We start from the raw sequence: 288,358 nt of genomic DNA on the forward strand, positions 1-288,358 counted from the left end.
CTGAAGTGATTCCACTCGACATTGTAATGAGCCCCTTGGTGTATGCATTTGCAACCAATCTGCACCTCCTGTAACATACAACTTTAGAAAATGCTTGGAACTAAATCTTAGCTACGCCCTACCTTTGAACATCACTGATTTGTCAAGTGCGCTTTTTTCATAATTGGTGCTGTGAAGGGTTTGGCGCCCACAACATTATTGTATGCTCGCACTATTGACAATTCAGTTCAAGAAATATGTTTATTTGAGACACAGTCTCTTAAACAATAAAACAAAAATTCATAAATGCCATAAAAGAACACTAGTCCTAACAATAGGTATTCAATAAAACAATCAACTTAGAAACAGAATCAAGGTATAAAATCTTGTAAAACCATTAGAAAACTAGCCAGCGCACGTTACATCCAAATATTGCATTTTGAATAATAATATAACTCTTACCAATCTTGAACTTATATTATATTTAAAAAAAATAGGTTTTAACATTTTTCATCGCTGAGTTGAAAAGTAATGACAATGTAAAACAATACGAGCTTTTTGCCATGCCACTGCAACCCACAAGTGCACAACCTTTCTGTATTCTCGAAGAATAAGATCCCTCGCAGGTGTGCATTCAGTGGATGTAACTCTATTCTAAATTTAAAAATAGTACTTTGCGTTTGCGGTTTTGAGAGACCATGAAGATCTGGAAAGGAAGCATTAGTTCCTAATCATCACAAAGTTCGACAGTTGAAGACTTGAGTCTCAAATACCGCTCGCACTATTGATGACATCAACACCCTCAAACAATCTAAAAGGTGGCGGAAGATTACAGAAATCACATGGTTTTTTGCTGTACAGGGTTAGTGCCATGTGAAACCTGGAAGTAAAAATCTCCCAGGCAGAAATTTAACAGCCACAAAACACTGTTAAAATGCAACTGGATAAAAACCTAAAACTGTATTCTCTGCAATGCAGGAACCAACTATAAATCTGTGCTTACCTCTGCGGCAAATGAGAGCATATTAAAACCAGAAACTGCTGCATAATGACTTCTAATAAAATTAACAATTAGTATGTAACGTTCAGCTGCGTTATTTTTACTGATATAGTAAAAATATCCCTTCTGCAACTTAGCTTCATTATTGTTTTATTCAGCAGGGAAAACAACACCAAGAGGGGTTAAACATAACACGTTTTCAGTGTTAATAAGTCAGAATTCAAAGGTATGAAGAGTACATTCTTTCACAGGTGAGCACATTTTAAAAGGACTCGTTGATAATGAATTCCAACTAAAGTTTTAATTTCCCAAACGTACTTATCAGTGAATCTGGGCTGTAGCAAAGCATAATAAATGCAGCGGCAGATGTGGCATCAGTATGCAGCAGCACTCAGCCCTCGTGGCAATGATGGATTTTTTGGCTACGGTGGCAGCCAAGAGAAGGCCAGCTGGGTTTTGGAACTTATTTGCATTAGTCTTTTGTCTTTTTGTTTTATGGACACCCTTTTCCGGAGGCTGCAGTAGAATGCGCCTCGCTAATTGCTGCTCAAGACATAGAAGTACAAAGTTCCTCCGTGTTATCGGTGTTATTAGGAGTGGCCCCATAATTCCGAAGGGCCTGTAACAGTAATTATTAGCCCGTTTGGAATTACAATTTTTTTTACCTTCTGGAAGAAATGTTGACTGCCGAAAACTGCTAAACCCTCTGTGTTTCCTCATTTCTCAACAACACCTCTGGATCGTCACATAGTGGGCCGCATTCTCCTCTCCCAAATATACTGGTACCCCCCATATTGGTAACTCCAGGTGGGGGAAGTCTAGTGCATTTTCTGGCTCACTTCTACTGAGGCTGATATTGTGGTTTTCGTACTGACTTGCAAAGATATCGCATCTACGACATTGACTAACAACATGTCACCAAGGATAGTGGATATGGAGTTTAGAATAACAAATCTAGACAGAGCTATTTATACTTACCTTCACGATATGTTAGTAGTTGATAGAAAGGATAAACAACCTTAGCAAATACATATTGAAACCATGATATAGTGACATGGACTCCTCTCATTCCTACACCGTTAGATATTTGTCAGAGTCAATAGCATGCAGCACACTCCAAAGGGTATGCTTCTGCAGCCACTTATGAGACATGTAGACACCCCTCAAAAGAATGATGTACAAGGAGAAGGCATTGCGTAGCAGGGACTTGCCAACTAATGGGCTTTGGGTGTCTGGAGGCGAAGGATATGCATAGTAGGGCCTCCCCAACCTTATAGGCCTTTGCTGTCTGGAGCGAGTGGGCTCTCCTTGAAGACTTTTGTACAAGGCAAAGACTGTATGTAGTATGGATTACACACATTAAGGGGCTTAGATGTCTGGAGCGAAGGGTGTGCATGGTAGGGACTTAGTCGCCTCATGGGGCTTGGCTGTCTAGAGGGAGGGGGCTCTTCATGAAGACTTCTGTACAAGGCTTAGGTTGTGTATTGTCGGGGCTTGACCACCTGTATCTCCTTGATTGCATGCGCGAAGGTGCTTCCCACACATGATTTGGTACATGGAAACATGTATTTGCAGTAGGACTTTGGCCACCTAAAGGGGCTTGGGTGTCTGGAGGGGACTGAGTTTAGGACCCACTCATAACTTTAGTAGGGTTAGGGTACCTCACCCTGCCTCTTTATAATCAATCAGGTTGCTAGTTCCCATGGGCCGAGAAACATCAAGTGGAAGGAACATGGCAGAAGGGAGAGAATGGCCTCTTACTCAATCACATTGCTCTTTTTTACATTACCATCGACACACACTTCTGAGGTTCTCTCAATGGACAAACCATCCAGATATCTCTATTTTTTTTTAAACTTAATTTCTTGAAAACAGTCCACTGGAATTATGCCACATCACAAAAAGCATGCTTTTTGAGTTGAGATCTAGCTTTCTGCCAAATGTGGCGCACTTTTCTTCAGTGGCTTTTCCTGTAGTCCCATCAGAATTTTCCTAAGGCAAATGCATGGGGAAAATTTGTTTTGGTCTCCGGCTTTTTCTCAGCTTCCATTTGACAGATCAACAGATGAACATGATAGTTCCCAGTATGGAGTCAAGGTTGATAAATCTTTCATAGGAAATCCACAACATTCTATTTGGAATAACTTTGGTGCTGGTGGATGAATCTTTGCAAATTTCTCCAAGACACTGGCCTGCTCTGTTTCGCTCCTTCCTTGAAAGTTTGGGGGTGATTTGTTAAGTGGGGGCCGTGAAATAAGGGGGGTCCCAAAACATGTTTTCCCTATGCAATTTTCCACGGGGACCTTTAGCAAGGGCTACATCCCGAACGGCTGAACGGAATTACACCAAATTGGGCAGAGTGGTAGAGTTCGGTTCGCAGATTGTGCTTTTTGTTAAATGGTGTAAATCCGTTCAGTAGTTCCTGAGAAAATCATAGTGATATCTGGAGATGAAATACTTCACGTGTACGGAAATCTGTACAATTACGAGCACGAGCTGCATGCTGATTGATATCAACTATCTGTCAACACTCCAAACCAGGAAGTGTTGACAGCCATCTTGTGCCTCGGTAGCACCGAGTCACAAGAAAACTGTAAAAGAAAGTTGAAAAATAAGGAAAGGGGGCAGGGTAGAAACATGTTGACCCTCTAGGCCTGCTCAGGGGGTCTCACATGGATCTTTAGGCCCCAATTTATTATTTTTTTTAAATAAAAAAATGCGGCATAAGCATATGGTACTCCTACGCGGTGGAAAAGGAAAAAAAACATAGAAGTCCGTTTTATTCTTAATTAGCTCCCGGGGGGGGGCCAAATCCCGGGGCAATTTTTTTCTAAAATGGGGGGCTTGCTTGCTGAAAATGCTGCTGCAGGAGTTGATGTGCTTGGTGCAGTAGGAGGTGGGTTGTCTCACAACCTCCATGTTGCAGCTCGAGCAAAGTTGTTGGGGTGCAAGTTCTTCACGTGCCGCTCCATATTTGCTGTGCCAAAGGAGTATTTTTAAGATGGATCACCCCTTGAAAGAGTTATTTGGAAAATTTTACAGGTTACTTTTGGAGCATTAATCTCTTTTTTGCCCTTCTGGAAAAGTAAAAAACTGCCAAATTAGAGCTTCTTTCCTCTGCTTTGGAGGTTCTTCAGGAATGAAATATTCCTCTGAAGAATGGCTGGAAGATGAGTCCATTGCTGTTATTATGGTAATCTTCCTTCTATTAAACAAGATTCTCAGATGAGATGCTTCTTCTTAGAAAGTCAAAGTAGAATGAATAAAATGGGTCGGAACTTTCAACAGTTGGAATAGGAAGTGTTATGAACCAATCAAATCTCTTCTTCTAAAGTCACATGGCTTTGCGTACGGTTACGCTGTGCTTACGGTGCTCTTACGATGCGAGTACGCATGACGTTCCTCCGTGATTTGTGTAATTGCTTTTAAAAGTAATATACGATTGTTCAAAGTTTAAAAAAACTATTTTAATAACTACCCTATATAATGTATTCTGTTACTATGTTCATTAAATACATAAATATATGTTTTTAAATAATTAAAAACATTTGCGTCTTTCGCATACGGGGTGCTGTACATGACATCACACGGAATCTTTGATGCGACGCGTAACGTGAAAGCGCATTCGTAGCCTATGCTGAGAATGATTAGCAGTACAAACTATGGTGCGATCACTCTCTCACTGTCAAATCAGAGCACGGGGCGCGCTATGAGAATGGTTACAAGTGGTCGCTCATTGGAGATCCAATTCAGCTCTGTGTCTTATCCACGGTATCATAATGTTACCTTTTAGCCTGTTTAAGTTTGAGTTTTGCATGAAATACTATGCTATAGGCAGATATGCATCTTTTGGCAGGGCTTATCTCCATGAAGCTTGGTTATTACCATTTACATATAGGTGCCTGAGGGAGGGAAAAGAAGTTTATCTGAATGGGAAGGATTGCACAATAGCACCAGATCACTCCTTAATTTGTAGACACATACAATTGCATGTCTCTTGTAATCAAGATACGCCTAATTTGACAACGTTGAGTTTACTGGCAAACGGGAGTTATTTACTTTGAAATAATGCAGATTGTTGTGCAATGTTAGCAGGCATCGCTTACATGATTACGGTAACTGAGCGTGTGGTTTGTTATAAAAAAGGTGTGTTTATTCCTCTGCATGGGAGCTGGATGTTTCTATCTGTCCGTCGATTCCGACCTTGAAAGCAGAATCAACCAAATGAGCCATATAAGAGCGCTATTGTCTCAAAAAGGGGTTGCTCTTACATCTGCTAGAGAAACATTTGTCCTTCATGTAGCAAACACCCGCACAGAAGTGCATGCTTTATTAAATACAGACATGCCCCTGCATTTTGGGGAGTTAATTCAGACTATCTTTAATGTGTCCTTGAATACGGAGTTACCTTACTTTTTTAAAGTTATAAGCAGTGGCCTTGTGACTTCTTTTCAAACTATATTTGGTGTCTTCTCTGCATTTTTCCATCCAATTTTTCCAGCATCTTTGGTGGATTCCCCTTAATACTCGCATTAGTTGCCGGTGTGCTTTTGATAATTTGTTTACTTAAATATGGATGCACATCCTGCCGCACATGACAATATTTCTTGGCTGTTGCTGGTCCTCAACCAAATGCTTAGTTATGACGGAGCGCTGCCTCTGGCTACATTTAGTGCAGCTTATGGATTTTCGTTTCGATTTTCCTTATTCACATGCTCTCAACCTGTCTTCCATTGCCTGAGCTGCGATTTCGACTGGGCCCTGGATTTGTGTCTCTGCAGTACGGTGTCTCCCAACGCCGATTATGACCAGCTGATGAGCCCCTTAGTGGTTCATAACTTGCTCTGTTCTGGCGGAGGGATTATGGCCTTAGCAGCGATACATGAAATAATGGGACGTTGGAATGTTTATGCAGCGGCGCATGACTTCTTGGCACGCAGTTACATTGAAGATGATTCGAGTTTTCCTCCGATGGTGATAGAGGCTCCGGTCATTGAGGAACACGTATGTTCATTCCCACTATTGAATTGGATGGCTGAAATGTTTTCAGATGAGAACAATGACTTCCTCATGGAGGCTGTTGCTACATACTATGCTTATACGCTGTTGGAATAAGAGTCTTTGATTTTTCTACCTATTCTTTATTATTTAGTTACTGCTTTCTATGAAACAGCAAATAATTTTTTTTGCAAATTTGAACTTGACTCTGCTTTTCAGGCTTGGACTCTGCGTTCTTAATTCGCCCACGTTTATATCATGTGCTTCAATCAAGGAAGGGTGCCGTGGGGCTGAGCTTTACACTCACACCGTGTTAAGTTAGCATGGGTTTATTAGAAGCTTAAACACCATTTCTGCTTTCCTGCTCTGCTTTGGACACGACACGCACTTGTGGTATTGTTTAAAGAAGGCTGAGTATTTTGCTTCACATGAGAATAATTTGTTATGTTACATTGGTAGACTGCCTCGCTAGTTTAGTGTGTATAGTGAGAGCATGGAACATCAAGGTTATCTTGGACTCTGTGTCTATTATTCGGAATGATCCACGCACGTTCGAGCCATAACACATATGCAGCTGTGGCCACCTCTGATACTGGCGTGTTTAATAATGCACTGTGCAGGCATGATTACACATAGTTGGAGAACATTCATATCCTGACAGTTTGTGCAGAACTCAATGTGATCCACTACTGCTGAGTACCAGAGGTATGGGTCCGTCCATGTTATCCTATGAGACCTTCTGTAGTTATAAACTAACGTGCTAGGTAGGGAGTGTGAAATCTAGGAATATTTTAAATTTGTTTCCCTTTGGCATTATATGATGCTTTCTCCCTTTGTATTTTATGGAATAGTAACAATGCTGACGACCTTGTTTCTGATAATATGTTTTCTTGTATTATCTAAGGTACTGCGCATGAGATTACGGCATTAGAATAAAACATTTCAAACTTGCACGTGTCTTTATTTACTCCTTGTTTTGGACTGGTGTAAGACTATAACGAAAGAGTGCTCTTGTTATCCACCTTACTTGAGGTAATCTAAGTCGCATGTTCTGGGTTGACTAGTCATTGGTGTTTTTGCTATAGGACGGAGAACCAATGAGTCACTGATTGTTAGTCTGTTAGGGGGTTTGGGTACTAAGGTGGGTTTTGGAACACCGTAATTCACTGAGGTCCTAAGTCTTTATGCACAGCTCTGTGTAGGAGCAGAATCCCTGCAACAGTAGTTAGAACAAAAAGGCTCGATCAAGGGCTTTGAGTTTGAATCAGAATATGAAATTGAAGAATAATTTATAACCCCAGCCGATAAAGGGAGCAAGTGTGCAAATTTCACTGTGCCTTCGGCCGGGGTAGTTGTTACAATCAAAAGGCTTGTTAAAGGCCTGCACATTCAATAGGAATATGAAAAAAAAGAATAGTTGATAATCACAGCAAAGGAATGCAACAAGTAGTTGTGTGAATGTGTGGATGATGTGTTGATTGAGTGGAAGATGAAAAAGGTGAAAAATATGAAAGGCTGGAGACACGCAAACTACGCACTGCCTTGTCAGTGAAGTGGATCTTTGGATTTCCAGCTCATTATACAGATAGGGTGTTGGATTCCGCAGTTGGAGCAAGAGAAACGAGTACCACATCTAAGGAAGCAAGCTAGTGCACAAAGTACACACAGTGTGTGGTAGAAAGGAAGCAAGAAAGGACGACTCAAGTGTGCAAATTACCCACTGCCATTAACGGGTAGTAGTTACCAAGAAGGCTGAATAAAGGGCCTGCACTTTGAATTTGAATTAAAGAAGAATAATTGATAACCCCAGCCAAGAAAGGCAGCAAGTAGGTGTGTGTATGATGTGTTGATTGAGCGGAAGTTGAATAAGGTGAAAAATAAGGAAGGCTGCAGACATGCAAACTATCCACTTCTTTGTAAGGGAAGTGGGTGTTTAGTTTTCCAGTGCATGTATATATATATATATATATATATATATATATATCTATATATATATATATATATATATATATATATATATATATATTTGAATACAAAGGCCCGAAAGCTTGAAGAAGCACTCACAGCAGTTGTGGCCAAAACCGGCTTTAATTTCAGAAAAGACCAGCATCTACTTTTGAGGTGCAAATGTTCTTGTGCCGACGCGTTTCGAGGCCGTAGCCTCTTCCTCATGGGCAGCTCAAAGTCAAACACGGATGTCTCCAATCAGCATCTTAAATACTTGTCAAAACCCCCAGTGGGTAACGTTCAATGCATACGTGCAGTACGGTGCATGTTGGGACTTCGAGTCCAGATTGGAGAAAATTAACAACTTGTAGTAAGTTCTGTGTTTGCTTTCAATTAAAAGCAATGTGGACTCGAAGTCCCAACATGCACCGTACTGCACGTATGCATTGAACGTTACCCACTGGGGGTTTTGACAAGTATTTAAGATGCTGATTGGAGACATCCGTGTTTGACTTTGAGCTGCCCATGAGGAAGAGGCTACGGCCTCGAAACGCGTCGGCACAAGAACATTTGCACCTCAAATGCAGATGCTGGTCTTTTCTGAAATTAAAGCTGGTTTTGGCCACAACTGCTGTGAGTGCTTCTTCAAGCTTTCGGGCCTTTGTATTCAAATATATATATATATATATATATATATATATATTCACTGAAAAAACCATAGGTTATAGACCATATATAGTTAGGAATTAGCATTTAAAAAACCTTATTTTACTCACACAAAACCATTGAAATTCCATATATAGTTAGTTGCACTAACTATATATCGCGCACCCGCAATCCACTGCTGATGATGTCACATATTACATCATTCATGACATGGTCAGTGACATCACTGATGACATCACTGATGACATCTCAAATGACATCACTGATGACATCACTGATGACATCTCAAATGACATCACTGATGACATCACTGATGACAACATCCAGTGACTGTATGTTTCTGTAAAGTTAAAATATGTCTTACATATTGAAGAATGAGTGGATGTAGAAGTGTCTGAACAAAGGATTTAGTAGGTGCGTGACTGACTGTATGAGTGAGTGATTAAATGTGTCTCACTGAGTGCATGGGTTAGTGACTAAACTGTCTTAATTTGTGCATCATTATGTCTGTTGTTCTGTAAACTGCTGCATGTGTTGATCAGTAGCTATATGATTAACTATATGGGTTATTGATTGGTTGCCCAAGTATTTGTATGGGAGACTGAGAGTGTGTATGGGTGGCTGGGAGGTGTATGACTCTCTGCATAGATGTATGGGTTCAAAAGTGCATGTGGAAACAGCTGTATGGGCGGTTGACTGTGTGCATGACTGTATTGGTGAGTGAATAGATATCTCAGTGCTACATGTCAAAGTAAGTACATATGTAAAATACAGTACATGTGAGAGTTGACATATATAAATAACTGTGCATAAGAGCCAGTGAATGTGTGAGTGGCTGTATGGATCATTGTGAACTTGTATCCAGGATTGTATAAGTGAGTAAATATGTTTTAGTATATGTTTGAATAAGTAAGGTGTGTTTAACTGTATAGTTAAGGAAATGGAGGTGTGATTGATTGTTTGCATGACTGACTAGGTGTGTGTGTAACTTCATGGATGAGTGACAGTCTATGAGTGTCTGTTTACACTGAGTGTATCTAAGGTTATATTAGAGTCTGAAGAGGTTCATCGTATTATCACATGAATGATGTCATCAGTGATGTGATCAGTAATGTCAAATGAGATGTCATCAGTGATGTAATCAGTGATGTCATTTGAGATGTCATCAGTGATGTCATCAGTGATGTCATTTGAGATGTCATCAGTGATGTCATCAGTGATGTCACTGACCATGTCATGAATGATGTAATATGTGACATCATCAGCAGTGGATTGCGGGTGCGCGATATATAGTTAGTGCAACTAACTATATATGGAATTTCAATGGTTTTGTGTGAGTAAAATAAGGTTTTTTAAATGCTAATTCCTAACTATATATGGTCTATAACCTATGGTTTTTTCAGTGAATTTTCAAGGTTTTGTAAATGCTAATTCCTAACTATATATGGTCTATAACCTATGGTTTTTTCAGTGAATTTCATTGGTTTTTTAAAAGCTAATATCTACAGCTGTAAAATGTATTCTTCTTTAAATCCAAAAATATATTTTATATGTTTATTAATAATTTTTTTTAAATATTTTTTTTGTTTCGCTCCCGGTCCGCGAACCAGGAAGCTTCCCGTTAGCTCAATTCGATTCCGCGATCCGGTCCGCGAACCGGTAACAAATCAACATAGTTACGGTATCGCGTTGCCGCGTAATGCGTCTTATGACGTACTGCGTTAGCGCACCCGGAAGTGCCCCGGGGCGCGGACCGAGGCGCGAAACGCAACTCCCCGGAAGCGATCCGCGGCGCGAAAGCGCGACGTATCGCGTTGCCGCGAAATGCGTCTTGTGACGTACTGCGTTAGCGCACCCGGAAGTGTCCCCGGGCGCGGACCGAGGCGCGAAGCGCAGTGAACCGGAAGCTAACCGGGGAGCGTTCCGCAGCGCGTAACATGAAAGTTAGAGTCATGTGACTTGTTAATAAAGCTTTTCATTGGTTCATTTCACTTTTAGTTTCATAATTATGGAAGGCTAGGTCAGGTGACCTAAAAATAACACTTTTCATTGGTTGAGAACTATTGTTTTTCCCAAATGATGAAAACCCCTCCTTCTTTCCTCACTCTGACTTTCATCATTGTGAGAGGAAGACCTTTATTCATAGTAGAGCAATGGCTTCAGTACTTGCTTCAGCTGGTGCACCCCCACCACCACCTCCACCTCCTCATGGGAAGAGAGGACCACCTCCCCAGGTCATCACCAACACTGAGGAGGAAGAGGAAGAAATGGAGGAAGAGGAGGGAGAAGAACCACAGTTCTTGGAAGAGGTGCCCCGGGTTTCCCATAGGAAAGCCAGTTTCATCTGGCAGTTTTATTCAATCCCTCCAGGGCAAAAGAAAGTGAATGCGAGGTATGTGACCTGCCTCATCTGCAAAGAGAAATTATCAAGAGGGACTGATAAAAAGTATAGCTATGGGAACTATACCATGCATCGGCACATGACCAGGAAGCATCCACTTAATTACAGCCGGGCGGAAATACGGGATATGGAACAAAACCCAACAGCAACTCCTGTGGCCAGGTCAACATCGTCAATATCATTGACACCAGCAGAGGCACGGGAAACTGTGCCAAACATCCAAGAGAATTTTGGGCACATGAAACATACTTGTATGCACTGTGGTGCGTTGATATCATGTGGTAACATGAGTATTAATGCCATCAACCTGGCTTATGACAATCATAATTGCCCTAACCGCCCCCAGTAATTTTTTTTTGCTCCTGTTGAGCCCTTTTCAACGCCTGTTTTTTGTTGTTCCCCCCCCCAAAAAAAACCCCAAAAAAATATAAAATCGTTCAAAAAATACAAAAAAAACAAAAAATGTTCAAAAAATACAAAAAAAATATAAAACAACAAAAATATTAAAAAAAAAGTTCTTTTCAGAACTACCTTCCCTTTCCAAAAAAATTGCTAGAATGTTTAGCACTCTGGCAAGCTCTATTTCTTTTGGTTCGCTTCCGGTTTAGCTTCCCGGTACGCGTACCGGGAGCTAACCAAAAAAAAAACTTTTTAAAAAAAAAGAGTAAGTATAAGGAAAGTAAACAGAGAGTGATGTTTCAAGAAAGACAGCTATAGGTAGTAAAGAAGAGATACTATTTAATAGATCTATTTACCAAAAAACAGACAGAAGATGGTATAATTGTGAAAAACAAAATAGATAACGAAGTGAAAGAAAAACAAGCATTGGCATAGCCAATAGGTATCGACTTTTGGACCTTCTAAGTCTTTAGTTATGCAGCATAATATCCTTGGTGCAGCAACATCAACTGTTGCATGGCTAAACACGTATAAGGTCCCAAAGGCGAGACCTATTGTCTATGCCAATGCTTGTTTCTTAAGTAGAATTGCAATACGTATGGCTCTTCCATGTAAAAAAATCTTATCTTGTGCTCTAAAGATTGCTAAAGTCTCGACAGAGAACAGGCTAGATTGTAAGTAGGGTAAATTGCGCTTGGTGATCTGTTTGAGGGAGCGTCTGCTTTGCCTGGTGTCTTTGGAGAGCAATTTTGATTGTTATACTGGACAATATAGCCCTAATGTAAATAACATAGGGGCATATTATCAACATAGGCAATAAAAGTTTTGCAGCTTTTATAGGCAGAAATGTGTCGCTAAAGCTGCTTATGCGGCAGAAAACTGCCGCTAAAGCCGCTTTTGCACCAGTTTTCTGCCAATAAAAAGAGCAATAATTTTATTGGCTGCATTCATAATATGCCCCTTAGTGTGCTTCAACTACACAGAGAAAGCATTATGAACAAATAGTGATACAGTGATCAGTCAAAGACACTAAGAGTAATAGAGACGGAGTGAGTGAACAAGAGTGAGGAACTATGAAAAGAGAGGGACTGAGAAAAAAAGTGGAAGGAGTTGAGTAAGTAGGTAATAGAGAAAGGAATGAGGGAAGTAGCAAAGGCAGGAAACTGAGGATTAAAGAAATGAAGCAGTGGAACTAATAGTAGTTCAATGTGATAGAAATGTAACGAAAAGAGTACAAAATACTTACCTTATAATTGTCGTTAAATTCCTCACTTTTTATTTTTATACTTTCAATCTGTGAAAGAGAGAACAAACATTTGAAAAATATAAAAACATGTATTGAAAAATTACGAAAGACAAGGGCAAAGATTGAAGGACAAACAGTTTTTCAATAACTTTGACACTTACAGAAGCTACACAGTCCTAAAGATATACATTTTAAAGTAACACTATCTTGATGCAGATGAAGTGAGGCCTATCTTAAAACATGGTGCATCTTTTGCATTGCTGTTCTCTCAGAAAAGTGTCGCAAGACACTAAAATTTAAAATAATTGCTTCAGGATGCCAATAAGATGTCTACTATCCAGAGTTTTGTTTCAGGTGAGGCCTACTCAGGGTTGCAGATGAAATTTCAAGTTGTTGAAGAGAATAGAAGACATAATACATGTGAAGGTCTACCAATGAAGTGAGTCATGTCCACTGCAATCTTCAACAAAGTCCAAACCTCCTATGTTTCCCTGGACAGACCTAAACTTGATCTGCACAATGTGATTCGTAATGATAGGAAACACAGGTGATGTAATTGAAATACATGCAATTTATTTTGCTCATTTCACAATCACATCACTTCTGTTTCCTTTGCTTAGGTATCTCATTGTGCAGATGTAGTCTAGCATATCAAAGAATACGCAGAAGTGCAGCACTGCATGCAACAACTTTGACACTTACAGAAGCCTCACCTTCTCCATGCCTTCTACACAGTTCTACATATACATCATAAATGGAAACATTACAGAATTAATTATACATGTTAAATGGTTTATTTTTGCTGTTCTCAGAATGTATCAAAATTCACTAAAAACAGTGACTTGAAGGTATTCATCATGTAACAGCGGGGAAAAAAAAACACAATCAAAATGATTGTGTTTAAAAAACCCATACAAGATCAGAAATCAAAAATCAGAACTCCTTAAAGTTAACTTACTTTCCATGACGTCCAAGGATGTCCTATGAATAGCTTATACTCTTTTGTGCTGTTATTACTTTCAGCCCACCAGTTTCTGAAAGAAAATCTCCATCGTTTTTAAAAACATGTTACATACAATAAATGACTTCTTGCTCTCTACCACAAGATTCCACAAGGCCAAATTTTGTCAGAGCCATGTATAACTCTTGGATTTCTTGTTAACCAATCCCATCATTTGGCATTCCCGCAACTTTCAGAATTAAAATGTTGAAGATCATTTTCACAATCCTGGAATAGTAATATCTTCCCCTTCTTGCTCAGTCATGTTCTACATTTCGTATGACACTGATACTGCTTAATATGAAGCAGACTTACACTACCTCTATGAGTACTACAATTATTTAATTCTCTACATCACTTTTAATCACAAAGTAATGTAAAACAGTAGACAGCATTGCAGACTTACATTCCCTCTACTCCATGTTTTGATTGGCTGCTTTAATTAGCTTATGAAAAGAAACAGTTTTTCTGAACTCATTTAAACTGCACATACATGTCCATGATGTCCAATCCTATGATTAGAAGTTATGTCTCTGAACTACACTTATCCTCAAGGCCAAATTGTGTAGGAGCCATTAGAACTTCTTGAAATTCCACAGATCATATCCCGAGATTATTTTCCTAAAATTTTGGTTTTAAAAACACCAGGTAAGAGTTTTTAAGGTCATACGGCAATTTTTTTTTGAAAATTACAACAGAATCATTACAGAATGACCAGCCATTTCTAGACTTTAAATAAGCTGTGTAATGTCCTGATGATATTGAAGGGCCGTCATGATATATAATTGCTGTAGTTACAAAAGTCCTTCCTGATATTGACAACTGCGAAGCTACAAAATTTTTTATTAAAGTTGTCAATTTTGTTCCATCAGGCCTACATCGTTGGAACATTAAAATGATGTACTGGCCATATGTTCGTATAAATAATGTGGACATCATTTCAGATTTACATTGGCTACACTCCATGTTGTGATTAGCAGCTTTTACTAGCTTATTAAAGGAGACTGATTTACTGTCTGGCAAAGTTAAATATACAAATCTTTCTGAGTCTACACTAGTAGTACTTGATACCATACAGTTCTCGCAGTCATGCTGCCATTGATAAGAAAGCCCAAACAGCTGATCTACATCTACACCTTCAGCATGTAATACATGAAGCATATACATTAAAAACTCCTGACAATCTTGCTGAATATTTTGAGAGAATTGTGTTTGGCCTGAACATCTATCTAACAGATTTCTAATTTCAGACACACTTTCTATGTTTCTTCTATCAGTGGTACATTTCTCTAACACAGAATTTAACAAACTGCAAAATCTTTGATCAGAATTGACCACAATCTCTTCTTTTACATTTTTTAGAGAAAACAAAACATTCATTACTACATTAGCATAGCAGTTGACACCAGAACTGTTTTCAAACTGAAAACCAACAACATCTTCAACAGAATCCTCTTTGTTTCTGCTTGTAATTTTAGGTTCATTCACTTTTTTTCTTTTTGCTACAACCTGCCCAGTATTGTTCTCATTTCTTCGTTTCCGGCCTACCAGACGTTTCTCAAACAAAGGAAACTGAGGCAAATGTGGCGCATACTCTCTTCTTAACCTATTGTATTCCTTAACACAATCTAGATCTGCACAAATGTTTCTGACATCACAGTCAATCAAGTACAATCCCGATAAAGTTCTAACTCGTGACAATGCCACATATGCCATACCCTCCTTGAACACAGAACTGCCAATATTCACCAATGCAGTGTCTACACTTAAACCTTGCGATTTATGAATTGTCACCGCATATGCCAAGCAAACAGGGAACTGCTTACGGCGAACATATAAGTCTTTTACAAGCAAAAATCTAGCAGAACAACGAGCAATTAGCTGTACTTCCTCAATGCCATCAAATTTAATTTTTAAAAATTCAATTCCATCTCTATTTCTGTATTTCACAAAATCAACAACATTACCCATTGATCCATTTACCAGACCTCTTTCAACATGTAAATTCCTTCTTAAAATTATACGGCAGTTCAAGCACACATTCAGAGTCTTTTCAAAACCTGCAGTTTTAGATATACTCTTCTCTAATGAATCCAATTTTGTTTTCAGATTCTCAGACAAAATAATTGTTGATCCCATATGCTCTACTCTATCAATAGCTTCCACTTTCACAATCTCTTGCTTTTCTAAATGCAACATTTTGTTGTTAAATTTTGCACATTCTGCAAGAGTTGGCATCAAACATATTCCAGATTTCTTATCAGTAATTTTCTGAAAAATATTCTCAGGCACAACATCTTGTTCTGGATATAAATTTGACAGTAATCGTGCATGTAAAGCTTCTTTCCCATGCTCGGTCACTTTTCCAATTCTAACATCTTGTAGAATAGTCTTGTAAACTTCATCCTTTGCCTGACGCATATTTTCATGCAGTTCAGCATAATTGAAGTTTAACCATATATTGACGTTGCCAATGCTGCCTAGGCACTTCCTGGTATCTTCATGCGTGAGCATTTTGAACACAGGTTGCCCTTTCACTGGTGTCAGCTGCAGAAGATCTCCAAAAACAATGATGTGTTTGCCACCGAATAACACATCATACTCTGTTTTGAGAACTTCTTGCATCCTCAAATGCACAAAGGCAAGCATGACATTGGAAACCATGCTTACTTCGTCAATGATAAGAAGTTTCATTTTCCTCAAGATTCTTGAAACTTCAAAACAAGCATCTCCAGATAGCTTGTGATATTCTAATTTGTTGTCATGCTCCACTGGCAGCATCAGTAAACGATGTAAAGTAATCCCTTTAATATTATGTGCTGCCAGTCCAGTTGGAGCAGTGACAACACAAGACAGTGATGACTCTGTCCTTTCCTGCAAATAGCATGAAATTGCTTTAATGAGGAAACTTTTTCCAGTTCCCGCTTCTCCACTCACGTACAGTCGGACAGGCTTCAACGACGTACATGAGCATTCTTTCTTATCATGACTTAATCCATGATCAATTTGCATGGTAACTTCGTCATATATTTTCCTCTGCTCAACGTTGAGTTGCCTTTCCAACTCTTCTAAGTTAACCGCATCCTCTTGAGCATGTGCCATGGCTCTTTCCACCTCATTCATAGCAGTGGCAGCTTCATTTTCAATAAGAGGTCCTCCTAGTGGATCCTGACTCAATGAAGCAGAACTCTGACTGTCCTGAGAACTGTCTCTGGCAATCTCGGCTGCAATCGTTGCTTCCTGCTCAATTTCCGCATTCAACATTTCTACATATTTGGGAAAAGCAGGACATTCTATGGTCTCCTTGGCGGCATTGAAAGAGTCTTCGTAACAGAGGAAATCTCCAAGCAGTTCCTCTTCTGCACGCCAAGGCTTGAAAAGTTGCAAAAGTGCTAAATAGAAAAACTCCTTTTTTTCAGGAGATTCGCCACTCAATTTTCGATGGTTTATCAAGTGGCATTTTCTTTGCTTGACCAGACATCCCTCACTTCCTATTACAGCATACACTCCTTTCTCAGTATCTTCTTTGATGTTCCTCTTGAACATGTAATTTTGCAGAACCTCATACAGACAAACATTCTCTAGGTGACTGCTTCGATTTGGATAATATGTATCCAACATGTTTGTCTTCAAAATGTCGGTACTGTTTGGCTCCTTTTCCGCCAAATACTCAATTTCCCGCACAGGTTTGAGAACTCGATTACGCGTTGCAGCAAGACCAAGACTCGCCCAAACGATACTCCTGGACTTGGCATAGAGACTTGCTGAAGACAACCGGTCAGAACATTCGTACGCTCCGATTTCTCGATGCGACAACATCTTCAGACTGAAACTGTACAACTTCTTGCTGAGGCTCTTTTCATGGGAAATGTCCTCCCACATATCCTTCAATTCTGTCTTCTCTTTTTTGGTGATATACGACGTCACATACCGAGCCACAGCCATACAGTTATCAGCCACAAACTGTATATCCATGTTAGCATTCCACATGGACAAAATCACCGGGTTGTAGTCGTTGATATACTTGGACTCTTCGTTCCTCTTCAAATTGTAAGTGTTTTTAGGTGATTTCTTCATCACATTATGTCGCAGCGAAGACATCAAACTGTTTACTCTTCCTTTAGAAATCACCGGTCGTGGGAAGCCGAAACGACATTTGGTGTAGAACTTGTCTTTGTTTCGGAATTTACGACGGCAGTACTTTCCACATCGATGGCTTTGGAAACGCAGAACTTTTTCTCTTAGGCTTTTCTTCTCCTTTGCGTTTGGAACAGCACACGTAGAATACTGTTGGATGAAACTCATCACTGAGTCTTCTGGATCCGTTCCAAATTTAGGTGCATCCTTGATCCACAGCAACATATGTATATGAGGAGCTCCTCTTGCTTGGTACTCCTTTCTCCAGAAGAAATCCAACACCTCTCCAAGAGGTGGATTCTTCTTATTCATGATGAAAGACATCATAGCTTCAAATCTATGATTGAAGTACCTACATACATTGACTGGATCCAAAGAGCACAGTTCTCCGGGTGTCTTGAATTCGATGTTTTCTACGTTAGCATTTGCCTCTCGTAGAAATTGAAGTAAGTCTTCCCAGCCATACTCGGCACAACTCAGAGTGAGGAACCATGTGGGAGTACCTAAGTTCCTCAGCATACATTTTAAATCACCATGACGACGGTACCAGTACTCATTAGTACCACGCTGACACGCCATGAGATTAATCAGGTGAGATTCCAAAATACTATCTTGGACATTCACTTTATCCATAAAATCACTTGCCGAGATGTTTTGCATGTGTATACCACTTTTCAAGATGTGGTTCACTGCATATGACAGTCCAGACAGATCGCTTTCAAACAGGAGATGAAACAAATAAGGAATGCATTGTCGAAACCTAGCATCTCCTGCATACAATCGCAAAGTCCGGTATTCAGAAGCAGGAATTTGATGAGGTCGCTCATCATATCTTCCTCGCTGACCTGTTGGAAAAAGCTGTGGGAAACACCGAGCTTCCAAACTTTCCTCCCAAACACTAATGGGACTCCCTTTGGCTTGTTTCATTTGAAACAACTCAATAGCATTCCCCATGACTTCCTTTGAATGCAAAGGATGAACACTATAATGTTCATATATTTCCTCACTAGTAGAGGGTTCTACTTTCTCAATTTGACCAGCACACAAATCGCTATCCTCTTCCTCACTTACTTCCTCTTCTGCAACATATACATTCTTATAGTATTTATTATTTTTTTTCAAATACAATGTTGCCTTTTTAACTTTCCTAACATCTACTAAATCTTGCCATATTTTCTTATTCTTTGTCGGAACCCCATTAACTAAGATAACCAGAGGTTCCTCTTCCACTTTTTCTACTCCAATTGTGTTAATGTTTTTCTTCAAATCTAGAGGCAAATAAACAACTCTTCCCTTTAATCCTCTCTGTAAATCTGATGGAGGCAATTTCCCTGTCTTTGGCTCCATTCTTACAATAGCCTGAAAGGGATGGATACTTTGAATCAAAATAGATTCATAAGTATTTAAATCCTTCAATTCAGAAGGAATCTCAACCAATTCCAGATTATTATGAACTGCTCTAGCAGGCATCTGGTTTTGTTTTAATTTGTTACAACAATAAGTACACACACGTTGATCCAATCCCAAATCAAAACAATTTTCTACCATCAAGTATGTTGCAAAATCCTTCCATTCACTATTATTTTCCCTTTCACTTTTTGCATATAAATCCACTAACTTAGTCTGATTCTTATAATAAGTGCGTCTACAACACACACAAGTGAAATTAGGCCTCTCACTTGATTTCATGTCAAACGTCGCAATTTCCCTCTGGAAATTATCTGTACTGGAAACCTGTACACTATCTTCCAAATGACCCTCTACTTCTTGCTCAATTTCAACATTCTCCTCTTTACTTCCAAAGTAACAAAACTCAATTTCTTCAGATATATTCTTCACATCTATTTCAGAACCATGCAAAAGAGCAGCGCATAATTGTTTCAGCATAATTGCTGGACTCTTAGCATAATACAACAGTCTAACTAACTTCCTCACTTTGTTATGATGCACTGCTAGCATCCTGAAATGATGAAAAACACTCTGGCATACTCTCCTGGAAAGACAAGCCAGTGAATGACCATGCAAACCTGTCACTTCTCTCACTCTGCAAGGATCTAATTCTTGCAACAACCTTATTTTCTGCTTCAAACTTTTCTTGTTAAATGACCGTACAAAATCACAAAGCAAATTGATGGAATCCTGTCGCACACTGCAAATACTACTACACTTCCAGGTGTACACAGGACCCTTACCACGTCTTCCTAAAACCTCATTACCTAACAACTCTTCTGCCTCTGTTGTCACAAGTTTTTCTTTTTCAACTGGACAACCATCTTTCACTTCATAAGCACGACCACTGATGTCAACTGCATGCACCAAATCATTATCCTGGAAATAACTCTCTTCATTAAAAAATGCCTCACAGCTTGAACTATGTATCCATTCTCCAGAAAAAACTTCACAAAAATTACTACGATTAACTATTCTCTTCCATCTACTATTTCTTTTGAAATCAAAAATTGCCTTGTTTAGCTTCCTAATTCTATTGATTATCAAAATAAATAACTTACGTTTAATTTCAAAAGCCTGATCAATAACTTTCTCAACTTTTTTTTTTCTCCTATAAAAAACTAATTTCTGTTGACCTTTCTTAATATTTTTTAACAAATTGCCAATTATCCTGTTATGGAACATTCGTTTACGAATCTCCGTAAACTGTTGTTTCCTTCTACTATCATGCACAGATTTATCTCTTGCTCTAGCAGTAACATTTTCATTTGTCCTTTTCTTTCCATTTGATTTACTTGTGTTGTTATGGATTGAAACATTTTCTGTACTAATATTTTTTTTATTATAAATATTTCTTATGAAATATTTAGAGCTCTTACCCGGTGCTTTCTTCATCGCTTGAGAAATCTTTTTGTTAGAGGACTGCTGCATTTTTTTTTTCTCCTGCTGTCTTTGACGTTTTGCAGCCTTCATCTCTCTTATTTTTGTAGGCATAGTTGAATCTGAGGAAAAATATAATAAAAATGTTATTAAACATTATTATCAAACAGTAAATCAGTAATAGTGATCAAAAACATAACACACTACTTGACATTTTAAATAGAAGATTTTTTAGTCCTTGCAAATTTACAATACAGAAATAGCAGAAAAGAAATGAGATTTATATTTATGTTACCTATGCTATTTTATATGTGAATCTGATCTAATTTTATGAGCATATTTTAATATTTTATTGAAGACACTACACATAACCTGTTTTTGAAGGTGTCTTTATTTTTAAATTAAACGGTTTACCTTTTTACTTTTTATTGATTATAAATTTTAAAAATAAATGTTTATAATTCCAAAGGCTCAAGCAGGTCAGCTTCCCATCCTATATCATATAATTCGGACAAATCTGCATCCTCATCACGCTCTTCTTCATCCTCAGGATTTAAATCATCCAATGGATCAACATCCACTGATGTTTCAATTACAAGTTCAATGATGAGGTCAAAATCAACTGATTGCAGATTGTCGCTCATGTTGAGGTTGTCTTTATCTTTAAAGAAAGACAACAACAATGAGATGTTGCAGAGTAAGAGACAAATCTCACAGATTATAATAGTAAAATTATTTAACAAGAGTAACATTTTGCAGCTATTATTTAGCCATGTCCAGCGATGCTGAGCAGGTGAAGCCTATGTCTAATTTTTCACTGAACAGGACTCATCTGTTCTTAACCTTGGATAAGCCTCAACGACTCTGTGTCCCCTGCACATACTCAAATGTTAAAGTGCAGATTTATATTAAATGGCACATCCCCAGGCATGCACCAGTTAATGTGCACCACTGCTTTACCACCCATGGTGTGCCGCATTTACAATCAGATAGGAGAAAGCTGCTTCAAAACCCTGCGCCTGCTTGAAGCTGGCATAGGTCTTGACGCAGCATTGTATAGATGGGGCACCCCTGATCCTTGCTGGAGCTGCATCGCACTTACGATACAACTCCAGCAATGTGCCACCTTTACAGCACAGATGCGTCACGCATCTGTGCCTTTTTTGCCCCATGCTGCGCCGCATTGTAAATGCAGCACACCATGGGTGGCGGAACAGTGGCGCAGGATGACTGTCACATCCCTGGGGATGCGCCACTCATCATAAATCTATCCCTAAGCTTCTTATCTTGTTACAGATGAACTGCCATATGTATCATCAAAATATTTTACATATTATAAATAGCAAATTTTAAGGAATAAATAGCGATTCTTTACTATTCCTAATTTGCAATGAGCAAATTGCTAATTGCAAATTACCCATTCATTTCCATAGGCTAGGAGGCTCATAGGAATTAATGTTGCAAGTTGTGATTAGCAATTAGCTCATCACAAAATAGGATTTTTTTCAAGCGTGCAGGGGTATCTCAAGAACACCCTGCTGCACCCCTGAAAAAGAAATTTGGGAGCACATGTTACATCTACATGCCCTAATGGCATGTATGGGCGTCATATGGGACCTTTTTTTTTTTAAAAAAAAAAAATGCTTTTTGAAAAGAATTCGCAAATTACCACAAACTAGAAGTTGGTGGTAGTTTCCAAATCCTTAATATCATTTTTTACATATTTTTTTTTGATACATTGCATTTAAGGAATCACAAATTTTGAATTATTGACATTTTAAGTAATTTCCACATGTGCACTGTTTTCTAAATATAATTTGAAAATCGTTTTTGGGGAAAAGTAATGGTTTGCAAATTTATGACAAGGACATAATGGTGTATGCTTCTCTATAAGGCATTTCAGTATCTCTAATGTCATTTTTCCCATATTACATTATAAGACCTTTCCCCATGAAGCACATTCCTTGTAAATATGCTCCCACCAGTGCATTGCAAATTTAGATTTTGACTGTTTCAGACACATAGCCATGTTGAAAGTGACCCAAAAAAATTGCAAACGTTTTAAAAAAAAACATTCATGTGTCTTAATGACATTTTAAGTCATTTCCCCATGGACAATGTTTTCTAAGTGGCACAAAAGAGGTATACACATATCATAAATCTGTCCCTAGCATTATAAATGATTAAATCAGGATGACAATAAGATGTGGCCTATCCAGAGGTTTGTTTAAGGTGAGGCCTACTCAGGATTGCAGATTAAAGTTATGCTTGATGAAGAATACAGAGGAGATAATTTATTGTAAAGGCCTACCAATGAAGTAAGTGATTTCTACTTCATTGCACCAGTCATCATAAATGTATCCATAAGCTTCTTATCTTGTTAGACATCAACCGCCATATGTATCATATAACTATTTTGCATTTCCAAAAAAGCGAATTTTAAGGAATAAATAGCGATTCTTTACCATTCCAAATTTGTTTGAGAAAATTGCTAATTGCAAATTACCCATTCATTTCCATGGGCTAGGAGGCTCATATAAATGAAGGTGCAATTTGCGATTAACAATTTGCTCATCACAAATTAGGAATTTATTCCAAAAGTGCAGGGGTGTCTCAAGAACACCCTGCTGCAACCCTGAAAAAGAAATTTGGGGGCATATGGCGAACATAAATTTTAACAACATTCCTTTACCTCAAAAACGATTTTCAAATCATAACTTCAAAACACTACACATGGGAAAATTACTTAAATTGTCCTTAAGACACATAAAAGCGTTTTTTGATTGGCTTTCCTGCATGGTAGGGTCACTTTTAACATGGCTATGTAACATAAACATTCAAAATCAAAATTTTCAATGTACAGGTGGGAGCATATTTACAAGCAATTTGCGCCACAAAGAAAGGTCTGACATTAAAATGGGAAAAATAACATCAGGGACAGTCAATTGCCTTATAAAGAACCATACACCATTATGTCCTTCTCATGAATTTAAAAACAATTCCTTTTTCCCAAAAACGATTTTCAGATCATAATTTCAAAAAACTGCACATGAGAAAATGACTTAAAATGTCATTGAAACACATGAAAGCGTTTTTTTTTTGGCTTTCCTGCATGGTTGGTTCACTTTTATCATGGCTATGTAACACAAACATTGATAATTAAAATTTTCATGCACATGTAAGAGCATATTTACAAGCAATTTGCGCCACAGAGAAAGGTCTTACACTAAAATGAGAAAAATAACATCAAGGACAGTCAATTGCCTTATAAATAACCATACACCATTATATCCTTGTCATGAATTTAAAAACAATTCCTTTTCCACAAAAACGATTTTCAAATCATAATTTCTAAACACTGCACATCAGAAAATGACTTAAAATGTCATTAAAACACATGAAATCATTTTTTGATTGGCTTTCCAGCATGGTTGCGCCACTTTTAACATGGCTATATAACAAAAACATTCAAAATCTAAATTTTCCATGCACATGTGAGAGCATATTTACAAGCAATTTGCGCCACATAAATCATAATTTTCTCCTTAAAGCACACTATTCTCTATCTAAAGTAAAGAAATATTTTCTCACCTTAGCAAATACTTTGAGTTTGAAAACAGTCTCAGAAACACACCAATTTGTCTTCAGCAGAGCAAAAGGTATGCACTCCAGAGTCTGCAGCTATCAAAAGCACAGAAATGGTGTAATTCTTCACACATATTTCTCATGTCACCCAATCAAAACTCTTCCCTCACTTTTTTTCAAATGAAAACCCTTCCCCCTCTGCCCTTTCTGCCTATTTTCCATAGCAACCACCTCTTGGAGAAACTCTGGTGTTTGCAAATTCACACAACAATGTTGCAATTGAACTCTGAACTCTCAGTGCACCTGCATATCCAGTGCTTTCTTTCATTTAATGATTTTTTATTGACCACTCAAAATACATCTTTCAAAGAACACATCTCTACACCCTAACTTTCTGTTTTCATCAATCAAAATCCACCAATCACTGTTACTACTTCATGAACACAGAAACTCCACAGTTTTTTTCATTTCAAACTCACATTTTTTCAACTGCCATTTCATTGCCACACTTCATCTGACTGCAGGAGAACCTTCTCTCACCATGTTTTCTGTCTGGATTGTTGGTCATAGTTATATTCACTGGGCTCAAAGGTACGTTGAAAGCAGGAATTTACCTAACCTCAATTTACAAGATGTGGAAATTAAGTGGTTTGGCCACAGAGGATTAAAATGTCACCAATTGATACCATTGGTGAAAACCTTTATGCATTTGCCCAAACCTGACCTGTTAATTGTGCACTGTGGAGGTAATGACTTGGGCACTTTGACTGGTGTAGGTCTAGAAATGCTTTTAAAGGACACCTTTGAGCAATTGATGGCACTTTTTCCTCAGACTGCCTTGGTATATTCAAATATATGCCAAAGACAGAAATGGAGGTGGTCAAACCAATTTTGTCCACAAATTGAGAAGTCGAGGAAGCATGTAAACAAATCTGTTTCAGCTTACATGAGAGACCATGGAATGGGCTCCCTGTACAACAATAACTTGCGTTACTACATGCAAGATATCTACAGAGGAGATGGAGTTCACTTCTCAGATGAGGGCAACAGAGTTTTCACTCTGAATTTAAAAATTTGCATTGGTACCTACTTATAAGTACCAAAATGTACCATAAACCCAAAAGCTCTTCTCAGAGCTACCCTACATCTAATCACTCACAATTATTATTTTACTCTAACTTTTTTTACTAATTTGCAACAAAGTACGCTCCCTGGGGCGCTACCCGGTACGCGTACCGGGAGCTAACCTCGCGAAATTTTAAAAAAAAAATTTTTTTTCGCACATATGGGCCTCCTCAGCCACCCTCACAAAACCTAGGGGGTCAAGATAAGTCTACCATGCCCCCTTCTACCTATTCTGAACATTATTTGCCCTCCATCTTGTATCATAATTCGACCGAAACACAAAATGGTGGACTCCCGTTACGCTTAAGGTTCGCGTACCAGGGCGCTCACCGGTTCGCGTACCGGGTCGCTTCCTGGGAAGCGCACCATCAAAAAAGGTGGGAAAGTAGTTCACAGAAAAGCCACTGGAGACAATTTCACCAAATATAGATTAGCTCATACTACATACCAATCCCTACCATTTTCACAAATTTGATTGGAATTCCATTTAGCCGTTTAGCCTATAGAACTCACTAAATACCGTGAGGTAAATTACTTCACAAAACACATCTGAAGTGTTGGAATTGACAACCAATTAAAATGTTACTTTCATTTTCTACTTTTTTTACCTGACATTTGATTGGTTATGTACCCGAATATATATAAAGGAAGAGAAGGAAACACAGCCATTTTGACTACTACTTCCTGGTGTACATTTCTATTAGAATTTTCATTAATAACTTCAACTTCTTTTTAAAGGTAAGTTGTTATTTTTAAAACTGAAGTATATTGAGCACTTTAAGTTAATATGGCAAACTTTTTCTGTTAGTTATATACTATCCCTCTGTAGTACTTATAAATTTAGATACACTTTTTTATATTCCTACTTCCACTCTGATACTATACACTGCCCAAAGATAAATTCTCTGTTAAAAACTGCCTATCTAAAATTAATCCCAACAGTGCCCTACCTCTACTAATATATATTTTTTTTATGCAAATTTCAGGAAAAATGGAAAGTGAACAAAACATTTCATTTGAAATTGTCCTTCCAGAGTCCAACACAGAAATCATTGATCCAAATGAGATTGAATTTATGGATGAATCTTGGGACCAAGAACTACTGCAATGTGTACAAGCAGTAGATAACCTCCTTGCAAATGAGGACATTTTACAACCTCAGAGACTACAATCTATATTCCATGATTATGAAATTTCTGACAATGAAATGTTAGAAAGTTTATTAAATTATGAAACACAATAAAAAAAACTTAAAAAAAAAAAAAATAATCAACAAAACCAACAATCAATTAACATACAGCATTTGAAAAGTCTATCATTCATTTTTCATTGTGTTACGCTCCCCAGAACGCTTCCCGGTTCGCGTACCGGGCGCTAACCACGAAAAAAAACAAAAAAAAATTATTTTTTTTTGCTTCGCGGGGCCCCTTTAAAGCCTCCACATCAAACCTAGGGGGTCAGGGAGGATCTACTATGCCCCCTTATAGTTATTTCCCCCTTTGTTTTGGCCTCCTCTTGTCTCTCAATCCTACCGAGAGACAAGATGGCGGCCGCTCCGGACTGTTTAGAATGTTGACAGACACCGGAGAGCCAATCAGCTTAGCTACGCGAAGTTCCGGTACGCTTAAGGTCCGCGGACCGGAGCGCTGCCCAGAGCGCGCTTACAGATATATATCTTTTTTTAAACGTTAATTTCTCAAAATCCACTGGAGCACATATATTGAGACCTACAAAAGGCACATCGGGCTATCAGTCCCTAATATTTTGCCAAGTTTCGTGCAAATCCATTCAGCCGTTCGGGCTAAAAGTGAGGCTAACCGCCCTATGGAAAACTCAATGTTAAAAACACGTTTTGGGACCCCCCTTTTTTCTCGGCCCCCCCTGGACCAACTCCCCCCAAATTTCCAGTGGCTGCTCAGAAACAAAATGTTCCATTTTCCAGAAAATTTCAGCCAATTCCGTCCACAAACGCCAAAGTTATTAGACATAGAATTTTCAAAAATCCCATAGGGAAAAAATCCTAACTATATATACCTACTGGCGACCGCCAGTAGGTAATATATATATATATTCACTGAAAAAACCATAGGTTTCACACACGATATAGTTAGGAATTAGCATTTAAAAAACCTTGCAAATTCACTGAAAAAACCATAGGTTTCAGCCAAGTTATAGTTAGGAATTAGCATTTAAAAAAGCATTTGAAATTCACTGAAAAAACCATAGGTTTCACACACGTTATAGTTAGGAATTAGCATTTAAAAAACCTTAGAAAATCACTGAAAAAACCATAGGTTTCACACATTTTATAGTTAGGTGGACATTTCACTCATACAAAACCTTTGAAATTCCCCCTTGTAGGGGAGGAGAAAGATGGCGGGCTGATGCCGTCTCTGAGCACCAGCAAGCGAGGAGCTCCTGATGTGTTTTCTGCAGTGAAAAAGTTTGGAGCTGACATAAGGCAGACGCGAGGGCGAAATACTTGCTGAATGCCTGCCGAATATCTGCTGAAATGGAACATCTTTTGAATACCATCTGAGTTATTTATCTCTGTCTTTTCTTGTATGCTACCCTTCAGCTTCTTGTCCCCTGGAGGAAACGCTGGTCTGGACGCTGGGGCGCTGGAAAGAAGAAATCCATAGAATGCTTCTTGTCTTTTTAACACTTCTGAACCATTTAAACTGCTTGGCATCTCGGTTCAGACTTTTGGAAAGAAGAGATTCGACCGTGCAGCAGCGAGGAGCAAATACTGTAAGGTGAACACACACTTCTATCGGATGCTGGTAGCAGCGCGATTTGGGTTACAGCGATTGCCGTATGAGCGAGTAGCTGTGTGTTTGGCGGCTCAGCAAACTTTGCTGGGATTTTGCTGCCAGCTCACGTTTGGTTGTGGACTGCGACTGTGGGAGGTTTCTCGAAGTTTGGCAGCCATTGCACCTCCCAAAAACATGCAGAGGAGCACCCGAGCGGCAAACCGGACATTGGTAAGTGCTGCTGGTCCTGTAGAAGGTGATGTAAGTGACGGGACCAATAAAATGGAATCTCCAAGCCAATTAAGGGGGACTGGAAGGCTTTGGAAGCCGATTTTGCGCTTTTGCAAACAAAGCAGTCTGCGGAGCTGTTTCTGACGGAAGGGGCAATTGAAGCTAACGCTGGCAATAGACTGGCAGAGGTGGTTGAGTATGCCATGAATGAGCAACAGAGTTCCATAGTATCCCCAGGCCTTGAGGCAGCAAATAGCGAGAGTGGAGCCAATTATATGCTTGGAGAGAGTGGAAGAAAACTAACTGTTTTACTGATATTTGCAAGGAAAGACTGGATCTGGTGCTTGCTGAAGTAGACATTTCTTTAGCGGCTGAGATGGTAACTGAGCTAACTGCTGAACATGCTGCTAATATTGAATGTAAAGAAGCTAATGAAGTAAGGGAAGAGGGGTTATCAGCATTAACACCCGAGGTGCTAGACTTGAGAGGTGATTTGATTGAGGGTCTGAATTTAGCGACAAGCAGCAGGCGTGACTTAGAGGGTAGCCCTTTACCTAATCGGGAGAAGAAAAATACTGGTACTCCTACTGGTATACTCCTACTCCGGCTATGGATCTTCTGGATGAGTCTCTAGCAATTAATAATGACAGCAACATAAAACGGTACAGTGCTGATAAGGTACAAAATCCTCAAAATTCTTTGCAGAATGCAAAAGCAATAGCAACTAGGGTGAAACAAAACCAAAACTTAAACCCTTTGGATAGTAAGAAGAAGCACCCAAGAACGAAGTCTAAGTCTAAAACACCAAGGGCTGCGAAGTCACTTGCTCGGGCTAGCCAGCAATCCAGCAGTCAGAAAAAAACTGGAAACTAAAAATTCAGGGGCTGGGAGCCCTATGCGACGGTGGGTGCAAGCAAAAGGAGGGGTTAAGACCATGATTTCTAGGATATCGGATGCAGGCTTAGTTGATGATGTGTGTGAGGCTCTTAGACTTTCAGTTGAAGGGACCCCTGTGGAAATATCAGAGAAGGCATGTTTTCAGCATGGTGAAAGCACACCGGCCAGGGAGGAGGATGGTGAGATATCTGAGGGGGATGAAGACCCCCAAGTAAGGGAAACGTCGATGCTGGCATTATTTCTGGGATCTCTTAAAGACCAAAGAGAAGAAACACGGGAACTCTTTGCCCAAGTCAGGGCTGACAATCACGGTATTCAGCAAACAATGAAGGAGATAACCTCAAAGGTTTTGACTCTCGCAAATGAAGTAACAGACTTACAGACTAGGGTTGCCGACAACACTCAAAACTTCCAGTAGGGTTCAGCGACATGATGAGATGCTGAAGAAAATGCAACTACAAGTGGAGGATTTGGAAAATCGTCGAAGGAGGCCGAACTTGAAATTATTTGGGATTCCAGAAGGACTCAAGGGGTCCGACTCGTACGTAGTGCAGATAATGCAGAGGGCTTTTCCCGACCTTCGGGACTGGGACTGGGATTGTCAAATACAAAGAACCCATAGACTCCCACTTGTGCAACAAAGACAAGATGACCATTTTCCACGTCCTTTTCTAATTTATTTTGGGAACTTTTTGCTTCGGCAGGCTGTTTTTGTGAAAGCAGGTCATAAATCACCTGTCACTGTTGATTCATTTACAATTTGTTTTAGGTCAGATTTTTGTAGAACAACAATGGACAGGTGCTGGCACCTTAGGCTATTGATTGATCCATTGAAAAATACTGGGGCACAAGTGTATCTGCAGAAACCTGCACGCTTGAAAGTAATACGAGGAGGGCATTCACAGTCCTTCATGTCTGAAAGGGAAGCGAAGGCAGCACTTTTTGAATGACAGAAATCGGGAGGGGATGGTACTAAGAGCTAGGGGCGAATATAGTATTCGTTAAAGATAAACTAGGGGTTAAACTTTTGCTAGCAGGCATAAAAAACTCTGCCAGCATTGGTGTGTGCCTCCGGAGCTATTGCGGGGGGCTGGATCTCAGGAAGCTGCCAATTCAACGGCAGCTCTTGAAAGAGGATGATTCCTCCTTCTAGATGCGGAGGTGGTGGGTCAACCTGTAATGGAGGTACTGGGGGTGGGTGGTGAAGAGGGTTTGGAAAAAATTAGAAAAGTCAACTGGAAGCTGATAAGAAATGAAAAAGATAATAAAGAAGTTATAAAGAGTATCGAATTGCTAGAGCTTGAAATAGTAGGCATTAGTGTGTTATTATCTTTATTATTGTTATGGCATGGTTTAATTGTTTAGCATGGAATGTGGCAGGTCTGAATAATAAAACTAAGCGGCAATTAGTGGCAGAAGAACTTAGAATGTACAAAGCACAAATGGTAATGTTGACAGAAACACACTTGGCGTATAAGGATCGTGGTTTGCTAAAACATTTAGGTTTTGAGGTAGTAGTAAGTACAACTCAAAGTGTTTCTATACGGGGTGTGGCTATATTAAAACATAAAAGGTTTATGGGGGAAACAATTAGGACAGCGGCCGACAAAAATGGCAGGTGGGCTATAGCTCAGATGATGATCAAGGGGGAAAAATACATATTTTGTGTTGTATATGGCCCTAACACAGATGACCCTACTATATTTGATAGGATAAATGTCGAATTGCTGAATTGGGAAGGGGAGCGGGTGGTGATGGGTGATTTTAACTGTATTATGGATTACGGAATTGATACAACTAAGCGGGGGGATTTCACAGAAGGCAAAAGACCAGAGCTGCAATCAAAGAATTGGGGCGATTACAGTGCATTAGGGATGTGTGGCGGACACTATATCCAGAGAAGCTGGACCCTAATTTTAACTGTCCCCCTGAACAATTAACTTCTTCTCCCCTAGCCCAATGATTTTTTGGTGACAAAAAACAGATAATTTTAACTTTTATATCCTCTTTTAAACGAAATTTACTTCCGCTTTTTAAAATATTTTTGTGTGTACTCTGTATATGTGCTTTTATGGTGTCTTTTTAAGAACCGAATAAAGTTTACAAATTGAAATTGAATAGTGGCAGAAGAACTTAAAATGTACAAAGCACAAATGGTAATGTTGACAGAAACACACTTGGCGTATAAGGATCGTGGTTTGCTAAAACATTTAGGTTTTGAGGTAGTAGTAAGTACAACTCAAAGTGTTTCTATACGGGGTGTGGCTATATTAAAACATAAAAGGTTTATGGGGGAAACAATTAGGACAGCGGCCGACAAAAATGGCAGGTGGGCTATAGCTCAGATGATGATCAAGGGGGGAAAATACATATTTTGTGTTGTATATGGCCCTAACACAGATGACCCTACTATATTTGATAGGATAAATGTCGAATTGCTGAATTGGGAAGGGGAGCGGGTGGTGATGGGTGATTTTAACTGTATTATGGATTACGGAATTGATACAACTAAGCGGGGGGATTTCACAGAAGGCAAAAGACCAGAGCTGCAATCAAAGAATTGGGGCGATTACAGTGCATTAGGGATGTGTGGCGGACACTATATCCAAAGGTCCCAGGCTACACCTACTACTCTGCTCCACACAAACTCTATACACGGATAGATATGGCTTGGGTCACAACCTCTATTCTGTGGACAATGGACATGGAAATATGCCCAAAAGGGACTTTAGACCACAACCCTATTCTTTTAATATAAAAAATCCATGACGAGAACAAAGCACCTAGAAACTTCTCGTTTCCAAGGTATCTCCTTTAGATAAAGAATACGTAGATAAGACTAGAGGACAGCTTGTAGCTTTCTTTAAGGAAAATTTAGGATCTGCCTCTCCCACAGTGATATGGGATACTTGTAAGGCTATTATCAGAGGCCATACCCAACAATATGTCTTACAGCAAAATAAGGATCTGAGAAGAGAAAATAAGGAGACTATGCTGGCAATAAGGGCGGCAGAAGACCAGCATGCAGAGGCTACTTTGGGTGGGGCTATGGATTTGGGAAAATTGGAACAACTGGGATTTAGTTTAATCGACCTCCGATCGAAATTAAAGAGTAAACTTAGGGGAAAAGCAATAGCAAGCTATAACAAACACCGTAGAACACAATATGAATTTGGGGAGAATATTGGAAAGATATTGGCTTACAAGGTAGCAGACGACAGGGCCAAGTCTCACATAAAGGCTATTAGGGGGCCGAACGGTATTCTGTATGAACAACCACAACAGATACTAGAACAGTTTGTTTTGTACTATCAAAGACTGTACACTCCATTATCTTATCCTAAACAAGAGGATATTCTTAGCTATATTCAGAACAGTTCTTTGAAAGATATGGAGGAGGAGGTATCTGACTTACTTGATGAAAGCATTTCAGGTGAAAAACTGGATAGGGCAATTAGTGAACTACCAGCGGGTAAGGCAGTAGGAGAAGATGCGATACCCCTAGAATTCTATAAAATATTTAAAGATGTTCTGCTGGCACCGCTTAATGAGGTAATAGATTTCATTGGTAATAATGGCACAATTCCTGATTCATGGAATAAGACTCAAATAATTTTTTTCCTGAAAAAACATAAGCCATCGGAGGAATGTGGCTCATATCGGCCAATTTCACTTCTAAATGCTGATGTAAAAATATATGCGAAAATATTGGCTAATTGGCTATCCCCTATAATGCCTAATTTGGTTTCCCGTCATCAGCATGGGTTTATTCAAGGGAGGGACACAACAGCCCATGTCAGTATAGCAATAACTGCTTTTGATGTGGCAGATGTTAGATCCACCCCACTCGGTATGATTTTATTAGATGCAGAGAAGGCGTTTGACCGAGTGGGGCGGAACTTCTTATGGGCTACGCTGTCTGCTTTTGGGGTCAAGGGCCAATTTAAAAAACTGATACAAGCCCTATATGATATTCTCTGTGCTAAATTAACATATTTAGGGCTGCACTCCTCAGTTTTCCCAATGCTTTGTGGCACTCGTCAGGGGTGCCCTCTCTCACCTTACTATTTGCTCTTTACATTGAGCCTCTTATTCAAGCCCTACAAAATAATCAGCAAATACGGGGTTTTAGCGCTGGAAATAATTCGCTTAGAACTATAGCATACGCAGATGACATAGCTGTTTTTTCAATAGAGCCAGCAGAAGCTCTTCAAGCAATAACAGAGGCAGCTAATAAGTTCTGATTAATTTCAGGCTATAAGCTAAATGGAAATAAGACCCAGGTTCTTCCTAACTATAAAAGCATGATTCCTTTACAGGGGGTCTGTTCGGTGGTCACATATCTGGGGGTTAAAATAGCAGCACAAATTGGTAAAAAATGTCTTTAAATTATGAAGAGCCACTGAATGAAACGGCCAAGCCTTTAAAAAAATTGCATAAACTGCCTATTGGTATTATAGGTAGAAATATTATTATAAAAATGAAGGTTTTACCTAAGTTCCTTTATCTTTTCCGCTCCATTCCATTGCGGGTTCCGTACTTATTTTTTAAACGATTGGAGAGAATTTTTTGTAGTTTCATATGGGGATACAAGAAAGCGTGACGAGTGTTAGATTGGCTAAAACTACCCTATAGGCAAGGGGGATTCGAATTTTCGGACTATAAAATGTATTTTGGTCTGCCTGTTTTATTTGCTTTCGGAGTTTTTTTAACTCAGCCAGTACTCTCTTTTGTCATGAATTAACATTATCTACGGAGATTAGGATGTTTCTATATAGAATCAATTACCCACATTATTTTAAAAGGGTTAAGTTTAAGATTTATGTATCAATGTCCCTTGAGATAGATCATCCCTGGTACCAAATAGCATAACAGGGACCAAAATCACTATAATCACTCTAGTTATCTCTGATAGAAACCTCTCAATATGTTGTATATGCAAAGCCAAATTAGAGCATCAGTAAAAAACATGTACAATATCAGCATTATCTGTGCCACAGCGGAAACATTTCCCATCATACAGCCCCGCATTTCTTCATCTTTGCAGGAGTGTGGTATAAATTAAATATCGTTTTATAATGCTGTATTTTTAAGTTCGCGGGCATAAAGATTTTCCCTGCCAAATAGATTGAGTCCTCTAAAAACACAGCTTGCACTTCTAAGGATTTCCCCCACTTAAGATTGTGTTTCTCAAGATCGTCAGTTTTAGAAGCTTGTAATACTTTATAGAAAACCCCAATTCTTTACTGAGATCCCATAGCTTCAACTATCTCATGTGGTTTTAGCCTTGTGACATGCTTATTTAAGAAATCCCCTATCTGGAGATATTTAAAAAATGTACTTTTGGAAAGTTGATAGTTATCGGCCAAAACAGAGAAAGAAATTTACAGCTCCCCTGACTCCGTGAAATGTCCCAATTGTGTGATACCGGATAGTCTCCATTTCCCAGCCACATAATCATGAAATATCGATGGGAGTATCCCTCCAGTCGACAAAGGTGTATAGAATGACAGCCCCTCAATCTGCAAATACTTTTGAACCATCTTCCAGACTTATATACTAACCCCAAGATCTTAAAACGTGTTCTCTTGTAATAACTGCTGTCAATTATTTGAAACAAACAATTTATAGCCTCAGCTCCAAACCCCATCTGATATATTGATGGGGCCTCAGCGCAATTATCCACTTCCTCTCCAGTGAACAAAATCGGATATGAGCTAGGATACACGCATAATGATATAGTGCAAAACAGGAACTGACCATCCCCCTCTATCTTGGGGTAAAGTCATAAATTATGCCACTCTATGTTGTTTCCCCGGAGCCCACAGGAATCTAGAACAAAGAGATTGTAGTTGTTGTAGTTGCAGGTGCGAAATTTCCAACAGTACTGATCTAAAGAAATATAGAACTGTTGGCAACATGTTTATTTTAAGAACATTAGCTCTACCAACCAAAGACAAGTGAAGACAATGCCACCTATCACCCTGTTTGATTTTTCCATTGATGAGCCCCCAATTAGCATCAACCAGTTCTTTCAAACAAACCTGTATCTTGATACCCAGATATATAACCTCCTTAACAACTCTGGGATCGTTATTAATGATTTGATTAGTACAAAGTATCTGGGTTTTCGATGTATTGAGCTTATAGCCAGCCACACAACCAAATTTATTTGCAAGATGTTCAATTTTGGGTAGCGCCATCACTGGATCAGATGTTACTATGGTTATGTCATCCGCATATGCTCAAGCATATCCAGAAAAGGATTGATATGAAGCGTAAACAAGAGCAGAGAGCATGGACAGCCCTGACGTGTACCTCTAGCAATCTGAATTACCTTAGATGTTAAGCCCATAGAACAGATCCAGGCCACGGGAGAATGATATAAAACCTGGAGAGCCTGGATATAACCCTGAGGAAAGCCCTTCATACATAAAATGCCCCAGAGAAAATTCCACGAGACGCGGTCGAATGCCTTCTCCACATTGAGCAGCACTATTCCTACATCTCTGGTCTCCACTTGAGCAATATCGAATATAGTAATGACTCTAGCTATGTGGTTTACCGTCCCCCTGCCAGGGATAAACCTGTGCTGTCTAAGTGAAACTGAAGGGGAAATGACCTTAGCCAATCTATTCACAAGAATTTTAGCATAATTCTTCCCATCACAATTAGTCAGTGAAACTGGGCGATAAGACCCCGGGAGATCAGCTGGCTTACCCTTCTTTTTAAAAATAATGATATTGGCATCATCCCATGACCGTGGTGCCACGCCAATTTGAGCGGCCTGACAAACAGCCAAAAAAAACAGTTTTAAGATCTTGAAAAAAAATCCGATAAAGTTCAGATGGGAGCTTGTCTGGACCCCTGGCTTTACCCTGAGTCATACCGTTAATAGCCTGTTTCAACTCATCCATTGAGATAGGGCTATGTAATATCACTACTTCTTCATGAACTAACCTCTAAAACTGCACTTCCAAAAGCCCAAAATCCACAACATCAAGTTCTCCATCCCATTCTGAATAGAGCTCTTGATAGAAATTGTGAAAAATCTCTAAAATCTCTTCGGGATCGTGTACCAAACTACCAGAAACGTTCTTCATACTTTCTATTCTTTGTGCAGCTTCTTTAGAATGTAACCTTTGAGATAAACAGCGCCCTGTCCCCTCCCCATATTCACAATACTCTTTCTTAAAAAGCTGATATTTTATGGCAATTTCTATACTCTGTGTCAAATTGATGTTAGCTTTACACCTCACCACTTTGGTTTGCATCTCAGTGATATTGCTCCCAGACAGAATCCCACGTGCTAGGTTTTCTTCTGCAGATTTCAGTTTATCATACAGCTCCTGAACGATGTGTTTGACCTGTTTCTGTTTATATAATCCAAAGCTCAATACTTCCCCTCTAAGGGAAGTTTTAAAAGTATCCCAAATATTCCCATGATTTGTAGAGCGACAATTGTTTTGAAAAAAATCCCTAATCCAATTCCTCATATAATCAACAAAAACATTGTCAAAAAGAAGTTTTCTGTGAAACGTAAATCCTCTTGGTGCTAAATTGATACCCAAAACTGGAAAGTCCAAGACAACTGGGGCATGATCAGAGGTAATTCGGGGGAAGACCTGTATTTGGGCTTCTGTCAGTAATAGAGGTGAAATAAAAACATAATCAAGACGCACTAATTTACTGTGCGGATGGGAATAATAGGTATAGCCAGACACCCCAGACATCAACTAACCCATTGTAGTGTAGTTCCTATATTCCCAATAGGCTCTGTGCATTGGAATAATATATCCTATAGTTTAGACGTAAGACTGAGGTCAACTAGGTCTCTATCGAATATATTAAACTTAATTGTGAGTGCCAGCTAGCTCGGAGGTCACTAGAATCTTTCTCGAATTCACAAGAAGGGATTAGTTTCTGACAACCGCATAAACATGACAACTTTGTTTGCCCAAGATAAAACTGATGTTCAGAGTTGAGGAAACAATAGATATATATTTCACTCAGTCAATCGTGCATGCTTCGTTTCACTAAAGTTGCAGAGAAATAGATAGACGGGTGTTTTCAATAAAAGGATTTATTGAACAGTCTACTTTCTCAAGCATAAGTAATGAATTGCTACAATTGTAAAACTGGTTGTAAAATATAACGCATACAGTATAAAAAGTAGAATAAAATAATACTGTAAGAGCATTGTATGGTTCCTAAACCATAGAAAAATACATACATAAATAACTGAGGCTAAAAGTACTCAACTGGTGCTTCTAAAATACGCCTACTCCGGTGTACCTAACCTAAGCTTAGTACGAGGGAAGAAGTCAGTGAGGTGTAGCATAAATGTAGTCTTCTTTTGCCAAGAACCTGTCCAAGATTCCTCTTAGGGTCTAATCAGCTCCGTACCTTAGCTTGGAAACACTGGAGCTGGATTTCTCGGCAGGAGAAAAGACAGCGTCTCTCTCAGTGCGTCTGCTGGATGGTCGGCTTTCTTCGGCACTTGCTGTAGCAGGATGCGTCGGGCAAGTGGATAGTCGAACTGCTCCAAACCACTGTGTGTTTGCTAAGGCAAGTGTGGGCATATTTATACCTTGAAGTTGCCAAGTTTGATGAAGAGGTGGACATAATAACGTCATCAAAGAGTCTCAGTTCTTTGAAAACTCCATGAGTTCTTGGACAAGTCAGTTCTCGAGCAAGGGAAAGTCCCTAGCTGCTGAAGCCGAGTTTTCCAAGAAATCGTTGTAGATTTTCGGAACTAGTGGAAGTAGCACTGCCGTATTTGGACTGCATGAGCTATGGCTAAATATGATTATGATTTCTATGCCTATATACGGATATGGTGATTTATACCTATATAAGGGCATGAATTGGGAAACTTACAATAGGGTCCTAAAATGATACAAAACACCCACTCAACGTTATCATGTTCATCCAAGTTCAAGCACTATAATATTTAATCTAGAGCATGTGTTTACAACCACCAAAAAATCATATAAAATGCATTTGAAATTGTTGCACACGGAAAAAATGAGCATTTTGTACAGTACACATTTAAAGGCAATGATTTAATTGTAAGCATATGATATGATATAATGCTAACCGAATGAATCACGAAATTCACATTTATGAAATGGCTCTAGATACAGAAAAAAGGTCGAGACCATCCCATAACAGAATATATAAGCTAGTCTGATTTGTGTATTGGGTCAATATTGTTTCTAGGAAGTAGTGAAAGAATTCTTGTTCTCTAAGAATAGTTCTATTTTAAGCAGAATACTTTGTGCCACAGTTCAGTCTGTTTTGGAAAAAAAGTCAAATAAATCTGTAGTGGAAATAGATTTTCAATCTTTGGAAGCTTTTGTCTTGAAAAAGTGAAGGTCGAATTCCAGAGTTCCAAAAGAACGCTGTGTGATAATTTCAAACGTTATTCTAGGTGTCAGGAGAAAACATTAAGTCATCAAGGCTGGCAAAGAAATCGTTTACCACGGTAGGTGAAAGTTCAACCACTTCATTAAGAAGGTCAATTGTGCACAGATGTGAAGCATCGCTGTCAGCCGGGTTAGCAATGTTCATAGCAGATGGTACCTGTGTGCCTGTTGGTCTGCGTATCTCACCTCCAGTTGGATTTGCCGGTGAGATCTCAATGAATGCCGTCATCAGGATTGGTAGCCATTGGGGGCAACACAACACATGAGCCTTTATCGGATCCAGTAATGCCTCAGTATCCGTTGTCATAACCGGTAGTAGTGTTAGACAGATATCCAACACGCATTCCTCTCGACAAAGCAGGCATCGTGGAACAGGTAAGATGCAATCTTGCCAGATTGGTCTGAACGACAGGAACCATGTGGTATTCAGATCTCTCAAACGAGCCAAGCCAAGGATCTGTGTTATGCATTCACGATACCTCATGGCCTGGAGCGCATCTTCCATGCTGACTTGGGTATCGCTGGTGGCCGGATTTGCCATAACGGAGCAGGAGGAATAAAAATAAGATCCCTGCTACGAGTCCCAAAATGAGAGGCAGGCCGCCGAACACAGAGTGTATGAAATTAGGAAAAATACCTAGGACTGCTTCAAAGCGTGCTCACAGTCCCAAAAATATCGTTTTAAATACATGTCCAATACCGCTGGTCTCAGACAAGTTAAAGATACGACATAACATTTCTGCAAAATGTATATGGCAGTTTGTTGATAATAATGCATGTATCTCTGCAGAAGTCCTTGCAACTTGCAGATCATACGTCTCTTTGGGCGAGGTCAGTGGCACAGTTTTTTGCAAAAGAATGGCTTTCATTCTGCTTAAAGTATCAATTCGTAAAGAAGAGATTTTCAGTGAAGGCCATAGTAGCCACTCCCTGTCTGTCTTCATTTTAGGAAACAATACTTGCATACAACAAGTGACCCTGGCTGACAAACTAACGAGATAGCCTATTCCTGGCATCATTCCACAACAGCCGTGATCATTTAACATAATGTAGCTACCATTGGAAAGCTGCCTGAAAATTGGATCTATCACCGCTGTGGGCGAACCTTGAAGGTGGCAAGAAAGATTATTGAAAGAACGTTTGCAGGCTCCGTCCGTGTAAATTAATATCTTGACACAATAGTGTACTGCTTAGTGAGTTTTCACAATTGTTACCACTAAGAAATACCTCCTTTCCCCCACTCCAGCATTTGTGTGTATATGGTAAATTCCAGGTCGACTTAATGTATTCTTTACCCAACCTTTCCTACAGGCCTGCTGGTATGTGTTTTAAGCAATATTGAAACTGGAAAGTCGTCAGTGGTATTGTAATGGTGCCATGTATTATCCATACAACTGATGGTTTCTCAGAAACGGTCAAAGGTAATCTCTCCAGTTTTTCTATGCTCAGCACCATATAGTCTGCTCCCTTCTGTGCCAACAAGATTTGTTTTTCTGTAAGGTTAAACACAGTAACCAATGACGTATTGTTGATTAAACGCCAGGGCACATAGCCAGAACGAAGGTTTTGTAACGTCCAGCCTAACAGTACTATAGAACGTAATTGAGTCCGGACATGTTGTAACATCAGCAAGTCCTGTTCTATTATATCTATGGCAGAGGATACAATGCTGTCCAAAGAATATATTCTGGATGACAGAGTTGTTAACCCATTGTCAACTACAGAGAGTGATTTCTCTAGGTTAATACGATCAATTTCTCATATTCTTTCAGCTGTTTCAATTTGCGTGACTTTCCATGCTTCATTGTATGCAGCGTATATACCGGTGAATATGAAACGTTTATGACGCAGATTACGAGGTACTAGTAAGAATTCTTGTAAATCAACGCCATCTTTAAGCAAAGATAACTGTTGTTTTATTTCTGGAAGTGTAGATTTCTGCAGCAACTCAAGACATAGTTTTCCTACACTATAAGTTGTTATTATCCCTGGATGTTGTCTTTGGATATATCTTGGATCTGGCCGAGTTACTGTGAACCCTTGAGTCTTGTTCAGGAATCTATCTTGACAGTTATTCGTGTCTGTGGGCCAGATTAACCATTTCTTTATTCACTATTTGTTCTGTTTTGTTGTAGAATATAATTTACGTCTACCTCCTCATCCGAAGTTAAATTACTATAAGGTGTGGGCTTAGGTATGGACATTTTCTTAAAATCTTTTATCTTAGCCAGGCCAAGACAAGATGTCTGTTGAATAGTGTCATTTAAGAACAGAATTTGTTCTGGGATGATGTAGGCTCTAAACAATGCTTCTGAACCTTGTACCTGCCAGTCTTTTGTGCCCCAAACAGTTTTTGTCTCAATGTTGTCTTTCCAAAAGAGCATAAAAGGCAGCAGAATAAATTTGTTTAGTATTTGTCAACATACTTTTCATGCCTGTCTTATTCACATTTTTAAAGTAAAAACTTTCTGGGTTTGTGACATTAAAACCTGTGAAATATGGACATTTTCCAATAAATGTTTTAGAACTACCTTTTGGAGGTGTTGGGTAATGTTCCCATTGATTATAAGTTAAAACATTTCTAGGGTTTGCAGATTTATGCAAGTAATGATGGCCAAAATGTTTAAAACAATACATTTCTTCATAATTTGATGAACCTTCTAAGTATTCATGTTTTACAAATTTTGCTGACATTTCCAAGTCTGCCATCACCTCAAAGTCCCAATCATCAGAAAATGTGCTGGGTGAAACGAAATCACTCAAGGAAACCTTAAATTGGTGTGGAATTTTCAGCAGCTCGACAGGGCCATAAATGTTATAATCACTTGTATCCCACGCTATTCCACCGGGTAGAGGAACCGCTGTGATGTTCACTGATGACAGGTCTCGTTGTTCACAATGAGATGATTTATGTGGCTTCAGGAGCAAGTTGATGTTCTTACTTGCTGTGTCCATTTTAATCTGTTTTACATCTATCTGCTTTCCCAGACTTAAAACAAGAATGAGCCATAGCAGGAGAAAAAATACACCTAACCCAATCCAAAATTCAACCCATGGTGAAACCAGATATGTTTTAGCAAGCTCTTGACCAAGTTCCGTTAATTTTTCCTTGAAGGTTTTATTTGCTGATGTAGTTTCAGGTTCACTGGGATTCTCAGAAAAGTTATCAAAGTTGATAAAATAGCCAGAGGCAGTTCTGTCAATAGTTGGTATTGCATCCAGATTCTTTGAAATCGCTGGAGTTGCTTGTTCCTTTGACATGTTTGTATAGTCAGATGCTACATCATTGTAGACGGGAGTTTCTTGACGAACTGTTATTTGGGTTTCAAGAGGCACAAGTTCCATGGCTTTGTTGCATAGTCCTTCTTTTCTCACTTTAGAATATTCAAAGGTGATGAGTCTTTCAGTTTGAACCTCTTGGATGGTAGCAAGATTTGGTCATCTGCTACATCTTGGGAGCCCACTGGGCCTACTACTTATTTTTGGCCACATGATGTGGTTTTACCAGGTCAATTGATACAGACCGGTTCTCCTTTCTTCCAGCAAGGGGCGGCAGTAGCATTGTTCTTGATCCGTGGATTGCTAGTACAGGTACTGGTTTTCTGTAAGAAGACCCAAATTCCTTCTTGTCCGCTATTTTCTCTCTGACTAGATCCCCAACCTTTGGAATCCAGACAGGTCTTGCTGGGACAGGTGGTTTTTCTTCAGTGGTCGTTGGGTTTTCGCTGGTGTTGCTTAGACTTTTTCTTGTTTCATTTAAGTCCTGTAAAACAGCCAAACGATCTTTGATATCAAAGGGTTTTTGTTCCACCACTGAAGTGTGACGATCGAGATCTTCAACCAACATTCTAGTGCCAAAAAGGATTTCATATGGAGTGATTCCACCCAGAGAATTTCTTGTCAGGTTATTAAGACTACTTTGGACATTTATTCGATGTTTGACCCACCCATCACCCGAAACTAATACCCTATGTCTTATAGATTGCTTTATGTCATGGTTTTTCTCTCCACAACCGAATTTCCCTCAGGATGGAATGGACTTGAAAACCGCAATCCAACGCCCAAACTGGCCATAGCCGCCTTGTAAGCCCTAGAGGTAAATGCAGGACCCTGGTCAGAATGTAGCGTGTCGATAAAGACTTGCAAATCTTTAATAACAGTTCGGGCGTCAGCCGAGCGCTGAGGCCACATCCAAATGATTCTTGTGCATGAATCCACTGCAACCATGATGTATTTATAGTTGCCATCCCTTTGTAAGGGACCACAGTGGTCCAGGTAAACACATGCTAATGGTTTATCTGAAATTAGAAGGGGCTTCTGCGCCGGGCGTTTCAATGTTGTAACTTTCATTTTCTGGCAGATTTCACATTCCAAAACATAGTTTCTGGTTTGTTTCCTCATGTGCGGCCACAAGTATTGTTGTTTTAATAATGAAACTGTGGAAGAAACACCTGCGTGTGCAGAGGCAAGACCTTCGTGTGCTGCTATGATTAGTCCGAATCTGTGTTCCATGTTTGGGATTGCTCTATCCCTCACTCCAGGGACTCGAGCAAAAGGAACAGAGGTTGCATCAATTATGTAGGAGTACTTGAGTGGATAGCATTTTGGTAGTGTTTTACCACTGTCTTTTAGTGAAGCAGTGACTGCTGCTTTATTTTGCTGTCTATTTTCGTTTTTCAACGAGTAATTGCAGCTACGGAAGCTGTTTGTACAGCTGCCTTTGCGACTTCATCAGCCAAGGAATTCCCTGCAACGTGAACGCCATCACGCTGATGACTGAGTGTATGAATCACGTGAGTATTTTGTAGGTCTTTCTGCAAAAGAACTACTTGTTCCCAATTCTTTTTATGCTTGAATGTGCCCCTTTTGTGTTTTTAAAACCATTTTTAACTCATGTCTGCAGATATTCATTGTAATTCTGGACGCAGTTATACGAATTGCACGCTATGAGAGTGGGGAATTCGCAATCGGTATATTCAAGCGCCATCTTGAAAGCTTGGAATTCAGCTCGCTGAGCTGTACAGTCTAATAGAGATTGAGTTTTTGTGACTATAGGTCGGAATTTACCATCGTGCCAGCGACCTTTAACAATCACGCACGCTGGACTATAAGCTTGTTTAACCCCAATCGCGGGCTGTGCTGATCCGTCTGTATATATTATACAGCCGTAATGTTCTAGAGGTAGAATTTCAGGAGAGAGAGAACATTCTTGTTCGTATTGGAGAAATTCTTGTGTGTTCAAGTAAGGGTCAAACACGTATTCAATGTCTGTTGCAGCAAGAGAATTAACCCATTGTATCTATCTTGGATGTAGAGCTTTTGTATTTGGAATGCTTGCCTTTGTCACTGCCTCTAAGGCAGGTACAGGTGTAATGACTTTTATGCGTTTACCCTGTGCAAGGGCTCTGTCCTTTGCTGCAGCAGTCTGAACGTCTGTCAGAATTCTTTCTGTTGAAGTGGATTTCATTTCAGCTTGTGTGTACAAGTGTGATTTGTAAGCTATTGGTACCTTTTCACCTTCATTAAAGGTTAGGTATGTGAATCCGCATCTCCCTGGGATGATTCGGATTATAAGGTTGAGTACAATATCGCATGTTTGTAAATGTTTTGTTGCCAACATGTCGGTTTGTACTGAACACATAATTTCTGTGTGTTTTTTAGTCCAATTAGTTGGTTTGACATCAGGTTTGATTATTTCGTAGAGAGGTGTTACCCTTTCTGTGTAATTCAAAATGTAAGTTCTTCTGAAGTTTAGGAATCCTAGAAAGGACTGTAAGTTTTTCAGCGTTTTTGGAGGTTGGAGCAGCGCACATTTGTCCAAAAAATGTACTGCTAGGCTCTTGCCTTCACTTGAAAGTTCGTATCCCAACAATAGGATGTTTAGGTGGGCAATTCTTGATTTTTTAAAGTTGAATTCATACCCTTCAGAGGCGAATCCAAGTAATATGGTGTTCACCCTGTTCAAGTGCCTGTCCAAATCATCATCTGTAAGATAGATGTTATCAACATAAGATATTGCCTCATCATCATACGTTTGAGGTAACTCTGTTACTCTGGCTAAAAATAATCCAGGATGGTTCTTGCATCCCTGGGGGAGACGACAAAAGTGTCAATGTTTCCCCATTATTGAGAAAGCGGTCAAATACCTGCTTTCTGGTGCAATGTTTTGACAGAAGAACCCGTTTGAAATATCTAATGTATTTTATATTTTTTGTGAACAATGTTATTCATCAGTGCTGCACTGTGTGCATTTTGTACTACAAAAGTTTTGCAACAAGAGTTTAAATGTCTGTAGTCCAAAACTAGACGATATGTATTGTCTGGTTTGGAGACAGGGAACAAAGGAGTGTTCATTGACGAGGTGCATGTTTCAATCACTCCTTGGTATTCAAGTTAATCTAAGATCTTCCTGAATTGTTTTTTAGCTTCCTGCATTACTGGATACTGCCTCTGAGCAGTAGGTTGATTTTTCAACTGGATTTTATGGTGAGGAAAGTCCTCATCTCATCCCACATGATTTTTATAAAATGCTGGAGCTTGGGCCACAGCCCATTTCCTGGCATAGGTATATTTTTTATGATTAGGAATATTATTAGAGAAGGCTGGCATAATTATTTCTTACCCATGTGCGGACTCCCTAACAAATTAAGGTGTCCAATCTTTTTCAGCCAGAAGGATGTCATAACCCTTAGATAGTTTTTCCCAAAAGAGAGCTTTTATTTTTCTAGTTATGTCCCCCTCTATCCGGAGTGTTACTTCATATAACTTATGGGGTACACTAACCCTGGTGTCGGCAGTTTCAACCTGAATGTATTCATTCAGATCCACTGTCTCCAGATGATCTTTCAGTATCCTGCGAGCTATGGTGACCTCTGCTGCACTGTCCAGCATTGTCTGGGCCCACTCCCCGTTCTTGAGTTGTGTCCTCAAGATCCTCAGCATGTCTGATTTTAATACTTGCTACTTTCTTTTTGGAGAATTCTTATTTTTTGGAACGTGTTGATCGTCTTTGGCCTTCACGCGTTCTTCTTTGTGTTCTGATCATCCTCTTTTTGTCTGAAAGGTACGAGAGGATCGTGTATCAGTATCTTGATATCTATCAGGTTTTCTTAAATTATCCCTATTTCTAAGTTTATACCTCTTTTAAGAGTGCTCCTTTTGAGGAGATCTACCTCTGGACTGAGAGTGCTTCTCTTCAGGAAGTGGCTGTCTACTATTTTCCCATTTCTTTTTTGGAGTAGTTAACTTACTTTAATACAAACTTTTTCAGGATTTTCTGTTAGTTCAGGCTTTAAAGGTTGCCCTCCCAAACTATCTCTTCCTAGTTCTTCATAGGATTTTTCAATAATTCCGGCAAGTTCATGCGGTTGCTCAGTAATATCGAGTTCTTTACATTTTTGGCGGATTGCCACGGATGCTGCTTCACCTTTAATGTTAGCTAATAAGATAGCTGGGACCTGTTTGAAATCTTTCAGTAATTTCATACCAAGATTCAAGGCTGGTTCTGGACCGTATTCATTTTGAATCTGTCTCAGAACATCTGGTATTACCGCCATTGATGGGACACCATGTGGTTTTGTGTAGATTGAAGCAAAGACTGTACCCCGAGTGTCACAGTCCTCCACGTGTGGTGTAATCCCCATTGGTAAACAGATTGTTAGAATCCTGTGTTTTTCATGAGGTGTACTATCAGGAAATACTGCCTCTATTTGAGTAATTTTCTGGGCTAACCAGAATGGAATTTGTTCCCTTTTTGCGGGCAATTTACCAATGACTGATTGTATAGTCTGTGGTGTGATTTTGTTTGTGTTCCACTGATGAGGGGTATGTTGTGGAATTCTAATAGCAGGTTGGACCGATAATGTCCGCATGACATATTGTACCAATTGTCTATGTATTTTAATGAATTGTTTTAGCTGAGCTAACAGTTCTACATCTGACATTCTTTCAATGTTAGGATGTGGTGTATAGCTGGCTAGTACCGGCGATGTTGCTCCTGGTCTACCTAGTGGTAATGTGATTTTGATGTTGTAGGGTGCCTTTAAACCAGAGCTGATGCTCTTGGTAAGTTAGTGGAATTTCAACGTCCTCGAAAGGAACGTATTCCGCTGGATATTCCTCCATCTTGTAGAAGTGGAACGCATGTGTTGTTGGATTTGCTTGTCGAAAGACAATCCATGAATAGAATACCTCTGTCTGCCGATATTCATGTGCCTCTATGACGAATCTAACTGTACCACTTCTCTGTGATAGGCCATTTTCTATAAGCTTTATAGCTATGGCTTTTCTTACGTTTTCTGGGATGAATATAGCATCCCCGTTGTCTTCATTAAACCCTGTGGTGTCTAAACCTGGTTGATGAGTTCCAGATCCACCGGCTTCGGTGTTGTCGTTATTCGAAATTGTTTAATGAAAGCTTGCAGAGCAAGTTTCAAGGAAATAAAGATAAGGTCCACAATATTTTGGAACACTGTATCCTTCAACGTTGAACAAAACCAAAAACTAATACGCAGGATTTTTCGTCCTGCTCAGTTTGAGGTGGATATTTTATCCTTTAACCCACTCCAGACTTCTGTTGGAGTTTTTACGGGAAAAAGGGGTCTCTGTGAAAAGCATGACTCAGTTACTCTAGTATCTAGTGTTAAATTAGTGCCTTACCAAATGTTGGGCGCCATGTACTGTAGTTCCTATATTCCCAATAGGCTCTGCACATTAGAATAATATATCCTATAGTTTAGACATAGGACTGAGGTGGACTAGGTCTCTATCGAATATATTAGACTTAATTGTGAGTGCCAGCTAGCTCAGAGGTCACTAAAACTTTCTCGAATTCACAAAAAGGGATTAGTTTCTGACAACCGCATAAACATGACAACTTTGTTTCCCCAAGATAGAACTGATTTGCAGAGTCGTAGAAACAATAGATATATATTTCACTCAGTCAATCATGCATGCTTTGTTTCACCAGAGTTGCAGAGAAATAAATAGATGGGCGTTTTCAATAAAAGGATTTATTGAACAGTCTTCTTTCTCAAGCAAAAGAAATGAACTGCTACAATCGTAAAACTGTTTGTAAAATATAACGCATACAGTATAAAAAGTAGAATAAAATAATACTGTAAGAGCATTGTATGGTTCCTAAACCATAGAAAAATGCATACATAAATAACAGAGGCTAAAAGTACTCACTGGTGCTTCTAAAATACGCCTACCCCGGTGTACCTAACCTAAGCTTAGTAAGAGGGAAGAAGTAAGTGAGGTATAGCATAAATGTAGTATTCTTTTGCCAACAATCTGTCCAAGATTTCTCTTAGGGACTAATCAGCTCCGTACCTTAGTTTAGAATGGAGAAGGTCAGTCTCGGGACTCGATTTCCTAACAACCTGCATGGGTAGCTTGGAAACACTGGAGCTGGATTTCTCGGCAGGAGAAAAGACAGCGTCTCTCTCAGTGATTCTGCTGGAGGGTCGGCTTCCTTTGGCACTTGCTGTAGCAAGATGCGTCGGCAAGTAGATAGTCGAACTGCTCCAAACCACTGTGTGTTTGCTAAGGCATGTGTGGGCATATTTATACCTTGAAGTTGCCGAGTTTGGCGTAAAGGTGGACATAATAACGTCATCAAAGAGTCTCAGTTCTTTGAAACTCCATGAGTTCTTGGACAAGTCAGTTCTTGAGCAAGGGAAAGTCCCTAGCTGCTGAAGCTGAGTTTTCCAAGAAATAGTTGTAGATTTTCTGAACTAGTGGAAGTAGCCCTGCCGAATTTAAACTGCATGAGCTATGCCTAAATATGGTTATGATTTCTATGCCTATATAAAGATATGGTGATTTATACCTACATAAGGGCATGAATTGGGAAAATTACAATAGGGTCCTAAAATGATACATAACACCATGATCCAACATTAAGAAGTATAAAGCCTTAAACACCTTAGGTTCCCTGCCACTATTGCTCTGGATGCCAGCTTGTAATTCACCAAGTACCACATTGATATTAAAATCCCCACATAACACAAGAGGGGTGGACCATGATGCAAGTTCAAGATTTAATTGTTCAAGAACAGGGACTTCTTCCAAGTTGGAACCATACACTGTACATAACGTAAATCTAGAACCTTCCAAAATACATTCCAAGATTGCCCCCTCCCATGGTTATCTACAGATATGCGTCCAGAAGTTTGAATAGTCGATTTGGCCAACACCGCAACCCCACGATTTACTGTTGTCTGCAATGAGGTGGCCGAAACTACGTACCTCAGCTCTGATAGAACCTTGCGCTTTCCCCAAGGTATATGTGTCTCCTGTATACATACAAGATCTGGGTGAATCACCCTAAACTCTGGAGCAACTCTTTGCCTTTTATTATAGTTCTTAAGCCCACAGAAATTGAGTGCACATACTCAAAGCCCTAATTTAGCCAAAAGGAATACATGGGTACCGTTCCTTGTTTATTTCTCTTAAGTAGCAGTTAATGTCTCTAAGTTTCACAATCTTAACAGTAATGTGGACTAGTTTTCTTTTTTTACCCCCCGGTTACCTCCCCCACCGGTCCCCTAACCCTGAACCAACCCAACTCCACAAACCCCCCTCCCTTTACCCCCTCACCCACCCTTAAATAAGGCAATAGGAACCATAGTCCTAGTGATGATAAGCTTCTGCCACCCAGGTGACCCCACCTGCACTAACATACATCCTTATGTGCTAAAAGCCTGTAAAAAATATAAAACAAGGAAAACAACAACTCTTCATAGCACATACTTCTTAATAATTAAAGCCTTAACTATGTTCTTATACATAAATACATAAACCCAGAGTACTGGAGAAAAAGGGGGGAAAGGAGATGCACAAAGAGTCAGAGTATACCATCCCCATATAGATCCAAGACTAAATATTAGGTATTACAAAGATTGTAAGTACTCTTTAGCTTGGAACTCAGATATAAAAAATCTAGCGTGATCTTTATATAACACCTTTAGCTTTGCAGGGTTAAGTAAAAAAACTTGAGCCCCTTTAGCCTGGAATAAAGAAATGAGCTGACGGAGCTGCCAGCTCTTTTCTTTAGTATAGTGGCAGTAGTCGGGGCACACAAAAAACTCCAGCCCTTTCCCGGCCCTCTTTCTATCAGGACGAACCAACTCATACACCGCTTCCCGTGCCAGAAAATTATTAAGAGATATTAAAATGAGTGATCTAATATGTGACATCATCAGCAGTGCATTGCGGGCACGCAAGTTATAGTTAGCTCAACTAACTATAACAAGTGAATGTCTCTGGTTTTATATGAGTCAAATGTCAAACTAACTATAACGTCCCTGAAACCTATGTTTTTTTTGTGAATTTCAAAGGTTTTTTAAATGCTAATTCCTAACTATAATGTCTGTAAAACCTATGGTTTTTACAATGAATTTCAAAGGTTTTTTAAATATCGAACTACTATTGTGTATTTGTCATTAGTACTATTTTTTGTAACTTTTCAATTACTTAAAATAAACTGCAAAAATTGGTATGTATGTAATACATTTCACAAATTACAATGACTTTTTAAATAATACAAAATAGTTTAACATTCAGATAACAATGTTTCTCCTTTTTTTGCTGTCATCAGCTACTACTTAACTTCACTATTCACAGTGATGTCAGAGTAGTTTCATCATAAACAGCAGGGAAAAAAACAATCAACTAGATTGTTAAAAAAAAAACAAATCCCTAATTCTCATAAATATAACACACAATTAACACAAATAGCACATCCAATACTATTTCCAATCTACAAATCTTACCTTTACTTCGTAGTTTCTGTGCACATTTTCCCAATACACCAAATAATGTATAAAAAATTTCCCTTTGAAAGCATCCAGTATGAATTCCTTAAAGTTTCTTTACACTTTCCCACAAAGCCGAATGGTGTATCTAAAATCTTTCTTTCAGAAATATCAAGTATAAGTTGGGTAATTCATAAGGCAATCTCAGTTTCATTTCCAAGTGTGTATTGTTGTAGTGACACCAACAATTATTACACTTCAAATAAACTGTATTATGCCCACTTGTAGTAGTACTTCCAGCATGAAAAACAATAGCAACTGTTGCAGAAGTTCTTCCAGAAATAGATAATTGACTAGCAACAACATTTTTAATTTTGGTTTCCACTTTTCTTCCATTCGGTCTACAGCGTTGCAGCTATATAATCAAATATTTTCCATATCTTTGTAGGCATAATACAGATTGCATTGTTGATTTACCACGAGAACACAGCATCTCATGATCAGCTTCTTTTACTAATTTGGAAAATGGTACAGATTTGCAGTCAAGTATTGTTAAATATAGAAATCGTTCTCTGTCATCTATAGTGCTTGAAGTTATTGAACTTGTTGTATGTTAGCACTGAACTTTAAAGATCCAGTACATGTATCCAACAGTTTAGCGAATACCAGAAGCACAATGGATCTTACTTCTATCAGTTCTCAATTCTTGAAATAAAGTATAAAGTGCAGAACATAATCTTTTTTCCTGACTTTCCATAATTTCACCATAAACATCTTCAAGATAAAATATAATTTTTAGCATAACATTACCACAGCAGTTGACACCAGAAGCATTTTCTAATTGGTATCCCACAACATCATCACTTGTCTGTATTTTCTGCTTCTCTACATTTTTTCTTTTCTCTTGGTTTTCTTTCTGATTTTTACCCATAGTTGATTCTTCAACACGTTTGCATTTTGAACACACAACACGTTTCTCATGAATAGGATATTCACCTAAACTTGGAGCATAAAGCATTTGCAAACGATTATATTCTCTTATACAATTAACATCAGCACTAACCTTGTTCTCATCAAAATAAATTAAATACAAAGCAGACAATGTTCTAACATGAGATAATGCAACATATACCATTCCCTCTTTAAACACAGATCTTCCTATATTTACCAAAGCATTATCTACACTTAAACCTTGAGATTTATGAATAGGTATTGCATATACTAATCAGAAGGGAAACTGTTTTCTACGAACATACAAGTCTTTTACAAGCAAAAAACGTGGAGCAGAACGCGCAATCTGTTTTACCTCTGTAATGTGATCAAATTTAACTTTCAAGAATTCAATTCCATTTCTATTTTGATATTTCACAAAATCAACAACCTTCCCCATTGCTCCATTCACTAAACCTTCTTCTATATTCAAGTTACGCTTCAAAATTACCCGACAGTTTAAACATACATCTACATTTTTTTCTAAGCCAGCAGTTTTTGATACAGACTTTTCCAAAGAATCCAATTTAGGAGTCCATTAGGATGGCGGACGGATCGCCACCGCCATGCAGGCGGTGGCAATCCGTCCGCCATATCTGCCCGTCTGCCACCTTTCTTCCCCCCATGATATTACGATGGCGGGGGGACCGTGGTGAGGGGAAGACCGTCTGCCGCTTTTCCGCCGCGGTCGGCTTGCAACCGCGGCAGGAAAGGCCTGATCTGGTGGCGGTGTCTATCAGACACCGCCAGCCATATTAGGATGGCCGGTGAGGAATGCTATTCCGTGGCGGCGATGCCACCACGGAAAGGCATACGGTCTTTGCTTTGGGGGTTTGTTGTGGGCCCCCAGGGTGAAGGGGGGTGCACATGGGGGGTACCTATGGTACCCCCAACATTTCAATGTACACCATGACAGACACCGCACGGTGCCTGTCATGTTGTGCATTGAAATGTACAACGTGCATTTTTTTGCATTGCGGCGGCCGGTGCTTCAAGCACCGTCCGCCGCAATGTAAAAAATGCGGGATGCACCCGCCACTGTAGCCGATGCATCTTAATTGGGGGCACGGTTCCTCCGCCCTTGTGGCCCCCGACAGGATGGCGGACGTACTTTGTCCGTCCGCCATCCTAATGGAACTCTAGGTCTGTAGTTTTTCTGAAAGAACAATTGTTATTCATTGATGTTCGATTTTATCAATAGCTTCAATGTGAACTATTTATTGATTTTTCAATTTCATAAGCTCTCTATTAAAAGTATAACACTCCTCCACTGTAGGCATTTAGCAAACAATAGACTTTTTTTCTTTCATTTTATTGTACATTACTTCTGCTGGTGTGTTTTCATTTGTCAACAACTTCTTTAGTAGATTACTTTGAAAAGCTTGTTTACTGTTTTCTGTTTGCTTAGAACACCAATTCTTACATCTTTTAAGAATATTTGCATAATCTTCATCTCTAGCTTGTCACATATTCTGAGTGAGTTCTTTATATTCAAAATGTAACCACAGATTCATATTTCCAATACTCCCCAAAGATTTCTTAGTGTCTTCATGTAGAAGAGTTTTAAACACTGGTTCTCCTTTTACAGGGGTTAGTTGTAGCAGATCTCCAAATCAAATTAAATGTTTTCCTCCAAAGAGAACGTTGTAAGTGTACAAAAGCAAGCATTAAGTTTGAGACCATGCTCACCTCATCAATAATAAGAAGTTTTATTTTCTTCAGCACTCTTGACACTTCTTAAGAAGCTTCTCCAGACAACTTCTGATATTCTAATTTGTTATCACGCTAAACTGGTAACATCAATAATCTATCAATAATGCTCTCCCCCTGAAACTTCGCGCTATTCAGGACATAGGTCTTTTCAAAAAAGCTTTAAAAACACATCTTTTTAATAAAATATCCTGATTTCCCCTCTCTGTCACTCTGCCAACTTGCATGAGCTTGCGCCAGGATACTCCAGAGCAATTGCGTGCGATATAAAACTCTCTATAACATAACATAAAATAACATGCAAAGTGATTCCTTTAACATTGTGTGCAGCTAATCCAGTTGGAGCTGTTACCACACAACATAAATGTGAACCAGTAGTTTTTTGAAGAGAACTGGTCAAAACATTAATTAAAAAACTTTTACCTGTCCCAGCTTGACCACTGATGTGCATCAGAAGAGGTTTAAAAGATGAACACACACATTCTTTTTTCATGCAACAAACATGTTCTATCCGTTCTCTCATTTGTACATATATTTCGTTCTGCTCAACATTTACTTGTTCTTCTAAGTTTTCCAATGTAATATTCTCCTTGTGAACTTGTTGCATTGCAATTTCGACTTCATGCATAGCAATCGCTGCTTCATTTTTCAACATTGGTTGTCCAAGAGGATCTTGACTACATGGACAACTACTTCGACTATCTTGAGAACTTTCATTAGCTATTTCAGCTGTGATAGTCTTTTCCTGTTCAACTTCATCATTCAACATTTTTAAATATGTTGGAAAAATTGTACATACAACACTATTTTTACATGCATTAAAAGAATCTTCATAGCAGTCAAAAGTCTCCAATTAATTCACCTTCGCTACGCCATGGTTCAAACAGTTGCAGAAGTGCTAAATAGTAAAATTCTCATTCATCTGAAGTTTCACAACTAAGTTACTTGTGGTTTATGAGATTACCCTTTGCATGTTTTACCAAACAACCATGATGTCCAACTACTGTATATTTTCCTTCTTTTAAAGACTGTTTAACATTTCTTTCGAAGCTGTAATGTTGAAGAACTTAATACAGACATAGCTGTTCCAGATGTCGACTCCTTTTCGGATAGGATGTGTTCAACATATTAGTTTTAAGAATGTCTGTACTGTCTGGTTCATTTGCTACTAATTCTTCAATTTCTTCAAATTATTTCAAAACTCTATTTCGTTTGCAGGCAAGACCTCAACCTACCCAAATTATTCCTCGTGACTTTGAATATAAACTTGAAGAGCACAAGCAGTCTGAACATTCATAGGATCCAATTTCTCAGTGGGAAAGCATTTTAATAGTAAAGCTGTACAATTTTTTGCTAAGGCTTTTCTCTTGTGCAATTTTTTCCCAAATTTGTTTCATTTCTTTTTTTTCTGATTTTGTTATGTACGATGTAACATAAAGTGCAACAGCAATTGAGTTATCTACAACATACTGAATGTCCATGTTTGCATTCCACATTTTTTAAATGACTGGATTGTAATCATTGATATACTTTGACACTTCTGTTCTTTTTAAGTTGTAGGTATTCTTTGGAGATTTTCGAGTTATTGTGTGCCTTACAGAAGAAAAAAAAGAATTTACTCTTCCGTTACAAATGACTGGATGGGGAAAACCAAACCGACATTTAGTGTAAAATTTTCCTATAGACTTGTATTTTCTTCTGTAAAACTTTCCAAAACGGTGACTTTGGAAACGTAAAACTTGCTGTCTCAAGCTTGCTGTCTTCTCTTGGAATCTCACATGTCACATACTGTTTGATGAAAGACAATACTGTTTCATCAGAATCATTTCCAAATTTAGGTGCATCCTTGATCCATTGTAGCATATGTATATGAGGTGCACCTCTTGTTTGATAGTCCTTTCTCTAAAAGAAATCGGTAACTTCTTCAAGAGGTGGATTCTTTTTATTGCAGATAAAGGCATCATATCTTGAAACCTATGATTAAAATATCCACATACATTTACAGGACCTAATGAGAACAATTCACCAGGAGTCTTTATTTCAACATTTTTTATATTGGAATTCACTTCTTTTAGAAACTCAAGCAAATCTTCCCATGCATACTCTGCACAGCTAAGTGTGACAAACCATGTTGGTGTACCTATGTTCTGTAACATACACTTGAGTTCTCCATGATGACGATACCAATACTCATTTGTTCCCCGTTGACATGCCATCCAATTGATTAACTGTGCTTCTAAATTTTCATCTGTTTCTTGAACTTTCTCCACAAAAGAATTGATTGATGAACTCCAGTTTTAAGTATGTGGTTCATTGCATACAACAGAGAAGACAGATCACTTTCAAACAAAAGGGAAAATATGTATGGAATGCACTGTCGAAATATAGAATCTTCAGAATATCATCTTGTTGACCGATATTCTGAAGCTGGAACCCGTACAGGTCGATCAACATACCGTCCACCTTCTCCAGTAGGAAACAGCTGTGGAAAACAACAAGCTTCCAAGCTTTTCTCCCAAACACTCATTGGAGTACCCTGTGCTTTTTTTATTTGAAATAACTCAATGCTGCTTCCTATTACTTCTTTTGAATGCAAAGGACATATTGTGTAAGGTTCATAAATCTCTTTACTCCCTGACTTGTCCACTTTCTCTATTTGCCATATTTTCCGACTCTTTGTTTGTACACCATTTACTAGAATGACTACTGCCTCATTTTCCTCAATCCTAACCAAAAAATGTCCTGAAAGACAAAAAATAGATTCAATTATTTTTTACATCTGTTCAATATGTTAAAATAATACCATACAATTACATCATTTCTACTGATGGCTTCCAGAGGCACTGCTGTAATGGAGCACGGCAGATGATGAGTAGTGCCATAGAACATACAGCAAGTATTTATGTAATTATTTACATACACCTTTCCAATTCATATGTAACTGCACTACCTTGTACTTTTCACCTCTCCGCCGCACCCCACCAACCCACCACCCCAAAGCACTCCCTCTGCAACCCACCTTTACACAACTGTATACTGATGGAAAATTGTAATCTATGTACTTAGGATGATATTATCAACCAAACGGCACACACAAAAATTACCATTCTTAGCCTAACAGTTTTATCAACAACTTCACAAACATAACACTGAACCCAGAGATTTAAGTGGGGGGGTCTGTTGGGGTCTGACCACCGGCAGTTTATTTTTGGGGACCTCGAAACGGGTCTCTATGAGGCTCTATGTTTGAGCATTGCAAAAGTAGTCCGTTTTTTTTATTGCACTGCACTGAGACTGTGAGAGCATGCACATTGCTCACTGCTGAGAAGTGGAGACATCATGCCAGGTGAGTAGCATTGTAGGAGTAGGGAAATCCTTTAAAGAGAACCATTTTCTTCAGGATTTTTCTTCATTTGTTGCAGCGCAGGAGCCACATCATTGTGGGGCGATTAGCAGAGAGACTACCATGCGCGCAACATCCATTGATTCGGACTCTCTGAGACAGATTCCCGGGTGCACACACAGAGCCGCACCAGAGTACTTCACAGGTCTTCAAAAGACCATTTGCTTGTAAATAAGACTCTGTTATTTTTCACCTTTTTTCAGCGCCCCTACATTCCCACTCTGCCTATTGAGGAAAGAATTAGCCTTCCCCGAAATTTCGCTCTTGTTGCGCCTCTGGAGACAACCACATGCAGCCACATCCAACACGACCCTGCTAAGACCTTTCACAGTGTCTTGTTTTAGTGCTACCAAAACACACGCTTTGCCTGGCTCACTTAGTTCTCACACCCCTTATTTAACTTGAAGATAGGAGCTTTGGAATTAATGGTATATCCCTATACTGTGCTTCACATGTATAAATATAGAAGTGCATGTTCCTACCACCCCAAATTAGCTGTCTGGTATACCCTCTCAAATGTAAGAACTACAGGTATTCAGTATCTGTCAGTCACGGCCAGTTTAAAGCAGTGTTCCTATATAGAAATTGACAAAACGTTGTGTTTCTAAGTGAACATCTTACACTGAAAAGCTGTTTTACATTTCTTTCGCTGGAGCAACCTTTGTTTAAAACACCACCAAAGAAGGGGCGTGAACTATGGTCCACAAAGAGCAACTGAAAGCTTTCTTGTTTTTTATCAGAAACATCTCCCTTTCAATGCTTATCTCCAGTCTTTTTGGCCCCTTAAGAAACTGAGTGGATGAGTATAATACGCTGTATTTAGAATCAGGGGCGGAGGGTGCACGGAAATAAGGACGGATAGTTGAATAAAGGGCGAGTGGATGGATGGCCAGATGGGTGAATAGATAGCTAGATGGATAGATGTATGGATGTATGGATGGATAAAAAGATGAATGGATGCATGGACCAGTACTTAGGAAAGACGGGTGGGCTGATAGATGCTTAGGATTAGTTCTGAGACAAATATATATATGGATATATGGGAGTATGACTGGATGGATGGCACAGTGCTTACCACAGGCGAGTGGGCTGATAGATGCTTAGGATAACTGCAGGGACAGATGTATGTATGTATGTAGGAATGTATGGATGAATTGAAAGATGGTTGGATGGCGCAGTGCTTAGGATGGATGGATACAGGGCTTTAAGTGGGCCAGGTCTCAGCACCGGCAGTTATTTTCAGGGGTCTTTGAAACGGGTCTCTATCGGGCTCTATTTTCAGCTCTCGCAAAGGTAGTCAGTTTTCTTTTTTTTTATTGGACTGCAGTGAGAGCATGCGCATTCATGTGCGCATGTTCATTTTGGTCACTACTGAGAAGTGGAGAAATCATGCTAGGTGAGCCGCATTGTAGGAGGAAGGGAAATCCTTTAAAGAGTGTGTCTTCCGTAGGTAGCATAATTGGAGGGGATTTTCTTAAGCACACAATGCTAGTTATCTTAATTTAGACCACTCCCCTAGTTAGATAGGTCACACCCCTTTCAGAATTCCCCCTTTTAGAGCACCCTCAGTTTCTTTCCCACTTAAAACACTGACTTGACCATAGTAACAAAGAAATAGTCTAAGCTTCCGTTGAAATCTACAATGGCACCAAGTTTCATAATTTAGCAGCCTTCTACCACAGTGCAAGAGTGTCTATCAGCATGAAGATTTGTTATCCACAGAAATGTTCTGTGATTTGCGTAGCTTTCTGCTGGAACACTCATCACCAAAAGGTATTAAAACATGCAAATTTGCGAGTAAAACATATACCATACCATAAAGCGGTTCATAAATGGGCCCACTGCCACTACATCACCCTCTTCCCCATCCTTGCTTAACGGTATGAAATCAAATAAAGAGCCCCAGCAAACCTGGTAGAGACACTATAGCAATACAGGAACTTAATTTCAACAAGTGTCTGCTGGGATGCTCAGCAACAAAAGTTATGAAAACATGCAAATTTCTGGATAAAGCATAAACCATGCAATAGAGCAGTTTATAAATGGACCCACTGGCACTACTTCATCTTTACTAGCTACACAAAATGGCTTCAGCTCATGCTAATGGGGGCCACTGCCAATTTTCCACATCTTAGCAGTACATCACTCAGAAATGCGGAGGTTACTAAGAAGATCGTACAATGTAAAAAGTCCTGCATTTTCTTTAAGTGAAATAAACACTGCTCTTTTGCATGGTTCAGTATCAGATGAAAAAAAAGTTTGTGATGATATACAGTTTTGTTTCTTTAGTACCGAAGAAGAGGGTAGCAAAAGTGAGAGTTTGATAAGTGTAGGTGTTGAAGAAGAGGTGGAAGATAGTACTACTGAGAAGTTTGTTGAAGAAATTACAAAGTTTAAGGTAATTTGTTGTGAAAAACCAAACTTCGTTTGTATTTGTTTTCAACATACTCACTATAGAAGTCAAACTAGGAATGTTGATGTGTATTTAATGGCCGATTTCGGACGTTACTCACCGGTATTTTGAGTGTCAGATGTAGGTGGCCAAAATATTACCGAATCTGTAAATTTACCGATTGGGTAAATTTACCGATTCTGTAAATTAACGAATCGGTAAAGTTACAGATTCGGTAATATGGGATGTAGGTGACACTGAAAACAGTGCCACAGGCCCTTAATAGTTCGTTATTTACCATCAAATTCTATTTGATGGTAAATAACGAATTCCTGTGTACATGCACGTCTGTGCATGTACACCTGTGCCATGTGACATGTGGCATGTATGTGTGTCACATGGCACACAAGCCTGACTCCGGGGTGGAACAGGGTGTCAAAGTGACACCCTGTCCCACTTGTGAAATCGGTAATTTTACCAAATCGGTATTACCGATTCGGTAAGTATTTTGGTAAAAATACCTACATGGCATTTACCGATTTGTAAATACCGAATCGGTAAAATTCGGTATTCACAAATCGGTAAATGCCATTTACCTACATATGGCCCTAAATTTGATCAGACTGAAGAGGTAAAACAGATTGGACGTTGTGCTGTTCATTTTTTTTTGTAAAAGAATTATATGTTTGTAGAAAACAGTTTCCTCTTTCTTTAGCATTTGCAGTGACCATTCAGAAATGTCAAGGTTTACATTTAGGCAGTGCTTTGGTAAATATTGGAAGTACAGTGTTTAAAGAGGGTATGGCATCTGTTGCATTGTCTTGAGTAAGAACATTATCTTGTTTGTATTTTACAGATTTTGATGAGAAAAAGGTTTATGCTGATGCAAAGTGTGTAAGAGAGTATAATCGGTTAAGAAGACTGTATGCTCCTAATTTAGAAGAACATCCTGTATATGAAAAACGTGCCTGCCCTTTTCCCCCGTCTGGGTCTGCGGTTTTGTCTGGGCCTGCCCCTAAAAAAGGCTCAATGGTGGTTAAATCGATGTTAGATGTCGATGGCGTTTCGTTAAAAGGACCAGTAGAGGTTGAGGCTCCTGCTTGAGTTCTTTTTGGTGGACGGTTGGAATTGTCACTCCCAGAGGAAGAAGTGTCGGTGTTTGGATTAAAGGGTTTGTTTCTACGACGTTGGGCGTATACATCCGCCCACGTGTAGACTTCTCCTAATTTGTAGTCCAGGGTATCCCTGCGAAATTTCCGAATTTTACGTTCGTTTATTTCCCTTGTGTGTTTTTCTAGTTGCACCTTAATGTCCTCTAGGGTTGTTGCTAGTTCCTCAGCGGTGATTGATTCTTTAAATTCATCCTCTATAATATCTATTTCACTTTAACGTTTACCTTCGCTTTTCAACCCACTCAATCCGTTTTCATGGAACGCCACCTATTGTTTTTCACCTCGGGACTCTTTCCCCCTTATACTTAACCGCACGAGGGCTGCATGAGGCTGATTCACTTACTTGTTTTATAACAGGTTGAACTTGTACTGTTTAGGACTTTCATTGATTTAGTTTTTGTCGTATCCTTTTGTTGCAGAGCTCCTTGACAAAGGACTCCATGTCCGAAATGCATTGGAGCTTCATCCAGCATCACGATGTTATTGAAAATTTCCTAACTCATATGATGAAAATATGAACACAATGGAATACATTTTGAAACTTCATATACCATTTTTGAACTTTATTTGGAATTCATGGCACGGTTTTTCCGGTGCCCCGAACCTAACAAGTGTGCCCACCACAGGGATGTGCCTACGCCCCAGTAGCACACTCAACTGAGCTTTATTTCAAGTCGCAGTTGAACAGTTGCGACACCTGTAGGAGCACCTTAAAACTCCAGCAACTTTTCAAATACGCGCTCACATACAATACAACTGGCTGTGCGCCAAGCCCCAATTTGCATCGTCTCACTTCACTATGTATACCATTCAGAGTATTTGAGGGCAAAATTATGGTGATGTCATCAGTGATGTCATTGACCAAGTCATGAGTGATGTAATATGTGAAGTCATAAGCAATGCATTGGCAGGGGCGTAAGTTATAGTGAGCTCAGTTAACTCTAACTGCTGAATTTCAAAGGTTTTGTACGTGTAACATCTGAGCCTGACCATAATGTCCCTGTAAACTTTGTTTTTTTCAGTGAATATATACGAACAAATTTACAAAATCAAATTGACAAAAATAATGAGGAATTGAATCTAATTGGGCAGAGTGACGAAATAAACAAAATGCACGACAAAATGACAAAAAGACTATGAAAAGATAAAGAAAAATAGGAGAAAGGAAAGCCTTTAAGTTCCAAAGGGATAAGATAGATTACAAAAATGATTGAATATTCACAGTCTCAAGAAAGTATGATTCCCTCAAAATTTCCCAAATCAGCGGATCTAATGCAGGAACATTGAGCACAACGACAAATGGGGAATGATATACCAATACCTCTAATTCAGATCCAAGTTCAGCAGTAGAAAGTGGATAGGATTTGGACCCACGTAATCCCAAAGGTGGAGCTGGTACCATCAAAGATCTCACTGGCAGAGGAGTTAGATTTTTTATGTCAAGATCGAAGGCAAACCCTCTGCTCAAGAAACCAGGGAAACAGATCCGAAAAAGCGGAACCATCAGGAGGCGGCAGAGTAGAAAAGTGCACAGAAAATGAGTTCAGTTCCAAAAAACAAGTAATCTGCAGATGGAAATGAAAATATCAAGATGTCCACCAGGCAACCACACAATTATCAATCTGGCCAAAATAGATCTTAATAAAGTGGAAGAATAACTCTTGTCCCTGGGACTATCATACTGTCCTCAGAGCACATTTAACTATGCTACTACTAGAATGGATCTTTTCAAATGTGTGCAAAAACTCAAATTAAAAAAATACCTTCTACTCCGAAACAAAGTCCACATTGAAAGCAATGAGCACGGTGAATCAGCCAGTCACCAATGTTTAACTTGACCATATCAGATCTATCGCTTCTGAGAGATCTACAAGAACTAGAGGAAGAAAATGGTACACCACAGTCTCAACCACAACCGTGACAATATAAGGTCAATGGATAATGGCATTGATTTAGCCACTCTTACAACAAACAAGGGCAGAACCACCAGACCCTTTAAACCCAAGCTGGCTTTCAACCCCATCACACCAAGGGATTCTATTTATATATTTCATGAACAACTAGTGTATGGTATAAAAAACTAAACTGTATAGTACACGGTACCAGACAGAATATAGCGAACAAAACCATCAATACCATAAATTAATGTCCAAGCTAAGCAACAACAACCAAATCATAATTTGCAACTTACACAAGGGAGGTAACCTTGTAATTTAGGCCAAGTAGGACTACATGGAAGAAGCCATGACACAACTCAGTGATAGAACTTGCTACAAGAAGAGCAATGGAATGTCTCTCAAGGCCATCTAAAATTAATTCTATCCAAACTATTAGCGTGGAAAAGTGCAGGACTGATTTCCATGCAAGAATATAAATTCCTGAAAAACGAGAACCCTACTCTGCCGGTATCATATTTTATACCCAAAGCCCACCAAAATCCGTCAATACCACCGGGAAGACCAATTATATCCGCATGTAACAGCTTACTGGAGAAGACATTACAGTATGTCGATTATTTTCTACAGGAGCATGTGCAGAATCTACCTTCCTTTATAAAAGACACTGGTGACTTCCTGGTGAAAATAAATTGCTTTAATTGGCCAGAGGATTACTTATTGATAACTCTTGATGTAAAATTATTATATACCAGCATAAACCATCAGGATGGACTAAAGGCATTACAACTCTGCTTGAATAACAGACCGGTACAGATGGTACAACACAATAAAATGCTCACTAGTATGGTGGAATTTTGCCTGAACAATAACATTTTTATGTTTAATAACATGCTGTACCAACAAATGCGCGGGTGGCAATGGGTGCCAGCTTCTCCCCCGCTATGCTTCTCTACACATGGGCTGGTGGGAGGAGTTGCTTCTAAAAAAACACCCATGGCATATACACTGCAAACAATGTAAAACTATGGTTGCAATATATAGACAACCTTTTTGTAATTTGACACGGGACTTTGACAAGTGCACAGGAATTTTTTAATGAGATTAATGTCAATGAAATTAATTTGAATTTCATTACAACTTTCAGCACTGTAATTGTGAATTTTTTAGATGTCCAAATATACTTCCAAAATGGAAAGATCGAAACCAAATTACATCGAAAGGAGACTGCAGGCAACTCGGTATTGCATGCAACCAACTAGTTCCCACCCAAGGCATATAGTGCACAGCATTGCCTATGGGGAGATGCTAAGACTTAAAAGAACTTGCAGCAATACTGAAGATTTAAAGATAGCGCAACAAGCCAGTAAGAGTACTAGAGAGAGGCTACTCAAAGAAAACTATCAATGCTGCAACTGAAAAAACTAATGCCCTGGCCATGTCAGACCTACTTAAAAACAAAAAGGAATATGATCAAATATCACTCACAGAGTTGAAGAAGAATGCCAAATCCACAGGTGATGACGATGCCTTTAGAATGATTCTAACATTTAGCAAACAGGAACGGGCAATTAAAAATATCATCAAAAGAAACTAGCCCATAGTTCTCAGTGACCCAGTAATTGGTCAGTCTCTGCCCAAAAATTTAGCTATCACATACAGTAGGGCAACATTGATGAGAAACTGTTTGGTAAAAAGCAGCCCTGAGTCACATATGGGAACCACATAGCTGACACAGCGAAAAGGGCTTTACACATGTAAAACATGTAAAGATTGCCCATATGGCACTAAACAAACTTCTTACATGGTCCCCTTTGGCAATAAAGAATGCAAAATGTCAAATTCCCTTACCTGTAAAACTGATCTTGCAATATTGCAAGATATTTGCTGGAGTGTTCTTGTGGTCTACGCTACATGGAGAGTACCAAACTTCAAGCACACAAAAGAATACTCTAGCACATTCATGATGTAATTAATCAGGACCAGTCATACTCAGTGGCACGTCACTTTAAAGACAGTCACAATTCCCATCCAAAGGATTTACAGTACTTTGTGATTGATGCAGTGCCACCTAACAGGAGAGGAGGCAATAGAGAAAGAGTTCTACGTCAACTGGAAACCCAATATATCTTAGATCTTAATTCCATACAACAGGGGGTCTAAACATTACGGAGGACCTATACACCAGCCTCTAAAGAAAATCAGATCTTTAGCAAGACCTTCTAATTGAATAGAATATAAACGTGCTGAGATGCTCATGGTCTACTTGGATGTAATCTTCAGTACCTTCATACAACGGGGGTAACACATTAGTGTAATATTAATGTCAACATCAATTGCTACCAAATGCTGCCGTCCCAAAAGTTGAAACAAGTTATTAATTAACATTTCACCGCTTTACATTTCTACCCTGAGGTGTTATAGCGCATGCACTTTTCATTTACTTTGCACTTGCACTTTATCAGTCGAGATGTTTACTTTATGAATTATTGATTATGATGAAGTTGTATGGCAGTTCTTAATCATAAGGATAACATATTAATCATGTCAAGCCAATAATATTGAATGAGAATTTTAGTTGTTTCAAATGGTTACATGATTCATAATTGTATAAGTTTTACATTAGACAAGAAAATGTCACCAATGGTTTTATGTCTTTGTTGATGTAACAACAAAATCTCAACTGAAAATAATTATGTAGTTAGACAACGATTTAATTACAGTTTTTTGCATATCATTTAACAATTCAACAATACTGGTGAAATCTTGAACACAATCAACAAGAAGTATTTTGTCGACATCTATTACTGTAATTTACATGCACTTGTCACTTTAAGAAATGCTTTAAAAGGTATGATAAAGCTGCTGCGCTTTTCATGTGATCAAGGCCCTTGAGGGGTGAAACACGTAATTGCTGACATTAAATAAAACTCTCAGCACTCGTTTCGTGGTCCGTGCTCCGTGTTCTGTGAGTAATATTGCAAGCCGTGGTAGAGTGCTTACAGCGGGGCAGTTTACATAACTGCCAGCGCTGCATCTTCGTCTCCCTAGCAAGAAATACCTTGCCTAGAAGACCGGCGCCACCTGGTGACTGGGCACTGCGGATGGCCTATGCCGAGGCGGTGGGGTATGTTTGGCAAATTCGATTTTTGATCATATTTCTCCCTCAATTGCAAACCTGTGCATGATTTGAACTGGATTATTCATGCTGCCTATAAATTTGGACATTGAAACTTTGTTTTTCCTTCCAATTATCAGTCACAGTGTATTGTTAATAAACCTCGATATCCGGTCAAGTTCCTAGTTTAAATGACACTGATTTTAATCTTGGTTTTTCAACATTGCAACTCCATATCTTTTCACGCCAATTATGCTGCATCATGGGATGGGTAGTCCTGCCGGGGCCATGGCACGCGTTAGAAAGCTGACTCACCGAGTAATTTGCACCCTGTGTGTTTATTTGCAATGCCTTCCCGAGGAAGCGGCAGCTTTATTTCCCATCCTGATGCTTTCTGCACATATTGTCAAGATAGGAGATGCCAGAGACTGGGCTGATGCGAACTCTGTGTCCGTAGAACAGGTCAGAGGTCAAATGCTGGTGGATCGTTTCCCAGTGTTCTTGTATTATCGCATCCGAAGTTTTAACCTAGTGACTTTGAGAGGGGCCATTTAACAGCATTATTAATTTTAATATTGGCAACGTGTTTTACTTTTTATGTCTTTAGGCAACATTTATTTCTATCTTTGGGGGTTTAGGCATCGCACCGCATTCATAGCCAAATTCCCAACCAGTGCAGAGGGCATGTTTAATATATGTTTTCACTGTGACTTTGTGCTTTTCAAAGTATGCTTTTCAAAGTATGCTCTCTATGTCTATTGAAGCCTTAGGTGGGATAGGCTATTTAGACTACTGTTGCAATGGCGCCAAAACATATTGACAAAGGCTTAGATTGAGGCTGATCTGATCTATTAAAACAGAGGCAGTACCTTTACTGTCCCGAGTCTGTGTCTCCTCCCATAGATTTGGATATTGTGCGGTTTTGCTTGGCCGCGGGAACGGCCTGCTGCTGTGGCGGATCTGGGGCGCTCAGACTGCTGCGTGCCCATTCAGAATTGAAGGCTCGAGCTGGAGGACAAAGCATTGGCAGCTCCTTTGGTGGTTTACAGATTGATCTACCCACTGTGGATTTATTGTGACATTATCTGAACAATCAGCAAGCATCCACTTGGCTTTTATTGATTGAACACTACATGTACCAGAATCCTTAGTGCCTATTAGGCGCATGAACACGCCCACTGGGGCGGAACTTTGAATAAAATTGTATCAGATGTTCAACTCAGCTGCTGTTTTGTTTTTATCGTCTGGCTCGTGAACAAGAACGGAAGGTTCGAAACGCGTCGAGCCACAAGCATATGATTGACTGTGGATACCGCTGGTGCTGCAGGTCCCCAGAATCTGAGGATAACCTTCTATGTGGACGTTCCTACAGGGGCAACCTTTCAATTTGGATATTGTGCGGCTTTGCTCGGCTGCGGGAACGGCCCGCTGCTGTGGCGGATCTGGGGCGCTCAGACTGCTGCGTGCACATTCAGAATTGAAGGCTCGAGCTGGAGGACAAAGCATTGGCAGCTCCTTTGGTGGTTTACAGATTGATCTACCCACTGTGGATTTATTGTGACATTATCTGAACAATCAGCAAGCATCCACTTGGCTTTTATTGGTTGAACACTACATGTACCAGAATCCTTAGCGTCTATTAGGGGCATGAACAAGCCCACTGGGGCGGAACTTTGAATAAAATTGTATCAGATGTTCAAATCAGCTGCTGTTTTGTTTTTTTTGTCAGGCTCGTGAACAAGAACGGAAGGTTCGAAACGCGTCAAGCCACAAGCATATGATTGACTGTGGATACCGCTGGTGCTGCAGGTCCCCAGAATCTGAGGATAACCTTCTCTGTGGACGTTCCTACAGGGGCAACCTTTCGATTTGGATATTGTGCGGCTTTGCTCGGCCGCGGGAACGGCCCGCTGCTGTGGCGCATCTGGGGCGCTCAGACTGCTGCGTGCCCATTCAGAATTGAAGGCTCGAGCTGGAGGACAAAGCATTGGCAGCTCCTTTGGTGGTTTACAGATTGATCTACCCACTGTGGATTTATTGTGACATTATCTGAACAATCAGCAAGCATCCACTTGGCTTTTATTGGTTGAACACTACAGGTACCAGAATCCTTAGCACCTATTAGGCGCATGAACATGCCCACTGGGGCGGAACTTTGAATAAAATTGTATCAGATGTTCAACTCAGCTGCTGTTTTGTTTTTATCGACAGGCTCGTGAACAAGATTGGAAGGTTCGAAACGCGTCGAGCCACAAGCATATGATTGACTGTGGATACCGCTGGTGCTGCAGGTCCCCAGAATCTGAGGATAACCTTCTCTGTGGACGTTCCTACAGGGGCAACCTTTGGATTTGGATATATATATATATATATATATATATATATATATATATCCAAAACATCTCCTCCGAAAGAAAGAGGGATGGCCACACGGGGGACGGGTTGGAAACGCTTTAATGAAGTTGAGGCGGCATAATGCATTTCTTCAGATGCCTTAGTGTTCAGGAGGCATTTAGGACACTCAAATATGTAAGTCCAGCCACTTCCTCATTGGTAGGGACCTGCTCCGCCCCCTTTCCTTAATGCTTGCTCACCAACCCGCAGTTCGAAGGAACTACAGGTCCCAGGATGCACCTGTGATCCAGGTAGGTGCTGCAAGGGTAATATGCAGTCACAGTGGAATGGCAGGGTGCAGGACTCACGATGATGTAAAAAATGCCAAATTCCTGCATAAATAGATCTTCCAGCATCTCCTTCGAGTCCCCATCCACCGATTCAGCCTTCGCTCCAGGTAACTGTGTAGGCAGAGGCATGAGTGTAAATACAACCCGCCCTACGTATCTCCGCCATTTAGTATCCTGGATTGAAGAGGCGGGGCACAGAACATCTGATCCCTCGGTGCAAAAACAACCCGGAGAAGGGTAAGTGTAGTGTATATAATACACTACACTTACCTACGAAATAGGATGATATTAGACCGCCCGACAGGTATCAGGATACTGATACAAGTACATCTTGTTTCTTTCAGTCATCATCCAATAAACATAAGAGAGAGGTGGACGGTCAGAGTGCAGATCAGAGGAGCACTTGAATACATCATCAAACAGGAAGATAAATCCAAACCTTCCAAGCCTCAATTCAAAAAGAAAACGTTAGCTGGACTAAAGGTTAGGCATGCCCCGGATATTGAGGCCTCTGCTTCTGAGCGGGGAATGGACAGTGACAATACTGGATTCAATTGTCTGAAACTACTATGCTTACAGATTCCAGTTCACGAGACCATTATCACCGCTCCTTAAACACAATGTACAAGGTCTTAACACACACTATGAAAATGTAATTGTATTTTTCATCCACGAGGTGACACAGCTGTCTATAGACTATAACAATGCTTGCCCAGGACTCGCAATGATAGTTTTCATTAGAAATAATAAGCATATCTGGGTTTATTTAGAGGAGCGCTTTTCAGTAACTAGCAAGATCTCTACAAGCTGAAGCTTCGGCCCAACAGCTTGCTGATATTTCTACAAGGGTGTTCAGCTTGTGACAAAGTTGGGGATTAACATCCTTTCTCTTTAGGTATCCAGGATTGGAACATTCAGTACAGGGATTCTTAACAGAACACACATACACACCCAGTTAGGTTAGAGACTGCATAGTAGAAGTACACCAGATTTCTAAATTGTTTTATATGCCTGCATATATGCATTTTATTAGCACAATAGTGGAACTTTTTACTATGTTCACTGTCTTGTTACTTCCAATAACTTTCATCTGCATCTGTCTATTGATCATGGCAGCACATATAATTTATACAAGAATCATGTTGGTTCTATTAACTTTGAAACAATCCCTCAGTGCATTCCTTCTATACTTCTCTGAGCGAAAGAGAGCACAAGAGTTTGGGCAAAAGGGTTAGAGATCTGCTTCCACAATCTCTGGAGGATCAGGGTTGTCAAGTTCAGTGGTTGCTAGAACCATTTGCTACCTGCCTAGGATAAGGGGTGCTCATGGTGGTACAGTGAACTAGCTAGCTCTTAGGACAACATATCCTGAGGGGGTGCATAGAATTAGTCTGGTACCATCACAATGGTTATGCTTGCCACAAACGCCTAGTTCCTGCCATAAGGTGAAACTACACAACATGGTGCCGCCAATGTTGGTTAAATTCTTAGTTTAATGGATCACCTGAGTAGTTCCATCGTGCCTTCTCAGAGACCAATATTTTCCTCCGAACCGCAGACCTCCATGGTAGTAGGGAAAATCCTCCTCAGCTGAGTGGGTAACCCCTATGTATTGGCTGTAGGCTGTTTGAGCTTGAAATTTTAAAGCATTTACTTCCCAGTGTCTATATCCACTCTGTAATTCATCTTCTATCAGGTCTAGAAACGCAGGTCCCCATCCTTCAAACATTTCAGACAATAACACACATGCTGTTACTTTAAAACTATTACACCATGGTCTACCTTTGTGGCTTTTCAGTTTTTTAATCAAGAAACAATGAGGCTAAAAAGAATTCTGTGTTTTTTCCGCAGCTTTGGGTCCTGATGAGAACTCCATAGCAATGAGCAGTTCGAAACGCGTAGACCGTTATGTAGATAACCATAAGGATGTGAAATACAACAAACATTGTTTGAAATTAGCCAAACTGAGAGCTCAATTGTTTAACGTTGTCTTCAATGGTTTTGTAAAGATTCAAAAAAGTCAACCATTTAAAAATCTGTGTAAATAAACATAGGTGTGCTGCTTGTGGGAGTGTGAATGTCTGACTAGAGTGAATGATGGAATGTATGAATTGATTAGGCTAATCTTTTTAGTAAATGTATGATTTTTTGTATACTTTTGGATTGTGATGTAGATAATGTAAAGTTTGATGAAAAGCAAAATTGATAAAATGTGTTGAAAATCAAAAATAAAATTAAAAGATGTATTCAGACTGATTGATAAGTCTTAGACCCATGTTGTGTTCAAATCCGACATGTTGATGTTGATTTAAAAGATAGTAACATAACAGTATTGGCAGTATTTTTGTTTCTTGTTGGTCAGTGGCTTGGCCTAACTGTTGGGAGCCGAAACGCAGTGGTGTTTTTTCACCTTTGTGGTTAAGGCACACAATGCATTTAGGACAGAGGTGTTTTCTGCTTAGGTTACATTTCTGGCTGCAGACAACACTACACAGTTATTTCACACCTACACTGAGGATGCAATACCGGATGTCTACACTCCTTATGAGGCAATAGTAGTGTCTTTTACTTAACAGGAACACATATATTGGTTTAAAGGCACCATCAATCACGCAACAGAAATGTTAAACTGAAGCCACTCAGCAATGACGGAGCGACATGGCCAGTCTTAGCTAGATACACACCGCATTCTAATGTTGATAATTTACAAGCAGCAGAGGAGTAAACACTATACAAAGATTTTGTAACAACATATAGAAGTCTTACACAATTCATTATGCAAACATTGACACTTAGCCCTGCGCAAGCTGCACAACCAAAATTGGCTACTCCAGGCATCAGCCTACACATGCTAAATGCTGTCCTGGGAAACTTTCCAGTCAGACAGGAGGAGATTTCATTCTGGATTGCAGAAAAACAAGCCATTTGAAGCGGTGTTTCCCATACGGGCCTGCAGGAAAAACAAAGAATATTAACAATCTGCCTGCCGATTGGAATGGCTCCCCCTGTGGAAGACTGCACCACCTGGGGCACAGGTTTTGCTGCAGTATAACACAGAATGCATGGTACCTCTTCTTTGGCTGTTTTGCAAGAAGGGCTAAAACAGCTTCAGAATGAGTATTGGCAGCACCTGCCCTGGACTTGGGGATGAAACTGAAGGGCAATTTTGCCGCAGTAGAAACCATTATGTTAATCAACACAAAAGGGTAAGCAGCAGTATTGAGTATACCCCAAAGGAATTTGACTCTTGTGCAGCAGAAACGCAAATTACCTATAAGTATCGAAGAAACATATGCTACGCTAGGCAGAGATAATTTGGGAGACAATCCTGGTAAATCACAATTGAAGAATGAATTCTTAAAATTTTAACTGAAAGCAAGCACCCGGCTCTTCAACAGAGAAGAAGTGGGGCAATTTCCAAGGATATTATAAAGGGGTGTGTCTACTCAACAGTGTTATGTTTCCTATATGTACCGCAATATAGGCTCAGGTAGCAATAAACCATTCACCTATATTTCCCCTGCCATTACACTTCATAACATTTTTTGGGACTGATATTTTACCTAGTTAAGGTACTGCTTACAGGACATGGGGTTTTCCCTGAAAACTAGCCTCAATCATTATGCATGAGGATTCTTGAAAACTATCAGGACAACCATCTTCTGCATAATAAATATGTTTATGGGTCAGGGGGCGCTAGCGAGCCCGAAGCAAGATGGCTGCACATTAGTGCAGCCCTGCTGGTCGGGGCCACAATCCGTAAATAATCCTGCATCTCTCCCAGTCATACTGGGACCCACTACAGCATATTCGGACCCCCTAATTATAAGCAACAGACTGGTGTAGCTGCGAAAGTCCTTGGTGCAGGATTTTGGGAGGAAAAGCTGGTTTTCATTTTCTCACTGACAAAATGGCGGCGCTGGCGCTGTGATCGCTGTTACTGCTGGAAATGGTACTATAGTAAAATATCGGAGCCGGCTGGTGTCGGAGAGATAAGCCGGCCGGAATGCGGTGAGCCAACAGCGGAGTGATAATTTGCAGCGAGACAGGTGGCGTAGTGAGATCGGGGGCGAGGTGAGACAGCATCTGTGGCAGAAGCCCCGGAGTGGAAAGTAATTAGCTGACAGGAGAATTGTGTCCACCTACGTCCCTAAAAGGATCCGAAATCGGCCCTGAGGCCCAGGCTGCTGCACAGGCTCCGGTAGGAAGATCGCACTGTGGGAGAGCGAGGTTGGGAAGTGCCGCTAGCGAATGGTACTGACTGTAGCGCTAGCGATATCTCTACGGAGGCCTCAAAATATAGCGCTGAGAGACGATGTGTACCGCTGTGGACTCCAGGCACTGCGGTTTCCTTTCCCATCTGTCAGGAACGCGGAAGTCGGGAATGGAGCTGAACCACTGTGATCCGCCATCTTGGAGACTCGTGTTCTTGTGAAAGCGTGGATTGCTGCTGTGAACGCGCTGCGAGTGAGTACATGTAACATATTCCCATAAAGCTCACATTGGAACATAAAACTAACTTTCAAAGCTGCCACTGAACAGAATAGGTGGTGGAAGGCTGCTCTGCTGTGCTTAGGGGGATTAACACAATCTGGAGATAAACTGTCAGCCATTTTGTCTGCGGTGACACGTGGCTTTGGATGCTGGCGCCCAGTGGGGAGGGCGGAGGAGCTGGCTGAGGTCCCGCAAGGCATGTTTTATCTGTGCCAAGAAAGACTGTGACTTGACCATTATTGGGGTTGCAACGATAAAGGTGCTTACAATTTGTATAGCTGTCAGAACCAGCCCAGGCCTCTTTGTGCAGTGCGCGTGAAATTTGCATGAGTACATACAATTGGTATACGGGCGCCGGAGGTGACACGACTGAGGCCTGGGCCCCCTCCCCCGCACCTTTATGCTGGAGCTATAAGACTACACTTGTAGGTGCAACCTCAGTACTAAGATGGGCAAATCAGACAAGCAGGTGCAGCCTAAACTCTCCTTTGACTCCAAACACCTTAAAATGTCAACTATGCAGGCAACTACAGACACTGAGACTGACATGGAGGCAGGCGGCACCAGCAAACTGGAGCGCATGATGCTGGCTATGCAGCAGAGTTTATAAACCATTGACAGAAAAATTGATACCCTCAACCTTTGCATGGATAATATGGAGACAAAACTGGACAAACTTAGTGTGCGTATAACTGAGGCGGAGCAGGAAATGTCAGACCTCTGAGGCGGAAGCCGGAGGTGTTTTCGTTCGTTTTTTAAAACTGTGTGAAATTGTGTTTAACTGTGTTTTTAAATTACTGCACCTACCCAGAGCTATTTGCAGATAGTCCCGCCAAGCTGGCACCCTAGAAACAGCGGATCCTATCGCTGTTGAAAGGGAAAACATCCCACGGACGCCATCGCTGATAACGCGAGGCCACGCCCACCCGCTAGGCCACGCCCATCTCCAAGCCTATGTAAGCGCTGATTGATAGCGCGACGCATGGAAATGTCAGACCTCTGAGGCGGAAGCCGGAGGTGTTTTCGTTCGTTTTTTAAAACTGTGTGAAATTGTGTTTAACTGTGTTTTTAAATTACTGCACCTACCCAGAGCTATTTGCAGATAGTCCCGCCAAGCTGGCACCCTAGAAACAGCGGATCCTAGCGCTGTTGAAAGGGAAAACATCCCATGGACGCCATCGCTGATAACGCGAGGCCACGCCCACCCGCTAGGCCACGCCTATTTCCTTTCTCCATAAATGTGCTTCCCACGCAAGCGCAGCGGACGAGCGCAGCGGGAGCACCGTTTGCGCGCCGAATTCGAGCCAAAGTCTAGCCCGTCTGCGCCCGTCCGCGGCCGGACGGGGCGCGGGGTCAGAGCCTCTGTCACCTCTAAGTCCCTCGATATACGGTTTGACAGACAAGAATTGTTAGATCTATGCCCTACCATTGCCCTTCGCTGTAAACACTCTATGGAGGCTACATCGATACATAGCTGCACTTTATGCACCTTCACTCCTGATAAATGCCTCACCACATTTAACACGAAAGGGCTGCTAAAAGCGGCGTTTCTGAATTGCAGATCCCTTAAGAAACATCGTACTCAAATTTATCATCTCCTTGAGGATGAGGAACTCAAGATCTTGTTTCTCACCGAGACCTGGTTAGATGAGCATTCTGACCCTGATATAATAGAGGCCATGCCACCTGGATATTCCCTCTCCAGACTCGATAGGAAGGATGGCAGAGGTGGGGGTATTGCTATAGCAACTAAGGCACCCTTAGAATGCTCCCTATCTCCCCTCTCAATAGATCATAGTGAAGCAGGTTCCTTCACTATCTTAATAGGGCCGAAACACTCCCTTTCAGGTATCCTTGTATATCGACCCCCAGGAAGGCTTCACGACTTTACATCTAGCCTTATTGAAGCTGCAACTCACCTAGCACTGAGAAAAACCAGATTTCTAGTGCTGGGAGACGTGAATGTCCACTTTGACAATCCCCTTGATAGTGAGGCCTCGGACCTAAAGGATGATTTGCTCTCCTTACAGTTAGAGCTCAAAAACCAGGACCCAACTCACCAACTAGGACATTTGTTGGATCCCATTTTTGGGAACTGGAACGGAGTACTCCCTCTGCCCCCACTACCGATACCCTGGTCTGACCATTTCGTGATTCCGATGCAAATACAGATTGCTGCTACCGAACTCAGTCCTGATACTGCTCAACGCTATCAATGTAGAAAATGGAAAAATTTCTCCCTTGACACCTTCATTAAGCTACTTGATAATGCTGGTCCTCCTGGAGGGTTTGACTGTGAGACAGCCTATAATCAGCTACAAAAACGCATCTTAACAGCTTTAGATAGCACTGCCCCTACTCGCACGCTGACCAAAACCAAGAGGGCCAGTAAAGCTAATCCGTGGTTCACCCAGGAACTACGTTTAGTCAAATCCGCATGTAAAAAACTTGAGCAGACATGGCGCATCAATTTCTGCCCAAAAATTAAAACCTTGTATAAAAAAGCTCAAAAAGACTATAACAAAATGATTCGAGCCTCCAAAGCATCCCACTATAACACTCGTATCACGGAAGCAGAGAGTTCCTCGAAAGAGCTTTTTAAGATCTTTAAAGAAATCTCTATAATGACTTCGAACAATACTTTCCATAATGATTCGGTGGATACTTGCAACAAGATCGCCAAGTATTTTGCTGGCAAGATCACTGACATTTATGCCAACTTCTCGGGTGATATAAAACCAGGACACGACTTTGTTGAGAGGGAAGATGCCGCTTCCACAGACTTCTGCCTGTGTAACTTCACGGTCCCTCCCCCGGAAACCTTTATAAAAATCTGGCTCCCCTCGGGACCCTGCTCCTCCCAAAATAGTAGCTGCTAGTCTAGCTGTCCTGGAGCCGCACCTTAGATATGTGTTACAAATCTCCTTCTCTACAGCCTGTCTGCCTGAAGACTGGAAAAAAGCAATTGTACTTCCTATAAAAAAAAAGCCCAATGTGAGTCAGGAAACCCTAGAGAATGTAAGACCTATATCTCTGCTACCTTACCTAGCAAATGTCGCAGAGAAAATAGCCAATACTCAACTTATGGCTCACCTTGAATCTCAAAATGCTTTACATAGCTCTCAGTCTGGTTTTAGATCGGGCTACTCAACAGAGACAGCGCTCCTGAGAGCGACTGAAACCTTACGGGAGGGAGCAGATGAGGGTAAGACCATGGCACTCATTATGTTGGACCTCAGTGACGCGTTTGACACTGTAGCACACTCCATCTTGCTACAGTGTCTAAACAAAGCTGGGGTCACCGGGAAGGCATTGGGCTGGCTGAAAGCTTTCTTAACCAACCGGAGCTTTCAGGTTCAGAGAGGCAACTTTCTCTCGGACAGCATAGCTTTAGACCAGGGGGTACCTCAGGGCTCGGCCCTGAGTCCCACCATGTTCAACCTCTACATGGCCCCGCTGGCAGGGGTGGTCCAATCGTACGGCGTAGAGCTAGTCTCGTACGCCGACGATACCCAACTGCTGATCTCCCTGTCCCAAGCCCCCTTCTTGGCTGCCGAAAACTTTAAAACCTGTATGAGCGATCTTGCAGATTGGATGACCCAACACTGCCTCAAACTTAACGGCTCTAAAACTGAGGTGTTAATAATTGGAGGTAAGGATACAAGCTGGACCAAAGAGTGGTGGCCATCCTGTCTGGGGTCTTTACCCACTCCTAGCAGAGAAGCTAAAAATCTAGGTGTATGGGTGGATACCAAACTCTCCTTTGACAGCCATGTAAACAAAATTGTAGGGAAGTGCTTTGGGGTCATAAACTCTCAACCGTACCCTGGACCTCCTCCCTTTGGAGGCCAGGCATACCATGACTCAGGCCCTAGTAACTTCTCGTATGGATTATGGCAACGTGCTTCTTCTTGGTACTTCGGAAAAGAACGTTAGGAGACTGCAGGTACTACAAAATTCAGCAGCACGGTTAGTATTGAGACTTCCTAGAAGAGCTGCTTCTAAACCCACCCTGCCAACCCTTCATTGGCTGCCTATTAGGAAGAGAATTCTGTTTAAAGCACTCCTCTTGTGCTATAGAATTATCTCTCATAAAGCACCATCCTACTTGTCTGACCTAGCTGTTCCGTACGAGCCAAACAGAGCACTTCGCTCGATGGGAAAGGGCCTCCTCATGATCCCCCGTATAAAAAAATCCAGAATGGGAGGTCGGTCTTTCCGTTCCCTGGCAGCAATCAAATGGAACTCCCTTCCCACCAATATTAGGCTAGCAAATAATGAAGCCACCTTCAGAAAACTACTAAAAACGTACCTATTTGCCCTTTAGGCTCCCTACCTCCACTGTTCTCTGACACTTTCCTTTAGCGCGGGGATACGCCGGGAGGCGTCACCAGGCACTTTATAAACCCCTTTATTATTAATATTATTTAGCGCAGCACATCTCCAACACAGAAGACAATGTTGAGAACGTTGCTGAGTCCTGCACACAAATGGAGAGGTTACTGGCAGTGATACAAGCGAAAAATGAGGACAGTAGACAGAGTGGCACTCATAAAAATGTTGGCAGTACCACCATTTTGATATCTGTTAGTAAATATTCCTATTCACCTCACACAGCATTTTTTCATCACACTACAGTCCTTGCTGATCAGACTAACGTGAGGAGGCAAAAAACTAAGGGTCAAATGGGAGACATTAACACGCCCATATGAGATGGGAGGCTTCACCATACCTGAAATGCAATTGTAATTATTTGTGTGATCACGCACAATATGCCTTTTACTGGCAAAACGCACCACCTTTTACACCACATGTTGCGCTGGAGGCGGTTCACCCAATCCCAGTCAAAGCGATGATTGTCAATAACACCACTCGTTTTTTATTGGGATGAAATAGACACAGTGAAATGTACATTTCGAACCTGGCAGTACTTTGGACAGTGTTCTACGAAACTTCGGCTGTATGCGGCAGCAATGCCATTGGTTCATCATATGGATATATCTGTAACGGGTGAGGCAGGATCTCTTAAGGCACTGCACGATGTTGAGGCGCAAACAATGGGCGACATATATCATGGTGTGAAGTTTATAAGTCTGCAGGAGTTTGTGGGGGACAGGGAGAATATTGCTATGTTGACCTTCATCTACAGCAGGTTGAGGGCTGTGTTGCGGAAGTTATACCCCAGCTTCCCGGATGATCCGCCAGCTCTGGGGGCCTTACAACCTATATACACCACACAAACTAGAAGCAAATTGGTTTCACATCTATACACAGCCGCACAACAGGACAAAGGGACCATTGAGGTGGGCTCTATGGCCAAGTGAAATGCTATACTGCCGCATTATTTGACGGAATATGGCTTAAAGGATCACTTGAATATGTTGTCTGATTTAGACAAATCCGCTGCATTTTCACACATTGAAATTTTAGAGGACACAACTGATTATGACACAATATATTGTTACCAACATTATGGTCATCACTTTTTACATCAATCCAGTATCCCACATGATGTTTTTACATACCACCAATGGGAACATTGCCCAACACCACTGAAAGGTAGTTCATGAATGTTTGCACAGAAGTTTTCTTATTTTTCAAGGTTCAACACTTCTGACCCAACCTCATCTTACTATAAGGTTGCACCTACAACTGCAGAGAAAAATATGCTAACAAGCACAAAACAGATTTACTCTGCATCCTTTTTTCCCCAACTGTCTTAGCAAGGTTTCAACTTAAGAAAAGAGACTATAGGCATAAAATTAGGGCTGGGCGTAGTTCGTGAAGTAGTGCTACGCATAGCTACGTGAAGTGCACTTCGCACTACGCGAACTAAGCGTAGCACTACGCGAACTGCATAGTACCCTGTTCGCACTGTGCAAGTTGCTGTTTTCAATGATAGCACAGTGCGGACAAGCCTCCGGCACGGTGCAATCATTGAAAACGGCATCTTGCACAGTACGAGCTGTAGTTTGCTGCCGCTCGAGGAGATTTTTACTCGAGCTGCAACTTTCTCAACGCGGACTGATAGTTTCTCATCGCGAGCAGTTGCAAGCATACGCGACCACTTGCAATGAGAAACCAGACCTCCCCACGTTGAGAATCTCGCCAGGAGGTTTATTTTCCATGCTCGCGATCGGCAACTTGATGTTGCTGATCGCGAACGAGGAAAAAGTCTGGCCAGGATGTCATTTTGCTTGCTTGTGCTACGTGCAGTTCGCGTAGTGCAAAGTTGCGCAAACTACGTGAGCGTAGCGTAGGGCTTTGCCCAGGGTTACATAAAATCATTGTGGGGTTCAAAGGAATTGCAAGTTTGGGGAACAGAAGCACTATTTCGAGTGTGCCTCATTCCACAGCAGATCATATTCCTAAACTACTCTGTTCAACAGACTTCCTGTCTTGGACTGGCCAAGAACACACCTGGGATTCCCTCACCATCACAGTTTTGAGGGGTGGCAAAACTTTACAACACACAGAAGCTCTCCCCGGTGAGGGGAACTGGGGCTGCGAGCAGCGTGCACCTCATAACGTGGTGTTTTATTCATTATTGTGTTTTATCTATTCAGCATTTGGAGCGCTTTTAAAATTTGATCACCTTTTACTACATTGATCTGCTTTTGTCTGGGGGGCTTGAAAAAGTTAAGGGGAATTATTTTATTGAGGCACTCTGACACCTTAACACTTGCAGCAGGCTTTGACTGCCCTCATTCGGCACAACCGCTTTTGCCGACACTCGGCGGCGGTGGGCGCCATCTTGAGTCAGGCGGGGACAGCGCTCTAGTCGCGCCGTCCCCCCGCCCATCTGACTACTTAAGTGATCTCTTCCTCGCGCTCGGTGCCCTACAGAAGCTCTCCCCGGTGAGGGGAACTGGGGCTGCGAGCAGCGTGTGTCGGGCGATCAACAGGCTCCAGGCAGAAACCAGCTCCTCAGAAGAGTAGACAGTGCCCCCCTCTGTTCCTACGACACAACACCCCCTGCGGTTCGCAAGCACACACAGGACGGGCGGTGACGCCAGAAAAAGAGAGAGACCTAAAACCCTTAGGTCTCCTTGTGTGAAGACAGGGTAGTCAGACAAGGTACACAAATAGGAAGCCGCAGCCTGCAGGGGAGAGAAGAAAACAGACATACAACAGACTGCTTAGTACACTACCATAAGAGAACAAGGACAACTAATCTACGTTTTTTTTTTCTGTAATGAGTGTGCTGCAAGGCTCTTACCTGCCCAACGTGTATAACGCACCCAAAAGGTATCCACAAAAAAATAATAACATACGAACCAAAAAAGGAGGGTGGATACTTAGGTCTCTCTTTTCCAAAGGAATGATTCCACGGAAGAAATGAAGGGTTCAAACACAGTCACTATCACTTCCAAAATAGAAGAGTCCAAAAGAAAATGTATTTCAGGGTCGTGATACTTCTCACTGAGTCAGCAAGGGAAACAAAACAAAGTTCACTCCAGTGGAGCCGCTCCCGGGCGTTTCCCACCGAGAAACAGCTGACGGACGCTAACACTCGGCGTCCTTCAATCCAAAGAAAGGAAAAGCAAAATCCATCGGCAAAAGTCCTGTCAGATAACTGACACGCCGAGAAACCACTGCGGATACCCCAGTATCGGGTAAGAGTGAGCAGGGATACAGCGGAGTCTTACAGGTCTGGGTGACGGCCAGGAACGCCAAACCGGTGATCCGCAATCAGCGGGAAAGGAAGAGAGGTAAACAAATCCGGTGTGCACTGCGGTGAGGGGTGCTTGCACAGTGCCGCGAGGAGAGTAGTTGAAGGGTAGGTCGCAAGAGCCAGCGCGGCCGCGCGAGGCTTCTGCAGCAGGGACGAGGAAAAGAAACACGAACCAGTTCAATGGAGCAAGAACTGCAACAATGATCCAAGGGTCGGGATTCAGGCAGGATTCCAAATGAAAACCAAGCACCGCCGATAGGGGAATGGAGACATAAGAACCTCCCAGTCGGCATCTGATTGGTGCATGAGGATCATAGTCTTCTGCAGAGCGCCTCAAGGCATTCTGGGACTTGTAGTCCCTGTTAGGCAAAAATCACCTAACAACACACTCAGAACATGCCCTAAGAGCTCCGGGTCCTAACAGTACCCCCCCCCCAAAGGTCTTCTCACGGGTCTAGGCTTGGAGGGATTGAGCGCATGGAATCTACGCACCAGTCTAGGGGCATGAATGTTTTCAGCAGGTTCCCAAGTTCTATCCTCTGGCGGATAACCCACCCAATCAATGAGATACTGGAGTCTGCCTCTGTGTCTACGTGAGTCTAACACCCGTCTTACTTCATATTCGCTTTCACCTTCGACCATAACAGGGGGAGGAGGGGGTTCAGGGAGTATTGGGGTCACATAGGGTTTCAGAAGGGAAGTATGAAAAACAGGATGTATTTGCATCTCGGGGGGCAGCACCAGTTTGAGGGCAACAGGAGAGATGTCTTTCAGTACTTCAAAAGGCCCAAGATAGCGGGGTTGTAACTTGCGTGGCCCTTCTATTCTTAAGTTCTTTGACGATAACCAAACTCTGTCGCCCACTGCATAAACGGGAGCAGGTCTTCGATGTTTGTCCGCTTGGGCCTTCATTATCTCTTTAGCTTGCGTTAGTTCCCTTGTCGCCAGCTCCCATATCTGTGACAGTGTTTGGTGATGGTCAAGAACCGCAGGATTCAGTGTGTCAGAAGGGAGTACTTCAAGAGGTATTATTTTGGGATGATAACCAGTGGTAAAAAAGAACGGAGAGATCTTGGAGGCTGTATGGGTGGAATTATTGTATGCGAATTCGGCAAGGGGCAGGGCTTGCACCCAATCCTGGCATGTAGTAGTTATCAGACACCTGAGGTACTGCTCTAAGGTTTGGTTTGTCCTTTCGGTTTGGCCATCGGTCTGGGGGTGATATGAGGAAGACAACCTGTGATCAATGTAGAGGGTTTTACACAACCCTTGCCAAAATCTGGAGATAAACTGGGGACCTCGATCTGATACTAAAACAGAAGGTAAGCCATGTAACCGGACAATTTCTTTGATGAATATGCCTGCTAAATCCACAGCTGAGGGGATCTTTTTCAGGGGGACGAAATGGGCCATCTTGGATAACAGATCTACAACAACCAAGATTGTGGTGTACCCATGAACGTTAGGCAAGTCGGTGATGAAGTCCATACTAAGGGTAGTCCAGGGGCTGTTGGGCACGGGAAGAGGTTGCAATAACCCTGCAGGTACAGCATGGGAGGCCTTCTGACGGGCACAGGTAGAACAGGCCTAGACGTGTTGCTTAACATCATGAGATAGTTGCGGCCACCAAAACCATTGTTGGCAAAGACGTTTAGTCTTGTTTTCCCCGGGATGACCAGCTAAGGGCATGTTATGACACCATTGTAGAACAAGGCGGTGTAATTCGTTATTAGGCAAAAAGATTTTATTATCATGATACCACAGATGGTCCACGATGGTGTTGTTTGGATCTTGTAACCAAGTGACCTGATCTAGAGGTGCATATGCCTGTTCTAATAGGTCCATGAAGGTATGGGAATCAGGGATCTGGACTCCTAAAGCCACTATTCTACTCTCGGGAATAAGAGGCAAGGGTTTCTCCTGAACCCACTTGTTCTCCTCTCCTAGCCTGGATAGAGCATCTGCCTTACCCTGTCGTATTCCAGGTCTAAAGTGTATCAAGAAATCATATTCCCCAAAAAAGGCGACCCACCGTAGTTGTCTGGGTGTAAGGGCTTTAGCAGTGCGAAAATATTGCAGGTTTTGATGATCAGAATAGACAGTGATCACATGGGAGGATCCTAACAGGTAGTGACGCCACTCCTGGAAGGCCCGTTTGATTGCAAGGAGTTCTCTTTCTCCGATGGTATAATTTTGCTCTGATTGGGTCAGGGTTTTGGAGAAGTACGCCACAGGATGGAGAGTGCCTTTTAGACGATCTCTTTGTGATAACACGCCTCCCACCGCATATTGAGAAGCGTCCACTTCTAGGAAGTAGGGTTGTGTTTCGTCTGCGTGTTTCATGATGGGTGCAGAAGTGAAACGTGCCTTAAGGGCCTGAAAGGCCTTTTCCGCTTCCTTGTCCCAGTGGAACTCAACCCCCTTCCTGAGCAAGCGAGTGATGGGTGCTACTAGGTCCGAAAAGTGGTCCACAAACCTCCTATAGAAGTTTGCAAATCCCAAGAAGGATTGAATGTCCTTCACCGATTTTGGACTTGCCCATTCTAGGATAGCAGATATTTTGGCCGGATCCATATGTATTCCTTTAGGAGAGATGATGAACCCTAAAAAGGCTACACTGTGAGTATGGAAGATGCACTTATCGAGTTTAGCAAATAGGTGATGTTCGTGTAGTTTACTCAATATGGCTTGTACATGAGACACATGGTCAGACTCATTAGAGGAGTATATCAGTATATCATCGATATACACGATGACAAAGATATCCAAATATTCCCGCAGTATCTCATTTATAATGAATTGAAATGCTGCGGGAGCATTACACAGCCCAAAGGGCATAACATTATACTCATAAAGCCCAAATTTTGTCCTAAAGGCTGTTTTCCATTCGTCCCCTCTTTTGACTCTGATAAGGTGGTAGGCTCCTCTTAAATCAAGTTTGGTAAAAATGGTGGCCTTCCTAACCTGATCGAGCAGTGTGGAAATGAGGGGGAGCGGGTATTTGTTCTTGATAGTGGCTTTGTTTAACACCCTATAGTCCAGGCAAGCCCGTAATCCCCCTTCCCGTTTGGGTATAAAAAAAATGGGGGAGGACACTGGAGAGGTGGAATGACTGATAAATCCCTTTGCCAACATGTCTTGCAAATACTCTTGTAGGTATTTGGTCTCTGTCTCCGTAAGCGCATAAATGCGGCTAACAGGTAAATCCGCGCCAGGTATAAGATCTATCCTACAATCGTAGGAACGATGAAGCGGTAAAGCTACAGCTTTCACATCGTCAAAAACATCAGAATATTGCAGATATTCAGAAGGTAACGTAGCCCCATCTATCGTGGTTGCAGAACAATACACCGGAGTGTGCCAGTGGTTGATGTCTCTGTAACAATGGGTAAGACAGTGAGCGGAGCGTAGGGTAACAGTTCTAGCGACCCAATCGATATGGGGGTTATGGGTCTGTAACCAGGGTACTCCTAGTATTGCACCGAAGTTGGGTGTATCAATCAGGTCGAATGATATACATTCGCTATGTCCATTATCACACAACACAATGATCTCAGGGGTGTGGTATTTTAACATTCCCGAAGACAGGGCAGACCCATCCACAGCTCTGACATTTTCAGGGATATCTTTCTTAATGAACTGGATGCCCAAAGACTTAGCTAGGGTAATATCCAAGAAATGTCCTGTGGCTCCTGAATCCAAAAGAATAGCCATGGTATGTCTACCTTGTGAAGGGAACACTAACACCACCGAGATGGTAAAGGGTTTGGGAATGGCGGAATAGACGTTTGCCACATGTTTGGAGGTCAGGGATAGCGAAGGACTTGGAAGAGCGACCTCAATACTCCCCAAGTCAACTAGTTTCCCGACGGCATAGGTTTAGTGAATTTAGGCATCCCTTCTCTCAAGGATCCTTTTGGTTTCACCGGACATTCTCGGGCGAAATGGCCAGCCTTTCCACAGTATAAACAGAGATTCAACTTACGTCTTTTCTCTTTTTCTTCGGGTGTTAGGGGGCCACGTATTCCTCCTATCTGCATTGGTTCACTTGTATGTTTGGGTTCTCGTTTTTCAGGTTTAGTTAGCAAAAATTTGGGGAGATCACCGCGAGTTTTTTCACCCTTTCTCTCAGCCAGTCGGTGGTCTAATTTGACCACTAGATCAATGAATTCAGAACAATTTTCAGGGGGATCCACTATTTGAGATAAGATATCTTTGAGTTCGTCTTTCAGCCCTCTGTAAAACAACGAAGTTCTTTTATCGTCAGGCCAGTGTGTCTCTGTCACCAAGCGGTTGAAGGCGGTGATATAGGACAGCAAATCTTTTGAGCCCTGTCGCAGATTAAGGAGCTCATTATCACTTGCCTGCATATACGTATGCCTAGCAAAAAGGCTTTTCATACGCTCCTTAAACAGGGTGAGATTGTATAAGACAGGATCGTCGTTCTCGACCAGTGCTACCGCCCATGAGGCGGCGTTCCCACTTAAATAGGAAATAATAAAAGCGATCTTCGCCGCGTCATCAGGGAATGAGGAGGCTTTACACAAAAACATCAGGTGACATTGGTTCATGAATACCTTAAATTTCTGACTATCTCCGCTAAATCTTTCTGGCATTGCTAACGGTGTTTGAGGTGGGGTGACTACTGTAACCTGAACAGGAGAGGCGGATGAGGCAGGTGTAGGAGAGACCTCAGGGGTACTACCACTAGGCACCTGAAAATGGGAAGGGTGTATATAGCTTCTCCTATGTCTAGCTTGTACCTCATGTGTTTTACTTGCTTCTATCAGTCTAGTGTTTTCGGCCGTTAACCTCTGGTTTTCGTTCCTCATCAATTTCAGTTCGGTTTGTAGATTCACCACTGTGGTAGCTAGGTCTCTGAGGGTTATCTCGTCTGTCTCTCCCTGCATGACCGCGTCGTCCATGACTGTCTACACTCGGGAGGAGTGATAAACGTGGGCTTGGTTTTTCTGTCGGGCGATCAACAGGCTCCAGGCAGAAACCAGCTCCTCAGAAGAGTAGACAGTGCCCCCCTCTGTTCCTACGACACAACACCCCCTGCGGTTCGCAAGCACACACAGGACGGGCGGTGACGCCAGAAAAAGAGAGAGACCTAAAACCCTTAGGTCTCCTTGTGTGAAGACAGGGTACTCAGACAAGGTATACAAATAGGAAGCCGCAGCCTGCAGGGGAGAGAAGAAAACAGACATACAACAGACTGCTTAGTACACTACCATAAGAGAACAAGGACAACTAATCTACGTTTTTTTTTTCTGTAATGAGTGTGCTGCAAGGCTCTTACCTGCCCAACGTGTATAACGCACCCAAAAGGTATCCACAAAAAAATAATAACATACGAACCAAAAAAGGAGGGTGGATACTTAGGTCTCTCTTTTCCAAAGGAATGATTCCACGGAAGAAATGAAGGGTTCAAACACAGTCACTATCACTTCCAAAATAGAAGAGTCCAAAAGAAAATGTATTTCAGGGTCGTGATACTTCTCACTGAGTCAGCAAGGGAAACAAAACAAAGTTCACTCCAGTGGAGCCGCTCCCGGGCGTTTCCCACCGAGAAACAGCTGACGGACGCTAACACTCGGCGTCCTTCAATCCAAAGAAAGGAAAAGCAAAATCCATCGGCAAAAGTCCTGTCAGATAACTGACATGCCGAGAAACCACTGCGGATACCCCAGTATCGGGTAAGAGTGAGCAGGGATACAGCGGAGTCTTACAGGTCTGGGTGACGGCCAGGAACGCCAAACCGGTGATCCGCAATCAGCGGGAAAGGAAGAGAGGTAAACAAATCCGGTGTGCACTGCGGTGAGGGGTGCTTGCACAGTGCCGCGAGGAGAGTAGTTGAAGGGTAGGTCGCAAGAGCCAGCGCGGCCGCGCGAGGCTTCTGCAGCAGGGACGAGGAAAAGAAACACGAACCAGTTCAATGGAGCAAGAACTGCAACAATGATCCAAGGGTCGGGATTCAGGCAGGATTCCAAATGAAAACCAAGCACCGCCGATAGGGGAATGGAGACATAAGAACCTCCCAGTCGGCATCTGATTGGTGCATGAGGATCATAGTCTTCTGCAGAGCGCCTCAAGGCATTCTGGGACTTGTAGTCCCTGTTAGGCAAAAATCACCGAACAACACACTCAGAACATGCCCTAAGAGCTCCGGGTCCTAACAGCGTGCACCTCATAACGTGGTGTTTTATTCATTATTGTGTTTTATCTATTCAGCATTTGGAGCGCTTTTAAAATTTGATCACCTTTTACTACATTGATCTGCTTTTGTCTGGGGGGCTTGAAAAAGTTAAGGGGAATTATTTTATTGAGGCACTCTGACACCTTAACACTTGCAGCAGGCTTTGACTGCCCTCATCCGGCACAACCGCTTTTGCCGACACTCGGCGGCGGTGGGCGCCATCTTGAGTCAGGCGGGGACAGCGCTCTAGTCGCGCCGTCCTCCCGCCCTTTCTTTCTATAACATGTGCAAGCCGGCCAGACGGCGCAGCGGGCTGGCGCAGCGGGCGCGCCGGACGCGCGCCGAAGCCGCGCCTAAGCCAAGCCCGTCTGCGCCCGTCCGCGACCGATTCGCGCCGGGCGCGGGGCATGCTGCCCATTTATCCCCTTCAATCAGGTATGACAGTAGATATTTACTTGCCCTACGTTATAAAACAGTCAACCACTACGCTGATTGCCCCCCTATCGATCCCCTCTCCAGCCCCCTTTTATGTTCACACTGCAAATGGGCTCCCCCCGTTTTAATCTCTGAAGTACCTGATTCACCTCCCCTTTTAAAGACTAATCCCACTTATTTTAAGGGAGGTCTTATTAATGCTAGATCCCTAGCCTGTCATAGCCAAGACATACTTGATTTAATATCAGGCCACGACTTAGACGTCCTTTTTATTACCGAAACCTGGCTCAACGACTCGTCTAATCCCGATCTGACTACTGCCCTTCCTTCTGATTTCACTATCTTTAGGCGCGACAGACCACTCGGGCGTGGCGGTGGGGTCGCCTTCGCCATTAAAAAAACCCTCCCCTGCCATATATTTGATTTAGGCCACCTCAAAGAAAGTGAGGGCATAGGCTTTTCAATCAAAATTAATGCCACTACCTCCTTTTCGGGGGGTCTCATATACCGTCCTCCTGGGAATGCCACCCCTTTTCTTGAGTCACTAGATGAGGTCTTGGGAGCACTTACACTGCACTATCCCAATTTTACCTTATTAGGAGACATGAATTTGCATTTGGAGTCTTCTGCAGACCCCCATGCCATTTCTTTCCAACATTCATTAAATATCTTTGGACTGTCCCAACTTGTTACTGCGGCCACTCACATCGCGGGTCACACCCTCGACGGTATTTGCTCTAATCTTACAACTCTGACCACATCCCCCCCGATACCTCAAATTTGGACTGACCATTTTTTTTATTCCTTTTAACATCAAGACACAAGCTCTCACCTTGCTCAACAAGAAACGCCCCCCCCCCTCCTTTACAGTCAATTGGAGGAAAGTGACGGAACACATTAAACTGGCCTCTCAACCTCTACCTAAACCCCCGAAACCAACTGGAGACGTAACTACCGACTCCCATAATTTCCATGCTTGGATGGACCAAATCGTTTCGGAGAACTCCGTACCTAAAAATCAACATGTGAATCAACATAAAAGAAAACCCAATGCACCTTGGTTCACCCAGGCCCTATCCGATAGCCATCTTCTCTGTCGTAGACTGGAAAGAAAATGGAGAAAAACGTATGATGAGGCTGCAAGGGCACTTTATGTCCAACAAAGGAAATCATACCTCTCCAACATAAAAAAGGCAAAAAAGGAATATTTCACTAAAGCCATAAATGATGCCCACCAAAAACAAAAAACTATCTTCACTATAGTTAAGTCCTTCACCCATCCTAAAACTCTCGCGCCTGAAATCCCACCATCTGCAATTTTGTGCAATCAAATCGCCGACTTCTTCGTAGATAAAATTGCTAATATTCAGAAAGACTTCCCTCCTTCATTGATCACCGCTTACAAGGCTACAGATAACCATCTCCCGCTCTCTAGTTTCAAACCTGTCTCCATTCAACAAACACGTAAGGCAATTTTGGCATGTAAATCAGGAGCTCCCACCGACTCCTGTCCACCTAGCATCCTGCACCACTTGATCGATACAGTTAATCCCTATATTAACACCATCATCAATGAATCTCTCGAGTCCGGGATAGTGCCTAATGACTGGAAGAAGGCTATTGTGAAACCTCTGATGAAGAAGCCAAATAAATCCCCCACTGATCTTACCAATATGCACCCCATTTCATTACTACCTGTCCTTGGTAAGATCACGGAACAGCTTGTACATGAAGAGTTAAAAACTTTTGTTGAGACTGGTAACATCCTGCATCCGCAGCAGTCGGGATTTCGTTCCGGTCATTCCACAGAAACAGCTTTGATCGAACTAGCTGATTCTATTAAGTTCCTGCAGGATGAGGGCAGGCAGGCCGTCCTCATCCTGCTTGACCTAACAGCAGCATTCGACACTATCTCGCATGTCATCTTGATCAATAGACTGCGAGAGATTGGCGTGACAGACACAGTTTTGGCGTGGGTTAAATCTTTCCTATCTAATAGGTCCCAAACTGTGTCCTTGGGTCCCTATCTATCCAGCGAGAAACCTATAACATCAGGAGTGCCCCAGGGGTCCATATTAAGTCCTCTCTTTTTTAACATCTATATGGCCCCCCTTCTCGCTGTGATAGAATCTCATGGGATCCTCGTCACGTCATACGCTGACGACACACAACTTGTCGTTACGATCGACAAAAAGTGTACGAACGCAGATCTGCGTTTCCAAAACCATCTCTCTGATGTTTTTCAGTGGCTCAACTACAATCATTTAAGATGCAATAGTGCCAAGACCGAAATCATACCGCTGAGCAAAGATCTATCCTTCTGCCCGAAGGACTGGTGGCCTACAGGATCTGAGGCCCCACCTAGCACTGTAAATTCAGCACGGAACCTGGGCGTGCAATTCGATTCATCCCTTTCTTTCGATGACCACGTCAGGATCACTGCCGGACAGTGTTTTGGACTCATTAAGTCTTTAAAACATTTTTTTGATCTCCTCCCCATTGCAGCTCGAAAATCAGTCACGGTAGCTTTGATACTCTCCCGACTTGATTACTGTAATGGTTTAATGGCGGGAGTGAAAAAGTCCACCCTTAAAAAGCTGCAAAGCATACAACATGCAGCTGCTAGATTGGTGCTGGGACTTCCCAGAAGGTCATCAGCTTCAATGGCGCTGAACACTCTCCATTGGCTACCATTACACAAAAGGATTCTTTTCAAACTTCTCCTTACTGTTTTTAAAACTATGAAAAACTCAGGACCCCATTACTTCGCAAAGCGCTTCATACATTACAACCCCTCACGATGTCTGAGATCCTCTGGTACTAATCTTATTACCATCCCAAGATTTAAGTATAAAACCAGGGGCGGGAAAACCTTTACCGTCCTGGCAGCTAGGGCATGGAATAATCTACCTGTCAAGCTTAGATTAACTAACAAAGAGAGCACCTTGAGAAAACTCCTAAAGACATGGATCTACCAACAATCAGACACCTCTGTACTGGCAGCTATCTAGTTTTAGCTTTCTCACCATGTACCATCTCTCCCGTACTTGCTGCATGCTAACTCAGCGCCAAGATGCTCCTTCCGGAGCGAATGTCTGCGCTCTACAAATACCCATAAATATCAAAATATCAAATGGTAGGAATACGGTAGATGACATCATGCATACAGTTTCATACAACTCATCAGACCCCAACTGGAAGGGATGGTTATTTGGGCCTACAGACACAAATAGATGTCATGCAAATCAATAAGACAGAGAGAAAGGGTTAAGAGGAGCAAGTTCAATTCCCCCATATGAATAAATGTAATTTAAAAAGTACTGGCTCGTAGTTTGTGTTTGTGAGAAAGCAATAGTTTCTTAAGAAAACCCTGACTCACCAGCCTAGTTGGTGGCATGCTTCATCATCAGGTCCCACCTAAGGTGCAGAGTGCACCCTGGCTGTGCTGCAATGCCTGAACTACAGCGGAGCAGGTTTATTATGGGTTGTGTGGTGCTGGGAATATGATGTTAAAACTATCTATAGAGTCCCTTTTTTAAATTAATTTTAACTGTGGGCCCTATGACAGGGTTAAAAATAAGGAAATGAAGATATGTGTAGAGCTTTAGGTTTGGACTCAAATATCCTAAGGGTAGGTCTACATGTTTCAGCTAGTCTATTTAATATGCTGGCTTTCCTCTGGACCAGTGTGAAAAAGTGTATAAACCAGTCAAGGTTGATTCTTCCAAACCGGATTGCATAAAAAGTGTCGCACGTGCTATGGTGCGATTGAAGTAGTGGAGAGAAACCAGTTGTTTCCTCCTAATAATCCTGAGATTGTGCTATAGCGATTATGGTAGATTAGCCATAGACGACATAAATCCAGCAAAGGGGCAGTTTCTGTAGTCACATGTTCATCAAGGTCTACTGCCCTCTGCTAATATCTGTTGCAACCTTGGTCCGGGATTACAGACCAACTAGTTTCCCTCCACTTTTTTTACTACACCTTAGCGAGTGCAACACTTTTTACGCAATCAGTAAAAATCCGTAAAAATGGTTTTCTTAAGAAACCTATTGGTTTCTCACAAACTTGAGGTTTCAAACTACGAGCCAATTATTTTTGATTATATTTATACAAATAGATGTCAAACAAGATTCAGGGGTACCACTGAAGAATTTATTATCCATAGGCCGGACCAACATTATGTACAACAAGAGCATCTGGGGTGTGGTGACATCATACAGTGTTGAGAAGTTATGCCTCGATTGGCTAAAAACCTCTACACTGTCCCAGGTGAAACAACACTTATCCTTACTATGAGAAGACATGGATGTGAGGGACTTTTTATTGGGTCACAGAAAGCCATGTCAGAAATGTTTCTTATACGCTGTTTACAATGAAATTTGGAAAATCTCTCAACAAGAAGCTGTGGAGAGACTTCATGAAATTGATGTAATTAACCTAGAAAAGGCCCTAGAATTAGTTGACAATGGTATGACCGCATTAACATCCAGGATTTATGTTCTGGGCAGCATTGTATCTTCTGCTATAGATATACTAGAACAAGATTTTTCAATACCACAGCATGGACAGTCTCAGCTACGTTCTATTATGTTGTTAAGCTGGAAACTACAATCATTGCGTTCTGGTTATGTGCCATTGCGATTTGTCGACAGTACGTCCCTGTTCTATACATACAATCTAACAAAGAAGCAGATAACAATGGCACAGAGAGGAGCAAAATATACAATGCTGCATATTGCAAAACTGGATCAATTACCTTTCACTGAGTCACCATCCACAGAATGGTTAATTCATGGCCATACATTGTTACCGGTCACAACTTTCCAGTTTTAGTATTGCCTAGAACAACAACAGGTAGGTAGATATGAATATTTGGGTAAGAAATTCATCAAGGAATCTTGGGAACTGCTGTATAGATTTTGATGCAAGAGTGGAGACACAGAAATATTTCTCAGCTGTACTGACTGCGAGAACTCTTTAAGTGGATCTCTCATATGCCAGGATATCATGCTTCACAGGCGTGAAATGGTTCAGTTGCAAATTTATCCTGTCATTTGAAAGGGTCCCCGGTTGCCTTGATTAATCCGGTGTTCAAATTGCTCTCAAATGGGAATACTTGATGCTGAATGTTCAAGGTTGCTGTGGGATGCTTCCGGACATCTCATGAATTTGCACTGTAGGCTCCAGGGTTACTTGTTGTATGCAAGTATTGTTTTCATTGACCCACACAGTCAGGGAGGCACCATTATGTTCTTCTTTGAATGTTTCCTTTATATGGTTTGATATTCTGAGCCAAATGAAAGCTATGCTTTTAGAGAAAACTGTACCTTTAACCTCCCCCCAAGAGACTTTTGATCTTCAGGTATAAAGATCCTCAGCTGAGATTCAGTAACTTGGGTGAACAAATTGCCCTTTCCATTTCACAAAAATGGTACAATGTATCTTTAATATGTCTGATACTACGGGTATAGTACACCAATTTGAGACCATAGGTTCTGGACGGTTAAGCACCTTTCAGACAGTCTTCGGTGTAATTCCAGCATTCATACACTCCGTATTCAGAAGCATTTTTGGAGGACTTCCGCTGATCATGTTACTAATAGCATGAATCGAAATTTGCCTAGCTTACGTAACTGTAAGTTTCATTTCTATTAAAGACACGGAGGCGAGGATTATGCTTTTCTTCCTTCGCTTTATTACATATACAAAAAAACACAGCAGCCTTAGAAAAGCTCCAATCCATGTTTAAACTGCAGAGAACTTAGAAACAAACGACTTCTTAAACTTTGTAAGTCCAGGACGAACTACAGCTCCCATGAGCCTTCCGACATTAGTCCTTCTATTATGTCCACTCCAGGTATGATAGCCAGCTCTTCCTCAACCTTCTTCCTCTTTCTTCGCGCTGATTACGCACATTCTTCATTGGTCTTGCTTGGAACCGTCATTTCCTAGCTGAAAAAACGACAGCGTAAGTGAAGCATCAAAACGCCACTGACAGCATGCAAACTGAGGACATCATCAAGACTGGCATCAGAACATGTACAATGCAGAGATGGAAAAAAGTTTACTTACTGACATACGGGCGGGTTCGCAACGTCGAACTCCAGGGTGGGATAATCCTCGCCTCTGTGTCCTTAATAGAATTGAAACTTACCGTTACGTAAGCTAGGCAAATTTCGATTCTATGTCACCACCAATTGAGCTAGATCCACCACCGGTTTAAAATAAAACCTCTTAAACGTGGAATCCGAGGACCAATCTGCTGCTCGCATTAAATCCTCCAAACAAGCTCCCACCGAAAACGCCTTAGAGGCCATGGCTCCCCTGGCAGAGTGAGCTCCAAAACGTTTAGTATCAATGCCTGCCTCCTGCATGACCCAACGCACCCACCTTGCAATGGTGGGGGAAGACACTGCTCTGTGTGGTTTTCGCAGGGCAATAAGCAATTGTTGTTCGCCTGGAGGGCGGATATCCAACGTCATGTCCTCATAAGCCTTCAAGTATTGCACGACGCACAACTTAGGGGTGTCCACAAAGGCCGGGTACGAGATAGTACGTGACGCGGACTTTGTGCGACGCCCCACCGTAAAAGTTACCCCATCAGGGGAAAAAACTCGCGCCGAAACGTCCAAGGCGCGCACATCCGACACACGCTGGCAAGAAACCAAACACAGAAGCATAGCCAACTTAGCTGAAAGCTCCTTTAGGGACAAATATGCGTTAGATTGCCAGGACAGAAACAGATTCAAGACTACATTGATGTCCCAAAGGACAGAATAACGGGGCTCCGGAGGTAAAGAGAGACAAACACCTCGCAAAAGCCTGCAAACAAAAGGATGTTCTCCCACTGGGAAACCCTCCACAGGTTGGTGACCCGCTGAGATTGCGGAACGCATAGCATTAATTGTCCTATATGCCAGGCCCTTAGTAGTCAATTCAGCAAAAAAAATTAAGATTGGAACGAGTCCTGCGACCACGGGATCCAGTTCCCTTCGAAGACACCAATGCATCCATTTAAGCCAAGCGGATTTGTAGCGCTTCGCCGTGCTATCAGCCCAGGCTTTGGAGAGCAGGCCCTCAGCGGATCCCGAAAGACCCGGGAGCGACCAACATCTCCGGAAAGCCTCCATGCATGAGGCGGAGAGAGCCCTGAATGATGAGGGGATGTGGCTCCCGATCCGGATTGAGCAAGAGATGAGGAAACTGGGGGAGTAGGATTGGAAAATCCCAAGAAAGTTCCAGAAGAACCGGAAACTAGACTTGAGACCTCCAGAGCGGTGTAACCAACACCATCTCCACCTCCTGACGGCGAACCTGGGCCGCCGTCCGCACCACCATGGAGAATGGGGGAAATGCAAAGGGCTTCTCCCGACTCCAATCCTGGAGGAAAGCGTCCGTGGCCTCCGCGAGCGGGTTCGGCCTCCAACTGAAAAATCTTGGGAGATGGTGGTCCAGGCGGGACGCAAAAAGATCCAACTGAAAACAGACCCCAGCGGGCATTCAGCCATTGGAAGACCGGGATGTCCAGCATCCACTGACTGGCATCCCTCAGGTGCCTGAAGTGCCAGTCCGCCACCTGATTGGCCTGCCCCGGCAAATATTCCGCCGTCACCAATATGTGATGTGAGAGGCAATAGTCCCAGAACTCCTTCGCCAAATCCGCCAGAGCTCGGGAACGAGGGCCTCCCAGGTGATTGACGTATCAGACCGCCGAGACATTGTCCATCTTTAAGAGAACGCAGGACTTCACGGAATCCTTGGTCCAGCAGCGGACCGCGAAAGACCCTGCTAGAAGCTCTAAACAGTTTATATGCAACTGTTGTTCGTCGGATGACCAAGCGCCGCCGGTGGAGAACTCCCCGCAACGGGCACCCCAACCCGACCTGCTGGCATCGGACTCTATCAAAGGTCCGGAACCGACCCGAAGATCGCCCGACCATTCCATGCCTCCATGTGTGAGAGCCACCAGGACATCTCCTCCTTCACGTCCTCCGAGAGGGGCACCATCTGGTCGTAGGACATGCCCCTTCTGAGTGTTGTGCCTTGAGACTCTGGAGCACTCCGTAGTGCAACCGCCCTGGGAAAATCGCCTGAATGGAGGATGACAGAAGTCCCACCACTCTGGCCACCTGTCGCAAAGAGGTCCGGTCTTTTGAAATCGTCTGTTGTAACGTATGCTTGATCTTGGCTATCTTCCTCAAGGGTAGACTGAGAGAGGCATCGACGGAGTCTATGACAAACCCTAGAAACGTAATATTCTGACATGGAACCAGGATTGACTTGGATTCGTTGATGATGAAACCCAGCCTCTGGAGCAGCAGAACCGCCTGCTGAAGTTGACCATTCAAGGTGACTGGGCACTGGGCCATCAAAAGGATGTCGTCCAGGTAAACAATCATCTGAATACCCTGTCCCCGCAGGAACTCCACCTCCGGGTGCAGCACTATCGTGAAGCACCAAGGGGCCGAGGAAAGACCGAAGGGAAGGGCGGTGAACTCGAACACTCTGTCCTGTCAGCAAAACTGAAGGAAACGCCGATGTGGAGGATGGATGGGCACTACCAAATAGGCGTCTTTTAGATCCAGCCTCACCATCCAATCCCGTGGGAGGAGCACATCCCGAAGGGAGTGAATCCCCTCCATTTTGAAATGTCGGTAGACCAACCAACCGTTGAACTCTTTGAGGTTGATCACCCGGCGTTTGCCTCCATCCGTCTTGTCTACTAGGAAGACATTGCTGAGGAAACCAGCGGGATGCAGCGTTGATAGGCGGATGGCTTCTTTTTGGAGTAACTCCAAAACCTCTCCGTCTATCAAGCGCGCGTCGGACTCGGAAAAAATTATTGGCCGTGGAGAAGACGCCTGAATGGGCCGGTCGTAGAACTCTATGTGGACCCCCCGCACGGTTTGCAAAACCCAAGCGTCTGCAGTGAGCGACACCCACTCCTCGTAAAAGGCTGCTAACCTGCCCCCCATGAGAACCTGGTCCGAAGACAGGACACTTACCGTTGGAATTACTGGGTCAAGGGTTCTTGCGGTAGCCTCGACCGGCGAAGCGCTGCCCTCTTGTGGGGTAAAAGTTATTGAAGTTCGCTGAGGTCTGGTACAGGCCTCTGCCGGAGTCTTGCCCTCTACCATTGGCATGCTGCCCTGCCCGGCCGGTCGGGCGGCCCCTGCCCCGACCGGCCCCTTGGGAAAAACGCTGCTGGAACACATGCTTAATGCTGGACTGCGCCTTATCCAGCGAAGCGAAGGTGGATACAAATTTGCCGAGCTCTTCAGTGAAAGGCTCCCCAAAGACGCCGCCCTGGTCAACCGCCCCCGCTTCCGAAGAAGCCAAATCTCCTAACTTCGGATCCAGCTTGATAAGCAGGGATCTCCGTCGTTCAGTGGACAGGGCGCAGTTGGCGTTCCCCAAAAAAATGATTACGCGCTGAGCCCAGTTGGACAAAACCTCAGGGGAGATAACCGTGCCATTGGCTTTCGCCTCCTCCGCCATGTCGAGGATCTTCGTGGCGGGCCCAACCGCGCCCAACAATTTATCTTGGCACGACTGCCAGGAACGGTCAATGCCCTTACGCGGGTCCTTCATACATTTTGCGAGGAAGGTGGCCATTTCCGCATCTAATTCGGGCGTCAGGGCCACCTTACCCTCCAATGTGGGCCTCGGACACTCCCCTCACAGGCAACCCCTGGCTTCCTTCTCCAAAGGCTTACGCAGGCGACCTGCCACGAACTTTGCCACCGTATCTCCCGGCGTCCAGGCGGCGGACCGCGGATGCATAATCTCATCCGGGTCCAACATGCCGGAACTGTCCCGGGGCAACTCAGCGGCCGAGCTTGAGGGGTGCCAAGAGCGCACCGACACCCCATCGTCATCCGTGTCGGGGGAATCCACCCCCGGAGACGAAGGTGCGGTCTCCGAAACCACTCAAGGCTCAGGACCCGAAAGTGGCGCAGAGGGGACAGCAGTCGCCTTGGCTAAAAAAGCATCTCTGAGATGCTCAAAGGCGCCCCTGTCCACCCCGTGCCCCCCTTCTGCTGCCCCCTCCCTGCAGGGTTTCTGCGGGGCAGGAGGACCCTCACCTGAGGGACCCGGGAGACCAGTAGGGGCTCCCAAATGGGTCTGCGCAAGTTTGGCGCATTCCTCGACAATGCGTGCTGACAGGCGGTCCTCCATGGGACCCACCACCTCAGTCACACAGCGATAGATAGAGCTGTTGACTGCCTGGTAAAACTCCTCATCCTGTAAGTAGGAGTGGGCCTCCTCCTCGAAATAATCGCCTTGTTCCATGGCTGCCAAGCTAAGAAACTGAAACTGCCGCAAAACTGCGCTTTTAGCCTTACCCCCCTTACAGAGAGTGTCAGGTAATAAGATATGGGCAGGCGAATCAGGCTGCAATCACTTTTTGGGCCAAATGAACTAGCAAGGTAGGGCTGCTCGAAACCCCCCCAACACGCTGACCCTCCACACAGGGACCTGGTCTGTCTATCCAAAATGCGCGTCCAACCACACATTCAAAAAACGTGCACTCGCCTATCGGCGTTCATCGCGGTCTTAACCTACGCCCTTCGGGGTCTGTATTTGGCGGCTATGTCAAATTAGGGCCAAATACGGACCCGGAGCACCGGGCGTAGAAGGGGTGGAGAGGGCAAAGCTCCGTTTCAGACCGTCTCCTCAGCGCAGCTCCCCAGAGTGAAGGGAAGCGCACCGAGGAGCGGGCGAGACCTTCGAGCGCCCTCTGGCGGGCGCTTCAATCACCGCACCGCCGCCGGGACAAGCGCCGCGAAAGGAGCAAGAACGCTCCCGCAACTAGGGGCTCTGTAGGGGAAAAACACAATAAATCACCACCAGAGCCCAAAATACCCCTGTCAACCCTGTAGACGGGAAATACAGTGTCACAGACCCATAAAACGAGAAGTAGAAAAATCACTTAACTGACTGCTGCGTGAGCAGCGAAGAAAGAGGAAGAAGGTTGAGGAAGGGCTGGCTATCATACCTGGAGTGGACATAATAGAAGGACTAATGTCGGAAGGCTCATGGGAGCTGCAGTACGTCCTGGACTTACAAAGTTTAAGAAGTCGTTTGTTTCTAAGTTTTCTGGAGCTTTTCTAAGGCTGCTGTGTTTTTTGTATATGTAATAAAGCGAAGGAAGAAAAGCATAATCTGAAGCCTCCGGTCCTGACATAGAATTCTGATTGTCATTTTTCTGCTACGCAATAGATTTCCCAGTCACCAAGGAGATGGAAAAAACGGTCCTGGACCACCGATAAAGTGATTGCATGGCACTCCATCTGGGCACACCTCGCCTTCGAGAACTAAGGGAGTCTTGGTTCCTATTGTTTTAACCAGTCTGGATTGATTGTGTTCTGCCTGTCCTCGGATGCCTGTTCTGTGGACAAGAATGCATGTTGGATCTCTGTCTAACACTTCTATCTGTTGCGCCACTGGACGTAGATGCTTTACTGGACCCGATAACGGCTCATGTACTGCTGTGTCCTGAACGTATTTCCATGTTGATGTCTGTATTCTTAGAGCCACCTCAGGATGCTTCAGCCCCTGTTGGAACAGATACTGGCTCCTCTACAAATACTAAGACCTTGGATATCATACAGGCTTCCCCAGCATCAGCTTTGGGCAACACAGAAGATCATATTGGCTTGTTTGACCTGATCTGTGACATGTTGCAGGGACCTTTGCCTGCGATGGCAAGCAACAGTGTTTTTGCGTCTCCCAGCCAGGACACATAAATATTTGGCTCAATGTGGAGGGCGCTAGAGGGCGCACGGGCTGAATGACCGCACTTCAGTGAGGCTCCAGCAGCCTGGCATTCTTATCCTGCATTGCTCCTTCATTTCTGCTCCCACCCACCTGAAAATTCGCACGGAGGAGCGACAGGCGACACTGCACACTCGGTGCGAGTTTGGGACCTCTACCGCCTGTGGTCACGGAGATAGCACCGGTTGACTGGAGAGCCGGGGTACGTGCTAACAGAGTGAAGCCAGGCGGCGGCTGCAGAAACCACGCAAGCCCGGGGATCACCACGAGGCGTGCAGGCCTGCAGGGCACAAGCGGGCAGCGCTACTCCTCTCGGTGACGGAGACGGACACTGGCTGGCATAGGAGGGAGTACTGGTAAGGGGCGTTCGGCGAGTGGGAATGGCGACGGATGAGGAGGGCTCCTGAACCCCTTTGAAGCTGCTCTACCCCGGTGGCCTCCGCTCTTCATTTTCGACAGGCGCGAGCGCATAGCGCTGCAATCGGCCTGCTGCTGCTCCCCCCCTGAGGGCATCCCGAACCCCGGCCTGCCTATGATCCTTATCTGTGCGGTCAAACCTGAGATCCCTACTCCTGCCTTCCCTCCGGGTTTTGCGCTGCGGAGGCAGGCGCACCCCGAGGTGCCAATCATCCTGTGAAAGGCCTCGGGGCGCTACTTGTTGCCGGTTCCTGGGACCTAGCGGCGACACGTTTGGCTCGAGTGCCTGGAGCCCTATAAACGATATTTGCCCTGCTCCTTGCTTCACTGCCCTTGGACCCCCACAGTGTCTGTCTGCCGGATCTGCGCTGTTATTCTTGAGGCCCGAGGGGAGCATTGCACCTAAGAGAGAGCGCCACATCCACAGTACACGAGACTCTTCACTTCACATTCCGTCAGCCACGGGGTGCGTAGCGCTGGGAAGCGCACCTTCTACTTGCCACCATGGGGAAACCGGATAACAGGCAACGCAAGCTGCAGTTTGAACCTGCGACGCAAAAGAAAACGACTAGACAAACGGGCGACGGCAGGCAGCCTCAGAGCCCGGCGGCGGAGGCTTCCACCTCGGCCCACACAGCCCCCGACATCGCCACGATGCTGCAGGAGATGCGCCAGGGCTTTGCCACAGTGGTAGACAAAGTGGATAGGTTGTCCGCTAGAATGGATGGCATAGCCCAGAAAATAGACGTCCACGAGGAGCGTATTACGGAGGTGGAGCGCCGAATATCAGAAAATGATGACACCATGGCGGCGCATGCTACGCGACTTTCAAGAATGGATAATGTGCTGCGGGTGATTGCCGCCAAAAATGAGGAGTTGGAAGCGAGGAGCAGACGGAACAACATACGCGTCACAGGCATTCCAGAATCGACCAACACTGGGAAGATGGAGTTATACATTGAACAGCTACTTACAGCAGCAGTCGGAGAGGAAGCTCTCTCGAACCAATTTATTGTGGAACGCGCCCACCGCTCGCTTGGTCCCCAGCCCAAGCCTGGTACCCCATCGCGGCCCATTATTGCGCGTTTGCTCAATTATCGGGATCGAGATGCGGCGTTGCGAGCGGCCAGGGCAAACCAGAACCTTTCATATGATGGAGTGCCCTTCTCTATATATCCTGATTTCACCCCGGTAGTTCAGGAGCAGCGGAAGACGTTCCTTGCTGTTAAGAGAAAACTTTGTGACATGAACATTGATTATGCACTGTTGTACCCGGCCAAACTGCGAGTAACCCATCAAGGCACGCAACATTTCTTTCTCAATCCCCAACAGGTTGAAGAGTATATTAAAACTTTGCATAAAAGAGATAAGCGACCTGCGGAAGCTGAAGGGCTACAGGATTCTGGTTCTGAATGACTGATCACCGGTCCTGTATTGTTTTGAATTTCTGATCTGCTGAAACATCAAAGCTGTCTTACTACATGGCGGAGGATATCATGGTGTGCGGTGGTTACAACTGGCTCCTGGGGTCCCGAAGGCGGGTGCTGGACTGCAGGTGGTAATGTATGCCAGGCCCCCACCCTCCCTACTCCTTCTCCCTTCCGAACAAAGACGCTAAGTGAGGACTTCCAGGGAGCGGGAGGAATGGGGGTGGTAGGAAGTGCACCTCTGATGGCCCCTATTGGGTATACCCCAAAGACCTTGACTTTTGTTCTTTTACTGTTTCACTTTTTTGGTTACTGCGTGGGTGGGGGGCGGGCGTGGGATGCTGGCGAGTTGGGGACGCCTCAGTGGGAGGGGGGTGGCGGGCGAGAGACTTTGCGTGAGGGGAATGTAACTGGCGTGCTGTGGCTCACCTTTGTGACGCCGGATGGATGGAGGGTCGATGGCGAGATGTTTGATGCCACTGGTAATTCTACACGCCGTGTACATTCGTTGGGGTTTCTTGGGGGGGAGGGGGGAGGGGGGAGATCGAATTGGTGAACTTGTTTGTTTTTGGTTCACAATTTTTGAGAAAGGTATCAAACTTGTTGAGTTTCAGTTCATGACTTGTGCACTAGTTCTCGTAAGATTGCTTCGATGTCACACTGAGAGGCGGCTGGCTGGCGGCCAAGAGAGAGGTGGGACTGTTTTGAGATATATGAAATGTGAGTTACTAACACGCAGTGCTGGTATTGGGGGAGGTGCTCCCGGGAGGCGGCTCCCATTCCCCTTGGTAGCTTGTCTCCTTTCTGGTGAAGAATTGGCTTGGTAGTTTGGTCTGCCCTGTTCCCATGATGCACTGGGCCAGGGACAGACTAATTTGCATATAGCCAGGTTCTGAGCTGGGATGGGGCAGTGAGCTAAATAACGGTGATGGATCAAGCCCTGATCTTTGGACTGGGTAAGAGTGGTCTGCTTAATTCAGACACTCTGTTCATCACCACCCCCTTTTCTGAATCCCATTCCCCCTGGGTATTGGAAAGTGGGCGAGATTTAAGTTGGTTATGCACTCTATTGATAGGGATTACGCCTTGTTGGATGTCTTGATTCCTAATATATGTCTCCAACTGCACCCATGGGGGACACATACCTGAATGTGCTCACGTGGAACGTGAGAGGGCTCGGGGACCACAGAAAGAGGAGACAGATACTGGGATACCTGGATCGCCATAAAATCCATATTGCTTTCCTACAGGAAACGCATTTTGCACCTACTAGACCACACTCCTTTGGTAGCAGGTGGGCCTCGTATACTGCCTTCTCCTCATATTCCTCCTATGCACGTGGTACAGCTATTCTGATCAAAAAGAAAACGCCCTTTTACCTAGCAGGCTCACGTACTGACCCTCAGGGGAGATATTGCTTAATGTGGGGTAGGCTGGGACGTGTGACGGTGACGCTCGCCTGTTGTTACGGACCCAAAGTAGATGATCCGCAATACTTCACCGCCTTTTGGGCAGCGATAGTTGACACAGGGTCGCAACACATAATATGGGGGGGTGATTTTAACTTGACCTTGAAACCCGCCTTGGACAGATCACACCCCGCCCCACATCATTACACGAAAGGGAGGGAAGTCCTCAGTGCGACTGTTGACGACAACCATCTTATAGATGGATGGCGTTCTCACTGTGGGACGAAGGGGGAAGGCACTCACTTTACCGCGCAGGCAAAATCATGGGCCAGACTTGACTACATTCTCCTGACGCCCCTCCTCTACACGTCACTGATACATGCGGCGCACCTCCCCAGAACATATTCTGATCATTCTCCGGTTCTTATTACATTGAAAGGTGCTGAATTAGGCCCCCCTGTTACAGCATGGCGCATGCAACCCTCGATGCTCCTAGATGTGGCATTTCAGGAAGAACTTAGAGAGGAATGTCTAGACTTCTTTAAACGCAATAAGGACTCCGGTTGTGATGTTGAAACTATATGGGAGGCATTCAAAGTCACGCTTAGAGGCTTCTGCATTTCGAAGGGCTCGGGGGTACTTAAGAGCATACTGAACAGATTGAGGGCCCTGGAAACAGACCTTAGGCGAGCGGAAGAGACCCTTAGAGCGAACCCGGGTGGGGACGTTTTGGCTGAGATACGGGAAAAGATATCGGAGTATACAGATGAGGCTGCCCGTGAGGTGAAATTCAGACACAAACACTGGGTGGCACGATGGTATGGCGAGGGCGAGAGACCTGGGAAGGCTCTGGCCACTACAGTTAAACTTATGCGCTCGCCCACTGTCATACTTGAGTTGGAGACTGCTGAAGGGTTGTTACTTAGAGATTCCACGCAAATACTTAATGAGTTTGTAAGACACTATAGTGCACTTTACACGTCGAACAGTACGGGGGAGCTGACACTGGAAGATTACCTGGCAGATGTATCGTTGGGATGGCTGAGCGACTCCCAACGGGCGTTCTTAAGTGCCCCATTTGAACTGGAGGAAGTCAGGGAAGCCATCATGAATATGCGATCGGGCAAAGCCACTGGGCTAGATGGCATCCCCATAGAATTTTATAAGACGTATATAGATTTCATGGCGCCGGTTCTGCGTGAAGTAAATGAGGATGCGCTGGAGGTTGGTCACCTCCCCGCTTCCATGAGAACTGCTCTCATCACGTCCCTGCTTAAGCCTGGGAAGCCTGCTTCCCACTGCGATTCCTATAGACCCTTGTCGCTATTAACTTGCGACGTGAAGATCCTCGCTAAATTGATTGCGACGCGCATAAGTCTCCTACTACCGAACCTCATACTTCCGGATCAAGCTGGGTTTGTCCCAGGCAGAGCGACGTCACACAACCTCCGCACCTTCTTCTCGGTCTATGACTCTGTCCATGAGGACTTGCCAATGGCGGCCATCTTCTTGGATGCCACTAAGGCGTTCGACTCCCTCGAGTGGGATTATGTATTCCGTGTGCTTGAGCGTATGGGCTTTCCTAATATTTTCATGTCCTGGATCAGGTTGCTGTATACACGTCCGGTAGCCAGAGTGCTTATTAACGGGCAGTTATCCCCAGAATTCCCTGTCTCCAGGGGGACTAGGCAGGGTTGCCCCCTATCCCCGCTCCTGTTTGCCATAGCCACGGAACCCCTCGCTGCTAAACTTCGCCAACATCATCGGGATCGCGCCCTACGGTGTTTTCAAAGGCAGATTCTCATCTCAATGTATGCGGATGATATTACACTCTATGTTCGCCGCCCGGATGAGAATCTGCACCCCATGCTCAGAGAGCTTATCCGATTCGGGGCCCTCTCTGGAGTGCAGATTAACTGGAATAAATCGTGTATCTTCCCACTCACTGCCTCTACACATAAATTTCCATTGGAATACCCACTTACCTGGTGCGAGGGGGACTTCAAATACCTGGGTGTACAAGTAGAAAAGGATAGGGAGGCACTCATTCGTGCCAATTATGGCAAGGTGATGGATAAAATCGGTGACAATATTTCCCGGTGGATAACCCTTCCCCTGTCCATGGCTGGGAGGGCCTCCCTAGTCAAGATGGTAATACTCCCTCAACTTCTGTATTTATTTCTGAATATACCATTTCATCCTGGTGCGTTCTTTTTTAAGTTGCTGCGTTCGGAGTTGCTCAGGCTGGTTTGGGGTGGGAAGACGCCCAGGCTTAAATGGGAGGTCCTCACCAGGCCGTACTCGCAGGGTGGTTTCGGGGTTCCTGATTTCGAGCTTTACTATCGAACTGCCCAGGCCCATTTCGCTTATTTCTGGGTGCGACAACCTAAATACATGCCACAATTGGCGGCTGAACACTGGCTAGCGCACCCGACGCCGATCGAGGGAGCACTTTTCCCCCCAGTAGAGGGTAGAGACAAGACCCCAAACACAGTCCTCAGTACAGTAACGGCGTGGAATACTATTAGTTCAAAACTTGATTTACAGCTGATATACGCCCCCCTACTGCCCCTATCTTCCCACCCACAACTGCCACTACTACAGGAAGCTGGCTTTCGAAAGCTATTGACAAAACTCCATGTTCACACATCGGGCGACCTGTACAGAGATGGTACTTTCCGAACCAAGGACCAACTCTATGAAGGGATACAACCGACGCCACTAGAAGTCTTTTATTATATACAACTCAGACATGGTTTGCAGGCTATTACACCTGATTTCCCACACAAACCTCCTGTATTACTCCCTTTACAACATATACTTCAACTTGATAACCCCAACAGGCTTGTCTCCACGCTTTATAGATCGGTCCGCGCCAATGTGGACTACGCTGCGTTGCCTGCTAGGGAGCGGTGGGACCAGGAGTTATCCGTACCCCTTACTGATACACAATGGACATTTTGTCTGCAGCAAACAGAACGCATTTCCTCCAGCAGTAGGTACAGGATTATACACTATAAATTCGTTCACAGATTATATTATACGCCTGCGCGTCTGCATAGATTTCAGCTGCGCTCTACTGACACATTTGAACGGTGCGGGGCTCAAGGGGCAGATTTCCTGCATCTTGCGTGGGACTGTGCTCATGTACACCACTACTGGGATCAGGTCTTTCGGGCACTCTCCAAGATGATAGATGTGACAGTGGAGCCGTCCCCGGTGTTGGCTCTGCTGGGCTATGTCGAACCACTCCAGGCGGCCCACCGCAAATACGTGGCGATGGCCCTGCTATTGGCCAAACGTAGAGTAGCCTGCAGGTGGGGAAGAGGAAGGGCGCCCAAATTTAAGGAGTGGATGCGGGACATGGTGTACTGCCAGGAACAATTACACATTTACGCTGAACTGCTACCCCCCACTTCCAGACCCACTGACATATGGGCCCCATTACATTGCTATTTGATAACCGAATCCCCGCTGGCTGGTGAGGATTAAGGTTTGGATTCTGGGAAGTTGCTTTGATGATCACTTAACTTGAGAGGATGTAGGGATATATCAAGTAGCTGTGAGTTCCGTTGCTGCTGTCGTAGCCCCCTTCCCCCCCCTCCCCCCTCGCCCCGTGCCCCCAATCATTGTGCCCCTTTGCTGCCCCACTTGTTGACTTACTTCGGTGGGTGGTGTTATGGTGTTAACTACTCTTTGCTTTAGCCGTAGGGGATCCGCTAGTCAGCTCACACGGCATGATGACTAAGTACGGCCTACGTGTGTACCTCATTCCATGTACTGCATGATATGACTTTGCTACCCCCTTTCTCAATCACATCTCATGCTGGCGTTGGATGTAGTCACGCCATTCGGCTGCACACATGCCCCTCTCTTTATCGGACTGGGTGATTGCACAAGTTTACGTTACTACCAAATGTTTACAAAATGCAAGACGAATTGATATGCTTATAACACATTTGTACTTGTCCATCAGCCGATGTTTTATCTCTATAGAACTGCTTATGCTGATTTATGATTGTCTTTATTATTACTGCTGATTGCACCGATGGCGGCCAGCCTCCGGGTTGTAGGCATTACGCTGTGTACCCTTGACAGTACTCAATAAACGTCTTGAACTAAAAAAAAAAAAAAAATATTTGGCTCAATGTGGGCTGGGAAAAATGTGGCCTTCTTCAAAACAACAAAATTTGGACTTTTAAAGAACTAACACTATTCTTTTTTTACTGAAAAGCTTGGCTTTCAGTCACTCACAGTTGTTCGAACTATATATACAAACATATTTTAGTAAGACTTCTATTGCTTAAAATACAATTTTAACATTTCTATGCACTATTTTACAGACTAATTAGTTGTTTGCGTGCAAGGCCTAGATGTACATTACAATTTTACTATGTCATCCAGTCCGATGAGGAGTGGGTGTTATGTTTCATATAGGTACTCCAATATAGGCTCAGGTAGCAACCAAACCTTTCACCTTTATTTCCCCTACCATTACACTACATTACGGTCCTTGGCACTGACATTTTACCTAGTCACTGTACTGCTTACAGGACGTGGGTTTTTTCCTAGCCTCATTCATTATGCATGTGGATTCTTGGGAACGCAGCAGAACTAACATCCCATGCATAATAACTTTGTCTAAGGGTCATTCCTTCTGTCATCCTAAGTCCGACATGAAACAGCAAGGTAGATCCCCTGAGGGTACCACTGTGGGCATATAAACACCATATCTTTGCTGAGGCAGGGAGAGAAGAAAAAGGACTTCCATGCGGACACACTGACACAAGACACTGAGGTTCCTGCATGCAGACACTCCAACTTGAAGTGGTCTGACATCCCTCGCGGTGTGTCAATCTCGAGACTAAGACGGGCCCACAATCTCTCACGATACACAAAGGGGATGACTTGATCCTAGAGGGATTCTTGAATTTACACCTACATTCATGCTAGGTTCACTTAGGTACATCTAGTTAGGGTTGCATCATAGGAGTACACATTAATACTGTCATGTATTTTTATACCTGCCTCTATTCATTGTTTTAGAACTATGGTAGAAATCTACCATCCTTTTACTCTGTTGGTGCTTCTAATCATTTATATCTGTTTCTGTCCTATGGTTGTTTCAGCACACCTATTTTACATTAAAATGACTCTGGTTCGATAAATGCTTATTGAAAACATCCCCACCATTTATTCTGTGTATCTCTCTGGGACAAAGTGAGCACGAGTGACTGAGCAAAAAGTACTGCACTGTTTCCACGATCCCTGATGGGACCGAGTTGTCATGTTTGATAGTTACCAAGAACTATTTTCTCCTTGGTAAGAGGGGTTTCTAGTGGCACTGTGATCTAGCTGGTGGGGGTGTTCGGAATCAGTCTGGACAACAATCCCACAGTCTATGCTAAATAAACGCCCAGATCCTATACAGGTTTATAGGAACTACATGACAACAGGAAGCCACTGAAAAACATTATAATCTCTGAAACCGTGATAATATTAGACTACCAGGCAGGTGTTTCTTTCAAGAATCATCCGATAAACATTCAGAGAAAGTCAGACAGTCAGAGTGCAGATCAGAGGAACGGTTGAAACTGAAGACTGACTCACAAAGCTCATCTGAATACATCATCAAACAGGCAGATAAATGCAAATCTTGTAAGACTCAATTAAAAAAGTAGAAAGCAGCTGGACTAAAAGTCAGGCATGCCCTGGATATTGAGGACTCTGCTTCTGAACAGGGAATGGGCCAGGAAAATGCTGGATTTGTTTATCTGACACTGCTTTACTTACAGATTCCCCTTCGCAAGACTATTATCATGAATCCTTGGACACAATGTACAAGGCCTTAATACGCATTGTGCAAATCTCATTACATTTTTCATTCACGAGGCGACACGGTTGTCTATAGACCAAAACAATGCTGGCTTGCCCAGGACTCGCAAGGACACTCTTCATTATAAATAAACAAGCATTTCTGGATTTAATTAGAGGAGCGCTTTGCTGTCATTAGCGAGGTTTCTGCATGCGGAAGCTTCAGCCCATCAGCTTTCTGATATCTCTGCAAGGGTGTCCAGCTCGTGACCAGGATGGGGCCTAACATTCTTTTTCCTCAGGTATCTGGGGTTGGATCATCCAGTTAGGTGATTATTGGCAGAACACACACGCCCCAGACAGTTAGGTTAGGGACTGCTTAGTAGGAGTACAGCAGATTTCTAGATTGTTTTATAGGTTAGGGAATGCATAGTAGGAGTACAGCAGATTTCTAGAATGTTTTATATTACTGCATTTATGCACTGTATTAGCACGATGGTGGAACTTTATATTCTTTTCACTGTCTTGGTACTTCTGATAACTTCCATCTGCTTCTGTCTATTGATCATCACAGCACATGTATTTTGTACTAGAATCATGTTGGTTCAAAATACATTGAAACTATCCCTCTGTGTAATCCTTGTATATTTCTGAGATTAAGTGAGTATGAGTGACTGTGCAGAAGGGTTCTAGATCTGTTTCCACAATCCCTGGGGGATCAAGGTTGTCATGTTCAGTGGTTGCCAGAATCATTTGCTACCTCCCTAAGTTTAGGGGTGCTCATTGTGGCACTGTGAGCTGGCCGGCCTGTTGGATAGCATATCCTGAAAGGGTGCATGGAATCAGCCTGGTACCATCCCAATGGCTATGCTGTTCACAAATGTACAGTTCCTACTATAAAGTGGAAACTGCACAACACAACAGCTTCTCTACATACTCTTCCATGCGGTCTGGGTTAGCAGATTTTGATACACCTAGAATGCAGATGTGGTTATGCCTTGATCAAGTTTCTAAATCCTCATTTCTGGCTGCAATGAGTTGCAGAGCTTTCTCCATATTATGCAGCATCTCTCCCTCTGTGTCCATGCCATCTTCCGCTGACAATATTCTGCTTTCTGCTTCTGGGAGGCGATCTTCAAGTTTGTTAAGTTTGCTTACTAATGGTGTCCATACAGGTGATTAGTGTGTCCATTTTAGAATCTATCTTCGGGGAGGGCACGGACAGATCAAAGCCCCCGAGGCACTCTTCTCCTTTCTTCCTTTGTATTGCTGCAGCACAGGAGGGGCCTCACCTCCATGGTGCCAGAGTCCCCCACTATCAAGGTATTCTAGTGTCCAATGGGCAGTCCAGGTTGAAATATGCCCTCTCCCTGGGGGAGTGCACTCACCTGTGCACAGATGATGGTGGTGCTCCAACCTCATGATGTAAGGGCAATGGTCTGCCTTGTCGAGCAGGCCACTGCACCCATCAGCTGCACAGGATTAATCCATCTCCTCCCGGCCCCCAAATGTCCTGCTGCTGCACACCACAAGCTTTTTTCAGTATTACCTATGAGTCAAGGAGATAGGTCCATAACTGGCAAGGCAGCACAGGACCACTGCCACTCAAAGCGCTGCCCCTGCACAGCGTCCCTCTTCTTCCACAAGCTATTCACTGAAGCCTGGATCACACCTTTGTGGCCTACTCAATCCAAACAAGATGCACGCAGGCCTCCTCTCTCCAAATTATAGCCCCTGCAGGTGCAGCGGGTATGCACTAATATTGCTCCTTTCATCAGCAAAACTTTTATGGGTGGATGGTGACTTGAGAAAATCTGACGGATATTTCCTCAGGGTGGCAGTGATGGAGCAAGGTTTCGCACGTAAAGCGCCTTGCTTGGACTCAGCCTTCTCGAAATAAACTGTAATATACTAATAAACATGTTTTCGTCTTATTAACAATGCAAAACACAACATTTCTAGTATCAAGGGGAACCTTTCTTATGTGCTTTTACTAACAGTAACTCGGGTGATCTAATATGGCCGCCGCAACGCGGGAACTTTTCTGCGCATGCGTCTGTCACACTCAAGTGACATAATGTACTTACTGCTTGGTGGGAAATTCTTGCTTCTGCGCATTTGAAACTAAAGATGGCTGCTCTGTTTTGCCTAGTGACTGTACTGCCGTCGTTCTCCCCACGTACATATGTTGAGGGGGGGTGGGGTTGGAGGGGGGTTGAGGGGAGGGTTGAAGAACTGGTGAAGGGGGGAGGAGGGAGGGTAGGAGGGGGAGGGTGAAAAGGGAGTTGACATGTAAGTTATTTGTTTTTTTTTGGTTATGTTTCATTTTCTTGCAAAGATGCAGTATCCTACACCGATGTTAGATTACATGGCTCACACACTACCATGAGCCCCAGCTTGAAAATATCCTCTAGTCCTTCATGGTGGACACCAGTACATCCTACACCCTATAATACCGCACTGATGTCACACTCAACGATCCAATCGTACTCCGATGGCCAACACTAAGTCCCTTTCAGAAAATCTTAACATAATCTCCCTGAATGTTAAGGGTCTTAATCACCCGGTAAAGAGACGGAAAGTCTTTGAGTACCTTGCTAAGTCAAAAGGGGATATCCTCCTACTACAGGAAACCAAACTATCGGAAGAAGACACACGATTCATTAACCTCCATTGGATCTCACACACACTCTGCTCCCCGCTGACCACAAGAAAGGTGGTGTAATCACACTGATCGCAAAAGAATCGAATCTAGCTGTTGTCTCACACACACACGATACGGAGGGCAGGTTGCTAATCACACATCTTTTAAGGGATGATGACCCCATACATTTTGTGAATATCTACGGCCCTAACTCGGACGACCTGTACTTCTGGGATTCGATTGCCCGGGCCATGGAAAATATCCCACAGTACGACCTACTAGTGGTAGGGGGTGATTTTAACCTTCCTCTGGACCCAATTCTTGATCGACAGTCTAAATGTACATTCCACCATTCACGATCACATGAGGCACTCCTTCGCCTCTTTAACCGATACCACCTCAAAGATTCTTGGTGCCTTCAGAACCCTAATGGGAGGGATTACACCTTTTATTCTGCCCCACACAACTCATATTCTAGAATTGATTTTATTCTTGTCTCGAGCTCCTTTGCCCATCTCATTGAGGAAACAGACATTGCCCCGAAACTAGTCTCCGACCACGCATGTATTAGCACCAAACTTGCTGGTTCCCGTTCGATCCTGCCACCTAGGAGATGGCGCTTCAACGAAGAAATCTTAACCGACCCTGATAACAAACAACAGATAGCAAAAGCCATAGAAGAATATATTTTACTGAATGATCTACCTGATACAGCTCCCTCCACTATGTGGGATGCGCTTAAAGCCACGATTCGTGGTGTTATCATTAACATTAGAGCCAAAACCAACAAGAAACTAAATAAAGAGTTATTAAACCTCGAAGAAGATATTAAAAACCTAAAAGCCACTCACAAGTCCAACCCTGACAACATAGCAGCCCTTGACCTTTTAGTCAAGAAAAAAATATGAATACAACGCTATCACTAGCAAACAAGCTGGGGTTTGGATCAATAGATTCAAAGCCCTAAAGTTATGAGAAGGAAACAGGGCTGGGAAACTCCTTGCTTCTTATCTTAAACACAAACAGAAACCAACCACTATCACCTCAATCAAAGACCCGGCAAATATTGTTCACACTAAGCAAGCCAAAATTTTAGAGACCTTCAAAGTATTTTGTGAGGACCTGTACAAAAATTATCTGACCTATAACAAGGAAGCCTGCGATAATTACCTGGATTCCCTGAATCTCCCTAAACTTTCAAAGGAGGACAATGCACAAATAGACTCCCCCATCACAAACACAGAGATCTTGTCTTCCATAAAAATGCTTAAAAGTAATAAGGCCCCCGGCCCGGATAGTTTTTCCGCTGCCTTTTACAAGGCCTTTGACAAACAACTTACCCCCACCCTCCGGACGCTCTTTAACTCAGTAGCAGCCAATGGCAGCGTCTCCCCTTCCATGAGTGAGGCTACCATAATCGTGATCCCCAAAGATGGCAAAGACCCTCTTTTAACCAAGAATTATCGCCCCATCTCATTGATAAATCTAGATTGCAAAATCTATGCTATGAACCTAGCAACAAGATTCAATGCCCTGCTTCCCAAATTGATTAGCACCTCACAAGTAGGGTTCTTAAAACATCGGATGTCAAACGATAATACCAGGCTCTTATGTCACATCTTAGAAAAAGCCAAGACCTCACCCGCTCCAATGGTTGCCATAACCTTGGATGCCGAAAAAGCCTTCAATAATGTTTCTTGGACATTCCTACAGCATTGCATGCAATCCTTTAACCTAGGCCACTCGTTCATCAATATGGTAATGGCCCTATACTCTTCTCCGTCTGCCAGAATCGCCATCAATGGCATCCTTTCTAACTCATTCTGCCTTTAACAAGGTACTAGACAAGGCTGCCCTCTTTCCCCTGCATTGTTCCTCCTGGCTCTTGAACCCCTTCTAACTGACATCAAACACACTAAAGAAATAGCGGGTGTGACCTTCAATGAAACTCAGGTGAAACTAGCGGCTTTCGCCGACGACATTTTAATAGCAACTGAAGACCCTGAGAACTCCATAAAAGCCCTTATGTCATCAATCAACAGGTATTCGGCCCTCTCCGGTTACAAACTAAATCGGGAAAATCAGAGGTCAAACCTCTTAATGTACACACCACCAGAAACGTCCTCGGTGACTCTGGCTTGGCTTGGCAAAGTGGTGTTATCAAATATTTAGGAATTGAGTTTGAGGACTCCTTGACTGGTATGCTTCGCCACAATGAGTCCTCCACTCTTGAAAAAATTAAGCGACTCCTAGATGGTTGGTCCTCTCGGTTCATCACTTGGTGGGGCCGGATTGAAACCATCAAGATGATGATTTCCCCCTTGGTCAATTACCTCATTACCATGTTACCTCTCACACTTTCCCGGGACTTTCACCATAGGCTTGACACATTGATATCCACCTTCTTATTGCAAGGGAAAAGAGCCAGAATCAGTCTGAAAAAATTGCGCCTTGACAAATCCCAAGGAGGGGTTAACCTAGCAAACTTTAAACTTTACCAAATGGCTTTCCTTGCCAGACAGGGCTCACACTGGCTGACGCCTCAGCCAGGATACACCCCTGTGTGGCTTACGGTAGAAAGGGCCCTCCTTCAGTCCCTTGACTCCTTCCTGACCATTACATTCCGTCCCTCCTTCTGCTCAGGATCCATTTTTAAAACCACGAAAGCAGCCCGTGGTTTGCAAGTAAGCAGACACCTCCCGCATCCAGTTCAAAAGATCAAATGGGAATCCTTATGGCACAACTCTACTTTGACATATAAAGGGAAACCTCTATACCACGATACTTGGGTTGCGAGAGGCTTGTTCTTCCCACAACAGCTGTTTAATGACGCAGGTCCCCTCCCTTTTACTGAAATGCGAGACAGATATGATCTTCCAGATATAGAATTTTATAATTTCCTGAATGTCAAGGTGGCTATCTCCAAAGCCAAGCTCAACAACAGCACTCCTTCCCTCCCTGACTATCTAGCGACCCTCAACAAACTTGGCCATCAGGTCTCTAAGCTATACAAGCTGATGTGTCCGCAGCAGCCCACCCTGATGGAATCCATATGCCTCTTTTGGGAGTCCTACTCATCTACACCAACCTCGGAGGTGGAGTGGGCCAGAACTTGGGAATCCACAACACGTCACAAAATTAGCCCTACTCTCTCCCAGATTAAATTCTGGCTCCTCCATAAAGCCTTCTGGACCCCCAAACGTCTCTTTTTACATAAAATTAGGGACAACGATACATGTTGGAACTGCACAGAGGAAGGAGGTGATCTCGAACACTTATTATTTAAGTGTACCTGCATTGCAGGCTATTGGGATAGAATTTTTGAATTAATCGCCAAGGTGCTCCCCACCCCCCCCAACCATGAGAATTTTCCACCCTAGTATTGGGCTCTGCCAAGGCTGATAAACTTAATGATAATGATAAGGCATTTCTTGATATACTACTCACCGCTGCTGTTAAACTAATCCTAAACAATTAGAAGGACACCCGCAAAGAATCTTTCCCGCATTGGCTTAACTGGGTCTCCAATTTAAGAGGTGCCGACAACATTTCACTCATAAACACCCCTTGGTGCCCCCACACAAGAAACTCTGGTCCTCGCTAGACGAATACTTAAACCTCCATAAACCACCAAGATCACCTGAACTAGCTCAGGGCTCTCCTGCGCCCCTCCTCCCACATCTCACTTGGTAGTGTGCATAGTTCTCGTACTTGTAATGTTGCATCCAAACACCTATGTTCTTTCTGCATCAATAAGTCTGATATATAGCATTGTTAATATTATTATTTCTATTTGTGTTAATTGTGATTTCAGATGTATGTATTGTCAAATTTCATATTTTCCATGATTTGTATTTTTCATGATTTATGTATGTAATGTTTCTTCTGTTGAAAACTCCCAATAAAAAACTTTTGTGAAATAAAAAAAAAAAAGATGGCTGCTCTATGTTTTCACGTGCTAATGCTTGCATTGCTGCTTTTATTAAATTGTTTGTTCTGCATAATCCTTAATGCTTTAGTTAAAATAAAGTAATGAGAATAGAGTAGAGATAAGTGATATACAGTTCATTCATTTATTTCTTGTTCTAAAACTGTTTCTTTTCTTTTGCATGTATCGTATTTGGGGCCTGACCTGTACTTCTGAACTCCATCTTTGGAGAAACTGCGCTTGCGCACAGAAGCTCAAATTCCTGAAGCACTGACATTGAAAGCCGGCCAAATCCGGACTTGCTAGAAAATGTTCCTGGGAACCTTACCTGTTGACCCTTGCAGAGGAAGCTGAATTGAAATGTTATATTACATTGTAGTTCTTACTGATACATTCACTGCCGGGTAGAATAAGAGTGCATGGGAAAATAAAATATTGGGCGGGAACATAAATCTGAATATTGAAGAGCATGACCTCATAACTGGTATGGTGTGATGACCTCTCCTCGTCTTTTGACCAATCAAATTGAGGGAATTCGCACATTTGCAACATTGGGGTGGTACACTGCCCTGGAAAATGGTATGACTAAGGTAGGCTTAGCTAGTTAGATTGTCCGACTTGTCCGAATAGCTGACCTGTCACTGACCCAACGCACTCAATATGCGATCGAGAACAGAGGTGCTGGCGGAGCACTCTGTCAGAAGATTTGGGAGCAGAGGTGCTGGCGGAGCACTCGGTCAGAAGATTCGATAACCCAATCGGGGTTCTGGGAAGGAGTTCGATAACCCAATCGGGGTTCCTGGGGAGAAGATTCATTAACCCAATTGGGATCTGACTGTTAGCTGCAGAGAGGGATGTGACGCAGGCGTTGCACTTTAGCTGTGGGTGCTGGTCCTGACCTGCGGTGGTCCTGTCCTGATCCAATTTGGTCCCTTCTTATCCTGCTTTTGCTTTCCACCTGTTCTATCCTGCTGTCACCTGCATTATCGGGGAACCTGTCCTTTATCCCAGCCGGTGGCCAGGGTTGGTTTTCACACCATTCTAGGTAAATATGAAAGTCATAAGGGTATGTCATTGTGCTGTTTCCCTTTTCATACCCTTCCTATATTTCAATGTTTAAAGAACGTTTCATGATACTCTCACATCATCTTGCTTTGATATTATTATTGATTGTTCAAGCCTTGACTAATTTAGTATGGACATTGACATTTAAAACATTATTAAGATAAAGCGTTTACATTTTTCCCGAGTCTGTGGTTATTTATGAGTGAAAATAATTACATACTGCCTAATATTCTAACTCCCTTGATCCCTTAGGACTCTTGGTACCGGTGACAAGGATTGGTAAGACAAGGTATAGGTCCTAAAAGTAATTTTTACTGGTTTGAAGCGTAGGTTTACCTGTTCAAAGTGTGCATGTGTTTATAGGCCCAGGTGAGCATGGTAACATTCTGGGCAGGTGAACCCGCGCTCTATCAGTATTTTGATTCACCAGTGTGCGGGCATCTTGCCATCCCTCTGGTGTACCTGGTAGCCATGGTTCATGGCATAGTTGTATTTCCATCTACCTTTTTCCAACATGTATCAGTAAATAAAAATTCATACACTTTTGCTTCTACTTGACAATGCAAAATGTCCTTTGTGTTGTTTTCTTGTTCCATGTTTAGTCCTGAATATTCTCTTAATTTCCTCAATCAGGAGCCTTTTACTTATTGGATAGTACTACCTCTGGTTAAAGCCACCAGAGTGGCAGAATGTTTTTCAAAAGGGAAGTGTAGATTTAGATTGGCATGTCTTGAATAGCCCTTATAGTGGAATATAGAGTATTATTTTTTCAAGCTTCTTTATTCAGATGCCTTTCGGTCCACTCAGTTACCTGATAGAACTGATGGAATGGGAATCTAAGCTATCAACTTTCCTTCAAGCAAAATGAAGTCTTTGCATAGATCACTGATTTCAAACCTTCAATAAACTAAAAACCTACTGACAATGATCCTTGGGAACTTGAAGAAGGGGTAATAGAGAGAATGGTTTTCACAGTGATTCACCTACACGTAGGTCACCTTTGTTCTGTGATGCCAAGAAGCCAGGCCTTAAGCAACAGAGAAAATCCAGAAAGTTTACTGGACTCTAATAAAAAAAGACAAACTTCACTTTATCAATTTGTCCATTTGCTAGAAAAGTAAATCCCTTAAAACAGACAGTGATGTATTGTGCTTCATGGTGGATTAATTGTTTTTGAAAATCAATCTTTCCTTTAATACACAGTTCAGTACAGTTTAGTCCTTATAAAAGCATGACTGTTCTGATTGATTTTTCTGCGGTGCACAACATTTACACGTTTGACAAAATAGGGCAGATGAACAGACCACTTGAAGAACAACAAATGATCCTAAAACATCTATGTGTGATATAGGGTTTCAGAATCAGAATGCACTTTTTTGTTTAGTTAATTAAAACCATAACAATATACCAGTAAAACTGAGGAAGTTACACTATAAAAATACACAATTAAAAATGTTGATTCACAGCAATGCAACAACTGCACAATTATGGTATACATGTTAAAAATTGTGATTTACAATAACACGATAAAATGAAGGGTAGAGGTAGATAATCGGTTTTGTGAGACATATTCACAAAGGTGCTATAGTGCTATTCCCCTCAGTCTGTATTTTAGTAATTTCTCATACTGAATTAAGAACTTCACTAAGTTGCAATTAAGCTGTGGGTCCTTCAGGTTGAGACATTTTAATATTGTAGTTCTACATGTACAAATGTCCCTTGTGTTGAATAGGTGTTTCAATAGTAAGCAACGGTATGGGTTTAAAACTGGGAAGATGCAAATTAGATGCATGAAGTCCTGTTTTGGCACTCCACAGAGGCTACATGAGTTTTTTCCCTTGTATTGCCAGCTTGGTTGGTCTGCGATAGACATTAATGTTCCAAAACGTATTGCAATGAACTTTGTTTTTAGCTAAGGGGAGTAAGTCAGACCCAAGTATGTTGCTGGTTACAGTTTTGTACACAATTTCAGGACCATCCATGAGTGGGCTCGCTTATTTAATCTGGTTTTATCTTCCATTAGCAAGTGCTTTATTGCCACTTTACTCAATGTTTGTTGAAAGGAAGAGAATGGTCAATTCTGTTGCCAGAGACCTGTTGTGTTTGTGAACTTTAAAGATGATTGTAAATATTTGGTATAGGCAGACTGGGGGTCATTGTGAAGTGCCTTCTGGAGGGCATTGTTCATTGGGTTTAGTCGATTGGTCCACATTGTGAGCTAGATTGATATTGTTATGTATGTTCTGTGTAGGTACTGCTGCTGCAGCCCAAATTCCGGCTGGATCTGAGCTTGTGAAGAGTTGCGGGGTAGGGAAAATAATATTTTGGAGGCTGTCCAGGATTGCCGTGACTTTCCCATGCTGGATTTCACTTGCGTAGGCCACAGTTGGAAAAACTTTCACTTTAATAACTGCTAGTAGTGGAGCAAACGAAGGCCCTTTTTAAGCTCTTTGCAATTGAACAGAAGGCAAATTTTAATCCATTTCCTTTTTTCAATAGGTTCTCGTCATGTTTTTGAAAGGTTAATCGGTTATCCATGTATACACCTAGGTATTTGTAACTGCTGACCACTTCCATTTTTGTATTACTTATTTTGAATGGTAGTTGTTTGTGGACACGACGACTTATAAACATAGATTTTTTATTGTATTTATTTCTAGCATGTTTGCCTCAGCAATATGCCCAAATTCGTTGATGGCCCTTTGCAGGTCTATTCTTGTGTGGCTTAGAAGCACTATATCATCAGCATAAGATAGGTGTGTGATGGGGAGTGTGCTGAGGCATGGCGGGTGTGAGTTAACTTAAGTTGACCAAAGTGTTGCAGTACTCTAATTAGTTCTGGCACGGGCACCTTGTTGGTGTATTCATGAAGCCCTCACCCACCAACCTAGTTGGTGGCATGCTTCATCATCGGGCCCACCCAGTGACACCTAGTATGTCCCGGGTGTGCTACGACGCCTGATTACAGCGGAGATGGTATATTGCTGAGAGTGCAGTGAGTGAGGTTGAGTGAGTTGTGATTTAAAACGGCTTGGTGGTGGTCCCAGTACCCGAGGGTAAATTACATTTTAATAACTGGGCCGTCACCAGCGGTTAAAAGTAAGGCTACAGGACGCGTAAGGGTGGCGAGTTACTGCCCCCTGCGTCCTTCAGATGGTCGACATGTTTCAGCCAGTGCCTTAGAGTATTCTGGCTTTCCTCAGGACCGTTTTTTAAAAGGTGTGGTGAAATAAAACAGGAGGACGACGGCGGGACAACAGGTACAAGGCAGGCACTGACCAGAAAGACTGGTCATCCCCTTACCGCTTCCCTCCAGGAAGCCTTGGCTAATAACCCAAAGCGTATGCATGAGAAGGGAATCCCCCTCTCACATATAGAAAAACGCCTTAGTGAGTGTATCACATAGTCTGTACCACAACACTAAGTCTGTTTTATTTCACCACACCTTTTAAAAAACGGTCCTGAGGAAAGCCAGAATACTCTAAGGCACTGGCTGAAACATGTTGACCCTTACGCGTCCTGTAGCCTTACTTTTAACTGCTGGTGACGGCCCAGTTATTAAAATTTAATTTACCCTCGGGTACTGGGACCACCACCAAGCCGTTTTAAATCATAACTCACTCAACCTCACTCACTGCACTCTCAGCAATATACCAGCTCCGCTGTAATCAGGCGTTGTAGCACACCCGGGACATAATAGGTGTCACTGGGTGGGCCCGATGATGAAGCATGCCACCAACTAGGTTGGTGGGTGAGGGCTTCATGAATACACCAACAAGGTGCCCGTGACAGAACTAATTAGAGTACTGCAACACTTTGGTCAACTTAAGCTAGTCCTCTTTGATTAATCACATATAAACCCTCGGTGACTCGGACTAGCTATCTAGTCCTCTCTCTCCCTCTTGTTACACGCACGGGTGTGAGTTAACCTCATTGATCATTGGCGAGAGGTCAGCCATGAAAAGGTTGAACAGGTGTGGTGCTAAGATGCAGCCTTGTTTTAATCCCACGTTTGTGCACATTTTCCTGGTGGGCCTCTTTCTGTCAGCTATTAATTGCATCCACGTGTTTATGTATCCACATGTTTATGTATAGTTGCATTATAGCTATGAGTATTAGTACCGGGAGACCCCACTGTCTCAGTTTGTGCCATAAAAAGCCTCTGTTGACTCAGTCAAATGCGGCTTTGAAGTCTATGAAACATAGATACAAGTTTTTCCGCTGCTGTAAACTCTTGTCTGCCATTAGGCCTAGGGCGAGTATGCTTGTAGTAGTGCCAGTGCCCCTGCAGAAATCAGACTGGTTGACAGGTATTATCTTGTTGTTCTCAGACTAGTCTACCAGTCGGCGAGAATATATGAAGCGTGGTATTTTAGGGCGATCCTTCGATAATTAGTTGGATCTGTTTGATCCCTTCCTTTGTGCACTGTGTTTATCATAGAACCTTTCCAACTCGCTGGAATTCTGTTTGTACTGCCTACCTCACAGAAAGGGTGGGACAATGGGAGCGCCCCAAAGTAGAGATACAGTTTGTAGATTGCTTGGGGTATGCCGTTTGGGCCTGGATCCCCATCTAGTCTGCCCGTACTTATGACCTTAGATATTTGTTCTTCTTGGTGATTGCTCTACTGCCATTGTGATCTTCAAAATGCTTCCTAATTCTTTGGGCGGCATTAATGTTGAGTGTACTAGTTTGGTCTGACTTATTAGACCAGCTGGTACTGTGGATAATAAGTGTGCACTTGGGTTTATTGGCATATACTGTGTTATTCTATTATGGTCCTTGACAAGGAAGTAGTAAGGATTTTCCTGAGCTTCAACACTTCGATCAATAGCTATAGAAAAAGTGGAGATTAAATGATGTGCCCAGGCTGACTCCATGACCCAGGCTACATTTATTTCCTTTGGGGATCGTGCAAGGTCATTTCCTAGCTCCCAAAAGGCTCTTGTGTTTGATCAATTGGCGTTGTGTAGAATTTGGACCAGTAGTTGTCTAATTGTGTTCTTTTATCATCCCTGATTTGTTTTTTGTACTGCTTCTTGAGTTTTTTTTATTTATTCCCATGTGGTTTTGGGTACAGTGGAGCTCCTTGTTAATTTGATCACTCCTCTTAGATCTTTTCTAAAGCTCCTGGCTATTCTACCCAGGTGTTTGTGTTGGCTGCCCTTCATGCATCTTCTGCATTTGTATTTAGTTCCTTATCTCCCTGTTTACCTCTTGCACTTTGTGATACTGAGTGTGGTGGGGAAGCACAGAGAGTGTGGAGCCTAGTATATTGTGCAGGTGTAGAAGGGGTAAAGTATAGCATTGCTTTATGGGTTTTGACAGTGTTATACCCCAGGCCTCCAGGTTGAGAGAGGTTTTTTTTTTTGGTTGTTATCCCCCTGTTTGATGAACCCAATTGCTAACAGGTCGGACGGGGATAGATGGTTTATCGTTGGAATGACTGCCATTAGGTTCCTGTAGACGCTGTTTGTATCCGGTTGCGAGTTGGCCTCGCTGTTTGTTTTCCCGCGGCCGGGCTTGGCTCCGCCCCCCTGCACCATCGACCGGCCGGGCTTGGCTCCGCCGGTCCACCTCCCTGCTGCCTACAAGTCCCAGGATCCCCTGGGGCAGGACGACGGAACTGGACGCGTCAGGAGGCGCATAAAGACACGCCTGGTCCCTCGCCCCGCAAGGTCGCACGTGGGTCGCGCCGGGAGAAGCAAGAAGCGGGAGCAAGACAAGAGCGGGATCGTCTCCGGCCATCTCAGGCCAGAAGAGGCCGGGCTGGGCCACCCCCTTTGCATCTGCTGGACTGAGCCCTCGGACTCTACAGGTGAACGGGTGAACGGGACTATGCATACAGTTTGATCCTTTCTGCTTGCCCCAGGGTTAGATTCAATCACTTATTATGTCTCAACCATCAGGGAAAGGGAGGAAGATCACGCAAAGTACAGTAGGGGGTAGTGTGACAGGGACTCTAGATAACTTTACTACCAGGGCAGCAGCAGTGTTGGAGCGTGAAATAGCACTCACAGAAATACGGTTATCCCTTGAACTTTTGGGCACAAAACGGTCCTCTTTGGGCAATATTAAAAATGCTACAACACCTGAAAGATCTAACCCAGCAAGAATAAGCGGGATTAGCCTGGGGAACATAAGCTCAGGCTCAAATGGTTGTAACCTTGTTAGCTCTGTGAACACATCTGTAGATAGTATTTCATCTCCAGAAGAACATCGGCCCATAGTATTAACTACCAAGTCAGTGCTGTTGCTGTGGACACCGTGAGACATATAGCCCCAAGCCCTACTCATACTGGGAAGAGGAAAAGGGGTGAAGGCCGTCCAAAGGGAAGAAGATCGAAGGTCCCTAAAACATCAAAAATACCAGTAAAACCACTTCCCCCCCAAAGAAAAATTCTTCACAAATAGACAAACTACACCAGTGACAGCATTGCCAATCACAACATCAAATGCCATCTCACACCTTTCTGTTGAGGCTAGATCTGGAGACAGTGGTGTAGCAGGATTAATACCTCAAATAGAACAACTGCTTAAATCCTTTATGCTCCCACTTATAGATAAATTAAAGATAATTAACCAAAATCTAGGGGTGCTGCAACAGGCAACCATGGAAAATACACAGAAACTGGAGAGTCTCTCAGCTAGCTCACAAAAGGGGGGCACACAATCTCCGAATTTACTTCTCCTGCCATGTCAGGCCCCTAATCCTCTTGAGGCTGAACAAAGGACTACACTTGTCAAGGAACATGGGTTAAAAGAGGGTAGAGTGAACACAACAGGGGCTTCTGGTAACACATATACGGTAGGAGCAGCCACCGAGCATCAGTTAGATAACATCCCAGCAGCCATCCAAACCAGAGCTATGGGTAACTCCAACGAAGCATCCACAAACATGGTTAAACCTCCAGTTATAGACTTACCCCGGAATCCACACCGCTGGTCCTGGTCTTGGGAAATGTTCCATCCCTTCCCGAAGGCACTAAAGAGGATTTTTACCAACTCAAAAATAAGGTTACTTATTGGTTGCATTGTAATACCGGGGAGGGGTATCCCGACACGCATGATATCATTATGGTTCGCCATGTGTCTTGGATAGGCAGTGCACGTAAAACTAGAAACGGCGATTGCATCGTGGTAAATTTTAACAATCCTACCACAGCGGAAAGGATACTTAGAGATGTGGTGAGAGGGGGGCAACCAGGGGGCAGGGGTTAGAGATACTGCCCCTAGGCTTCGTCTATAGGGCAATAACACACCTTCAACCTGATACCAGGACAGAGGGCTATCATGTGAGGACACCATACTTCAGGGGGCAACGGAGAATGGGGCTACCAATGTCAATACCAACAAGGGTGCCCTCTTGGGGTGGTCATGGGCTCCCTTTGCCATTCGAGGGTCCAAATCGCTTTGCAGCCCTCTCAGGCCTTAACAAATGCGATTGACTGCGTGGAGACCATATAACCCACAAATCTTATATTAAAAATAGCGCATCTAGTTGCCCATTAACCAACATAGCGTCTGAATTTGCACCTTTAGTGGCTACACCAGAAGAGCCTGTTCATATTTCACCTGATGGAGTTCAGGAAGAAAATTGTTCAGTCACACTATTGCCCGAGCTACTAGGAGAAGTCGCGCAGGGCATCACTGAGACACCCCACAACCATAATGTTATTAGTTGGAACATAGCGGGGTTAGCAGGGAAAGTTACAGATCCCCTATGGGTCCAGTTTGTTAGCAAATTCGTGTTAATTTGCTTACAAGAAACGTGGCTGGTGAATTGTGATGTCTCCTTGGTAGGGTACAGAGCTTTTTTCATCCCAGCGATTAGAGCTACTAGTGGCAGAGCAAAGGGTGGCCTAGCAATCTTTGCATCATTGGCTGTATGCTGTAGCATCAAGACCATTTCCATGGCCAATAGAAACATCCAGGCCATCTTCCTGGGCCAAAGGGACAGATCCCTCTTGGTGATACATTTTTACAATGCCACCAACAAGGAGGAAGGCTGTGAGCTGGCAAAACTGAATAGCTACGTTAAACAAGAATGTGGCTCACTTAGAAAGAATTTGCTCATCGCAGGAGATTTTAACATTCATCCCTGTTGCGACCCAAAATAAATGCCAGGGTGAAACTGGGTTGTCCACTGATATCAGGCCTCCATTTCGAGCACACCATACAGGGTAGCGCTCTAAATGCAATGCTCGACGAGCATGATTTATTCTCTGCAATGAGCTTTGTTGCCCCACATAGCATCTTCAGGGAGCCCACGTTTAAGGGTCGAGGCAGTGGGACTTTCATAGATCATATATTAGTATCTAGATCCATTCTACCCCTCCTTCAGGGATTCTCCATCATTCCAAGCACATACAGTGACCACAATCCTGTGTGTGCGACTACAGGAGGGTGTCTAATGAAGATCAAATATAGAGTGCGCAGCTGCAACAACTTAAAACCAGAGGGAGGGCGTCGCATTAAGTGGTGCCAGATAATCCCGTCTACGTTCCATGACTCCCTGATGGTCGCTTGTGAGGCAGAATTTAGCTGTTGCCATAACAACCACGAATCTTCACCAACATGCATTTTAAAATCATTTGAAGGCATCGCGTCCAAAGTAAGTGGCATGTTACATGAGCACGGCAAGCCTAGCACATCCCGGGGACCAAAATGGTTCTGTCACCTTTGTTCCAAAGCAGCGAGTGAGCTTAAGGCTGGCTAAAAAAAACTTCCAGAGATAGAGTTCTGATCTGCACCCTCAGGAAAAATTATAAACTTGCCCTAGCTAATCGCAAAGCGGTAGTCAAACAGGAATTATGGAGGGAGCTTTTAGACCCCGTGACCCTATCTAGTAGTTCCAGACTTTGGAGCGCCATTAACCGATCACCTTTTCTTGCGGAAGGGGTCGGAGAAGTGGGCTCCAATATAACTGAGAATGAATGGGTGTCTCATTTTGTAGGTATATTTAAAAACACATCGAGCCAGTTAGACCCCATGATAGGCTCACGGATAAGGAAACATTGATGTTCTCCGTGAATGAAATTGAGGGGGGCATTGCTAACCTGACCAATAGAAAAGCACCAGGCCCGGACGGTGTTCCCCGGACCTTTTTAAATGAAAACCCTCGTTTTGGGACGAGATCCTGACTGCCGTGGGTAACGCTGCAGCCAAAGGAGGATGCCCTGCCTCCTGGGGGGTCTCGACGATCGTCCCTGTGCACAAAAAAGGGGACCGAAACAGCACGCTGAATTACAGGCCAATCTCTCTGATTGACTCTGTTGTTAAGTTCATTGGGGGGGCAATTTTAAAAAGATTGTGTACCTGGGCGGAGGACAACAACATTATCTCGTACATTCAGTACGGGTTCCGCCCAGGGCATTCTACCATGGCCCAATGTCTAAACCTCTATTCCATCATAGGGAAGTACACCATGGCTCGCTCTGGATCCGTCTACATGGCCTTCATGGACCTCTCATCCGCCTTTGATAGCGTTAATCGGGGAAGGCTGTGGTGGTCCATGGAGGCCATGGGGGTGGAGCCTTGGTTGACTTCTTGAGGGACCTTGACAGAGACACCAAGGCCAACATTAGATATTCCGATGACCTGAAGGTATCGAGGAACTTTGATATCGAAAGGGGGGTCAGGCAGGGGTGCATACTGGCCCCCTTTCTTTTTAATTTATATATTAACGATCTGGAAGGTTCCTTGCTAGAAACTGGGGCCGATTTTCCGTATGTGGGAAAGCGAGGACTGCCAGTCCTGCTTTATGCGGACGACGCAGTCCTCTTGGCACGAACCCCCAAAGGGCTCCAAACACTACTTGATGCATTTCACGGTTTTATGGACAGGCGTGACCTGTCCATAAACAATTCAAAATCTTACGTGATGCACATAGGGCCTCGTTCTAAAAGAGAGTACTCCTTTGTGGTGAACGGAGTGAGGTTTCCGAATTGTACAACATTCTCCTATTTGGGCGTCCTGCTGGATCATCGGCTTAACTGGGCTGCACTCCTAAACAAAAAAAGGGCCAGGTAACCAGGGCAAATGCAGCACTTTTTGACATTGCTGCAAAAATGGGCAACCGGCCAGTGGCAGCGATGCTAAAAATTTATCGGGCTAAGTGCATATCTATAGCAAGCTATGGTAGCGATCTATGGGGATATTGCGGCCTCGAGGGTCTTCAGGTGCCAGAAAAATTTTTTTAAAACAACTATTGAGCGTCCCAAAGGAGACTGCGAATTTGTCTGTCCATGAGGAAACCGGCATGCCCTATTTAAGTGACACTTTGGCTTTACGTCCGCTTACATTTTGGTTGCAATGCTGGCTCAACAAACACATAAATCTCACTCACACTATACTTAGAGAGGCCCAGAGTCTTGATCATATGATAAATATTTCCTGGTTCAAATACCTAAAATCCCGTTTTTATGAGTTGGGACGCTTGGACTTGTTTTTAAATCCTGAAGGTATCAATAGTCTGGACGTCGCACTTGTAAAGCATTCCTTCACACAAATTAGGAAAATGGAAAGAGAAGAGAAAGAACTGTTGAAACCTAGTGTGAGGACACATTTGATACTTAAAACCACTCTAGACATTGAGCCGTATCTATTGGTGTCGTTGCCCGCTTATGAGCGATTTCTATTAACTAGGCTCAGATTTAACCTTCTTCATTTTTTATTGGCAGTTCCAAGGGGCAGTCATAAAGGGAGTGTGTTGGCTTCCTGTGGCTGCGACTCTAAGTCTCCACAGGACCTACTTCACTTCATGTTTTTTCGTAAATACTATGAAATGCCCAGGACTATTTATTTGAAATCTCTTTTAAAAAAGCTAAATTTTGCACAAGTACGTCCCGCTCTGTTTTATCTGCAATTGCTTAAACCTGACTGTATCCCATTTGTGGCCAGCTTCTTGAAATGTGCAATGAACTACAGAAAATGTCTGGACTTCTAAAATTACAGTGTCTCAAAGGTCTTTTCTAATGGTCATTTTAGCCCCCCCCTTCTTGCATTAATGCCGCTTTAAATTGTTTTTATCATTGTGAAACACTGTTACCAATTTTTTGCTTTTAAGACATCGAACGTGTTGTATTTTAAAATGTTACTTTTATGGTTTCTATGAAAGAATGCCGAATAAAGTATTTTAAAAATTGCCATTAGGCTCAAAACATTTCCTTTGTTTAGATAGTCTTGTGGCTCCTATGATATATACTGTGGAGTTAGTAATATTTGGTTGTTTAGATTTTTTACTGGCTCATTGGTTCTTGACTGTTAAGCTGGAGGTGGGTTTTGAGTTTGTTGATTTGGCTCTTGACACTTCATGTTACTGTAATGTAAGCTTACATTTATCAGTATCCTCTCGTTCTGTTCTCTATTTGGTTGGAAGCATCTCTGTGTGTAACTTTCCGTTCTCCTCTGTGTGGGTTGGTACTTTTATCGGGAGTTAGTAGGCCTATCACTGATCTTTTGTGGGTAAATAGTTCGTCACTTGTGTACTTTGTCATTTGTTGGCACGGTTTTACCATGCCTAGGTAGTTTTTATCCTTATTTTCTCCGGTATGTTTACAGTGCTCATGGTGGGCTGTGTTGTACCATCTGTGAGCATTGTTGTTTTCATTTGAGTTGTGTTTGTCCAGGGTCCCCTGCTCAATCACTTCTCATTTGTTTTGCTTGGGCCATTTATTCCCATAGGTTTAACTGGTGGGTGTCTTATAAGTCTGATATCGTAGAATAAATGTTAGAATTATTTGGGGTTTTTTCCATGTGATCTTGATTTTTTGGTAGAGATGATATGATATTTTTTTTACATTAAGGTCGAAAATTCTGTTCACCTGTTGTTCTGAGCTTTTATTGCACTGTTGGAGCTTTCTGGCCTTCCTGGCACGTTTCCTCTGTCTTTTTGTTTGAAAAAGGACTAATGTATTAGTTTGGTCGTTATGAAATTTTGTTGATTGCTCCGTTGAGATTCAGTTTGTGTCTACTGGGATGTTCGGTAAAGGTGATAGAGGTTCTGTATTGGGTATTTATCATTTTTTCTAGAACTTGCGTTAGTTTACCAGTTGATGAGGCGTTATTTTTTGGAGTTTAAGATAAATCTAGAGGTTTTATTGTTTTTTCCAGTTTAATGATTCAATCATCACTGTGCTAGGTGGCACTCCTGTCAGGTTATTGTCTTTGTCCTCTTTCGTTATGCTCATTAAATTAGTTGGAACGCCATTATTGGAACACATACATGGAGAGTAGCTGGCATAGAAGTCTGTGTGTATCTTTCAAAGTTATTAGTCCCTTCAGTGTATCAAGTTTTGAGTTTATGCCAGAAATATATGCTACTATGATGTTAATCAAATTGATCTGAATGTTAAGTTTGTCTGACTTCATATTAAGAACACTGATTGAGGTTTGCAAGGTATTTATTAGAGTAGTGTCCAAGTTTAAAAGGTCTTCCAGATTTCTGTCTGGGTTGTCATCCTTTCCCTTAGGTTGTTTATCTCCTTTGTGAGCCCAGCTCTGTTGAGCATACAATTGTTGCAGTGTGTTTGGACCAATTTGTTTTGCTGTACATCGTTTATTTTATTTTTGTACATTGGATTCATGTTGTCACTGTTTGTCCTTTCAAGGAAACTCGATATGCCTGATTCACAAATGTAAACTTAGACCAAAAGTATAAGTTCAGACCTAAAGTCTAACTTTACTACTACTAAAGTTAGGCTTTTGGTCTAAGTTAGACTTTTGGTCTAAACTTAAAGCAAAAGTCTAACTTTAGTAGTAGTAAAGTTAGACTTTAGGTCTAAACTTAGACTTTTGGTCTAAGTTTACATTTCTGAATCAGGCCTGATATGTCTATTATTGTTTGTTGTCAAGTTTCCGGTTGGTTTGTTGGTGTGCACTTGGGCATAGGTGACAATTCTTTTTATTGCCAATGTGGTTTATTTTAGCTTCCTCCTGCTGCATATCAGTTGCCGTGAGGTTAGGATCTGTGGTGTGGTTTGGGTCACTTTTGGTTGCTATTGAACTCTGCTCTGCACTGAAGATTGCATCCTTGTCAGGTGAGGTATCGAACTTTTGCAGCATCAGAAGTTTGGGGAGGACTGATGTTGAATAGATGGCCAAGGTTGGGTCCTTTAGAAAGGTGAATTTTCAACTAGGATTCATTGACCGAAAGATTGAATGTATTGGTGATGTTCGTGTTGCACCAGAGGTTTGAGGTGGTTTTGACATGCTTGCCAGAAGGGATTGGCACTTTTTGCCATTGCTTTTGTTTTTAAACTGTATGTGCCAGTTGTTTTCTGATCTTTTCCGATCTCATTTTCCTGTTGTTGTGTTAAATACTCAATCTGATTGAATCATGATCCACGGGTTGTTCTTCTTGCTATACCTCTATTATTTATTTGTTAAGCTCTTTCTTGTGCCAAATTGACTGGTGTCAGGATGACGTTCATTGCAATTCCTTGTTCTTCTTGGTGTTGCCTGTGCGCCTGTGCACATACTTCTGTTTTGCAGATTCACCAGGGCAGAGGGGAGCTCACCAGGCCATTTTCAAGTTGCACGCAGTCCTGGCAGGACCGCTTCTGTGAAGGACCGGGCTCTCTCTTGGCAGATGGTAGCTTCTACTGCCGCGCACATGCCTGGGACTTAGTGACGCCAGTAAACGGCCACCAATTGGCCTAAGGGATTGAACGTGGCAAAATGCTGACACTTGCTCCGATGTTCCCTGTGCCGCTGGGTTTCAAAACAATTTTTAGGGGGTGCTGCTCAGGACTGGCCCTTTACCCTGGTAGACTGAGGGATGAAGGGTAGTAGGAGTGAGGCTGGAAAGGAGGTAAAAGGTGGTGAAACCAGGCCAACAAAACTTGAAGCAGTGAGGGACAGCAGGCTCAGCAACTACACCACTTACAGTCTTCATCCGCACCCAGGTCAAAGGGGCGGGACTGGTCAGGGTTGGCTGACAGACAACAGTTGACCAGAACACCAAGGTTTTTTTTTCTCTGGGTGTGAGAATCAATATGTGTTTATCTTTCTGTTATGGCCAGGTTTATCCTGGCACTGAGGGATAGAAAAAAGGACATCATATGGGTATTTTAACCTGACACCACATGGAACCCAAGATAGTTTCAACATTAGGTAGAGGCAATATACTAGAGCCAGACTATCCCTTCTAGATAATATGCAACAGCATGAACTGATAGTTGTTTGATGAGCAAGAGAGGGGGGCAAACATGAATACACCTTTTTATTTCTCTAATTTTCACCTTTATTTCGGTTCAAAGAACCATAAAAGTGCATGATAACAACATCTTAATCAAATAAAACAACATCTCAATCAAATACATATCAGACAAAAAGGTGCCAATTCATTAAATAATACATCTCTATGATAAATTAATGACATAAAAGGTCTGAATACATAAGTAGGGCAGAAAAATACATCTGCTTAATAAAGTGACTTCAGCTGATGCACAATTCATTACTAGAAATAATTTAGAAGATTATTAGAAATGGGGCTCTCTAGTTGGCAGAGGCAGGTACCTTTGTCCAAGTAGGGACCCTTCTTCATAGTCAGGATAAGGGAGTTACACTCCTAAAATAACCCCTGCTCACCCCCATGTTAGCTTGGCATGAGCAGTCAGGCCTATCTTAGAGGTAGTGTGTAAAGTGTTTGCACATAACCAACAGTAATACAGTGAAAACAGTACAAACGGACACCACACAAGTTTTAGAAAAAGAAATCCAATATTTTATATACTTAAAACAAGGCCAAAACATAAAAATAAACAATACAGTTCTCAGAAATCTTCTGTAAGCAAAATAGACTTGAAATACAGTTCCTTGAAGTCGATAGCTCCGTTGGGGCTATCAAGGCATCGTGAACAACAAATCCAAACAGTTCTGGCTGGCCACGGCATCGCAGGCTAGATACGGTGTCGGGAAGACATGCAAAACAGTACCTTCAGAAATGAAGTGCGTTGGAGAGTTGTTGATGAGCCTCGAAGGGCCGGCGTCTGCAGGCATTGTTTCTGGAGGTCGGTGCAGGAGTTTTCAGGCCTTTGATGTCAAACAGGTTGCAGATTGAACTCCTCAAGGTTGAAGTCGGGAGCGCCGAATTTGGCAGGAATCGGGGCTGTGGTGCGAAGTGCAGCGGTGCGGCATGCAGGGCCTACAGGTTGCGGTGCAGGCAGCGGCTCAGTGATGGTCATCCAGTGGCGTCAATGAGACCAGGGATGTGCTGATGAACTGGAGTTGATGGCGCCAGCGGGCCATGGCTTCGGTGCGGGATGAGGGCAGCGCATTGTGTAACTGAGCATGTTTGGAGTAGTTTCCCCTTACCTTTTTCCTCTACCTTCTGTATATTTGATGCTGTGCTGGACTTCGACTTTGCTGGCTAAGGCACTTTGGGCACTTTGCCACTGCTGATCAGTGTCAAAGTGCAAGTGCTCCCTGTGTAAAATGATATTACAATTGGTTCTCGCTAATTGGCATATTTGATTTACTGGTAAGTCCCTAGTAAAGTGCTCAGAATGTTCCAAGGCCTGTAACTCAAATGCTACTAGTGGGCATGCAGCACTGATTGTGCCACCCACATGAGTAGCCCTGTAAAGGTACCTCAGACCTGCCACTGCAGTGTCTGTGCGCAGTTGTGAACTGCCATGTCGACCTGGCAAGTGCAACCACTTGCAAGGCCCTAATGTCCCCTTTTCTTACATGTAAGGCACCCCACTGGTAGGCCAAGGTACCCCCATGGGCAGGGTACAGTGTATGAGAAAGGTAGGACATGTACCTGTGTGTGAGAAATGTCCTGAAAGTGAATAACTGCCAATTTCATGATCCACTATTGGAAAGCAATTTGTCCCATGGGATACCATGGTAGATACTTTGTAACATCTTACAAGTAAAACTTCCTATTGTTACAAGATAGAGGTATAACCTTTAGGCTCTATGACCTCAGAATTTAATAACACATCTTTTAGTAAAGATGGCTTTTAAATTTTGTGTTTGAAAATGCCACTTTTAGAAAGTAAAGTCCAAAGGGGCACGCACGTGCGCGCCCTTCTGTCGCACTGCGAAATTAGGAATCTATCCTCATCGTCAACAACTTCTTTTTCCTTTTGACTTGTAATCCTCTTATTCAAAGTAAACCCATCTATAATCTTGAAACCATTATCCAATATTCATCCATGCTCCCAATCATCACGATAAAAGCAGCGTGATTCCAGCATAATTCTTTTTATATCTTCATATGCCTCCTGCATGCCCTCCAGGCTTTTGATTAGGGAATCAATAAAGGCAAGTGTTGTCTCAAAAGGTATTTATTACTTTTACCCAATGCATTTCAGGCCACAGGGGCCCTTCGTCAGGGGTCACTGAAATGGATAATAAAAGAAGGTTTCAAACGTTGTACAAAACACTTACTCTGCCAAAAAGTGAATACATAAATAAAATAATGCTGTGAATGTGAACGCTACTTACAATTTCAACCCAAATATTCCTAGTGTTAATCTCTCCCTGTGACGATTTATCCCCTACATAAACAAAGTTGAACCAGCATGTTATGAAAAATATTCATTAACACCTTAACTCACTACCCATGCTCCATTCCCTCTAGCCACATAACAATCCTCGATGACACCCCTCAGTTAAATCCACCCATTATCATCGGTCCAGTGCACTATGAAATGTAAACCCATACATCACCTCAAAAACCGCAAGCAGCAAATTCATTTTAACATGCAACTCCATTTATGCACTGCCAGCATTCAGTTTGACTCAAGCCCTACCAACCGTAGTTTTAACCTCGTACGCTATGGGGAACAGGTGTGGTTCTACTTTTAGAAAGTATGCATTTTTTTTGTTTAACCATTCAGTGTGCCTCTGCTTGCTTGTGGATTGACTGACAACAGCCACTGGGGGCGTTGAGGTCTGCCTGACCCTTCCTGGATGACTCAGAACTGAGCTGAATAGACCTTTTTCTGCATTTAGAGTACTGGAAGGAGTTTTCCTTGCACCTGAATAGGACTTGTCTCCCTTGTATAATGCTGTCTCTACCCCCTGTGGTCATACTGTACCAGTGAGGACAGAACTGGTCTGGACTGGGCTCAGAGACTCCTGCACAAAAAAGAACAAAGTCAAAATGGGGTATAAGTAGTGGACCTTAAACCCCATAGCTTTAGATCACTTCTGGACTCAAGAAAAGCCAAGGAGAAGAGCTGGAGAGCTAGAGAGCTGTGAGGAGGAGTAATGCCCCTTTGCTGTGTGCTGTGTGGGGTTGGCCTGTAGTTACTGCTTCTGCCAAGGAAGGGACAAAGACTGAAATCTCCAAGGGCTTGTGTGTGCGGACCTCCTGTTCGGAAGCCTCAGGGACACAAAGACTACACCCCCATCTCCCCCGGACTCTGTTGCTGAGAGTTCCGACGTGCCAGAAGGTGCCTGTTCCAGTTTTGGGCCTCTAGAGGTTTTTCCTGCTGTTGGGAGCGGGAAGAAACCTAGTAGAAGCAAGAAAAGCAATTTCCAACACTCTCAGCGATTCCGCCATGATGCCGTGACCAGCACTGAGGCAAGGGGTATTGCTTGTGAAGTGCACTACGTACCGCTTAGCCTGCACCGCGGATCCGATGCCCGCCAACGCCTGCATTCCTGATGCCAGTGCCTGCACTGACTCCCTCACCGCCCGCGCTTGCATCCTGTTATCACAGCACCGATAGCCGTTGAGGGTGACTCCAGCCGCTGCCCGTGGAGGGAGTTTGGTGGGGCAGGGAGGCGGTGCGGGGGAGGGGCAGGGAATTTCGTAGCGCGTGTTGCATTGCTTTTTGCGATGCAGGGTGCACTACGAAATTCGTTTTATTTATTAAATTGTTTACTTACCTGCAATTATCCATATTCCGTTGTTTACCACCACCCATCCTGCCCCTCCCCCGCACCACCTCCCTGCCCCACCGAACTCCCTCCACAGGCCGCGGCTGGGTGACTCCATGACTCGCCAACTATCACTGCCTCACTGGAACCAACGCCTCACAGCAGATACAAATGACTTCCCCTGTCCTAGATTTGACTTGTTGCCTCCCAGCGGACACTGCGCCTCGCCTCCCCAGTGGCAGCCAGGGAGCCGGCTTTGACCTCGGCATCGATGCCTCACCTCCTTGACACCGTGCATCCTCATAGATTTTGTTATCCAAAGATGCTGTTTGATTGAGGGATCCATGTTACTCCGTGCCCAACACAAAGCACCTTACGGTCGATGCCCTACTTTGGATTTATTGCTGTCACGACGTCGCAAGAGCCCCTGGTAGAGATATTTTTTCATACAACTTAATTTTGGAATTAACTGTTTTCGAGTGCTATTTGACAACCTGTATTTTGGATTTGGATTCTTGTCAATTTGGTCTTGTCTTGTTGAGTTTAAATAAAGATACTTTATTTTTCTAAACTGGTGTGGTGTCCATTTTTGGTGTTATCAATATATTATTGTGTGGTTTGAGTACAAATACTTTACACATTGCCTTTGGGATAAACCTGTCTGCTCATGTCAAGCTACCAAGGGGGTGAGCAGGGGTTATCTAAAGTGTGTATCCCCCTTACCCTGACTGGAAACAAGGGTCCCTACTTGGACAAAGGTGCATACCTCTGCCAACTAGAGACCCCCAGTTCTAACAGTACAACACTGGGAGGAGACATTTCTTAGTGTGCCAATGTCTGAAGATGAACTGAAGGTAAGTGGCATGTCATGGATTGCATCTCTGCAGTGCGTACTTCAACTGAGGTAGCTGTGGATACAGGTCTCGGGGGAGCCTTACACATATGGAGGCTGGGGTTGTTGGTGGTAGTGATACCAGTGCCACTTCCCTCAGAGCAGGTTCAATAAAAGGGTAATGTTGGTGTCCTCTGAGACAGCTACAATGACTATCTCATCATATCAAAAATACTACTAAGAATAATTAATTTTCTAAAACGCATAGCTACCTCAAATGAGGTGACCAAGCACTAGGTACAGTTATCTCCAGCCCTAAATATAGCAATTAAACTCCCCTAGTTCCCACACTAAAGAACTGTTAATACTATTAAAAATTGATGTCAATGTTTATAATGATACGCTTGCATATAAGAGCGGAATCACATCACTATTAACAAAACTCGCCCATCATCAACTCTCCGTCAACCCCGACTCAGAAATATGTTGTCAGGCAGGCTCTGCAACATAGGCCTGAGGTTTCTGATTGGCAGGTCACAGGTGGGGTGGCACATAGCCAGCAGAAAAGTCCAAGAATAGGAAACTCAAGTCCACCCCCCAGATAAACACAGAGACACCACACATAATGGTCCAGAGAAATTGCCCTAATAAAGCACACATGGCCAGAGGGGTGTGGCATTCCCAATACATCATAAAGTCAGATGCCACATGAAATTAGGAACACATAGCCAATCAGGACACAACACACACAGTGATCATGTGTCCCACAAGCTGGACATCTGAACACGTTACCCACTAGCCTCCATTGTGTCCACACAAGGTTGAGGCCCACCTGCATTTGTTATCAGGGGCCTTATGTATTACTCCACAGACAAGGCCCGAATTCTTTACCAAACAAGGATAGCCAGAAGTATTTTTATAATACCCAAAAACTGTATAAAGACTTGCTCAGATGAATTGTACTTTGAGACTGTCCTCGGACCTTTTTTTGTAAATGTGCGCCCGGCCGGAGTTTTTAATTAAACCATCTGTTCCTGTTTTGCCAAACACCTCTTTTCTTCAGTTCTTTCAGAGTAAATATATATTCGAGCAACAGAACCAAGTTTTAAGTTTTTTCATACAAGCACACTGCGACTGAATCATTCCACAACTTCATTGCCAAGTAACTACAGGAACTTCCACCTAAATGTGCCTTCTTTACTTCGGGAACAAACACCAACATCTGTCTAAGGATTACACAAGAGCTTCACATCTTTTCGTATAGAACATATACACAAAGACCCCAGAGGGGGAAACAGAGAACTTGCACCCAGGAGAAAAGGGGCATTATGGATAATGTGTCTAAAGGCTGTCAAATTAGGTGTAAACACAGACTATGCATTGCAATACTTCTTGGGAGACTAAGGGGCATAGGTAACAATCCGATTGTGGGTCTTACTATATTACTATTTTATGATTTGCCTTCTCTCACAAAACTACTAATCCTAATGACACAGCACAGAATTGTGGTTATAGTTTATGTTATGAACTGGTCTTTCATATGTTTTTGCATATAATATATATTTGATGTGACTATCCATGTCATACAATTGACTGATTATTTCTATCATATGTACATCATAATATTACATGTGGTGAGGGTGTTATTGGCACCTATTTTCCAGTTGCCCCTCATTGATAGTATTGCTCCGTTATCCCACACAAAGGGGAGATTTAGATTCCTATTTCGAGTTATATGCAACATGTTGGGTTCATTAGGAAGCTTGGCACCTTTTCACTTCTAAATCATTAAAGTAGATATTAATTATTGATGAAACTAATGAGTGGGGTGATTTTTATGCAATGTAGTGCACCATTATGTGTTCTGGCTAATCATAAGCTCATTGGATAGAGAGTCATGTGTTGTGATTGTACTCTTCCAAGATGGCGACTACTCTTGATTGCCTTTCCATTGGACAATACTTCACGGTTGTCCTTCTTCTATTATTATCTGGAAGTACTTTGTGACTTGATTATAACAGAGATCCGGTTAGCACTCTTTATATTTTCAACTGATGAACTGGAAGTGGGCATATTTATAGCCAGGGCCTTCAAATTCATGAGAGCCCCATTACAGAGTAAAAGCGTGGATACATGCAGCTTACTCGTACACTATATTTTTTCACATAAGGCAAGCGAGACAAATCTAACAGTGTTCCAACCCATGTAATGATTATGGTGGTACAGATTCTCATTAGTTCACATTTTAATTAACAGGTTACAAGGGACTTGCAATATTGACGGTTGTCAAAGAGATGTTTTGAAACCGATTGATTTACAGATTTATCTCCAGGCATGTGGCGAGTCCTGACTTTGTGACTAGCGAAACTGTTACAGTGCCTATATTTGGTTTATGACACATATCATTGGACAACCGACATAGGCTGGTATTTCTCTATACCATTGTAGATTTTTTATATTTCACACCACTATTTGAGACGGCCAGGTTGATATTTGACTGGTGCACTGGTAGGATCACCAATTTTTTAACATAAGTGGTTGCAGACGGGGCAGAAATAGAATACACATTTTATGTAATTATGTTGGTTGATATACAGGTTGCTTCAGGTTTATTGACCATCGAATAAGCAGGTATTTGAACTTATTGAGTTTTCTTTGTGATTTTCCTTGTCTGTTCTTATCTTGGCTTATTAGACATTGGTCACTGGTGATGCACTAAATAGGTTATACTGTTTTATGGGTGCCACGCTCCTCATGTTCTCATCGGGATGGCATGCACTATGCACTTTTGCATCAGATGACAGCATAAATACTGTTATAATTGAGATGTGTTTGCACAGGTTTCCACTTAACTGTCACAGTTGATAATATATGATTTATTTTTTAAATTTGACACTATGACTCACAGGAGCAATGCAAGTTGTATAACAAAATCAAAATACTAAGAAATTGTTAATTTCACTGTTTGATTAGGGAAAACTGTTGTTGTTTTGTAGCCCTGAAGAAGTCCTGAGGTACTCCCAAACTTACAAAACATGTGTTGGCTGACAATAAAGACAAGAGAAGAGGTCAATGGCCAGAAATAAAAAAAAGCAATATAAGAAAAGAAAAAGAAAAAGATTATTTCCATTTTCTGTTACTGCACTGACCATCGAGTACTTGCATTCATTAAAAATGTGTGTGCTAGAGTTGTACAAGCCAACATCTACCCTGCTGATCTTAGGTTTCTTGCTAGTACACATGGTCTAACCAATGATTGGAGGTAGTGTAGTCCTTTATTAACAAATGCCTTGTGGCAGGAAAACAAGGCTTCAAAAGAAAACCTCTGCTTCCCCAAAAGTCATTGCAGCTTCTTTAGTGCAGCACCCATCTATGCATACTTTGGAAGGTTCAATAAAATATGCACAGCAGTGTTATGCACTCTTTGGCATCTCTTGATCCAGCCCTGTGTGACTCTGAGATACTACACATTGCAGTAATCGAGCCTTGATACAATGAGACCCTGAACCACTGTTTTTCTTGCTGGCTCTGGCAGAAGGCATAACATTTTTCTCAACACCTTGGGCCATATTATCAATAACAGCGATAACATTATCGCCAAATTTAGCAGCAGGAAACTGCAGCTAAAGTGGCAATAAGGGGCTTGATAATATGCCCTTGAGAATTCCAATAGATGGCCGGGTTTGATGTCCTTCACACCAGAACCTGGGCTTCTATTGGAATTATCAAGGGCATATTATCAAGCCCTTATCGCCGCTTTATCAGCAGTTTCCTGCCACTAAATTGGCGATAATGTTATTGTAGTTCTTGATAATATAACCCCTTGAGTGTTCCAGAGTATCTTCTTGTCCCTGCAGTAAAAGACAGTTTTCTGTCAAACCAAATACACTGGCTCCTAAACTTGGGTTTTGAAACAGGTGACAGACCCAACTCCATTGGCCACCGTGCAGTAGACCAGATGTTTGAATGATTGCATCCTCAGAACCTCGGACTTTCCAGCATTGAGCTTAAGACAGTTCCAGTCCATCCAACTGGCAACCTCTGCAAGACAGTGGAACATGGATGAAGCCATGTGGTAAGAGTTCTGTGACAGCGTGATGATAATATACATGTCTTGCGCATAGGAGATGAAGGTAAATCCATAGTGTTACATGACCTGCGCAAGAGGTTGCATGTACACATTGAACAATGTCGGACTCAAAGACGAGCCCTGCTTAACCCTTTGTTTCAACGAGAACACCTTTGATATTTGGTTTTTGTGATACCTGAAAGGTAGACCTCTGCAAAAAAGAGGTAACCCGATTTAATGATTTTTGTGCACCCACATAGTCTCTCTTGCATGTGGGATCATACGCTCTGCGCCATTGGTGATCTAGGAGCTTACACATCTTTTTTTAAACCAGCAGATTCTCATTAAACCAGACAGTCAATGGATTTACTCTGTGGAAGCTCTGATTCTCTAGCAGAGCTATTTTATCTAATGCTCCATTGATCCAAAATCGACTTGTGCATGAGCTCTGCCTATACAGCTATCCAAAATAGGCTTGCTAGTGATCATCCTCAACCCTTTCCATAATCATAAAGATTTCAGGAACTTTCCGTTTACTTTTGTCTCTCCTGGCAAGTCTTGGACTCAGCCGAAGTCAAACCCATGCCCAGATCATCAGAAGAGGGTCTTGTAGATGATGATGGAGTACCCTTTCTTTTTCTTGCTGGAGATCTGGCAGCCAATATTTCAACAACAGGTACATCTTGCTCAGCAGGAAGCTCAACCTCCTGTTCAGCTCCTACTTCAGGACGATCTACGGTTGCTGGTTGCAGCTCTTATTGTCCACTTTGCTCAGTTTCCTGTGTACTAGTTAGTGGCTGCGGCAAATCCAATTCAGACTCACTACTCGTCGCCATGGTTGCAGTTGCTGCCTCACTGAGAGTCATGGCCTTGGGCTTAGATTGGGGTGGTGCCATTGATGCAGGATTGCGGATCCCAGCTTGCTAGCCAGGGCATGGTGCCACAGGCACACATCTCATGAAAAAGTTATGGGGTGGCACGCCAGTGGTGGCAATATGTTTCATCTTCTTCTCCTCACTCTTGACAGCACCTTTATTTGAGGCCATCTTGAAGCTACCAGTTGGCAGTGGCACTTAGTTGCACAAGCGGCAGAGCCTGGAGGACTCACGTCACATGTTGTGGTCATGTCAATTTGTACAGGCTTTCTATCTGGTAGTACTCTTGGTGTTAGCTCTTGTGCACCTAAAAGCAAACAAGCAAGAAAAGCATTTAGTGAAACGTGGCAATTTTGCAGTTTGAATTATTTCTAGTACAGACAATATGATTTAGTGTGGTTACTTATCATAAATAATTAACAACAATGGTGTATCCATTCCAAAAACAAACCACACCACCATAACAAAAGGATATCAACATACAGATGTCTCTGTTTCCTTTATGTCCATCTAAAGGAGACACCTGTGACAGTCATTTAGGTGCAGGGCGAATGGAATAATTATTAAAAAAGGAATGCTGACGTGCACCTATGGCAGCTAAGGTGGGCAAAGGGTAAATGGAATAATCCTTACAAAATGAATGTTGGTGTGAAGTGCACCTATGGCAGGCAAGGAGGTCCAGGAGGGAGTGGAATACAAATGGATTCTGGTATGAGTTCACATATGGCAGGCATGGGGTCCAGGGGAAAATGGAATAATCCTTAAATAATGAACGCTGCGGTGTGTGCACATATGGCAGGAAGAGGGTCCCCCGGCCCAGGGCAAAAGGGAAAATTAGAAATAACAGTCCTTAAAAATTGAATGTTGGTGTCTGGCAGGTGCCTATGGCAGGCATGTGGTGGATGGTGGTAAAATGCCTTTAAATGTAAAACAATGAATAAAAATAAATACATAAATATTAGCTGGCGTACTAGGGGACAATGAGAATCCAATTGGTAAGCAAGGAGGTGCAGGGAGAAAATGTAAAACAAATCCATATAATATTAAACACAGTTCATATATACATATACTACAATAACCCGCAAGCATACTAAATTGATATCAAGGAAAAGTAAAAAACAAATGAACAAGTACATAAAGGTATAGCCCTCTCTTATCAATCTCCCTAGAAAACTGATTTGAAAACTGGAAAAAAGGATTTGCACTGCAGCACGCTACACAAAATGATTGCTAGCTACATGGTCAACCAACAACAAGCAAGGAAACATGGCCACAAAAAAGAACACATGCAGACCTACGTCAAAAGCACACTGGCTGGCTACTCAAAATGGTTGCTGGCCACATGGTAAAAAAACAACAGCAAGCAAGGAGGCATGGCTCCAACAAAGAACACATGCAGGTCTATGGCAAAAGCAGTGTCTGGCTACACAAAAATGGTGGCCGGCCACATGGTCAAACAACAAGCAAGGAAGCATGGACAACAAAGAACACATACAGTCCTATGAGCACTGACTACACAAAATGTCTTTCGGGCACATGGCACGGAGAACAAAGAAAAATGGTGGCCTATGACAAACACACAGCACATTGGCCAGACAAAGGAGACATGGTAACACTGAAGAAAACACTACAATTAATTCAGCTATGCCAAAAAGAAGCATTAAGAGAGCAAAAAACAGCACAAATACTTCCAAGGCATCAGATATTAGCACACTAATGGACTTTTTGCAGACAAAAATGTAAAATACAAAGAAAACTTATTTTTGATTCATTTCAATGCCATAATTGTTTTTTTAAAACAACATATTTTTAAGCACTACTCACCTGGCTTCACGGGACTCGGTCCTGGAAAGCACACCGCACAGCTGCCTCGCGCTGTCAGCGGGCTCACGAAAATCGTCCACGGCGCCATTGCCGGCGTGCTGATAGGCCACGCCCCCTTGGAGGCCACGCCCCCTTCCGAGCAGGTATAAAACGCTGACCTATAGCGCACACCTGCCAGAACCTTGGAACCTCCTGAGGCGAAAAGCCGGGAGCTAGACGCTAATTGATTTTAAAAATTTTGTGTCACTGAATAACTTGTTGTTTTTAAGCACTACTCACCTGGCTTCACGGGACTCGGTCCTGGAAAGCACACCGCACAGCTGCCTCACGCTGTCAGCGGGCTCACGAAAATCGTCCACGGCGCCATTGCCGGCGTGCTGATAGGCCACGCCCCCTTGGAGGCCACGCCCCCCTTCCTCCCCCTTCTCCCTCCTATAAGGGATGTGTCAATACCGTACGCGCAGCGGACGGGCGCAGCGGGCGCGCCGTTTGCGCGCCGAAGGCGCGCCAAAGGCAAGCCCGTCTGGGCCCGTCCGGGCCCAGAAGGCCCTAGGCCCGGTTACTATGTCCGGTACCCCTCAGGATCGAATAATGTATACAGCTGATACCTTATACAACTTACGACCTAAGAATACCTTGGCCTGCCACCACTCACTGACTGCAGGTAAGACATTCTTGACCTGCTCACAATGCAATCTGACTTCTATCCTGAAACCACCCACCATCGTCCTGAGACTAGGACTTCTTAATTGCCGTTCCCTCCCCAAACATGCCACCGAAATGAACCTCCTAATTCAGAACCAGGAGCTTGACCTTTTGTTCATAACAGAAACATGGCTTTCTGACAATACCGATTCGGATGTTGTCACGGCCCTTCCCACCGGGTATATCTGTCAAACACTTAATAGACCCAGAGGGAGAGGAGGCGGGATAGCCATAATCCACAGGGAACAATTTACCTGCCGTATGACCAATGCTGGTATTGAGGACTGTGAGAGCGGCCAATTTTCCATCCAAGTCGCCCCAGCCCTTACCCTGGCAGGGCTTCTTATTTACCGCCCGCCAGGGGCCCCGGGTAATTTCATCAATGCTGTTGTTGAATCCGGTTCACAACTAGCTTCCTCTGCCCCCAATTTCCTTATATTAGGTGACCTGAATTTTCATTTCTTGGACCCCACGGATCGAGCAGCATCGGACATTAGGAGCGACTTAACATCTCTAGACATCCGTCTAGTGAATAAAGAGCCCACCCATGAGAAAGGCCATCTATTGGACCCGATCCTCACCAACATAGCAACTATGACTACTAACCCACCGGTGACCTTACCCTGGACTGACCACTTTTTGGTACCCTTTTCTTGGGAAATCCCCACTTCCACTGACTCGATCCCTAAAATCCAAGTCACCGACCGACAATGGCGCAAACTATCCCCGGAGACTTGGGCCACCTCTCTTGCAGAGTCCACCCCTGCGCTCTCATCTGATCCCAATATAGCTGACAGTCAATTCAGCAACTGGATCACTTCTTCTCTGGATACATTGCTCCCGATAACTACCACTCGGAAACAACCTAAAAGAATATCACCAGCTCTATGGTACACTACTGAGCTTAAAACTCTACGTCAAGAGTGTAAAAAAACCGAACGCTCCTGGAGGCGCGACAAAACATCGACCAACAAGAACCTCTACTCTATTTCTCTCCTGAACTATAAAACTGCCATTTATAAAACCAAAAGCATGTTTTTTCAGGAGAGAATAGAGAAAGCAGGCTGCTCCAGTAAGGAAGCATACGCAATCCTTAAAGAGCTGTCTAAACCCCAAGGACAAGGAACGGGACCCACGGCCGATCCTAAAGCCGATCTGGAGAAATGCCAGAAACTAGCCAATTTCTTCCACGACAAAATTAGACTAATTCTGGAATCTATTCCCCCCTCCAGCCCTGAGGAAAATATCACTTGTCCACACACCACCACCTGCCTGTCCACGTGGGGCCAGGTCACGGTAGACGAGGTGAGTAATGTGTTCAACTCTATGAAGAGCGGCTCCCCTAGCGACCCTGCTCCCCTCCGTATCCTTAAAGAGGTAGCCCCCACCATCATCCCCTCCCTTACCCACCTGATTAACACCTCACTCCAACAAGGAACCGTACCCTTAAGTTGGAAGAAGGCGGTGGTGAAAGCCCTGCTGAAGAAACCTACACTGGACCCCGAGAACCTAACTAATTACCGACCTATCTCCCTACTGCCGGGGGTGAGCAAGGTCGCAGAAAAATTGGTCAATAGGAGACTTTCTCAGTTCCTAGAGGCCAATAATAAATTAAAAAGCTCCCAGACAGGTTTCCGACCTGGACAGGGCACGGATATCGCCCTTTTGGCTGCTGTAGAGGAGGCAAGAGCACTATTGGATGGGGGAGGATCAGTGGCAGTGATCCTCCTCGACCTTAGTGCAGCGTTCGATACAGTTGACCACCAACTTCTTATCAAAAGATTGGCTGGGGTGGGAGTGAAAGGTACAGCCCTATCCTGGCTTTCATCCTTCCTGGCCCAACGGTCCTACCAGATCTGGGAAAAGAACGCCCGCTCCTCCGAAATGCCCCTCCAATGTGGTGTGCCTCAGGGCTCCTCCCTGAGTCCCACTTTATTTAATATCTATATGTCCACATTGGAGGAGGTTATCATCCCTTTCGGAGTGAGCGTCGTCAGCTACGCCGACGACACTCAACTTGTGGTGTCTCTATCCCATCCCAAGCAACAGAAAGCTGATCTGTTCAACTGCCTTATGCAGGTCCATCATTGGATGAACAGATCAGCCTTAAAACTCAACGGGACAAAAACCGAGGTCCTTATACTAGGCCCGGAAGGAGCCTCACTTCCCCTGGACAGCTGGCCAGCCTGTTTGGGTCCACCCCCTGATCCAAAAAAAGAGGTGAAAAGTTTGGGTGTGTGGATCGATTCCGATCTCTCCTTTACCTCACAATCAAAGAAGGTGGCAGGGACCTGCTTCGGCCTCTTAAAATCTCTGAGGAAAGTTCTGCCCCTTCTTCCCCCTAAATCCCAAAAACTTTTAGTCCAAGGTCTCATCATATCGAGATTGGACTATAGCAATGTGATTTACATGGGTGCCCCCGAAGCGACCCTCACCAGACTGCAGATAATTCAGAACACGGCTGCCCGGATCATCACTAACACCCCGGCTAGATCATCTGCCAAGCCCGCTCTTAAACTCCTCCATTGGCTCCCCATAAGGGAGAGAGTCAAATTCAAAGCCCTATGTCTTGTTCATAAAACGCTGCAGAATCAAGGCCCTCCTGTTCTCAGTAACATCATCACTCCCTATAGGAACTCTAGGTCCCTCCGCTCCAATGCAGAAAATTTTTCCAACATCCCTAGATTCAGGAAAACCCGAGCAGGAGGTAGACGTTTCTCAGTACAAGCCTCCCGCCTTTGGAACTCACTTCCCCGTAATTTACGTCTTGAACCTCAATACCTGCGCTTCAGGAAACTGTTAAAAACCCATCTTTTTCCCTAAATCTGTACTCCCCCTCCCTTTTTTTCTCTGCTTAGTTCTCCCCCTTCGACCTGGTGAATTCATGGTTCTTTAGCGCTGGGATACCTCCGGGTGACTATCGCGCTTTATAAAAATAAATAATAATAATAATAATAATATACAACAGAAAAAGTTGCTTCATGTACCCATGGCTAGTAATGGGCCTACTGGCTGGATGGCCGGTGGGCAGACTAGGCTACATAGTAAAATACATTATTAGTGCAAATTTAAGAAACATGAAGAAAATGTACCAAACTATGCAACCCTTTTCTCTTTCAAAAGATAGAAAATTAAATGCAGAACACATAACAAGGCCCCTACTGAAACTTAAGGCAACCCACCACAATAAAATTCAAAGATCAAATAAATATACAAATAAATACTGGTACATGTCCTCTATCAAACAAACAACACCCTTATACAAACGTTTTTTTAACGTACTTGTTATATCACAAAAGCAAAGTCCTTACATCCGATTGGTATACAAGGAGAAGATAAAGAGATTTATCCTTCCACCTTGAAAACCGAATGAAAAGTGACCAGGAGATGGACAAAGCACTGTAAGGAGCCTGCTGGACATGAACAGGATGTTGGAGTATGTGGGGCATTGCCTTTTTGTTGAAAAAAAAAGTAAAATAAAAAATGCTTCTTGCACTAAAAAACAACCTGACTGGTCCATTGGAGTTGAATATTAACTCAAAATCATCTTATCAAGTATATTTAGCTGCTTCTCGAGTAGATAATCTGCTTGAGATGTAGCCTTTGCCACTAGCGCTCACCAGCATCATGTACATGGCAACAGAAGGCGCTATGGTGGCCAGAAGCCATGCTAGCAGCCTACAAATCTCACGTGTGTTTGTTAGCAGCTGTCCAATTTCTTCCGCTCTCCAGTGTGGACCAAAAAATGCTCACAGGTCCAGATGAAAATATAATTCTGGCACGCGCCTAATGGTGAGATTTAGCAGGAACTCCGTGTTACATGCGTATTGCAGAGTTCCCGAAATCAGTCAACTCTCCAAGCAAAATTATATTTTTGCTCATGCCTAGTCACAAACTGGCTACTCAATAGGGATTAGTCATTTGGGAGCGGGAGGAACAGTTAGCAGAACAAAGGTCCCTTTTCACACTACCTCTTTTGACTTGGAGATGTCAGAACTCAAGACTGGTCATGGTTTCTCAGAAGCAGATAAAATCATCCTCTTTCCCTAAGACAGTGCACTCTCAGCATGATAAGCAACAGACTTTGGGAAAACAGGTTTTATTTGAGAAAGGCGAGGTATTTATAGTAAGGTGGCTCAGCACATCTCGGAAATGCATAAAGAATCATTAGACCTTCAGGTTTCTTTATTAGAATCACACAACACATTAGAGAAAGATCTATATGAATCTCTCCAAAGCCCAGACTCAATATGATGGTTACTGGGACCAAGTAGGGGAGCTTCGTCTCTAGCCCCCCAGCTACTAGGATACAGCCAGAGAGCCAGAAGGGAGGGGAGCATCAATCCAGTGGAACTTTGGTCTTGGAACCTTCAGTAAGTAGGCAAAAGTAATGAAGGAATGCTAATTAGTGAATAACACAGGACTTTAAGGAAACAGAAGGGAGGCGGGAGAAATGATAGAGCCCTGACTAAGAAAGAGCTACCTACCAAGGGAAGCTGAGAGCACCCTTTAAACGCTGTTGCAAAACACAGTACTTTATGTTTGATGTCCTTTGAAACAACAGTGCCTCTTATTGCCCAGAATTGAAAACCAAAACTGACCTCCACTTGCATGAGCTTCACAGTACCAGCTGTAAAGGAACTTCTCAGTTTTCACCTAACCATTTTCTAGAGCTTCCAGACCTGTATATGTTTATGCCACGGCTGTAACTGGTTAAGACCCATGGAAAATGGTGCCCTAACTAGCTAGCTGACACAGCCACATAGTACAAAGTAAAATGCATTGACAGGAACTGCCGTAACAATGGTTCCTACCAATGCTTCTATAAATGACCACTGCTTGATGGTCATTTATAAATTAGGGTCGGCACCACCGTCGATATGTGGCCGGAGTAATTTACTCCATCCAGGTGGTGGAGCGGCAGGCCATCCAGCTTGATATAAATCAGGGCCCTGTTGCTTAAAAGGCTGCCTTGAGGAAATGGAAGCTGCAATTTTTACCAGAAAAACATTTTGCAGCATTTGGCGAAATGTGTGCATTAGTCATTTTTTCCACCACCAGCGAACTGGGACAAGGTTATGAGGCGTAATCCAAGGTGTGGAGGAAAACCAGATTTGTTGACCTATGAGTATTTATACAGCACTCCAAATGTGTTCTGCGGGGCGTTGATTGAACAGTATCTGGAGCCCTACCCAGTTACAGCTTGTGTTAGAACTGGGATTCCTGCTTAGCTGAGGTATGCACCCAGGCCAGGCAGGAACCACCACTCTGGTCAGGGTAATCTAAGTACATACTAACAGTTAGCCTGTGCTCACCCTCTCGTAGCTTGGCACAGATCAGACAGGCTTATCTAAAGAGGCAATGTGAACAGTATATGTGTAACACACACATAGTAACACAATGAATACACCACAAAAAGACTCCAGAGAGGTTTGGAAAATAGATTATTATCTTCTGAACAAAATAAGATTAAAACAACAAACATCTAATGTATAGAAGTTGATATATGAATTTTTAAAGAATACGTGAAAAATAGCACCTAGAAGCACACAGCCCTTTAGGGGTTACTTTCATTTGCGCTGGACCAGGGCAAAGTCAAAGCTTGCAACTACCATGATGTAGTGCCAGCGGGTACAGGACCCACGTAGGCCTTGGTGAACAAAGTACCTTTCCTGGTCACAACTGTGAGATGCATTTGAAGATGTGTCGATGTCGATCCCACAGGTTGAGGATGAGTTGATTCCTCCCCACATAGTGATGACGATGCATCAGTTCTGAAGGCAAGACGCCAGGCTGAGATGTGTTGGTTCAAGATGGAGATGCACCGAGTTTCTCCGTGGAGGCGAGGAATGCGTTGATCTCTTCGAGCTGCTGCAGCAGTGAAGCACGGTTCCAATCAGTCAAACTCTCAAGGCACTGCATTTGTTCAGAAAGTGAAGAACCAAATTTTCTCCTGCAACTGAGTCAATGCGCCAGTTCTGCTAGAGAGGAGATGCGTTGACATCTGTGTTGCAAGTATCTGGGTCCACTTCCAGTGAACCAGGTACAGGGGTGGAGACTTGGATATCCCTGAGTCTCAAGCAACAGGGAGCAAGCCAGCAAGCCCTTGGAGCACTCTTGGAGAAAAGTCAGAGTCCAGATCTCCTTCAGCAAAAGTTGATCACAAATGCTTTAGTCACAGCAGCTCGTACAGAAGAGTGTTATTTCCTTTGTCACTCACACCATCCTTGAGACTCACTCATGTCAAATCCTGTTATCCCTATCAACTCCAGTTTCCTATGTCCCAGCATGATTATATTCTTGCTTTATATAAAGGTGTGTCCCCTCTACTGTAAACGTGGTGGTTGGAATATCTGACCCCAGCAGATGACCATGATTGTTTGCCCAGGATTGGTGGAGACTCAACATGACAAAAAAAAGAGATCAATGTCTCGAAAAAGAGACAAATGTTTGAGGAAGCATGTCATTGGTTCAGGTGTATTATGAATACCTTACATCTGGCAAAATATGTTGAATATAAAAAGAAACCATCTATTCTCGAGGGAACATGATATGATATACATAATGCTGATTTGAATGTCAAACACATGCATGTAGCTGCACATGTGGGTAAGCGGACTAACGACAACATAGAGGGACACTGTCCATAGTGCGGGGGGAAATGGGTTAGGAGTCGGCAGTGTGCAGCAATAGTACATGTAATTTACAGGGATAAGATCCTCTTAAGACTTAATACTCCTAATCATTGCTCAAGCGTTTAGTCACCACACATAATTAAAACTGTATGCTGCTAAAGCTGGTTCTGAGTTTTATTCGTTTTAAGATCAGCTCCCAGCTGATCTTATTTCATCAGTTTTGGGCAGTACTATTTCTTTAATAGCAACTACTAGAAATAATAAAACTACTGCAGGGGCAGCAGATGTTCCCAGTGTATACTTTTCTACTACAATGGCCAATAATTATCAATTACCATGGCCTGCATTCTTACTGCCCTTTCTGTAATTTGGCTCTACAACTTTTTCATTGTTTGACCCGACTCATAAAACAGTTAGATTTTGTCATACACATACTAAATATTATACCAAATGTCCCCCACTTAAACAGATATGTTTTAAAAGTGTTGTTGTGCTAATTTACAGAGCAAATTTTGCGCCATTCATAAGATGGTGAAAAGGGGAAAAATGGCACTGGTGAGACATTTAGTGGTGCAAAGATAATTGGAGAATCTATTGGCTAGCTAATGAACAGATGCACCACCATCATTAAGAAAAAAGGCAATACATTCAGCCTTTTAATGTTTGCAACTACAAAAAAAAATATTTGTGGGATTTTTACAAGAATACTATTAACCAGTGTTAGATACAGAATTGTTACAGCTGAAGAGATAGTAGTTCTTTGCAATGCAAACTCGATGTAACCATGACGCAAGATATAGTGTACAACCAAGATGCAGGAAGCCAAACTCAACTTCTTTTTTTTTTTAACCTGATAAATGTTATGTGCACAAAGTTCGTGTTGAGGTTGACACCCATAAGAAGTCTATGTTTAAAATGTGTTACTTTAAGATCATCAAGGTGGCTTAATTACACTGCGACTGGGCTTTTTTTTTTAACTGTCAGGAAATCTTTACCTGAGCAAACTAAAAATGCTTTTTGGTTCAACTTCGATTCCCCAAATCTGCCTGAAACAAACATCTCGGGCCCGTGACATCCTAACTAGTATTCCTCATAAATGTGTTGCGTTATAGAACTGAAAGGTGTTTTCACATTCCGAATTGTTTTTGGGATCATCCAAAGATGACCTGCTCTGAACATTTCAACTCAAAACAGTGAGTTGGGCGCTCATTTCACCTCAACATGGAGCATTGTCCAGCTGCAAAAATAACCATTTCCAGTGGCATAAAACTAGAAGAATGGGAATAATTGCACATTGTAAAAAATATTTTGTAATCCAGGTTCCGTTTTGGCTCAAATGGAATAAAACGATCACATTAACTGTGCAAATTCGTCTGACGCACGCGAATCCAATGACGTCTGCGAAAATGTAGACCTAAAACCGGAGCAGGCAGAGCACTTGATCAAGACATGAGTGAACACCGCTCACTCATATTTAAAACATTCTTTCATATATTTTTAATAAACGAGCTGATACGAATTCTAAACCAACTTCATAAATCAAGCATTATTCAATGTGCAGGACTGAAGGTTTCCCGGCTCCTGCTCTAAGCGGGGCTGTCTCGCAGGCACGGGGATCTCAGCTGAATGCTTGAGGTTTTATGAAAGGTTTATTGGATTCCGCAACCCCTTAAGGGGAAACCCTTTAAATGTCCTGGCAATTATGAGTCTAATAACACTTTCTGCTCTTGGAAGGAGCGTTGACTTGACAAAGATAAGGAACTGGAAGTTGCTCAGTCAATACAAAGCTATTAATCTCTGTCACCTCGCTGTCACTGCGGCTCAGGGAAACAATGTCGTCTCGTGACCTACCTGAAGTCATGTAGAGATTTTATTCGGCTTGTCAGCCTTCATCAGTGCAGGATTTGTCACCCCCCGTGACTTCCTTGAAGAAGTCCCAGTTCTTTATCTTGGCGGCTTTGACACCCTTCAGACAGCGTTAGCGTGCTTCGGTTTCAGTTTACTATTATTAATGCTATTATGTTGTAATTAAAGCTTAACGCTTCTTTAAGTGCGTGCACGTTTCCACTTAATGATATCCTGCAAGCAAGAGGCTGCCATACAAGCCACCATTCTGTTATCAGCCGCGACTTGCACGCCCAGGGTTCAAACACTAAAACTAATCAAATAAAAGCGTGTCACCAAGTTAATTAGAACATGCATATTTTTGCCTCAGTGAAACTGTTTCATTCTGTCCATCTGTATATTTTCAGCCTTTTTGTTTTTTATGAAATGAGGATACAGTGCAGATGGTAGTAACCCGTTAGTTATAGCTCAATTCATTGGTGTGATGTCAAAGCATATTATATTTTATTTTATTAATAACTTTAAATCCGTCTGTCAAAATAATATCACCAAAAAGGTTAGCATAGAAATCTGCATCAAGATTTTACAAAGAGAGAGCGAGGGCGCTTTACTGTGAGCAGTCCAAAACTATGATTTAACCATTCAAAATAAAATAGGGGTATTTTGCTTACTGACACAGAAAAACACTAGAAGGATTGACACCGAACCTTAGAAGAAGAGCTAGCGTACAGTGTTCTGTATACTATTCGATCTGTGTTGACACCACAGTCGTCTGCAAGATTTTTTGCTTACACTATATATAGAGATCTGGTTTTGGGTTAGCCGCTTCACCCGTTCACCTATTTAAACCAACCATTTTAAGTCATGTGCTTGAGAAATTGTCAATCAGATCTAAGATAAGCACTCTCTCACTGCCTGGCTATAGACTGGTGTATTCGTCCACTTTCTGTGGCTTTCTTGCTTTGAACGAGAGCACTATTTTACATCTAAGAAGTACACTCAATCATCACACTTTTTCATTATATATAGAAGGAAATATTCTTTAATTGCATTTTTTGAATGCTCATAATTAGTTTTGTTCATCACATTGGACTGTGTTCTTGAAGTCAGACTGTTCTGAAGTGATACACAAAATGCAAATTGGAGATACAAGTGATGTACCACCACCAATATCAGCACCACAAATACCAGCGCCAATACCCTTTACACAATAAAAAAGACCACTCTACCAATATCACCACTAATACTGCCACTACCACCAACACCATCACCATCATAGATGCCACCAACGATAACACCACTGCCACATCTACTGATACCACCACTTCCAGCAGTACCACCACCATCAACACAACATTAATGCCATCTTCTTTTAATCTATTCCCTCGATTTTCCTTGATCCTGCTCCCCTCTTCCTTTCTCTCCTAGTTGGTATGTTTCAATGAGAGCTCAATTGGAATGTTGAAAATCTTGTTTCAGAGATCTGTTAGGCTGCATTGAGGCTAGCTGGAGATGCATGGAAATACACTTCCAACTGTGTGGAAGGTCTCTGGATTAGGATGGAGTACATTGCTCTATTCCAAGCGATGTCTGTGGAGGGGGTTGAGGCACCTGAACCACCTTATCTGCCTGTGGAGCACGCTAGAAGCTTCCTAGGTGTACTGCCCTAGATGCAGAAAGCTATTGCGCTAGTGTCTAATAACCTCAGAATGGACCATGATTAGAGAGCAGAAGCTGACTGCGCAATATTTAGTTTTCCATGTATTGGCTTTAGACACAGGAAATACTAGCTGTATATCTCGTGCAATTCATCAAACAAAGCAAACCCAATATTTTCTCACATTCAGAAATGGGGAGATGGTGTTCTTACCTTGTAATGTTCTGCAGAAGTTGTGAGGAGACTTCCTTCATACTTCAGTTGCTTCTGACTGTTGTCAAATCCTCTTGCCTTTTCAAAAATCTCCTCAGCTCATACACATGCCCATTTCCACCACATGACTAGGGAAATATACATAGATATAGAATTAATCTTCCTGTATGTATCGGACCTTTCTGAAGATGGGCGCTCAGTGTGCCACCTCCGCATGTGGGAATCCAGAGTAGCCCAGGTTTTAACAGTCTTGGTCTGCCAGAGGTAAGGAAAACCCCTTCCGGTAGCCATGATGCCGCCAATACATTAATGCACTTAAACAGATAGCACCTTCCAGATGGTGTCCCAAAGGAGGCATAAGTAATTGGGCACAAAAACTCCTAATAGCAAGAAATGCCACAGGCAGACGGAAACCAGAAGAAGGACCCCAAAGGAGGGAGGATGACAGGAGATGCAGAAGGAAGAACTTCAAGAACCATTTCACAGGAAGAAGCTGGAGATAACAGGAGCAAGGAAACACACCCACCGGCATGAAGAAGTGCAGTAACGCAAGGAGCAGAAAATTAAATGGTCTTTCATACTGTTAGAACAGGAAGTATTTCCAGGAAGGTACTAGCCACAGTGATAGTTTGGGAAAGTATATATAAAGGTATGAGAAGCCGCCATCTTGGATTGGGCTATACAATAACCCAGAAATCCACCCTAAAGGTGTCATGTGGTTAGGATAGGTCAGTTTGGAAACATCATCATTTTACATGCTCATGTTTCTTGAGTTGCCTTCTTTCTTACACAGTGACTTTTGACTGATATTTGCTTACATGTTTGTGCAGGATAATATTCTTTAAAACTGCATTGCTTGCATTTTGATTTCTTAGGCACATTATCACGACATCTTGAACATTCTGTATAAGGGATACAGTTAATTGGGTTTCGACATGGCAGCATGGGGATGTTTATTATAAAAACGGTTTCAGCTTACAACCAAGATAGACACACTGATGACACTTACCCACAGGTAATGGGAAGTTAAACCACCTGAAAGGGATTTGGCTAGGGCAACCATCCCAGACAAACTAGGTTAGGCAGCGCTAGGTAGGAGTGCACTATAACACTATAACACAGTACTTATATGTCCTCATATATTCACTGAGAAAGCACAATGGTGGAGCTGTTTATTTTCACTATACTCGTAATGCTAATCATGCTAATCTGTTACAGTCTATAGATTGTCACAACACACTTGTTTTATACAAGAATCCCAATGCTTCAATGAATATTGAAATGCCTTGCTGAGTATTTCTTGTGTATTTCTTTTGTTATGCATGAGTAACCAAATGAAAGGTTCCTAAATCTGTTACCACAATTACCTTGGATCGTTGCACATTTGTTACCCTGTAAGATTAAAGGTACAGATGGGGCACTGTGAGCTGGCAAGGATACAGGCCAATATATCCTGAGGGTGTGCACTGAATCAGTCTGGTAAAATCCTGACGTTTATGTTGTCCAACAAACACACAGTTTTACTTGAGAGATACAAGCCATACAACGTGGCACTGCCAGTCTTCTAGGATGGACACTTATTGAATGGATCACCTGAGAAGTTCTCCTTTGTGAACCCAAAGACATATACTCACCTATGAAGAGGAGACATTCTTGGTGTTAGGGAACATGTGCTCCTCAGCTGAGGAGGTAAACCCTATGTATTGTCTGTAGACTGTTCAAGCTTGAACCATTCAAAGGATCTCCCCCTAGTGATATCCTCTCTGAAATTGAACATATTCTTATGGCTGAACCAGCAGCATTAAACATACCAGGGAACTACAGATGCACATTTACCCAGAAGGTGCTACAGCATGATCTCACATTTGCAGGTAGAGATGTTGCCTTCGTGGTTGAGGTACACAAAGCATTTAGGACAGAGCTATTCTATTCATGGGTTACTTTCCCAGCAGCAAATGAACACGTTTGTTGCACACCTACCCTGCAAATAACTATACAGCTTACGAAGCTTTAGAAAAACCATAAACATACCAAGAACATCAAAATTGGTTTGAAGGCTCTCTACTACACTCTATTGAAAAGTTAGACTAGGTCCCCTTAGTATTCAGGGAGCAACATGGCCAGTCTTAGCTGGTTACACACCACATCCACACATAGCTAATATAACAACACCCAAATTATGCAAATCCTGTGAGGGCTGCTCAATCTGCACAACAACAATTGTCTTCACCTGGTATAAGCACAGAAACGATCAATGCAGTCATGGGTAAAGTTCCGATCAGAGGGGAGGAAATCCCGTTCTGGGTTGCACAAAAAACAAGTCAACTTGAAGAATGGTTTCCCCATACCGGAACCCAGAAAATACATATTATTCTTACAATATGCTTGCTGATGGAGATGGCTCCCCCTGTAGAGGATAGTACCACATGGGGTACAGTCTTTGCTGCAGTATATACCAGAGCTCACGGTACACCTTCATTAGCTGTTTTGCCAGAGGTGCTTAAACCGATCCAAAATGTGTATCGGACAACCCCTGCCCTGGATTTGGGAATGAAACTGATGGGCAATTTTGCCTCAGTAGCTGCCAATATGTTAATTAACATTAAACCGGAAGCAACAGCACTGGCTATATGCCAGTGCCTTAGGGATTTGGCTCTTGAAGAAGAACAGGATTGCAAATTACCTACAATTATTGAAGAAACCTATGCAACAGTGGGTAGAGATAATTTTGGAGCCACACCTAGTAAACTACAGATTAAGAGTAATTCTAAAAAGGATGACTCTAAGCCAGCACCCAAATCTTCAAAGAAGAAATGGGATAATAAAAAAATAAAGAAAGGACTAAACCCCCTGGCAGATCTCCTCAACAGGAGGCCACTGAAAAGCGCTAAAATCTGCACAACTGTGATAATATTAAAACGCCTGACAGGTATCATGATACTGATAAACATTAATCTTTTTCCTTTCAGGATTCATCCCAAAAATTTTCGGGTAGAGGTGGACGGTCAAAGCACAGATAAGAAAAGTACGTGAAACTGAAGAAGGATGCACAATGCTCATTTGCCTACATAATAAAAAAGTAAGACAGACCTAAACAGTCAAGATCTCAATTCAAAAAGAAGAAGATAGCAGCACTAAAAGTCAAGAATGTCATGGATATTGAGGACACTGCTTCTGAGCACGGCGTGGGCTCGACCACAGTAGAAGTAACAGTAGTTTACGACAACCTGATAGATGGTCTGGTGGCAGTGGTGTTTAGTGACTATTTCCAAGTGGAAACACCGGATAAGAGGATGAGAGTCCTGCATCATTTATATAAGATGCAACTCCGTTTCGGAGGTGGACATACCAAGATATATTAATGATCTCTTTTAGGCGATCCTCACACAACTTGAATTACAAAGTGTAATAGAAAGTTGCACCCCTCCTATGAATAATCCTTCATTTCCAGTAATGAAAAACCTGACCATTCGCATCATCTAGTATTAGATTACACACATCTGAACACAGCTACACAAAAATTCGATGTACCAAAAGTGCATCACACTGCACTAATGAACAACAAAGTGTGAAAGACAAACAAAACAACACTAGATCTTTCTGCCAAAATATAGCACCTGAAAGCAGGTGTTTGACAGCATTTAGCACATTCAGTTCTCTCAGTTCTCAAAACCAATTCTGTTGATTACCCTAAGGGTATAAGAATAGTCCCGGGCTGTTCTCAGCACGGGACATAGAACTCCTGCAAGAATTTGCCAAACATGCATTGTCCAATGTCGATAATATATATTGCACCGATGATGACCTTTCTAAGCACTTGGCAAGAGTAGATCACATAGTTGTGGGAATTGATCACATGGGCTAGAAATTGTGTTTTAAGAAATCAAGAATTGTCCACCTCAATGTCCTAGGCCTGAAGCATAAATAAATACAACATGCCGTCTTGAACAACAGCACACAACTCGCCGAGTGGGCCATTGACGTGCAGATGGTGCCGCATCCAAAATATCCACATGTCTTAGCACCAGTTATTAGGGGCAAGTCACCTTGGTCGATCCTGCATGGGTCAAACAGTGTAGGATCCCGGGGCGGTAATCAGTCGGGCCCTAGGAACCCAATGGGCATTAGGATCTTTTGCCAAAATAACCATTGTGACATTTGTGTAGCCCCCCCTTCTCGTGGTCACACTGGAATTCTAAGAAGGATGCCGCAGTACTCCTAACGGTGGAGAACACCAGCCCGGCAGGGGAGAGGCCGGGCGAGGAGCATCTTGTAAGCAGCTTTTAACCATAATTTCCTGGAATATAGCAGGGATGAGCAAAATCAGTGGAAATGAAAATTTGAAGCAGTTCCTGGAACCTGGGGACATACTCTGCCTCCTAGAGAAATGGGCATTGTTTAGCACTCCACTGGCTGGATTTCATGAACACTTTGTCCCAGCCATATAAAGGAATCATTTGGGCCATCCAGCTGGCGGACTATCACTTTTTATAAAACACAAATGTGCCTTTGATGCCACAGACATTAACCTGAATTCACCAGGGTTGCAAGCTCTACAGATTAGAGGCCTGAACCAGAATTAACATCCGCCTTCTCATGATAAACTGGTATACCAATCCCGTACAGAACACCATGAAAAATCAGTTGGAGGCACTGTCATGGAAAATAGAAGACCTCCTAAACAAGCACCAATCACATCAGGTTATTCTAGCTGGGGATTTTAACCTGAAGGACCTTCATAAAGCTGACTCTCCTCTTTGGGGACAAGGCAGGGCAGCACCCCTCCACGCCCTTCTCAACAATCATAAGCTAACCTCAACCCATGCATTGAAAAAACCATGTTCGATCTCTTGGGAGCCCCAGCCCACCTTTCGGGATTCCTCAAGGATCAATTACATCATCGCCAGCGAAGGGATGGCGGCCAGATTGGAAGATTTTGAAGTTGAAGATTGGACGGACAGCGATCATAGGCCACTAAGAGCGGTGTTCCACCTGGACGTACCGTCAGCCAACATCATCCAAACCATTGGTGAGTCAAGAGAGGATGAAAGACACAGTGTCCTGAGGAGGATTAAATGGCCAGATAAGATAAGAGAATATACTCCAAACATGGCTGGAACAAAAACAGGAAGTGTGTTTGTCTCCTTCATTCCCACCCATAAACCCGCAGGAGAACATCGTTGAGGAACTACAAGCAAAGTTTGGGAATCCTCAGTCTCAATGCCCCAGGCCCAACAGGAAAATAAGATCTGGAAGCACTTGGCCAAACAAAGGCATACAAGAATGCAAACGGCTCCTGCGTAAGGCCCTCGCAATAAAGAAAAGAGGGAGCAGACAAACAGAGGGTCCATCCGTTGCATTGTTGAGGGCAGCACTAAGGAAGAAGTTATGGGAACGTAAAAAAGCCAATACGGAAAGGGAATGGCTGCTCCCTGCTCAAGCAAAACAATCTAGCTGGATTATGGAGACACATAAATCAGCAGAGCAGCCAAGGGTCCCGAGAGAAAATGGCATCGCAGAAAAAGATTCAATGCTATACGTGAATCAGCTATATGCAACCGCGCTTATCAACACAGACTGCATAGAAGGGACCAGCCATTGGGCGGGTCGAGCCCGGCAAGCCAGCCCAAAGCCAGGAGACACGACCCTTAGCCCATGCAACTCGCCTATGGATAACAGATCCCTGACTGATGCACACTGCATTCCGCCAGCCTGGATAAACCCCCAAATGGTCATTAAGACTATTAACAACAAAAAGAATGATAGGGCTCCAGGCCCCAATGGGAATCCGGCACCAGTCTTTAAAATGGCCCCCGATATCTGGGCAGCAACCCTCACTCCGCTCTATAATCACACCTTCTTGACAGCTATAACCCCTGATTCTTGGAGGGACTCAATATTGGTCCCCATTTTCAAAAAAGGGGATCGCCTAAACCCATCAAATTACAGGTTTATCGCCCTGCTTGACCTTGAAGCCAAGGCTTACGCCCGCCTATTATTGAAGTATCTGGAGAAGTGGGCCGAAGAGAAGAATATAATACCCTTCTACCAGACTGGCTTTAGGTCACAGTCATCGACCTTGGACAACATATTGGCGCTAGCGTACTTATCATCATAGGTAACTTTGAAGAATCACTCTCCACTCTTCTTTGGTTTTGTGGAATACAGTACAGCCTCCGATAAAGTTGTCCACAAAAGATTTTGGTGGAATCTAGAAAACTGGGGCATTCCACCAAATCGTCTTGACCGGGCTGGAGGCTGTAAGCTGCCCTGCTGCACGGCATGGTTCCGAGGCTGTCCAGCTTTCAACCGACCCTGTCCAGCTTTCAACCGACCCTGTGCTGGAGTAGTGCTGGGGCCCCCCTGATGTTGGTGGGTGGACCGGCAGGTTACGGGATGTCAGAGGAGGTGGTGGCAGGTGTGGATCTGGCATTGATTGCGGTGCGCTGGAGTGGAGATGAGTGTTGGGGTCTATAATTGAGTCCCCACCTCCCTCCTCACAGTGCCTGTTTTTTTGCTGTGGTGGCCCCACCTTGGCAGGGTACAGATTTCACGGAGCTCTATTCCGCCATCACCTTCCCTCTGCCTCTGAAGTGCTGATGGTCCCAGGCAGCATGAAAATACGCTTGTGGCTGCCTCTATTTGCCCCCCCACCCCCCAGGAGACCAACTGGGCCGGTGGTACAATTGGCCTGTGGACTTTTGGGCATATGACCCCCCTCATGATCTTAGCAGCCACCATTTTGTGCACAAACAGCGCTGTTTTTGACGCTTGTGTTCTGGCAAACACCAGGTTGAGATGGGCTCCTAGACGGCATGGGCTCCCCTCCTGGTGAAAGTCCCCAATGGTCTGACTGGGCATGGAGCCATTGATCCTAGGTGTGCGGGCCACACCGGCTCGCTGTTTAATAAGGAGATTGGTGCCCTGACACTTCCCTTAGCCATCAAGACCTGATATACCTTCGACCCGGCACCACAGTGATCTGCCCCAGGTGACCTTCATTGCCTGGGCCACACAATCACCTGCAGCAGGGTAGCATCTCTCAACAGCCTCCCCGGATAAGATGGCCGCTGTGAAAGGTTCAAAACAGTCAAATGTTGCGAAATTGGCTACATTTGCGCATACCAGGTCAGAGGGGGCGGAGGAACATTGAGACCCTTTGGAGACTAAACAACAATCTGAAGAAGGGACCCTGACTTTGGCGGACGTGATGGAGGTGATCCAGTGGGTCTTCACTGATTTGAAAAATAAGATTGACAGGGTGTCCACCGAAATTACATTGATACAGGCAGATCTGCGGAACGTGGGTGACGGGGTCAAGACAACCGAGGAGTCAGTCACTACCCTATTTAAGGATCGGGGCTGCGCTCATCGGAGCTTGTGGTCTGCCACCCTTGAGACCTCATGCCCTGCGGGGCCCCACCGGCTCCCCTAGGAATGCAAAAGAACCAGTGACTGCACACAGTACGTCTCATCTGGTGAGTGCAGTAGCGCTTGCTCCTGTACTCCCCCTTTTCCAACTGGAGGCCTTGCTGATCCCTACCATGCCACCCCCAGTGGGACTTTACATCAATCCTCATAGCCTATGTAGCTATTAAAATATGTTTTCACTGAACTTTGAGACCTGAGCAACAAGTCTGATGCCCGGTGGTGTTGCTAGACAACTAATGAGGAGATTGGTCCTGGTTTTCCCCCTCGACCATAACTTACCCAGCCGGACATTAGACACAGTTCTGCCTCGTCTCCCTGTTATGACTCCTTCTCCCCCTCCTTTCCCACAAATTCTCTCAACCTCGTTGTTTATTTACTGTACCTTACTACGCTATTGTAACTGTTGTAATTGGTAATGCAATGTTCCTCTGTTATAGTGCTATGATACCTCCGGGTCTAGTCAGCTCTACATAATCCTTTTTGATGTACCCTTTAATGCAACAATCCTCTGGTTAAGCGCTCTGATACCTCCGGGTCTAGACAGCGCTATATAACCTCCGCAAATCAAATAAACTAAAAATAGTTTTTCCTGAACTCTGAGACCTGAGCAACATGGCTGATGACCGGTGGAGCTGCTAGACAGCTAATGAGGAGATTGGCCTTGGGTTTCCCCCTTGACTGTCACCTACCCAGCCAGACTTTGGGCACAGTTCCTCCACGTCTCCCCACTATTACTCCTTCCTCCCCTCCCTCCTAAGAAATCTTGAAACATTGTTTATGTGTACTGTATCTTACTATGCTCTTGTATCTGATGTAAATTTTAACGCAACAACCCTAAATGTAAAGCGCTCTGTTACCCTCTTGGGTCAAGTTTGCGCTATATAAACCTTTATAAATAAATTAAAAACATCTTTATGAAGACACCTGGGTGCGGGTCAAAACTAGTGGCTGCACAGTGTCCCCTAAAATAAACACAGAGAACGGGCTGAAGCAAGGATGTGTGCTGGCCCCCATCCTTTTTAACTTATATACTGCGGACCTGGGGGTCACCCTAAAAGGAGCCAGTCTAGTAGCCCCTAGACTAGGAAGCGTGAGGTTGCCGGAGCTACAATACGCCAATGATACAGCTATATTGGATCACACAAAGGTGGGCTTACAAAGAGCCCTAAATGCATTAAACCGTTTAAAAAATACCAACAACTTGGCAGTTAACCAGGGAAAGACCAAGGTTGTCTTTTTTTGGAATCTATCACCTGAAGAAGAATGCACATTGGCTAATGGGAAATTTTCAAATTAACATGGCTTCATACAACAATCTAGGGGTTTGGCTGATGGAATGAGTCAAGGAGAAAGCCCACCTTAAACAGCAGAGCTCCAAGGCCAGTAAGGTCACACACCTACTACAACAACTAAGCCACCACCTTATTAGCCCATCTGCTAGTCCAATATTAGCTGTCCTGAAAGTGAAACTTTTACCAGCTATTAGCCACGGTCACCTGGCCTTCCCTGGGTTACAGGATGCTTTCCTCAATTCAGCCCAAGTTAAGGCTTACAAATCAGTGCTACACCTTCCGAGGTCAGCTAGGAAAGCAAGGCTAAGACTGGAGTTAGGCTTAGCGAGGCCAGACCTGATATGCCAAGAGGAGATCTTAAAGCTATATTTAAGGATACTAAGGGCCCCGGGCAATTCTCTAAAATATAATCTGAGATCTATCTTTAAGGGGTCAAGTACGGCCTGGCACACCAGCCTAGGAAAAGTGTTTAAAAGATTGAAGATCAAGGAAGAAAGCAAATTGCGGCTGCATATACCCCATAATGCTTGGAAAAGATCCATAAACAAACAAGTACGAGAAATCTCCTTTGATTTTGATCTCAAATCTCTCCGTTCAAGTGCCCACTTAGATCCGCTGAATAATTCCTACACAGTAGGCAAAGCACAACCTTACCTAAGCGAGGTTCTCATTCCACAGGCCCGCAGCAAACTCCTTTATATGAGACTAACCATATTAGGAATTGCTGATCTTAATCCTGCATGGGTCCATTCGGGGGAATCCATAAACCGCAAACTGTGCCTCTACACGAGGGAATCCTGGTTGCATCTTCTATGCTGTTGCCCTAACATTAATAACCAACGCTGGTGACTCCTATATCACCAATGGAATAAAGTCCTGTAGCGAAGCGTTAGCCTTATGCCTATCTACCACCAACACAATGACTCTAGCAAGATTGGCAAAATTCACCCATCAAATCAGGATCACCCTAAAAGTTGTTACTGAAAGCAATAAAACTTTGGTGAAGGGTACTGCAAAATTTGGCAGAAGAAAGCTGACTGGCTTTCCAAAAAGCTCTGCTGCTCTAAACACCTCCGGCACGCCCCTTTAAGACAGTGCTACTCCAAGATTGTCAATTGGAGCACCAGGGCGTTTTGTTCATCACCCTGCAACGTAGTTTATTTTCACAGGTTCAAAGGGGACCCCATGAAGGTGCGCAAGGCCATGTGGCGCAGACCACAAATTCTGGTGAAAGCCGATCGTGTGGGCATTGGGGTGGGACGCAAAAGTTTATCTAACATAAATTGAAGCTTTTAGTATCACTGTTCTAGTTTTTATACGCTGATTGTTTTCACTGTAATGATTTTATTTAATTGTACAGTTAATAAATAAATACATTGGCATTGTCACCCATCTCAATGTCCTATTCCTGGGATATGAACTGTCAAGTAAAGGCACAAGTTTGCGGCACACGTTTTAGAGAAATTTGGACTCTTGTAAACACCAAACACATTGCATAAACTTCAACCAATATTGGTATTCCTATATTTTGGCAGAATTTATATTCCAGATTATGCAGAACAGGTTAAACCATTCTACAACTTGATTCATCCAGAATTTTCAAGCACACACTGAACAACTGAACACACATATCTTACGTTCATTACATGCTGAGATGCTAGCTTCAAAGTACTTACATAAAAGTATAAACAACAATCCTGGTAATCTGCATAATTGCAGGATCAACAGGATATACATATGTTACATTCACTGAAGATGACACTGTACACAATGCATATAATTTGCATTAATACATCAATGCAGTACTGTGTATTGCACAAACAGAATAGATACCGATGGTAGTACAGACTGCTGTGGTGAACGAGAGACAGCATTGGCTCAGGGGAAACAAATACTTGTCATGATTCCGGTGCGAACCTCAGAGGCTGTCATGAAAGCCAGTATTCCCAACACAAAAGCATTACATCCAAGATGGACACAGTGAACCAACTTTCTCACTGCAATAGATATAGACTACAGAATTGACTCTACATTACAAAGACAAGCAAGCATACTTTCAATACAAGAATGAATACCCTCTGCCTAGTGATGCCTCTTGGTCAGTATGATTTCATCATCTATACTGATAGTTCTGCATAGCCTCCCGTAGGGACTAAGCACCAATACTTAGCAGCATGTACCACTGTTAAGGGTAGAATGCAGGATGGTGAAATTCCACTGTAAAAAAACCTGCAAGCAGTCCCTAGTTGATTGCAGAGTACAGCTGGTTGAACTCAGAGCACTAATTCTGGCACTTGAGAATACGGATCCCGTATTCCCCACACTCATATAGTGTGATTCATATCATTGTGTCCAGTCTTACAATGAGTATCTACACTACAGGACACAAAATGGATTCAGAGATTCCAAAGGCTACACCATGAAGCAGAAAATGCTTTGGGGACTGGTGGCTAAGCTGAAATAATGCTTGCCAAGGAGTCATGTGATTCACACCTTGATTCATCAACATGTAGGAATACACTTTGTAGGGAATTCCATGGCTGATGAAGCCACAAAAGCAACAGTGCAAACTGCTGCTATTGCTGCAATTACTTGTTCCAGTACAAGTATAGATAGAGACATTTTGATGTATGTCAACACTATACATGATGCCACCCACTTGCTGAAGGGCTTTCCAGCAAAGTACTCCTACAAGTTAAGTGCGCAAAACATACCATTTGCTCATAGTCCCAGTATGGGGGATAGAGTAATACCAAATTCAGCTTGCTGGTTAGGTTTAATCTTAGCAGCACATGAGGGACTAGCATTTGCACACGCAGGGGTAGCCACTACAATTTCACTATTGCAGCAACACTGTTGGTAGCCAGGTTATTATAAACAGATTGTTGCCTCTGGGAATATCGGCTGCGTTTTCTGAGAACAGCAATGTTAGCGTCTACCTCTCGGAACACATAAACACTCACAGTTACCCTTTTAAACAATTGCTCAATGTGAATATTTAAAGGATTTTTTGCTTTTGCTATGCTCTTGATTTAGTTTTGATAGTGTTTATCATCTCACGTCTAAGGAGTGAGTGTCATGTGGTTAGGATTGGATCAGTTAGAAACACCATTATGTTACATGCTAAGGTTTCTTAAGTTGTCTTCTTTCTCACACAGTAACTTAAAAAAAAATCTTTATTATTTTGAAGACAGAAACAACAAATATAACTACACACCGCGTGGGGAATTACATTTGTACATTGACAATATTATCAATAGAGGAAAGACCAGTCAGGTAAGAACATAATCATTTTAACATAATCTGCACTTCAGTGAGTGTTCCATGCCACAAGAAAAAAACAACAGGTAAGCACAAAACCCATATATAAGGCAGGTGTACATAAACTTTCACAGGGCAGGTGTGAATCTGGTACATATGCTAGGGCAGTAAACACCTTCAGTGAGGTAACTGGGTCAGATAGCCCCCTGCTTTCATTGTGCTGCATGTTAGTGTGAAATGGTTGCCAAATATCCTCTGGGCGAGAGGAGGGGGTTGCAAGGAGGTGTAGATTTTGTTACTAACATCACAGAAAGTGAGACTGCTAAGCATTCAATTCACTGTCAGACAACGCCTACTTAACAATACAGAGCTAGCTAGAGTTTTACCAGTAGTAGAGCCATCACAGTGAACCTACAGATATCTTTAGGAACATCATATACATGACCCAACGACCCAAGGATCGGGTCAGGTGTAATAGTGAAACACACCATCTGTGAGAGCTGACCGAAAACAGTAGTCCAGAAGTCCCCCAAGTGGGCACATGTCCAAGTCATGTTTGCAAAATCAGCGCCTACATTGTGGCACTTAGGACAATTTGAGGCCCATGAGGGATCCAATTTAGACAGAAAACTAGGGGCAGTGTAGACATGCCTGAGGAATTTAAAGTGTACCAATTTGTGTCTATGATTGAGTGAGATCAGTTTGGCTAGTTGACAATAAAAATACCAAATTTTATCCAGCAAAGACTGTTGTAACTCATGTTTCCACAGCTCCCTGAGAGGGCCATCTCTAAGAGGCAACAAGTGTAGGCCATCTGTGTGGTCTATTAATGTAGTTAGATGGGGGAATTTGGAAGGGGCAAGGAGATATCTGGACATCCGAGCACAGTGTGCGCTATGCAGGCGCTGCAGGATGAAGTAATCCAAAGGCATGATGGTGTCAAAGTGAATATTATCATTGTGTAAAAGAACATGACTGCCCGGGAACAAATCCCCTAATGTGTGTAGTGCATGCAGTAACAGTGTTTTCTGAGAAGGGTTTCTAAGATAGGAGGCACCAATTGATTATCAGCAAGTGGAAAGGGAAAGGAATATAAGAGGTAGGAGCCGAATACTTCTTCTCCAGGCACAGGAGGTGGTAGATAGGTTCTGGATATCAGTTAGGCCAAGCAGGAATCTTCATGGTAGGAATGCATGCAGAGGTATCTCCCCAGCCTAGTCACATTCTTTTCGGTCATAAGGGATGCATGCATCCCTATGGTACCAGTGGTATGCATAGTGACACTGGGCCACTATGTAATAGAGTTGAAAGTGGGGTACGCCAAACCCACCACGTTCATAGGGTAGTACTAGTGTGTTCCACCCCACCCCAACCAAGGGTGGCGGCCAGCCCAGATCATCCATAATAGGAGGCTCTTTAGCTTTGCAAAAAAGGCATTAGTAAGAGGAATATGGCTATTGAGGAATAGATTAAAAATAGGGAAGGACAACCATTTTACTAATGGCGATATGGCCTGCCACGGATAGGGGCAAGAAAATCCAACCCTCAATCTGCATCGTCAAACGATCAAATACTGGTCTGTAGTTGAGCCGCACAACCTTTTCTTTATCTCGATGGATATGGATGCCTAGGTATTTTATGGTATCCTCAAACCATTGCATTGGACACTCACACGGCTGAGGTGTTGTAGATGAGATAAGCGGGAATATTTCAGATTTCCCCCAGTTTATTTGGAGTTCTGAGAATTTTCCCAAATCTTAATATCTTGTGGACAGGCGGGTGGGGTGCGGGGGGGGGGTATCTGCAGGTTATCTGCGGGAAGGCACACAAACCAGAAAATTTAATTAGCATATATTGAAAGGAGCTAGGGCCAGTCATAATTTGTAGGGTTCAATGAAGATGTCTCTCCTGAAGGTGCTGAATCAAGGGATTCACGGCCATGAAGAATAGCAGTGGAAATAATGGACAGCCCTGCCTTGCCCCTGTCCGAGTGCGTGAAGCATTATCTTAAATGCGAGCTGTGGCTTAGAATAGAGTAGCATAATTTTGGAGGTGAACGCATGTGGTAATACCAGCTTTTGAAGTGTAGCAAGAAAAAAGGCCACTCAAGGGAGTAAAAGGCCTTTTCTGTGTCAAGAAGCACAATCACTGCTGAAACGCCCGGGATGACTTTGTGCAATACCGAAAGCAGGGTGCGCAGGTTTAGTGATGTTGAGCAATGTGGGACAAAACCTTACTGTAAAGCAAGATAATGGTTTCTAGTGGGAGAGAGAATCGAATTGTGAGGACCTTAGCTAAGATCCTATTTTCAAAATTTAGCTGTGAAAGAGGTTGATAAGACTGAGTATAGAGCAGGTCCTTGTCAGGCTTAATAAGAAGGGTGATTACAGCTTTGCATAAGAAAGAGGCAGGCTCTCAACTGCAAGTGACTCAGCAAATATGGCCATGAGGTGCAGTGCGAGGAGATGTTTCTACGTTATCTAAAACACCCCCATAAGGCCATTCAGGCCAGGGAACCTTCTAGGGAATCGAATCTATTAATCACCTCTTCCTCAGTGATTGGCTCGCTAAGAAACTGTTGCTGTGAGGAAGTACCCTTCACCATTGCGACCTCTGCTAAGTAGTCAACCACATCTCCACCTTCCCCGGCACACTAAGAGGAGTACAGGCAGGTGTTCTAGCAGAAGAGCTCTGTGAGGTCCGCAGTGTTGTCTGTGGTGCATGTCTCATCATTGAGTAGCAGCTCAGGAATGTAGCCAATACCCCACGATGGGCAGAGCAGCTGTGCCAGTGTACGACCACATCTCTCACCATAGGGTCGGACCTTGGCATACTTCCTCATATGTGCCACCTCTCGGTCAGCTGGTTTACCGAATTCATCAATGAGAGTTATATGTCGCAAGAGCTGTGGAGTATCTCGCCATTGTGAGTCATCGAGATCACGCATCGCAGCCTCGACCCATGATAGGTTATTACGTATATTGTTCAATATGCCAGCTTGTTTGGAATAGACCTGGGATGTAAGTTCCGTTCCGCTTGCGGAATTTGGATAATTTCGCATTCCGCGGAGAACGCAGAATTGCCAAAAATTCCGCGATCTGTGGTTGTACTGAATTTTTTGCTTGTTCGCGCTTTGAAAATGCGAGTTCGCAAGATATTTCTCCACGAGCACGCAAACTGTGTTGGCGAACAAGAAAAAAGCATCGCAAACAGGCGGAACAATCAATTCTCGTGTTTGTGGAACTTTAGCATGCTCACGGAGATTTTTTACCATTTCGCTGAGCTTTGCATAGAGCGACTACGCAAATTCTGCGCACCCCTAGTTTGGAGATAAAATTCACTGGATGTAAGCCTTTAAGGCTTCCCAGAAGGGGGCCTGTGTTTTAACTAATCTGACATTGAGTTTGAATATTCAACAATGGCGGATCTAAGTTCTTCGCGGAAGACGTCATCATGAAGAGCATTGCAGGGAAGGGCCAACCGTGCTCCACACTGCCACCAGAGGACATTGTTAGCATGATGTGCACTGGGGCATGGTCCTAAAGTGGGCATGGGAGGCAAGCCATCTTGTCGATCCAGGGCAGCATGGTTGCTAAAAATAGCCAATAATCTATGCGGGACCAGATGTTGTGGGGGCTGAGTAGCACGCATATCCTGAGGATCAGTCTGCCAATCACGCCAAATGTTGCAGAGAATGTGAACATCACAGATGTCATAGAGGATGCTGAGGGATCACAGTTTACAAGTTGGGAACGCTGCTGGGGAGTCATGGAGGGGATCCATGAAAAGGTAAAGATTGTCCCCATAATTAGATGATTGGCGTCTACCCACCCTAGTAAGACTGGAACTCCTGAAAGAATTTCGGTAAGTACACATTTCGTGTGTACACATTGGGGCATATTCTCAAGGGGCTAGCGCCGAGTTAATGGCACTTTATCGCAGCCAAAGTTGCAATAACTTTTTCACCCCATTCAAAAGCTGGTGTAAACAGCCCACAACACCAATTTACCCACAAGAGCAGCTGCAAAAAACATCGGCACAAATGACCCAGGCAACTATCACTAATGAGATGCAGAGTAGGCGTTCCCGTGGCAAAAGCCGCGGCAACAGCACTCCTCAACATTCTCAATGACCAGCCAGATCGATGATAAGAACCCAAACCGGCGATAAGGCTTGTTAGCTGCAGGAAATTAACACCTGCTCTGACCTGGTGCAAAGTCGGACGACAGCCTGCACCACAATAGGGAGCCCGGCCCAGACCCTCACCTGAAGAACAACAGATGCCATGGAGACACTGAACATGTGGGCCGGACACCCAAAAGGGTCACAACACCCACCACCGGACATGCACCGCCCCCCGGACCAACACTGAGGCAGCGCAGACAAAGACAGCGACCCTCCAAAAATGCTCCAACCTCACAGATCCAACACCAGAGAATGTCATTGCCCACTACATGCTCAATAAGACAACCCTCCTCTGCATCCTGACCACCATTGCCCACAGGCTGATGGTACCAACACAGTGGAACATCCCACCTCAGACAAGCCTGCTGACTGTGATGCACCTGTTGGCCCCTGGTACCATCCAACCAACATCCACCTGAGATGGAAGAGTCCCACAGCCAGGCCAATCCAAGTCCCTCACAATGGTCATGGATGACATCATCAGCTTGGTACCCCAACTATCTATACTTCCCACACACTGTGCAGGAACAGCCGGAGAACAAGCAAGGCATGTACGCCACAATTGGCTCCCCAGACATGTCAGGGGGCAATTGACTGCACACATGTCCTACTAGTGGTCCCTGGCAACACTGTACACAATAAGCGCAGCAAAAAGTACAAGAATCCCACCAATGTCCAGCTATAGTGGACCACGGGGGAATCTCCACTAACGCTGCTGCAAACCACCCAGGCAGTGTGCATAATTCCTACACCTTCTAACAGTCCATCATCAACCTGCGCCACCAGGATGGCACCCACGGAAATGCACTGCTTGTTGGACAATACCAACTGCACACACCACACACCTCAACTCCACAATCATGCAACACACACCGTAAATGCACACGTCACAAGCACACATATAACATGCACACCCACCAGACACAATAGCACAACTCACTGTGGGAACCTGGGCCTGACATGTACATTAGCCATCAACGGCATGGCACCTCGGCCACACAATAGCAGAATGTCGGAAGAGGTGAGAACCAGGCATGTGCAAAGGAGGCAATTGACTGATCAATGAGACTGTACACAATGCCACGTGTGGCATGGATGTGATGGCCAGACTGTAGTATGCAGACCACACACATATCCATGTCGACACATACTGCTGTTGTTTGGAGTGTCGTGGACAGCGGACAGTGGACGCAACCATGTCACCCCAGCCAGTGGGGAAGATGGCGGAAATGTAGCTTGTGATATCTCCCCCGTAAGTGTGAGCAGAGTGGGCTGGCCCGGCATAGGCCAGCATAGGGGTGCCAATAAAAGGCAAGTAACTCTAGGCGTGGTCCTCTTATGGAATGCCCAACATCTCTGCGCCTCCCACCCTGCCACGATGCCGACACCATGAGTGGAGTTGCCTGCGATCATGTGCGCCTGCTGCACCCTGGGCTGCTGGGCCCCAAACCAGTTTTGCCCGCCCCTGCGCACCCAGGCCTCACTGCTCACCTGCCCACACCGGCGTGTGTCGAAGAGGGCCCACCAAGTGCCGGTGCAATCTCCAAGGCTGAGGCCGGCGAACTTGGCAACCACCTCAGACCATCACGACCTCCGCGAGCAATGCCCGAATTACTCTGTACTCTTTGACTTACTCCGCTGGCATGCACAGTAGACAAGTAGGTCACACATTTGGAACTGGGTCTTGATTACACCATGGCAGAGCACATTAATAATGGATGAGTTCATGTCACCATACTCCCTTTGATGTGGTGACATCAAGTCTGTGCACAACATCACAACCTCGCGTGCATGTGGGCTCACACGGACTACTGCCCTACGCTGCCCACGAGTAGGTCATACATTTGGAACTGAGTCTTGATATCCTGATGTGCGAGTTCATATGTTCATGGGATGTTAGATGTGACTATACTCCCTTCGATGTGGTGCCACCAGGTCTTTGTAGTACATCACAACCCCAAGATTCTGTGGGCCCTCGCGGACTACTGATCTCAGACTACGCTGCACTTGAGTAGGTCACAGAATTGGAACTGAACATCGATCATTCAAAGGCAGAGTACACATCATTGCACGATGAACCGTAAGAGAATGACGCATTGCATTTGGGCCGATCATCATTACGGATCATCGTTACGGAGGTGTTCAAACACTACCAACAACTGCCCTGGTGTCACTAACTCTGTGCATCCCAAGCCAACGACACGTGGCTGTGGGCAACTGCTGATCGCTGCCTCCAGTAGGTCACAGAGTCTTGATTTAGCATTGGGAAATTTCATATCAGTGTACCGCCATCATCGCAGACTGTATCCCCTCTCACCCCCAGTGCCACTAAGTCTGTTCCTTGGCATTCATGGACACTCTCTGGTAGTACATTGGTGGCGTCTGAGTCTATGGACAAGGGGGGAGTTTTAATCCTCATGTAGCTGATACCGAATTAGTGGTGGCAATGGATAACATCAGGCATCTACATCATGCCCTGGAGAACACCTTCCATTGTCCCCCACAACCCTCTGTCACATTCACCTTTGACATCGTCCTGTGGCAGGGTGACTATGCCAGCCGCTGTGCATCCAGGGCCACTAACTCTGTGCTGGTCAGGTCTGGGACCCCTTTTTCTGAGATATTGGATGGCCTCTGAGGCGATGGCCTTGGGGTCATCAACGCCATGTGTCTGTGGCCCTGCCCTATCCGCTGCCTCCAGCCTCAACTGCGGCCCACCAGGGCTCACACATCAAATTGAGTCCTGATCGGCCCTGACGTCGCATCACCGCAGGAGGCACACGCCACCACTGCCAGGACCATCTGCAACTGCCAGTGTCAAAACGTTCGTACTGGCAGAATGACAAGTTGCTCGCACCTGTTGTGGATGCCATCTTCTGCCTGATCCCCTGCTCAGCAATCCAGGTGCCACTAACTCAGTGCCCCTTAAACCATGGACTGTTACTGATTGAGTTTTGTGCTGCGGATAGGTTGCACAGCAATGTCACCTCAGGCAGTGTGGGAGACCTGGGACATTGATGTGGAAGATGATGCAGGTCTAACACACCCCACTGCGTCTGCATCTGGAATATCCTGAATGGACACAATCCCAGTCATTTGTATCACATGAGCACGCTCAGCTCTAGTACCCCAACTTCAGTGCACTGCAACTCACTGACACTTCTGTTTGTATGTGGGGTGACCTCTGTACTTGCTCCGGCTCACTCCATGTTGCTCAGCAGTTGAGTCTGTTATGCATTTTTCTCTGTTTCCATCCACTGTTCAGGTTGTCGCGAGCACCAAGCACTCTGTGCGGGCCGGCTTACACTCACCCCACAAACATCCAGCCCAGGCATCACTGTACATGTGGCCCTGCCAATAAAGGGGCCGGGCGCACGTGCCCATAGCCAGTTCAACATAACATCTGCATGTGTTCCTGTGGTCTTGTTGTATGCATGAGGGCCCTGGGGCCTGCCACATTACATTGTGCTGTGTACAGCGAATGCGGACATATCACAGCAGGCAGCAAGTTAGAGCTTGAACATGCACATTTGTCGTCACCCACTCAATTCGTAAGGGGAGTGGACTGTGCCGTCATATGCAGAGCCAATGTGGGTGTATGACTGATGTTTACGTGCCCCTGGGCATGGTTCTGTGCTGGGAATGTGCTTCTGCAGGTATCTATGGCAGTGTGGGTCTCCTTTGTGGAGTGTAGGTGGTCCCTGAGGGATAATGGACACCCACGTATGTGATCTGGTTCGACTTCCATGGGTTCGGACCACACCCACACCTGTTCAGCCACCTCCTTTTGGCGTTCTGACTCCTGGATTTGGAATGCCATGTGTGGGTCGGTGATGTGTTGGGAGCCAGCCGTGCTAGCGGGTGCTTCCTGCTGTGTGGTCTGTTGCAGGGTCTGTGTTTTACTCTGAGTACCTGCTCCTGGTGGTGGGTTGTGTGGGATGGCCATGGGCTGTTGTAGGGCATCGGTGTCGAAGGTGTGTTGGTCCTCTCCGGCATCGCTGATGTGCGGTCTTCTGGGCTTTGCTGGAGGTGCTGTGTGTCCCTCCGCAATATGAAGGGGAGATGCATGTTGACATTGTGTTGACATGTATGTTGGCGCATTGTTCTTGTTGACATGCCGACTGTATGACAATGTACATTATGACTGTTTGGGAGGTGCAGGATTCAGATGCAGGACCGTGTAGATTTTGACTACATGACGGTTTTGAGGTTGATGCATACATTTCCATGTTACAATTTCCAGCTCTGTCAGATGTAGTAGGCCCATTTCTGCACGTGTATGGACCCAGTTGTATCCTCTGTTATGCAGAGTTGTGTTTATGCATTGTACAACATTGTCGTCAATGTGGGTGTGCTGTTATTGCTGTGTGTGTGCTGGAGTATGCCATGGGAATCAGGGACATGATCCAGGGTCATTGTGAGTGTGCAGTGTGCTATACATCGTTGTGAATGTGAGCCATTGTGCCCATCTCCCTCCGTCGCCCCAGTCCCTGGTTGTTACTCACCCTGTTGATGTTGTGTCAGGTCCTCCCGAGCTGTGTCCGCACTCCCGACTCCTTGCACCGTTTCCACACTGTTGACTGTGTCCTCCATTTTCTCCAGCTCCTCCTGTGGCGCAGGTCTCCCACCTCCTGTTGCAGTTCCTGCCTTCATTTGGCAGCTGCTTTGTGCCTGGTTTGTTTTCACATCATGGCAGCGACCTCTTGGCCTCCTCCATTGGCCTCCTTGACACTCCGACTGCATTCCCGGTAGTCTAATTGTGGGTCAGTTGATGGTAATGTTCTGTCACCTCCATGAAGCTGATCTGGTTTTGTTGCCGACTGCACCCCATCTTCCTCTCCATCTCCTCCCTGGTCTTCCCCGACCATGTTGTTCCTTGCTGGTGGTCAGTGGGGGTTGTGGGGTTTCGCGTTAGCCTCTGCGCTCGGGTAAGGTGCATCTATATTGCTACGCACTTTGGATTGTTTCTGGTGTGTTGTTTTTGTAGCTTTTGTAGTGCATTTTCCTACCAGACACGTGGGATTCGCAGTCCTGCTACTGGTTTTTGCTGCTTTTTGAATCGCGATTGGCCTCATCGCAGTTTTTTTGCATTCGTGTTTTGCATTTTAGCGGTGTGGCGTTAAATTTAACGCGGCCATTTGACGCAATATCTCAAGTCTATCACATGGTACAGCCCTGTTGAGAATGCATCGTTAACACAGCGTCATTTTCCCACAAAAGACTGCGATGTTGGAAGTTGCACTAAGTTAATTTTGTGATGGTTATCACATGTTCTTGAGAATATGCCCCATTAAGTAGTAGCACACTATGTCCAGCCAAAACCCATGCGAGCGCGACATACCTGCCCGCCTCATTGGTGTAACTATTCCTGGGAATAAAGGGGATTGAGCAATGTATTAAAATAAATATCTTGTGGGAATATGTACTATAGGTGGGGAAGTATTAATGTGGGCCCCAGGATGGTGCATAAGTGTGTTTAACACTGGGGGTGGAGATGGGTCTCCTGTAGGAACGACACCTTCATGCCATGGCACATAAGATGCTGTAGTACTTGCTCACCCTTACATGGGTTATTGATGCCTCATATGTTCCAAGTGAGAAATGGTATCTCGACCCGCAGATCGATAGGGCTACATGATGTGGGTATGTAGTGAGGTAAGGTGATGACTGCTGGCATAAAACGAGTGATGCAGGGTCTTCCATGCAAACAAACAGGGCACCACAATCCAAAGAGAAAAACACACACACCCACTATCCCCCACCCACACAAGGACCTTAACGCCCGGTGAACCCCCACAAAAATGAACAACTTTTTACCAACTTTGACAACAATAGGAAATAATAACACTTGATATATACATCTGTGGGTGGGCTATGCTGTAGCCTCTGATACCCTATGCAGCAGGAGAAAAGAACAATGTATTCAGGATTATAGGCCAACAATAAGTGATAAGTGAAAACAAATACAGCCATCTGGATTGCGGCAGTCTGAAAGGTGCTAAGACAAGTGTTGCTATTTTCCGGGTGTAGGAAAGTAGGATCTGCTTCTTATGGTTACCCCCACGTTTTGCTTGATGTGAAGCTATTTTTGACTAGTCTGACTGGGATCCTGCTAAACAGGACCCCAGCTTTCTCCCTAAACTCTTGTGTTCTGTACTTAGGTGCACCCCAGATTGGATACTGGGGTACCCTTGTCAGTCCCTAGTATATGGTACCCATGTAACCAGGGCATAGGTACCCCAGAGGTTTCCCATGGGCTGCAGCATGTATTATGCCATCCATGCGAGACCATTCAAAATGGAGCTACAGGCCGGCAATTGCAACATGTATAAGTTGGTGCATCCACCACTTCCTAAAGATATAGGTTTACTATATCTAAGGGTCACTGCACATAAAACATATAAGTCACCCTTATAGCAGGGCTTTACAATTCTAAGGGCAGGGTGGTTAGTTGTAAGTGAGAGGGTGCCCCTGCATGAGCAGGACACCCCTGCAGCCTACAGAGTCCATTCTCCAGGGTTGTCAGTGAATTAGCCATATACTATATAGAGGGGCACCGCAATGATCATCTCAAAAACAGCTGCAACACATCCTATTATGTTTGGTATCAAACATGTTAGAATCATACCCCCACACAGTAAACAGTATGGGATGTATGATTTCAAGCACTGGAAAGCCCTCCATTAGGCTCTCAGGGTTCATGGTACCAGCCTTCTTGTCCCGGAGAGCAAAAAATGTTGCTGCTGACCAGAGACACATTTCTGCCCTCCTACTGCTGAGCCAGGCATGAGCAGGGGGAAGCAGAACAATAGGCGTTTTGTTACTGGGAGGTGTGACAACATCCCAGACAGGATTTAGTGTATTAAGGCTGGGTGGGTGCACTTGGCAGTGCCTGAAAGCCTGCATGAGGGGCACATTTGGTGTCTCTGAGCATAGTCCACTTCAAGCCAGTCCTGGAAGCCGTTGGCGCCCACTTTGGTGTGAAATTGGACAAAGGACATGGGAGTAACATCTCCCCTGAATCTTCCCAACCCTTTCTCAAGGGTGCTTAAGTGCTTACCTGGGTGAAGGCTTCTAGATTCATCATGGGATAAGATTTAGAACTCAAACCACTGTACTTCTACCGTCTGGGCACTCTGGACTTCGTTTGGTCCTGACTTCATCTCCCTTCTAGTCTGCTGCATCATCAGTGCCTGTGCATCATACTGGAACCTTCCAGGACCTGTAAAGCATCAAGGACAACCAAAGTAATTTCCCTGGGAGTGAAGGAGTCACTCCACTTTATTCAAAGGCACTATAAACTAAGTCGACTAGTCTGCAGATTCCAAAATCCTCCAGACTCCTTGGGCTCTGTAACACAGGTGATGGTTTTCCTCAGCTCCCGAACTCTTCTCTACCCTCTTACTGAGTTTTAGGCAAGTAGTCCTTGTCGGGGTTGCAATAAACTAATCCCTGGGTGCAGTGTCCTATTTGCAGTTGCAAAGGCTTGTTGACATCTTTGCAAGAAGATCCTCAGTAGCCCCAACCACGAGCACCTCCAGTGACCAGAATCTTTGGCCACACCGCATTGTGTGCATCGTGGCGTACATCTTTTTGTGAGCTGCTTGAGGTCCACTTGTGTCTCCTGTGCTGCTGGCCTGGGGGTCCAGTTGAGGGTCTCCTTTGTTTTCCTTGGGCTCCCCTGATTTCTCAGGGCCTGTCCTGACTCCCCTGCTTGTGATGAGTCTCCTGGACCTTGCTGGTCCCAACGGTGCACCTTCTTGACATCCTGTGTGGGTATCATTTGCCAAGGTTTGTTGGTGCTCCCGCTAGACACCGACCTCTCAGCACTCAGCATCCTTCATGGGACCGCTCGCATCCGAGTCCTGGTCATCCTTAGCATTACCTGGTCCTTGCAGCTGCAGAGACAAGGTCACCGTCATCTTACCTGAAGTACCTGACATCGGAGGGCATCTGTCTTCCAAGTCTCCTGGTCACCACTGAGTGACATAGACACTGTCTCCTCTGCTTTCAGGTACTCCTTTTCGAGAATCCACACTAGGATTCCTCCGGACACTTCCTCCTCTTAGGTTTCCTCTGGACAATTCCTCCTCTTCCAGCAGCGGCACTAAAATCCTCTATTGGGTTAGACGGCGGTTTCCAATGCCACTTCACACCTACATACCTGGCTCCCCTGGAATAGGTAACTGGGGTACCATGATATCCATGGGTGGAGTGGCTCTCCAACCTTTTGTCTCCTACCAGGTTTCTTTAGGGTCCACTGGGAAGGGTCCCTGTTCTTTAAAAATCCAACCGTGACTTGCACATAGATGTGTACAGAGCACGCATCCATGTTTACACACTGCACCAGCTCTTAGTGGGGTCTCTATCTACTTACCTGTGGTGGTTCTGTGGGTACCCAGCAATTCTACCTCTTCTCAGCATTGTCTTAACTGGAGTCGTGATTCTTATACCACTTTCTTAGTATAAGGTTTGGTCCCTCACCCCCTGGTCCCACTGTGTATTAGTGCTATTTACTGTGATTTCTTTGCTTTAGTATTGTGTGTTTTGTGTCTATCTCTGTGTAGGAGATACTGTAATATACTAGATAGTGTTATATAATAAATACATATTTTATAAATACAATGTGCAGTTCTCTTTTCATTTAATCTATACTATAAGATTGCATACTGGTAAAACAAGCTGCTTTACACTCCTTCAAGACAAAGCCTGATAGCTGCTCTCCACAGCTACCACTTGGATAGCATTCTAAGGTTGTCTGAGACCTCGTAAATCACCATAAGGGTTGCCTGGACTGGTGCAAGGTGCCCACTTACATTAGTGGACATCATATACCAGGCCAGCTTCTCACACAAGCTTCTGCTATGGATAGTGGAGGGACAAGTAAGTGACCACAGGAGGCATTCAACCCGCTGGAAACAAATCAGAGCTATTTGTCACATGTAAGTCAGGTAGGGAGTGTTCTGGAGTGTCCCAGCGGGCATATTGGTGGTATTTAGTATGTTGCTTGCAAAAGGCCAGGACATCAGAAGGATTGTCAAAGAATCGTGTCTTACCATTAACATTGATGCGCAAGCGAGCAGGGTAGAGCATGCCATAACAGAGTCCCAATTTCCTGAGTGATAATTTGGCATCAGAGAATTTATGGCGTGCCTTCTGGACCATCAGCAAGAAGTCCAGAAAGAAGAAGAGTTTGAAGCCCTGGTAATGTATCCCGCCCTGCTCGCTGGCCAATTGGAGCGCAGTGTAACCATCCCTGGAATTTAGTAGATGGGCAATAATGTGATGTAGGGTGCCCAAGGTGGGGGCCGCAGACCAAGTGAATGATCGGCCCACTCCACTACAAAGGTTGAAGTGAAAGGATTGCAGCCAAAACGTTCCATCAGTAAGCGCTCCACAAAATGAACCATCCTACCTGTGCTCTATGCCACACAAGCTATGCTTAAGTTGTTGTTTACGACTTGGCCTCCAAATCTTTATTTTTTATGGTTATGGGTATGAGGAGGTGCTCCAACTTGTCAAGCCTTTTGACCACACCGTCTTCTCGCATTGAGAGATGGTCTCTGGTGCATTCGAGATGTGTCTGGTGGCAGTCCTGGTGCTCCTACATAGTGTCCAGTCTACCCAAAAGGGTACTGAAGCTGCTTCCATGGCAAAGAACCCAGACTGGATCTCGGCCAGTAGGGCGTCTGTAGTGTGCAGGTGTACTGGACCTGTGTGGCCAGCTACATTGTCTGCCATGTCCCCAGGTGCCTCAGATCTATCCAGCTCCTTCGTGCGGTCAAACTCCATATTTTTCTGGCAAGGGTCACTGCACTCCATGCCATTTAGAGCCCAGAGATGGGACTGCAAGAGTTGGGGTGCGGGGAGAAGAGGCCCAGGTGGCAGGCCACAACCAGACAAGGCAGTGAGAATGAGATATGCAAGGGGCTACAGGTAAGGGTATAACATGGGGATACTCCAGGTAAGCAGTCACGTAGCATCCATTCAGGACACTGAGCAATCAGACACAGGTGACAGGGTGTGAAGAACAGGTAGGCTGTATCCAACGCCCAGCTGATGATCAGGCCCCCAGCAGGCCGCACAACATTTAAAAGCAGCTAGTAGCCCCCACTGCAGATTGTTCATTGTCACTGCAGCTGGTGGAGTCCCACTCCCAATCTGGTCAGTTGGTGTTGAAGGGCCCTGTCTATGCTGGAGGGCTACAGATCCCATAAGCAATATGGAGCAGGCTGCAAGGGGCACACATGCATTCAACCCACTGGATCCCTGTCAATGGTTCTGAAACTGACCACTGAAGGGACAGCAATGCAATACTGGGCTGTGTGAGGTGAAGGGCAAGAGTCGGCAGACCACTTAGGCTACGGTGTATGAAAGATCCTAGGCAGGCAGCAGACAAGGCCCCAGTCAACCATCGAGGCAAAGAGAGGGGCTGGTAGAGCAGCACCACAGAAAACTGAAGGACGATGGGGAAAGAATCCAGCAGAGCTGGAGTGCTGCCACAGGCAGGTGTGGGCTCCCATGCAGGAAGTTGCCATGGAATAGCTGCTGATCGAGCTCGCTGGTTGTCAATAAGCCTGATATTGAGCCCGCAGCAGCCCATTTGGTCCTGGCGGTGCCATCATCTGGTTAGCAATGGGGAGGCAGGAAGGCACAGCGACAGGGTGGCAAAAAACCAGGAGCTATGCCACATGAGGGCCCGATCATTCGCATGGCTCTCATACTCGACAACAGTGGCATAGCTGCGGACCCTCCAAGGTCATGTATGTGCCATTTAATAGCCAAAGCTTCACCTTGTCTCCTGGGCATGCAAATTGCTCAGATTTTCAGTAAGGGGGGCACAGCCCCAGTACAGCAGGAGCCGCCACAACCCAAATGGCATGCTAAGTGGCCAAAATCTACATTATGGGGTATGCAGGGGCGAAGCTTCAATGCCAAGTGATCATCTTGATTGCCCGTGTTGCCACCCCCCTTCATAGTGACTTTTAACATGCATTTGCTTACTTGGCTGTGTAGGATAATATTCTCTGAAACTGCATTTCTTGCATTTCCACTTCATAGCCACACTGTCACAACACCTTGAACATGCTGTACAAGGGTTAGATTTTATTTGCACAAATGTTGTTGCATATTGTTGTCCGATAGACGATGAAGCTATCACAATAGGATAAACAATAATGTCCTGATTGGGGTTTTGACATGAAAGCATGGGGGGTGTTTATTATAAAAAGTGCACCATTGCATTGTGGGACAGAGGAGCAGTTCACTGATACTGCAAGGTTGCTGCATGATTGAATTCCAGCTTAGCTGATTCCTGTTTTACCCTGAGAAGAGGGATGTCCAGCTTATGACCAAGATGAACACCCTGATTACACTTGCCCACAGGTAATGGGGAGTTATACCATCTGATAGGGATTTGGCATTTCATCCCCCTAGACAAACTAGGTTAGGCAGCGCTGGGTAGGAGTACACTATGACACAACAATTATATGCCCACATATATCCACTGTTATAGCACGATTGTGAAATGGTTTGTCTTTTTCACTATTCTCATAATACTAATCACGCTAATCTGTTTAATTCTATTGATTATCACATCACACATATTTTATACAAGAATCACAATGCTTCAATAAATATTAAAATGCCTTGCTGAATATTTCTTGATTATTTCTTATGCATGAGTAACAAAACAAACTTGCATGGGTGGGCTAACTGTCGTGAGGTAATTTTGCAGCAAAGGAAATGCAGTGGACCGTTGGACCATCCTTTTCCGTCAAAGAGCCACACACCCTGTTTGCCTAGTAGAAAAGCGAGAGTTGGTGCAACAGCATGTCCTTTCCCTGAAGGCTGAGCTTGCAAGGAAAGAAGCAAAAAAAATGAAAAACCAGGACAAGGGCATGGACAGAAGATACAGCTTCCCAAAAATGTTCACTAGGTGGATAACTCTTCCAATAGATCAGAAATTGAAGCTTCTTGTCAGAGCGCATCAGCGCAGGGTACAGTTACACCCATAAACACTGACACATGCCAGATAACTGTGAGATGAAACTACAGTTCCCAGTAACACTTGCCGCACACATGTGTGCACATGCAAAAATGTTAAGGGGAAGTCAGCTTAAAAGAGCTTCTGGGCTCTTGACCTGTGCTGTTTATTTTGGAGCTGAAACTACGACTGACAGAGAAAGGTCCAGTGAGTGTGCATGGTGCACCAACAATATTTGTTTTACAGTGGTTCGATGTATTTTTTTAATTTTTAATTTTTTTATTTTCAAATTGGAAAGTACGTACAAATGAAATTCACATCATAGATCCGGCGACCCCCCCCCCCCCCAGCCCTTCCCCCTCCCCCCCATATCAAGAAAATGTACATGTGTGATTGGAATAAGGGGCGCAGGTATGCAATAAATAATACAAGCGAAAAAGTGAGAGGAAAAAAAACTGTGAATGAATGTACATTCCTATATATCACAATCAAAAGAAGCCAAAAATAAGAAAAATAGAAAAAGTAAACACTGGCTCAATCAATCAGGCAAAAAGAAAACCACAATATCCAGTCTACTCTGATGGAGTAAGCCAATCAGTGAGTTTGTCCCACACCTCCAAGCCCATCTTCCTGCCCCAGCGTCCCTTTTTGGAGTAAACTGCTTTTTCAAGGTGGTATGTTGCTACATATCTAGCCAACCATTGAGAGAAAGAGGCAGGCTCTGGATCGAGCCAAGCTGTCGCAACACACATTCTCCAAACAGCCATTGCTATGAAGGTTAAGCCCTCCCTTTTCAAATGTGGAGTTTCTGCTTGTGTTCCAAGCATAATAACTGTGGGGTTCAGCATAATCGGCTGAGAGGAGACTTCCCTTAAAAACCCCTGTATTCGGTTCAAAGTGGGTGACAGCTTTAAACAAGAAGCAAAAATATGTACGGAGTCGGCCCCATATTCAGCGCATGTAGGACAGAGAGTGCCTTGCCCGGCCCCCCATTTTGCTATTTTATTAGGAGTAATATACCAAAAAAATTGTTTTAAAGTGTTGAGCCTGTAATTTGGCAGAAAGTTAAATATTTTGTGACAGGGTGAGTGATTTAAAGAATACATTTCCAGAGGTGTCAAGTTTGGAGTGCCATTTATCTGCAAAAGTTCGTAGGTCATCTGGAGTCTGCCTATTAATCATAGGGTATAGGAGGCCGATTCAAGGAGTCAGTGGTTTCCGTAAGGCATTAAGAAATTCCACCTCCGTGAATCCTGAGGCATCCCCAACCTTTCTGGAGAGATAGTCATAGATAGAGAGGTATTTAAAGGCATCCTCTCTCTTGAGGTTAAATTTAGTTAAAAGGTCAGAAAAAGAGATAACGCCCTCGCTAGTAATTAGGTCGCCTAATTTTCTAATACCTGCCCTATACCAGTCTGAAAAGTAGTTTGATTCGTATTATTTAGAATGGGAGAGTAGTGATTATACCTGCCTATACCAAAACATCTACGGATGCTTCGGAAGACCTTAAATGAGCTAAGTAGGGTCTTAAATCTAGCCTGTTTGAAGAAGCCAAAGGTCGTTTCTCGTAGCAGACATCACCAGGAATTCTCCCCAACCAGCAATTGAAAGGGAGAGGGCAGCCCTGTGGAATAGGAGTCGGGCAATCCTTTAATTAATTCAGAGCTATATTGCATAACAGCAGCCCAATAATACAGGGTAATGTTAGGGAAGGCCCAGCCTCCTCGATCTTTTGGCAAGCACAGTTGTCTAAGTGTCCTCCTGGGTTGTGAATAAGCCCATATAAATTGTGTATAAATCTGCTGAAATTTCATGAGGCTGGTTTTGTTAAATTCTAAAGGAATTGAGTGAAAAAAATATAAAAGTTTGGGGAAGTAGGTCATTTTTATAACGTTGCACCTGCCAACTAGAGTGAGATGCAAATTGTTTATTTGTTTCAGTGCTTTTCTGGTCTGTGAGGCGAGCGGTAGTAGGTTATTGGAGACAACTTCGTCAAGGTTAGAGGATATAGAAATTCCTAAATATTTAGCTTTAGGAACTACCCTATGGTCGGCCCAGGCGATTTGAGAATTTTTTATTATCTGGGTCTTGTTTTTGTTAAGAGCATACCCAGATATTTTCCGAAATTTGTTTGCCTCCCTTTCCAACCCAGCTATAGCACTTACGGGGTCTGGTGAGGTAATGGCCAAGTCATCCGCGTAAGCTAGGATTTTAGTGAAACAGCCTTGGTAGTTAACGGGTAAAATGTTCTGATTATTTTAAATCTGCTTGATGAAGGGGTCTAGATACAAGGCAAAAAGCAGAGGGGAGCAGGGTCACACCTGTATAGTGCCACGGGAGATCTCAAGTTGTCCAGTTAGTTGACCATTAACAGAGACACAACCAGAGGGTATTAAATAGAGCGTTTGTACGGCTTGTATCAGTTTAGACCCAAAGCCCATCCTCTTCATGACCGCCCACAGATATCTCCAGGAGACCCGGTCAAAGGCCTTTTCCGCATCCAATAATATTAGAGACATGGGGTCCCCTGCAGTCTGTGCGGCGTCGAATAATGTGATGGCTCTCCTAACATGCTCTGTTGTGCCCTTTTTGGGGATAAACCCTTGCTGCCACTCTGATACAAGGGATTCTACTACCGAGGAAATTCGATTTGCCAGTATTTTAGAGAAAATCTTGGAGTCGCAATTAATAAGTGTTATTGGCCTGTATGAACTCATATCCAAAGGGGATTTATCTTTTTTAGGGAAGATTACTATCCTAGCGTTAGACAGGAAGATGCAACTAGTTCTGTAAGAATTTTTTGGGGCTGTGGCGAAAAAACCTTATAAAATTCTACGGGGATGCAATCCAACCCAGCAGCTTTCCCGCCAGGAAGGAATTTAAGGGATTCCTGTATCTCTTCCCAAGCAGGGGTTAGGTCTAATGTTTCACTGGAACCAGTGGAGAGCGTTTGTAAATCAATCCCATTAAGATACCTAGTGATGTCATTTTCAAGTATGTGAGCCGGATCTTTATTCTCTTCTGTGTAAAGTTTAGCATAATAATCCTGAAAGCCCTTTCTTATCAGATCAAAGTCTTTGGTCTCTTCCCCTGATGGGAGTTTAATTGTGTGTATTTCATTACTCGAAGCCTGCTGTCGAGTCCTGACTGCCAAGTAGTGCCCTATGCGATCACTACATTCGTAATTTTCTTGCTGTGTGCTCACCCATTTTGCAGCAGTTTTTTCTGAGAAGATTGCTCCTATTCTAGACTTAGCCAAGATAACCTCTTCTTGGATACTCTCAGTGTTTAGCCCTGTTTGAATGGCTTGGGTCAGCTTAGTTTCGGCCTCCTTAAGCTGTTCCTGTAGATCGTTTATCAGAAGCCTCTCTTTTCCGTTTCTACTTGCTGAGAAACACAGCGTCTCGCCACGAATGCCTGCTTTAACCGTATCCCAGACCACTGCCAGAGAAGCTGACCCCAGGTTTATATCTAGGAAGTCCTGAATCCAACCCCGCATGTGTGTTTGATATGTTAAATCCTGAAATAAAGCTTTCTCAAAACTCCAGGAATAGGGCATTTTAGGTTTTCCCAGTCCCTTGATATTAAGGATAAGAGGGTTGTGGTCAGACTAAAAACGCAGGGCGGTCTTAATAGTGCTATTATTCATGAGAGAGGATGAAATAAAAAAGTAGTCTAGTCTGACAAGGGTGCGGTGAGGGGCAGAAAAAAAGGTGAAACCGGGAAGTGAAGGATTTAAAGAAGCCCATGCATCTTTCAAGCCGTGTGTCTCTACCATATTGATCAGGGCCTGAAAAACCAGTGGCTTTCTGCCCTTATACCTCCAGCTATTACCACTTGCCCAGTTACTGGGCAGATGTAGGTTGAGGTCTCCACAGAGAATTATGGGAGTCAACCAGTGGGCAAATTCCCCAGATACATGGTTAATAACTCCGGGATCGTCCGTATTGCTGCCATAGATATAATGTAAAGGGAGGACTACCAGGAAGAATGCATTTGGTTATAGCCCACCTACCTAGCAGGTCCACTTTGACCCGAGGAGTATTAAGTGGGAGTTTTTTTTCTACCAGTATGCTTACCCCTCTGGTTTTCGAGCTTTGGGTTGTTGCCCCCAGGACTTTGAGCCCTAAGGAATCTAGCAGTGATTTCTGTGAGCCTTCAATGTGTGTCTCTTGTAAACAAAAAAGGTTGCCCCTCAGAGTTCTAAGACCCTGAGACACATTTTGACGTTTGGAGCGATCATTGAGTCCACAGATATTCACACTTACGATTCTTAAAGAATCTGAGTTAGCCATCTAGAGAGATCTGTAGTAGCGTACGATATCAAAAATCTTAGTTTTGAGTGAAAAAGAAAAAATGGAGTACATTCTGTACATTCTGTTTAGCATGTATAAATAGATACAATTTACAAAATACCTTACATCAGATTCCCGAGCCCGTTTTTCCAACAAAAAAAAGAGATTGTGACGCCCCCTATCCCCCTACCCCCCGCCCCCTTTTTGGAGCAATCAGGAAAGCCCTGAATGATGGCAATCTACATGAGCCCCAGTCATCCGCCACGCCGGACTGGGAGAGGAAAAAAAAAAGAGCAGAAACAAAAGGCCCGGTTTAGATTTCTTGCTCTGGAATGGGCAATAGTCATTAACCCCCCTGCAAATGTCTATATGTGAAATATATGTGTGGTAATGTTATGAGGGAATAAAAGAGGAGCGGGTAGGAGGTAGAGAAGAAAAAAAAAGAAGAAAGAACTAAAATAGCATAGCAGCATGTGTAGAGAGCGGGAATTGTCATTTTGCAGCTTGGTTCATCTGTTGCTGCTTTTGTTCTTCAATTCGGTCAGAAATTTCCCATCTTTAATTTCAGATAGGAAAATCTTGGTGGTTCCTTTATAAATGATTTTGAGCCTGGCTGGATTCAAAAGGTGCACATCCGCCCCTTGTTGTTGAAAAGGTAGAATTAATTGTCTGAGGCGCCATCTGCACTCCACTGTCTGGTGGCAGAAGTCCAGCTTAGCGAAGAAAGTTATTCCATTGGCACCTTTCTTGGAGTTATAGCGGGCTTTGTTGTAGATCATTTCCCTAAGAAGAAAGTTTCCGAAATATACCAGAAAAACTCTAGGGTGTCCTCCAGGGTTGTGTTGTCGCTTTAGATGAAAGGGGAAGCAATGGGCCCTCTGCACCTCGTGGTCCCAGTCCCAGCCGGTCTCATCTGGGAAGTACTCCTGCAGTAGTTTGACAATGAAGCGCCTTGGGTCTTCCCCCTCCTTCCCTTCAGGAATACCCAGCAAGCGTAAGTTGTTTCGACGCTGGTGATTTTCTTGATCCTCCATGTTTGTCATTAGTTCGATCATACAGGCTGTGTTGGACTCCCCCTGTTGCTTGGCAGCAAGGCTTTCTGCCTCTAGATGTTCTGTTCGCGCCTCTACCATAGTAATACGGTTGCTGATGTCGGAGCAGGTTTTGTTCAGGCGTCTTAGTCCACTTTGTAATTTTTTTGCGGTGTTTTTGGCTGTTCAGTTGTCAGCCCGAACTTCCTCCTGAAATTCCTTAATTGAGGCTAGAATGGACCCTAAAGAGGGTTCAGAGGAATCAGTCGGAGGGTTCTTTGAGCTCCCCCACTGAGTAGAGTTATGATCATCCTTGTCAGGTGGGTATGACATTTGGGAGTCAGAATAATCCCACTTTAACTGACTGCGCCGCTTACTCATATTACTGGGCTTCTTGGAACGCTGAACAGTGCTGATTTCCTTGTGTGAGATCTCACTATCACCTTCGCTGGTGCCATCCGACGCTTCATTACTAGAGGACGAGAGAGTACCGTCTGAAACAGAGTAAAAGTGCTCTATTCCAGCCTCTGGTGTCCAGGGGTTCTGAGGAATGGAAGGTGTCTGCAAGTTCTGGATAACCTTATCAATCTCGTCTGACTGTAGGTTGTTAGTGAGAGATGCGATCTCAAGGCAGGGTTGTTGGCTGGCAATGTCAGGTGCATAAGGTGGAGAGAGGTTGCTGGATGGCTGGTCTACAAGGGAAGCTGGGGGGAGAGTTACTGCATCCTTGACGGGCGCGGGAAGGTGCACCGATATATTAAGCGCATTCTCGTCTGTATCGAGAGTGGGCCCCCCTCCAAGGCTCTCTCTTTCGGCGTTCCCCTCTTGTTGTGAGACAATTAGAGTTTTAGGATATAGCGTGGGTTTAAGCGCGGGATTGTGGTGAGTCTTTTTAATCCCCAAAAATATTTTTGCTGGTGGGGGGCTTGCTGCATCTGAAATTTTTGCGTCTTTAATCGCACCCTGGCTTAGCAGCCGGTTTCCCCAATTGTTTCAGCCCAGCACTAACCTCTGGTTTGAGGATGGCAGATCCTCCCAGTGCTCCTCCTGATATGGCCGTTCCATCAGCCGCTGTCACTGGGTCTCTGGAGGTTTTTCTTTCACCCACAGAAACCAGAGTATTTGTTTTGGGGCCTCTCCGCGATGTTCGGGAGTTCATGATGCACCGTCTGCAGTGGAATATTGTGTGGAGATGACCTCTGCCAGCGGCCGGGGAAATAATGAAAGAGAGGCCGGTTTGAAGAAGGCTTGCGGCCGCAAAATACAAATAAATCCACCGAGTCTGCGGGCTGGAGACAGTAGCGATGAATAAAAAAAGCGACCCCAACACACTGCTTTGTAGCTTTTGCTCATCGAGTTTAGGTTGTGTGTCCGCTCGAGAGAAAGTAATAGATGTCTTCCCCGTCTTTAATTCCCCTGTAACTTTCCAGCCTCGCCGTTCCAGAGTCAGCCTCTGCATCCTTCACGCTCTCGTTCTGACATCTGACAGCTGGCTGCGCAGGGCGTCCGGCCGAGCGTAATGCTTCCGGCGTGGTTTGGCCGAGTGACGAGAGCTCATGGAGATTCCATCTTTCTCTAATGTCACAACGTTCAATTCGATGTAAATGCATCATGAGTTACTTTATTTTATAGATCACAGGCAGTAGCGTGAGCGAGTGATTACGTTGGCCTCTCCAAGGCAGAATGGGAGAAGCATCTTGTTGCCTTTCACCTGTCCACTCGTGTTGGCGAGCCGGCATAACCGCAGCTCATGTCGAGTATAAGGGGTACCTTTGCTTTGTTGAAATAGCAGTACTGCAGTCCGCTGTAACTTCTATTTTGTGAAAGAGTCTTTACTATTGGGATTATGATTAATTTCTTAAAGACTCCTTGAGGTTCTTATGACATTCTTTGTATCCTGGAACTGGGTTCTTGTCTCTCGTACCGCAGGATAAAAAGGGGTGCAGTTTTTTTTTTTTCGAAGAGCAAAGTCTATCAGCTGATATTGTTAAATGTAAAAAATCAGATGATTCCATTCTGCAGTACTGATAAGAATGGATGTTGCCAGTATTTTCTGTTTTGTTTTACAGAAGGGGTTGTTCGAGAGTTCTTGGAATGCATGGTCTCCTTGCCTCTGTTAGAAATACCAACCACACCTAGTAGGTAGGTGTGATTCTGGTGTTTCCTTCCTGTCCTCATGAAGTCTTGCATGTGTACATCACAATCATGCCAAGCATCTTGTTAATAGCACTTCTCCTTTTTTTTTGTTAGTCTCATCTCAGAAAAGAGTAATGGGGCTCAGGTATCCATACCTCCAGTTTTTCAATGCAAAAGGCAGCAACCCCATTTATTTTCGGGTATCTCTATTTGTGCATAACTACTAGTAGCTAAACTGAGAGAATATCACGCTCTTGGTGGCATAATGGTTGCATTCTTTGTTCCAGGTCTCCCTCCCCACTGTTCCCTTCCTTACCTTCCCACGCTCGATCGCCTCTATTGTCTGTATTCATACCAACCAGACTTTGGGGATATCAGGAAGTGGACAATACTAGCATCATCCAATCCTGAGAAAACAAGGCCTTGACACTTCTTCCTAAAAAAGCAGGAATCGCATATTTCTTGGAATTCGGACTCAGGGCTCTATTCACCATGAGTGAAGGAAGCTGAGTAAAGAATAAATAGAAAGGATCCCTCCGATTTGGTTCCCACTGCGAGAAATGGAACATAGGATAGATTTTCCAGGGCAATCAAAAAGACCACAAAAGCTTAGTTTGAACTTCTTTTGAGAAAGTTGAGGGGTAGGATCTGGAAGAGAGCCACATCTTTTCCCCACAATGGTAAGCAGTAGAAGGGCATCGACAGGCATCAGCAAAAGACTTATTCTACTGCTTAGATACATGTAGGTTACACAGAATGTGACACTGAACCATCTGGAGACAATGAGAGAAACTAGCTGCTGCAAGAACTAACAAAGAGGCTTGATGACTAGAAGGAAAGGATCGAGGATGAAGACCATGAAGACAAAAGAAGTGTGTAGACTTGGTGGCACTATGGAAAGAGCTATTGTGAGAAAAATGTGGACCAGTTACACTGAGTGGAATTACAAAGACAATAGAGATATTGTTTGAGACTCTGGTTCAAACGCTCCATCTGCCTGTTAGTTTGTGGATGAAAACCAGAGAATAGCGCTACACCAATCTGCAAAATGGGAAACATGCTGATGGCCTTTGCCCAAGATGATAACCTGAGGCAGCCTGTGTAGGCAAAAATCTTTTGCATAAATATATGACCCAAGGTTTTAGCTGGAGGTAGTTGTTTAAGAGCTGTGCAATGAACCACTTAAGAAAAGGAATCAGCTGCCACCACAAGAACTCATTTTCCAGCTGATGGAGCGGGAACACTGATGAAATCAGTAGATACAGTGTGTCTAGGTTCAAGAGGTACTGGCAAAGGGTGAAGCAACCCAGAAGTTTGAACGTGAGAAGGTTTGTGTTGAGTACAGACCGGGCAGGAACTAACATTGAGTTTTGTGTCTGTTTGGACAGCAGTCCCCAAAAGGAGTGGAGTAAGAGTTTGAGGGTAGATTTGATGTCTCTCTGATGAGCAATAGGAGACTCATGACACATTCTAAGTACTTTGATACTGGGTTGCTTGATGAGTATGAAAATGGATTTCCCCTTCAACAATAAAGTTAATATTTTTTCTCAGTTGTCCGTGTACAGATGTCTTGTCTTTCTTTCAAATAGTTCCTTGGCCCCCCTTGGAAAATGTATTCACTTGATGCATGCCATCTTCATGTCTAAAAGTTTTCATTCCGGAACTGAACAGCAGTTGAAGAGGATCAAGTTATGAGGCCTTTCTGTAACTCTTCCTCTGGGCATTGTCACAGCACTTCCTTTTCTGACTCAAAAAGAGAATACATCCAACCAAAGGGAACTACAGCTCCTGATTTTAATGGAGTGGCACAAGCAAATTCCTGATGTGTTGGTAAGGACACTTCTTTCGGTTTCTGAAAAGAATCAGCATAAATTTGATAAGAAGCGAGATGCCCTGGACGATGTTGATTGAACTATCATCATTCCCGGGACTCTTTAGAACTTCTTTAGGAGGCAAGTAGTCTTCAGTAGAAAAACAAAACCAGTGACAAAACTGGGAGGAAAGGATATGCTTCTTGTTTCCCAGGTTAGAACAGGGTTATTATGAGCCAGCCATAGAATTCCTAATATCAATATATGATTAGGAGATGCAATAACATTGAATGACACAACCTTGCAATGTTTTCCAAAGGTCGGCTTCATAGGTGTTGTCATCTCTTTAACAGGACCAGAGGCCAGGGATGTACCATCAACAGTTTGTACCTGTTCTGCAGTCTCCTTAGTGATCTTTTTGTGTACCATCAGTGACACTCTCTATATTGTAATAGAGTGTCATGTTGTCACACAACAGGAATTGGAGATTTGTCAGTATCAGGAGTAAACTAACTGAAACACAGCTTTCTGACATGTTTTACTTATTTGATCAATATTTTTACAGTGAGAATATTTTTAGAAATTCCAGTCTAAAAAAAGATACTTTGCCTGGATAATTTCTTAGTGAATTCCTTTGATAAGCCTACATTTCTTTAAACTAATTTGAGTTTAACAGTTTTGTACTTGTTATTGTTCTTGTGACATCAGAGGATGTAGTGCTGGAGTGTTTCTTGTAGCAAATCTTTTCTACTTTATCTAAAAGTAACTTGTGCCCTCTTATATTATCAAGAATATGGAGACACACTTTTACAAATTATATCAGAAAAAAATGGAGGGTGCGGCCACGCTTAAGTGATATTTTATGAATTGCGTTTTTATTTGTCACCCCTTTGATATATACAGCGTCAGTTTACGAAGAAAATGTATTTGTAATTTCTTAATAAAACCAGTTTCAAACCTAGACTGAAATTTTTGCTGCGCAACCAAACCTCCCTGTCAGAAAAGTAAACACCACATTATAAATAAATAGTGGTCCTGGGAACTTACCCACCTGCAAACTTAATAAAAAGATGATCGCAACACACTCTGCCATTTTCCCGCCTTGATTTGTACACCCCATGCCAATTATATAAATGAACCTTAAAATATCTAAAAAATCATTTTTACCCTCACAATCCCTGTCCACCACGTGGTGACCACTGTACAGAGTTAATAGTGTTCCTACCCTCCCTGCTACTACTTTGTTTTCCCATATTCCATTGAAGTCCATCACAAAATGGCTGACAACAGTGAACCGTTCCCAGCCAATAATGAGCAAACTTGTACTCAGAACACTAGAGCCAATAAAATGTCCATGGTGTTTCGCGGAGGTTAGAGGGAATCGTTCCCAACACTTCTACTTTTAATGCTTCACGGCCAATGAACATTAAGCTTGGGAAGGTCCTGCTTGGAACATGTTACCCGATTAGATATATCAAAGATGCCCGCTAAATAGTGAGGCGGTGCAAAATAGTGAGCCGACGCCAAATAGTGAGCCAGTGCCAAATAGTGAGCCAGTGCTAAATAGTGAGCCGGTGCCAAATAGTAAGCTGGTGCTAAATAGTGAGCCAGTGCTAAATAGTGAGTTTGTGCCAAATAGTGAGCCAGTGCCGAATAGTGAGCCTGTGCTAAATAGTGAGCCTATGCCAAATAGTGAGCTGGTGCTAAATAGTGAGCCAGTGCCAAATAGTGAGCCGGTGCCAAAAAGTGAGCCGGTGCTAAATAGTGAGCCCATGCTAAATAGTGAGCTGGTGCGAAATAGTGAGCCAGTGCCAAATAGTGAGCTAGTGCTAAATAGTTAGCCGGTGCAAAATAGTGAGCCGCTGCTAGATAGTGAGCCGTGCCAAACAGTGAGCCATTGCCAAATTGTGAGCCGGTGCTAAACAGTCTGCCAGTGCCAAATAGTAAGCCAGTGCTAAAAAGTGAGCCAGAGCTAAATAGTGAGCCGGTACTAAATAGTGAGACAGTGCCAAATAGTTCCTACCCTCCCTGCTACTATTTTGTTTTCCCATACTCCATTGAAGTCCATCACAAAATGGCTGACAATAGTGAGCCGATGCCAAATAGTGACATGGGATCATATACTATGAATATGTATATAATAATATTCACAGACCGGTGGTTGAGGAGGCGGAAGGGGTCGGGGTGGTCAGCAAGGATGTGACCAGCCCCGCCAAACAGACGTCACAGGGCAGCAGGACGGCTCAACGCCGAAGAGACCACAATTTGCCAAAAAGAAAGTCGCGGCTTTAACAGCGCATCGATATGCCACAGATAGTGAGAACGCGGCTTCGGAATCTGACATGGGCTCTGACTTTGCTGGACAGCGTGGCGGAGATTACCATTGTGAGAGAGGCCCTGCGTCCACTACTGAAGGTGACAGCGACTGATATTTATGTTGTGATAGAAACAGCCGATACAAGAGTTGCTCCCCCTGATAGACTTTATGAAATTGTCCTATTAATAGAAGGTGACATACGACGTACCATCAAAGGGGTATTTTGGGAAAATCTTTCGTCTACGTATGACATTTTGCTTTCGGAGGCAGACTGGCCCCCACCTTTTGTGCTCGCAGCGCCGCGAGGGGAGGAGGTAATCCTCCCGAGTTTCACGAACACTGTCTCGAAGGAGCATGCGCAGCATTTTGCAGAAGAGTGGGCTAGGGCTCTAGCACCGGCTCTGTACAGCAACCAATGTGGTTGGGATCAATTGTCCCTATGCCACGAGATTCCTTTACGGTCTCAGCCGCTGCCTCAACCTCAATATCCCATACGGCGTGAAGCAAAGGCTTCCGTCGCGGCAATCCTTGAACAATTGGAATATCAGGGAGTTATTGAAACATGTGTGTCACCGATGAATAACCCTCTTTTTACTGTGACTAAGCCTGACGGTTCATATCGTTTGGTATTGGATTACCGGCATTTAAACTAGCATTGCCGTAACTGCGCAGTACAGAATACACACGGCTCTGCTCTGGTGGATAGTCTAGTGCGTAAGCGTTTTAAAACAACGCTTGACGTTTCCAACGGTTTTTATGCCCATAGATTGGATGGTCTTAGTTCCCAATGGACCAGCTTTAGTTGTGGCGGTGTCCAAAAACAATTTTGGCATCTCCCAATGGGCTATAAGAATAGTCCTGGGATTTTCACCGCCCGTATAGTGTCTCTCTTAGAGAGGATCGACCCAGATGCTTGCTCGTATGTGGATGACATATATCTCACAGATGACGAAATTTGGGAGCATCTGTGTCGAGTGAATTCCATAATGTGTTCCTTTGCAGACATGGGTTACAAATTTACCTTTGCAAAATCGCACATTGCGGAGTATACAGTGTTGTTCCTGGGCTATGAGCTCAACAATGAAGGTAGAGGTTTGGCTCCTCACTTCTTGGAGAAATGCGCACAGTTGCGCGCTCCTACAACACTGAAAAAATTACAGTCTTTACTGGGCTTTTTAAATTTCGGGAGGACATGCATTCCGGAATATGCCCAGCGTATCAAGCCTTTGTATGCTTTGATACAACCGACTTTTTCCAAATCATGCTGGCTGCCTGAACACTCAGCCATCTTGCAATCCTTGCAGGCTGATCTGCTCGCTTCTAAATTTCTGGTGACTCGTGATAACCACACTAACCTGGTGATAAGAATTATTCCTGGGACGGTGGGTTTCACGTACCTCACTTTTAATGAAGGAGACACAGTGCCTATTGTTCACAAGTCACACTTGTGCACTTTGGCTGAAATGCGGTTTTCCACTGTGGAGAAAGTTTTGACGGCTGTGCAGATGGCGATTCTTAAGGAACGAGCTCTGTCACAGGGGAAACGCATGTTGGTTGTTACACCCTGTCCTCATTTGGAGGCAGTTACGAAAGCCAGTGTACCAAATTCTAAAGCTTTGCACCCTCGGTGGATTCAATGGGCTGCTTCCTTGACATCCACGGATGTCAGGTTTATTTTTGACGCCTCATTACGGTCGCAGGAGTACTTGCAGTATGAATTTGTTCATCCTGCTCCTCTAGCTATGCGACCTTTGGAGGACTTCCATTGCATCATTTACACTGATGGTTCTGCGCAGGTTGCGCATGGCTCTAAACACGCCTACATTTCCGCATGCGCCATTGTGGTCGGTGCCATGGTGTACGATGAGTTCCAGTCCAGAGTTGTGCACACGCAGACTCTAGGGGACTGCACCGCACAATTGGCAGAGCTTCGTGCTCTTTTACTAGCGTTGGAGTACGCTGATCCTAGTGTGACAACTCTTGTTGTGAGTGATTCTTACTACTGTGTCCAGTCTTACAATGAAAACTTGTTCTTTTGGATTCAGATTGATTTTCGTGATTCCAAGGGTAGCACAATAAAACACAAGATGATCTGGGTTCGAGTGGCTGAGCTTAAGGCTAAGTTGCCACTCGTTTTTGTGATTCATACTCTCGGCCATCAGCGTGTGGGAGGTCACGCTGTCGGTAACTCGCTTGCTGATGAAGCAGCGAAATCAGCGGTGTCTACATATTTAGTTGCAGCAGTTACACGGTCCAAAAGTAAGATTGATGATGACATCTTGGCGGCTATTGCTGCCACTGAGAAGGGAAGTAAACATCCTATGGGGTTCCCTTCGAAGTACACATACCACTTAAGTCCCGATAAGGTTCCTTTTGTGAAAATTCCTGAAATTGGTGAACGTTTGATTCCCAACTCGGATCGCAGGGCTAGCTTGATTACAGCGGCACATTAAGGTGTAGCGTCTGCGCATGCGGGCGTCTCAACCACTGCAGCTCAATTACAACAACGTTTCTGGCGGCGGGGACTGTACAAACAGACGCAAGACTATGTCCTTCAATGTGACATTTGCCAGCAGATTAAACCTTCGACTGCTGCGCGTCCGCCACAGACACAGTTGTACATATCTAATAAACCACTAGGTTGTGTTTATTTAGATCACAGCGGTCCTTTTTCCTCTGATATTGCGTATAAGTACATCTTAGTAGCAGTTGATTCATGCACACGCTTTGTGTGGGTTTGGCCCCATCGCAGCGCTGATTCACGGACTGTCATAAGAGATTTGCGTGTCTTTGTAGGGATTTTTGCCTGTGGTACCTTCCATTCGGATCAGGGTCCGGCTTTCGCCTCCAAGGCGTATAAGGATGCCATGACTTCGATGGGGGTCCAAGTCAAGTTTTCGTCTCCCTACAGACCTGAGGGTAATAGTGTAGTGGAGCGAATGAACCGTGATTTAAAGCAATCTTTGACAGCTCGAGTTATAGGCACTGGCAGAAACTGGCTGGCCCACCTTAATGGCGTGCAGCGTGCACTTAATAATCTCCCTAGAAGGTCTCTGGGTGGGCGGACCCCATACGAAATGCTCTTTGGCATCAAGATGTACGTCCCTGACCTTGATGGTCTAGACTGCGTGGTTCGCGCCACAACCTTTGACGTAGATGAACATTGCAATGTTTTACAGGATCTACAAAAGACCAGAGACAGTCTTGCAAAGGAACATTTGCCCTCCACGTCGGGTGATGCGTTGCAGATCCCGGTAGTTGGCTGGCTAACCCAAGTTGGAGAACTGGTTCGAGAGAAGATCGATAACAAGAAAGAATTTGGTCCTTCCTATCGAGCTCCGGTTCCTTGGAGTGAAGGGCACAAGAACAGTCATTTTACCACCACTCCCAGGTCGTAAGGAAAACAGGTTTATCTCAATTGACAATGTCAAGATACACAGCGTGGCCGATTCTTCTTAGTATGACTCCGGCAGTTTCCTGTCCTTCCATTGTGAGAAATTCTGTTTTGGCCACTGCTTCTAATTCTGAACCTGAAGTTGCCATCGAATTGCCTTCAATTTCCAGTCCTTTATTAAGTACTTTGCCTGGTACAGACCATGATGAAATTGACTACACTTACCCCACAGACTTATCTATGCCAGATCTGCAGAAACGTTTGGCCACAGAATCCAGATTTTCATTTGACTCTGTTTCCAATGCCTCGAAGAGACCCTCACGGTTTGCAGTTTGTGCCAGTTTATTTAAAAAACATTTTTGGTTCCCCCTTGGACATATATTTGGGCGGTGCTTTTTTCAATTTACCTTTTTATGTCAATTGGTTTTGTGTTTTATTTTTTCCGAATTGTCAATATACACTATGTCGAGGAAAGAACATGCATTCGACATCTCAATGGAACTTTGGCCCCACTGTCCTCATCGCATTCTGCACACAGACTGAAGAGAGACTTGTCATTTGTTAACATCACTGCTTGGCCTGTCCTCGATGGGATAGTGTGGGATGCCGTTAGTTTTCAAATTCATGGCCCTACAGAGGTTGTTAATGTCCCTAATGTGCTTAGAGTGAACATGGCGGATGTAGTGAAACAAAACATACGTTCTGATGATTGGGATGTTCAGGCCGTAGAGGCTTTGTTTTCTGATTTGAAATACTATGCTGCCTTTGATGCTGAAGATTTCTACTTAGAATCTGCGAATTATGGCGATTTGTTTTGCTTTCAACATTTTGGCAATCACTTCTTACACAAAACTACTTCCAGAAGGAATACTGTTAATTATACGCAATGGGAGCATTGCCCTGCACCGAAGCAAGGCAGTTCAAGTACTTTTTTGAAAAAGTACTTATTTTACCGACTTTAATCAATCCAATCCCGAGTCCTTTTATTTTAAAATGACACAGAAGCCAATGTCCAAGGTTAGACTTACCGATACCAAATTATTGTACTCGAAGTCCTTTCTTGATCAGCTGACTGTTGGCGGCTACGAATTATGGAAGGAAATTATAGACCTTAAATCGGTTTGGAGTTCTAAAAACTGGCAGGTACAAGGCACTGAGGCTTTGCATCGGGCTTGTCTCATCCCGAATCAAATGTTGTTTTTGAATTCCTCTATTTCACAGATAACATGCTTTGGATTGGCTACTTCTAAAAAATTAAATACACCTACCATCCCTGAGTTGGAAGAATATTCTGGCTGGAGTAATTATACTCAGTTTTCAATTAGGGACTTGCAGACACTTTTGCTTAATTCATCCTTTAACATATCAAGTTTGGATCCAAAAGGTTGGCTGATGTGGCACAGAAGTGCTGATTCATGCCAGCAACGTTTTTTGGGTTTATCTGATGGCTTTAAGCAGGTCAGACCTGATCCACGTTTTGACACTGACCATTCTGTCACGACTTACTCAGTGGGCAAATTATGTCAAAATTGGCTGAAACATTCTACATTGGCTGCGGTTAAATTACATCTGTCCAAGCTGAATGAAGATGTGGATTTAAATGATTTCATAAAAGGCCCGGCTAGTGGTAGATCAAAAAGATGGATATATGCTATTTACAATGAAATCTGGAAGACATCACAGTTTGAGGCGGCGACACGCCTTAGAGCTATAGATCAAGCTAATCTAGAAAAAGTGCTTGCAGTGGTAGATAATAGTATTAACATGCTTTCTTCCCGCATTTACACGTTAGATAATATTGTGTCCTCTGTAGTGGATATTGTGCAGGATGAAGTATCTGTATTGTACCATGGTCAAAATCAATTGCGTTATATCATGCAATTTGCGTGGACCCTGCAGACGTTGAAATCTGGCAAGGTGCCATGGACCTACATGAATGTCTCCTCTCTCTTTGCCCCCTTTAATTTAACTGACAAGCAGCGCTTGCTTTGCATGCGCGATGCGTCTTTTTCAATGTTACATATTGAAAGGTTAGAATACTTGCCTTCCTCTGTGGCAGAAGCCACTGCTGCAACGTGGCTTATCCACGGTTTGATAACATTGCCATTTGCTTTATATAAATTTACAAATTGTATGCGATATGTTGCTATAGGTCGATATGAACCGTTAGGTAATGCATTTCTTCATGAAGTCTGGTCACTCCCTTTTACTTACAGATGTTTAAAAGACGGACAAGAAGTTTATCTGAATGGGGAGGAGTGTACAGAGACTCCGGATCACTCCTTAATGTGTAGACACATTCAATTGCACGGGTCTTGTAATCAGGACCGGCCAAATTTAGCCTGTGTTTTGAAAGGCACACCAGTTCCCGCTATCGTTCCCACTTTTACTTTACGGGCAAATGGTAGTTATTTACTTTTCAATAATGAAGATTGTTGTGGGTTAATTAGAGGTGTCGCTTATGTGGTAACTGTATCAGAGCGTGTGGTGTGTTGCAAAAATGTACTTTACCCACCCCCGCATGGGAAAAGGGATGTTTCCATCTGGCCGCGCATCCCAACCTTGACAGCGGAGTTCAATGGCATGAGTAGAATAAGAGCTCTATTGTCCCAAAAAGAAGTGGCCTTGAGTTCGGCTCGAGAAACATTTGTGCTTCACATAGCTAACACCCGCACAGAAGTTCAGGCCCTTTTAAATACTGATTTGCCGTTGCATTTCAGCGAGCTTGTCCATTCAATCTTTAACGCGTCCTCCACGACTGGGCTGGCGCACTTTTTTTTAAATAGTTAGCAGCGGTCTGGTGACTTCATTTGAGAAAATATTTGGGGTCATTCCTGCTTTCTTCCATTCTATTTTTTCAAGTCTGTTTGGTGGATTCCCGGTTTTACTGGCACTGGCGGCAGGCGTTTTGGTGATCTTTTGTTTCATTAAACATGGATGCCCTTCCTGTGCAAGAAGCCGCGCAGCCCCTCCTGGCACTGTTTCGCAACAGGATGCTTGAATACTATGGCACTTTGCCGCTTGCGACTTTGAGCACGGCATATGGCTTATCGTTTCGATTTTCCTATTTTACATGTGTCCAGCCTGTGTTTCATTGCCTGAGCTGTGACTTTGACTGGGCCCTTGATTTGTGTCTCTGCAAGACGGTATCTCCTGACGTCGATTTTAATCAGCTGATGAGTCCCGTCGTTACTCACGAGTTGGTTTGTTCTGGCGAAAGGATTATGGCTTTGGCAGCGATGCATGGACTAATGGGTCATTGAAGCATTCTCAGAGCAGCGCTCGACTTCTTGGCGCATAGCTTTCTTGAGAACCCACGAGTTGTCCTCTGATGGTGATAGAGGCTCCGGTCCTAGAAGGGCACGTATGTTCTTTCCCATTGTTAAATTGGATGGCTGAACTGTTTTTGGATGAAGAAGGTGATTTCATTTTGGAGGCTGATGCTGCATATTTTGCATATTTTGCATATTTGCCCTAAAAGCTTTCCGAGTTTCAGATCACGGCCCCTTATTTTCTACTGACATACCTTTTTGCAAATTTTGCTTGAATTTTTCACCTCCAAGAACTATTGGCTTGTACAAGTAAACACTGTATTGACATTTTGAATTTTTTGGATGAAAATGTTTTCCATCAATTTTTAAATTATAACATTGCTCATCGTTCTAGAACTCTGCTTTCATGAAGAGGCCCTTATGTTATCTTATCTTATCCGTGCTCGGATCATGGGGGGGTGTCATATAGTTACTGCTTATCTATATACTGTGTTAAGTTAACATGAGCTTATTAAATGTTTAAACGCCATTTTTCCTTTTGCTGCTTCTGCACACGACACTTAATTGTCGATTTAGCTTTCAACCTACAAGAGCGTTGTGATTTACATGAGAATAATATGTTATTGCTCTGATATCAGCTTTGCTTAGTAAACTATGTCTGTACAGAGAGTGCTGAAGCTTCAAGGATAACTCGACACAGAATTGTTGTGAGGTCTGATCTCCGCACCTTCATAGATATAACATAAGTGCAGCTCCTGCCAAATTCTGGCTTTTGGCGCGTTTTATATTGCTTTGCTTAGAGCACACTTACACACTTGATGCGGTTCGCATGCAGAGAGAGCTGGTGGAAGCTGATGTGATCTCTTCATACTAGGACCTTGAGGTATGGGGCCGCCCTGCTAAAAACCCAAAGAGACCTTCTTAGATATTAATATAATATGCTAGTTAGGGAGTGTGAGAATTAGGTATTGTTAACCCCTATTCATTACAGCATTCTAGTATGCTGTCACCATTTGCTTTTTATGGACTAGTAACTATGCTGATAACTTTGCTTCTGATAATATGTTTCCTTGTATTATCTAAGATACTGCGTTTGAGAAAACGGCATTAGTAAATAAATATTTCAAATGTGCACGTGTCCTCATTTACTCCATGTTGTGGTTTGTAATGATTGTATAACGAAAGAGTGCTCATGTGTTCCACGTGACCTGAGGTATCGTAAGTTCATGTTCTGGTTTGTCTAAACATTGGGAGCTTGTTATGACCAATGAGACACTGTAGCTAGCTAGGTAAGGGGATTTTGGGTACGGAGGGGAGTTTTGGGCCACCCTAATTCACTGAGGTTCCAAATCTCTATGCACAGTTCTGTAGGAGAACGGAATCCCTGCTACAGTTATTGATCTTGTTTTGTATTCATAAGTTTATTTTCCTTTTCCTTTTTGTGTACCATCAGTGACACTCTCCATATTGTAATAGAGGGTCATGTTGTCACACAACAGGAATTGGTGATTTGTCAGCACCAGGAGTAAACTATCTGAAACACAGCTTAATGACATGTATAACTTATTTGATCAATATTTTTACAGTGAGAATATTTTTCGAAATTGCAGTCTAAAAAAAGATACTTTGCATAGATACTTTCTTAGTGAATACCTTTGTAAAGCCTACATTTCTATAAAGTAATTTGAGTTTAACAGTTTTGTACTTGTTATTGTTCTTGTGACATCAGATGATGTAGTGCTGGAGTTTTCCTTGTAGCAAATCTTTTCTACTTCATCTAAAAGTAACTTGTGCCCTCTTATATTATCAAGAATATGGAGCAACACTTTTACAAACTATATTAGAAAAAAAGGGAGGGTGCGGCCAAGCTTAAGTGATATTTTATGGATTGCGTTTTTATTTGTCACCCCTTTGATATATACAGTGTCAGTTTATGAAGGAAATCTATTTGTAATTTCCTAATAAAAACAGTTTCAAACCTAGACTGAAACTGTTGCTGCGCAACCAAACCTCCCTGTCAGAAAAGAAAACACAGTATTAGTTTCTAAGTTCTCATCTGCAAGCTCCACATACAAAACCATCATAATGAAACACTGGCCGATCTTACAACTTGAACCTGATTTTCAGGGGATCTTTCAGAATCCCCCCCTTTTCGCATATACTAGAAGCAAAAACCTCAAGGAAATCCTTTCACAACCCACACCCACACCGAAACAACACAAAGGAACCCTACCATGTAGGAATTGTAACCACTGCAATTGCATAATCAAAGGCAACAACATCAAGCATCCCATGAAAGGTAACACCATCAAACTTCATGTAGATGCTACCTGTGACTCTATGAACTTAATTTACGCCCTGAAATGCCCATGTGGCAAATTATATGTTGGCAAGACCGAGCGCAAAATCAAGACGCGTCTCAATGAACTCAAATCCAACATACGGTTAAAACTAGAAAAATCCAACATTGCTATGCACTTTGCTGAAGCACGCCACACCATCGCACAACTCCAGTTCATTGTGCTAGAAACCATCACCAAAAGAGAAGGAACTGACAACCACAAAGTACTTTTGAAACGAGAATTGGAATGGATTTATCTCCTGCAGACTCTTAAACCACATGGTCTCAATGATCGAATTGAGTACAGTTGTTACTTGTAAATATGCACTGCTTTGTCTCTCACTGTGTTTTACCCCTAGGTCATGCTTTATTCCTGTTTGTTTTCATGTTTGTTATATTGATGTTTCCTTCTCTTGACATATGATCCTCTTGACTATTCCCCACTCTTAGATGGCCGCCACGGCGCACCCTTTCCACACAGTCCCTCGTCGGTTTCACCCACCCGCCCGTATTTACCAAACCGCTATCACAGCTCACTCCATAGACGCCTGCCACACCGCTGCAGTAGCGAGCACCGCTACCGTCGATATGAAGTAAGATTTCAGCATACCTCCCTTTTCCCTTTACCTTTTGGCCCCTTCCCTCGAGGATCACTGCACTCGCGTTCACATCCCCACCTTTGATTTTTATGTCACTGTTCGTATGCACCCTGCCCCTTAGACACGGGTTAATGTCTGACCACTCGCCAATCCCTTTGTAATACATCGTTTTGTAACATGCATTTTCACCGCTCCACCACCCTGATACAGACCTTTCTTCCTTTCAGCGCTCCTTGACAAAGGGCACAGCCCGAAATGCATTGGAGAAGCACGCGTTCATAAGTGTAATACTGATGAATTACCTAACCATGGAATGATATGCCATTAATATCATTGGAAAAATAATTCAACGTGAATATTTCATAATATAAGAATAAAACGAATTTGAATCAATACCTGTTGAACTCTTTTGAGCATTCAAGGTGTGCCTCCGGTGGGGATGTATTAGCATATTTATGCATACACGACTTATCTTGTATTCAGTGGCGTTTTCTGATGGAAACCCCTCCCACGAGAGCACCCAAAACCAACGGAACTTTGTTAAGAAATTTTCATATACCATCGTTGTGCACCACCCACCCTCGTTAATTCATTATTTCGCAATCCGTCAACGGGTGATCTGCACGCCACACTATGCAGTTCGATGAAATTACCAAAAGTACTGAAGCTCATGCACGCACCTTAGTATTTACTGAGGATGAACGCCAACGAATTTATTCGCTGATAGAGGAAGATATCAGTCGCACCACTACCACACGCAACAAAGAGCAATGCATCCAGCAACTCCTGTACCTGTCCAAACGCCATATCAATCAGAAACTCCATGCCAGCACTCTGCTCAAGTACCACCGAGCGCTCAGAATCCCTCGCGAGTTACGGATAGCCCTGAAACCCTCCCTATGTAAAAACTCCAAATCCTTCAAGGACAAATGGAATGGAATATTAAATAAATGCAGTCTAGACCTGATTTTACTTATTGTTGAAGAATTAGCTGGAATTCTCAAAGAACTTGAGTTAGAAATCAAAGAAATTGATCGGGAACTTAAGGACATGCTAACCGCTGAGGAACTTAACCACACTCTTGAAGACTTGAAAACCACGCTTGACAAACATCAAAAAGAAATCAATGAACGAAAAATCAGGAAATTCCGGCGGGATACGCTCGACTATAAACTCGATGAAGTTTATTCCTGGGCTGACATTTACGCCCAAAGACGACGTACTAGACCACCTAATACTCAAACCGATACCTCATCCTCCGGGAGTGATTCCGCCTACCGACCATCACAAAAAACACCCACCTCCACATCCTCTCAAAACCGTGATCAAACCAGCACTTCTTCCACCATGCCAGACCAACCAGCTGCGGTTCATTTTTTAGAATCAGGCCCAAGTACTGTCGAAGACTCCGGAGGAGCCATCACAAAAGAAAAAGAAACAGGTCCGCCGAACACACGGAGTACCGTCCGCAGGAAGGATCCCAAACCAAGAAAGAACACCTAGTTATTAATATCTCTGATACTATCATTCCACAACATCAAATCAATCTACTCGAGAAAGGCACATCATTCATTCCAGTGGCACATAGTAACTTGCTTGAACTCGAAGTCAACACTTTCAAATTCACAAGAAAATTAAGATTACGTCACTTTTTTGAGAACATAGTACCACCAACCATCAAAGACAAACCAGATGAACTCCGAGGTCTCCGACCTCCCAGCACATATCAAGCTCCCAGCAGTCATAAGTGCATTGACCTGTTCGAGAATTTGGTACGCAATGACCTTTCCAAAATCAACTTCAAAAACAAACGAAAACAACAGAATCTCACCACCAAAGACCGAGACACTCTCAAAGCTTTAGCTAACAATCCCAAAATTCGTTGCATTAAAGCAGACAAAGGAGGGGCCCTGGTAATCCTCAACACTACTATGTACACGCAACGATTATTATTCGAACATATTCAGGATTCCAACATCTATATGCCACTAGACAACAACCCCACTAAAGAGTTCCTGGAGACCTTAACTAACATTGTGACCATAGCACAACAATCAGGAATTATTGAGGAACGCACCAAAAAATACCTACTCCAAGAACACCCTAGGAGCCCAACTATACTCATGTGCCCAAAAATACACAAAAATCTCCATGATCCTCCGTTCAGACCCATTGTGTCAACTAAGGGATCCATACATGAACCTACCGGCAAGTTCATCGATAAATATTTACAGCCCTTGGTCACTGGTACCACCAGCTACATCAAAGACACCACTGACTTCTTAAACAAGCTCATCAGTATCTCCACCAATGACAATGAACTCCTCATACTATGTACTGCTGACGTCAACTCTCTCTACACCTCCATACCCTACCAAGGAGGCATCGAAGCCATTGAATCAGCGCTTTTGAACAGTGACATTCATGAACCTATGCAATCCTTTCTCATGGAACTAATGATTTACATTCTATATCATAGCTATTTCCAACAAGACAATCAATGGTACCTCCAGCTATCCGGAATGGCTATGGGAAACTGTGCCGCTCCCACGTATGCGAATATCTACATGGCGAACTTCGAAAATCTACATATATACCAGAATCCCACTTTTCAAAACAAAATAAAAATGTACGTCAGATACATCGACGACCTGTTCCTCATCTGGAAAGACACTAAAGAGTCTCTCAACCTAGCACTTAATGAACTCAACACCAAAGACCAACGTATTCAACTTACTTGGACCATCAGTGACACTGAAATTACATTTTTGGACGTCAAGATTAAACGAACTGAACATGGATCCACAACTGATCTATACAGAAAAAGCACCGACAGGAACAACACTCTTCACTTTGCCAGCTTCCATCAATCGATTCAGAAAAGGGGGTGGTGATGAACAGAGTGTCTGAATTAAGCAGACCACTCTTACCCAGTCCAAAGATCAGGGCTTGATCCATCACCGTTATTTATCTCACTGCCCCATCCCAGCTCAGAACCTGGCTATATGCAAATTAGTCTGTCCCTGGCCCAGTGCATCATGGGAACAGGGCAGACCAAACTACCAAGCCAATTCTTCACCAGAAAGGAGACAAGCTACCGGGGACCAGTTTCTGGCATTTCAGCCTCTTCGGCCCGGCTTGCTTGAATCCTGATGGAGCAGTGAGAAAGGGACTCATGTCTGAGTATACCCTGCCACACCTATAGTGGCCAAAAACGATTCAGAAAAGGGGGTGGTGATGAACAGAGTGTCTGAATTAAGCAGACCACTCTTACCCAGTCCAAAGATCAGGGCTTGATCCATCACCGTTATTTATCTCACTGCCCCATCCCAGCTCAGAACCTGGCTATATGCAAATTAGTCTGTCCCTGGCCCAGTGCATCATGGGAACAGGGCAGACCAAACTACCAAGCCAATTCTTCACCAGAAAGGAGACAAGCTACCGGGGACCGGTTTCTGGCATTTCAGCCTCTTCGGCCCGGCTTGCTTGAATCCTGATGGAGCAGTGAGAAAGGGACTCATGTCTGAGTATACCCTGCCACACCTATAGTGGCCAAAAACGATTCAGAAAAGGGGGTGGTGATGAACAGAGTGTCTGAATTAAGCAGACCACTCTTACCCAGTCCAAAGATCAGGGCTTGATCCATCACCGTTATTTATCTCACTGCCCCATCCCAGCTCAGAACCTGGCTATATGCAAATTAGTCTGTCCCTGGCCCAGTGCATCATGGGAACAGGGCAGACCAAACTACCAAGCCAATTCTTCACCAGAAAGGAGACAAGCTACCGGGGACCGGTTTCTGGCATTTCAGCCTCTTCGGCCCGGCTTGCTTGAATCCTGATGGAGCAGTGAGAAAGGGACTCATGTCTGAGTATACCCTGCCACACCTATAGTGGCCAAAAACGATTCAGAAAAGGGGGTGGTGATGAACAGAGTGTCTGAATTAAGCAGACCACTCTTACCCAGTCCAAAGATCAGGGCTTGATCCATCACCGTTATTTATCTCACTGCCCCATCCCAGCTCAGAACCTGGCTATATGCAAATTAGTCTGTCCCTGGCCCAGTGCATCATGGGAACAGGGCAGACCAAACTACCAAGCCAATTCTTCACCAGAAAGGAGACAAGCTACCGGGGACCGGTTTCTGGCATTTCAGCCTCTTCGGCCCGGCTTGCTTGAATCCTGATGGAGCAGTGAGAAAGGGACTCATGTCTGAGTATACCCTGCCACACCTATAGTGGCCAAAAACGATTCAGAAAAGGGGGTGGTGATGAACAGAGTGTCTGAATTAAGCAGACCACTCTTACCCAGTCCAAAGATCAGGGCTTGATCCATCACCGTTATTTATCTCACTGCCCCATCCCAGCTCACAACCTGGCTATATGCAAATTAGTCTGGCCCTGGCCCAGTGCATCATGGGAACAGGGCAGACCAAACTACCAAGCCAATTCTTCACCAGAAAGGAGACAAGCTACCGGGGACCGGTTTCTGGCATTTCAGCCTCTTCGGCCCGGCTTGCTTGAATCCTGATGGAGCAGTGAGAAAGGGATCAATCATCATTGAAGAATCATCTACCGTATTCCCAGATGCTGCGTGTCAAACGCATAGTATCTGATGAACAAACCTATCAAGCACGTATCAATAAAATGCACAACCGCTTCCTTGATAGAGGTTATCCTCAACAGGTCCTCAACAAGCCATAACCCGAGTTGACAAAACAACCAGAAGCGAAAGCCTATCCAAGATTCCGAAGCAGACGAAAGATCGCACAGTATTAGTTTCTAAGTTCTCATCTGCAAGCTCCACATACAAAACCATCATAATGAAACACTGGCCGATCTTACAACTTGAACCTGATTTTTAGGGGATCTTTCAGAATCCCCCCCTTTTCGCATATACTAGAAGCAAAAACCTCAAGGAAATCCTTTCACAACCCACACCCACACCGAAACAACACAAAGGAACCCTACCATGTAGGAATTGTAACATCAAGCATCCCATGAAAGGTAACACCATCAAACTTCATGTAGATGCTACCTGTGACTCTATGAACTTAATTTACGCCCTGAAATGCCCATGTGGCAAATTATATGTTGGCAAGACCGAGCGCAAAATCAAGACGCGTCTCAATGAACACAAATCCAACATAAGGTTAAAACTAGAAAAATCCAACATTGCTATGCACTTTGCTGAAGCACGCCACACCATCGCACAACTCCAGTTCATTGTGCTAGAAACCATCACCAAAAGAGAAGGAACTGACAACCACAAAGTACTTTTGAAACGAGAATTGGAATGGATTTATCTCCTGCAGACTTTTAAACCACATGGTCTCAATGATCGAATTGAGTACAGTTGTTACTTGTAAATATGCACTGCTTTGTCCCTCACTGTGTTTTACCCCTAGGTCATGCTTTATTCCTGTTTGTTATATTGATGTTTCCTTCTCTTGACATATGATCCTCTTGACTATTCCCCACTCTTAGATGGCCGCCACGGCGCACCCTTTCCACACAGTCCCTCGTCAGTTTCACCCACCCGCCCGTATTTACCAAACCGCTATCACAGCTCACTCCATAGACGCCTGCCACACCGCTGCAGTAGCGAGCACCGCTACCGTCGATATGAAGTAAGATTTCAGCATACCTCCCTTTTCCCTTTACCTTTTGGCCCCTTCCCTCGAGGATCACTACACTCGCGTTTACATCCCCACCTTTGATTTTTATGTCACTGTTCATATGCACCCTGCCCCTTAGACACGGGTTAATGTCTGACCACTCGCCAATCCCTTTGTAATACATCGTTTTGTAACATGCATTTTCACCGCTCCACCACCCTGATACAGACCTTTCTTCCTTTCAGCGCTCCTTGACAAAGGGCACAGCCCGAAATGCATTGGAGAAGCACGCGTTCATAAGTGTAATACTGATGAATTACCTAACCATGGAATGATATGCCATTAATATCATTGGAAAAATAATTCAACGTGAATATTTCATAATATAAGAATAAAACGAATTTGAATCAATACCTGTTGAACTCTTTTGAGCATTCAAGGTGTGCCTCCAGTGGGGATGTATTAGCATATTTATGCATACACGACTTATCTTAGAAAAGAAAACACCACATTATAAATAAATAGTGCTCCTGGCAACTTACCCACCTTCAAACTTAATAAAAATAAGATTGCAACACACTCTGTTATTTTTCCGCCTTGTGAGCCGGTGCTAAATAGTGAGCCGGTGCCAAATAGTGAGCCGGTGCTAAATAGTGAGCCGGTGCCAAATAGTGAGCCAGTGCTAAATAGTGAGCTGGTGCCAAATATTGAGCCTACATGCAGCTTATGCAAATTCAGTTTAACGCTCGAGTGCTCCTTTAATGTTGGCCTGACAGTTAAGCAAAAATAATCCCTGGTATACTCAAAAGGTACAAGCACTGGCACATACAAAAGGCAGTTCTATTCATTACCTCAAAAGGAACCAGCACTGGCAAATACAAAAGGCAGATCTATTCATCATCTGACAGGGGTTTAAATACAGAGACTGACATTATTATTCATGAGTCAGAGCAGGGTTGAGCATAATTTTGTACAGTATCCCTAACAGTCACTCCCCTCAAAGGCCGTCCAACTAGATGAGGTTTTTGTGGAATTGTAGATGAAATTGTCTCACTAACCTAGGTGCGTGAACAAAAGATGCTGGTTCCCAAGAGTTCTCTGCAGCATCATAGCCCTTCCATGCTATCAGATAAAAAAACTTTTCCTGAATTCTTTTTGCATCTAAGATCTTCTGAACTTCATACTCTAAATGGCCATCAATAGGTATGGGGGAGGTGGGGGTTCTGATATTGTATCTGGATTATAAGGTTTTAACAAGTACACATGAAAGGTAGGATGTACAGCATATTCAAGAGGCAATTCTAATTTGACAGTTACTGAGTTTTAAATATTTGTTATAAGGAATGGCCCAATATTCTTTGGTTGTAATTTTGTTGGTCCTAATATTTTCAGATTATTTGTGGAGAGCCTCACCTTGTTTCCAATCTGGTAATCTGGGACGGCCGCTCTAAGTTTGTCAGCCTGTTTTTTCATTACTATCCTGTATTTATGTAAATGTTTCTTTTCTTTTTCTTGAATATCTAGTAACTGATTGAGACGTTCAGTAACCCCTGGTGTTAGAGATGAGGTTATTTTTATGGGTAATGATCTTGAGTGGAATCCATTTAAGAAATAAAATGGTGTACATTGAGTGGCTGAATGCTCTTTTTCACCAAAATACCAAAACTCAATTTCTTCACAAATGTTCTTTACATGTAATACAGATCCATGCAAAAGAGCACTGTTTAACTGTTTTAGCTTAAGTGCTGGACTTTTTGCATAATACAACCTTCTCGCTAATTTCCTCACTTCAGTATGATGCACTGCTAACATCCTAAAATGATGAAAAACACTCTGACATACTTTTCTAGAAAGACAAGCCAGTGAATGCCCATACAATCCTGTTTTTTTTCTCAATTTGCAAGGATCTAATTCTTGCAATATCTTAATCTTTTGTTTTAGACTTTTCTTAGTATATTTACATAGGAAATTCTGAAGCAAATCAATTGAATCCTGTCGCACACTACAAATACTACTACAATTCCAAGTGTACACCGGAGCCTTAGGACGTCTCCCTAAAACTTCATCAGCTAACACCTCTTCTGCATTTCTAGGCACAATTTTTTCTTTTTCAATTGGACAATCGTCCTCACCTCATATACTCGACCACTGATGCCAACTGCATGCAACAAATCATTAGTCTGAAAGTAGGTCTCTTCATTAAAAAATGGCTCACAACTCGAACTATACTTCCATTCTCCCGAAAAAACATCACAAAAATTAATCCTATTAATTAATCTTTTCCACTCACTTTTTGCTTTCAAAACATTGATTGCCTTGTCTAGTGTACGAATTCTATTGATTACTAAAATATATAAAAAATGCCACTGCAAAAGCCTGATCAACTATCATGTCTATAGTTTTCTTTTTCTTGTAAAAAATAGTTTTCCTCTTACAATTCTTTACACTTTTTAATAAATTTAAAACAACTCTGTTATAAAACATTCACTTACGAATGTCACTGAACTGATTTTTGCGTCTATTACTATAGACCAAATCATCTCCATGTACATTTCCAACATTTTTTCGGGGGCTCTGCATTTTCTTTGTAGTTACAGATGAATTTTTCTTCTTTTGCTCATTATCCACAATTTTTTCACATTGGGTTAATTTCCTTATAAAATCTTTAGTTGGCTTACCAGGACCATTCTTCTTTTTCTCTGAACATTGTTTTTTTTGATAAATCTTCTAATTGTGTTTTCTTGGAGTATATAGCCTGTTTATATTTTTTTCTTTTTGCCTCCTACGTAGGCATATTCCTTTTTCTTTCTGTAGATAATTATAATCTGTTGTAGACCACGACTAACATACTACATGGCAATTAGAATCACTAAATGATATAAATACTGGTTTACTTCATAAGTAATTTTAAAGCACAGCAACTAAGTCTGACCAGTGTAGGAAATCAGGCACTGAGTGCTGTTTATGAGTTTATAGCAGTGCAGTAGTGTTTCAACATTATAGAGTAATTTGCTGAGAATGGTATTTCAGGGTTCAGCACACCCAGTATCTAATTTGCACAACATAATTACAATTTGGAAATTAAAAGGCCTAAGACACATACTGCATAGAACTTTGTACGAGTACATCTAGTAATTCATGAATAACTTCATGATTTAGGTGATTTACTACACAAAAGGAAAGAAAGTACAAACAGAGATAAAATGATACAAGCAGAGGGTGCAATACCATAGGCACAAAGACAGGAAAGATTTAATATGATGGCACTGTCTAATACACACCAGCAGCCATATCATAATAGGTCTCTGCAGATGTACATAGGAGGGTGCAGGCAGAGGATGCATGCCGAGGGAGAGGGACGGTATAGACAGAAAATAACATAATGCAGTCAGAGACTAAACTGGAACAGGCAGAGGAAAGATGATACAAAGCTGCAGGCAGAGGATGGCGCTGAGAGAGGGTGAGATATTTCAAGCAGACACACAGATAGTGCAAGCAGTCACAGACATGGTACACACTGAGAATAAAATGATACAACAGAGAAGAAATGCTTGAAACAGTGAGATAAATGCTACGTGCAGAGGCAAATTGGAGCACACAGAGGGGGAGATAGTGAAGACAGAGATAAAATGGTACTAGCAGAGGATGCGAAACTACAGGCAGAGAAACAAAAAGATTTAACATGATAGCAGTGTCTAATACACACCAGCAGTCATATTGTAATAGACCTCTGTAGATGTACATGAGAGGGTGCAGGCAGAGGATGCAAGCAGAGAGAGAGAGGGATGGCATAGACAGAAAATAAGATAATGCATGCATAGACTAAACAGGTATAGGCAGAGGATAAATGGTACAGGGCTGGAGGCAGAGGAACAAATGGTGTAGTCAAAAAAAAGATGGTGCAGAGAGAGGGTGAGATATTTCAAGTAGACACACAGATAGTGTAAGCAGTCACATACATGGTACACACTAAGAATAAAATGGTACAACACAGAGGAAATGCTTGATACAGTGAGACAAATGCTACATGCAGAGGCAAATTAGAGCACACAGAGGAGGAGATAGTGGAGACAGAGATATAATAGTACAAACAGAGGGGGCAAAACTACAGACAGAGAAACAAAAAGATTTAACATGATAGCAATGTCTAATACACACCATAAGCCATATTGTAATAGGCCTCTGTAGATGTACATTAGAGGGTGCAGGCAGAGGATGCAGGCAGAGAAAGAGGGATAGCATAGACAGAAAATAAGATAATGCATGCATAGACTAAACTACTAAAGGCAGAGGATACATTGTACAGGGCTGCAGACACAGGGACATTTGGTGTTCTCACAAAAACGATGGTGCAGAGAGAGGGTGAGATGCTTCAAGCACACAAACACATAGTGCAAAAGACACAGACAAGGTACATACAGAGGATAAAATGGTACAACAAAGAAAAAATGCTGGAAACAGTGAAACAAATGCTACATGCAGAAGCAAATAAGAGCACACACAGGGGGAGATACAGAAGACAAAGATAAAATGGCAAAGGGAGAGATGGCGGAGGCAGAGGGTGACATGTTGCCATATAAATGACCACTACATTACAATGCCGAAACCTGTCTCAATTCCAAAATACATTTCTAATATGCACCATTCGTTTTTTGCCAGCATTACATACAAACATGAGACACAATACACAGTAAAAAGGGGAGTCTTGCTAGTTTAAACAACCAGTAAGCTATCAGAATTTCAACATCATGTGGTATGCTGATGACACTCTGCTCATCCTTTATCTTAGAAAGGAGCTGTATACCATTAAAAATACATGATAATAATCGAGATGGCGCATGCTGAGGAACAGATGGCGCAGGCAGAGGGTGAGATGGCGCAGGCAGAGGGACAGATGGTGAAGACAGAGGGAGAGATGGTGCAGGCAAAGGGAAGATGGCCCAGGCAGAGGAAGAGATGGTGCACGCAGAAGGAGATATTGCACAGACAGAGGGAGAGATGGCACAGGCACAGGATGAGATGGCACAGGTAGAGGGTAACATAGCACAGGCACAGGGTGAAATGGTGCAGGCAGAGGGGCAGATGATGCAGGCGGAGGGAGGATGATGCAGGCAGAGGGTGAGATGGCGCAGGCAGGGGAAGAAATGGCGCAGGCTGAGGGTGAGATGGCGCAGGCAGAGGGAGACATGACGCAGGCCGAGGGAGAGATGCTGCAGGTGGAGGGAGAGATGGCGCAGGCAAAGGGAGAGAAGGCAGAGGGTAAGATGGCCAAGGCAGAGAGAGACATGGCACACGCAAAGGGTGAGATAGTACAGGCAAAGGGAAAGATGGCGGAGGCAGAGGGCGAGATGGCGCAGGCAGAGGGAGAGATGGCGCAGGCAGAGGAAAAAAATGGCGCAGGCAGAGGCAGAGATGCTGCAGGCAGAGGGAAGACGGTGCAGACAGAGGGGAGAGATGGTGCAGGCAGAGGGGATATGGCGCAAACAGAGGGAGAGATGGTGCCGACAAAGGGTGAGATGGCGCAGGCAGACAGAGAGATGGCGCAGCAAGAGAGTGAGATGGCACAAGCAGAGGGTAAGATGACGCAGGCAGAGAGAGACATGGCACTGGCAGAGGGTGAGATGGCACAGGCAAAGGGAGAGATGGCGGAAGCAGAGGGTGAGATGGCGCAGGCAGGGGGAGAGATGGCAGAGGCAGAGGGTGAGATGGCGCAGGCTGAGGGAGAGATGGTGCAGGCGGAGGGAGAGATGGTGCAGGCAGAGGGAGAGTTGATGCAGGCAGAGAGTGAAATGGCGCAGCCAGAGAGTGAGATGGTGCAAGCAGAGAGTGAGATGGCGCAGGCAAAGACAGACATGGCACAGGCAGAGGGAGACATGGCACAGGCAGAGAGAAATATGACGCAAGCAGAGGGTCAGATGGCACAGGCAGAGAGAGACATGGCACAGGCAGAGGGTAAGATGGCACAGGCAAAGGGAGAGATGGCGGAGGCAGAGGGTGACATGGCGCCATTTAAATTACCTCTACATTACAATGCAGAAACCTGACTCATTTCCAAAATACATTTCCAATACGCACCATTCGTTTTTTGCCAGCATTACATACAAACATGAGACACAATACACAGTGAAAAGGGGAGTCTTGGTAGTTTAAACAATCAGTATGCTATCAGAATTTCAACCTCATGTGGTATGCTGATGACACTCTGCTCATCCTTTATCTTAGAGAGAAGCTGTATACCATTAAAAATACATGATAATAATTGAGATGGCGCAGGTTGAGGAACAGATGGCGCAGGCAGAGAGTGAGATGGTGCAGGCCAAGGGAAGATGGCGCAGGCAGAGAAAGTGATTGCGCAGGCAGAGGGAGAGATGGCATAGACAGAGGGAGATATGGCACAGGCACAGGATGAGATGGCACAGGTAGAGGGTAACATAGCACAGGCAGAGGGTGAAATGGTGCAGGCAGAGGGGACAGATGATGCAGGCGGAGGGGAGATGGTGCAGGCAGAAGGTGAGATGGCGCAGGCAGAGGGTGAGATGGTGCAGGCAGAGGGTGAGATGGCGCAGGCAGAGAGAGAGAGATGACGCAAGCCGAGGAAGAGATGCTGCAGGCGGTGGGGGAGATGGCGCAGGCAAAGGGAGAGATGGCACAGGCAGAGGGAGAGATAGCACAGGCATAGGGACAGATGGCGCAGCCAGAGAGTGAGATGGCGCAGGCAGAGATTGAGATGGCGCAAGCAGAGGGTAAGATGGCCAAGGCAGAGAGAGACATGGCACAGGCAAAGGGTGAGATACCACAGGCAAAGGGAAAGATGGTGGAGGCAGACGGTGAGATGGCGCAGGCAGAGGAAGAGATGGCGCAGGCAGAGAGAGAGATGGCGCAGGCACAGGGAGAGATGATGCAGGCAGAGGGAAAAATGGAGCAGGCAGAGATGCTGCTGACAGAGGGGAGATGGTGTAGACAGAGGGGAAAGATGGTGCAGGCAGAGGGGATATGACGCAAGCAGAGAGAGAGATTGTGCCGACAGAGGGTGAAATGGCACAGGCAGACGGAGAGATGGCGCAGCCAGAGAGTGAGATGGCGCAAGCAGAGAGTGAGATTGCACAAGCAGAGGGTAAGATGGAGCAGGCAGAGAGAGACATGGCACTGTCAGAGGGTGAGGTGGCACAGGCAAAGGGAGAGATGGCAGAGGCAGAGAGTGAGATAGCGCAGGCAGGGGGAGAGATGGCGCAGGCAGAGGGTAAGATGGCGCAGGCAGAGAGTAAGATGGCGCAAGCAGAGGGTGAGATGCCGCAGGCAGAGAGAGACATGGCGCAGGCAGAGGGAGAGATGGCACAAGCAGAGAGAAATATGGCGCAAGCAGAGGGTAAGATGGTGCAGGCAGAGAGAGACATGGCACAGGCAGAGGGTGAGATGGCACAGGCAAAGGGAGAGATGGCGGAGGCAGAGGATGAGATGGCGCCATATAAATGACCACTACATTACAATGCAGAAAGCTGACTCATTTCCAAAATACATTTCCAATTTGCAGCATTACTTTTTGCCAGCATTACATCCAAACAAAAGACACAATATTTTCATGAAAGAAAACAGTATAACCAGAGGGAGATAGACTGTGAAAAGAGATAGGAGAGTAAAAGGTGAAAATATAATACTTTAATTTACACAGACACTCAGTGTGATCCTGGTCAAAAATAATAAAACCAAACTTTTTACCAAAACTCATTTACCACACTAAAACAATTAAGAGACAGAACACATCCTATATATTTTAGCGCTACAATACAGTGCAGAAACCTGAGTCATTTTCAAAATACATTTCCAATTTGCAGCATTACTTTTTTGCCGGCATTACGTCCAAACAAAAGACAAAATATTTTCATAAATAAAACAGTATAACCAGAGAGAGATAGACTGTGAGAAGAGACAGGGGAGATTATAGTAAAAGGTGCAAATATAATTCTTTAATTTACACAGACACTCTGTGTGATCCTGGAGAAAATTTTTAAAACCAAACTTTTTACCAAAACTCATTTACCACACTAAAACAATTAAGAGACAGAACTCATCCTATCTATATCACCGCCACAATACAGTGCAGAAACCTGTGTCATTTTCAAAATACATTTCCAATTTGCAGCATTACTTTATGCCAGCAGGATTTATAGAGAAACTGAAGAAGGAAAAAGAACACTGTTGGACAGAAAGGAAGACAGTGAGAGACAGTGAAAGAGCGGGAGAGTGAGTAACTTCCAGATTGCAACTCATTTTTATTATTAACTTAAAATACACAACATATATTCCCTCACAAATTAATAACTCACGTTTATAAATGCTCTGGAAGATTGAGAACAGTGCCAAAAACACACCATATTTTCTTCAGCAGAATCTCTGAAATGTACCTCAGACACTGCAACCACAAATGGCCCTTATTTCCTCTCATTAAACACACATATCTCCGAACATACCCAATCAAATTTCTTCCCACACAAATTCAAAACCAAACTAACATTTTAATTGGTTGTACATTTCAACACTTTCAAACTCACATAATTTTCAAACCATCCCGCACTGCTCTCTCTGCCTGTTACCAGCCAACTCTCCATAGAACACCAATCTGAACTCAAAAGGTTAAAAGTTCATCTCTCCATGTTGCAAACCAAAGCAGCAGGTGTGTTTGACCTCTCAATATTCCAGCTTATGCTGTGCAATGTTCTTTTCAATGACTTTTTCTAAACCAATAGTATTATTACTTTAAAAAAACAGTAGGATGCACCCTAGTTTTCAATCTTAAATTATCAGAAACCACCAATCATTTCTTCTTTTTCAAGTACACTGAATCTCAACCACTTTTTTTCTAAACTCCTACTTTCAAACTGCCATTTCATTTCCACCACTCATCTGAGTACAACCAACTCTGCTTTCAAGATGCTGAAAGTCTGGATAGTAGGACATAGCTATGTTTTCTGCAGTGAAAGGTATGTAGCAAATAGATGCTTTCACAACCTTGATTCACCAAATGTGGATATTATGTGGATTGGCCAGAGAGGATTGAGATTTCACCAATTGATGCCATTGATAAAATTCTTTATGCATCTTCCACACCCTGACCTCATAATTGTTCACTGTGGTGGCAATGACCTGGGCACTTTGACTGGGGTAGGTCTGGAAATGCTTTTAAAGGACACCTTTGGACAATTGATGTCACTTTTTCTAAAAACTACCTTGGTATATTCTAATATATGCCAAAGGCAAAAATGGAAATGGTCCAACCAATTTTGTCCACAGATTGAGAAAGCAAGGAAACATGTGAATAAGTCTGTTTCTGCTTTCCTCAGAGACTATGGAATGGGTTCTATATACAACAACAACTTTCGTTACAACATGCAAGGCATTTATAGAGGAGATGGTGTTCATTTCACAGATGAGGGGAACAGAATCTTCCTCTGTAACTTAAGACTCTGCATTGGTACTTACTTGTAGGTACAAAAAAAACACACAATGAACACAACGGCTCTTTTTAGAGCCAACTAACATCTAAACACTCAAATTTGATTTTTAACTGTATTTTTTAATGAATTTTTAGAGAGGTCCGCGCACCGAGCACTCACCATGCACTCTTTGAGCACTCACCGTACGCGCACCTTCCGATTTTTTAAATAAACATTTTTTTTCACCTGTGGAGTCCTTCAGGGACCCCCTCAGAAGGCCTAGGGGGTCAGGGACACTCTACCCTGCCCCCTTTTCACGTTTTCAATTTTTATTTTTCACTCTCTTCTGAAACCACAAAATGGCGGCTATAGAGTTTGCTCTCCGAGCACTCACCGCGCATTCTACGAGCACTCACCGTGTGCGGACCTAGCAAATTATTATTTTTTTTTAAATACAATTTTTTTTTAACCTTTGAAGTCCTTCAGAGAAGAGCAGTGAGGGGATGGAGAGAGTTACAAAACTGGATTGAAAAAAAGGAACTCATGATTTCAATGAGAAAAGGACAGTAAGTGAGGTAGAGTGATGGAAAAAATACATAAAAATGAATAGATGTCAGATACACACAGTAGAAAGAATAGTGTGAGAAGGGGAGTAACTATGAGTAAACTTACTATGTTACACAAAAATGTTGCACTTTATACCACAATCACTTGGCCACTACCTCATAAATTACATTTAAAAAAGTATAATTTCTCAAACAATTTTTTAATACTAAATATAAATTTATTCTTCTGAATTTTCGAAATTTAAAGGAACTTCTAACATTAAATCATCAGGAATTTCCTAATCGAAAGTCTCCCAAAGAGAATCCTGGAACTCAATAAACTCCAAACATCCAATTAATTCAGAATCCAAAGATTGATCATAAAAATCCCCCATGCCATCTCCTCCATCAAAAAGGTCTTCATCATGAGTACTGTCATCAACAGGAACATTCAAGTCCTCAATAAAAGTTGCAGAATTTTCAAGAATGATGTCAACTGACTCCTCATTCAGATCCACCATTGCTGTTAGGTTAGTATAAAAAGAGAGAGACAGAAAGACAGTGAGAGTAAGAAACTTCCACATTAAAAACATTATTCTTATTAACTTAAAGTGTACAACATAGTTCCCCTTACAAATTAACAACTCACCTTTTAGAATGCTGTAGAAAACGTATTACTATGTGAATCTCACACCAGAAATTGAAATCCAAAAATTCCTCACAAATGTACCTCAGACATTACAAACACAAAATGGCCGTGTTTGCATCTCATTTTTCACACATATCCCCGTAAATAACCAATCAAATTACTTCACACACAAATTCAAAATCAAAGTAACATTTTAAACCAAAGTAACATTTTAATTGGTTCTTAATTTTTAAGAATTTCAAACTCACATAATATCCAATCTACTCCCACTGCTCTCTGCCTGTTACCATGATAACTCTCCACAGAATACCTATCTGAACCTGTCTTTTTTTGCCTGCGTCCGCGCACCCTGCGCGGACCCCGCGATTTAAAAAAAATTTTTTTTGACCTTCGGGGTCATTTAGGGACCCCCTGACAAAACCTAGGGGGTCAAGGAGTCTCTACCCTGCCCCCTTTCCAGGTTCTAGACTTTTGTTTTCAGCTAGCTTCTGCCTCGGAGACAAGATGGCGGCCAGCACTTTATGATTTCCACTGACTGTAATGTTGACAGACATCCAACAGCCAATCAAAATTCTGCTCGCGCACGCTAGGGTGCACCCACGTGTGCGTGCACGGTGCGCTCACTGTGTCCCGCCCAAAGATATATATATTTTTCAAATTCAATTTTTTTCTCAAAAACTACTGGAGGGATTTACACCATTTAAACAAAAGGGCGATCTGCGAATCAGACTCTACCATTTTACCACATTTCTTGTAATTCCATTTAGCCGTTCGGGCTTTAGCCGTGTCTAATCGTCCTATGGAAAATTGCATGGGGAAAACACGTTTTGGGGCCCCCTTTTTTTCTCAGACCCCGCTTGACAAATCCCCCTGAGACTTTCAGGGAAGGAGCAGAGCTTAACGGGCCTACATTTTGGAAAATTACACGCAAATTCCCCAATCTACGCCAAAGTTATTCCAAATAGAATGTTGTGGATTTCCTTAAAACAAGACATTTCAATGGTTTATAATACTTCCTACTCCAACTGTAGAAAGACCCCTCCCATGTTCATCATTCTTCTTTGGCTTTCAGAGAAGCAACATCTTTTTTTCTACAGATCCTGGCTTGAAAAAATTGTTTGCAAATGGCTGAACGTGAAGAGTCTGAACATTCTTCTTAGGAAGAATTTGTTGAAGAGGACCCCTGCCCAACCAAAAAAAAGGAGTCCACAGTGTGGAAGTTTTTTACCTTCCCAGAAGGTTTAAAGAAAGTGAATGCACCGCATGTCACATGCAAAATCTGTGAGACGGTATTGTCTAGAGGCAATCCAAACAAAAAGTACTCTTTTGGTACTCATAGCATGGAACGCCATGTCAAAAATATGCACCCCAACAATTGGGCTAGAGCTGTGGTGCGAAGATCTGATGAGCAGGGCTCTGCTCCAAGTACTTCCACAGCAACAACAAGAGCACCACCAATGCCATCTTCCATGGTTGCAAATATCCAGCCGGAACTCAAAAATCTGATGATGCAATGCATACACTGCAATCAAATAATTGCCTTCGGACAACAGTCCATAGAAGTTATTTTGCAAAAAAACAGGAGCCACAAGTGCACCAAATATTTTTTTTCTTTATTTTTCATTGTTTGTTCATGTTGAACAATTGTTTTGGTTAAAAAGTTCATTTTTTTCACCGTTTTTCCAGCAAAAAAAACAAACAAACAGTTCTTTTTAGAACTACCTCCACTGGTAAAAAAAAAACCTATATTTCTATGTTTGTATGTAAAAGTTTGTCATAGTAAATGTCAGAGTGCAAAACTATAAGGATGTGGTACAGCATAAATCTATAGGGTGTTTGTTTACCTATAGTATACTGTAGTACTTCCAAAGCACTGAAAGTAACATATGTATATAAATATGTTACAACTCTATACTTCAATTTGCACTATTAGTGAAAGTGCGTGGATGAATTTATATGTATTAAGGGCAGTTTTATAATCCCCTTGTGTGTCTTTAACACAAATGTTGCATCACATTTGTGATGCAGCAGTGGTACAAAAGATGCACCATAAAGTATGGTTTTTACAATCTGATGTACTTGCAAGGTGCATCATATTGTAAAACAATGCACCAAAAGAAGGATTTCCTGCATACATGGGGAATGTTCAGATGCAGGACCGCCTCCTAAAAGTGAATAAGTAAAATTTATAATATTTCATTCAGTCACTTTTAGACTTATACTACGTAAAAATCCTGCACCTGTTTTCAAAAGAAAGCAAAGGGGAGTAAGCGAAAGTCAGTGCAAAAGGAAAGGGGTGTGAGAAACAGACAGGAGGAAGTGGAGTGGGGGAAGTGGAGTGCGAATGAGTGAAGGCTTAGTGACAGTTAAGAAATGGATAAGAGGGTAAGGGAAGGGGACTAAGGGCGAAGAAAAAGTGAGTGAGGGAGAGAGGAGGAATGGTAGATAGAGAGAGGAAAGAAGATTAGGTGTAAGGAAGAGACAGGGAGACAGAGGGAGAGCAAGGGACTGAGAAAGAATGAGGCAGTTATTCTGTCACAATAAGAGAGTGATGACAAACTTTTTTTTGTTTCTCATACTTACCTTATAAATAATGAAAACTTAGACAGTGATGAGAAAGTAGTTTTTTATTTGTTATACTTACCTTCTAAGAAATAAAAAAATTAAATTAAATATTTATTATAAATATAATATCTGTGAAGGACAAGAATTGTTTTTATAATGTATACAATATATATTTCACAATCTAAGAGAGAAGGAAGGAGATTAAGAGTCAGGAAAGGGGACTGAGGGATATAGTAGGAGTGAAGGAAGCAGAAAGGGAAAGAGAGAAAGAATTAAGGATAGAGAGAGAGAGAGAGAGAGAAAGAGAAAGAGAGGGAGAGCGCCAAAGTTTGCCGCCATCTTTGTGCACCAGGAGGAGCTTACATTTACATCAGGGCTCCTGCAGCGTGCGACACACGCAGGCAAAACCTGGGCCAAGGACAGACCCATCTGTGCCTCTCTTAGCTAGAAAGAGGCTTGGCTGGGACCCCCTCTTAGTTCTGGTGGACGTACCCAGACTTTCGTTGCAGCTTTTTAAAAAGGTACTGTTGTCAACAATATTTTTGTCAGCTAAGGACTCTGAGACAACCATTGTATTATGGTTATTTTTTTACTATTTCTACCTTTGTGATTTCCCGAGTACTGGGTAAAGAGTGAATTCTGGGTTTTCTCGTTGAAGCACATATAACTTAGCACTTGTTGCACCAAGATTGATCCAAGGTTATGCAAAAGAGAAAGGTTCAAGATGAGAGTGGGGAAACAACTAAGGGAGGGCCAAAGCAAAACATCAAGAAAAAAGCTAAAAAGGCATATAGGGCTATCACTAACAATTGTGTCATTGACCAAAAGTAGATTTGTGAAGACAGAGACACACAAGGAGAGAGATAAAGAGAGGGAAAATGAGGGACTGTGAGGGAGTGAGGCAGTTATAGTGACTGAGACACAGGAAGAGACTTACACACAGAAGAAAAAAAGGGGAGTAAGGGAGGGTGTAAAGGAAGGGGAGTGAGCAAAAGGGTGTAAGGGACTGAGAGAAAGGGAGTGAGTGAAGGTGAATGAGGGATGATGTTATTAAAAGAGAGTAAGAGGTGAATGAGAAGATACTAAGCAATACGCTAACACAAGTTCAAGTTCAAGTTCAGGCATTTATAAAGCGCACTACTCACCCAGAGGGTCTCAAGGCGCTATTACTAACACAAGGGTAGTAATAGAGGAAAATAGGAAAGAGCAATGAGAGACAAACAGGAGAAAGAGGGAGTTGGAAAAGATGAATGTGAATGAACAGAGAGTACTGATAGTGACTGAAAGACTGTAAAAGTGAATGAAGGGCAGTAAGTATAGTGGTTGAAGTGGAGGAATAGGACTCAGATTGAATGAAGGGGAGTGACAGTGAGGGAAGGGATATACAGGTAAGGTAAGAGGAGTGATGGAAAACAAAGCATATTGAGAGAGGAAAAAGAAATAAGTGACAAACAGAAGGATTTATGGAAAGAGAGAGAAAAGAAAAGGGAGAGTGGTGGACAGAGAGGGAGACAGTAAAAGAGACAAGCAGAGGAAGAGTGACGGACTGTGAAAAACTAAATCAGTTATAGTGACTGACACAGAGGAACAGACTTACAGATGGATGGAAGAAAGGGGACTGAACGAAAGGGAGTGATAAAGTGAAAGAAGTGAAGTGAGTGAAGGTCACTCAGGGATGATGTGAAGGAAATACAGTAAGAGGGCAGTGAAAACGGACTGATCGATACAGCAAGACAAGAGTAGTGATGGAGGAAGATAAAAAACAAGTGAAGGACAGACAGGGGAATGAGACAGTTGCACAAGATAAGTGAGAGTGAAGGAAGAGTACTGATGGTGAAAGAAGGAGTGTAAAGCTGAATGTACGTGAGTAATTAAAATGCGGGAAGAAGAGTAAGATGAGTAAAGGTGAAGGAGTAAGAGAGAAACTGAAGAAAGGATAAAGAGAAAGACAAGTAACAAAGTAATCAAAAAGTATTTTTTGTTTGTCGTACTTACCTTATAAATGTAATATATGTGGAAGATAATAAACAATAGAGTTATAATATATATTCACAATACAAAATACAAAATAACTTGTACAATATGTTATATGTTTTAGTTTGCTAAAAACAGTGACTTCAATACTACTCATCATATGACACCGGGCATAAAAAAAACACAATCAAAATGATTGTGTTTAAAAAACCCATACAACATTTCAATACATAATGTCAAAATTAGGAAAAAAACATATCTTAAATGTTTTCTTCCAAACAACAATTTCTAACGTAAATAAAAACGATTACAAACTAATTAAACCTTCTTACTTCTTTTTTATACTTTCAAAGTAAAGTTATGTATAAACATATATTACCAACATTTACCCGAAATACGCATTTTTAATCCACATACTTCTCCACATGGCCAAATATTATATAAAAATTCCTTTTTTTGAAAAGTACTTAATAGAACTCTTAACCTTCCATTTTGCGATCTTCTGAATGATCATCTTCACTCATAAAGTGATTTTTAACAGCAGATCAACTTTTATTTACTGCACTAATCTTCCTAGGCCAATTATTTTCCCTAAAATTTGGGTTCTAAAAACATTAGGTAAGAATTTCGTAAGTCAAAAGGCAAACGTTGTCTGAAAGTCAATTCAGTATCATTACAATAACTCCAGCCTTTTTTACATTTTAAATAAGCTGTATAATGTCCTGATGTTGTTGAAGGACCATCATGAAAAATAATTGCAACAGTTACAAAAGCTCTTCCTGAAATTGATAATTGAGAAGCCACACATATTTTTTATTAAAGTTGTCAATTTAGTTCCATCAGGTCTACATCGTTGGAACATTAAAATTACATACTGTCCATATCTTTGTATAAATAATGTTGATAACATTTCTGAGTTATATTGGGTACAGACCATGTTTTGATCTGCTTCCCTAACTAGATTATTAAAAGACACTGATTTGCAGTCTGGTAAAGTCAAATATATAAATCTTTCAGTGTCTATTATAGTACTACTTGAAAAGGAACAATTGTTACAGTCATGTTGCCATTTATAAGAAAGGCCAAAAAGATTTTCAATATCTATACCTTCATCTTGCAATACAACAAGCATATACATTAGAAATTCCTGACAATCTTGCTGAATATTCTGTGAAAATTGATTTACACCAGAACATATGTCTAAAACATTTTGGATAGCAGAAACACTTTCTATTTTTGTTTTATCACTGCTACATTTCTCAAAGACAGAATTCAACAAAGAACAAAATCTTTGATCCCGATTTTCAACAATTTGTTCTTGTAAAGTTTGGAGAACAAAATCAACATTAACCACTACATTAGCATAGCAGTTGACACCAGAACTGTTTTCAAACTGAAATCCAACAACATCTTCAACAGAATCCTTTTCCTTACTGTTTACAATTACTGGTTCATCTACTTTTTTTATTTTTGCTACAACCTCGTTACAATTTTTCTAATTTCTTCTTTTTTGACCTACCACACGCCTTTCAAATAAAGGATATTGAGGTAAATTTGGAGCATATTCTCCTCTTCACCTATTATATTCTATTACACAATTTAGATCTGCACTAATCTTTCTGTCATCAAAATCAATCAAGTATAGACCAGATAAAGTTCTGACTCGAGATAAAGCAACATATGCCATACCCTCCTTGAACACAGAACATCCAATATTCACCAAAGCACTATCTACACTTAAACCTTGAGATTTATGAATAGTCACCGCATATGCCGAACAAACAGGAAACTGTTTTCGGCGGACATATAAATCTTTGACAAGCAAAAACCGAGCAGAACAACGACTCAATTGTTGTACTTCTTCAATTTCACCAAATTTGATTTTCAAAAATTCAATTTCATCTCTATTTCGGTAATTCACAAAATCAACAACATGACCCATTGCTCCATTTACCAAACCTCTTTCAACATGTAAATTCCGTCGTAAAATTATACGACAATTTAAACATGCATACAGACTCTTTTCAAAACCACCAGTTTTAGATATTGTCTTCTCTAAAGAATCCGATTTTGACTTCAACTTTTCTGACAAAATAATAGTAGCTCCTTCATGCTCTATTCTATCAATAGCTTCCAGTTTTATCATTTCTTGATTTTCTAACGTTAACATTTTGTTGTTGAAGACTGAACATTCTTGCAGAGTTGGCATCAAGCATATCACTGATTTATTTTCAGCAATTTTTCTATAAATATTCTCTGGCAGAATATTTTCGTTTGGAAACAAATTTGAAAGTAATCGTGCCTGTAAAGCTTTCTTGCCATGTTCACTTAATTTTTCAATTCTTATATCTTGAAGAATTATTTTATAATCATCATCCTTTGCCTGTCGCATATTTTGAAGGAGTTCTGTATATTTGAAATATAACCATATATTAACATTTCCAATGCTTCCTAGGCACTTCCTGGTATCTTCATGTGTAAGCATTTTAAACACTGGTTGTCCTTTCACAGGAATCAGCTGTAGTAGATCTCCAAAAACAATGATGTGTTTGCCTCCAAATAACACATCATACTCCGTTTTAAGAATTTGTTGCATTCTTAAATGCACAAAAGCAAGCATTACATTTGATACCATGCTTACCTCATCAATAATGAGAAGTTTCATTTTTTTGAGGACTCTGGAAATTCACAACAAGCTTCTCCAGATAGCTTGTGGTATTCTAATTTATTTTCATGCTCTACTGGTAGCATCAACAAACAATGTAAAGTAATCCCTTTAATGTTATGTGCTGCCAACTCAGTTGGAGCGGTAACAACACAAGAGAGCGATGACTCAGTTCTTTTTTGTAGATAAGTTGCAATTCCTTTGATTAGGAAACTTTTTCCAGTTGCGGCTTCTCCACTCACGTACAGTCGGACAGGTTTAAATGACATGCATGAGCACTCTTTTTTCTCATGACAAAAACCATGCTCAATCTGCTCTGTCACTTTGTCATGTATTTGTTTTTGTTCAACATTTAGTTGTTTCTCCAATTCTTCTAAGTTTACTACATCCTCCTGAGCTTGTTCCATGGCTCTTTCCACCTCATCCATGGCAGTGGAAGCTTCATTTTGGATAATTGGTCCTCCTAGTGGATCCTGATTCAATGAAGCAGAACTCTGACTGTCTTGAGAACTGTCTCTAGCAATCTCTGCTGCAATTGTAGCTTCTTGCTGTATTTCGTCATTCAACATTTGCAGATAATTTGTAAAAACAGGACATTCTATGGTATTTTTAGTTGCATTGAATGAATCTTCATAACTGAGAAAATCTCCAAGTAGTTCCTCTTCTGTACGCCATGGCTTAAAGAGTTGCAAAAGAGCTAAATAGTAAAATTCCCTTTTGTCAGGAGTTTCGCAACTCAATTTTCGATGATTAATCAAATGTCCTTTTCTTTGTTTCACCAGACATCCTTCACATCCAATCACAGCCACAGAATATACTCCTTTATTGATATCTTCTGTAATATTCCTCTTAAAAGTATAGCTTTGCAGTACTTCATAGAGACAAACGTTCTCCAGATGATTACTTCTATTTGGATAGTATGTATCCAATATGTTTATCTTCAAAATATCTGTACTGTTTGGTTCTTTCTCTGCTAAATACTCAATTTCTTGTACAGATTTCAAAACTCGGTTTCGTGTTGCAGCAAGACCTAGACTCACCCAAATGATTGTTCTGGATTTTGCATATAGACTTGCAGATGATAACCGATCTGAACATTCATATGCTCCAATTTCTCGATGAGACAACATCTTCAAACTGTAGCTGTATAATTTCTTACTTAGGCTCTTTTCCTGAGAAATTTCCTCCCACATTGCCCTTAGTTCTGTCTTCTCAGATTTTGTGATGTAAGTCGTTACATATTGAGCCACAGCAATGGAGTTGTCTGCAACATATTGAATATCCATGTTAGCATTCCACATGGACAAAATGACTGCGTTATAGTCATTTATGTATTTTGACTCTTCATTTCTTTTTAAGTTATAGGTATTTTTCGGTGATTTTCTTGTCACAGTATGTCGCAAAGAAGACATGAAATTGTTAACTCTTCCTTTTGATAATACTGGTCGTGGAAATCCAAAAGGACATTTTGTGTAGAACTTGTCCTTGGATTTGAACTTTCGGCGACAGTATTTTCCACAACGATGGCTTTGAAACCGTAAGACTTGATGTCTTAAATTGTTTTCTTCTGTACTTTTCGGAACAGCACATGTAGAATACTGTTCAATAAAACTCATCACTGTGTCATCCGAATCTGTTCCAAATTTGGGAGCATCTTTGATCCATAGCAGCATATGTATGTGAGGAGCACCTCTTGCTTGATACTCCTTTCTCCAAAAGAAATCCAAAACCTCTCCAAGAGGAGGATTTTTTTTGTTTCTGATAAAAGACATCATAGCTTCAAATCTATGATTGAAATACCTGCATACATTAACTGGATCCAAAGAGCACAGTTCTCCAGGTGTCTTGAATTGTATATTTTCTATGTTTGCATTTGCCTCTCGAAGAAATTCAAGTAAGTCTTCCCAAGAATACTCAGCACAGCTAAGAGTAAGGAACCATGTAGGAGTTCCTAAGTTTCCTAGCATACATTTCAATTCCCCATGACGACGGAACCAATACTCGTTAGTACTGCGCTGACAAGCCATGAGATTAATTAGCTGAGAATCCAAAACAGTGTCTTTCTGTTGGACTTTTTCCATAAAGTCCCTTGCTGAAACATTTTGCAGATGTACTGTACTTTTTAGAATATGGTTCACTGCATAAGAAAGTCCAGACAAGTCACTCTCAAACAGAAGATGAAACAAATATGGAATGCATTGGCGAAACCTTGGATCTTCTGCATATAATCTTGATGTCCGGTATTCAGATGCAGCAATTTGCACAGGTCGGTCATCATATCTTCCACCTATACCATTGGAAATAACTGAGGAAAACAACGAGCTTCCAAGCTTTCTTCCCATACACTTATAGGACTTCCTTTTGCTTCTTTCATTTGGAATAACTCAATAGCATTCCCCATTACTTCTTTGGAATGCAGTGGATGAACACTATAATGTTCATAAACTTGTTAACTTCTGGAGACATCCACTTTTTCAAATTGCCCAGCTGGCAAATCACTGTCCTCTTCTACTGTTGTTTCCTCTTCTCCTACATACACATTTTTATAGTACCGATTGTTTTTTACCAAATACAGCGTTGCATTTTTGACTTTCCTAACATCCACTAATTCTTGCCAGATTTTCTTACTCTTTGTAGGAACGCCATTAACTAGAATAACTAGAGGTTCTGCTTCCACTTTCTCTACACCAATTGTGTTACTATTTTTCTTAAAATCTAGAGGCAAATAAACAACTCTTCCCTTTAATCCTCTCTGTAAATCTGAAGGAGGCAATTTCCCTGTCTTAGGCTCCATGCGAACAATAGCCTGAAATGGATGCACACATTGAATCAAAATAGACTCATAGGTCTTTAAATCCATCAATTCAGAAGGAATATTTACCAACTCAAGATTATTATTGTAGGAGAGTAGGGTCTGCTATCCTATGGTCACCCCAAATGTTTGCTTTTTGCTTTACTGGTTTATGACTTAATGTGGCTGTGGGCCTGCTAATCAGACCCACAGCCTGCTGTTCTCTCTCTAAATTAATGCCAATGCACATTAGGTGCATTACAAAATTGGAACTGGTTCCCCTTATTGGCCCCTGTAACAGTGTACCCAGGTACCCAGGGCATAGGTGCTTCCAAGGCCTACCAGGGGCTGCAGCACGTATTGTGCCACCCCTGGCCTGGCCTCCATATTTTACACAACTGGCTGATCACTCAGCTAGGGTAAGTCGGTGTAACCACCCCTTACTTAGGTGTAGTATGCCTATACCCAAACCAAAATGGACACATATGTTCCTATCAGCCACTCCTATGAAAGGCCTCATCAATCCTGGATGCAGAGTGCTTGGAAATATGTGAGATGGTGCTCTGGCATGAGCTGAGCCTGTCTGCAGCTTTCGGAACCATGTCCTTTAGCGGTTTCATGATACTGCCATACCAGATACTCTTAAGTGCATTATGAACCTCGCGGTTAAATGCTATCTTTGGTTTGGCTTTATCAAAACATGTCGAGTAAGGTGTCATACGAATTGGAATACTACCCCCTCGCCAGTTCTGGTGACGGGGGTAGCATTCCACCCTTCTAGAGGGATACAACATGTACCTAACCTGAACCCCGGTTAAAGTTAAACAGAGCCTCAGCATCACAAAATGGATGCTGCCACCACAGACACAAGTCTGAACTCCTGCTGCTGGGAGTCCTTCCAGCGAGGGAGGCTTGGACAAAGGGTTTCCTGCCTTGGGAGGTGCTGGCACCACCCCAGACAGGGTTTTGTGTATTGGATAGGACAGGGCTGAATAGAATCAGACATGCCTGGGGCACACAAGGTGTCCCTGTGCATAGGCCAGTTCAAACCGGTACTGGGGCTCTCCAGCCCCAGTCCTGGCGCGAAACTAGACAAAGGAAAGGGGGTGTAACCACCCCCTTCCTGGTCCCACCCAGAGGAGGGACCTAGCAGGTAATCCGGCCCATAGAATTCGAATAAGAGTAGAAGCTGTGTCCCAAGACTTCAGATCATCCTGAACTCGACTTGAAACTAAGAAGAAGACTGGACTTCGACATTCTGCTGCACAGAAGACTGAAGAGAATCTCCCTTGTGGCCAAGGAGTGACCACCCTGTGAAAACAGGCACCAACTAGCAACTCAATGTCTGCTTTGCCACCGCCTCCTGCCGGAGCCCGAGCCCAGAGCCCGACGAGACTCAGACTCCCAGACATCTCAGAGCCCGATCCACAGTCCCTGCAAAGAAGGGACCCGTGGAGGCACCGAGAGACGTGGGACCGGACATCTTGGAAGACCCTCAAAAAGCTGACTGCGCAGCACCTGAGGCACCCTCGATGCTGTGCTTTGGGTTTTGAGAAGCCCTGACACCGACCAGCATTTGCACCGAAGATCAGCCCCCCAGCATCTCCACAATCTGCATGGGGCCCTTTTGCACTTTGCCACTCGACGCGCCAACCCGGTCACTTGCCACGCGGCTAGTGGCCATCTTGGCAACGAAAACTACAACTTGCACCACTGGTCTGGTTGCTCCAGACTGGCCCTTGCTCCCCTGAGAAGGAGCACTTGCTCTGACCTTGCTGGTCCGAGGGTTAAGCTTTTTCCACTTCCTGCGTGGCTTGCATTAGCCAAGGCCTGTTTTCTCCAATCAAGTTGCCAACACTGCCATCAGCTAGAGCCTTTGTGGGACAGTTAGTGATCGAGTCCTGGACATCCTTGACCTCTTTGTGTCCACGTGGCTGTGGAGACAAGCTGCACCTCTTCACCTGTTTGCACCCGACATTGCCTGATTCCATCCTGGTTCCACGGTAATCACTGGCTAGTGACTTTGAACATTGTCCCCTCTGCTTTCAGGTCTTCACCTCTTCAGATCCACTCTGGGATCCACCGGAACTCTCCTCGACGACCCGCCTGCAGCATCTTCAGCTCCAAGCACCATCCACCTGCGTGACGAAACCCGACACTACTTCGCAACTGTGCACCCGCTTCCTGTGGGTGAGGTAACTCAGCAACGCCGGTGTTCCCACACTGGTATACACCTCTAGTGCCTGTGTCTAAAGTTTTATCCTTGTAGGTCTATCGTAAGGTTCCTTAAACACTAACTTTGTAACTTTGACTTAACATTGGTGCATGCGTGCACTTTAAGCACTGCACCCGAGTCCCGCGGGCCTTTCCCGACTTCATCACTGCTAGTCCCGAACAGCTCCAGCAATTCCCCAGGCCCTAGGCCTCTTTCCTTTCCCCATAATGGTCCTTATACCACTATTTTGGTATATGGTTTAGGTGGCCCCTAGGGCTCATCCATATTGTGCAACTTTTGTATATTTAAACTGTATTTTGTTTTAACGCATTTGCTTCTGTGCTCATAAAGAGTATAGGGGATATTTGTAGAAATAAATCAATATATATCTGTGTGGTGTCCTTTCATTTGGTATTCAAGGGGATTGTGTATGGTAAAACAGCTTGCTTCACATGCCTTTACAGAGTTTAGCCTAAGACTGCTTAGTCCATGCTGCCCCTAGGATAGCTTGTCTATAAAGTTGACTTCCAACCATCATCATAAGAGTTGCTTGGCATGGTACAAGGTGATCACTAGAACTAGTGAGCATCATATACCAGGCCAACTTCTCACATTGGTGAGCAGCAGATTGGGATTTGAGCTTGCTGTTGTTTTACCATTACAATCTTTGGAGAGTATCATTTGAAAGATCATACAGGTACCTGATAGGTACACTAAAACAAGACTAGTATACTTAAGTTCTACTGAACTTAGTTGTTGTAGAGGATAGGGAGTAGCACACCCTGACTACAACTACTAGAATATAGTCAGGTGCTAGTCAGCAGGCTTAACCAGGCTAACTTAAGCACATTTGGGACTGAAAGTGGGTCCAACCCATTCAGACCCCCAAGTGGACTTAACCAGGAGCAAAGGAGGAGAAGGAATCACTCAGGTGAGTCCAATGCCTCCCAAGCTTCTAGAGGTTCTCATGGACACTCCAGAAGGGAGTTGTCTAGCCCTCAGAGAAGGGAACATGATGCCAAAATGAGAGAGGCTGAACTTAGGATCCAGAAGCAAGAATTAGAAGTTGCCCTGGCCAAAGAGAAGCTTGCTAGAGCAAGACAGCCTAGAGAGAGTGGATTAGGATCCACTGGTGGCAGCAATATCCAAAAGGATAAAGACAGGTCCTATGACAATAGAAACCTGAGTAAGATTGTGCCCCCTTACAAGAGTGGGGATGACATCCACAAATGGATGACTGCACTTGAGAGAGCCTGCAGAGTACAGCAGATCCCTCGGGGGCAGTGGGCAGCAATCTTGTGGCTCTCCTTTGAAGGTAGAGGCCGAGACAGACTCCTCACAGTTAGTGATGGGGATTCTAGAAACTACCTGGTCCTGAAGAGTGCTCTGATTGATGGGTTAGGCTTAACCACTGAACAGTACAGGTTAATGTTCAGAGACACCCAGAAGACACAGACTCAGGACTGGTTTGAATTTGTTGAATGTGCCACTAAGGCTCTGGAGGGCTGGTTGCTGGGAAGTAAGGTTACAGACTATGAAGGATTGTACAATTTACTGATGAGAGAACAGATTTTAAATAACTGTCAGAACCAGCAGTTGCATCAACATTTGGTTGACTCAGATCTAAGCTCTCCCCAAGAATTGGGAAAGAGGGCAGACAAATGGGTTAGAACCAGAGTTAAGCAAAAGAACCAGAACCAGAACCAGGGTGGTGACCAAAAGAAAACAGACCAGAAGGGTGGGGAGCAGAAAGCTAAAGACCAGAAGTCTTCAACAGGGCCCCAAACTAATACTGAGGGTGGGTCCCAAACTTCCGAGAAGAAGAAGAAAGAAGGTAAAAGAAAACCCTGGTGTAGTACATGTAAAAACACCTCTCACTGGACCGGTGAGTGTAAAAAGGGTGGAGCCCCCAACACTGCAGCCCCTAAGGCACCTGCACCCAATAGTACAGTTAGCAGTGTTGGTCCACAGACTAAGGGGGTAGTTGGTATCACTTTGGGAACTGAGGTAGATTCTGGCCTAGTCATAACGCCTACACAGGCTGTTCTGATCTGTGATGTGGAGATTGATTTGTCCACTATTGTCAGTCCCAGTAATCTGGGCAAGTACAGGCAGACGTCTTTGATTAATGACAAAGTGGCTCAAGCTTACAGGGACACATGGCCAGTGTCACCATGGTGACACCTAGCTTTGTGGACCCTGGACAATACCTGCCAGGTGATAATTACCTGGTGACCAATGCCAGCAATGTCACTACTACACATAGTGTGGTACTTGTTAACTTTTCCTGGGGAGGGGTAACTGGCCTAAAAAGAGTTGTGGTTAGTGCTGATCTCCCAGTAGAATGTTTGTTGGGCAATGACCTAGAGAACTCTCTATGGTCAGAAGTTGAGTACAGGACTCATGCAGAGATTTTAGGGATATCATCACATGTCCTTGCTGTGACCAGGTCACAGGCCAAAAAGTGTCTCTCTGAACCTCAGGTCTTGGATCCTGGAACAATGGACCAAGTACCTTCCAAGAAGAACAGGAGGGTAAAGGCTGTGCCTTCCCAACTGCCTACAAGTGAGGATCAGCCTTCACAGGAAGATGATCTTGAGACCCCTGAAGTAACTGTCCCTGAAGAACTTGAACCTGATCAGGTTGAGTTTCTGGGGACAGGGGGACCTTCTAGGGCAGACTTGGGGCAGGCTCAGTTAACCTGTCCTTCCCTTGAACCCCTCAGACAGCAGGCTGCTGCTGAGGCTGCTGGGAATGCTCAAGGTACCCATAAAGTATATTGGGATGATGGGCTCCTTTATTCAGAGGGTAGAGATCCCAAGCATGGTACAACCAGGAGGTTGGTCATACCTCTGCAATTTAGGGGCTTCCTTCTTACCTTGGCCCATGATATTCCCTTAGCAGGACACCTAGGCCAGAATAAAACTTGGGACAGACTTGTCTGTCATTTTCACTGGCCTCACATGTCAGAAGATACCAAGGAGTTTTGTCGCTCCTGTGTAACCTGCCAAGCCAGTGGCAAAGCAGGTGGTACCACAAAGGCCCCCCTAATACCACTACCTGTGGTGGGGGTGCCCTTTGAAAGAGTGGGGATTGACATTGTAGGACCAATGGATCCCCCTACAGCATCTGGGCACAGATTCATACTGGTGGTGGTGGACCATGCCACCAGGTACCCAGAGGTAATTCCACTTAGGACCACAACAGCTCCTGTTGTGGCCAGGGCCTTACTTGGAGTTTTCTCCAGAGTGGGGTTTCCTAAGGAGGTAGTATCTGATAGAGGTGCCAACTTCATGTCAGGATACTTAATAGCTCTGTGGAAGGAATGTGGTGTCAACTACAAGTTCGCCACACCCTATCATCCACAATGCAATGGGCTTGTTGAAAGGTTCAACAAGACCCTAAAGGGCATGGTCAAAGGATTACCTGAAAAGCTCAGGCGAAGATGGGATATCCTTCTGCCCTGCCTTCTGTTTGCTTACAGAGAGGTCCCACAAAAGAGGGTTGGCTTCAGCCCCTTTGAATTGTTGTTTGGGCACCCTGTAAGAGGACCCCTGTGTTTGGTGAGGGAAGGATGGGAGTTACCTCTCAAAAAGCCCAAGCAAGACATAGTGGACTATGTACTTGGTCTCCGCTCCAGGATGGCTGAGTATATGGAGAAGGCATCCAAAAACCTTTAGGCTAGCCAAGAATTACAAAAAGCTTGGCATGACCAAAAGGCTGTCCTGACTGAGTCCCAGCCTGGACAGAAAGTATGGGTGTTGGAGCCAGTGGCCCCAGCAGCACTCCAAGACAAATGGTCTGGACCCCATACCATCATTGAAAAGAAGGGAGCGGTTACCTACTTGGTGGACCTAGGAACTCCCAGGAGCCCCCACAGGGTGCTCCATGTTAACAGGCTCAAAGCATATGTTGACAGGGCAGACATGGGCTTGCTAATGGCTACAGATGAGGGGCAGGAGGAAGAGAGTGACCCTCTCCCAGACCTGCTGACTCAGAACCCTGAGGATGGTTCAGTTGATGGTGTGGCCTTAGATGGCAGCCTCACTGAACATCAGCAAAATGACTGTAGACAAGTTTTGCAGGCATATCGACATATGTTCTCCCTGACACCCAGTCAGACTAACTGGTGTACCCATGTGGTGGACACTGGTGATAGTCTCCCTGTAAAGAACTAGATTTACAGGCAACCTGACCATGTCAGAGATTGTATCAAGACTGAGGTGCAAAAGATGCTGGAATTAGGTGTCATTGAACCTTCAGAGAGCCCCTGGGCTAGCCCAGTGGTTCTGGTCCCCAAACCTCACACCAAAGATGGGAAGAGAGAGATGAGGTTCTGTGTGGATTACAGAGGACTCAATGCTGTCACCAGGACAGATGCACACCCTATTCCAAGGGCAGATGAGCTCATAGACAAATTGGCTTCTGCCAAGTATTTGAGCACATTTGACTTGACAGCTGGCTACTTGCAAATCAGGTTAGCTGAGGAGTCTAAAGCCAAGACAGCATTTTCTACCCCAGGTGGGCATTATCAATTTGTGGTGATGCCCTTTGGTTTGAAAAATGCATCTGCCACCTTCCAAAGGTTGGTGAATCAAGTCCTTACTGGGTTGGATGACTTTTGCGCAGCATATCTGGTTGATAGTGCTGTCTTTAGCTCCACCTGGGAGGATCACCTGGTCCACCTGAAGGAAGTGCTAGAGGCTCTGCAAAATTCAGGCCTCACTATCAAGGCAACCAAGTGCCAGATAGGGCAGAGTAAAGTTGTATACTTGGGCCACCTTGTAGGTGGAGGCCAAGTTCCACCACTGGAGAGTAAGATCCAGACCATAAAGGACTGGTCCCCTCCAACTACTCAGACTCAGGTCAGAGCTTTCTTGGGCCTGACTGGGTACTACAGGAAGTTTGTTAAGAACTATGGGTCCATTGTGACTCCTCTTAATGATCTGACATCCAAGAAGATGCCGAAAAAGGTTCAGTGGACAGAATACTGCCAAAAGGCATTTGATGACCTGAAGAAGGCCATGTGCTCTGCACCTATCATGAAGAGTCCTGACTACTCAAGAGAGTTCATTGTCCAAACAGATGCTTCTGAGTTGGGAGTGGGAGCTGAGCTTTCACAACTTAATGTAGATGGTCAAGACCAGCCCATTGCTTTTATTAGCAGAAGGCTGACCCCAGAGAGAAACGTTGGTCAGCCATTGAGAGGGGGGCCTTTGCTGTGGTGTAGGCCCTGAAGAAGTTGAGACCATACTTGTTTGGCACTCACTTCAAGATTCAGACCGACCATAAGCCCCTCTTATGGCTTAATCAGATGAAGGGTGAAAACCCCAAACTGCTCAGGTGGTCCATTTCCCTACAGGGGATGGACTTTACAGTGGAGCACCGCCCAGGGACTGACCATGGTAAAGCAGATGGTCTCTCCAGGTACTTCCACTTAGAACATGAAGACACAACTGGTCAAGGTTAGTCTAATGTCCCTGCGTTTGGGGGGGGTTGTGTAGGAGAGTAGGGTCTGCAATCCTATGGTCACCCCAAATTTTTGCTTTTTGCTTCACTGGTTTATGACTTAATGTGGCTGTGGGCCTGCTAATCAGACCCACAGCCTGCTGTTCTCTCTCTAAATTAATGCCAATGCACATTAGGTGCATTACGAAATTGGAACTGGTTCACCTTATTGGCCCCTGTAACAGTGTACCCAGGTACCCAGGGCATAGGTGCTTCCAAGGCCTACCAGGGGCTGCAGCACGTATTGTGCCACCCCTGGCCTGGCCTCCATATTTGACACAACTGACTGATCACTCAGCTGGGGTAAGTCGGTGTAACCACCCCTTACTTAGGTGTAGTATGCCTATACCTAACCCAAAATGGACACATATGTTCCTATCAGCCACTCCTATGGAAGGCCTCATCAATCTTGGAGGCAGAGTGCTTGGAAATATGTGAGATGGTGCTCTGGCATGAGCTGAGCCTGTCTGCAGCTTTCGGAAGCATGTCCTTTAGCTGTTTCATGATACTGCCATACCATATACTCTTAAGTGCATTATGAACCTCGCGGTTAAATGCTATCTTTGGTTTGGCTTTATCAAAACATGTTGAGTAAGGTGTCATTCGAATTGGAATACTACCCCCTCGCCAGTTATGGCGATGGGGGTAGCATTCCACCCTTCTAGAGGGTTATGACATGTACCTAACCTGAACCCCGGTTAAAGTTAAACAGAGCCTCAGCATCACAAAATGGATGCTGCCACCACTGACCCTGCCGAGTGGTTACTGCCAGCGTTCCTGCACTACTTGCCTTCCTGTTTGCCCGCCCGGCCACTGCGCCACGCCTCGCGGCCCCCGCTCTGCGGGTGCCGCTCGCAGGCTTGAGACTTTGTCAGCGGCAACTCCTGGGCTTCAACCCGTGCCCCAGGGCACCAACGCGCTCCGAGGGACTTCAAAGCTGACCCCAGGAACAGAGGCGGGACTGCGAGGACCAGCGTGCTCAGCGGCGCTGATCGGCCGCAGCTGGTCCTCTTCCCGCCCCCTCCTCCAGTTAAAAACAGCGCGGGGAGAGTCTTTCCTGGGATCCACCACTGACCCTGCCGAGTGGTTACTGCCAGCGTTCCTGCACTACTTGCCTTCCTGTTTGCCCGCCCGGCCACTGCGCCACGCCTCGCGGCCCCCGCTCTGCGGGTGCCGCTCGCAGGCTTGAGACTTTGTCAGCAGCAACTCCTGGGCTTCAACCCGTGCCCCAGGGCACCAACGCGCTCCGAGGGACTTCAAAGCTGACCCCAGGAACAGAGGCGGAACTGCGAGGACCAGCGTGCTCAGCGGCGCTGATCGGCCGCAGCTGGTCCTCTTCCCGCCCCCCTCCTCCTCCGTCACTCAGTAATAAGCAACCAGAGTAACGCGCACGCGGGACGCGCGCGGGGCAAAGGCCGGGGCGAAGACCGGGCAAAGAGCGGGCCGTTTAAGGCCGTTCAAGGACGGCAAAGGACGGCCCTGGCCCTGAACCCCTGCCTTTTTGTCTTTTTGGCCTAAATTCCATAATTGCCTAAGGTAGGCGGAACTGAGTCCTGTATTTGCTTATTGTAATACCAGTGGCCGCCCCACAGTTATATTACATCCTCCCTGTGCTATAGATGTCGGCCATGCGTAACAGAACTAGGAGTTGTACCAAAAAAGCTACGGTGGTAGCACAGGTGACTGGGCCTATAGATCTTTTTATTTCACGGGTGAATGAGACTATTGACCAAAGCATTGTATTATTGGAAAAAAGAGTCTCCATGGATCTTGCGAATGCTAAGCGCTCATCCCTGGGTTCTCTTGCACATGCTAAGTCACCCGCTTTGCAGTTACCGAACAATTGTTCTTTACCTTTATCTATGCCTACTATTAGTGCGACGACTGTACCGAATGCTGTTGATTTATCGGTTGCCCTATCGGACTCAGACCCGTCTTTTGTCGATCTAGAGGCCACACCAGATCTAGAAGCCTGTCAGTCACCTGGCAAGGCGGTGCTGAGTCCGAGCAGGCTTAATGATGTGGTAATAGCTCCTGTACCTATAGATTCAGGAGGAAGGGTCCCCTATCTTCCAAAAGTCACTTCCAAGAGTAAACATAAACCAAAAGTTGGAGTTAGGAACCATAATCTGATTTTACCCACCCCGCAATTGGCATCAGGTATTCCCTGCTGGGTGCAAAACATGGTAACAGATTTAAAATTGGACCTTGAAGCCACAATAGCAGCACAAATTAAGCCTTTAATTTCCAAACTTGATAGGCTTACGTCTCTAATTCATTTGAAATGGCCACATAAAACGAATGGGCAAGGGCCCGATCAGCCACAAGGGATCACAAAAGCGGTCCCCAAATGCTCATCCTGTGTCCAGCCCCCTAAAGAGGTATTGAATAATGCTCAAGTAACTATAGCCCCCGATAACCCTGTCTTACCTCATTTGTCGCAAACAGGGAATAATTCTGTTCAATCTACAGTTTTACCCACTCTAAAGGCGGGGGGCCCTATTCTGACCCACCAACATTCTGTTGTTTGTAATAAAACTACTACTCCTCAAGTAACAGACGTTGTAGAAAAATCGAACACCCCCTCAGTATGCCCTCCCACAAATAAGACTGATGGTCCCAAGTTAAAACAGGCACGTTTTAAGTCTATTAATCTGCCACCAGAAGTTTCCCCTTTTGTGGTTGTGTTGACAGCAGTTCCCCCGCTGAAGGAGGGAGCAAAAGAAAGTTTTGTTGAGCTAAGAAATAAATGTGCTCAATGGCTACATCTACATAAACCTCTACCCAGCAATATGAATGGGGAAATTCTTACTGTGCGTAGAGGGGACTGGGTGGGTAGAAGCAAGAAAACGATCGTAGGGGATGTAATCACAGTTAACTTTAGGGATATAGGGGCAGCTAGTTATATCTGTAATGCACCTACTAGTGGTCCTGTGACCCAAATCAATCCACTCCCTCTGTCTTATTTTCTTCCGATGTCAACAAGACCGAATCCTCCTTGTTCTATTTTTCAAAGCAATGGAGGTCCTGTGTATCCCCCGCAACATGCTACTAAACTCTGGCAGCAGCCATTACAGCCCTCTTCTTTTTTCCCACATTATGCTAATTTTCAGCAGCAGCCACCGCATGCTTTACCTTTTCTTCCGCATCAAGTTAATCCCCAATGGCAACAACCTCCCCATTTTTTACCACCTTTATTTCAGCCTGCCCATCAGTGGCAGCAACCTTTTCAGCCTTTACAACCAGTTAAATCCCAGCGGCAACAAATTTGGCAGGATCTGCCCCTCTCTCAAGAGCCCCAGTACTCACAATTTGCCCATCCGAATAGGTATGCCGCGTTAGACGCGGTAGATTGACTCAGTTTTACTGATGTTTGGGACTCAAACATTACTATGCCCAATTTAGATATGGAGACTGTTCCTCCAGTTACCCCTTTATCTGTGCCCCCTGAAGTGCCAATGGTGTCATCGCTAATATCCCTTTTGTATACAGGGAACAGGGATAGCTTTGATGCATGCACTCCTACTGTTACTCCCAGATTAAGCCAGGATATCAATTCCCGGGAAGGTGGTCCTACCCCACTAGGTGTAATCCAGCCAGAGTCGACCATTACTGGCGATTCTGGTAAACCAGTAGGACTCTCCCTTGTTTCCTGGAACATTGCTGGCCTTGCCAGCAAATTAGGTACACCCTTTTGGACTAGATTTATGGGGGAGGGACTGGACCTGATTTTGTTGCAGGAAACATGGTGTCCGGACCCCATTTTTATCGAAGGGTACGCATCCTACTGCCTTAAAGCCACCAAATCTAGCTCGGGTAGGGCTAAGGGGGGCCTCTTGATGCTTTTATCCACTAAGCTGTGTGATTGTACAGTTAAAAGCAGTACAACAGTTGGGACCCATAGTCAAGTCTTAAGGGTGGAGTGCAGGAAAGGCATTGATTTAGTTGTAGTAAATTTCTACAACAATATTTTTGATGCTAGTAGAGGAGATATTTTACCGCCCCTGGAAAGGGAAATTACCAAGGCCTTGGGTAAATCCAAAAGAAAGGCCGAGGTTGTTTGGGCAGGGGATTTTAACTTGCAGCCTTGCCATTTGTCTAATGGGAATATTTGCGGCTTTGGAGCAGCGATGAGTAGCCAATGGGGGGGTTTGGGAGTGAGGGAGGATTCTCCTCATTTCCAACATTGCAGTTATGGTTCTATATTAAATAATATGCTAGCTACACTAGATATGACCCTGTTAAACTGCAACATAAACAACCAGGCAAAAATGTGCCCTACTTTTACAGGCAGAGATGCAGGATCATTTATAGATCATATTCTTTTGTCTAGCAGTGGAGACTTTACTGATCTGTATATAAATGAAGAAAGTCTCAGCGACCATAACAGCATTCGTGTTACCCTCTTAGGGCATGGTACTTCGACAGTTTCAGGCGAAAAATGCACAACTGACCTAGTACCTGTAAGACCGAAGGGCCTTAGGATTAAATGGACTGGATTTAATTCTAAGGTTAAACAGAAGGAGGTACTGACTAGTTGCAAGTATCAAATTGGTTTTTGTCTACATGATGACTGCGACCCGGGCTGTTTGGTAGCTCATTTTGTTTCCATGAACAGTATTATTGATGGTATTTTTACAAAGGCCCCGTCATCCAATAGTGGTCCGAAGCAGGGGTGGTTTGATAAGACCTGTATAGTCGCCCTCCGAGAACTGAAAAAAGCTTTAGGTACCAAACCACGTGATAAGACGGAGGTACAATATTTTAGGGCTAGATATAAAAGTGCTATTAATAATAGGAAAAAGGTATTACAGACTGAGGCGTGGGACGAGCTGAAGGAAGCAGCTGAGACCAAAAACTGCAAACTTTACTGGGAAACAATTAACAGCCCTTTTCTCAATAAAGAAGTTGTTCCAGAACTCACATCTCATGTGGCGTGCAATGATTGGGTTAGTCACTTTTCAAAAATTTTTAATCCAGAAGGGTTATCCCTTGAGTCATTGCCACCTGAATCTACCCCCTGGCTTCCCCTACCGTTGGGAATAACACTAGAAGAAAGCCATGAAGCAATTTCCAATAGCAAAGGAGGCAAGGCCCCTGGCCCTGATGGGGTCCCGCTGGATCTATATAAAGATGAACCAGCTTTGTGGGCCCCCATCCTGGCAAGGATATTTAATTGTGCGGTAGAAACTGATTTCCCGCCTACTTGGGGTCAATCGGTTATTATCCCTTTACACAAGAAAGGTAACAAATCAGAGGCTTCTAACTATCGGCCAATTTCATTATTGGATTCCTCTGTAAAGGTAATGAGTAGGATTATGCTCAAGAGGCTGGAAGACTGGGCAACTGATTTTAATATTTTAACCAGAGTCCAGTATGGCTTTCGGAAAGGCATGGGCACATTGGATCAATGTGTCAATCTGGATCTTTTAATCAACAAATTTACTGTGGCTAAAAATGGCAACCTCTTTTTATGTTTCGCTGATTTGAGCAGCGCTTTTGATTTGGTTAACCACGCTATTCTTTGGGAGGTTCTGCTCGATGCAGGGGCCCCGAAGGAAATTGTTCATTTCTTAGCCAGACTTTATGGAAAACTCTCCTGTAAAGTCCGCTATGGCACCCTTGGCGAATGTACCCCGTTTTTTAAAGTGTCCCGGGGCATACGCCAGGGATGTGTTTTGGCCCCGCTTTTATTTTCCCTTTTTATTAATGATGTCGACCGTTCCTTGGTTGACATTCCTGCAGACGCCCCCCTGATTGGTGGTAAACCAGTTCCGCTGTTACTTTATGCGGATGACGCTGTTCTTTTATCCCGAACACAGATTGGCCTTCAGCGCCTAATCGATAATTTTATGCAGTTTATTCAAGCTAGGCAGCTCCGTGTGAATAAAACCAAGACATATGTTATGTCATGCGGACGGGCAGCTAAACAGTCCAAACATACTTTCTTCCTCGATAAGGAAAAGTTGACTCATGTCAAGTCCTTTTGTTATCTAGGAATCACTTTCAATAATAGTGGGTCTTGGACCTCGGAATTTGATTCTATTAGTTTAAAAATGCTGCGGTCCACTAGCAGTATTTTTCGCTTTGCCTCTAAACTTGGCTCACGAAGCATTTTAGATATGATGAACATATACAATGTTTGCTGTGTCTCTTCTGCATTGTATGGGGCAGGTGTATGGGGCCACAGCGAGGGTATTTCCCTGCAGAAGGAGCAGAATAAGTTCCTAAGGAGGTTGTTGTGTGTTCCCCCTTCTGCCTCCATACAACTGATCCATGAAGAGGTTGGGGTCGAGTTTATATCTGACTTAGCAGCAGTCCGGCCACTCTTATTGTGGCGTTCTATTTGGGCTAAGCCAGAGACTCGATTTACTCAGGATATTATTCTTGATTGTATAGGCTTGGACCACTCTTTACGCATTCAGTGGCTAAGATACATCCACCATTGGTATCTTCTTCTTTTTAACATCGATGTGTTTCGTGAGCCGGAAGAAGTTGTCTCCATCTCAAAAAAGGAAATTAAGACAACATTTCTAAACTTCCGAAAGGCAGAGCGAGATAAAGTTTATGGCAATCTAATTACTGTAAAATTTTACAAAAATCTGAACTTGATTTCGGGGTTCCAACCCTATCTTACGTATGTGACCCGTCCCTCCCATCAGTATGTCTTAACGCGTGTCAGATTGGGTATTGTTCACCATCTGGTTGCATTCCCAAACACAAGAGCCAGTCCAGAGATATCCTGTCCGTGCGACAGTATTTCCCGCCAGAGTAGTTGCCATTTTTTACTCTTCTGCAAATTTTTTCATTCTTTTAGACTAAAATACCTTAAACCGATTTTTATTAAGTATAATATTCGTACTACAGAAACTGCACTGACACTTTTATCTTCATTAGAGAATGAGGAAATTTGCTTTTTTCTGGCTACTTTTATTCTGAAGTGTACAGCTGCCAGGAAAAGTATCGTACTATAACATTTTTATATACTTACCTGTCTGTACCTATGTTATACAGCTGCCAGGAATTGTATTATGCTGCTATTATTCTTTACATTCCTGTCTGTATATATATATGCATTTAAGTCTTCTATCATCAATCTTGTCATTAAGGTATTCTTTTATTTATTTTATTGGTTGATGTCCACAGTATAAAATGATTATTTAAATTGTTATACACAGTTGCCAGGAAAGGCCTATTGAGTAAATCTTACTGTTTTCCTGTCTGTTCACATATGTATGTCCTGCATTTCTGTAACAGTATGTTGATTTAAAATGGTAAGAGTATTTTTCAATTGTTGCATCCCAGCCTTTGCACATCTCCCTACTCCCTTTCCTATAAGTGTTAGTATGGTGATTTTAAATATTTTAATCATGTATCTTTCTGCTTGTATGATTTGATGTACAAATCGAATAAAAGCTTTTTGAAATTGAATTGAATTGGATGCTGCCACCACAGACACAAGTCTGACCTCCTGCTGCTGGGAGTCCTTCCAGCGAGGGAGGCTTGGACAAAGGGTTTCCTGCCTTGGGAGGTGCTCGCACCACCCCAGACAGGGTTTTGTGTATTGGATAGGACAGGGCTGAATAGAATCAGACATGCCTGGGGCACACAAGGTGTCCCTGTGCATAGGCCTGTTCAAACCGGTCCGGGGGATCTCCAGCCCCAGTCCTGGTGCGAAACTGGACAAAGGAAAGGGGGTGTAACCCCCCCTTCCTGGTCCCACCCAGAGGAGGGACCTAGCAGGTAATCCGGCCCCTAGAATTTGAATAAGAGTAGGAGCTGTGTCCCAAGACTTCAGATCATCCTGAACTCGACTTGAAACTAAGAAGAAGACTGGACTTCGACATTCTGCTGCACAGAAGACTGAAGAGAATCTCCCTTGTGGCCAAGGAGTGACCACCCTGTGAAAACAGGCACCAACCAGCAACTGGACGTCTGCTTTGCCGCCACCTCCTGCCGGAGCCCGAGCCCAGAGCCCGACGAGACCCAGACTCCCAGACATCTCAGAGCCCGATCCATAGTACCTGCAAAGAAGGGACCCGTGGAGGCACCGAGAGACGTGGGACTGGACATCTCGGGAGACCCTCGAAAAGCTGACTGCGCAGCACCTGAGGCACCCTCGATGCTGTGCTTTGGGGTTTGAGAAGCCCCAACACCGAGCAGCATTTGCACTGAAGATCAGCCCCCCAGCATTTCCACGATCTGCATGGGGCACTTTTGCACTTTGCCACTCGACTCGCCATCCCGGTCACTTGCCACGCAGCTAGTGGCCATCTTGGCGACGAAAACTACAACTTGCACCACTGGTCTGGTTGCTCCCGACTGGCCCTTTCTCCCCTGAGAAGGAGCACTCGCTCTGACCTTACTGGTCCGAGTGTTAAGCTTTTTCCACTTCCTGCGTGGCTTGCACTAGCCAAGGCCTGTTTGCTCCAATCAAGTTGCCGACACTGCCATCAGCTAGAGCCTTTGTGGGACAGCGCGTGATCGACTCCTGGACGTCCTTGACCTCTTCGTGTCCACGTGGCTGCGGAGACAAGCTGCACCTCTTCACCTGTTTGCACCCGACATTGCCTGGTTCCATCCTGGTTCCACGGTAGTCACTGGCTAGTGACTTTGAACATTGTCCCCTCTGCTATCAGGTCTTCACCTCTTCAGATCCACTCTGGGATCCACCGGAACTCTCCTCGACGACCCGCCTGCAGCATCTTCAGCTCCAAGCACCATCGACCTGCGTGACGAAACCGACACTACTTCGCACCTGTGCACCCGCTTCCTGTGGGTGAGATAACTCAGCAACGCCGGTGTTCCCACACTGGTATACACCTCTAGTGCCTGTGTCTAAAGTTGTATCCTTGTAGGTCTATCGGAAGGTTCCTTAAACACTAACTTTGTAACTTTTACGCACCATTGACTTAACATTGGTGCATTCGTGCACTTTAAGCACTGCACCCGAGTCCCGGGCCTTTCCCGACTTCATCACTGCTAGTCCCGAACAGCTCCAGCGATTCCCCAGGCCCTAGGCCTCTTTCCTTTCCCCATAGTGGTTCTTATACCACTATTTTAGTATATGGTTTAGGTGGCCCCTAGGGCTCATCCATATTGTGCAACTTTTGTATATTTAAACTGTGTTTTGTTTTAACGCATTTGCTTCTGGGCTCATGAAGAGTATAGGGGATATTTGTAGAAATAAATCTATATATATTTTCAATATATATCTGTGTGGTGTCTTTTCATTTCGTATTCAAGGGGATTGTGTATGGTAAAACAGCTTGCTTCACATGCCTTTACAGAGTTTAGCCTAAGACTGCTTAGTCCATGCTACCCCTAGGATAGCTTGTCTATAAGGTTGACTTACAACCATCATCATAAGAGTTGCTTGGCATGGTACAAGGTGATCACTAGAACTAGTGAGCATCATATACCAGGCCAACTTCTCACAATTATGTACAGCTCTAGCAGGCATTTTGCTATCATTTAATTTATTATAACAATATTTACAAATACGTTGATCAGAATCCAAATCAAAACAATTCTTTACCAACAAATAAGTTGCAAAATCCTTCCACTCATTATTATTTTCCTTTTCACTTTTAACATATAAATCAACTAACCTAGTCTGATTCTTATAATGAGTTCGTCGACAACACACACAAGAAAAATTTGGCCTTTCACTTGACATGACCTTAAACTTTGTATTTTCTTGGTCAAAATGTTCTGTACTTAAATTCTGTATATTTTCATCCACATTGCCTTCTATTACTGCATCAGTTTCTGCACTGTCCTCTTTTTCAACAAAATAACAAAACTCAATTTCTTCACAAATGTTCTTTACATCTAATACAGATCTATGCAAAAGAGCACTGTTTAACTGTTTTAGCTTAAGTGCTGGACTTTTTTGTATAATACAACCTTCTCAGTAATTTCCTCACTTCAGTATGCTGCACTGCTAACATCCTAAAATGATAAAAAACAATCTGACATACTTTTCTAGAAAGACAAGCCAGTGAATGCCCATGCAATCCTGTTTTTTCTCTCAATCTGCAAGGATCTAATTCTTGCAATATCTTAATCTTTTGTTTTAGACTTTTCTTAGTATATTTACGTAAGAAATTCTGAAACAAATCAATTGAATCCTGTCGCACACTACAAATACTACTACAATTCCAAGTGTACATCGGAGCCTTAGGACGTCTCCCTAAAACTTCATCAGCTAACACCTCTTCTGCATTTCTAGGAACAATTTTTTCTTTTTCAATTGGACAACCGTCCTTCACCTCATATGCTCGACCACTGATGTCAACTGCATGCAACAAATCATTAGTCTGAAAGTAGGTCTCTTCATTAAAAAATGGCTCACAACTTGAACTATGCTTCCATTCTCCAGAAAAAACATCACAAAAATGTGTCCTATTATTACTCTTTTCCACTTACTTTTTGCTTTCAAAACATTGATTGCGTTGTCTAGTGTACGAATTCTATTGATTACTAAAATATATAAAAAAAATTCACTGCAAAAGCCTGATCAACTATCATCTCTATAGTTTTCTTTTTTTTGTAAAAAATAGTTTTCCTTTTACAATTCTTTACACTTTTTAATAAATTGAAAACAACTCTGTTATAAAACATTCGCCTACGAATGTCAATGAACTGATTTTTGCATCTATTACTATAGACCAAATCATCTCCATGTACACTTCCAACATTTTTTTGGGGCTCTGCTTTTTCTTTGTAGTTACAAATGAATTTTTCTTCTTTTGCTCATTATCCACAATTTTTTTACTATGGGTTACTTTCCTTATAAAATCTTTAGTTGGCTTACCAGGAGCATTCTTCTTTTTCTCTGAACATTGTTTTTTGATAAATCTTCTAATTGTGTCTTCTTGGAGAATAAAGCCTGTTTATATTTTTTTACTTTTTGCCTCCTTCGTAGGCATATTCCTTTTTCTTTCTGTAAATAATTATAATCTGTTGTGAAGAAAAAATAACATGTTATAGACCACAACTAACATACTACATAGCAATTAGAATCACTAAATGTAATAAACACTGGTTTACTTCATAAGTAGTTTTAAAGCACAGCAACTATGTCTGACCAGAGTAGGAAATCAGGCACTGAGTGCTGTTTAGGAGTTTATAGCAGGGAATTAGTTTTTCAACATTATAGAGTAATTTGCTGAGAATGGTATTTCAGGGTTCAGTACACCCAGTATCTAATTTGCACAACATAATTACAATTTGGAAATTAAAAGGCCTAAGACACATACTGCATAGAACTTTGTGCAAGTACATCTAGTAATTCATGACTAACTTCATGATTTAGGTGATTTACAACACAAAAGGAAAGAAAGTACAAACAGAGATAAAATGATACAAGCAGAGGATGCAATACTACAGGCACAAAGACAGGAAAGATTTAATATGATGGCACTGTCTAATACACACCAGCAGCCATATCATAATAGGCCTATGCAGATGTACATAAGAGGCTGCAGGCAGAGGATGCATGCAGAGGGAGAGGGACGGTATAGACAGAAAATAACATAATGCAGTCAGAGACTAAACTGGAACAGGCAGAGGAGAGATTATACAAAGCTGCAGGCAGAGGGACAGATGGTGTAGTCCGAAAAAAAGATGGTGCAGAGAGAGGGTGAGACATTTCAAGCAGACACACAGATAGTGCAAGCAGTCACAGACATGGTACACACTGAGAATAAAATGATACAACAGAGAAGAAATGCTTGAAACAGTGAGACAAATGCTACGTGCAGAGGCAAATTGGAGCACACAGAGGGGGAGATAGTGAAGACAGAGATAAAATGGTACTAGCAGAGGGTGCGAAACTACAGGCAGAGAAACAAAAAGATTTAACATGATAGCAGTGTCTAATACACACCAGCAGTCATATTGTAATAGACCTCTGTAGATGTACATGAGAGGGTGCAGGCAGAGGATGCAGGCACGAGAGAGAGGGATGGCATAGACAGAAAACAAGATAGTACATGCATAGACTATACAGGTATAGGCAGAGGATAAATGGCACAGGGCTGCAGGCAGAGCGACAAATGGTGTAGTCAAAAACAAGATGGTGCAGAGAGAGGGTGAGTTATTTCAAGTAGACACACAGATAGTGCAAGCAGTCACAGCCATGGTACACACTAAGAATAAAATGGTACAACACAGAAGAAATGCTTGATACAGTGAGACAAATGCTACATGCAGAGGCAAATTAGAGCACACAGAGGAGGAGATAGTGCAGACAGAGATATAATAGTACAAACAGAGGGTGCCAAACTACAGACAGAGAAACAAAAAGATTTAACATGATAGCAAAGTCTAATACACACTAGAAGCCATATTGTAATATGCCTCAGTAGATGTACATGAGAGGGTGCAGGCAGAGGATGCTGGCAGAGAGAGAGGCATAGCGATAGACAGAAAATAAAATAATGCATGCATAGACTAAACTACTAAAGGCAGAGGATACATGGTACAGGGCTGCAGACACAGGGACATATGGTGTTCTCCCAAAAAAGATGGTGCAGAGAGAGAGTGAGATGCTTCAAGCAGACAAACACATAGTGCAAGCAGACACAGACAAGGTACACACAGAGGATAAAATGGTACAACAAAGAAAAAATGCTGGAAACAGTGAAACAAATGCTACATGCAGAGGCAAATTAGAACACACACAAGGGAAGATAGTGAAGACAAAGATAAAATGGTAAAAGCAGAGGGTGAAGAACTACACACACAGACACAAAAAAATTAACAAGGTCGTGCTTTCTAATACACACCAGCAGCCATATCATAATAGGCCTCTCCAGATGTACAAGAGAAGATACAGGCAGAGGGTGCAGACAAAAGACAAAGGATGGTATAGACAGAAAATAAAAAAATGCAGGCAGAGACTAAACTGATACAGACAGAGGATAGACAGAGAACAGGCAGAGAGTGAGATGGCGCAAGCAGAAGGTAAGATGGCACAGGCAGAGAGAGATGGTGCAAGCAGAGAGTGAGATGGCGCAGGCAAAGACAGACATGGCACAGGCAGAGGGAGAGATGGAGCAGGCAGAGAGAAACATGGCACAAGCAGAGGGTAAGATGGTGCAGGCAGAGAGAGACATGGCACAGGCAGAGGGTGAGATGGCACAGGCAAAGGGAGAGATGGCGGAGGCAGAGGGTGACATGTTGCCATATAAATGACCACTACATTACAATGCAGAAACCTGACTCATTTCCAAAATACATTTCCAATATGCACCATTCGCAGGCAGAGAGTGAGATGGCGCAAGCAGAGGGTAAGATGGCCAAGGCAGAGAGAGACATGGCACACGCAAAGGGTGAGATAGTACAGGTAAAGCGAAAGATGGCGGAGGCAGAGGGTGAGATGGCGCAGGCAGAGGGAGAGATGGCGCACGCAGAGGGAGAGATGACACAGGCAGAGGGAAAAATGGCGCAGGCAGAGGCAGATATTCTGCAGGCAGAGGGAAGATGGTGCAGACAGAGGGGGGAGATGGTGCAGGCAGAGGGGATATGGCGCCAACAGAGGGAGAGATGGTGCCGACAGAGGGTGAGATGGCGCAGGCAGACGGAGAGATGGTGCACGCAGAGGGAGAGATGGTGCAGGCAGAGGGAAAAATGGAGCAGGCAGAGGCAGAGATGCTTTTTAAATGTTGTTTTGTATGCTTTAATGATTTTTAATTAAAAAAAATCAAATAAAGCTAAGTGAATGAATGAATAAACTGAAACTGTCTGGAGGCTTTAGGCAGAGATGCTGCAGGCAGAGGGAAGATGGTGCAGACAGAGGGGAGAGAGGGTGCAGGCAGAGGGGACATGGCGCAAACAGAGGGAGAGATGGTGCCGACAGAGGGTGAGATGGCACAGGCAGGCGGAGAGATAGCGCAGCTAGAGAGTAAGATGGCACAAGCACAGAGTGGGATGGCGCAAGCAGAGGGTAAGATGGCGCAGGCAGAGAGAGACATGGCACTGGCAGAGGGTGAGATGGCACAGGCAAAGGGAGAGATGACGCAAGCAGAGGGTAAGATGGCGCAGGCAGAGAGAGACATGGCACAGGCAGAGGGTGAGATGGCACAGGCAAAGGGAGAGATGGCGGAGGCAGAGGGTGACATGTTGCCATATAAATGACCACTACATTACAATGCAGAAACCTGACTCATTTCCAAAATACATTTCCAATATGCACCATTCGCAGGCAGAGAGTGAGATGGTACAACAAAGAAAAAATTCTGGAAACAGTGAAACAAATGCTACATGCAGAGGCAAATTAGAACACACACAAGGGAAGATAGTGAAGACAAAGATAAAATGGTAAAAGCAGAGGGTGAAGAACTACACACACAGACACAAAAAAATTAACAAGGTCGTGCTTTCTAATACACACCAGCAGCCATATCATAATAGGCCTCTCCAGATGTACAAGAGAAGATACAGGCAGAGGGTGCAGACAAAAGACAAAGGATGGTATAGACAGAAAATAAAAAAATGCAGGCAGAGACTAAACTGATACAGACAGAGGATAGACAGAGAACAGGCAGAGAGTGAGATGGCGCAAGCAGAAGGTAAGATGGCACAGGCAGAGAGAGATGGTGCAAGCAGAGAGTGAGATGGCGCAGGCAAAGACAGACATGGCACAGGCAGAGGGAGAGATGGCGCAGGCAGAGAGAAACATGGCACAAGCAGAGGGTAAGATGGTGCAGGCAGAGAGAGACATGGCACAGGCAGAGGGTGAGATGGCACAGGCAAAGGGAGAGATGGCGGAGGCAGAGGGTGACATGTTGCCATATAAATGACCACTACATTACAATGCAGAAACCTGACTCATTTCCAAAATACATTTCCAATATGCACCATTCGCAGGCAGAGAGTGAGATGGCGCAAGCAGAGGGTAAGATGGCCAAGGCAGAGAGAGACATGGCACACGCAAAGGGTGAGATAGTACAGGTAAAGCGAAAGATGGCGGAGGCAGAGGGTGAGATGGCGCAGGCAGAGGGAGAGATGGCGCACGCAGAGGGAGAGATGACACAGGCAGAGGGAAAAATGGCGCAGGCAGAGGCAGATATTCTGCAGGCAGAGGGAAGATGGTGCAGACAGAGGGGGGAGATGGTGCAGGCAGAGGGGATATGGCGCCAACAGAGGGAGAGATGGTGCCGACAGAGGGTGAGATGGCGCAGGCAGACGGAGAGATGGTGCACGCAGAGGGAGAGATGGTGCAGGCAGAGGGAAAAATGGAGCAGGCAGAGGCAGAGATGCTTTTTAAATGTTGTTTTGTATGCTTTAATGATTTTTAATTAAAAAAAATCAAATAAAGCTAAGTGAATGAATGAATAAACTGAAACTGTCTGGAGGCTTTAGGCAGAGATGCTGCAGGCAGAGGGAAGATGGTGCAGACAGAGGGGAGAGAGGGTGCAGGCAGAGGGGACATGGCGCAAACAGAGGGAGAGATGGTGCCGACAGAGGGTGAGATGGCACAGGCAGGCGGAGAGATAGCGCAGCTAGAGAGTAAGATGGCACAAGCACAGAGTGGGATGGCGCAAGCAGAGGGTAAGATGGCGCAGGCAGAGAGAGACATGGCACTGGCAGAGGGTGAGATGGCACAGGCAAAGGGAGAGATGACGCAAGCAGAGGGTAAGATGGCGCAGGCAGAGAGAGACATGGCACAGGCAGAGGGTGAGATGGCACAGGCAAAGGGAGAGATGGCGGAGGCAGAGGGTGACATGTTGCCATATAAATGACCACTACATTACAATGCAGAAACCTGACTCATTTCCAAAATACATTTCCAATATGCACCATTCGCAGGCAGAGAGTGAGATGGTACAACAAAGAAAAAATGCTGGAAACAGTGAAACAAATGCTACATGCAGAGGCAAATTAGAACACACACAAGGGAAGATAGTGAAGACAAAGATAAAATGGTAAAAGCAGAGGGTGAAGAACTACACACACAGACACAAAAAAATTAACAAGGTCGTGCTTTCTAATACACACCAGCAGCCATATCATAATAGGCCTCTCCAGATGTACAAGAGAAGATACAGGCAGAGGGTGCAGACAAAAGACAAAGGATGGTATAGACAGAAAATAAAAAAATGCAGGCAGAGACTAAACTGATACAGACAGAGGATAGACAGAGAACAGGCAGAGAGTGAGATGGCGCAAGCAGAAGGTAAGATGGCACAGGCAGAGAGAGATGGTGCAAGCAGAGAGTGAGATGGCGCAGGCAAAGACAGACATGGCACAGGCAGAGGGAGAGATGGCGCAGGCAGAGAGAAACATGGCACAAGCAGAGGGTAAGATGGTGCAGGCAGAGAGAGACATGGCACAGGCAGAGGGTGAGATGGCACAGGCAAAGGGAGAGATGGCGGAGGCAGAGGGTGACATGTTGCCATATAAATGACCACTACATTACAATGCAGAAACCTGACTCATTTCCAAAATACATTTCCAATATGCACCATTCGCAGGCAGAGAGTGAGATGGCGCAAGCAGAGGGTAAGATGGCCAAGGCAGAGAGAGACATGGCACACGCAAAGGGTGAGATAGTACAGGTAAAGCGAAAGATGGCGGAGGCAGAGGGTGAGATGGCGCAGGCAGAGGGAGAGATGGCGCACGCAGAGGGAGAGATGACACAGGCAGAGGGAAAAATGGCGCAGGCAGAGGCAGATATTCTGCAGGCAGAGGGAAGATGGTGCAGACAGAGGGGGGAGATGGTGCAGGCAGAGGGGATATGGCGCCAACAGAGGGAGAGATGGTGCCGACAGAGGGTGAGATGGCGCAGGCAGACGGAGAGATGGTGCACGCAGAGGGAGAGATGGTGCAGGCAGAGGGAAAAATGGAGCAGGCAGAGGCAGAGATGCTTTTTAAATGTTGTTTTGTATGCTTTAATGATTTTTAATTAAAAAAAATCAAATAAAGCTAAGTGAATGAATGAATAAACTGAAACTGTCTGGAGGCTTTAGGCAGAGATGCTGCAGGCAGAGGGAAGATGGTGCAGACAGAGGGGAGAGAGGGTGCAGGCAGAGGGGACATGGCGCAAACAGAGGGAGAGATGGTGCCGACAGAGGGTGAGATGGCACAGGCAGGCGGAGAGATAGCGCAGCTAGAGAGTAAGATGGCACAAGCACAGAGTGGGATGGCGCAAGCAGAGGGTAAGATGGCGCAGGCAGAGAGAGACATGGCACTGGCAGAGGGTGAGATGGCACAGGCAAAGGGAGAGATGACGCAAGCAGAGGGTAAGATGGCGCAGGCAGAGAGAGACATGGCACAGGCAGAGGGTGAGATGGCACAGGCAAAGGGAGAGATGGCGGAGGCAGAGGGTGACATGTTGCCATATAAATGACCACTACATTACAATGCAGAAACCTGACTCATTTCCAAAATACATTTCCAATATGCACCATTCGCAGGCAGAGAGTGAGATGGCGCAAGCAGAGGGTAAGATGGCCAAGGCAGAGAGAGACATGGCACACGCAAAGGGTGAGATAGTACAGGTAAAGCGAAAGATGGCGGAGGCAGAGGGTGAGATGGCGCAGGCAGAGGGAGAGATGGCGCACGCAGAGGGAGAGATGACACAGGCAGAGGGAAAAATGGCGCAGGCAGAGGCAGATATTCTGCAGGCAGAGGGAAGATGGTGCAGACAGAGGGGGGAGATGGTGCAGGCAGAGGGGATATGGCGCCAACAGAGGGAGAGATGGTGCCGACAGAGGGTGAGATGGCGCAGGCAGACGGAGAGATGGTGCACGCAGAGGGAGAGATGGTGCAGGCAGAGGGAAAAATGGAGCAGGCAGAGGCAGAGATGCTTTTTAAATGTTGTTTTGTATGCTTTAATGATTTTTAATTAAAAAAAATCAAATAAAGCTAAGTGAATGAATGAATAAACTGAAACTGTCTGGAGGCTTTAGGCAGAGATGCTGCAGGCAGAGGGAAGATGGTGCAGACAGAGGGGAGAGAGGGTGCAGGCAGAGGGGATATGGCGCAAACAGAGGGAGAGATGGTGCCGACAGAGGGTGAGATGGCACAGGCAGGCGGAGAGATAGCGCAGCTAGAGAGTAAGATGGCACAAGCACAGAGTGGGATGGCGCAAGCAGAGGGTAAGATGGCACAGGCAGAGAGAGACATGGCACTGGCAGAGGGTGAGATGGCACAGGCAAAGGGAGAGATGACGCAAGCAGAGGGTAAGATGGCGCAGGCAGAGAGAGACATGGCACAGGCAGAGGGTGAGATGGCACAGGCAAAGGGAGAGATGGCGGAGGCAGAGGGAGACATGGCACCATATAAATGACCACTACATTACAATGCAGAAACCTGACTCATTTCCAAAATACATATCCAATACGCACCATTCGTTTTTTGCCAGCATTACATACAAACATGAGACACAATACACAGTGAAAAGGGGAGTCTTGGTAGTTATCAGAATTTCAACATCATGTGGTATGCTGATGACACTCTGCTCATCCTTTATCTTATAAAGGAGTTGTATACCATTAAAAATATATGATAATAATTGAGATGGCGGAGGCTGAGGAACAGATGGCGCAGGCAAAGGGTGAGATAGCGCAGGCAGAGGGAGAGATGGCGAAGACAGAGGGAGAGATGGTGCAGGCAAAGGGAAGATGGCGCAGGCAGAGGAAGAGATGGCGCATGCAGAGGGAGAGATGGCACAGACAGAGGGAGAGATGGCACAGGCACAGGATGAGATGGCACAGCTAGAGGGTAACATAGCACAGGCAGAGGGTGAAATCTTGCAGGCAGAGGGGACAGATGATGCAGGCGGAGGGGAGATGATGCAGGCAGAGGGTGAGATGGCGCAGGCTGAGGAAGAAATGGCGCAGGCAGAGGGTGAGATGGCGCAGGCAGAGAGAGAGAAGGCGCAGGCAGAGGGAGAGATAGCACAGGCATAGGGACAGATGGAGTGAAATGACGCAGGCAGAGAGTGAGATGGCGCAAGCAGAGGGTAAGATGGCCAAGGCAGAGAGAGACATGGCACACGCAAAGGGTGAGATAGTACAGGTAAAGCGAAAGATGGCGGAGGCAGAGGGTGAGATGGCGCAGGCAGAGGGAGAGATGGCGCACGCAGAGGGAGAGATGGCACAGGCAGAGGGAAAAATGGTGCAGGCAGAGGCAGATATTCTGCAGGCAGAGGGAAGATGGTGCAGACAGAGGGGGGAGATGGTGCAGGCAGAGGGGATATGGCGCCAATAGAGGGAGAGATGGTGCCGACAGAGGGTGAGATGGCGCAGGCAGACGGAGAGATGGTGCAGCCAGAGAGTGAGATGGTACAAGCACAGAGTCAGATGGCACCAGCAGAGGGTAAGATTGCGCAGGCAGAGAGAGACATGGCACTGACAGAGGGTGAGATGGCACAGGCAAAGGGAGAGATGGCGGAAGCAGAGGGTGAGATGGCACAGGCAGGGGGAGAGATGGCACAGGCAGAGGGTGAGATGGCGCAGGCCGAGGGAGAGATGATGCAGGCGGAGGGAGAGATGGTGCAGGCAGAGGGAGAGATGACGCAGGCAGAGAGTGAAATGGCGCAGCCAGAGAGTGAGATGGTGCAAGCAGAGAATTAGATGGCGCAGGCAAAGACAGACATGGCACAGGCAGAGGGAGAGATGGCGCAGGCAGAGAGAAATATGATGCAAGCAGAGGGTGAGATGGCACAGGCAAAGGGAGAGATGGCAGAGGGTGACATAGTGCCATGTAAATGACCACTACATTACAATGCAGCAACCTGACTCATTTCCAAAATACATTTCCAATACGCACCATTTGTTTTTTGCCAGCATTACATACAAACATGAGACACAATACACAGTGAAAAGGGGAGTCTTGGTAGTTTAAACAAACAGTAAAGCTATCAGAATTTCAACATCATGTGGTATGCTGATGACACTCTGCTCATCCTTTATCTTAGAAAGGAGCTGTATACCATTAAAAATACATGATAATAATTGAGATGGCGCAGGCTGAGGAACAGATGGCGCAGGCAGAGAGTGAGATGGCGCAGGCAGAGGGAGAGATGGCGAAGACGGAGGGAGAGATGGTGCAGGCAAAGGGAAGAAGGCGCAGGCAGAGGAAGAGATGGTGCAGGCAGAGGGAGAGATGGCACAGACAGAGGGAGAGTTGGCACAGGCACAGGATCAGATGGCACAGGTAGAGGGTAACATAGCACAGGCAGAGGGTGAAATGGTGCAGGCAGAGGGGACAGATGATGCAGACGGAGGGGCGATGGTGCAGGCAAAAGGTGAGATGGCGCAGGCAGAGGGTGAGATGGCGCAGGCAGAGGGTGAGATGCTGCGGGCGGTGGGAGAGAAGGCGTAGGCAGAGGGAGAGATAGCACAGGCATAGGGACAGATGGCGTAGCCAGAGAGTGAGATGGCGCAGGCAGAGAGTGAGATGGCGCAAGCAGAGGGTAAGATGGCCAAGGCAGAGAGAGACATGGCACAGGCAAAGGGTGAGATACTACAGGCAAAGGGAAAGATGGCAGAGGCAGACGGTGAGATGGCGCAGGCAGAGGAAGAGATGGCACAGGCAGAGGGAGGGATGGCGCAGGCACAGGGAGAAATGACGCAGGCAGAGGGAAAAATGGCACAGGCAGAGATGCTGCAGGCAGAGGGGAGATGGTGCAGACAGAGTGGAGATATGGTGCAGGCAGAGGGGATATGACACAAGCAGAGAAAGAGATGGTGCCGACAGAGGGTGAGATGGTGCAGGCAGACGGAGAGATGGCGCAAGCAGAAGGTACGATGGCGCAGGCAGATATAGATATGGCACTGTCAGAGGGTGATGTGGCACAGGCAAAGGGAGAGATGGCAGAGGCAGAGGGTGAGATAGCGCAGGCAGGGGGAGAGATGGCGCAGGCAGAGGGTAAGATGGTGCAGGCAGAGAGTAGGATGGGGCAAGCAGAGGGTGAGATGCCGCAGGCAGAGAGAGACATGGCGCAGGCAGAGGGAGAGATGGCACAGGCAGAGAAAAACATGGCGCAAGCAGAGGGAAAGATGGCGCAGGCAGAGAGAGACATGGCACAGGCAGAGGGTGAGATGGCACAGGCAAAGGGAGAGATGGCGGAGGCAGAGGGTGAGATGGCGCCATATAAATGACCACTACATTACAATGCAGAAACCTGACTCATTTCCAAAAGACATTTCCAATTTGCAGCACTACTTTTGCCAGCATTACATCCAAACATAAGACACAATATTTTCATGAAAGAAAACAGTATAACCAGAGGGAGATAGACTGTGCAAAGAGACAGGAGAGATTATAGTAAAAGGTGCAAATATAATTCTTTAATTTATACAGACACTCAGTGTGATCCTGGTCAAAAATAATAAAACCAAACTTTTTACCAAAACTCATTTACCGGGGGGGAGGAGACAAGCTGGCGACCGAGATGACTATCCTGAGCCATAACGGCATATTTAAGTAGGCGAAGGACACCTTTCACTGACCGTTTGCTCCTGAGGCTTTTCCGTGCGGCAGGCCCGTGGAAATGTCCCCGACTGTTTTGCGGCCTTCACGGAGCTGAGCCCGGGGTGTCGAGTGTGGAAGGTGGCCGACCGGGACTGCGACAACAGCGGCCTCTGGTGGGGGCGCGGAGCCGGCCGGAGGGCGCCGGAGATCTGATGGGCCAATGACGACAGTGCCGACCCAGTCCATCTTGTGGAGGGCCTTGTGGGATGTGCGGTGAAGCAGGGTCGAAGGGACTGCATGATACTTGGCCCCCCTTCCAGTGTTGTATCCGGGCAGGACCACTGGCTTTTCCCGTAATCGGCGGGCGGCTCCCAGGGAGCGGCGGAGATTTTGTTTAGCCTTTTGGTGACCCTTCGCAGGGACGCCTGCCTTGACTTTCGAGATCCTCGTGTTGACTCCTGTTGCGCCCTGGTGTGGGGCCCAGTCCCGAGGCGAAGTGGAGAAAGACGAGGCCGGATCAGCTAAGATGGCGGACGGCGCCCTCCTCCGCAGACCACATCCAGGCAGAGAAGAGAGGGTCTGGAGGTACGAGAAAGAACCCACGTTCAGAGATATATTGGCTGCGTTAACAACCCTGCACACGACCCTGATCCGGGACGCTCGGGATCTGGGAAGGAGGATGGCCGCCATTGTTGTCCCACCGTTCCGCACGGGCATAGTTCGATCTCATGGAGGCGCCGATGGGCCCGACTCTGCATCAGTGATGAGTGCTCCAGCTACGCCTAAGATCGTGGAGCCGCTGCGAGTCCCGGTTCATGAGATTCCTTTGGACAGATCTGTTGTACATGTGAGTGCCTCGTCGGGGCACTTCCCTGCTCGGCGGCAGGGGAAACAACGTTGGTCTATGGTTTGGGCTGCCCTGGTGGTGTTTCTGCGCTTGCCGGATGGTGTGCCTCTCTTTCCCTGGCTGGTGAGACTGTGTTCGGACTGGAGGATGCTTCAGGAGTCGATACTGACATTGACGGATCTCCGCCATTCATACCCGGCTGGGTTCAGGTGGCTGAAGTCCCATGGAATAACAGCGCCACCCGATCCGCTCAGATTGTTTGGACCCTCCACTCTGTTCTGTATGCTGGCTGATCAGTGGACGTATGTTGGCACTACCGATAGGAAGGGCCTGGGTTGAGACCGTCTAGTTCATAGTGACACTTATTGTTGGCTGACTGTGATTTGGGGGACACTCGGCGGGTATGTTCTTGCTTGTGCTATCGATGATGAAGGTCTTCCGTGTCTGTTCTGATCTTGCTGTTGGGACGTTTATTGTGCGCGGTGGTGGGGGGGGGGCCGGGTGGCCAGATCGATGGCCCTTCCACACGTTTTTCCTCCTTTTCTTCTTTTTCCCTTTTTCTATATTTCGGGTCTCTCATTTAGGGCGACAGGCACGCTGCTGGGGGGGGGGGTAGGCCGTGGCCTTCTGCAGGGGTGCTGGGTGGGGGGTAGGGGGATGGGGTCTGCTAATTTGTCTTTTCTTTGTTTCTATGGCCCTTTGTCTTTCTTTCTTTTTGGTGTCGTCGTTTTTCGTGTCTCCTACAGTATGTCTCGTCTTGAGGGGTGGGGTACAGCTGCTCCGTAACGTGTTTGTTTTTACATCTATCCTGACTCGGGTGCCTTACCCCCAATGTTTCAGATGTACTAGTACTATTTTCGGACTTCCTGTTTCATGCTTGCTACTGTAGGACAATGTATGACCGTATGGCATTGATTCTGAGTTTTTCTTTATTGTAAAATGAACCTTCTCACATCCTGATTCTCGTACAGTGCGTTTGAATACAAGTTCTCTCCTGGACACTATTTCGACCCTCATTTTCGGGCTGCTGTGTTTTTCTACATCGATTTGCTGTACTTATGATTTTACTAGCGGCCGGCCGAGGTGGTTGTAGGCCCATATTTGTATTTACTTGAAGTGACAATAAAGGTTCTCAAAAAAAAATAATAATAAATAAATCATTTAACACACTAAAAAAATTTAAGAGACGGAACACATCCTATCTATTTCAGCGCTACAATACAGTGCTGAAACCTGAGTCATTTTAAAAATACATTTCCAAATTATAGCATTACTTTTTTGCCAGCATTACATCCAAACAAAAGACAAAATATATTCATAAATAAAACAGTATAACTAGGGAGAGATAGACTGAGAAGAGACAGGGGAGATTATAGTAAAAGGTGCAAATATAATTTTTTAATTTACACAGACACTCTGAGTGATCCTGGACAAAATTTTTAAAACCAAACTTTTTACCAAAACTCATTTACCACACTAAAACAATTAAGAGACAGAACACATCCTATCTATTTCACCGCTATCAATCAATCAATCAATCAGTGACACTTATAGAGCGCGCTACATACCCTTAGGGTCTCAAGGCGCTGGGGGGGGGGGGGGGGTGCCGCTACTGCTCGAACAGCCAGGTCTTCAGCTTCTTCCTGAAGGAGAGGTGGTCTTGGGTCAGGCGCAGGTCGGGAGGGAGGGAGTTCCAGGTCTTGGCGGCCAGGTAGGAGAAGGACCTTCCTCCTGTAGTCGCTCTTCGGATGCGGGGGACGGCGGCGAGGGCGTGGTTGGCTGATCGGAGGTGGCGTTTGGGAGCGTAGAAGTTGACTCGGCTGTTGAGGTAGCTCGGGCCTTGGTCGTGTAGGGCTTTGTGTGCGTGGGTGAGGAGGCGGAAGGTGATTCTTTTGTTGACGGGGAGCCAGTGAAGGTCTCTCAGATGTCCGGAGATGTGGCTGGTTCGTGGGATGTCGAGGATGAGTCTGGCTGAGGCGTTCTGGATCCGCTGGAGTCTTTTCTGGAGCTTGGCGGTGGTGCCGGCGTAGAGGGCGTTGCCGTAGTCCAGTCGGCTGGTGACGAGGGCCTGGGTGACGGTCTTCCTGGTCTCGGTGGGGATCCACCAGAAGATCTTCCGTAGCATGCGTAGGATGTTGAAGCACGCCGAGGAGACGTTGTTGACTTGCCTGGTCATGGAGAGGGAGGAGTCCAGGATGAAGCCCAGGTTGCGTGCATGGTCTGTCGGTTTGGGTGCGGTGCCCAGGGCGGGGGGCCACCAGGAGTCGTCCCAGGCGGAGGGCGAGGAGCCCAGGATGAGGACCTCCGTCTTGTCCGAGTTCAGTTTCAGGCGGCTGGTCGTCATCCACTCGGCTACCTCTTTCATCCCTTCGTGCAGGTTGGCTCTGGCGGCGGCGGGGTCGTTGGTCAGGGAGAGGATCAGCTGGGTGTCGTCGGCGTAGGAGATTATGCTAAGGTTGTGCTTGCGTACGATGGCCGCGAGGGGGCTCATGTAGACGTTGAAGAGGGTGGGGCTCAGAGATGATCCTTGGGGGACGCCGCAGATGACTTCGGAGGCCTCTGATTTGTACGGTGGTAGGCGGACTCTCTGTGTTCTTCCGTCGAGGAAGGAGATGATCCATTCCAGCGCCTTGTCCTGGATTCCGATGTTGCTGAGGCGCCGTACTAGGGTGCGGTGGCAGACCGTGTCGAATGCCACGGAGAGGTCTAGGAGGATGAGGGCCGCTGTTTCTCCATTGTCCATCAGGGCTCGGATGTCATCGGTGGCGGCGATGAGGGCGGTCTCGGTGCTGTGGTTGGCTCGGAAGCCGGACTGTGAGGGGTCGAGGGATCCGTTCGTCTCGAGGAAGGCGGCCATCTGCTTGTTGACGGTCTTCTCGATGACTTTGGCTGGAAACGGGAGAAGCGAGATGGGGCGGTAATTCTTGAGGTCGGTGGGGTCCGCTGTTGGTTTCTTGAGTAGAGCGCTGAGTTCGGCGTGTTTCCAGCTCTCAGGGAAGATGGTGGTGTCGAAGGATGTGTTGATGATGTCTCGCAGGTGGGGTGCGATGACAGCGTCGGCCTTGTTGAAGACGTGGTGAGGGCAGGGGTCGGTCGGTGATCCGGAGTGGATGGAGTTCATCGTGCAGATGGTGTCTTCGGTGCTGATCGGGGTCCAGGCGTGGAGGGTGGTGGTGGGGGGTGGTTGTTCGGTCATGGTGTGCGTTGGTTGGTTGTTGAAGCTGCTGTGTATGTCCGTGATCTTGTTGTGGAAGTATGCAGCGAGGGAGTTGCAGAGGTCTTGCGAAGGGGTGATGTCGTTGTTTCCTGCGCTGGGGTTGGAAAGCTCTTTCACGATGTTGAAGAGTTCCTTGCAGTTGTGTGCGTTGTTGTCCAACCGGTCCTTGTATGCTGTTTTCTTGGCGGTGCGGATCAGCTGGTGGTGTTTCCGGGTGGCAAGTTTGTAGGAGGTCCTGTTGTCCGGTGTCGGTTCCCTTTTCCAGACTTTCTCGAGGGCTCGGCAGTTCTTCTTGGAGCTCTTGAGTTCGTCGGTGAACCATGGTGCCTTCTTGCTGCCGGGTCTGCTAGGCGGGGCCCTCAGTGGGGCGAGTTCGTCCGCGCAGTTGCTGATCCACTTCGTGAGGTTGTCGGCGGCCTGGCTGGGGTTCGCTGTGCTGGCAGGAGGGTGCTGGCTCAGGGAGGTGGCGAGCTGGTCTGCTGTGATCTTGTTCCAGCTTCTGCGGGCGGCCTGTTGCTGGTGTTGGTGGGTCGTCGTTCTCTTGAAGGTGAAGTGGACGCAGCTGTGGTCCGTCCATTGAAGCTCTGTGGTGTGGCTGAAGTCGATGTCTGTGCTGGATGAGAAGACGGCGTCGAGTGTGTGTCCGGCGAGGTGGGTGGGGGTGGACACCAGTTGCTTGAGTCCAAGATTGGCGAGGTTGTCGAGCAGGGTGCTGGTGTTGCGGTCGTTGTTGTTCTCCAGATGGAAGTTGAGGTCTCCCAAGAGGATGTAGTCAGCGGAGGGGAGGGCATGCGGGCTGACGAAGTCGGCGATGTCCTCGCTGAATTGCGTGCGTGGTCCAGGGGGTCGGTAGATCAGGGTGCCTCTGAGGGTGGTGTTCGGGTTGGTGTGGATCTGGAAGTGCAGGTGTTCGGCGCTGGTCAGGGTGTTGTCGGTGCTGGTCGTGAGACGGATGGTGCTCCTGTGGATGATGGCGATGCCTCCTCCCATTTGGTTGGCGTTTCGGTCCCTCCGGACGATCTTGTAGCCCTCCGGGATGGCGATGGCGATGTCGGGAGCTGAAGAGGCGTTCATCCAGGTCTCCGTGAGGAAGGCAACGTCAGGGGCTGTGGTGTCGAGCAGGTTCCAGAGCTCGATGGCGTGTCTGTGGACGGAGCGGGTGTTGAGCAGGATGCACTTGAGGTGGGTGCTGCTGGTGTTCTGCTTGGCTGGTGCTGGTGCGAGGCAGGTCCGGATGCAGGAGAACTTGCAGGCGTGGCAGCTGAAGGCTCCGTGGGTGTGCTTCGGAGTGGCTCGGTAGCATCCTGGGGTTCGGCCGGAGTTGAGTGCGAGGAGTTCCGTGGCGTTGTAGGTTCGTCGGGTCGGCTTCCGTCGGTGGGGGACAGGGGTCCTGGCACTGGGCGCGGTCCAGGCGCGGACGGGCGCAGACGGGCTTACCTTTGGCGCGCCTTCGGCGCACAATCGGCGCGCCCGCTGCGCGTCACCGCTGCGCGTTCGCACGGTCTCCATTTAAGGCGAAGTGCGCGGGTGGGCGGAGCAGCTGGGAGGCGGGAGCGGGGAGGGTTACAGAAGAGAAAAAAGGGGCGGGGACAAGCGGCGGTGGCGGGAAGGGAGGGCGGAGGGCGGCGAGTTAGGCGGACAACGAGGAAGGAGAGCCAAAACACGCGGGCAAAATGAAATTAAGCGAATTTACACTAAAACAGGCACAAATCAATGACAAAACACGGGAAAAAAGAGAAGTTTAGACGGAGATAGCAATACAGGCACTAATGATCGACAAAAACACGGGAAAAAGAGAAGTTAGACGGAGATAGCAATACAGGCACAAATGATCGACAAAAACACGGGAAAAAGAGAAGTTGGGCGAAGTTAAGCAATACAGGCACAAGTGATTGACAAAACAAGGGAAAGCAATCCCTGCAGCGGGGGCAGCCGGCAACCGGCAGACGAGGCAGCAGCGGGGCAGAGGGTAGGCAGGGGGCACACGCAGCAGCTGGTGGCCGTGCGGCGCGGGGGTGTCCCACAAGTGGGTCACACTCACCTGCGTCGCACGGTCTCCATTTAAGGCCAAGTGCGCGGGTGGGCGGAGCAGCTGGGAGGCGGGAGCGGGGAGGGTTACAGAAGAGAAAAAAGGGGCGGGGACAAGCGGCGGTGGCGGGAAGGGAGGGCGGAGGGCGGCGAGTTAGGCGGACAACGAGGAAGGAGAGCCAAAACACGCGGGCAAAATGAAATTAAGCGAATTTACACTAAAACAGGCACAAATCAATGACAAAACACGGGAAAAAAGAGAAGTTTAGACGGAGATAGCAATTCAGGCACAAATGATCGACAAAAACACGGGAAAAAGAGAAGTTAGACGGAGATAGCAATACAGGCACAAATGATCGACAAAAACACGGGAAAAAGAGAAGTTGGGCGAAGTTAAGCAATACAGGCACAAGTGATTGACAAAACAAGGGAAAGCAATCCCTGCAGCGGGGGCAGCCGGCAACCGGCAGACGAGGCAGCAGCGGGGCAGAGGGTAGGCAGGGGGCACACGCAGCAGCTGGTGGCCGTGCGGCGCGGGGGTGTCCCACAAGTGGGTCACCGCTACTGTACAGTGCAGAAACCTGTGTCATTTTCAAAATACATTTCCAATTTGCAGCATTACTTTCTGCCAGCAGGATTTATAGAGAAACTGAAGAAGGAAAAAGAACACTGTTGTACAGAAAGGAAGACAGTGGGAGACAGTGAAAGAGCGGGAAAGTGAGTAACTTCCAGATTGCAACTCATTTTTATTATTAACTTAAAATACACAACATATATTCTCTCACAAATTAATACCTCACCTTTAAAAATGCTTTGGAAGATTGAGAACAGTGCCAAAAACACACCAGATTTTCTTCAGCAGAATATCTGAAATGTACCTCAGACACTGCAACCATAAATTGCCCAGATTTCCTGTCATTAAACACACATAACTCTGAACATACCCAATCAAATTTCTTCCCACACAAATTCAAAACCAAACTAACATTTTAATTGGTTGTACATTTCAACACTTTCAAACTCACATAATTTTCAAACCATCCCCCACTGCTCTCTCTGCCTGTTACCAAGGCAACTTTCCATAGAACACCAATCTGAACTCAAAAGGTTAAAAGTTCATCTCTCAATGTTACAAACCAAAGCAGCAGGTGTGTTTGACCTCTCAATATTCCAGCTTATCCTGTGCAATGTTCCTTTCAATGACTTTTTCTAAACCAATAGTATTATTACTTTAAAAAAAAGTAGGTTGCACCCTAGTTTTCTATCTTAAATTATCAGAAACCACCAATCATTTCTTCTTTTTCAAGTACACTGAATCTCAACCACTTTTTTTTCTAAACTCCGACTTTCAAACTGCCATTTCATTTCCACAACTCATCTGAGTACAACCACATCTGCCTTCAAGATTCTGAAAGTCTGGATAGTAGGACATAGCTATGTATTCTGGAGTGAAATGTATGTAGCAAATAGATGCTTTCAAAACCTTGATTTACCAAATGTGGATATTATGTGGATTGGCCAGAGAGGATTGAGATGTCACCAATTGATGCCATTGGTAAAATCCTTTATGCATCTTCCACACCCTGACCTCATAATTGTGCACTGTGGTGGCAATGACCTGGGCACTTTGACTGGGGTAGGTCTGGAAATGCTATTAAAGGACACCTTTGGACAATTGATTTCACTTTTTCCAAAAACTACCTTGGTACATTCTAATATATGCCAAAGGCAAAAATGTAAATGGTCCAACCAATTTTGTCCACAGATTGAGAAAGCAAGGAAACATGTGAATAAGTCTGTTTCTGCTTTCCTCAGAGACTATGGCATGGGTTCTATATACAACACAACTTGCGTTACAACATGCAAGGCATTTATAGAGGCGATGGTGTACATTTCACAGATGATGGGAACAGAATCTTCCTCTGTAACTCAAGACTCTGCATTATTACTTACTTGTAGGTACAAAAAAACACACAATGAACACAACGGCTCTTTTTAGAGCCAACTAACATCTAAACACTCAAATTTGATTTTTAACTGTATTTTTTGTATTAATTTTTATAGAGGTCCGCGCACTGAGCACTCACCGTGCACTCTTCGAGCACTCACCGTACGCGCACCTTCCAATTTTAGATTTTTTTTTTCCACCTTTGGAGTCCTTCAGGGACCCCCTGAGAAGGCCCAGGGGGTCAGGGACATTCTACCCTGCCACCTTTTCACGTTTTCAACTTTTATTTTTCACTCTCTTCTGAACCCACAAAATGGCAGCTATAGGGTTCGCTCTCCGAGCACTCACCGTGCACTCTACGAGCACTCACCGTGCGCGGACCTAGCAAATTTTTAAAATAAATAAATAAATAAACATTTTTTTAAACCTTTGAAGTCCTTCAGAGAAGAGCAGTGAGGGGATGGAGAGAGTTACAAAACTGGATTGAAAAAAAGGAACTCAGGATTTCAATGAGAAAAGGACAGTAAGTGAGGTAGAGTGATGGAAAAAATACGTAAAAATGAAAAGATGTCAGATACACACAGGAGAAAGTATAGTGTGAGAAGGGGAGTAACTATGAGTAAACCTACTATGTTACACAAAAATGTTGCACTCTATACTGCAAGTCTCACTTTATACCACAATCACTTGGCCACTACCTCATAAATTACATTAAAAAAAGTATAATTTCTCAAACAATTTTTAATTACTGAATATAAGTTTATTCTTCTGAATTTTCGAAATTTGATGGAACTTCTAACATTAAATCATCAGGAATTTCCTCATTGAAAGTCTCCCAAAAAGAATCCTGGAACTCAATAAACTCCAAACATTCAATTAATTCAGAATCCAAAGATTGCTCATAAAAATACCCCATGCCATCTCCTCCATCAAAAAGGTCTTCATCATGAGTACTGTAATCAACAGGAACATTTAAGTCCTCAATAAAAGTAGCAGAATTTTCAAGAATGATGTCAACTGACTCCTCATTCAGATCCACCATTGCTGTTAGGGTAGTATAAAAATAGAGAGACAGAAGGACAGTGAGAGTAAGAAACTTCCCCATTAAAAAACATTATTCTTATTAACTTAAAGTGTACAACATAGTTCCCCTTACAAATTAACAACTCACCTTTTAGTATGCTGTAGAAAAATTTTCACACATATCTCCGTAAATAACCAATCAAATTACTTCACACACAGATTCAAAACCAAAGTAACATTTTAAACCAAAGGTCAAGGAGTCTCTACCCTGCCCCCTTTCCAGGTTCTAGACTTTTGTTTTCAGCTAGCTTCTGCCTCGGAGACAAGATGGCGGCCAGCACTTCATGATTTCCACTGACTGGAATGTTGGCAGACGTCCAACAGCCAATCAAAATTCTGCTCGCGCACGCTACGGTCCGCGCTCGTGTGCGTGCACGGTGCACGCACGGTGTCCCGCCCATAGATATATATATTTTTCAAATTCGATTTTCTCGAAAACTACTGGAGGGATTTACACCATTTAAAAAAAGGGTGATCTGCAAATCAGACTCTACCAGTTTACCAAATTTCTTGTAATTCCATTCAGCCATTCCGGCTGTAGCCGTGTCTAATCGGCCTATGGAAAATTGCATGGGTAAAACACGTTTTGGGACCCCCACTTTTTTCTCGGCCCCCGCTTGACAAATCCCCCCGAGACTTTTAGGGCAGGAGCGGAGCGTAACGGGCCAACATTGTGGAAAATTACACGCTAATTCCCCAATCGACGTCAAAGTTATTCCAAATAGAATGTTGTGGATTTCCTATGGAAACTAGGTCCTAACTATACCTACCTACTGGCGACCGCCAGTAGGTAATATATATATTACCTACTGGCGATAGCCAGTAGGTATATATAGTTAGGATTGTTTTCCATAGGGATATCGCAACATTCTATTGGGAATAACTTTGGCGCCGGTTGAGGAATCTTCCTGAAATTTTCCTTAACTTTGCCTCGCGGCGCTCCGCTCTGCTCCTTCCCTGAAAGGTTGGGGGGGATTCGTCAAGCGGGGGCCGAGATAAAAGGGGGGTCCCAAAACGTGTTTTCCCCATGTTAATTTCCATAGGGCGGTTGGACTCACTTTTAGCCCGAACGGCTGAATGGTTTTCCACCAAACTTGGCAAAATTGTAGGGACTGGTAGCCCGATGTGCCTTTGCTATGTTTAAAGATATGTGCTCCAGTGGTTTTTACGAAAATTAACTTTGAAAAAATATATATTGGGCTACATTGGGCTATATATATGTTAGAGCCCAAATGTAGCCCAATGTAGCCCAATGTAGCCCAATGTAGCCCAAAGATGGCCACCAGAGACAAAAAAAAACAAATGTAGCCCAAATATCAGCCAGATGTAGCCCAACTATAGCCCAATGACAGAATGTCCCAGAGTGTTCTGAAGAACAACTAGAGCACTAACAGTCTTACTTATGACATACGTATGGCACACCTGAAGTCATCTTGATTGGAATAAAGTGTTAACACTTAAAACATTTAATTTGCAAAGGAACAAAATGAGGGGTTTCATTTTGCCATAGAAATTTTATATATATATATATTCACTGAAAAAACCATAGGTTACACACCAGTTATAGTTAGGAATTAGCATTTAAAAAACCTTTGAAATTCACTGAAAAACCATAGGTTTCACACCAGTTATAGTTAGCTGGAAATTTTACTCGCATAAAACCATTGAAATTCCCACGTTATAGTTAGTTGGACTCACTATAACTTGCACGTCTGCAATGCACTGCTGATGACGTCACATATTACATCACTCATGCATATATTTAAATATTTAAACATTACTCGCTAATATATGTATTCACTAAGATACACTTAATAAGCCAGTTAACCAATCAATTTGTTTTTAAAAAACACTGAAAAAACGATAGGTTTCAGGCTTCATATAGTTAGGAATTAGCATTAAAAAACCTTTGAAATTCACTGAAAAAACCATAGGTTTCAGGCCTTATATAGTTAGTAATCAGCATTTCAAAAACCTTTGAAATTCACTGAAAAAAACATAGGTTTCAGGCCTTATATAGTTAGGAATTAGCATTTAAAAAAACCTTTGAAATTCACTGAAAAAACCATAGGTTTCAGGAGTTATATAGTTAGGAATTAGTTTTTTAGAACACTCTGCGACATTCTGTCATTGGGCTATAGTTGGGCTACATCTGGCTGATATCTGGGCTACATTTGGGCTCTTTTGTCTCTGGTGGCCATCTTGGGAGACTGCATATCAGAATTGTTTTAATGAAATATAAGAGGATTTGAGAAGTCACTCAAAATGTGCCCTAATTTTTCTTTCTTCAGCACTAATCATAATTTCTATGGCAAAATGAACCCCCTCATTTTGTTCCTTTGCAAATTAAATGTTTTAAGTGTTAACACTTTATTCCAATCAAGATGACTTCAGGTGTGCCATACTTTTGTCATAAGTAAGACTGTTAGCGCTCTAGTTGTTCTTCAGAACACTCTGGGACATTCTGTCATTGGGCTATAGTTGGGCTACATCTGGCTGATATTTGGGCTACATTTGTTTTTTTTGTCTCTGGTGGCCATCTTTGGGCTACATTGGGCTACATTGGGCTACATTGGGCTACATTTGGGCTCTAACATATATATAGCTCAATGTAGCCCAATATATATTTTTTTAAAGGTAATTTTCGTAAAAACCACTGGAGCACATATCTTGAGACATAGCAAAGGCACATCGGGCTACCAGTCCCTACAATTTTGCCAAGTTTGGTGGAAAACCATTCAGCCGTTCGGGCTAAAAGTGAGTCCAACCGCCCTATGGAAATTAACATTGGGAAAACACGTTTTGGGACCCCCCTTTTATCTCGGCCCCCGCTTGACGAATCCCCCCCAACTTTTCAGGGAAGGAGTGGAGCGCCGCGAGGCAAAGTTAAGGAACATTTCAGGAAGATTCCTCAACCGGCGCCAAAGTTATTCCCAATAGAATGTTGCGATTTCCCTATGGAAAACAATCCTAACTATATATACCTACTGGCTATCGCCAGTAGGTAATAAGATTTCTATGGCAAAATGAAACCCCTCATTTTGTTCCTTTTCAAATTAAATGTATTAAGTGTTACCACTTTATTCCAATCAAGATCACTTCAGGTGTGCCATACTTTTGTCATAAGTAAGACTGTTAGCGTTCTAGTTGTTCTTTAGAACACTCTGGGACATTCTGTCATTGGGCTATAGTTGGGCTACATCTGGCTGATATTTGGGCTACATTTGGGCTCTTTTGTCTCCGGTGGCCATCTTGGGAGACTGCATATCAGAATTTTTTTAATGAAATATAAGAGGATTTGTGAAGTCACTCAAAATGTGCCCTAATTTTTCTTTCTTCAGCACTAATCATAATTTCTATGGCAAAATGAACCCCCTCAGTAGGATATATGAGGATATATATATATAAATATCCTACTGGCGTTTGCCAGTAGGTAGTTATAGTTAGAACCTAGTTTCCATAGGATGAGTATTTTGTGTTTTGCTTATAACTTTAATGTTGTTTGATGAATCTTCATAACATTTGCAAAACTAATTCTTTGTTCCTATCATCTCCTATGCTGAAAGTTTGGGGATGATTCGTCAAGGGGGGACGAGAAAAAAGGAGGGTCCCAAAACGTGTTTTCTCAATGTTAATTTCCATAGGAAACTTTAGACAAGGCTACAGGTCGAACAGTTGAATGAAATTACCCCAAATTTGGCACAGAAAAGGGTCTTGGTCTATAAAGCACACTTTTGTTCGTTTGGTGTAAATCCATTCAGTAGTTTTTGAGAAATTTCAAAATGTACAGATATCGATATTTGGGAATTCTGCCATCTGATTGGCTGAGGCGTTACGAGCACAGGATTGCTGCTGATACCTGTGTAAGTAGTGTTAGTATGCGTTTATACTATACAGGGACTGGGAAGCAAACTACTTACCCCTACCGGTCTGAAGACTGGAATGAAGTGTTTTAGCAAGCAGTACTAAAGAAATAATCATGAAGAATATAATGCAGAAGGTTTCAATGCCACAGAAGACAAATGGTGAAATGAGGCGTGCCTAAGAAAGTGGCCATGTGTAATAAAGGGAAGGAGTTTGAAAATTATATAGAAAGTGTCTTCATTTAAGTGCCATAATTGGAACTATTGGTGCAAGAGCTAGGGTATCCAGCTGATACAAAGTTGAACCACTTCTGCTGTATTCAAATGTAAGCTCCTGCATCAGTGAATTCCATATTACATGTTAGAGTTCCATGTGACGTAAACAATAACTATTAGTTGAATGACTCTAAATTCTATAAGGAAAATAAAGATAGGATACGATTACCACATGTATCCTTTAAGAAAAAGAAAGTAAAAAAAGAAAGAAATTGCAAAATGTAATCATCAAACTTTTAGGTACCCTGGCTGTGCTTTTTTGTAACACAAAATTATTAACAGTAGAACAGTCAGCAATCTGTTGTACAGTAAATTCAATGTGGTGCATGTCAGAATTGGTACTAGTTCTACCCATATTGGAACTTTGAGGATGAATACAAACATTGCGCTTCTGATAAGCACATTGGGTATCTTTCTAGTCAAACTATACATTATTGCCTTCAGCTGTTTCAAAAAAATATTCTTGTGTAGAGAGCTAAGGCATCCAGCTGAAAGAAAGTTCAACCGCTTCTGCTGTAGTGAAATCAAACCTCCTGCATCAGTGAATTCCACATTATATGTTGCAGTTCTATGTGACACACAGAATAGCTATTAGACATGAATGACTAAATTGTATAAGGAAAATAAAGGTAGGATACGATTAACACACTGTGCCAACCAGTTCCTAAACAAAGTCGTCTTTTTTCATTTTTATCATCAGGTTGTGAGCAGAGGCTTAGTATGAGTATATTTGTATGAAAGGGCTTCGTGAATGACAGGCAGGCAGAGAGGCGTGTGCACAAAGAATAGACATGGTTTCTACATGGGTGTCGGGTTTAGCTACTTCAGCAAGTAAATAGCGTGTTTGCATAGGGCATACATCACCGATCCCTGGTTTGAGTACAGACGTAAGGGGCAAAAATGAAGATAGAGTTCAAATGTCTGAGTATATTTAGAAAGTTTTTATATCAAAGTAGTAGGATTGAAGTGTATTATAAAAAATGTAAAGGAAAAAGTAAAAAGAATTGAAAAAATCCATCCAAGAATAACATGAGTTTCTTACAAGTTTTGGAGATTTCAGTCCAGGAGTTCTTCAGCGGCTTGAGATGCATAATGTTCCAAGAGGCTATTGTTGGCATTGTCTGAGAAAAGCAAAGCGATCCAATTCATATCCTCGAAGGAACAGTAATGTTCCTTGAATGTTGGAGCAGCAATTTGAATAGGGAGGCAATCTGCGATGTTGTGAAAGGTCGCAGGTTGCCGGAGATCTTTCGCGGCTGCGCAGAAATTCCGTTCCGCCACAAAACCTTTTTGCATTGCATTCGACATTGGTCTACTGCCAGAACAATCATGTTCATGGTTTTCAAGATACTGCAATACCTGCTAGATATCGGGAGCGATTGTTGGGATGCTGGCAAGGCATAGAGCCATTCACCAGTCGAATTGGCAAGTTTTGTAATCAAACGATGGTTGTACTCATATTGCAGAAGTGTAGATAAATGTTATGTCTTAGCTGGCTCCGATAATAGATAGAGGCAGGTAGCCGAAAAGTTTTTCAATTTTTTTACAGTATTGATGTAGCTTGACATAGAGGCATATTCTGTCGGACATAGTTGTTACCACAGAGAGCGTAACCATTATTTACAAGCAGAATTAGTAGTAGGATGGCCGCTAAGAGAGCAAGAATTATGGGCACTGTTCCTGTTATTTCAGAGCTGATCGAATGAAGAAAGTGTAATAAAAGGAACCTTAGAAATCCACTGAAAATAAGAAAGGTTAGAGGGATGTTATAGTTAGGCTTAGGTTTGGCTCGTACAAAACCAGTAAAATTCAGAAGTTATAGTCAGCTGAGTTATCAATCAATCAATCAGGGTTTGTAAAGCATGGCTACTCACCCGTGAAGGTCTCAAGGTGCTGTGGGGGGATGCAGTCGATCAGACTAAGTCCTAAGTTCATCCGTAAGAGCCAGGTCTTGAGGTCCTTCCTGAATTGGATCAGTGAGGGCGATTTCCTGAGGTGGATGGGCAGGGTATTCCATCTCTTGGTAGAGAGGTAGGAGGGAGACATTCCTCCTGTCCTGGTCTTGTGAATTAATGGGACAGTAGCCATCGAAAGCTGGGCGGAGTGGAGGTGCCTGTTTAGTACGTGGAATGTGAGGTAGAGATTCAGGTATGCGGGTCCGGTTTTGTGAAGGGCTTTGTATGCATGAGTGAGGAGTGTGAAGTTTGTTATTCTGTCGACTGGGAGCCAGTAGAGGTCACGCAGGGATTCAGTGATGTGGCTGCGATGGCGCATATGGAGGATTAGGCTTGCTGCAGAATTCTGAACATTCTGGAGTCTTCTGAGGAGTTTCTGGGGTTCAGCAGCACATAGTGAGTTGCCGTAGTCGAGTCTGCTGCTGATGAGGGCACGGGTGACTGTCTTCCTTGATTCGGTGTGGATCCATCAGAAGGTCTCTCAAAGTAGGCGGAGTGTGTTGAAGCAGGCCATAGAGATGGTGTTTATCTGGCAGTCCATTGTGAGGGAGGAGTTAAGTTTGATGCTGAGGTTTGGTGCATGGTTGGTGGGGGTAGGGCAACTTCCTGGAGCAGAGGGCCACCAGGAGTCATCCTAAGTGGAGGGGGAGTCTCCCATGATGAGGACTTCTGTCTTGTCTGAGCTTCAGGCAGCTGTCCTTCATCCAGGTGGTGACAGATTTCATTCCTTCGTGGAAGTTGTTGCTGGCGACAGTGGGTTCTTTGGTGAGGGAGAGGATCAACTGGGTGTCATCAGTGTAGGAGTTGATGCTGAGCCCATGGTTCCCGATGATGACTGTGAAGAGGGGCCATGTAGACATTGACGTAGGTGGGACTGAGGGAGGAACGCTAGGGTACTCCGCAGCTGATCTCTATCAGTTTTGAGAGGTACGGTGGGATGCCGGTCTTTTGGCACTGGTTGGACAGCCTTTGAATACAGGAATTTTTACTTTTCTCTTTTCTCTTTATTCTTCTGCTCTCACACTTTGAATAGCCAGTTCTACCACTTATGGCCCTGTTTCTGGCAAGGTTAACTTCCCCACCTGCTTTTCCATATTCTTTTGCAACATACTTCAGAATGGCCGCCACCGTATTTTTGACCCTGGCTGGTCAATTCTTGAAAACCGGAAGCTTCATGAACTTTATTTTAATTGACATTTTGGATTTTCCTGTTCACTTTTGTTAAGCACATCCGTGTGCACACGAGCAGCATCTGAAGTAAGTAGAGTTTTTTATCATTGGTGTTTTCTCTGAGTTTTTTTCACAGTTTACTTCACATGGAAACGTTCTTTGGATGACTTTGTTTACTGCGTTCTAACCACCACTGAGCTAGTAAAGCACGCTCTCGCACAGTCATTATTGTTTACGGTGAGTATTTTGATTGCACAAGACACATTGCATTCAGTTGTCAGAGGCACACCACGTTTAGTTCATGTTTGATTTTAATGGTGAGAGTCCTGTTCTCACTTGACTGCAAACTTTGTTGGCTGAGATTGAGCAACACAGTTATTTTTTAAATTAATTTTATTGGATTCTTATATTTGAGACTGCATATCTGAGTTGGTTGGGGTTTGGAAGGTTATCCTCCGGGATATAAAGAGGGATGATGAGCACCTGAGCACCCTGGAAAAAGACAGACCCGAAAACCCGGGCTAGCAACAGAAGTTAATAGAGACTAGAGAAGCAGTAGCCACAGAGGTAGAGCGCCTGCGACGCTTCAATTACAAAAACTACATAACTTGGGCATACTCGAAGAGAGATAAATCGGGGGCCATTCTGGCTTGGTTCGCAAACCCAGCCAGATGTGGGTCAGTCAAACTAGAGATTAGAGACCAGAATGGGATAGCTAGATATGACCAACAGGGCATCAACAACCTATTTTTAGCATATTATACTGAGCTCTATCGGAGTCAGTTGTCCCAAACAGATGCAGAACTACAAGAGTTCATGTGGGGAGTCGATCTACCTGCTCCAGATGAGGATACAGCAATCTCGTTCGGATGAGAGATCAAAATAAGGGAGGTATGTGGAGCTATCAAGAGTATGGCCTGCAATAAAACCCCAGGCACTGATGGGCTCCCAATAGATTTTTACATCAAATATATCGACCTCCTGGCTCCCAAACTTGTGCAATTATATGCCTGTCTCCACTAGAGAAGCAATCATCATTCCTTTGCTAAATCCGGGCAAACAGGCATGGGATAAAACTGCATATTGCCCCTTATCCATGCTCAATCTCGATTATGAAATTCTAAATAAAATGTTAGCCTCCCGATTGCTCCCTGCATGGATGTTGATGCGATATTTGCAGTGGACATAGAAAAAACCTTTGACAGTCTGGAGTGGGCTTTCCTATTCCATGTGATACCAAAAATAGGACTCAGATCTGGCTTTGTGAGCTGGACAACTCTCTTATATGCTGACTCCACTGCCAGATTTAAAACTGGGGGCCTAATCTCAGACACTTGCAGAGTGGGGTGGGGTACGTGGCAGGGGTGCCCCCTTTCCCCACTGTTGTTTGCTCTGGCATTGGAGCCGTTAGCAGCACAAGCCAGATCAGATCAGGGCTTTTCCTCTCTGACTCGGGAGCGGAACTCTTGGGGGTGAAAAACCTGTTCCACGCTCTCCTCAGAGTAGTGGGATTAAAACTGAACTGGTCAAAACCTTACCTGTTTCCGGCGCGTGGGGATAGAATAGGTCTGCAGCACACAGAGGGAGTGGCATGGGAGAACAGATGCCTACCCTACCTGGCCACACATATCTACCACAAAACAAGAGGACATTCTTGAGGGTAATATTGGAAAGACCTTATGAGAAATAAAAAACCCAGGCAACACATATACACTGGCAAAGTATCAGACGAAAGATTAAATAATAAGTGATAAAGCACTGAAATTAGAATAAGGTTTCAATTTAATAAATTGTGTAAAAATATCATGAACAAATTCATTGACATATAGATTAAAAAAGCAATAAAAAAGTTTTTTTCACAATTGACATAATACAGATGTATGTTCTTTGTTTATATAATCGAGTGATACAATATGGAGATGGTTCCGTCTACGCGTTTTGACACAATAGAAGTGTCTTCCTCAGGACACTACCATCTTGTCACATATATTGTATCTTCAGATGGTATAAAATAGATTGGTTCAGGTGAGTATGGTCAGAGACTCACACCGGATATTCTTTCTCTGAAATACCGCTACTCCACTATCTGCGTGCTCCTTATGTTGTTTGGCTTCCTTACATGGAATCGTGATATCAACGTTTTATCTGAAGTGAAAGCCGCGTTATGAAACCGTGCAGCGTTGCCAAAGCCGGGGTGGGTAAAATTGTGTTTACACTGTTTAAAAAGCTGCGCGGTTAACATGGGCGGCGTGTTTTAACGTTCAAGCTGCTACAGAATCAAACACGACTCATGTTTTCAATTCGGTCCATGTGTGCGTATCGCGCAGTGATTCAAGCTCGATTTGTGGTCATGAAGCTTATATTCAAATGGTAACGCTGCTCTGTTAGCGATATAAACGTCGGATAGTGCAAGTATCGTATTCCCAAAGAACTGTGGGAGATATTTTATATAGATGGTGATACAACCAATGATCTGTTTAAAGGGAGCCGCGTGGTTAGTCGGAGCAGCGCGAAGTGGCGTCTGTTACCTCATGAGGAGAGCCATCAGAGGGGCAAAAGCTAACTTGAAATTCTGGGGTTCCTTGCCGTTGTCAGTATCGGGCCATGTGGCCCTACTTAAAATGGTAACCCTCCAGAGGCTATTATATTACTTTGGGACCTTACTGATATGGATCCTGGCAAAATACTTCAAGCAGCTCCATTCAATGCTCACAGCCTTCTTATGGGGCATGGGCAGATGCCGGGTGGCGCTCAGCTCACTCATGCGACCAAGAACAGAGCAGCGATCCCAGACTATGAGACCCTTTATTAGGCAGCACAATTTCAATGGCTTACACAATGGGTAGCAAGCGCCACTAGGGGGAGGAAGAGCGCAGGGAGGACTTGAGGCCCCTATTGTTGTTGTCCCGCATTATTATGTTGCTCCCGGTCAACACCACAACCTTGGAACTTAGCACGGCACAAAAATGTTGGAAAAGATATTTGCGGAGAGCATCTATTTAGTGCCCTTACGCGCCGAAAATACCATTGATAATGTGCAGGGCCCTGCCACATGGTGGCAACTGTCAGAGATTGGAGACCTGGGTGGAACGATGGCTGACTACCATGGGGGACCTCTATGAGGAGGAAGCCATGATCCCGTTTAATGATCTACAAACCCGCTTTGACTTACCCGCGGGCGATTTCCTACAGTACACGGCCCTCATTGCAGCTATGAGGAAGCACTGGGGTGGGGGACTTTTAGAACCACCAACTTTCCTGGGCTGCCAATACGTGGTGATGGCAGCCGTCACTTTTAAAGCAGTGGCCTGCCTCTATAGACGCATGACGCTAGAATCCCTACTCCCCCTGTCTGCCCTGAAGCTCAAATGGGAAGCTGATATAGGTGAGGTCATCCAGAATAAGACATGGGGAGAGCTAGTGGAGAGAGCCTGGAAGAGCACTAGGAAAGCATGGTTTCAGTTAGTGCACTCCCATATTTTACATAGAGCATACCTTATCCCGGAAAAACTACACAAATATTTCCCGGCCCAATCAGCGACCTGCCCGAGATGTAATGCAGAAAGCGCAGATTTTAAGCACATGTTTTGGGAATGCCCGTTCCTTGACAGTTATTGGGAGGATTTAATGACAATACTGCCAGACCTCCCTGATGGAGAGCTGGAACCAACCCTGGCTCACTGTATTTTACAATGGTTTCCCCACACGTCAAAGAACAAAATTACTAGTACATTTTTAGATTTGGGTCTGCTCCTGGCCAAGAGAAACATCACCACACATTGGAAGGCGAAACAGGGCCCCAGCATAACAAAGTGGAAAGCAGAATTCCTAGAATGGGCAGAGTGTGAAGGAGTGATTAGGTTACAAATATCGAAGCGAACGGTGAGTGAAAAGGCAATGGAAAGGGCGAGAGCACGTTGTAGCACTCAAATCCCCTGAAGAGAATGCAGATGATGCATCTATAGGTGACCCTGTGGTGGCCATGGTCTAACACATAGGTAGCTCTAAGACCACCACGATCTGTAGCATCATGTTCAGCAGTGGCGCAAGACAAGCAAGCCAGATAATACTCAGCTGCAGCTGCCTCCCATTCAAATACATCGCCCCACTGAGATAACAGTTCTACTGACCTCTTGCAGTCCGCACCTAAGTGACATGCCTGGAGGGTGGTGAGGGAGGTAAGGTGGGGGGATAGTTGGGGAAGGGAATTTACAGTGGTTGAAAATACTTATTGTGATGATTGTATGATGGGCCCAAAGAGTTGGCATGGACATCCTTTGCTGCTTTAACTGCGCTTCAAATAATCTGATTTAAACTGTGAGTTTGCTAACTGGCTGAGGTATGTAACCGTAACCCCCTTTTTGGATGTATGGAAGATCAATAAGAATCTGTTTTAAAAATAAATAAATACAGAGGGCATAATTTACAATATTTTGACGCATGGCAGTGCATCAAGCCTTCCTTTTGCATTGCAGTGCACATAAATAAAAAGGTAGGAATGTGTGGTATCAACAAGATACAATGCATTCTGCAGCACACATGGAAAGAGGAAAAAACGAGGGGAAATAAAAGTATTTTTCCTTGTTGGGCCTCCTTACGCCTCTTCTGGGAAACTGTAGGATTCTGACACATTTCGAGGTTTACAAAATGTTGCAAATCTGGGAATGCGTAAAGTTCCATGGATGACTATACATGGCCTTGTAAATATGGGAAAGCCCAGCCTGCTGCCAGTGTGTCAATAAAAGTGACACACCAACAGTGTAATGGGCTTGTAAATAAGCCCCAGAATTCATATAAAATAATGTCTGCCTTAATGATAAAGTTACCAAGAACAGGGAGCTCGCATACTAGATCAGCTGTGTACTGCACATTAAAAAAACAAAAACAAGAAACAACTATACAAATACATGGCTGACATAAGGTTTGCAAATATAGAAGGCTGGTCATTGTCTAAAAATATGCATTTTCAAGATGGGAAGAAGAAACTTCTTAGTAAGTTTTCTATAACAGGTGCCAAAGAACACAAAATGCAAAAGCGTTTAAAGGGACATGTTATCAGAAAAATATACACTCTAGAAAGAAGAAAACTAACCAGATGTCGATTTTTACAAGTGATTATAATAGTATCTCCTTCAAATTTCTTCTGAGAAGGTCCGATCCAAGCAATTCTTCCCATGCATAGAATTTTATCAAAGTTTCTAATTGGGTTTCTGGTAGGCAGAGGTATGCACCTTGTCCAAGCAGGAACCACAATCCTAGCGATGGTAAGTCAGATATACACCCTAACTTAATATGTGCTCACCGTCTGGTAGCTTGACACAGAGCAGCAGGCTTAATTTAAGAGGCAATGTGTGAAGTATTTGTGCAGCACTTCAAACTGTAATGCAGTGAAAACTACGCAAAACACCAGGTTAGAAAAAAAGTAGATCATGTTTTTATGAACAAAACAAGACCAAAATTTTAACAATCCAATAAGTATAACCCGAGTTATGAAGTTATAAAGATTCAATTAAATTGTAGTGCTTAAAAGCTTAGCGAGCCAACCAGCGACATCTGGTCATGCTGGACAGGAGTAAATCCAAAAGTTAAGGCAGTCCATGATGGAGTGCAGGCCGGATACAGGGACCAGGCTTGACCCACTACAAAGTACCTTAGATACGTCATTGATGGAGTCAGGATGCCGGAATCAAGTAGGTAATGCATCGTTGTTGATCCACCAGGTTGAAGGGGATGCATCAGCGCCAAGCCAGGCAAAGTCAGCAATGCATGGTTTGGAGAAACTGGAGGCAATATGCTGCCCAGTCATTGATGAAATGTCTGCAGTCCATGCAACAGCAGGGATGTGTCAGTGTCACGGGAGATATGCCGGTTCAGATCAGCACTGTCATCGATGCGAGGATTTGGGCAGTTGCAGCACTTCATAGCCACTTCCAAGAGCCCAGGATTGGATTGGCACCACTTGGCATGGCAAGACTTGCGGAAAGCAAAGTCCAGGTGCTGTTGCAGGTTTATGAGAAGTCTTTGATGTCTCTGAGACTTAGAACAGGGTGCAAGCCAGCATGCCTCTGGAATCACTATGGGTTCAAGGGAGATGGGTCAAGTCCTTTATCAGCAGAGCAGAAAGTAGCAGGCAACAGGGCAGCACAGCAGAAAAGCAGTTCTTCCAGAGCAGCAGTCCAGCAAAGTGGCAGAGTGGCAGTCCATGTAGAAGCACGGTAGTCCTTCCTGCTGGCAGAGTTATTCACATGTCCAGTAGTATACTGAAGAGGTAGGGTCAGAATTACAGTTCGTATACCCAGTGATGCCTTTGAAGTGGGGGGACTTCAAATAGGGACTTTGAAGTGCACAGAAATTCTCCCTCACCAGCCACGACTCCAGACTCACTCCTGGGGTTTATATAGCCCTTTGTGTGTGGACAGAATACAGCCTAAACAGGTGTGTCAGCTCCTCCCTCCCATCCTGCCCAGGAAAACCCATCAGGATATGGATTGCCACTCAGTCACTACTAACCTTCCTATGTGTGTTTGTCTAGAGGAAATGTACAAAGTGAGCTGTCACCCACCCCAGACCTGTTTTTGAGACAGGCGGCAGGCACTCAGTGCTATGAGAAGAAGAATGACATCCTCTTAAAAGTGTCATTTTAAAAGGGTAATTATAAATTTGACTTTACAAGTAAAGAGGATTTAACATTGTATTTCAGTGACATGAAAATTGACAGTTCTCATCATAGTAACTTTATTTCGATTTTTTAGGTCATAAAAGTGCATAGATTAAAATACAACAATTTAAATTATAACATCCATGTTTTGAATTACAATTGTGACAAAAGAAACAACAATGAAGAGCAGCAGCGGAGGCCATAACATTCACAAAATTCATACAGTTTAGCATTTAGGGCCCAATTGTTTAAAAAAATAAATTAGTATAAAAAACATAAAAAATCTATTAAACATTTATGTTGGGGTCAATTAAAAACAAACATAAGCTCCAGAATGAAAATGCTAAAACTAGAAAATCTTGTTATCTAGACATCGATTTCTAAAAATCGCCCTCGCTTTATTCACATTTCCTGCAATCATTTAGTCATTGCAATAACAAATAATGGCTCCATCTCAGATTTTAAGATTCTGAGTGTAACTGAATAGTTCCTTATGCCTAGGTTCCTGCATAATTGTATGATCCATTTCTCCCTAGCCTGCTTGTAGGCCTGGAAAAAAAGACCAAATGGGCTTCTGTTTCTTCTTTCACATGGCAACCAGGGCAGAGATAACAAGAATCGTCTGTCCACTTATTTGTTATGCAAATAACGGAAGGGTGCCATATCTGAATTGAAGGTAAAGCCTCCTTGTTGACGATGGATGTATAATATCCAAAGCCTGTTCAAAGGAATAGCTAGATTTGTAATTAAGAAACACCCAGCTCAAGCTTGGGATAGAAGACACTTGATTTAAAGACAACAGATTGTGATCTTTCAGGAGTTTGGACAAGGTTTTTTTCGAGATAATTGCGCAAGCCTCCTCCGGGGTTACCCAAAGATCCTCTCTCCCTATTGCCTTAAAGGAGTCCCTTACAAAGGACAGCCAAGGTATTCTTCTAGCTGCTCCTGGTAGCTGTAGGAACGTCCTGAGCCCCTCCCTGTAGTGGCTTAGCTCCTCATTACTCCAGAATGGGCGGTAGAGCGTTTAGCGTAATGACCGCCAAGCTTTGGAATAGCCTCCCACTTGACCTGAGGTTCAGCCCCTCGGAATCCCTTTTTCGCAGTAAATTAAAAACTTGGCTGTTTTCTATCGCATAAATTTGTTCTAATGGTTTTCCGTTCCTTTCTGAGCCTTTACGTCCTCAGCGCCGGGACTCCCCTTTTGGTGGTAGCCGCGCGCTTTACAAGCTTCTTAAATAAATAAATAAATAAATACTCCAAAGCCGACATCAGTATAACAGTGGTCGGCTTGAGATAAGATCCGCCACAGGGAGGACACCCAGGTCCATCCTAAGTGACCGCCACGCCTCTCACCAGGCCGGGTCACTCCCTTGCTCCTCCTGCCGCCCCCTGCTCCAGCCTACCTGCCGCATCTTTTCCCGCATTTTCTTCCCGCTGCCACAGACGCCCCCCTCGCCCGTTCCCGCCGCTGCTCGCCCAGGCCCCGCCCACCACCGGCCCATTGGCCGAGCCGCTCCTGCCGCCGCCCAGCTGACCCGCCCTCACGTCCCCCGTCTTATGACGCCCCCAGAGCAACCGCGCAGCGGACGCGCGCAGCGGGAGCACCGAATGAGCGCCGAAGGTGCGCCAAAGGTAAGCCCGTCCACGCCCGTCCGCGCCTGGACCGCGCCCAGTGCCAGGACCCCTGGCCCTCGCAGACCCCAGCCCACCCGCCGGACGTACGACGCCGCCACCCTCAACGCACTCAACTCCGGCTGATCCCCGGGATGCTACCGAGCCACCCCGAGACACACCCACGGACCCTTCTGCTGCAACGCCTGCAAGATCACCTGCAACCGGACTCACGCCTCACCAGCACCCACCAAGCCGACCTCCAGCAGCACCCACCTGAAGTGCATCCTGCTCAACACCCGCTCCATCCACAGACACGCCATCGAGCTCTGGAACCTGCTCGACACCACAGCCCCAGACGTCGCCTTCCTCACGGAAACCTGGATGAACGCCTCCTCAGCGCCCGACATCGCCATCGCCATTCCGGACGGCTACAAGATCATCCGCTAAGGGGGGGTTTTCCAGGGAGGGGAGGGGGGGGGAAGGGGTAAAACTATAAAATATCCTCACCGTCCAGTCACTGTCTCAAACTCACAATCCCTATCAAATACATGCTTACTCTGTTCGATCCGCATTGGGAGATGTAATTCTCTATTGAGCTGGGGTAAGGGCTTGGATATTAGCTGATGGGAATAACATTTTTGTCCTGGAACGTCAATGGCCTGCGTGTTAAGAGCAGGAAATATAGAATATTACAATATCTGAGGGACTCTCCAGCGCAGGTCATTGTCATCCAAGAAACACATCTTCTTCAACATGAAGTGAGGGATATGTTGAGCAAAATCAGATGGGTAGATTGTTTTATTTGCACTAACCACAATGCGAATATTCGTGGTATATTAATTATCTTCAAAAAGCAAATAAGAGCTCAGATTCTCGCCTATGAGGAGGACTTCAGTGGGAGGTGGCTATACGCTAAAGTTAGTCTAGAGGGCAATATATATAATTTGGTTGGCTACTACGGTCCCAATCAGGATGATCCCTCATATCTGAATAAAATTCAGAACCACCTACTAACAACTCAAGGTCCAATAATTTGGATGGGAGACTTTAATTTGGTACTTAACCCAAAGCTAGATAAATCCCCCAACTCAAGTGCATTAACTTATAAGAAATCCAGACAAGTATTGGGGGATGCTATGTCAGCGCTCGGATTGGCGGATCCATGGAGGGAGAGAGCTGGCGAGACACTCTGCGTATCATATCATAACTATAAATACAATCACAAGTCGAGAATCGACTATGCTCTTTTCAGTTACTCTTTAAGGGACCCCCTAAAGGACCTAACATACTTGCCCTCACACTCTGCTATATTTTTCTCTTTACAATTGGCTCAGCAATCCTCTCAGACTTTATGGTCATTTGATCGCACGATTCTCTTGGAGGATGAAGAAACTGACCTCCTCATCCAAGAAACAAAATTTTTTATGGACACCAACATAAACTCTACTCAGTTAAATATAGTATGGGAGTCCTATAAGCCTATTTGAGAGGGTACATAACTAACAGGGCCTCTTATCGAGGGAAAATATATAGGGCAAAGATCGCCAATATCAAAAGAGATATAGCATCATTGGACCGACGTATTGGTTCCGGAAATGGGACCAACATGGAACAAGAACAACGTAAAAACTTAAAAGAGAAGCTAGATAATATCCTTCAGGAGAGGGTTGCACTGAGATGGGAAGTAAGTAAGCTCTCCAACTTTGAATACGGTGAGTCCGCGGGTAAGGTCCTTGCTTGGAAAATTAAATCTGAGCAGGCAAAAAAACATATAAAGCATATCATTGTACAGGGCGAGACACTTGAAAGATCATCCATCAAAGATTTTGGAGAAGCATTTCTGGAGTTTTTCCAGCAAATATATAAGGAAGAGATCTTGGAGGACCCGATATCAAAATCCAGATGGTTGGAGAAGATTACTCTACCCGTTCTTAGCTCTGAACAAAGAGATCGTCTTGACAGGCCTATCTCAGAGGAAGAAGTGAGGGAAAGTATTAACAAGGTGAAGAGGGGTAAGGCAACTGGCCCTGACGGTCTCCCTGGCGAACTACTACGCGTTTTAGCACCCGAAATAATTTCGGTGCTGACAAGGCTTTTTAATGACATCTTAATAAACGGGATGACCCCTCCTAAATCATGGGGCGAGGCGATTATTGTCCTGATCCTGAAACCCGGAAAAGACCCAGCTAAGTGCGGCTCATATAGGCCGATCTCGCTTCTAAACAGCGACTATAAGCTCTTTGCAGCTGTGTTGGCAAACAGGTTAGGGCGTGAGGTTGGCTCAATAATTCACACTGACCAAAAGGGCTTCATAAAGGGTCGACAACTCTCGGACCTTACGTATGACCTAATTGGGGCAGTGGATATTGCCTCTACGTTCTCTCTTCCTTTGGCCATTATGACCCTCGACGCTACTAAAGCGTTCGATCGAGTAAACTGGTCATACCTAGATGAGACCATGAAGAAATTCGCACTCGGTCCAAATTTTCGGAGATCAATTGGACTCCTATATGCAAACCCTAGCGCAAGTATTATGGTCAACGGTGTATGTACCCAGCCCTTTTTGATTACCAGGGGAACAAGACAGGGGTGTCCCCTGTCCCCTTTACTTTTTGACATATACATTGAGCCACTTGTACAATCTTTTAGGGACGATTCAAGAATTTCCTCATTTAAATTCGGCGGATGGGAAAGGAAAGTAGGGCTATACGCCGATGATATTGTAATCTACACCAGCGATCCAGCAAATGCTTTTCCCATAGTGGTCGAAAGGGCCAAGGAATTCGGAAGTATTTCAGGCTATGATATCAATGCCGATAAGACTGAGCTAATGACATGGAATATTGCCAATCCGGGTGTTGGAATGACGCCCTCAATCTGTTCAATGCGTTACCTCGGAGTTAAAATAACACAAGATATTGAAGCCTTAGCAAAAACAAACCTAGACCTGGTCACCAGAGAATGTAGGGCCCTTTTGAGATCTTGGGTGGGTCTTAGATTATCAATTTTTGGGAAAGTGAACATCGTAAAGATGTCTATCCTTCCGAAACTGACTTTTATTTTTAACACAATTCCCCTTGCATTTGACTCAAAGCAACTTCTTAAGTGCCAACAAGAAATTAATTCCTTCATATGGGGCCATAAAGCCACGAGGTTGGCTTGGAAAAAACTGAGGAGGAGGAGGGAAAAAGGTGGATTGGCCCTCCCAGACTTACAGTATTACTCCTGGGCATTCCAGCTTTCCCACTCAAGAATGCTCTTGAAGTCACCAGATCTTACTTCAAATGGGAAGCTATTTAAGGCAATGCTGGTAGGGGCAAACCTCCCATTAGATGGATTTTTATTTAAGTTTGGAGATCGAAAATTTTTCAAGAAGGTGAGGCTGAAGACTCTACTAACACAACTGAAGTCATGGGTACAAATCAAACGTAGAGTGGGGTTGGCGTACTATTCTAATTACGCTCAAATTTGGGACTCTCCTGGGCTCCCATTGTGCCTGAAAGATTCTCTGGCAACCCCCCTAATTACAGCTGGGCTTTCTAGATGGGGTGAATTGTTATATGGAGGTATCTTGATACGGTGGGATGTCCTTAGGGAGAAAGTAGGGCCGACATTGTCAAGATTTAAATACACACAAATTAATAGCTGGGCCAAAGAATTAATCAGGAAAGACTCTAATACCGGGAGAATTAGTTCTCTAGAACAACAGCTAGTCAAAAAACAGATATGGGGTAAGGAGGTGGCTCTTTGGTACTGGTCCATACTGGAAGAGATAGATGGGGACTTTCATCTCCCAACGGAGCTATGGGGTAGAGAAATTGCGACACTAGATGAGGACGGGTGGACAGAATCATTTTCCCTTCTGTATAAATTGGTTAAACCCGCTTGGCTTAGATGAAACCACCTGTTTACTTTACATCGGGCGTATCTCACCCCTTTACGTTTATCCAAATACCAAGAGGGGAAATGCTGTAATAAATGCCAACTGCCAGCAGCCTCCGACATACACATGTTCTGGGACTGCCCCCACATATATACTTACTGGATGGAGATCAAAGTAACTTTGGATTCAATTACTAAGATCAACATTTCCTTAACTTTACCATTTGTTATCCTTGGTTTTGACCAGAACATCACTGGGGCAGCACGGTCCTTTATATTTTATGCCATCCTGTTGGCAAGACGGCAGATATGCATGCACTCGGTGGACACCACCCCTCCCACTCACTCAGCATGGCTAACCTCACTTTATGAAACCTCCAAGGTAGACTTGAAAAGATCATGTAGAGTTCAGAACCTCACATTTTGGAAACTTCTGACAGAGTGGAAGTGAGGTTTTTTTGTTTCGCCTTCTTAGGGTTTTTGTTTTTTTCCCCCAAATATCCGATGATTAAGCCCACCCATCTAATGGCTCAGTATGGTGGTCCGCCCAGATCTCGACACCTACAAAGTGGATTTATTGGCACGAAGCTGCCTTGAGATATCGTTACAAGATGCATGGTTGTTCCCACCAACTCATAAAAATGTCTGCCTAGGCGTGTAGCGGCTCAATTCCCAGGGCATTGCTCCCAATGGCAGTGAGCTGGTCGGGTGGTTTTCTCCGCATCTAAGGGACGTGTGTCGGGCAGATGAGGATAAAAAATAAATAAAAAAAAAAGATCATCCGGAGAGACCGCATCAACCAGACCGGAGGAGGCATCGCCATCATCCACAGGAACACCATCCGCATCACGACCAACACCGACGACACCCTCGCACCCGCCGAACACCTGCACTTCCAGATCCATGTCAACCCCAAGACCACCCTCCGAGGCACCCTCATCTACAGACCCCCGGGACCACGCACCCAATTCAGCGAAGACATCGCCGACTTCATCAGCCCACACGCCCTCCCCTCCGCCGACTACATCCTCCTGGGGGACCTCAACTTCCACCTGGAGAACAACAACGACCGCAACACCACCACCCTGCTGGACAACCTCGCCAACCTCGGGCTCAAGCAACTGGTGACCACCCCCACCCACTACGCCGGACACACACTCGACCCGGTCTTCTCTTCCAGCAAGGACATCACCGTCAGTCACGCCACGGGACTCCACTGGACGGACCACAGCTACGTCCTCTTCAGCTTCAGGAGGACCACGCTCCACCATCACCAGCAACAGGTTCCCCGCAGAAGCTGGAACAAGATCACTGCAGACCAGCTCGCTACTTCCCTGAGCAAGAACCCTCCCGCCAGCTCAACAAACCCCATCCAAGCGGCCACCAACCTCACGAAGTGGATCAGCGACTGCGCAGACGACCTCGCCCCTCTGAAGACCCCGCCGAGCAGACCCGGCAGCAAGAAAGCCCCATGGTTTAACGACGAACTCAAGAGCTCCAAGAAGAACTGCAGAGCACTCGAGAAAACCTGGCGCAGAGACCCAACACCGGACAACATGACTGCCCTCAAGCTCGCCACCCGAAAACACCACCAACTGATCCACACCACAAGAAAACCATATTCAAGGAACCACTGGACAACAACGCACACAACAGCAAGGAACTCTTCAACATCGTGAAAGAGCTCTCCCACCCCAACGCCGGAAACAACGACATCACCCCTTCACAAGACCTCTGCAACTCCCTCGCCTCCTACTTCCACAACAAGATCCCGGACATACACAACAGCTTCAGCACTCAACCGACGCACGCCATGACCGAACCACCGCCCCCCACCACCACCCTCCGCACATGGACCCCGATCAGCACCGAAGACACCATCCGCACGATGAACTCCATCCACTCCGGATCTCCGACCGACCCCTGCCCTCACCACGTCTTCAACAAAGCCGACGCTGTCATCGCACCCCACCTGCGGGACATCGTCAACACCTCCTTCGACACCGCTACCTTCCCGGAGAGCTGGAAGCATGCCGAACTCAGCGCTCTACTTAAGAAACCAAATAATTTACAACAAGGGGTGGTGATGGACAGAGTCTCTGAATTAAGCAGAGTACTCTCACCCAGTCAAGAGATCAGGGCTAGATCCAACACCGTTTTTTAGCTCATTGCACCATCCCAGTTTCAGAACCTGGCTGTATGCAAATTAGTCTGTCCCTGGCCCAGTGCATCATGGGAACAGGGCAGACCAGACTACAAAAGCCAATTCTTACACTGGGAAGGAAACAAGCTTCCGGGGACCGGTTTCTGCCATTTCAGGCGTCTTCGGCCCGGCTTGCTTGAATCCTGATGGTGCAATGAGCAAGGGACTCACATCTGAGTATACCCTTCCACGCTTAGGGTGGACAAAATAATTTACAACAAGGGGTGGTGATGGACAGAGTCTCTGAATTAAGCAGAGTACTCTCACCCAGTCAAGAGATCAGGGCTAGATCCAACACCGTTTTTTAGCTCATTGCACCATCCCAGTTTCAGAACCTGGCTGTATGCAAATTAGTCTGTCCCTGGCCCAGTGCATCATGGGAACAGGGCAGACCAGACTACAAAAGCCAATTCTTACACTGGGAAGGAAACAAGCTTCCGGGGACCGGTTTCTGCCATTTCAGGCGTCTTCGGCCCGGCTTGCTTGAATCCTGATGGTGCAATGAGCAAGGGACTCACATCTGAGTATACCCTTCCACGCTTAGGGTGGACAAAATAATTTACAACAAGGGGTGGTGATGGACAGAGTCTCTGAATTAAGCAGAGTACTCTCACCCAGTCAAGAGATCAGGGCTAGATCCAACACCGTTTTTTAGCTCATTGCACCATCCCAGTTTCAGAACCTGGCTGTATGCAAATTAGTCTGTCCCTGGCCCAGTGCATCATGGGAACAGGGCAGACCAGACTACAAAAGCCAATTCTTACACTGGGAAGGAAACAAGCTTCCGGGGACCGGTTTCTGCCATTTCAGGCGTCTTCGGCCCGGCTTGCTTGAATCCTGATGGTGCAATGAGCAAGGGACTCACATCTGAGTATACCCTTCCACGCTTAGGGTGGACAAAATAATTTACAACAAGGGGTGGTGATGGACAGAGTCTCTGAATTAAGCAGAGTACTCTCACCCAGTCAAGAGATCAGGGCTAGATCCAACACCGTACTTAAGAAACCATCAGCCGACCCCACCGACCTCAAGAACTACCGCCCCATCTCGCTGCTCCCGTTTCCGGCAAAAGTCATCAAGAAGACCGTCAACAAGCAGCTGGCCGCCTTCCTCGAGACGAATGGTTCCCTCGACCTCTCGCAGTCCGGCTTCCGGGCCAACCACAGCACCGAGACCGCCCTGATCGCAGCTACCGATGACATCCGAGCCCCGCTCGACAACGGAGAAACAGCGGCCCTCATCCTCCTGGACCTCTCCGCGGCCTTCGACACTGTCTGCCACCGTACCCTAGTACAGCGCCTCAGCAACGTCGGCATCCAGGAGCAGGCACGGGACTGGATCA

This window comes from Lissotriton helveticus, chromosome 12 (genome assembly GCF_964261635.1).
Source record: "Lissotriton helveticus chromosome 12, aLisHel1.1, whole genome shotgun sequence".
NCBI lineage: Eukaryota > Metazoa > Chordata > Amphibia > Caudata > Salamandridae > Lissotriton > Lissotriton helveticus.